General features: G+C 44.7%; 12 protein-coding genes across 22 annotated transcripts; 6 read left to right on the forward strand and 6 right to left on the reverse strand.

Annotated features, from left to right (window-relative positions):
* Positions 1-10,864: 10,864 nt before the first annotated feature.
* LOC123368971 (corticosteroid 11-beta-dehydrogenase isozyme 1-like) lies at positions 10,865-17,061 on the forward strand. The gene is made up of 6 exons (XM_045014279.1): positions 10,865-11,184; positions 11,848-11,978; positions 12,718-12,829; positions 13,970-14,155; positions 14,987-15,130; positions 16,381-17,061. Exons 1-6 carry the CDS (start codon positions 11,097-11,099, stop codon positions 16,599-16,601), a joined length of 882 nt encoding a protein of 293 aa, XP_044870214.1. The 5' UTR covers positions 10,865-11,096; the 3' UTR covers positions 16,602-17,061.
* Positions 17,062-22,004: 4,943 nt separating this feature from the next.
* LOC123368972 (corticosteroid 11-beta-dehydrogenase isozyme 1-like) lies at positions 22,005-30,794 on the forward strand. Of its 2 annotated transcripts, none has more exons than XM_045014280.1 (7): positions 22,005-22,154; positions 23,535-23,623; positions 24,603-24,733; positions 25,967-26,078; positions 26,918-27,103; positions 28,348-28,491; positions 29,379-30,794. In XM_045014280.1, exons 2-7 carry the CDS (start codon positions 23,539-23,541, stop codon positions 29,597-29,599), a joined length of 879 nt encoding a protein of 292 aa, XP_044870215.1. In that variant the 5' UTR covers positions 22,005-22,154; positions 23,535-23,538; the 3' UTR covers positions 29,600-30,794. The 2 variants fall into 2 exon arrangements, with proteins under 2 accessions (XP_044870215.1, XP_044870216.1); XM_045014281.1 differs by having other exon boundaries at positions 22,096-22,154; positions 23,538-23,623.
* A 1,257-nt stretch (positions 30,795-32,051) lies between these two features.
* Positions 32,052-60,734, forward strand: TRAF3IP3 (TRAF3 interacting protein 3). Of its 4 annotated transcripts, none has more exons than XM_045014274.1 (17): positions 32,052-32,807; positions 39,424-39,564; positions 40,345-40,759; positions 43,561-43,696; positions 44,551-44,608; positions 44,888-44,912; positions 45,456-45,485; positions 45,758-45,853; positions 50,554-50,625; positions 51,047-51,187; positions 52,838-52,975; positions 53,679-53,814; positions 54,879-54,941; positions 56,337-56,396; positions 57,300-57,448; positions 59,900-60,013; positions 60,496-60,734. In XM_045014274.1, the coding sequence occupies exons 3-17, from the start codon at positions 40,415-40,417 to the stop codon at positions 60,577-60,579; spliced, it is 1,647 nt and encodes a 548-aa protein (XP_044870209.1). In that variant the 5' UTR covers positions 32,052-32,807; positions 39,424-39,564; positions 40,345-40,414; the 3' UTR covers positions 60,580-60,734. The 4 variants fall into 4 exon arrangements, 2 of the variants coding, with proteins under 2 accessions (XP_044870209.1, XP_044870208.1); XR_006578944.1 differs by having other exon boundaries at positions 59,900-60,273; XR_006578945.1 differs by having other exon boundaries at positions 57,305-57,448.
* A 105-nt stretch (positions 60,735-60,839) lies between these two features.
* Positions 60,840-63,912, reverse strand: C4H1orf74 (chromosome 4 C1orf74 homolog). Of its 3 annotated transcripts, none has more exons than XM_045014284.1 (2): positions 63,805-63,912; positions 60,840-62,974 (listed from the first exon to the last, which is right to left on the reverse strand). In XM_045014284.1, the coding sequence occupies exon 2, from the start codon at positions 62,842-62,844 to the stop codon at positions 62,044-62,046; it is 801 nt and encodes a 266-aa protein (XP_044870219.1). In that variant the 5' UTR covers positions 62,845-62,974; positions 63,805-63,912; the 3' UTR covers positions 60,840-62,043. The 3 variants fall into 3 exon arrangements, with proteins under 3 accessions (XP_044870219.1, XP_044870217.1, XP_044870218.1); XM_045014282.1 differs by having other exon boundaries at positions 60,840-63,443; XM_045014283.1 differs by having other exon boundaries at positions 63,711-63,889.
* Positions 63,913-67,471: 3,559 nt separating this feature from the next.
* IRF6 (interferon regulatory factor 6) lies at positions 67,472-81,547 on the reverse strand. 3 transcript variants are annotated; one of them, XM_045016891.1, is made up of 9 exons: positions 81,457-81,547; positions 78,195-78,245; positions 76,476-76,652; positions 74,954-75,158; positions 71,679-71,801; positions 69,692-69,838; positions 69,049-69,441; positions 68,462-68,580; positions 67,472-68,099 (listed from the first exon to the last, which is right to left on the reverse strand). In XM_045016891.1, the coding sequence occupies exons 3-9, from the start codon at positions 76,647-76,649 to the stop codon at positions 67,878-67,880; spliced, it is 1,383 nt and encodes a 460-aa protein (XP_044872826.1). In that variant the 5' UTR covers positions 76,650-76,652; positions 78,195-78,245; positions 81,457-81,547; the 3' UTR covers positions 67,472-67,877. The 3 variants fall into 3 exon arrangements, with proteins under 3 accessions (XP_044872826.1, XP_044872827.1, XP_044872829.1); XM_045016892.1 differs by lacking the exon at positions 81,457-81,547 and adding an exon at positions 80,708-80,858; XM_045016894.1 differs by lacking the exon at positions 78,195-78,245 and having other exon boundaries at positions 81,457-81,511.
* Positions 81,548-91,268: 9,721 nt separating this feature from the next.
* GUCA1B (guanylate cyclase activator 1B) lies at positions 91,269-101,134 on the forward strand. The gene is made up of 4 exons (XM_045016128.1): positions 91,269-91,472; positions 95,910-96,059; positions 99,310-99,424; positions 101,007-101,134. Exons 1-4 carry the CDS (start codon positions 91,269-91,271, stop codon positions 101,132-101,134), a joined length of 597 nt encoding a protein of 198 aa, XP_044872063.1.
* Positions 101,135-113,873: 12,739 nt separating this feature from the next.
* LOC123370040 (guanylyl cyclase-activating protein 1) lies at positions 113,874-122,933 on the reverse strand. The gene is made up of 4 exons (XM_045016223.1): positions 122,736-122,933; positions 117,654-117,803; positions 116,799-116,889; positions 113,874-114,034 (listed from the first exon to the last, which is right to left on the reverse strand). The coding sequence occupies exons 1-4, from the start codon at positions 122,931-122,933 to the stop codon at positions 113,874-113,876; spliced, it is 600 nt and encodes a 199-aa protein (XP_044872158.1).
* Positions 122,934-128,317: 5,384 nt separating this feature from the next.
* On the reverse strand, positions 128,318-135,718 carry GUCA1ANB (GUCA1A neighbor). Its single transcript, XM_045014445.1, has 2 exons — positions 135,530-135,718; positions 128,318-128,734 (listed from the first exon to the last, which is right to left on the reverse strand). Exons 1-2 carry the CDS (start codon positions 135,569-135,571, stop codon positions 128,318-128,320), a joined length of 459 nt encoding a protein of 152 aa, XP_044870380.1. The 5' UTR covers positions 135,572-135,718.
* Positions 135,719-144,223: 8,505 nt separating this feature from the next.
* On the forward strand, positions 144,224-174,503 carry C4H6orf132 (chromosome 4 C6orf132 homolog). The gene is made up of 5 exons (XM_045012459.1): positions 144,224-144,478; positions 155,067-155,182; positions 164,982-165,057; positions 166,475-169,634; positions 170,701-174,503. The coding sequence occupies exons 1-5, from the start codon at positions 144,331-144,333 to the stop codon at positions 170,804-170,806; spliced, it is 3,606 nt and encodes a 1,201-aa protein (XP_044868394.1). The 5' UTR covers positions 144,224-144,330; the 3' UTR covers positions 170,807-174,503.
* A 4,391-nt stretch (positions 174,504-178,894) lies between these two features.
* Positions 178,895-189,886, reverse strand: WDR77 (WD repeat domain 77). 2 transcript variants are annotated; one of them, XM_045013898.1, is made up of 11 exons: positions 189,656-189,886; positions 186,476-186,661; positions 185,359-185,500; positions 185,223-185,272; positions 184,460-184,530; positions 183,309-183,363; positions 182,941-183,012; positions 182,743-182,851; positions 182,061-182,129; positions 181,491-181,638; positions 178,895-179,704 (listed from the first exon to the last, which is right to left on the reverse strand). In XM_045013898.1, the coding sequence occupies exons 1-11, from the start codon at positions 189,768-189,770 to the stop codon at positions 179,684-179,686; spliced, it is 1,038 nt and encodes a 345-aa protein (XP_044869833.1). In that variant the 5' UTR covers positions 189,771-189,886; the 3' UTR covers positions 178,895-179,683. The 2 variants fall into 2 exon arrangements, with proteins under 2 accessions (XP_044869833.1, XP_044869834.1); XM_045013899.1 differs by lacking the exon at positions 178,895-179,704 and adding an exon at positions 180,595-180,871 and having other exon boundaries at positions 181,463-181,638; positions 189,656-189,885.
* A 93-nt stretch (positions 189,887-189,979) lies between these two features.
* On the forward strand, positions 189,980-198,185 carry ATP5PB (ATP synthase peripheral stalk-membrane subunit b). Of its 2 annotated transcripts, none has more exons than XM_045013900.1 (7): positions 189,980-190,123; positions 190,235-190,277; positions 191,591-191,736; positions 192,463-192,626; positions 194,005-194,130; positions 196,853-197,032; positions 198,018-198,185. In XM_045013900.1, the coding sequence occupies exons 1-7, from the start codon at positions 190,096-190,098 to the stop codon at positions 198,087-198,089; spliced, it is 759 nt and encodes a 252-aa protein (XP_044869835.1). In that variant the 5' UTR covers positions 189,980-190,095; the 3' UTR covers positions 198,090-198,185. The 2 variants fall into 2 exon arrangements, with proteins under 2 accessions (XP_044869835.1, XP_044869836.1); XM_045013901.1 differs by having other exon boundaries at positions 191,609-191,736.
* A 19,684-nt stretch (positions 198,186-217,869) lies between these two features.
* Positions 217,870-222,855, reverse strand: ADORA3 (adenosine A3 receptor). The gene is made up of 2 exons (XM_045015646.1): positions 222,029-222,855; positions 217,870-219,162 (listed from the first exon to the last, which is right to left on the reverse strand). The coding sequence occupies exons 1-2, from the start codon at positions 222,376-222,378 to the stop codon at positions 218,544-218,546; spliced, it is 969 nt and encodes a 322-aa protein (XP_044871581.1). The 5' UTR covers positions 222,379-222,855; the 3' UTR covers positions 217,870-218,543.
* Between the last annotated feature and the right edge of the window lie 18,811 nt (positions 222,856-241,666).

Raw genomic sequence — 241,666 nt, forward strand, 5'->3', positions numbered from 1 at the left:
TTCTGTCTTACTTCTAACAAGCTGCAGGACCAATGAAAAGAGCCTGATCCTGCCTCCATTAATGGTTATGGCAAAGCTCTAGAGGACATTAATACCCACCTCTTACATAGTACTTTTCAGTACCATTATTCCCATTTTGCAGAGGGGATAACAGACACAGAGCAGTGAAATGACTTGCCCAAGGTCACTGACTAGGCCAGGGGCAAAGCTGGGAATAGAACTCACGTCTTTGAGTCCCAGTCCAGTGCTCTCTACCCACTAGGACACACTGTTCTCACCAGACTCTCCTTTGATCACAATTTTCCTGCAATTTCTCACCTGCATGGTCTCGAATGCAGCAGACTGTTAGCACCACATGCTTTAATTAACAAGCGAGTAGGTTAACTGTTTCCATTGTTTTTTTAAAAAAAAAAAGATTGGTGCATATATGCTACATGTAACACAATGCTAGCAAACTCACCCATTCAGAAGTCAATGGGTCATCCAAGTATGGGAGGGGCATATCGGTTTAAATGTTGGTTTCTACTTGCTAGAAGTTAAAAGCTGCAATGCTATCTCCAGTGCCCCCAAGGAGGCAGGGCAAACATTTCTCACACTAATTCCCTGCCGGGCACGCATCAGGAAAACACACAAGCAATGTGCCTCTGTCTAGCCACAAGGGGGGAAAGATCCCTTTTCTAATTGCTATAGAGAATGGGAGATCATGGAAACAAAAAAGATAAGAAAGCAGAAAGAACATGCTAAAAATATCCTGTATGGTTTCTAGATGTTAGTCTTATTTTAAGAATAAAAACATCCAACTTCAACCTTTCATCCGTGTAACCAACACCTGTTGTCAAAAAGGGCACATTATATGGGGAGAATGCCCTGAGCCTGTAAAAACTTCACGTTCTGAATTAAAATACAAGGGTGCACGTACATTTTCCATCTGGGAAAAAACTGGGATAGAAGTCAACATAAAATAGCACTTGAGAAATGTCGTGTTTTATGTGCCAATCAAGCATTCCTCAGGGTTTGTTTCCTAGACATGACAGAGAGGGGCCAATGCCTCATTCACCTCACTGGGTGTTGCGTGTGCAAAGGTGAAGGCACAATTTAGCCTGAAGAAAAGAGTTAGCTGAACCATGTCCCTGAGTAATGCCAGATCAAGGACATTGATAGTTTTACAGCATACATGGCTCCTTATGCTGCAGAAGGCCCATGGCAGTGGAAAGAAAAACTTTGGGCCCATACTCCAATCCCCTTACTCACCTCGCTGCCCAGTCCTGTACCTTACTTCGGAAATAGTCTCATTGAAATTGATTTTTGTTGTGTTTTTACAGCTCCTAGTAGCACAGTGGGGCCCTATAGTTGGGGCTCCTAGGGGCCACAGGTGTGAATGTGATTTAAGTAAGAAGCCAACTGGGTCTTGACTTTATTCAAGCCTTTTTGGCTTCAAACTCTTAATATCTTATTCATTCACAGGACTAGACCTGCTTCACAGGTTATACCTGGTTCAGGACAATAGGGAAACCTAGAAAATTTCTTCTTCGCTGTCCTAACAGGAAACCCCTGTGATGCAGAGTTCAGAGGCTTTGGATGAAGCCTCTCTGTTGAATGGCCTGAATTTAATATGAGCCAGCAATTATTTTTATCACCCTCCAACTCTGTGCAAAGGGGCATTTCATTTTGTCTGTGATGACAGGGAGAGGGCAATCCTGTCCTTCCACCCGCTCCCCCTTTGAATAAAAATAGAGTTATCTAATTTCAGGGTTTATGAGCTTAAAGCAGAGAGATTTGTGCAACTGTCAAAATAGCTGCACTTTAGGTGGCTAACAGGATTAGACAGCTAGAATAGCCGTGACTATGCCAGCATGTCTAGAATCTTCTGAGCAAGTCCTTCCTTCCAGGATGCAGCCTTCGGATCTACTGTGATCCTGGAGGTCATCCCCTTGCAAATATTTCCCCCAAAGGTCAATCTGAAAGATCAGTTCTGTATCTCATTGATTCTGCAACATGAGTTTGCACTTAGTGCACAGAAAACTGTGGCTTTCTGCAGCCGTGCAAATTAGGCAAGTGTCAGTGGCTAAACTGCCGTGCAATAATGCCAGTGCAAAGTTTTACATCAAGCCATGTGTAGTAGTTCCGGTGCTTGTGAATTCAAAATAACGTCACGGTAACAGTGGTGGGTTGCAGGAATCACCCACTAAAGAAGAGCAGGTTTCACCAAACCCCTCTTTCTTCATTATGGCTGGAATTTTCAAAGTGGCCTGTCATTTTGGTGCTTCAGTTTTGGAACCCCCAACTCGAGGCACCTAGCAATTTAATGCACTTTCACTCGGGCATCCAAAAGCAGGAATTCTTGTGATGTTTTGGGCCTATACAAACAGCACAAACACTGTCTTTTGCAACTAAATGCCATAAGCAAATTGTAGCTGTCAGATACAGAGGATAAAGTGTTGTATCTGCATCATACATGTCCATTTGCAACTTCCAGAAAGCTAGAGGGATTTTTTTTTTTTAACATGGGCTATTGCGATATAACTAAGAGCACTGGGATGGAACTGATTAGAGGGAGATGTAGGCTCAAACTCAGGAAAGGTTCCTAATGGTGAAGTTTATAGTGTGAAATACTATCACTTGGACCATTTGAAACTGGACTGCGCTAAAGCATTTAGGGCGAAGCTTTAGGAACAACCGGGCATTGTCTGAGGGATGAATGACATCCCCTAATATGGTAGGTTTTAATTTCTATTATTCTGTTCTGTTTAGGGCATATCTAAATTGGGCTTATTCTAAGCAATGAATCAGGAAAAATCCCCTGGCACGTTACATCCCCGGAGAATGCAGCTGGAGTGAGATCTGGCGTACAGCTTCCCGCAAGCTCACCAGGCACATCTCAAAAGAGGTTATGTTAACGCTGAGACTTCACTCAGGCCTTGGTAGCATGACGGTAGCTTGTTGCAGGCACTGCAGCCTTCTCTCACCTGCCAATGCACCGCAAGAGCATGGGTGGCTGGTTTTTTAGAAATGCCTAACTTGATATTTGCACATTGAGGTCTGCTTGGTTCAAGGGCCTCCCAACTAAATTTAGGACTTCAGCAATCAACACCTCGAGAGAAACAAGCCGAGGGGTTTTTCAAGGGCACAGGGAGCGTGGCCAGTGTCCAGGGCTCCCCCAGGCAGGCTGTAATTAGGGTTCTGGAGATTCTCTTTCCCAGGAGTGAGTTGGGTTAGGTCACCCAGCAGATATGAACATCACAAACACATTATTCCCCCTGTACTAGCGATGTGCAAACTCCGATGGGACTTGTAAGTGAGGAGCGCTCACTGAAACCTTCAAACAGGAATACTACCTGAAACCTCCCCCAGTCTTACCGCCACACAGGCCTTCCCACCTTCTCTGCTTAACACACATCTCCACACCATTTGCCAAGCACTGTCCCCATTTGGGATAGGGGCATTTTGCTGCTTCATTAACCCAAGATTTAGCACATAACTGGGATGAGGCTTGACACTGGAATGAGGTTTGTGGATGAGGTGAAGTGGACTCAAGAGTGGAGTGCACTTTGGAACGGTGCAGGCAGTCCCATACCTTCTCCCTGGAGAACTAGCCAGGCGAGTCCCCAAACTCCAGGAGCACTCTGCTAGGGGTGTCCCCTGTCCTGTCACCTGAACAATGCACCTCATCCAACTGCTGCCCCTGCAATGGCTTCACAGGGGGGCTGATCGCCCCCAAAGCACAAGGCCCTCAAGGCTCATAAGAAACACCGGGGCTGCTACTGAGCCGAAACCTCTCAGATACACAGCAGATTCCCATGCACTGGCCACCGCATTTGCACTGTCCAGCTGCTTGTTTTCCCAACTTGCTTTTTTGTGGTTTTGACTGAGTTTCCCAAATCCCCTCTGGAAGCACCCAGTGGCTCAGGGGGCTGAGTGAACTGACTTGTCTCAGGCCCATGTGTGTTTGAGAAAGCACAATCAGCTCCCAAAAGGCAATGGTGCAGTGTTCCTTGCGGCCATGTTCATACGTGGCATTGCACGGTGATGGGGCTGGGGCTCACGGACAGGACAGGATGGGGAAGGTGTTTCAGGCATAGGTGACCCTTCTTGCAGCCCTACTGTCTACGCTGACACCGCAGTGAGACCTGCACCTACACAAGCACATGTAGAAAATATTTTTCAGTGCCAGTGCAGCTGCACGAGGGCTGGCAAGGGTACTCGTGTGCTGTGCACAGGGCTCAATCATTTCCAGTATGGGATTCCTAGCTGCAGCTACCCTGATGCTGAAAAACAAACACTACGTTGTCTTGGGAACTCAGGTTCCATGGCCCATTCAGTCCTGACCCCTACTAACACTGGGCCAAGTAGTGCCATGGTGATGCACACCTCTGGCCACTCTGAGCTGCACTGTTCCTGCCTTTCGTTGAGCAATGGTCTAAGGCGCAATTGTAACCAATCATGACCAGGAAGTAACATGCCTGTATCCCATTCCCAAAGCCCAGGATGGCCTCTCTTTAGTAAGCACCGAAAGTTCAGCTGGTGACATCAGCTTTTTCTTTATGATGAAACAGAAGCAAAGCTGCCTTTTTTAAAAAGCCATTTTAATTTCTACTATTACTATTTAATTTCAAACTATTGCGAATCCACCAGTTTTGCCTTGCATACATAAACCTGACAACATTTTTTTTCCTGTTCACTGTATTTGCTTCTAATACTCAGGCCAGGGGTGGCTTGTGTGAGGAGGGAAGCTACAGCAGATATGATTTGCAGCTTCACTGACCATCCATCAGGACATTTAAAAATGCACCTTTAAATTTACATTAAATCCTCTCTCTAACAGGCTATGGGTTTCAAGGAGTGGAAAGCATCCCCTGTGCAGAATGGCCAGCACAATGTCTATGCACCATTTATTTCCTTCAAGTGGGATATAAATTGGACTTAAATGGTACAGAGCTGACCCTCTGCACGAGGGTGCATTTCTCCAGAGGGGAACAAATACAGTAATGCCACTGAGGTTGGTTCAGAAGCAGGGCTGCCCAGAGGATTCGGGAGGCCTGGGGCAAAGCGGGGGAGCTGTAGTGCTTGTACTCACCCTGCAGCAGTCCGGGTCTTCGGCAGCATTTCGGCGGTGGGGGGCCCTTCAGTCGCTCAGTGTCTTTGGCAGCACTGAAGGGTCTCCTACCGCCGAAATGCTGCCAAAGACCCGGACAGCCGCCAGGCCAGGGCTCGTGGGGCCTGGGGAAAATTGCCCCATTTGCCCCCCCATACTCCCCGGGGTGGCCCTGTTCAGAAGTGGCTGTGTATTCTGCATGCTGCCAATACGCTCACTTCAAGGGCACTCCTCACTTGCTCTCATAAATACTTCACTATCAGGTTGCTGGTCTTTGGCGATGTGCTCTGCATACCTCTGGGCTAATTTAGAAGCTACGGGTGAGAAAGGGAATGAGAGAGGTGGTGCCTGGCACACGTGTGCGTGTTAGAAATGTGACTAATAGTTATAAGATCTGCCCCTTTGGCAGGCCTTCTCAGCCAAGGAGGACGTGTTCATAGCAGCAGCAGCAGCAGCCAGGAACGTGCTGTTCACAAACAACATTCTACATTTGGTGAGCAAACTTTGCTGCCTCAGTTTGGTCTCCAAACACATGAAACTGAAGTCTCGCTCCTTGACAAAAGGGAGATGGTGGCTGTTCAATGCAAACCACGTTCCAGCTACCAGTGAGCGAAAGCGACAATGTGCTCTGAGTGTAACAGAGCTGGCTGGACAATCATCCCCCCCACCACCCCGGGGGAAAAGTTATTGAAAGCAAATTGTTATATAGTTCACAGCAAAAAAGTTAGTGATGTGTTTACGAAAACATTGTATAAAAGCCATTTTCCACTAAAAAATGATTTCGATGGAAAATTCTCAACTCGTTCTAGAGCTTAGTCCTGAGGCTGGAGTCTAAAGAATCCAGAGTGGGGTGGGCTGCTTGTCAGTCTTTCTGCTTCCATCCTTTCCCCGGCCCTCCTAGCACCTGGCAACCAGCCCCAAGGCCTTGTAAGGCTCACAGCAAACCTGAAACGCCGAGCTGATCAAATGCTGCAAAAGAAATTGTGGGGATATGAGGCCTCTTCCTCCAAACACAGGCCTGGAAGCCAGGGACTCCTGGGTTCTAATCCCAGCACTAACACCAGGCCCTGGGCAAATCACTTCCTTTCTCTCCGTAACTGTTCCCCTGGTTTTGCAAAATGAGAAATAGCAACACTTGTTTACCCCTTAATCCTCCCAAAGCACCTGGGAGCCAGGCAATGTCTGTACCGTACAGGGCGGGTGTAAATAGCTACAGAAGGGCCTTTTATGTTTGAGAGAGGTGTTAGATTTCAGGCAGCACTCAACCCCCTTCCCTCCCTGTGAGCTCTTCCAGTTATTCAGGGTAGCGATCCAGGAAGAGCATGTTAGTTACACTAGCTGATGATGTTAAACCGGGGGTGGGGGTGTCGCGAGCCCCAGTGAGAACAGAGAAATAGGGACCTTGAGAAAGATGGGCAGGAAATAACAATATAAGTTAGAACATCAGGTGAGCCTAGAATCTGACCCGCTTTAGGAAATGCTGCTAAACTTTTCTCTTCAGAAAAGTCTCCCCCGCCATCACCTCCTCCTCACCAAACACCCCCAGCAAAAGCAGCCTGAAACCAACAAGTCAAATAACCAAATAACAAACAACATTTTAAAAAACTCTACCCCCAAGCCAAGTTTTTGCCCTGAGAAGGGAGAAGAGCCAGACACTCCATGGAGCTCACTAAGGACTTCACTACTGATTTTATACGGAAGGCGATCGGATAGCATGGGGCTGGCAGTGGTGTAAAACCAACCATTAGATTAAAGTATTCTTATTACCCAAGGGATTGGTGGGGGCACTAAGCCACAGATGCCAAGTGGGATGGAGGAACCTGGGAAGGGTGACAGGCAGCCCGTGAGGTGAGCTCCCATTTCTTAGTAGCCTCCAAAACAGGCCCGTGTGATCTGGAATAGGGGCATCTCATACCCTGCTCTCCGGTGACGCCACACCAGGAGTACTGGGCTCAGCTGAGTTGTATGTAAATGTTTAGATAAAGTGAAGGGATGGAGGGATCTAGAGGAAACAGCGAGGACCTAACACAGTCCAGTCTGGCAAAATAATGGGCAGGTGCTAATCCTCCGTAAGGACTGGAAGGGAGCTCCACGCCACTCCATGGGGAGAGATGAATAATTAGGGGGGGGGTGCAACAGGAATAACAGGAGGCAATTAAAGAACAGGATATTTGGAGTAAATAGCAGGAAGGCAAAGCCTCTTGAGTGAGAGCCAGGCTGCAGGAGAGCCAGGCTGCAGGAGAGCCCCCCAGGGAAGTGATGGAAGACCCACTGTTTCAGAAGCGTACAATTAGACTGGATAAACCACTAGGAAATGTCCTGTAGAGGACAAACCTGCCTTGCTGGAGAAGGACTGGGCCAGATAGGATATTTTCCATCTCTAGATCCCATACGTCTATGGTCAATGCAAATCACTAGTTCCCCACAGGTTTCCATACCAACCAATGCCATTAATGGTTTCTTCTGAAAAAAGCCCAGCTATTGGGAGGTACTATAGAGCCCAGCAGCCAAGAGCCACTCACCTGGAGAACGAAAGGTGTGTGTTAGCACCTCCCCCTACCCCAGCAAGCTCCCCCTGCCCACCTGTTGCAATTACAGTAGTGCCAAGAGCAGCCTCTAGGTTAGCGCTCGAAAGCAGCTTTGCAGGGAGGAGGATCGGATCCCTGTCAACTCCCCACAACGGCCTTGGGACATGGTTGGGCAGCACATGAACCAAGCAGGGCTCTCAACCCTACGCATTTCACCAGCCGTGCATGTTACCTTGTTTGCACTGTTAAAAAAGCTGTCAGCCCACTGCTCAGACTCTGAAGCCCACCCCTGTCCATGGGCTTCAGAGCTTGAGCCCCAGCCCAAGCCGCAACTTCAAAGCACCATCTCTGCGGCTAGTTTCAGAGCACTAGCACAAGTTCACGTCTGACAGCTGTACAGACATACCCAAAGAGCGCTGGACTGGGAATCAGCAGACAGGGTTCTATTCCTGATGTGAGACCTGGGGTGAGTAATTTCCCTTTTCTGAGCCTCTGTTTCCCCTCCCACTCTTTGCCTATCCTGAGTATTTAGATAGCAAGGTCTTTGGGGGTAGGGGCGGTCTCGCTGTGTGTGGGTTTTTTTGGATACAGCATTTTGCATGATGGGGATCTGAGCTCAACTGTGGCCTCTAGCTGCTACAAATACAAATAACAATAGTATCCTAAGAGAGTGACTTGCCCATCCCACATAACATACGTATCTGGCCCGCATTGCTGTGGTATCTGAACGCCTCACCATTTTGAATGTTTTTATCCTCAACACCCCCTGAAGAGGTAAGGATGTGCTATTGTCCCCATTGTACAGAGAGGAACTGAGGCCGGGAGAGACTAAGGGCCAGATTTCCAAAGGTAATTAGGGGCCTAACTCCAATTGCAATCAGTGTAAGTTAGACACCCGGAAACCTTTGCAAATCTGGCCCTCCCTGACTTTTCCAAAGTCACACCAGAACTCTCCAGAAGAGCAGGGAACTGACTCCACCTCGCCCAGATCCTAGGGCCCTTGCCATTGGACCATCCGTCCTTTCCACAGGTGCTGCATGCAGGAGCACTGGCAGCCTTTTTGGCATCCTAAGCGGCAGAAGGTCCCGCCCTCAAAATGGCGCCCCCAACAGAGGCAGTGGAAGGTCCTGCCCCCAAAATACCACCGACGACAGCGACGGCCGGATGTTCGGCTGCCGCGGTCACCGCCCCACAAATGTCAGCGCCCTAGGCGACCACCTAGGTCGCGTAATGGGTTGCGCCGTCCCTGGCTGCATGTAACAGAGAGTTCATTCTTTTATTGTTCAGCCAAGAAAAGGAAGTGGCCAATTCCACAAACTCAGGGGTAGAACAAAAGACGACGACCGGGGAAGTGGCAGGGTTTCCCAGAATGCAGACACATTTATCTGACCAAAACGTATTCTAAGTGCTTCTTATCAGCAGAGGATAAGTTAAGAGTGGAGAGAAATCTACACTTTAAGAGCAGTGTCACACTGGCAGCTGGACAGACCTCCTGAGTATATTATTAACCCAAATCACCTGTTCCTTCAAAGCTATAACAAAGCACTGTTCCTGGTTCATCAGTGGAGGGTTGCTTGTGTGTGTGCTGGGCTGCACACAGCCACTGGTTAGTTATTGTAGGGTTGCTCCTGAGTGCTGAGTTGGTTATAACCCCTGATTGGTTATAGAATTGGGATGTTTGGGGAGGGTGTGGTACTTCAGGTTAACTCATTGGCTATGTGGAAGAGGATATGCACTGAGGTTTCTCTAAATAGATGTGGGGGTGTACAATTTCAGGCCCAGCCAGAGGGACCACAGGAACCCATTGCATTGTGCGTCTGTAACGCAAACCATCTTGCCTTGCAGACGAGGCTTTTATCCTTGTAAAGGGAGCTTTCCCCACAGGGTCCAGAGAGGTAATCTCGTTAGCAAATGAAGCCCAGTCAGAGTGATGCCACAACCTATTTCAGAGTAGTATCCGTGTTAGTCTGTATCCGCAAAAAGAACAGGAGTACTTGTGGCACCTTAGAGACATGCTACAATAAATTTGTTAGTCTCTAAGGTGCTATTCTTTTTGCCACAACCTATATGTGCCATGGCACTGAGCCCAGAACAGCATGTAACAAGATGTACTGTACTGTCCAGGAAGATCCCAGAGCTACAACTAGGCTGATAGTAGCTTAAGCTGACACCTATTATAAGACCTCTGTAATCGACTTTACTGAGACCCAACACCCTGAGCCTTTGGCTGTTGCTCTGGAGTTCTCTTTGATTTTTCCTCTTTAATCTGAGACTGAATTGAGTGCTAGTGAAAGATGCTGGACAGACTCCCCTGGAGAGCAAAGACCTGCGTTTACCCACACAACAGGGTACAGCGTGCACAGCATCACGGCAAGTTTCCCAGCCTCCATCCTGAACTGGAGGGACCACATCTAGCGGGGAGTTCAGTCCAGACTCTCTGAAACCCTGGCTCCTCTGGTGAGAGAGCCAATTAGACAATAGGATACAACGAGCTACATTGGGAAAGCATCTTCTGAACAACCTGGGGCCTCTAGCTCAGCAGCCGCAATGGCGACCATTTGCTGAATCAAGGCCCTAAAGGGTCTGCCTACGCTGCAGCTAGGGATGAGCCTCCCAGCGCCGGAAGACAGACTTGCTCTGGCACGGCTTGAGCTAGCATGCCAAGCATAGCAGTGTGGCTGCGATGGCTCAAATGGCAGCTCAGGCTCTAAAGCCCACCCAACCCCTTGGGTCAGAGCCTGGGTCTCTGCCAGTGCTGCAGCATCTACACAGCTATTTTTAGCACACTAGCTCGAGCCTTGCTAGAATGAGTCCGTCTACCCAGGCTGGGAGGCTCACTCCCCAGCTGCAATGTGGACACAACCAAAGTGTGTTAATTAAACGATACCCAATCCAGAGCACTGCAACGCTGAACCAATAGCCCCAACTGGTGGCTTTCATGGGACCTAAATTGCTTTCCTTGTGCCTGAACTGCAATACAATTGTAAGCTCCTTGGGGCAGGGTCTGTGCCCTCTTATATGTCTGCAATAGTGCCTGAGTGCAGTGTCAATGCTTAGCAGACAAATGATAATACAACGCAACGTTCTCCCACCTTCAGTAGCAGTCTCCGATGCTCCCTACAGTGAAATTTGATGCTTTCCAGCAAAGGCACACCTCTTCCAGGATGTTGTGCAAAATTCTGTACATTAACGTAGGGACAGGAAATATTAAATAAGCTGGCCAGAACCAAAGCGAAGCTGTCACTTAGGCTGAGATTTATCAACGCTGAAGAGGAGCAAATTAAAGGTTTTGATGAACCCATCAATCCCACCACTGTGATTTTCCAAAGGTTGAACCTTTGGGGAGCTGCAGTTGTTTCACTAATAGGTTTTTAAAGATTAGGCATTGGCGCTTCTGTCTGGAGCAGATCTGCGGAGGAGTTGTTGTTTTTTTCCTTTTTCTTTCATGCTTTATTATTTCCTGATTCTGCAGTGGGATGGGTCTGTTGAGAAAGATTTTCATTCCCTTTGTAGGATTGGTCTTGGCCTTCTGTTTTTATTCAGCAAGGGAGGATTTTAAACCTGGTAAGTTATTAAAAGCGAATGTATTGTAAAAATTAAACAGAAAAAGGCACGTTAGAATGTTTTACACAGGATGTGTACAGAGCCTGAAATGAAACATGTCTGGGCATTTGTTAACACTGCAGATAATAGAACACTCTGCTTTGCAGAGCTTTCAAACTACATCAAGCAAGTAATACAGAGAAATATTTTCTTAGGAAACAGGTGAAGTAGGAGTTTTATGATTCGGATTTATGGGGGGCTTTTAACATTCAGTTTCACATGGTTTATGTTTTTTAAAAAAGAGCTAGAAAAAGGCTATTTTACAAAAAAATTTAAAAAAATCTTTAATAACTTTGAAAATATCTTTTTTGAAAATGGCTGGAAATTTTAATTATCACAAAAAAAATTAATACCCTGATTTGCAACATGATTTTTTTAAATGATCTGGCCATGTCCCTGTTAATATTGCTTTATTCGCATTAGGAATTTTAATTATTCTTCTTACTGCAGTTTTCTTGGGACAAGGCAGAGAGTTTGCCTGGTGCACGGTGGGCACGCTGGTTTGGGCAGGTTGGATTGGCTTGTTGTCCACTTTGGTTTCTTGACCCCTGGAGGGCACGGAGGGGAGGGGGAAATCTTTCTCTGGTATCCGGTAAATTATTATCCCTGGGTCTTGCTTTCCAGAGATGCTGAAAGGGAAGCGAGTGATTGTCACTGGAGCAAGCACTGGAATTGGAGAGCAAATGGCTTATCACCTGGCACGGATGGGAGCCCATGTTCTGGTCACAGCACGGACGGAAGCCAAGCTTCAGAAAGTACGTACCAAGCACACACACATAGGTCAGTCTTATGTCACACACATAGATGTACAGACACGCATGCACACCTACCATTGCAATTACATGATATGCGCATCAGTACACTCGCATGCTGATTCTCACACATGCTTGTGAGTGCGCAAACACATATACATATCCATGCTCATGGTCATGCACACGCATTAACTCTTCTTTTTATACCTGTGCTGGTATCTGTGCTCACACCCGCTCATGTACACACAATCTCATGGGCACTAGCACACAAGCATGCCCTCTCACTGCATTGCAGTAATATACACATGCCCCCACTCATCCTGCAGGCACAGACTTCCACTGCAGAGCAGACTATACTGGTAAATAGCCAGGTTGCTTCAGGTTTCCATGGTACACAGACTTTGAAATCCCAGGAAGCTCCAATCCCATTCTCGGATCCTTTGGTGCCCACTGTTTAAAGCCAGAGCCAGTGTGTTCAACATAGTACCACTTGGTAGGCAGAATGCACTCATTCTACCCACAGAGCCGTGTCTATCTAGGCTGACCAGATGTCCCGATTTTATAGGGACAGTCCCGATATTTGGGGCTTTTTCTTATATAGGCTCCTATTACCCCCCACCCCGTCCTGATTTTTCACACTTGCTGCCCTATGTCTATCTGACCACGGATGTAACACCCTGAGGCTCTCAGAGGGTCATCAATGGGAAATGTGTTTTTACAACATTCCGTTCATGTGTTCCAGGTCATCACTCGGTGTCTGGAGCTGGGTGCAGCCTCCGCGCAGTATGTGAGCGGCAGCATGGAGGATGAGGTCTTTGCCGAGCATGTGGTGAAGGAGGCTGAACTAGTGCTGGGTATGTTAGCAGCTCACTGTCTGGAAATCGCCATCCAACCTTTAACAAGTGATCAAATGCAGAGAGATGTGGAACCCTTAGCCACATCACTGTCTGCCACATTAAAAAAACAAAACAAGAAAGGGCAGGAAATATAGGAGGGATGTGGAAATGTCCTTCATCTTTCTCATTACATTTATGTGTGTGTGTAATGAGAAGAATGAAAGAAGGATTATATTCATATTTGTATCTCACATTCACAAGTGACCAATCCAGACATTTAGTAACTATATCGAGTTATAGTTACAATTATTATTAAATGTATTAACGGACCACTTGTGAATGTGAGATACAAATAGGATTGAAGAGAGGCAATCATAGCATAGACAGGCTCTGTGCATGCACCCACCCCAGCTCTGCCAATGCAACTCTGCCCTGATTAGAAGCATCATCTGCTGTGTCAGTCTTTGTCCTGCTGGTGGACTGCAATCCTGCCCTGCTGGCCCCCCATGCTGTTCAAAACCTGGACCCACACACAGCTCTACTGCTCAGGCTTGATCTCTTGATTGCAGTCCTACACCTCTGTAACACTCTGCTCCTGGATCCCCATCCCAGAGCAGTGGGCATTACATTCCTAGGCCTTCCGTGCTCTTTAAGCTGTAGCAACCCTGCTATGCCAGTTATAGCTCACTGCACAAAGCGGTGCAAAGGCACACCTGTCTGCTCTCTCTTGCCACACATCCTGATGCTGCACCTGTGGGCCCACATGCAGGTCAAGGAGGACCTGTGTGTGTCCCCGCCACCCACTCCATCCTAAATGAGCCGAAAGTACAAATCACAACAAAGTATTTTTATAATATAATCTAAAGACTGGGACTTGGTGAGTGCACGCCACCTGATTGCCACATACTGGCAAGCAGAATCTGGATTTTGACCCAGCTCTGCAGAGATGAAAGGCCCGTGCAGTGACCCAAGAGCCTCCCTTAGTATTAAAAATAATAAGAAGAATAGACCTATTTCATTCCAAGGAGTAGATTCCTGCAGAGATTCATAGTGACTATAGGAAAAGATATGTAGCATACACAAGCAGTGTGCTCTGCACTTCCTTCATTCTCTTCCCCCCTAAACTAAAGCATCCCTGGCTCTCCCCTTGGCTTTCAGGAGGCCTAGACATGCTGATCCTCAACCACGTTGGCAACTCGTACTTCAATTATTTTGACGGAGACGTGGGGCACGTGCAGAAGCTTCTGAAGATTAACTTTCTCAGCTACGTGGCCATGACCGTCTCGGCGCTGCCCAGGCTGAAAGACAGTGGGGGCAGCATCGTGGTGGTTTCATCCATGGCAGGTGAGCCGTGAACGGGGGGCAGACACCTTGGGGCTGATTTTCAGAAGTGATGGGCACCCAAAAATACAAGGGATGTCAATGGGAAAGGCAAGTACTCGGCACCTTCAAAATGAAATCACTCTTCCCTTGGGTTTTGCTCCCCCTAGCGCTTTGTCAATAGAAGCTGAACACCTTGGCATGCTTCTTGACTATAAGCAAAGGGGCTCACTGGAGGAGCACAGCTCAAGCACTTCAAATATTGGCATTACAGTCTGACCAGAACAGACCGGAAATATGTGGCGCTCTCTTTGTATTGGCTATTTGACTGACTAGACAGGGTCATTTTGTTTCTGTGGATCAAGTTCAATAGCCAGCTGACCCTCTAGCTGATGGTTCGCTGGCTTATGTGAAGCATCTTAGGTGACCCTATTGTAAATCTGCCATCTTAGTCAACCCCTTGCTGGTGAGCTCAGCTGAGGAGCCAAGGACCCAAAGGGCCATTGAGACTGACTCAACATTGTAGGTGATCTCTCTAGGTCAGGTCTAAGCACATCAGTTGAGAGCACTGAAGGTGGGAAGCTTACACTGCTGCCGCTCGCTCTGTGCATGAACAGGACATTTGGCTGGGCTATTCAAAGGACCTTAAGAGAGTTAAAAGCAATAGGATTTCAGTGCCTATTTACCTTTGTGTCCTCTGAACCACCCAGCCTGCGTCTCTGGGCAGTTGGCATGACACTTCACCGGCGCTCAACACACTTGGAAAGAATGTTCCATCTGGTTCAGAATCAAATAAAGCTTTATGCAGCACTGCAACAGAACTTAACCATGTCAACATTGCTGCTCTGTGTCTAGGTAAAGCTGGGTTTCCATTTACCGCTCCCTACTCTGCAACAAAGTTTGCCTTAGATGGGTTTTTCAGCTCCTTGCGGCAGGAATTAATCATTCAGAAGGTTGATGTTTCCATCACGCTCTGTATACTTGGCTTCATTGATACAGGTAAGATCAGTGCCTTGCCAATTAGGAACTAATCGCCCTCCAAGTTCAAGCATTTTATCCTAACTTTCAAGTTGCTTCACAACTCTCCCCTCTATTCCTTCTCCTCTCCTGCCTCTGCTCCACCAATGCTACTTGTCAATTTCCCACAAATGTTCTTGTCTTCTTTCATGCCATCCCGAATACATGGAATGTCCTCTCTGGACTGATCTGGAAGGACACTACCCCCACCCTCCTCCAAATCCTAGTCTCAGCCTGGCCTACACTGAAATTTTATACCAGCATAACTATGTCAGTCAGCAAAAGAAACCTGGCATAATTATGCTGACAAAGCCAGCAGTGTAGCTGCAGCTATGTCAGCTGAAGAGTGCTTCCACAGACATAGCTAATGTCGTAAGGGGAGCCACAGAAATAGCAAAACTCATTCTGTTGCTCTACTACGTCTACACTAGGGGGCTATGCTGGCCCAGCTTCGGTGACATAACTATGATGGTATAAGCTCCGTAGTGTAGACATACTCTCAGACCCATTTCTGATTCACCATTTCAAAGAAATCAGCCAATGAATAATGGCTAGGCCAACCTGACGTGCAGTTAGGGTGAGTCTGCGGGCCAGATCCTCAGCTGGCATAAACTGGCATAGGTCCACTGACGTTAATGGAATGACACCAATTTACACCAGCTGAAGATGTTGCTGTATATTTACGTACTGATGTAATTACAACGTGAATATATAAAAAGTGAACGTGTATGCATGAGAGTTGCTTGGAAAAAGGGAGCAGCAGGGGGAACTCACAACATTTTGCAAAATTCTCTTCCTCTGTTGAAATCTCCAAATTTGATTGTGTTTTGTCTTGTTTTCACAGGCTCTAGTATGCCTATCAAAATAATTGAAAGTGAGCTGGCTCCCTCTCCCCAGTCCTTGGGTGGCTCATCTGCTTCAATCAGAAGCTCTTGGGGGCAGGGATTGCATCGACCTCTGCCTCTGTACAGGGCCTAGCACAATCGGGGCTCTTGTCTCGTCTTGACTGGGGCCTCTAGTGTTACCACGATACATAACAACAAGAGAGGGGTTATGCTGGTTTTCTCCCAGGCTCACTAAGCCACGCAAGGCCCAACTGATGTTAGATGGCTTAAAAACAACAATTAAAACAAGCAAATCCAGGCTGGGTTCAGCTGGCCCCAGAGGTGCAGCGCTCACTAGTGGAGAGCACTGCAAATCTAACCAAAGCTCCCTTTGTTCTGTTGTGCTAGAAAGTGCCATGAAAGCAGCTTCCGATGTGGTGCTGTTGTCCCCTGCACCGAAGGAGGAGTGTGCGCTGGAAATCATCAAGGGGGGCGCCCTTCGCCAACGGGAAATTTACTTCAAATACGCAGCTACCAAAATCCCCCTCTTGATCCGGGACTGGGCTCCAGAACTCCTGGATTATCTGATCAGAAGAAGTTACAACGTGGAGAACCTAAAGAAAAATTAATCAGTCTGAGTCCTCCGGTGCCTTTCCGCTCATACCTGTCTCTGGGGTTACCTTAATCAAGGCCTGGTCTACTGTGGAGCTCCCTAGCCCAGGCTCCTTCTCACTGAGGGAATGCAATGCTGGGATCCCTCATTGTGTGACCCTGGGATCACATGGCATTTTACAGTCCTGAAAACCAATGCAGCATGCCGAGGGTTGCCAGGTGTCTGGTTTTCGACTGGAAAGCCCGGTCAAAAAGGGACCCTGGCGGCTCCAGTCAGCACTGCTGACTGGGCCGTTAAAAGTCCAGTAGGCACCGCAGCAGGGCTAAGACAGGCTCCCGGCCTGCCGTGGCTCTGCGCGGTTCCCGGAGACAGCAGCATGTCCCCCCTCTGGCTCCTACGCGTAGGGGCATCCAGGGGGTTCTACACGCTGCCCCCACCCCAAGCAACAGCTCTGCAGCTCCCATTGGCCAGGAACAGCGGGCAAGGAGGGCTGTGGGGACAGTGCCTGCGGATGAGGCGGTGCACAGAGCTGCCTGGCCATGCCTCTGCGTAGGAGTTGGAGGGGGGACACGCCACTGCTTCTGGGAGCTACCTGAGGTAAGTGCTGCCCACAGCCTGCACCCCTGACCCGCTCCTGTGCCCTGACCTCCAGCCCCAGGCCTGATTCCCCTCCCACCCTCTGAACCCCTCAATCCCAGCCTGGAGCACCCTCCTGTACCTCAAACCCCTCATTGCCAGCCCCACCCCAAAGCCCGCACCCACAGCAGGAGCCATCACACACACCCACCCCAACCCCCTGCCCCATCCCAGAGCCTCCTCCCACACCCTGAACCCCTCATTTCTGGTCCCACTCTAGAACCCACACCCTGTACCCCCTCCCGCACCCCATCCCCAGCCCAGAGTCCTCACCCATACTCTGAACCCCTGGAGCCCTCACCCATACTCTGAATCCCTGGAGCCCTCCTCCCCACACCCCTCACTTCCCCCCTCCCCGCACCTCCATCCCCTGCCTCAGCCTGGAGCCCCTTCCTGCACCCTGAACTCCTCATTTCTGGCCCCACCCCAGAGCCTGCACCCCCAGCCAGAGCCCTCACCCCCTCCTCCACCCTAAATCCTCTGAGCCAGCCTGGGGAAAATGAGTGAATGAGGGGTGGGGAAAGCGAGCGATGGTGGGAAGAGATTGAGTGAGTGGGGGCAGGGCCAAGGATAAAGGGTGGGGCAGAAGCGGGGCCTTGGAGGAGGGGCAGGGCAGAGGCAGGACAAGGGTGTTCAGTTTTGTGCCAATAGAAAGTTGGCAACCCTAAGCATGCCACTCCTGTCATCACAGATACAAACGCATGCACTCCTGCTCCTGCAGCTGGGAGCACGGTGAAGTCATGCGGGCCTTGAAAACCTATGTTTTGAAAAGATTTCTGAATTCGGTGCCCTGGGATTGCATTTCCTACTCTAACTCTTCCTTAGCTCACATTTCTCTGCATTTGAACAGAGTTAAGGACTAACTGACCTCGCCAGCAAAATGCAATGGCCACTGATTGTTAGTCTATGTCAGGAGTCCCCAACGCGGTGCCCGCGGGCACCATGGCACCTGCCGGGGCATCTATCTGCGCCCACGTACTGGCCGGTGGACGAGCATCCGCTGAAATGCCGCCCAAAAGCAGCGTCACCAAGAGGCGCCGCCGCTGAAATGCCACTGATTTTCGGCGGCATTTTGGTGGCAACGCCTCTTGATGATGCTACTTTGGTGGCATTTCGGTGGTGATGCCTCTTGATGACACCGATTTTGGCGGCATTTCGGCAGATGCTTGTCCGCCGGCCACGGTCCTCGGTGGCTCGTCATCCAGCGCCCGCCACCCGGAAAAGGTTGGGGACCACTGGTCTATGTATATGTCAGCTGTGTATGAAGAGATCTTTGCAGAGAGGGAAGGATTATTTTATCCCATATCTCCCCCTCCTGGTGCATAAAATCCTTGCAGCAGGCAGATTTGAAATTCACAGAAGAGAGGCAATGCCTTAACAATATTAGAACAGCCTTTGTGATCAAGCAGACTGTGGGAAGGTCATTTCCACAGCAGAAATCTGGCAATGTTTGTTTTAAAAATCTTTGTTTTGATTTTTTTAAGCTAATAGACAGCACTTTGTATTTTAAATTATGATTGCAATTCCTTCAAAATTCCTCCAAATCAGGGAGCCCTGGCTGTAAACATGGAAAACCACAGCATCTGTCCCAGGAAAAGTCAAACAATTTCTACTGCAGAAATGTATCAATGTTTACTCAAGAGAAGACTGCCTCCTCCCACCGCTCCCCTCCCCCGCCCCCAAAAGCCAAGTGGCCTGATTTTCCGAAGGGCTGAGTGCCTGCAGCTCAATGGGAGCTTGGCATGTCTAAAAATCAGCAAGCCAAGACCTAACAAAAACTAGCCAGCATTCTAGCAAACCCCATTGCTTTAGTTACAGTATCTGGAATAATATAACTACATAATACAGAATATATAGCAAAAGTAGTATCCAGAATGTCTCTGACCTCAGTTCTGACTTCTTAGGAGGTGGATTATGGTTACATAACAACTGGCATTTGTGGTGACTGGCAGAGCAAGCTATCACCATCAAAGGTGACTGCTAGCAGACAGCAGCGCTGGCTTTCTGTTTCCCTTTTGGCGGCAAATAATTAGTGCTGATGGAAATTTTCCAAATTTAAATTACATTTTTCCCCATGTACAAAAAAAATTGAAAAATGTTCATGAAATTGTTCCCCTCTTTTCCCAAAGAACTCTAATAAAAGTGTCATTGTGAAACTATCTCCTGTCCCCAAATCTGAGCTGAAGATTAAGGAGAGATGGCTGGACTCTGCACCATGGGATTTGTTCATAACACATGCCCAAGACTGAACAAAGCATGAAAGACAGAAATCTCCCACAACTCCACCATCACCCTTCCAGCCAGCCGTGGCCCTACAAACACACAGAGCTGAGGAGCATGTACCAGGGGAAATGTAGTGACATGAATTCATTATTAAAATAAAATTCACTAACCTTAGAGTTGTGCATATTCCCCCTCCCCTTCCTTTCTCCATTACATCTTTTTAGCCCATACTACCTGGATGCATTGCCATTGACTCCAGCTGAGGCCTTATCTACATAGGCAAGCCGCACCAGTTTAACTTGACGGTATGTCTACACTGCAAACACTACAACAGCACAGCTGTAAACTGTGCCACTGTGTCATAGACACTTTCTACATCGACGGAAAGGGTTTTCCATTGCTGTAGTAAACCCGCCTCTCGTAGAGGCAGTAGCTAGGAATTCTTCCATCAATCTAGTGGGGTCTACATTGGGGCTTAGATCGGCATAGCTATGTTGCACAGGGCGTGACATTTTTCACAGTCCTGAGCAATGTTTCTGAGTTTTAGGTTTAGCGCAGGCCTAAGGTGTGAATTTAAAGACATAGTTGAACTGGTGTGAGCCCCTGTGTGGACGTACCTATTTTGGTTTAGGAGTGGCTTTTCTCCAGTTAAGTTAGGGCCTGGGTCTACACACAGTTTTGTACCAGTATAACTATTTTTGATGGGATGGTGATTATACATATTACAGAAAAGTAGTTATACGGGCACAAAGTTATTCTGGTGCAGGTTATTCCCCCCTTCTCATATGGGAGTAGCTATCCCAGTATAAAGCACCTTTGTGCAGTGTAACTATGTCCACACTTGTGGGGTTGTACCACTTCAACTATACTGTTAGCAGCCTGATCTATTCTTACAATTTATACAGGCATAGCTATATTGGTGAGGGGTGTGATTTTTTTTTTTTGGACTGATTTTGCTGTTCTCGTATAAGCCCTAATGCAGATGCATTTATACCAGCATAAAAGTGTTTTTGCCAGTACATCTTACGTCTCTTGGGAATTGGTGTCAGCTATACTGGCAGAAACACTTCTGCTGGTATAACCTACATGTACTCTAGGAGGGTTTGCTGCTATAGCTATGCCAGCAAAATTTTTCCAGTGTAGACAAGGTCACATAGAATCATAGAATATCACAGTTGGAAGGAACCTCAGGAGATCATCTAGTCCAGGGGTCGACAACTTTTCAGAAGTGGTGTGCCGAGTCTTCATTTGTTCACTCTAATTTAAGGTTTTGCGTGCCGGTAATACATTTTAACGTTTTTAGTAAGTCTCTTTCTATAAGTCTATAATATATAACTAAACTATTGTATGTAAAGTAAATAAGGTTTTAAAAATTTAAATTAAAAATGCAGAGCCTCCCGGACTGGTGACCAGGACCTGGGCAGCGTGAGTGCCACTGAAAATCAGCTTGTGTGCTGCCTTTGGCACGCGTGCCATAGGTTGCCTACCCCGATCTAGTCTAAGCCCCTGCTCAAAGCAGGACCCATCCCCAGACAGATTTTTACCCCACTTCTCTAAATGGCCCCCTCAAGGATTAAACTCACAACCCTGGGTTTAGCAGGCCAATGCTCAAGTCACTGAGCTATCCTTCCCCTCACGGTTAAAACAATATAATTTTTTTGTGTAAACAATTGTGGATTGGGAACAAGCTTAAGCCACTCTTAAGCCTGGTCAACACTAGAAAAGTGATATAATTTTAACTGTTGGTTAGAAGTGTGTGGGGGGGTTGTTTGCTTTTTTACTGAGATAAGTATACTGTTGTAAACCCCAGTGTGGATGCAGTTTTAACACTGTAAGTTGTCTTATAACTGTATAGCTTATTTTGCTTCCCAAATGGAAATAAGCTATACCACAATAAGCACTTTTATACAGCATAACTACATCCACGCTAGGTTTTTCTTTGCAACATAAATATAATGGCATAGTTAAAGCAGTAAAACTTCTTAGTGTAGACCAAATCCTTAAACTGAAATCAGAGCATCCAGACAGGAGTTTGAATCAGTGTGACTATATCAGTTTAAAAACTGATTTTAGTTAAGCAGGTGCAATCTTTCCAATGCAGATAAGGCCTGAATTTTGTTTATTTACACCAGGACAGAATTTGCCCATCTTTTCTTATTCACTTCCTCCATCCTCCACCTCTCCCTCTATCCACCACATTTCCTTTTTCTAATTATTATTCTCCTAGTCTCCTTTCTGGGTCCCTCCCTTTCTCTTTCTTTATGCGTCTTTCCTTTCTTGACTCTTAGCCAATCAACCAACCATTCTCCCTGCTGATCTCCACTTTCATAGGACAAACAAAAAGGCCCTACGAAACACGAGTTGAAGATACACTCAGGGTGACCAGACAGCAAATGTGAAAAATCAGGACAGGGAGTGGGGGTAATAAGAGCCTATATAAGAAAAAGACCCAAAAATCGGGACTGTCCCTATAAAATCGGGACATTTGGCCATTCTAGATACACTACTGTTGTTCCTCCAAGGGAAACTCATTCTTTTCCGGTAAAAACCCCACCTCTTTTCAGCGTGCAAACATGCTGATGCCTTCCAACGCAAGGACAGGGTAAATAGAGCAAGAGGCAATCCACCCCAACTCTTGTCATTTTCGCTAATGGAGAACAGGTCTGATACAGCAGGTTAAAGACTTGATGGACGCAGACTGGTTTTAAAGGTGAGCATATTTTTTCTATCATGCAGGCATTCACAATCAAGGTCCAAAGTTTATATATGGCTGCTTTTCTCTGAGGCAGCTTTGCAGGGTTTGCCTGGTGTATTGCTCGACTCTGTGGAACCCCCTGTTTTAGGATCTGGATTGTTTTTCTATTTCAGTTTGTAAAAGAAAGGATGTTAAACGGAATGAGATTTTAAAGGGATTGTGTTTGGAAAACAATTCCAAAAAAAGAGCCCTTTTGAGTTCCACACTGGAGCTGAGCAGAGCTGAGACGTTGCCCCGACTTGTTTTATTGCAACTCCCCAGATAGCCGAGTTCTGAAATTGCGCTGTTTGCAGACAGCACTTGTATGCATAGAAATGCATAGAAATGCACTGAAAACACTGCACTTTGCCTTCCTGAAATGCAAATTCCACCCAAAAGTAAGTTAGTAGCAATAACTTTCCATTAGTTTTCTATAGAAATTTAGGATCTGATCCTGCAATCCTAATGCACTTACTTCTTTCCCCTAGCCTTAGAACTGTAGCCCTAATCTAGTCCACCAGAACTCACTCCTCTCCACCTTTAAACACCTCCTTAAGACAGCCTTCTTCAGAGAAGTCTGCAACCCCTATTTCCCCAGGGAAGGGTTTACACACCCACTGGAACTACAAGACATGGCTCACGTGACTGCTCATTCACTCTGGTTTTTAGTGCATTCCTTCCCTGCATGTGTGTGTCCTCTGTCTACATATGCTCCTCAACGCATAGACCGTGTCATTTTATAGGTATAAAGCATCTAGCATATGGTGAGTATTATACAAGCAGTAATAATAAATAGCAGAATCCTGCAAAGTTTGTGCTGCAATCACTAGAAAGTTCTGCCTATATTTTTATATGGCCCTCATTCCTATAGCATTTGAGCACTTCCCACTCATTAATGAATTTATCCTCAAAACACCCCCCGGAGGTAGGGGAGTATCATCCCCATTGTATAGACGAGGGAACTGAGGCACGTAGAGGTTAAGTGACCTGCTCAAGAAAGTATCTATTAGAGCCAGTACTTGAACCCAGATCTCCTGAATCAAAGTTCACAAACCCACCCTTCCTTTCTCAGAGGCTGGTTCCTTCTAACAAAAGGACATGTTCCTTCAATGTGCTCAGAGAGCACAACGGCCGTCCATAGCAGGAACAAGGTGCAATGGGGAATATGAAGTCCAAAATGACGCTGTTGTTTAAAGGTTAATGATTGTTAACCTGGACAAAAAGTAAACAAAAGCTATGACATACATTTGCAGTTGAACTTGTTTTCAAAGCTCCCATCACTTGCTCCCTCCATTTCAGAATATTGTGAAGCTCAGCTCTTCAGGGTTTGTCTTTTTTATGCTTGTTTTTCTGCAGTAGGATGGGGCTGTTGCTAAAGATTCTTGTTCCATTTGTGGGATTGGTCTTGGCCTTCTGCTTTTATTCAAAGGAAGATTTTAATCCAGGTAAGTGATTAAAACAAATGTCCTTTAAAACCATGACAGCAAAAGGGCACATTTGAGAGTTTTAATAATGGATCTGCACAGAGACAATGCTGCAGTTTCATGAGCCTTTCAAATTCCAGACTGTAGCCTTTTGAAATGAAATATGCCCAGGAATGTCACCTGAAATGGTAGAAAATGACAAATTACACAGTAGTATAAAAGTGCAGACATATTCTAGCTTCCCAGATGAATAGAGGAGATTATTTGGGGCTTGCTGGAATTTCCAGGGTAAGTGATTTGAAATCAACAAAGTTATAAACTGTGGTTGATACTATTGCTAATAAAAATAACTGGACAGAAGGTTTAGCACCATGAAATCTAAAATGTTTCATTTTCAAATTAAAGATGAGCCTCAGCCACAAAATTCAGCTCTGGATAAAAAACATCTTCATGGTGAGATTGTTTTCCGTTCCATCTAGATTTTCATACTGAACCCATCATCCTGGTAGAAGAATCCAGGGCCAGAACCTCAATTGCTGTAAATCACCATAACTCCACTGAGGTCAATGGAGTGATGCTGATGTACACTAGCTGAGGAATTGGTTCTAGGGTCTGGGCTTCCCCATTAGAGAAATAAAGGTCAGTTGTGAATTTTGGATCCAAACTTTTAAAGCTTTGGGATCTCGGATTTTACTTTGTTAAAGTCATTAGTTTGTTTAGTTGTTGGAGTTTACAGCTAGAGCAAACTAAAACTAGATACTAAGGTTTAGTAGGTTTCAAATGGAAGTGATAGTGCATCAAAACTGTATGTTTGGGTGAGTTTCCACTGCTCTCTTGATGGGTTCTTCTCTTGGGACTAAGAGGAATAGGCTGGGTTGATCTGAGGCTGGACTTGTATGGTTTGGGACAGAAATGTTGGTTTCACTAGTCTTTTGGGCCCAAGTGTTTTTGTGGGTGATGTTAGTGGGACATGTAACATTTGCTATGTGCTACTCTGCAGAGATGCTGAAAGGGAAGCGAGTGATCGTCACTGGAGCAAGCACTGGAATTGGAGAGCAAATGGCTTATCACCTGGCCCGGATGGGAGCCCATGTTCTGATCACAGCACGGACAGAAGCCAAGCTTCAGAAAGTAACTGGCTAGCCAAACACTCCTGTGGTGCCTAGATACTATGGTGATGGGTATATTATATATATGTGGATATTTGTTTAAAGAGATATGCATGCTCAGATTCATACACAGTTCATAGCGATGCAATAACGTCTCATAATGAAGGTTATAGGCTTTTGTTTCAACTCCCACACGCTGCCATTTTAAAGCCTGTTTTTCACTGACCACTGCAGGGTTTCTTGCACCTTCATCTGATGTAGCTGGGGCTGGCCAACGTAAGACACAGATCACTGGACAAGATGGAACCCTGGTCTGACCCAGCCTGGCTATTCTTATGTCCCTACCCCCTCCACTCACTAATTTTTACACAGACAATTATTTTCTACAGGCAGTTTCTCATGTGTTGCTTCTTCCCAGAAGAAACCGTTACTGAAAGTTTTAAGGTCTATTTGGACAGGGCAGTTTTTGAGCTATGAAATTTTGAGAAAGTGGTGATTTCTCACTTCTTGTTACTTGTTCTTACGGTTTAGCCCAGTTGAACACTGTTGAATGTAAAAGCTCCATGCCTGTTTTAGCCCCTGATTCTGCAAAGGGACCCATTTGCCCTGCTCCTGGCCCCTGAATGGAGACCAATTAGTGGATTGCATTGCAGGATCAATGGTTTATACATAGCTTCTTGGTTAAAAAAAAAAAAAAAAACTAGTGCACAGAGCTGGCTTTACCAAGCTGGAGTGCTAAAAACTTTCAATTATCAGAGCTTGAACTTTTAGTTACTAACATTTTTAAAAGATAAGCAGAATTGAAAAGAGGTTATTTTATTTATTTATTTTAATAACCCATTATTTTCTTACATAAATATTAACAGGAAAAGTTGACAGACATAACTAACACCTGACCACTACGCCGGAGTCTCCAGTGTGTTATTACAAGGGCTGTGCAAAAATAACCATTTGCAAAATTCCATGAAATTTTTTTTTACAATTTACAGCCAAGTCAGTGTTTGCAGAATCAGCTGTTTAGTGCTTGCTGTACTTTTTGCAGGCAGAGCCATGGGACCAAATGCCTGCATGGCCTAATTCCATTGCTGTCAATGCATTTATACCAGCTCTGAATCTCACTCAGTGAACACAGACTGGACTCACCCAAGCAGGAGAACATAATCACTCTGCCCTCAGAGCCACCCAAGTGTCCGTTTGAAACGCTCCGAGTACTAACAGTGGGAAAATCCAGGTCTAAATGTTGCATTTGTCTCAGGTTGTCACACGGTGCCTAGAGCTGGGTGCAGCATCTGCTCACTATATGAATGGCAGCATGGAAGACATGGCACTTGCAGAAGACGTGGTCAAGGAGGCCAAAGGATTGTGGGGTACGTTAACTGCTTGCTGTCGGGAAATCACCACCTGCCCCTTTCACAGAGGTGCTTTTAGCACAAGTGACAAATAACCCCAATCTTATTTTTACTTCTCACTAAAGCCCCGGCTAGAAGTGTAAGTCTCCAGAGATGAAGGACCAGTGAACTGATTCCGTGCATTGCTGACACCTGCTATGACCACTTCAAAATCTATACTTATTATAAGTATTGCTATTAACATTGCTGGCAGCATACGCTGGATAACATGGTTACGTTGTTTACTTTTCATTTTTCACAGGATTTTATAGACAAAAAGGAGTTTTGATTCTTGAGATACACTTACATACCCAAACCACTGATACAACACAATGTGAGGTGTATATAGTCTCTGGAAAATAACAACCTACTACAGCTATTTGTTAAGGGAGTTTTCTCCTTTAGTTCAAATGGTAAAAGGTCTATGTCAAGGGTTGGCAACCTTTCAGAAGTGGTGTGCCGAGTCTTCGTTTATTCACTCTAATTTAAGGTTTCGCGTGCCAGTAATACATTTTAACATTTTTAGAAGGTCTCTTTCTATAAGTCTATAATATATAAGTAAACTATTACTATATGTAAAGTAAATAAGTTTTTTTAAATGTTTAAGAAGCTTCATTTAAAATGAAATTAAAATGCAGAACCCCCTGGATCGGTGGCCAGGACCCAGGCATTGTGAGTGCTTGCATGCCGCCTTCGGCACATGTGCCATAGGTTGTGATAAGGAGAGTGTCCTGGGTTCAAATGCTGCTGGCATAGGTTCATTAAACAGTTTAGTCATTTTCTTCTAGCTGAAGCTAAAACACCCACTTTGCTTTCAGGAGGCCTAGACATGCTGATCCTTAATCACATCGGTTACACCTACTTTAACTATTTCAATGGAGACGTTGAGCATATACGAAAACTCCTGGAGATTAACTTTCTCAGCTATGTGGCCATGACTGTCTCTGCACTGCCAATGCTGAAGGAGAGTGGGGGCAGCATCCTTGTGGTTTCATCCACAGCAGGTGAGAGTGAAGCAGGCTAGAGACCCTTATCTTCAGTAATGGTTGATTCTTTCCTTTGGTTTAGTTCCTCCTGAGATTCAAAGGAGGCTTCTTCTGAAATTGTTTTTCAAAAGAGAGGAGGATCACCTGAGAAGACTAGCACACACCTCTAACTCGATATAACGCTGTCCTCAGGAGCCAAAAAATCTTACCGCGTTATAGTGAAACCGCATTATATTGAACTTGCTTTGATCCACCGGATTGCACAGGCTCCCCTCCCCGCCCCCGACCACTGCTTTACCGCGTTATATCCGAATTCGTGTTATATCGGGTCACGTTATAGCGAGGTAGAGGTGTAACTGATTGGGACTGTGGGTTCAATATGACAAAGTCTGTTTACTCAATGCAAAAACAGTCTGTATGATTCATGTACTGCCCTTCTTCTGATCCCACTCTGCTGAACGGCAGCACATCTAGCATCTTGCAAATCAGCTTTCCAGTGGAGGAGAAATCCATGATGCAGTCTGGGTGTATTCCAAGTGCAACTGGTTCTACGTACGCACATACACCACTCTTAAAATGAGATGGTCAAACAGTGCACAAGGCAGTCTCTGCTTCCAGAAATCTCAGCCTAATGCCAATGCCTGGTTCCCAGAGAGCAACGCTGCCTCAATAATTGACTCTAAGTATGAGTCCAAGGCATGGAGCAAACTCTCCCTTTTCTGAAGCTACCTCTACACACAACCTGGCACAACCAAAGACTAACATCACCACCACGTGTCTTCCCAACCGTAAACACTCACTTGCACACTAAGCAAAAGATCTTGTAAAACTGCATAACAGCGCCACGTGGTAATATCTGCCATCACAATACATATTGTTTGTTTGCTAGGTTGTGTGTTATATACACATTAACTGATATATATGTGGATGTGCGTTCTATGCAAGGGTCACATTTCTCATGAGTGAGTTATGGAGGTCATTCAGACCTCATGCTGATAATACCTTTATATCACCCCATCTCATCATATATTTTGTACATGCCACATATTACAGGAAAACTGTTAGGAATGTTTTACCCCCTTCCCCCTCATCCCAGACTGAGTGGATTTACTTATATCCTTCAGCCTATTGAGTTAGTTAGTTCCTGTGAGTCAAAATATGACAGCTGCTGAAGGATAAGACAAAGTCAGAATGACACGTTTTTGCTTCTGTGCACTGAAAGTATTTAGCCTCGTAAACTTTGTTGTTCCATCTCTCTCTAGGTAAAATTGGAATTCCATTTGTTGCTCCCTACTCTGCAACTAAGTTTGCCCTGGATGGATTTTTCAGTTCCTTGAGACAGGAATTAATAATCGAGAATATCAGTGTTTCCATCACGCTCTGCATCTTGGGCCGCATTGCTACTGGTAGGATCAGCACACTTATTTGGCCTTGCTAATTAGAAGAGCTTGTACATACAGTACCCGGGCATAAAATATTACTAACATCCAGAGAGTGGAGAATAGTGTCCATGTGTTAGCTTTTTTTTTTTTTGGTAGTATGAACATTTTTAATGAAACATTGTACTTTTAAAAAAGAGTTTCACTATTCTCCTTAGAAGTTTTTACAATACTGAACCCAAATCTCCTAAAAATTCATTGCTTCAGCTACAAAAATGAAGGAACTGGTTTTAATTAATTCAGTTTATCACCTTAACTTTCATGCAAACCTCTTTAGTACATCTCAAAATTGCATCAATGATGATTTTATAGTCACAAGAAATTCAGCCCAAATATGAGTGTCTCAAACTTGCTAAGGAAATTATTATTGTATTTTTACAGCACCAGTAAGTGCTAAACACAAGTAAAAGATAAGGTGTAAAATTTTCAAACACCTCTTAATGACTTAGTAACTTAACTCCTATTTTCAAGAGGGACTTAGGCATTTAGGACCCTGAATCACCTTTGAAAATGGGACTTGAGTATTTCTGAAAATGTTATCCAAGCCTTTTGACCTGAATAACTTAGTAATAAAATTAGCAAAAGTAAATAAACAACAACAACAATAATACAATTTTCCAGTTGTATAATTACTCAAAAAGCAGAGGAGAAGTTATACCTCACCAATTTCCTTTTTTTAAAAAAAAGTTGAAGTTTTGTTGAAATCTCAACATTTGATTTTTTTTAACCCACTCTATTTAGTAATTCATTTTCAGAATGCCAAATACCCTCCTTACATGTTGAACTTTAGATTTTATTGCTCTGCACAGGTTTGTGATGACAGTTCCCGTTTTTGTATTTCTCCTTCTCCCCAGAAACTGCTGAGAAAACTGTTTCCCATGTGATGCAGAAGCCAGGTGCACCAAAGGAAGAGTGTGCACTGGAGATTATCAAGAGTGGAGCACTGCGGAAACGGGAACTCTACTATCCATACACCGCTGTGAGAATCCCCCTCTTAATACGAGACTGGGCTCCTGAATTTTTGGATTCACTCACAAGAAATAGCTTAAATGTGGAAAATGTCAAAAGAAGTTAGCTTGTCTCATGCAGCAGGGCCTAACTAGAAAACAAACCTAATGGCACGAACTTCAGGTAAATGGGGACATTTTATTTTCAGTCTAAATATTTAGGGTGCTATTTGCAAAAGCATCTAAGGGACTTAGTAGCAACAAATCCGATTGGCTTTCAATGAGATTTGTACATCGAAGTCACTCATGCTTTTGAAAATCCCATCCTTTTTTTTTAATATTTTCTCTCTGGAGATGAGAAGAGGGAGCAACATGAGGCCTCCGCAAAGCAGCAAATTCTCCACCATCTGTAGAACAGCATTAGCAATGGCTGGGTTCATGTTTGCGGGGATGGGGTGTGGGTGTCACCCACTTTGAACCAGGACAGCAACTCTCAGACCTCCCAATGCTGCAAACAGCCCACACTGGTTTCAGTAGCATACCTCCCATTTGCTCTACTGCACAAAGTTGCTTAGTAAGAAATCTGCTTTTTTAATTGTCCTTGCAAAACCTAAGAGGATCTCATTCTCCTCTCACTGTGCTCTAACTGAGTCAGCATCAGGTCCCCCAGCATTCCTTCATGCTAAACACTAATTGTTGTTGTTAGTAATATTTATCTGCATTGCAATAATGTCTAGAAGCCCAAGAAGGGGTTGGGGCCTATTTTTGCATTGGACACACACATCATAAAAAAGACTTCCTGTCCCAACAAGCTTACAACCTTGCTAATGTGAATTACAGACTGTATGTGTATAAAGGCCAATTGTGCATTCCATGAACACCCAGAACTCCCATCAAGCCAGACTTCAAGTTCCCACCAACTTCAGCAGTACTCGGGGCAGAACCTTTAAAGTTTAGGGATCATATCCTCCACCTCTGAAGTGCAGGTGCCTCTGTGGTTGAAAACAGAGGCAGAGGCAGGGGAAATGTCCTAAACTCTGTGAAATTAGAGGTGGAAAATGTATAGCAGCACCAAGAATGTATAGCCTAAAGAGGCTGCAACCTCATTTTGAAGTTCTAATTGAAATATACATCAGGAAAGTGTAATAAGAGCTATAAAACTATTCTCGCTGCTGGGCAAAGCACAGTGAATTTATGCTTGTTAAAAATTAAGTGCAGTAGGATAGAAACTCATCAGGAGTCTCATAAATCATCAAAATTAATAATGTATAAAGCAGAATGGAGTAACAGAGGATGTGAATAAATGAGACTTTGTGAAATGTGTATTTTACATATTTTTTCTCTATTTGTTTACTAATGGTTGGTCTATTACTTTGGTTATTTGCAATTTTATAAAATCTCACAAAAGTTTGATCTAAAAATATAAATAAAAAATAAAGCCGTGAGACACAATCCAGCAGGTTCCAGGGAGGCATGAGGAAATCAGGGGAGTTTAAATGAAACACACAAATTTGAAATGGATTGGTGTTTATTCTCTTGGGGCCAAAACTAAGTTCACTGAAGTCAATAGGAGCCCATCCATTGATTTCAATGAGCTTTGGATCAGGTCCTTGCTGAAAGCATTCTGCTTTGGTTAACAATGCAAAGGGTAAATCACAAAAACATGCTATGAATGTGGTGAAATTTTACCATGCTCTAGCACGGAGTGCGTGCATTCACTGGTTTAGTGTCCAAAGGCCTCCATCTTCTGAGGTAGTTCTTTTATTGGCAGTGGAAACGGCGATAACATCTAAGCTCAGCCTAAACTTTCTCGCCCAAGCTAGGCTGTTCCTAGGGTTTCCCTCCAGGACCTCTCTGTTTCAGGTCCTGTTTCCCCACTTCTGCCCACACCTTCCTCTCTCCTATTCTGGGTGGAATTACCTAACCCCACACCCATCACAGTGAGTCTGTATCAATTCATTCCGCATTGCCACCTGCTGACAGCAGACCCCAATACACGGATCCTCTCCCATCCTGGTACTGAAGCAAAACAGGGACTGTAGGCTCCTTATTCCCCGCAGGTGATGTCAGCTGGAAGATATCCCATGGAATGGAGGTGCCTCAGAAAGCAATAATGGCTGAAGGATGTTGGGGTAATATTAGGCAGCAAATTCTAGGTGGCCTACTATTGCAGTCACATGGCAGATCGGTGGCCAGGGTGACACTGGGCTACATACACAGCGAATCAGGTGAGCAGGGAGGCACTAGTCCCTGAGAACACACCTGGAATAGTGTATTGAAGTTCCAGGCGCAATGTCTACCAGGCTGAGCACTACCGGAATGATGGGTGGCAGCAGATATTCCCCTCTGACAATAATAACTGGCGCCCTCCGGGCCAAATAACCCCACAGGAATTTCAGAAACGTCAAATAAGAAACGTAACAAGGATGGTTGAAGTGGGGGGGGCAAATAGAGAGAAAGCAAGAGATTTATGGTGAAGGGAAAGGGGGTCTGCCGCTCAGCCCAAATAAGGATTTATTTTGGGATGTGTAAACCCTGGAAGCAATACTAAGGGAGGCTCTCGCTTTTTATTCTAGCACTGTTTAGCCATAGACTTGGCTCAAGCATCACTTCTGGATGAGTCCTTAGAAAATAAGGCTGGAGCTATCATAAAGAAGATGGCTGCCTTAGAGTTTCATTTTCTTCCATGTTTACCTGGACACATCTGTTTTGTGGGCAGCGTTCACACCAGCGTCACTCTGACCTTTGTCAACTCTGCCGCCGGCCTAACCTCCGATGGCAGAAATAGGAATTTCGCACTACACAAGACTGTTTACAAGTAACACTACTTTCCTTCCCAACACCACGATTCCTCATACCAAAGGCGGCAAGGCAGAGTCAGTCACAGCTCATCCTGCACAGCTTCTCAGGACGGCGCACTGCCTCAGACTGCAGTGGCTGATAAATGGAGAAACAGCAAAGGACACTCCTGGACCCTGGCGATAGTGGTATGCAGCCCGTCCCACCACAAGATAACCAAACAACTGTACTGTGCAGGGCACCAATGCTCCAGCTTGTGCCCTAGCCTCTCCTACCATGTCACAAACTCTAAGCAGAGACAGGAACCCGGGTTAAGTGTTGTGGCTTAGTACATTTCCTGTTTCAAAAAAAAAAAAAAAAAAAAGAGCAGCAAAGAGAAGTCATTCAAACGAGATGTCAGTTGCAATGTGTTAGCACCCAGTAACCCAGGGCTCACCCTTCTCCTTTCTGGCATGGGGCTTAACTGAGGTCCGGGAGCAAAACAGGGCCTCTGAACATCTGGCGAATCCACCTAAGGGCTGCCCTTGCTGCGTAGAGGTAAGAACCTTTAGATTTGTGGCTAGCTATGGATGTACAGAAGTAAACGCTGACCCTGTAAAGAGAGGCAATTTGTGTCTTGTTTTTTTCTCCCAAGTTTCAGCCTGCATGATTGACACTGGGAGGTTGTAACATGAACCAGCAAGGGATTTTTTTTTCCCTTGAAGTTTGAGTGTTACAGCATGCAAAAGAGAGATAAAGGGCACGCTTATTAATTAGGAAGAGTAATTTTGGGTGGCCACGGAAAAAAATAAAACCCATAAGTCGCCAGCAAGGGCTCAGAAGTTTGCTCAGCTTGGGGGGTGAGTAATAGATCACACGTTTCTTTACGTTTCTTTCTTGCTTTAAAAGTTTGAAGGTATTTTGTGTTTAAATCAAGCGTATAAACAAGTTCCACTTCCTGGGATGCACAATAAGCAGGCTCTGTAAAGAATGTAGTCAGAGCAGGTAAGAAGGTAGCTGAGCAGCTTGTAATGAGAAAGAGTCTAACAAACGCAGGCTTTGAGTACATGGCACACACCCGGATGAATAGGTAGCAGCACCCAAATTCAGCACTGGACTGGGCCATTTTTAAATTATGAAAAAATAAGCAGAGAAAAATATTTTTTCCAGGGCCTGAAAAGTTTGGAGGCCAGTTGTCTTTTTTGGGGGAGAAGGGAAGGAGTGAGTTCACATCCAGATCCAGTTTCTGAGGGTTTTCAGCTCTAGGGTGTTGGCATAGGCCCAATCATTATGTACTTCAATGTCAACGAAGCTGTTCACCAGACCTACCCTCAGCCTGCTGTGCTGAGGAAGATTGGGCATGAGAGAGAAAGCCCAGAACGAGGGCCACAATGAAACTATTAAGTCAAGAACATAAAAGCTGTGTGGAAACAACATTTTAAATGTTTTATGTGAGTTGCCCAGTTCTGTGATTTCTCCAGCTGAAAGTCTGCAACAATAAAAACAAATGAATAGCAGATTTTGATGAGAGACAGAGGGGGACGAGTGGAAAAATTAAGTGAAAGAAAAGGACATTTCAAGGACAGTGAGAGGTTCGAGAGTCAGCAGCATCTCCAAACAAATAACGCAAAAAAAAAAAACCCAAACCCCAAAAGTACAGGGCCATTTAGAAAGTGATTCATTTCAATATTATCTTGGAAGTCTTCATTTTCCTAGTTGGCTGGGGGAGTATTTAAGGTGATGCATCGATGGCTAGTTTGCATATATTTCTCCTACATAAAAGCATAAGCCCTTCGGATTGTTATTAAAAGGCTGTTCTCATATTGGAAAGGAGTTCTTCTAGTTAAAGGAAAACATTTCAGTGACATGCTCTGGCTGTGCCATTATAAAAAAATGTGTTTATCTGTAGTGGTTTTTTATAGGTAGCTATACTATTCTGGGGGGGAAGATTATTATCAAATCCCCCCATCTTTCCTCCTCCTTCCCCAAAACCTTACAAACTTTTTAATTGATGCCACTAATTGCCCTCAGTGTTTCCATCAAAGTCAGTGATTTTCCAGTTGTTTGAAACAAAGAAATGCTAGTGAAATCGCTTATTTTTATTTGAGAGTGAACAAAGTTTAACCTGTTTTTTCAGAGACTAATTTTCCTTATTTTTTCTTCACTTTAGTTGATACATTTTTTCTTTCAGGCAGTCAGACTCTCAGACTCAAGAGTGATGGGAGCATTATAAGTACCTGGATAGAGAGTTCCCAGAAGTTTGAAAGGATTTAGATAGGAATTTGATCTTATCTATCTACATCTCAATTAGTCTGTCTTTCAGCTCTGAGTGCAAGGGTGTATGAAGCTGTCTAGCTTACGAAGACATTAAGGACTGGAACAAATGGTTGCCATGAAAACAATATAATATATGTTAATGAGAATCTGAAAAATGTTTGCTAGGAATGGATATTACTACCACACTCTTAGCCTACTGGTCCAGCGGCAAGAGCCCAAGCTCAGAGACTTTATGCATATGATGGGTGCCAGTTTATGTTCTTGCCAAGTGAACAGATGCTGGCATGTGTCCTCCAAAGCTCTGTGATCTGCTATGAATAGGAAACCTAAAGCTGGAAGAGAGCAGTCTCTCCCTATTTCCAATCTCAATTTCCAACCAACCGCCAGACACCATCAAAAACTTATTTTATTTTTTGTTTAAATGATTGTAAAAGGGCTGACTCTGCTCACAATGACACTGGTGTAAATCAGGAGTGCCTCCACTTAGTGATGTTACTCCCAGTTGACTTCTATACAACTCAGAGCAGAAATTGACCCTAAGTAAAACCTTGGGTACTTATCAGAACTGCACCCTAATGACTGAATCATTTGATGTTCCCCAGTCACTAAGGTTGGGATTTTTCAAAAGCATTCCGCATTGGCCTAACTCTGCTCCTATTCAAGTGAATGGTAAAACTCCCACCGACTTCAGTAGCAAGAGTTAGGTCAATGCTTCACACCACTGAAAATCACGCCCTATGGGTACATTTACACTGTAGCTGGGAGCATGTCTCCCAGCCCAGGGCTTGAGCTCCTCTTTGCCTTCTCCCGTCGATCAGGGTCTGTAGCTCTGGTTCTTAGTTTCCAAGTGTTCTTGTCAAGTGTGTCTTCCAAGCTGACAGCAACCTTCTTCATATCTTCCTTCAGCATCTCAAACCACCCTTTTTAGGAGATCTTTGTCCTGTGACTACTAGCTTTTGAACTCTCTGGCCAACACATCCTACATCTTGTCATTTCACGTGACCCAGTCGTCTCAGTCTATACTCCCTCAGCTTTTCTGTGATGGAAGCTACCTGAATCCTGGCTTGTACCATTTCATTGCATAGCTTGTCAGCTCTTGTCCTACCCAGCACCTGCTTGAGCATTCTCCTGTTGGCAGTGTGAAGTAGTAGTTGTTCTCTCTGCTTCACTGGTCAGCATTCTGACTCACATATCATGGCTGACTTAATCATGATCTTATACACTTGGCTCTTTAGTTTACCTGGCATATCCTTATCGCAGAGAATTCCTGTCGACTCTCTCCATTTACACCAAGCACTCGTCAGGTGATCCCTAATATCTGCATCCACATCCCCATCATGGCCCCACAGTACACTGAGGTATGTAAGTTACTGCACAGCCTTTAACTCTGTACATCTAGTTTTACTGGCTTCATGTTGTCCCTCTCAACAAAGCATTGCATGTACTCCGTCTTTTGTCAGCTGATTCTTAAGCCATTTTCTTCTAATGCAGTCCTCCATAGTTCTAGGTCCCTTTCCAGTTTGTATTCATCTTCACGGCACAAAAAGTATGCTCCATGGAGCCTCTCCCCTAATGTCCTGCATTGAGGCGTCCATTACAATCACAAACAGGACTGGGTTTAAGGTTGATCCTTGATGTAGAGCTACACTCTCAGTGAATGCTTCTCAGTACTGTTGTGCTATCTTCATATATATCCATCACAGTCCGAACATGTGTCTCTGGCAGATTGCACAACCAAAGGCACCACCAAAGCAATTCTCTAGGAACCCTGCCATAAACCTTATCTAAATCTACAAACATCAAGTGCAGCTCCAGGAATTTATTCCCATACTTCTCCTGCAATGTTCAGGTTGCCAATATGCCTCCATTGTTGACCTTCCAAACATAAACCCAACTGGGTTGTCATATTTTTGATGCTCCAGCTCCTGCTAAAATCTTTTCTCTATAATTCTTTCTAGTCATTTCACAGTGTTACCCATTAACTTGATGGTGTGACCCTGAGAGCCCCTTTATGCCAATTAGCAAAGTGCACCCAACAGAATATTTAGCCAAACTATGTCTCATAGAGTATCCTAAAAAACGTGTGTGATGTATGTACGGGTTGTGTATACAGAGTTATGTATTTATGCTGGAAATATGTTCTTAAAATATGTTGTGGAGGCAGTTCATAAACTAGCCTGCCCTAGACAAAGGAATGTGGATTTACTTGTCTGCATGGATCAAGCAAACAGTGGAAGAGAAAAACATCATGGCTTGATTACAAGCACAGGCCAATAGAAAGACATTTGTATCGAAGGTAAACAAAGTGATCAAGTGAATCCAAAAAAGCAAATTGACCCGAGGATGAGATGAAGAAGAGGCTTGGCACCTGCACCCCGAAGAACAAGCAGCAGGGGAGAGGAACTTTGTCTGGGTTTATTTTCAAAGAACACATTTCAAAGGCTTTTTGGACTAAGGAGACAAAGGGATCAGCACCCTTTGATGCTGTGAATGGTGGATCCTTCTGCCTGAGTGGCTGGGGATGCTGATAGCTTGATGTGAGTGAGAAAGCTGCTCAGGCAAAGATTGTAGCTTGCTAAAGTTAAGTTTCAGTCACTAGAAAGTAGGTTTTGTTTTGTTTTGTTTGTAACCAGACCTGTCTCTTTTCTTTTTCTCACGATCACTTAAATCTGTATTTTTATTAATAAACATATTATTAGTTATACTACAAACCATCCCCATCCTGTTATATTAAAGTGAGGCGCATATCCACAACTGAGCCAACAGGCTGAGGTGTATTCTGTCTCTTTGGAGACAGGAGACTTTGTTAATTTCTATGAGCGTCCAAGTGAGAGGGACTGCACGCTGCAGAAAGATGCCTCTAGGGGACTCAGGAACCAGGGTTCACTAAATGTTACCTGCAAGGCAAAGTTTAGCATGGCAGAGTCTGGAGATATTTGCTGGTGAGGTGGAGAGAGTGGTGTAGCAGGAGACTGTTTAAGCTCGAGGAAAGCTCTCTCTTGCTGAGGCAGAGAGGTAACACAGTGAGCTTATGGTTCTGGACTCCCTGAGAAGAGCATCACAGATGGGTTGGTAATTTGTACATTCCTGCACATCTCCTTTACGCTTGAAGATAGGGACCAGTGTGCTCTTCCTCCACTTGTCGGGCATTTCCCAGTACAGAAAGTTGAAGAAGTCTGTCATCATCACCACGACCTCATGGGTGAATGCGTTAAATCAGGGGTTCTCAAACTGGGGGTCGGGACCCCTCAGGGAGTCACAAAGTTATTACATGGGGGGTCACAAGCTGTCAGCCTCCACCCCAAACCCTACTTTGCCTCCAGCATTTATAATGGTGTTAAATATACAAAAAAAGTGTTTTTAATTTATAAGGAGGGTCGCACTCAGAGGCTTGCTGTGTGAAAGGGGTCACCAGTGCAAAAGTTGGAGAACCACTGCTTTAAAAGCCTCCTGTGGTACACTGTCCACTCCCACTGCATTCCCATGTTTCATCATCTTCAGTGCTGAGGCTCCACATTGGTCGTAGGGCTTATGAAGCTGCTGCTTGCGCATACTTCCCACAACGATTTCTTCACATTCTCTTCATTGAGCAGTTTCTCATAAAACCTTGGCCATCTCCTAATGGTTTGACTACCTTCCACCAGTTCTCTTCTATTTTCTTCTTTGACACACTTCGCAGCTGCCAAGTCTTCTGTGTTTCTTGGCTAATCTATATATTCCTTTCTCCCCTTCCTCTGTTAGTAGTCATGCATAAAACCCTTGAAATGCCTTCCACAAGTGCCTTTTTTTTTTTTTTTTTGGTAGCAGGGCTTGAGCTAGTGTGCTAGAAATAGCAGTGTGGACGCTGCAGCTCCAGTTACCAAAAAAACTACTCAGCTATCCACCCACGCTCAGACCCAGGGGGTCAGATGGGCTTGAGTGTCCATCTGCCATCTGAGCTGCAACATCCACACTGCTGTTTCTAGCATGCTAGTTTGCTAGCAGGAGTCTGTCTCACTCGGCAGGGAGCATCGTTCCCAGCTGCAGTGTAGATATACCCTAAATGGCCAGATATTCCAAAGAGCTTTGCACTATCCTCAGTGGGGATAGAGAAGATTCTCCATTGCTCTGAATGGAAGCTGCTGCCTCTGAGCACTTTTGAAAATCTGGAGACGGGAATTTGCTTTTTTCGCTCATTTGCACCTGTATCAACCCACAGTAACTCCACTGGAGTCAATGGAGATAAAACCTGGGTGAGTGAAAGGAGAACCAGGCCCTCAGTTTGGATCCTGTTAGCTAGTCAAAATAAAATGGATATTCCATCCCAGGGCTGCAGTGTGATACTCCTCCCCGCAACGCCCAGAACCGAGCAGGGCAGTCCCCTTCATCACACACTGTGTGGGCACTAGGACCCAGGCGATGCCCTCCACCGCCTGCACCCCACCAGCTATGTGTCCTTGAGGAAAAAGTGCAGGCTAATAAGGAGGTGTAGTAGAGAAAATGTAACGTTTTAGGGATTTTGTCAGCGTGTGTCATGTTATGCTCTGTTTTCTCCCTCACTGGTGAAGAGGAGAAGACCCAAACACCTTCCATGTGGCCACAGTCTAGTAAAGCAAGTAAGAGAGAAGCTTGCAAGTGAGCAAAGAATTCTGTAGGAGGAAGTGGAGGGAAGGGATTATCATTCACTCTGCACATGTACACAGTGTAGGGAGGTAATGCCCAAACAAAGGGGCTCATTCTTAGGGCAGGCCTCTGGTGCAACCTACCTGCTTTACTTGAGCTATACACAAACAGAAGTGGAGGCAAAGGGACTGGGCTGAGCAGTGCCATTCAGCTCTCCTGCTTGCTCTCCCCTCATCTCGAGTCCAACAATGTTTCTAACACGAGTAAACATTAATGTATTTAATATTTACAACAGAAGGGGACCGGAGGCAGTGCCATTAGCCAGGAGAATTAAGGACACGGCATTACAGCCAGACAAGCTTTGGTGAGGAAAAGGAAAGAAAAACGTGCAGAGTGCAAACTGGAATGTACCATTTAAGTCAAGCTATTGCAAAAGGTGAGTGGAAAGGAAGGGGAGCTGAAAAAATGCAGCACTCAACATTAGGGTGACAATTATCTTCAGATAGTAAGGGCTCTTAAAACTGATGAGACAGAAACAACATGGGATTTTTCCAAAGGTTCTATAGAAAAACCCATGCAGACAAGCTCCATGTCCCAGGCCTCTCTGGGTGTGCACAGAAGGCAAACAGGATTTAGAAATACATGCAGCTGCATGAAAAGTAAATTATATAATAGCAAATTTCCTACATCTACAGTTAGTCTTTGGGAACAGACTGGAAAAATATATGTATGGAGAAAAGGAATGCAAGGCCACTACTACGGAAATACCAGGAGCCATTATTCTTGCTGCAGTCTTACTTTTTCAGGTGGGCCAAGGAGTTATAACTAGGAGCAGCGGGCTGAAACTGAGCAAAAAAAAAAATTTAGACCAAACAGCAGGAGGTATTTGATAATGGCAAGATCTAAGATTGAAGAATAAATCTCCCAAGGAAGGTGGTAGAAACTTCATCATTTTGAACATGATTGAAACTGAACTGGATAAAACACTGGAAAATCTACTTCAAGGAGCAATCATGTGTGTGTGTGTGTGTGTGTATGTGTGTTTATCTATGGCTGGGGATAGAGAGATGTCGGGAAAAGGATGCCACCTGCATCCACTGAATAAGGAGAATATTCCTAGAGTTGGGGTGTCTCATACATTTATTCAGCCTCCAGCCTGATCATTTGTTTTCACTTAAAATGTCTCTCCCTCCCCCACCCCCTTTGGTTTCATTAGGAAAGAACTTCACCAAAGCAGCCAGGAGATCATCACAGGTTGGTGTGTTGTGTGTGGAGCCGTGGACAATATGATCAGTCAAACTGAGACGTCCCCGCGTCGGTGCAGGCGTCTGAGTGAGAGTTACGACGAGAAGTGTGAGCGCTGGCAACGGACCCGTGAGAGCTTGTGGAGGAGAAACAATGTCACCACATGTCGCCATGTGAGGCAATGTCGGAAAAAGGAGGCAGAGGAGCAGTCCCAGAGCCCCCGCCAGAAAGAGTTCCTGAAGAGAAGGAACTTAGCCACCGAAGAAGAAAAGAAACAAGTGAGGTTTCCTACTGGGACACCGGCATCTCCGGGACTAGAGTGTGCAACAGGCACCCCCAAGGAAGCATCCTCCTGGATGGATTTGAGGTCACCCACATCCCTCCAGGTAACAGCTGCAGCTATGACAATCATACTTTTCATAGATGGTTGGCTACTGACTATGGGCCTTATCCAATGTTCACTAGAATCAATGGGAGTCTTTCCATTGACTACAAGAGGTTTGGGATTAGGGTCTAAATATTTGATGGCAAAAAACTGAGAATTCAGTGACAAAAATGGATATTTCCTTGATGATTCCCAAACTTGATCAAGGGCAAGATTTTGTCCTGTCACTCTCTTGTGTTCCTCTCCTGCTTTCAAAATCTTGAACTTTGACCCAGAGGGAGATTTGCAGCCATTTCTCATAGTTCAAACCTGCATTTTGGTAGCAAAATAATTGTTTTCCACTTGTGCAAATTGCCTCTCATTCTCATCAAAAGATCTGAGATGATCACCATAAGCAGTTGGCTTTCTTTGGATGAACCTATGGAAGCATGATTTCCCATCAGCATCTTTAGTGGGAGGAATTTTCTCATGATGAGTTAGTAATGCGTGTCTGATTGTGTCCTAATTTCAGCATCCTTCTTACAAACTACACATTATCCTATATTTAGGCTTGGAAGTATTAGATTTTTATCAGTAAACATTGATATCACCACACATATACAACCAATCAAGTATTTTCATCGATAGTAACCAAAATTTACAGATAGGCAAAGTTTTAAAGATGCTGTGTGAGAACTTATTGGAGTTTGATTTAAGGATATTTACTTTGTATATTTTGACAAGTAATGTTGACTGCCCCATAATTTCTCTCAACTGTGAAAAATTAAATGGATAAAAATCAAAATGACTCTGCCAAGCCTACCGATGTTATACGTAGCCAGCAGTGAACCAGATGAGCCAATGCATTTAATAAAACCAGATTACGATCATACATAAATGCTCCAGAGTCAGACAATCAGGTTGTACCTTCTAAACTCACAGCCTTTCAGATGAAATAATCCCCCCATCTGTTTTCGTACCTAAGTAAAGTTATCCAAGGGTCTTTTAACTTAAATGAACAACCAAGGACAATAAAATAAAAGCACAGACATGTCCTGGGGGCTCCTCTACAAGGCATGAGTGTGGAGGACAATTATTTACCTCATGCTACTGTTTACTTCTTTTGATCGCTGGGTTTAATTACAAGCCAGACAGCAAGACCTTGGAGCAGGCGTTCACATGCTTGCAGCCCATGTGCCTGTAACTTTGGCTGCAGAACTACTCTCATCCTAGTACCTGCAGGGGGCTCTGAGGAACTGAAGTAAGGGAGAAAAGAGCTCATGCTCTTACTACCAGAGATCCTGGAGAGGCACTCAGATATAACTCTGATGAGTGCAGAACAAATATCTAAGCCTACAACTAGCCAGGTGCTAGCAGCAATGCTAGCCAGGAGCTAACTCAGGGCATCAAAAGCTCTTTTCTTACTCTCCGTGTGGTTAGTGAAGCAACTGGCCTCCTGGCCTCTCAGAGGCACTTTCTTTCCCTGCTGCTTCACACTCTACCAGCAGTTAGCAGGTTCCCCCACTGCCCCATCAGTGTTGCTGAGTGGCTACACCTTGCACTGACTCCAGTGGGAGTTGAGGGTGCTCAGCACCTTCTGAAAAATTAGGCCTTGCACCCAAAAATCACTGTATCCCTCAGTCTTCACCCATGTTATTCCCCAGGTCAGTTGCACAGTCTATACCAGGGGTCGGCAACCTTTCAGAAGTGGTGTGCCGAGTCTTCATTTATTCACTCTAATTTAAGGTTTCATGTGCCAGTGATACATTTTAACGTTTTTAGAAGGTCTCTTTCTAAAAGTCTATAATATATAACTAAACTAGTGTTGTATGTAAAGTAAATAAGGTTTTTAAAATGTTTAAGAAGCTTCATTTAAAATTAAATTAAAATGCAGAGCCCCCCGGACCATGGCCAGGACCCGGGCAGTGTGAGTGCCACTGAAAACCAGCTCGCGTGCCGCCTTTGGCACACGTGTCATACAGAGCAGGTGCAAGGATGTTTCGCACTGTAAGCGAAACTTCCACCTTGCGCCCTCCCCCGTCCCCCTGCCCTGAGGCGCCCCTCCTCCGCCCTGAGCCCCCCCCCCCGGCAGCTCCCCACCCCCATGCCCTGAGGTACCCCCCACCCCGCCATGGCAGCTCCCCTCCCTCCGCCCGGGGAGCCGTGCGGCAGCTGCCCACCCCAGCTCCCCCCTGCTCCGCCTCCTCCCCAAGCACGCCGTCGCTGCTTCACTTCTCCCGCCTCCCAGGCTTGCGGCGCCAATCAGCTTAGGCGCCGCAAGCCTGGGAGGCGGGAGAAGTGAGGCACCCACGGCGTGCTCAGGGAGGAGGCGGAGCAGGGGTGAGCTGGGGCGGGGAGTTCCCCTGCGTGCCGCTCCCACCCCCTTACTTGCTGCAGGCGGCCCTCCCCGCGCCCCCCTGCCCCAGCTCCCTCCACCTAAATGCCGGCGACGACCGGGGCAGCCGAAGATCCAGCCGCCGCCAAAGAAAATGCCGCCCCTCAAATCCTAGCGCCCTAGGCGACCACCTAGGTCACCTAATAGGTTGCACTGGCCCTGGTGCCACAGGTTACCTACCCCTGATCTATACAATTCAAAGTATCAGAGGGGTAGCCGTGTTAGTCTGGTTCTGTAGAAGCAGCAAAGAGTCCTGTGGCACCTTATAGACTAACAGACGTTTTGCAGCATGAGCTTTCGTGGGTGAATACCCACTTCTTCAGGTGCACAATTCAAAGTGACACCATGCCACTTGGTTAGTTGCTTCCCCTTTTCTCTCCTGATTTTTAATAGGCCATTATAAAAATTAAACTCTCATTTCATTTCAGAACAACAGCTCCTCCATGATCCATCACAAACATCCCCAGCACAGTCTCAATGATCCTCGCACGCAGAACAACTGGCACTCCTGTGGCATTTCATCACAAAACATCCTCCCCAAAGACATCTCCAAGCTTAGCCGAGGTACAAGAAGACTGGCTAAATGAGGCTTAGGCTTTGCAAAAGGGAACTCAAGCTTACTGGGATCTGGGGGCTGCATTTTATTTAAACCTCCAAGGTTCAAGGGAATCACCTGGATTATTTTGGTTTGGACTCCCAAAGCAGGCAGAGAAAGAGGATCTGTATTGATAAAGAATCCCCTCAGGTGTCAAATTACAATGTACTGGAACCTGCACCTCTGAAAATCAATGGGTGTTTTGCCTCTGAATTGCATGGGAGCAGGATCAGACACAATACTAACACATGCCAAAAGAGTTCCTGTTCCTAGAAGCCCTGTTCCAGTGTTCAAGGAGGATGTTCTGTTTCAGCCAAATCTGACATTTTTCCCTTTCCAAACCCTGCATGATAAGAATACGTTGATTCACCAGGTGCTATTCTTTGTGCTGAGTCAGTAATGACCTCGGTGCCCCAGCCTGCTGCAAAATGGCACTGTGCTGCAGAGGGAGCCATCGTTGCATACAGACGTAAAATGGAGGCTCTGAACACTTATGATCATTAAAATCTCCATGGCACTTTTCTCAGAAATAGGCGTGTTTGCCAGTAGCTTGGCCAAATTTTAGCTTAAGTAAATTACTTAAATTCCACTTGTATTTTCAGCTGCATACTCCCGCCCTAAATTGTTGTGTTATGCTGCCGTGTGCAGTTTAAACTGCCATGTGTCATCCCAGCGATGGCTGAAATAATCCCTATATATAGTTGGTAAAGTACTTTATGAGCCTTCAGAATGAAAAGTGCAGCTGTGAATGAGGGGTTTTATACTAGCTATCTGCTGACAATTTAGGAACCAGTAGCCCACCCTCTCAATTTTATCTTAACAGGCACTCAAACATTAACAGAATCTAGCGCAATAAAGAAAAATTCAAGCCAACAAACAGAGTAAGTATTTTGTCATCTATCCTATTAGGAGCACATTCTTCCTGCTTCTGCGGGGCTGGGGATTCACGGATACCTGTAAAGGCACTTTGACGTACTTAGATGCAAGGTGCTATACGAGTGAAAAGAATTATTTTTATTGGCATTATTTATTGTTCTATGAATCGTCATATGATTGCTCCTCTTCCTAGCAAGTATTTTCAGCGCACCCATTCTTGTGATCTTTTTCATAAATCTATATCACGTCCATCTTAAGCAAATCCTTGTCTTTTTTTATTTTAGCTGTGGAATAGCAGTGCTAGATAAGGTAAGCAAAATGTATGAATAACCCGTATGGAAATGCCTACGAGAATCCTGTTGTCCTAAGAAACATTAACGTTAATGGACCAAATTCTACACTTCCAGGGTTTGAACAGTGTCAACGAAAACAGGATTTGCTCCTGATTATTTCTTCTTGGAATGTAGATGACAGAGATTGCTGGAAACTAATTTACTGACAGGAAGATCTATGACAGTACATCTAATGCAGTAGACAGGGACAGTCTTGTTCCAGGGAAAGCACTGATTGCAGTAAAATACCTACTTTGGGTTGAGCCAATGAATGACAGAACAGCTATATTATTGCACAGGCCTAAGCACAGTAAAGGTCTGTACAGCTTATTACCATTGCTCAGAGAATGTGATAACGTAGGGTTCCCATTTAATTCTTGTTAGAACTCATAGCACTGATTGCAGGCTCTGGCAAAATCGTTTCCTTTATGGACTAAGTGATTGGATTTTAAAATATAATCAAATAGAAGGTTTGCACAAACTGAATCTGGATTTTACTGCACTTTTCTTTCACTTTTAGGAAATCATTCAACTTTCTAACTACCTCAAGGTAAGCACAAAAATTATAAATACGGTTCTAGAAATGGGTGGAGGGTGCGTGTGAGGATGTAGCTTTTATTAAACTGGTATCATGCACCTAGTTTTAAGGTGGCCAGGAAAACAAAAGGAGCAGCTACTGAAGCCCAGGGAATAAGTTCCCAAAACACAGTGAGGAGTGAAAATAGCTCTAATGAGTCCTAGAGGGGATGTCCAGATGAACTAGGGTCAGTGAGACACATTCAGAGCACCTATATTAGCCTGGCTTTCTCATTTTGCCTACAGGAGGCGTTACATCGAGAGCTGCTGCTGAAGCAGAAGATGGTGATTTTACAGGAGCTTTTATCCACATTGCTGCAAGCATCAGAAAAATCTTGGAAGGTACCAAATGGCTACGCTGCGTACTTCTAGTCGGCTTTAGGATTATGCCAGGATCTGCCAGGGCAGAGTCCCATGCGTGCAAGGGGGGAAACCCCATCAGGTCTTGCTTATTCCAGCTCTGCTTCTGGTCTTCTAATTTTGGGATTATCCTTCTCTCCTAAAGGAGAAGATGGTATAGCTCTGAAGCTGAGCCGTGTCTGCAAGGGGACATGACTGAGCTCAGAACTATTTAGCATGTGAATATCATCGCCCTTTCTCCCAAAATTGTTTCATTTTAGAGCCAACTGAAAAACAACTCTCCATTGTTATGAAAACTTTCTTTTTTGTTTGAAATTTTCATTCTTTTTTTTTAATGCTTTGGACAAAAAATGTTGGGATGAAATGTAAGTTTTCATTAAGTTTTGAACTAAAAATGTTTCTCGTCGTGTTTCTTTTTTAAAAAGTTTTGAGGATTTTTCCCCATTTTCTGTCACTCATGTTTCTCCCCCTTTTCCAGTAGGAAAAAAGTCTAAGATCGTGGGGGGAAAAGACCATAAAAAAATCTTAATTGCCCCCCTGAAAAATAGTTTTCATTTTGAAACAAACTTTTGTTTCAATTTTTTTGAGGAAGGGGAGACCAAAAAAGATTTGAGCCAAAATGAATTTTTTCACACCATTTTTCATTCAGATTGAAGCACCATTTTTCAATTGAGAAAACACTGATTTAAAAAAAACCCACCCCATTTTGTGTATTGAAACAAAGGGAGAAAGAGGGATTTTAACAAGAGGGATAGCCTCGGTAAGCTCTGCAACAGCTTGTTTCTGTGTGTTCTCCTGCCAAAAGCTGCCAAGATGAGGTGCTAAATAACAGTGCCAAGAATGAATCCAGAACCGAACGGAGCAGGCGTCTCAGTTTAAACCGCCAGTGAATGGGAAAGAATTTCATTCTGATGAAGGTGCTAGACTCACAATCCTGGAGGCTGAATATATCTATTCATCCGCCAAAACAGATACAACACAGACAGCAGCAGCGCAAGCTTCTCCCACGCACTGTATCTCAATCCTTTCTTGATATATGTTGGAGGGAGCCCCTTCAAGTTAAAGTCTGTTCACTTCTTTGCTGCTCCGTTGAGACAAGCAATCAGGAGATGACGTAGAGCCAGCTGCGGCAGCAGTTTGTGTTATATGGACACTCTTCACAAAGCACAGGCCCAGGGCCCTGAATCAGCAAAACACTTAAACAAACACACCCTTAAGTGTTCTGCTGAATTAGGGCCTCCATCCCCCCAAATCTAGTTCCCATGGCTCACCAAACAGGCAGCGGATGGTAACAATTTCTGATTACAGCTGACCCAGAGTAGATTTTTTAACCAGCAGCCTGGAGGTGACATTAAGCAACTACTTCTGAAAAGTATAAGCCATTATGGACTAGGTCATAAAGCACATTTTAAAATAGAAATTTAAAATCAAGTTGCACTGCAAAATATTTGCTGTTAAAAAACGTTAATTTGGAACTAGACTTAAAAAAAAAAAAAAAGATCTTAAAGAGTTCTGTCAGAGCAGAGGAGCCAAGCGATTGGGTGAGATGGAGCAAAAAATGTGTTAAGATGTACTGCGGTTTGAGACTTCCTCCGTAAAATGCTTCTGACAAATATAATACGAGCAGGAAAAAACACGCTGACACACACACTGGCAGGAAGTAGCCATGAAACCTCAGATTAGAAACAGGTGGGTGCACTTTGCTTCTTAATGTCTTTGCTATAGAAAATAGATTTCTCTGCTCCCTCTGCTTTTAGCCCTTCAGGAGACAATCAACATTTATTTGTTGCTGGTGGTGTAGCCAACAGAGCAAACAAAGTAAATGATATTTAGAAATTGGTCCTCTGGGAATAGTTTAGCACATATGATGAAAAGAACAGGCCAGGGGGAAAAACGCTCAGAGAGGCTTCTGCAAGACCACAGCTGGCAAATGAAGTTGCCAGACTCTTAGGGGTCCCATCTGGAAGCCTCTCTAAAGCAAATTAGGTGACGGTTGCCATGTCCATAACTAGCTGAGGCACCAAACCTTGAGGCAGCATTTTAGAACCAGTAGCTCCTACTATAGAAAGTCTGAAGGGAAAAGAAAAATGTGATCATGCTATACAACAATGGTCTGGTCATAATTACACTGAGAATCCCTGTCGGATCCTACTTAATATTTGTGGGTGCATCTAGACCAATATAATGAATGTGTTCATCAGTACAACAGGAATATATCTAACAGCTGGGCCAAGGGGTTACATTCAGGACTGTAGGGTTCCATTTCCTCTGGGTTTTATTCCTAGCTCTGCCACCAACCTTCAGCAACCCGCATAACCGATCTGTGCCTCCGTTTCCTCGTGTGCAAGCAGCAGGATAACAGCAGGGCTGTTGTAAAGCTTAATTACTGTTTGTAAAATACTTTGAGATCTTCAGAGGAAAGGAATTAACTAAGTTTCATGTGGTTACGGTAACCAGTGATGATTTTTTTAGACCTGTCTTTTGAAGTGTAAAAACACCACCGGAATATATTTTTTCCCATCCCCCAAAATGTCTGACCTTGGGAAATTTGGGACATTTTCTGCATAGTTTAAAGACTCTTTCCACCCACTCGCTGCCACTTTCAGGGTTCACTTTTCTCCATTTTATTTGGCATGGGCATGGTGCTTGAACAAAGGGAATGCAGTCCAAAAACAATGCTTAAAATTGCTTCTTTAAACCAGGAATTTAAAATGACAGGTTTAAAAAAAGCAGAGAGGGAGGGAACATTAGATACAGTCTACCAATCATGGGTTAGCCAGGACACCGCAGAAAACCAGCTGTGATTCGCTGACAGCTGAACAGGGATGCAGCAGAGGGAGGATTTTGCAGCCAGGTATTTTGGAGTGGCGACTGACCATAGATGTCCCAATTTTGGGGAGCCCAACCTGAAATCCACAGTACCAAGCATCCGGAGCTTCTATTGACTCCACATAGAATTGAGGTCATCCAGTCTCTGAAAATCGGGCCCGAGGTGTACCCAAGGATTGAGGCATCCAAAGTCAGCGGCCACTTTTGCAAACACTGGGCCTCCAACTAACTTTGAGCTCCCTTCTGTGCCGCCTTCAGGCCGTTGAGGCAGGGATCTGCGAGAAGTGTGAGCTGCCATCTTAAGAGAACTCAGACATGAGGAACAACCCTAATGTAACTGTGAGAATGAACAGCTAAGAGAGGCATTGTGGTGTCTTCTTAGCAATCCCTTCTGGGCTGGAAAATACAACCTGAGCCTTGTCAACAGTTTTAAGTTTCGCCACCATGGGTATGTTGGTCGGGGTGGGTTTTTTTTCCCCACATGTAACCATCATAGCTGTGCTGGCAAAAGCCCAGTGTAAACACAGTTATTCTGGCGAAAGAATCCTTTTGCGGAGTAGAGCTTACTCCATTCAGGGAAATGGTCTAAGTTACGGGGACCAAAGGGCTCCTGCGGGTGAAAGCTGCATCTCCATTTGGGGGGGAGGAGGGAGTTTGCTGGTAGAAATCTACTAGTACCAGCAAACCCTGTCAAGTATAGACAAAGTCTGATTCTCCCATCTGGCCCTCTGTGCTCACTTACACTCATATAGAGTGGGTGAGAAATGCTACCACTCTGACTTGGCAGTGCTTTACATCCACTTTCCACAGGCTTAAAAAGACTGTCAGTAGAATCTGGCATGAAGTCTCTTCCGGTAGCTTGCATCTAAAAATATCTCTCAAAATTCCCCCCCTGCCTCCCCCCCGCTTTTTTTTTTTTTAAACACAATTGGCCTCTAGTTTGTTATGGGAACTGATGGCTGGATTTATTGGACTTTACACTTTTTGGGCTGGGATGCGTAAACATCTCTGTGTTGACAGAGTGCCCGGCATGCCAGGGCTCGGATTTTACGTGGGGCCTCTGGATGCTACCATGATATAATATTAAATAATAACCCAATGGATGTTAAGCGTGGCTTCGCACAATAGTGAGTGGCAGTGGTGCTGACATCCTTCAGATCAGAGGTGGAAGACGAGAGTCCAGGCAAGCACTTTGCTAGAAGCCTTGCCTGGATTTGCATACAGCCTGCATTTTACAAATCCAACTGCAAAACCTGATTAACACTGAAAAAAAAAAAGACTCAGTTTCCCCATTCCTCTCTCCACCCTCAACAAAGCTCCTTGTAGTACAAACCCAATCTGTTTTCTATGGAAAAACAGACAAGATGCTGAGACAAGATGCTGCCACCAGCTGGAGCCGTAAGCCAAAATTTTGTTGCGAGAGAGAACCGTGAAGCAGAAAACAAGGCTGTGTGTGGGGGCTTGGGAGCAGTTCTGTTCTCAGAACAGATTCATCCAGAGTAACCATGTGACTCCTTTGTGCCTTTAACTTTTCTGAGAGCTCCTGCGTTCCTATAATTGATAGAGCTGGCTAGGAAAAAATGGGGGAGGGAGGAGGAACTGCAAGTGTTTCATTTTTTTCCCTTTTTTCAAAACTTTGAAATTCTAAATTTTTCCCCACTTATTTTTGAAATTTTGAAAGTTATTCTAAACTTTGACTTTGAAAATAATTTGGCCAGCTCTGGGTATGACACTAGGAGCAGAAGAAAAATCAGAAACATGAGTGAGCCAAAGTATGATGGATTCACTTGGAAATCTGCAGAGGTTGTTATGTAATTCAGTATTCCAGACCTTGCCTCAATTGTTTCTTCCAGGGTCAGCTGAATGAAGACAAATTAAAGGGTAAACTGAGGGCCCTTGAAAATCAGCTTCACACCTGTGCCCAGGTAATGTATGAGATTTTTTTTTTAAAAAGCAAAGAGAACAGATAGAAAGAAAAAATTTGCATCCAAGTAAAAACACAGAACAATGTAATTAGATCAGGTCTTACTTTCCAGAAGGCTTTTATTAAATAGGGTGAAAAAATGGTTATATTGTTTGCTGCAGTTTGTTGCATTTATCCATGTACGTGCTAATACTCAGATCCAGTGAGATCATTGAGACTGGGCAGTAACCCATCAAAGGTAGTGGTGTTTGAGACATTTAAAACTGAATCAAGACAAAGTTGTGGAGAATGTATTAGAGAGAGAGCAATCCTGAACTGGATCCTGGTGGATCTTTTTGAATTTCTAGGCTTGTCTCTCACCAGTGGGTTAAGAGTCCATTGATAATATTTAATCAACTGTCAATTCAATTGTCCCTTTAAAGAATTACTCAAAGGACAGTGTGAAGAGAATCCTGATGGAGATGGAGGACCAAAAGCAGACCTACGAGCAGAAAGCAAGAGAAGCTCTGCAGAAGCTGCTGGAGGAGAAACTCCAAGCAGAACAGCAGCTACAGAATACTCAGGTGAGGAACATGAATCCCACAACAGATGTCCTAACTAGAGGGACGGGCCCGTTTTCAGGCTGCTGAAAAATATAATCACATGGCCAGTTCAATAACGTTGGGCCCAATCCTGCTCCCCAGGAAATCACTGGAAAACCCTGGGGCTTTAGTGAGAAGAGGATTGTCCCTTTTACCATCTTCAACAACTGTACAAAATAATATATTTTAACTACTGAACAAAGGCGAAAGTGGTTGTCCTTCCCCTCTGCCCCCTACCCTCCAGCCCCATACTTAACAGTACAATGCCTCATAATAAGTTTGGGTGCGTGTGTGTAGGCATATTTCAGTTGTCTAAGCCCAATGATGGGTGATTAAATAACGTGGTGGGAAGGAGAAATGCTGCTGCTTTGGGCAGCTTCATGGTTTATAGCCTCGATGTTGCTGTGTTTTTTAAACGTACGTCCAGAGCTCTGGACGGGTGCCCTTTGGTGTGGCTTTTTTTAGACCAAAATCCTGACAAATAATGCATGCATCCGACCAAGTGGGTATTCACCCACGAAAGCTCATGCTCCAATACGTCTGTTAGTCTATAAGGTGCCACAGGACTCTTTGCTGCTTTTACAGATCCAGACTAACACAGCTACCCCTCGGATACCTAACAAATAATGTCACTATGAGTCCTCCTATGCCACATTTGTCCACTGGGCCAGGGAACAAAGTAGCATTTTCAACACTGGAAAACAAAACACTATGACAAAGCAGCACAGAAATAATCTGTTTTAAATCTACAGAAACACACAAGAGTTCAGGTAATCCCTTATGTCAAACTCACGGCAGTTATACTAAACACTCCTCTTGTATATACAGTCTGAGGCTATGTCTTCACTTCCCGCTGTATCAGCGGGTAGCAATTGATTTCTTGGGGATCGATATATCACGTCTCATCTAGACGCGATATATCGATCCCCGGAATGCGCTCCTGTTGACTCCGGAACTCCACCAACCCAAACGGCGGTAGCGGAGTCGACATGGGGAGCCGCGGACATCGATCCCGCGCCGTGAGGATGGTAGGTAATTCGATCTAAGATACTTCGACTTCAGCTACGTTATTCACGTAGCTGAAGTTGCATATCTTAGATTGATTTCCCCCCGTAGTGTAGACCAGCCCATATATGTACCTTTAACTTCCAGAATGAAAAGCTCCTGCTTGTTTCTCTCCCCCCCATCAGGTGGCACCGTATTCTAATGTGTCTCTGTGCTACCTCACTACACAGAAACAGGGCAATGCAATCATGTTATATTACAAATGCACAGAACCTCCTTTCCCCTTGCATTTCCCAGAGGTGTTAGAGAGAGTGCTGTCAGCATACAACCTTGAAAGAGAAAACCCTACACATTCATGTGTGCGCGCGCTTGGATTTTGCTGCGCTGTATTCATTTCAATGAGGGGAATGGGGAATATTTAAAGGAGGGTACCAGGTTGAGTTCATCGCTAGTTATGTCAGTTGAGCTTGTGCTTGTATAGGTGCAAGATAAAAGCCGGCATTAAACAGATATAAGAGCTGTACCAGTTTAACTAAACCAGTATAAAATCACACAGTGCAGCAACGTTGTGTGTAGATCAGTCCTAAGCTAACAACGTTGCGTCCTGGATGTTGTTTTGTTCTTCAGAGGACCCTGGCAGTCACAGAAGACGACTGTGCTCTCTGGAAAGAACACTATGACACATTAAAAACAGAGTGGAGTGAGACAGCCACTAATCACACTGAACTGGAGAACAAGCTCTATGTTTTGCAGAACCAACTGCAAGTAAGCTCATTCTCTACCGTATGGTTGTCTTGTTGCCTCTGCCGCTCTGGTCAGGCTGTCAGAGACCACGGATGTCTGACCATGAATGGGTTAAATTCAAATACAACTCCACCATGGCAAAGGTTTTATCTATATCCTCTTCTAAATCGCAGTATTTAGGTGATTATAAGATTTTCCCCAGGCTGGAACTTTGTTTTAAAAGTTTATACACTCATTAAATCTCTCTATGTAATATTATGTGCTCCATATGACTTTAACCCTGATGTCCCAGCCATCTAGTTCAGGTAACCGAATTCCCCTTGAGACTGAGTTGCACACTGTATTATTTTGTGTGGCATTTCTATTTACTGTTAAATAGCCACCATATTCCACTTCAGAAGAGGCTGGATTGCAATTATAGGCCAAGTGGGTCCTGTAGCAATGGAATCAATTACACAATGAAATACATGTTTCTAGGTGTGCAGAAACTTCGGCATACACCTATGCAGGCCAGAGATTGAGGCCAATTTGAAAACAAACCCTTTCCTTTTTTGGTTAAACAATACTGTGTTATTTACAAGTCAGACAGGACCAGATTTTCAGAGGTGTTGAGCACTCAGCTCACTTTGACTTCTGACAACCAGGCCCACGTTGTGTTTTCTTTGAATTGTATAACTTCTTTACCAACCAATGCCCTGATGCTGAGGTTCTTTCTTGAACGTAGTGGGCAGACACCCAGAATGATCAGCTCCACCAGGCCCTGCGTAACTTGGAGAGTGAGCGTGAAGATCTCTATTCGAGAATCGAGGCTCTACAAGCAGACAACCAGCTCAGAATGGAGCACGTCAGTGCAATGGAAGGTACCGACTTTGCAAAGGGAAGAGTAGGATCCGTAATGGCAGAGGTTTCTCCCTGACAAGTTACCGTCAGCAAATACTTTTTTAAGAATCCCAGTTGCTAAAGCCCGACATAAAAAAAACACCTTCCTTTAAGCATTTTGAACATCTCAGCTTGGAAGCAGACTCTGGTTTCCAAAAGAGATCCTAAATTAAGTTTTATTCAATTTTCTCCACCAAGCATGACTGAGCTATAAGGAGATCAAGTGAGTTTCCCAAAAGAAAGGGTGGTCTGGGAGCCAAGAGATCTCGGTTGAATCCCCAACTCTGTCACAGGTTCTCTGTGTGCTCTAGTCTACAGCAAGTCACTGCATCCTTATGCCTCAATTTCCCTACCTGTAAAATGGGGCTATTACTAACCCACCTCATATGGTTGTTGACAAATTCTTTAACATTTGAGCTGCATGGGAACAGTGCTGGGCATTATGAGGCCATAAATAAATGCTAATCATATTGACAAGTGGCAGTTCAGACAAGCAGTATCATGCGTCTGTCGAAGTGGGTATTCACCCACGAAAGCTTATGCTCCAAAACGTCTGTTAGTCTATAAGGTGCCAAAGGACTCTGTTGCTTTTTACAGATCCAGACTAACACAGCTACCCCTCTGATACTTGATAGTTCAGACAGGGGCACTGAAATTCAGTTACTACTAATGTGGCTATTTTAAGTATATCAAATGAAAGTAATGACTGATAAATGACTAATGGCAGCCCCATCTACCTAATGGATTAGGCTTGCAAAACATAATTTAAACTAAAACCAAAACATACAGCATTATTAATAGAGTGTAAAGAGCACCAGAGCTGCCATCACTGGTTAGACAGCATTTATCTGGGCATGTGTGATTAACAGGAAATCACTGGAGTCTTAAGGGAAACCATTAGCTCATTAAGGCTCTCAACACCTTTCATTCCACTGTACAGAAGTTGTACAGATTTGGGGAGAAGGAAACCTGCAGCATTTACACAGATTTCCTCAGAGATTTTTTTGTCATCCCTGACTACTAAAAATTAATTTGTTAATTCCAGGTAAATTGCAAAATGAACAAAAGCAAAAGCTGGCGCTGGAGGTGACAATCACTCGTTTGCACAGTAAGTAGCACTGCAGGGCACAGGCCTGCATTTTTTAAATGCATTAGGTCTGACGTTGCCATTGCAGTGTAACTCCAGTGAGCTCATGAACCCTGGCTTACATGGATAAGATCAGCGTTAGGCCCACTGCTCTGTGAAATGCGCACTACAGGGAAATGCAAGAGCCTTCTCCAGTTGCATCTATTCTTCTCCATTCATGGATAAACTCCCCTGCACAGAGACTGATTGGATTGTCTTTCCTATTTGTTATATAAGAGCAGGTTTACCCATCACCCAGAGTGACTGTGATTGGCTGTAAAGGTGACCAGGTTATCAGAAGGTCTCAGCTGATTGATTCTGCACACAGAAAATCCAGAGATCTGGAGGGAGGATGTGAAATACCACCATCCCCCCCCGCAATCTCCCACCACCTGCTCATCTCCACTAGGAACATCACCAGCGCTTGGCATTGATCATTAGCACAACTCAACCTCATTTTACAATGTGTCTTTGACACAGACTTTATCCCAGATTGTCTTAAATATTAGCAGAGGGAGAAAAAGTACGAGAGAAGAGGGCAGAGGAGACTGTTTTCACCTGACAGTGAAAAGAGATGGAGATACAGTGGTGGACAAAAGGGAAGCTGTTTCAGACAACAGGAGAGTCAGAGGAATTGGCTCTCACTTTAACGCAATCTGGCTACTGTTAACAGGACACTGGGACTAGAGAGAAGGGGAGAACTATGAGGCGTGACAGACACAGATAGCCAAGCTCTGTGGCTGGAGCAAGACCATGGAGGGTTTAACATACAAGGACCTGGATTTTCAAAAGTGACTAGTGACTCTGACAGCCTGACTTTTTGGGTGCACAACTTGAGATGCCTTAAAGGGGTTTGATTTTCAGACAGTGCTTGGCACCTGCTTCCTGAAAATCTGCTCCCTTTAAGATCTTTCAGCTTGATTGCCCCAAATCACGTCATTTAAAAATGTTGGACATGGAGAACCATTTTGTACTGGATCCTGAACTGAATGGGGGAGCCAGTGAAGTTGCTTACAGGTACTGTTGCATTTCTCTGTACATTGAGAAGGAAAGCATGCTGGAGTCTATATTAAACAATCATAAGCAAATATTGGCAACAGAAGATCTAAATTCTTCTGTCTTAGGGGGTAGCCATACAACACCTGGGCTTTTAGCAGAGTAGCCTGGGTATAACCGGTGGCAGAATTTTCCAAGAAATTGTATGAATGAAGCGAGTCAAACCACCCACACAGTAGAACCAGTTTACAGTGAACTAAAACCAACAAGGAGGGCTGAGATAGGAGAAGGGGCAGACTAGAAGAGGAAGAGGAAATGCCCAGAATGAAACCGACTTGTGTACATAGTTTGGGTGATAATAGTGGCTTATTCTATTTGCAGACGAGTTACAGAACCAGTCCAAGGAGAAGGCGGCTCAGGAAGAGGTGGTAGTAAGAAAAGGTCAGCAAACTTTGTAACTCAGACTCTAGACAACCATTATGCTTCTAATCTCACATTAAAAGGTTAAACGGTGACTTCGAGTGAAATCTGTTTAGCATAAAGGAATTGTACTGTTCATAACAGGTTGCTATGTATTCCTAATGGATACCAAATTTAGCCTCACTATATACGAATACCTGTATCTGTGATGGCAAATGCCTTAAACAATAAATTGAGTTGATTTCAACGCTCCTCCTTCAGAGGCCATGCCAGTCATTGTTTACTTGATATGCTCCAGCTCCAATTTCAGCTACCCCTGCACACCAAGAAAATCATCATCAAAGATTGGGGAGTTTTGACCCCCTCCCCACCAAAGGTAGCTTACTTTGCCAGACTACTGTCAAACACTTCATAATTGTTTTTAAAATAAATATTTCTAATTCACATGCATAGCTGAGCATGAAGACAACTAAGCCATGTCCTGCATTCATTTCCAGTTGCTTAGCACCTAAATACAAGTTAAAGATAATCAACTTGTAGAACAGGGGTAGGCAACCTATGGCACGCATGCCGAAGGCAGCACGCGAGCTGATTTTCGGTGGCACTCACACTGCCTGGGTCCTGCCCACTAGTCAGGGGGGTTCTGCATTTTAATTTAATTTTAAATGAAGCTTCTTAAACATTTTAAAAATCTTATTTACTTTACATACAACAATAGTTTAGTTGCACATTGTAGACTTATAGAAAGAGACCTTCTAAAAACGTTAAAATGTATTACTGGCACACAAAACCTTAAATTAGAGTGAATAAATGAAGACTCGGCACAGCACTTCTGAAAGGTTGCCGACCCCTGTTGTAGAACAATGAAGAGGCTGACCAAAAGCCTGGACTCATTTCTCATTGGAAGTCTGGCTGTTTTTTTAGATCAGGTTTTAACTATGCAGATCCAACCCCCCAGTCCAGTCAGAGAAAAACAAGATGCTTTGTTAAAGCATCCTGGCGACGAGGGAGAGGAAAATCTGAAGGACCAGGTGCAGAAGAGGACAGCCCAACTCATTGCAAAGGAAAAGGAGGTGAGGAGGTGATACAATCTGTTAATGAGATTCAGTGTTCTCATTAGGAGATTAATTGCTATTTTTAAAGGCTTCCAAGGCAGAAATAAAACTGATGTGTGATGATTTTTAGGAGTAACCATACAAATAGCATCTAATTCTGTAACTGGAGACTCACAGTCACTACATTTTGATTCTGACCTCAGCTAAACCCCCTGTTGGGTTTCCTCTAAGTATTTCCAGGTAGAATAATAGTCATGCAATGACATTGAACCAAGCCCTTTACATAGCCTTAAAGTCACAAAATATTTCATACCCCGAATAAAACCTTCACATACACAAGCTGAAATGTATGTTGGCATGTGAGTTAAATACTACAGGTCGATCTTGTACATAAGAGAGCTCAGGGCTATCATAAAACATCACATTGGTACCCATCTTCCCAGACAATTGACTTCCTCCCCACCCGCCAAGCCAGCTCCTTTGAGACTTATCTCCTGGAGCAGAGAAGTGAATGATAGAAACACAGTTTTTGTCCACCAAAGGGAATTAGCAAGAGAAAATACCCAAAGGCATATTTTAAAATTAAATGCACACAGAGCTGTGGGATGCAGGAGCAGTGCCGGACAAGAACAAGTCTCTCCAGCAAAGTGCTCACAATGTGACAGCACACGCACAGGGCAATGCCACAGGGAGCAGACACCGGGGCAGACTGATTGTGGTTCAGGGAGCAGAGAGGGTACAAGGGACCTGTATGCATCAGGGTGGGGGACAGGTAGAATCCTAGAGTAAGTGCTTCCTAAGCACAAGCATGTGTTAGCAGCACCACTGATGCTGGATACCCCTAGGGGAGTGCTGTGGGAGCTGCTGTTATGGGGAGCACACACCTGCCCCTCACAGCATGCAGTAGTTATCATCTCAGTGGGCTCCCCCAGGAACCACAGAGATGTTCTGCCAGTCTGTCCTCTGCACTCAGAAGCCCCTAGCAGCTGCCAGTGGGGCAGTTACTCGCTGCTCATCCCAAACACGCCTGTGGCTCCAGCACTTGGAATGTAAAGGGTCAGACAATTAAAGTGAGGCCTGGGGAATTGTGGCGGTGGGGAATTTAATTGCTCTGCTTTAATCTCTCTTCCCCTACTTCTTTATGTCCTCATCAGCCCCACCCTCTTCAGAGGAGCTGTTTGGGTGGGGAGGGAGAGCTGAGGCTTTTTCTTTCTTTATTGATGGTCTAATATAGTGCCTAGAACAATACCTAGGCACCAAGGGGCTTATACACAGGAATTTATAAAATAGGCTTTTACCCTTCTCTGTGGCAGATGGAGCTCAGCATGTCTTACTGAATCCACACTGTCTCCTTCAATGACTACAAGCACCAGCCATTGCAAATTAGGTCTAAATCAGCTGGGGGCAGGGCGAGTGCAAAATACCATTAAATCTAAAGGAAACAGGTGAGAGCAGGAACTGGCTAGAACACACAAAGTTTTTGCTTTGCCAACAGCTTATGCAGGGCTACATTACATACCGTACTGTGCACCATCAGGAAAAACTTGTTGCACCTCACCTAGACCACTGACTCCTCATACAATGCAGCCTCAAAACAATCTGATCAGCCCTAGGCCCACCTGACCTGCTATGCATTGCCACACACATCAGTGCAACCAACACAGAATACACACAAACACCAGGAGGTCTCCATGGGTAATAACAGTGCCCCCCAGCCATGGCCAGAACCTTGGTGCTTTGGGGGGGGGGAGCTGCTGAAAGTACAACTTCCCCTCCCCAACATGAAAAGGAAAAATCTAACAGCCACTCACCTGCTGGAGGAAAGCAAGATGCAGCCAGCAGCAGCAGCCCCTTCCAAAGCAGCCGTCTTAGGGCTGCAGCTGCTTGATTCTGCCCAATTTAAAGCGTCACTCCCACAAGGCATGCTGGGGGGGAGTTCTGGGGAGAGCTAATAATGACCAGTCACAGAGGAAAATGTTGGGGGGAAAGGGCTACTTCTGTGCGATGCCTTTCACTTCCCTCCCCTCAGTCCTACTGATTTTGCTCCTACCTTCTAGCTAGTGAAACTCTTCATGGGGGCAAGCCATTTACCCATATGGAGCCAGCTGCAGACCTGAGGACTTTCTCTTCTGCTGTCACAGGCAGTGGGATGGGATTAAGTATGTTATGTTTTGGTGGGGGAAATATTACTTTTTCTTCCCACATGACTTGAGTGCTGCTGAAAGGTGCCAGCGTACTAGAACTGCAGGCTAAAGACCCCAAGAGGGGTAATATACAGGCAGAGGGTGCTTCCCCTGGGCTCCCCTTAACAATAAACAGCTATCCTGCCCTAGATGTCACAATACTAGGGGTGAGAGGGAAGATCACTCTCCACTACATCAGCCCAGTTGCCCTGGGAACTTCACCGAGACCTGCCAAATTCTTGGTACACGTGGGCCATTTCCTAACATTCCTCTGCTTTGTTTCCAGTGCGCAGATCTCCGCTCTGAGCTGGAGGCCCTGAGCGACGAGTACCGCTCCTGCATGACCAAGTTACGTCAGTGCCGAGACGAGCTCAATCAGTTCCAGAGTAAACAGTCCAAAGTAGGAGTTCACTTTTACTGTGTCCAGTTACCTACTGCAAACATCCTGAGCAGTTTGATACCTTTGCAGGCGCCACGCTGGGGCTGGGCTTGGGGGAAATTTGTTTCTCAGCTCTGTTCTACTCAGTTTCTTATGCTGCATGCATCACTGGACTGTCTGGGCCCCCTCCAGTAGTACATTAAGCAACATGACTACACATCCATCACATTGGTTCCTTCCTCTCCCCAGGAGCAGCAGATCCATGGGAGTGTCTCATTTTGGTAGGACTTGTCTTTCTTTTAAATACACATTGCTACGTGTTTATGTTAGAGAAAGCAAAGTCAAAAAGAAACACATTGCACTTGGAGCAGAAGGTGGTGAGGTTTGTGAGGTCACCTGGACAACGGAGGAAAGATAGCGCCTGTGTATTTACACCAGACGTTAAATTAAAAATTTCCTTTTTGTGTACTGATTCACTAAACACATTTAATTCTCTCTTTCAGAGACAATGTGGCCACTGGATCCCTCTCCTAATGGTGGTGATAGCAGCAGCCATGGCGGCTTTCTTAGCCAATTTTGTACCATGAGAATCCATCAGTTTCAATTACCTCAGCACAGCAACTGACTCAACTTTTTTCACTGTAATGTATAAAGATTTTGTAGGGTTTTGGGGGGGATATTTTTGAGCTGGTCTCACTCCTCAACAAATTCACACTGGTCCAATAAATGCGGTGAGATCATTCCTCTTGCTTGGTTTAATTTTTAATTGAAGGTTACATTAGAAAAGGTTCAGTTTCTGTGCCGCAGCAGCCATATGTTTTATTGCATAGTATCAGTCACTTAAAAACTCCCACTGCGGGAGGAAAAAACTCAGTAGGAGACACAAAACCCTGACCCCCACACACACCTTTTCTGTCTGTCTAGACTGTCTCAGCTCTTGTCCAGATCCTCATCACCTCCTAGTTGATCAGTGTAGCCTCCTCCTCTCTCCTCCCTGCCACCCTCCAACCTATACAAAGCACTACAGGTTGCTAATTTTTTTTTTAATTAAGTGTGGGGAGAAAAATTGTGATGTTAATCCAAGACAATGCTGGGTACTTACTGAAATTCCTTTAACAGCTGAGTTCTGTTGTTTTGACAACAGCACGTATCTTTAATGCACACATCTGTGCTGTGAGCACAAGCAGAGTCTATGGTAGATGGGTTACACTAGATAACATAGGCAATTAGTAACAGTATTTATAAAATTTTACATGTTCAAAGCACAGTACAAATATGGACCCCTTTTTAATCCTCATATTGTTTCTGAGAGGTAAATATCCTCATTTTACAGCTGGGGAAACTGAGGCACATATGGGGAGAAATCACTTGCCCCAATGGACCCAGAGGAAAAAATGAGATTAGAACCCATGGCTTCTTGACTCCTGTCACTGTGCTCATTCTTCTAGTCAAACCGCCATTAGGAGCAGCTGTTGATGTGGTAGGGCAGGGAATGGAATTACCACAGTCCTATTTGGAGTGGAAAATCCCCACCCCTGAGCAACACAGCTATACCGACCGAACTCCTGGTGTAGACAGCGCTATGTCGACAGAACGGCTTCTCCCGTCACCTTAGCTACCGCCTCTCAGGAAGGTGCAGTACCTAGGCTGAAGGGAGCAGCTCTCCCATCGGCATAGGTCACGTCTTCACTAAGCACTACAGCAGTGCTGTAAGTGTAGACAAACCCTAGGAGTTGAACACCCTACAACTGGGATCCATCCCACATGAACTGCCTGCAACCCAGCTGTGGGTGCCTGAATCTACAAAGTGCACTTCGAGGAAAAGCAAGTGTTCAAGGTACCAGTGACATGGCGAATACAGGTTCAGCATCTAACATGCTCACCCTTCACATCCAGTGCTTTGGGCCTTAAATTCCAGGTGTGGGGGAGAGCTGTGGTTTCAAGCTATTCCTGGGGGAACCTTTGTCCATAGGGCAGTGTTAAGTGTCCCGCTAGATTTCATGCCTGACACCCCCCCAAGCCTGTGATAATAAGAAATGAAGAAACTAGATTTACAAAGCAACAGCAGCTAGAGAAACCACCTCCGTTGAGATACAGAGGTTTGCAAAGTCATTCTGCGCACTAAATACATCCTTCAGATTGCCACTCCATGCATCCAGGGCCTCCTTCATGGCAAGATACAGGTTCTCTGGGACACTAAAGGAATAAATTCGGACTCTGAGATCTTTGCTTATCCTACAGCAAGAGGCCTGGACAGTAAAAACTCTCAGTGGGGTCAGAGACAAACAGTTGTCAAACCCCTGCTCAGTTGTGAAAGTATAGGAAGCTGGGTAGCCCAGGAGAACACCAAAGATGGTGCATAGATTCCAATCGGCAGAGAAGATCTCACTGGTAGTGACCGGCTGGGATGTGATATTTGGCAGTGTTTTAACATGAGCCAGTATTTCAGCAATGTGGCCCTTTATAGAGTCCACATATTCTGGCTCACAATGGCCAGGACACGTCCTAGAAGCTGACACATCAATGAAGGGCACTTTGTTTGTGAGTAACAGCATTTCCAGCCACAGTGCCGTCTTCTCCAGGTTGAGTATCAGAACATTGTCTGCTATATTGAGAAGGTGCAGCCGATGCTTTGTCAGGCCAATGCCCTGGATCTGCTGAAGGTAGTTCTCGATTTTGTCTACTCCAACTGAATTGTAATCGTACAGGAGAGCGGGTTTCAATCCAGAAGCTACAGCTAAGATCTCCCCAGCCAGGTGCAAGGAGGCAGCTGGAGATAAACCCTTCTTCCTTCCTGGTCTAAGGTTCTGCTGAGCTGCCGCAGTTAGCAACTGAGGGGACAGTGTTGCCATCTGCTCCCTAGTTTCACGATTATTCTGGAGCTGGCTGATCCAGAGTGAAATCTTGAATCACTGTTCTCTATACCTCCACAATCAACTTTTCTTTAGGCTTCTGCTGCCCTAAGTCACTTCCTGAAAGACACTGAAATAAACAGTATTAGCATTTAAAAGGGATCCAATGTATTTTTGTGAGCTTCTGAAAGTTAGATTCCCCGCTCTTCCCCTCCCCCGCGTTAATTCCCGCAAAAGCAAATGTATCCCCAAATCCTCACATTTTCACCCTTGTGTGCACAAATAAACATCCATTAAATCCCCATTTATCCTGCACAGGGCAGGGACAAAATAAATGTCTAACCTACATTACAACAAAGATTCTCTGGAATGTAATCCCATCCCTTCAAGCTCTAGAAGCAGTTTACAGAGTCCACTCCAGGATTCGGGGTTTTAAAGACTGAAGAGAACAGATTGAATAGTAGCACAAAGTTTAGGGCAACACGGATAAGATACAGGCCCCTAAAACTGGAAGTCCCTAAACTGGGGTCCACGATCAGCAAAGCCCTTGCTGGTGGCGGCAGGAAGCCAGCTGGCCAGGCTCTCCTCCTGGTTCCCAGCTGAAACAAAGAATATAGGCGAGGAGAGGAAATGAAATGAAAGACTTTTTTTTCACTGGATTCACCACCCTGCAGAGCATTTAGCACCAGTATTTCAAAGTAGACTATTCTTAGCAACAGTTTGCACACAAACCCTCTCCCCTAGGGGTCCCACCAGCTCAGAGCTGTGCACTGTCTGTGTGCACAAGGGGGGAAGAAATGCCTGATGAGAACAGCATTGTGTTGATCAGTTTCTCAAGGGTGCCCGTCCACGCGGGTACGCCCCACCGTGTGTGCGCATCGGCTTGCGTGTGGGGCAGAGGAGGCGCGTGCAATCCTGCTGCAGGACCCCAGCCGAGCCCGGGCTCCCTCGCGCACTGACCGGCTGGTGCTTTCCTTTCTCCGCTGCGGGAAGCGAAGGACAGGACATGGGAGCCGACTAAGAGCTCATGCTTCCGCTTCCCCTCGCTTGCTGCTCCCTCGTCACCTGACACAACAGCGGCCGGGCGAGTCCCGCCTGCCCTTAAAGAGACAGGCTGTGTTGCGGCTGCACAGGGAAGCTCTCCATGGCCACTTCTGCAAGCTGCACCCCTTGGATATAGCTAGGCTAGCCCTGGAGCAGGCTATAGGACCGTAGCCGTGGCAGGGGGGTTTCCAAATATTGCAGATACAGCTACACCTTTGCTCCTGGGGACTGTATGTAGATGCAAGTGAAACGCCACACTTAGAACACAAGTTAAAAACAAACAAAAAAACCACCTTTCCATGTTGCATTTGCAGCCCAGAATCCTCTTTTGGATGCTCTGCTAACAAGGGTTGGATTGCATGGGAATCACATTCAGTGCCCATTTCAGAGACAAAAGCCAAGTACTGAACCAGCAGCAGCCAAAGCACCACGTAAAGCTAGTGTCCAAACTCCTTGTAGGGAAATTTTTCGACAGAAAGATTGTCTAGGTAGAAGCATCAACTGGAGTGTCACAGACATAGAGCTGGACTATCCAATTTGTCAAGGCAGGAGGGTTCCACAAACCTCACCTCTGGGCCTGGTTTGCCCCCTCTCCTGCTGGGTATTTCCCAGTAGGTCAGAGGAGCCCATTTTCAGCATTAAATTGCTGCCTCCTGCCCTATTACAGGGATAAGTCCTGCAGAAATAACATGCAGACTGCACCTGCTCCAGGCTCTTGGGAGGTTCACCCACTCAGCAGCTCAGAGGTCCATCCTGAAACACCCCTTTAGCAAGAGGGGGCATATTGCTGCCCAACCTTCCCCTCTAGCAGGGCCAGGGCATAACAAAGCCCCAGTGAGCCTGGTGCAAGAATAGGTTTGGGGCCCCAGCCCATCTCAGCCGACTCACCCCCAACCTGGCCCTCAGCAACCCTCACACCTCCTGCCTCTTTTCCAGATGAGCTCCTTGCTGTTGTGGTGGCAGCAGTGAGAGTCCAGGGCAAGGGCTGTCTCAGGGACTGAAAACCTGACAGTGCCACCGAGACAAGCCCCGGGCTGCTAAGAGCCTGAGCCACAGCAACAGTCTTACCCAGGAGATAGGGGTGAGAGGACTTCCTCAGATACCTGGGCGGCAGCCTACCCTGGCCCCTGGGCAGCCCCACCAGCCTCATCTGCCACTGCCACCCTTTGGGCAACCACAGGAGATCCCGAAATCTACCACCCTAGGCACCCTCTGCTGCATAGGCCCCATAACTTGTGGACCCTGGCATGACTAGCCCTACTGTAGCTATACCACTGTAGCTGGCTTTTAAAAAGATTAATCCATATCACATCACCCCACTTTCCCCTCTGGTAGCCTGAGATCCTGTAAACTGGAAAGCAAACTGTACCAGCACACCAGCTGATCTAAAGGCAGCTGAGTTCCCTTTCTTATACATCCTATTTTCAGGATAACAGATGATTTACTATAGCAGATGGTTGCGAGGGGAGGTAAACCTCAAAACAGGTAGCAATTCAGAGTTTTATCCAGAGTTCCTGTTCTAAAAACCCTGAAGACCTGTCAACAGCCTAAAGTGGGAGCTTAGATACAATAGGTAACCTAAAAGCTAAACCCTTGTAAACGTACCCATCACAGTATTATTTTGGAAACAAAAAGTACAGAGCCAACTAAAATCAAGAAGAAAATTTAAATGCATTTCCAAAGCTCAAAGTATTTGGATCTACCATGGGATTGGTTCATGCTTTGCCCAGATCGGGTTTGCCCATCTATTACTTATGGCACAATTAATTTAAGGAAGTCATGCTCAATGTACTTTGAAATGCCAGTTTGTACATTAATAGATATACTCCTGTTTTGCCTGTAGGTGTTGTGTATTCTGGAAGCATCCCACGGTTTTTATGGTGCTTAACTACGTCAGCTTTCTTGGGTTACAGTAAATCAGAAGGAAAGTACTTCCTGCAATACGTTTTAGTAGACTTAGAGGTTGACACAGCAGTAAACAGATACTCATTCACCCATGAGTATGGTACAGCAGGGATGTTATAAATCTCTCAGTAAAGGTTTGTGTAAATTTGTTATCATTGTTTGCTTCCGGATAGAAGGTGCTACGCTATGCGCCCTTTTTGCTGGGTATAGGGAAAGTAGAAAATCTTATTTTTTTGCAGCATGGTTATATGGTTAGTCTATTTTTAAAGTCAACTGACAAATGCATCTCTTGCTTTATAAATCCAAATAAGTGTTCTGCTTATCTCTGTTAGCCTTTTTCCTTATTTAGTTAAGTTTATTTAAGAAGTGGGTCCTTTTGATTTAGCAGTTTCTTTCCACATCTCTAGCAAGGGAAGACTGTTAATTGATATATTGCATATTAAACTAACTTTTAAACCTCCGCAACTGCATGCATAAGCAAGATAGCATGAAACTGTCGGGAACTGCCTGTCCCAAAAGCTATTTTCTAATAGCAAAACAAACTTGTGTTATCTTTCCATTCTTATCCTATTACCAGTTTGCATTAGGTAACTTAATGCCTTAGATTTTGGGTAACACAATCTCTGTGAAACATCAGTTATGGTTAAATTTCATGGACTTCATAATCCCTAAAGCACCCTTCTCTTCAGTGCCCCCATGCAGCATCTTACCATCATTCTCTGCTTTAAAGGGGAAAAGGTGAATTGAACATGTTTAAAAGGGCAGACATAAAATACACTGATGGATAGAAAGCATGGCACCTGTCCTTTGTTAAACAGTGCAATATAATCATCTCATCATATTTACCTCCTGGGAGATGCATGTATACAAAAACATACATTGTACATTAAATATGAAAATGATTACTTTTTAGCTTTACAAAAAGAGATTTCTTCTTTCCTATTTTCTTGCCTTTTAAAATTCAACTTTATTAAGTTAAAATCTAGTCAGAAAGGAACAATTTTACTTTCAGTTTTTCTGGTTTGTCAGTGCTGTATTCATGCAACTGAGTAGCACTTGCTACTAGAAAATGGAGCTGAGGGCTCATGTTTAGCCTTTATGGGAACATTAGCACTGCCACATGCCCTACGTGCATTTCCCTCACACAAATCCCATGATTACATCATATACGGACATTCAAGAATATGGTTCCTAAGTGCTTCTCAGAGAATCAGATGCATAATGCAATGCTTAAGCATGCAGAACACTCACCTAAGACACTTCACTAAAGGGAGATCCAGGAATACTTGAGAGCAGCACAACTATAGTCAGGAAGTGAAATAGGCAACTGAATAATGAAAAAGTTACACCTATTAGCCTCTTTTCTCCTATTTATGCATGAGGCAGTTTATACAGAAATACATGTATTTGGGTTTGTGATGACCCAGGGAAAGGGAGAAGAGAGGTCCTGGAGGCCAAATTTAGGCTGTTAGATAAGAGATTGAAGTCCAGGACCTGCATGGTAGCATTCTCTGAAGTGAAATCACAGAGTCAGAAATGTAGGGCTAAGAAGGGACCTTGAGAAGTCATCAAGTCCAGCCCCCTGCATGTATCAATATATAATGCATGACTGTACATGAAGCACCAGACAGTCATTTGCTGCTACAGAAAATTCAAAACAACAATTTTTTAACCTTGGTTCATTATTTCTCAAAGCAATTTTAATAGAGAATAAAAAGCACATTGGCAGTTGATAATTAAAACTGTTTTTTTACATTGATCAATTATTTTATACACAAGACTGCAAGCATTAGCTATTTAAAAATATTTAAGATGTTAAAACCTGTGATTTATACATAGATTGCTTAAGCAAACTAGCCTAAGATCAAAAGTGTAGTGTAACTAAAGGTACTGCTTCAAAGCCTTTCAGTTTATTCTCTCAAAAAAGTGAATTTCATATACTGTTGAAATTTGACCATTTGTATATAGGATTTACACAGGTTTTATTTATATAGGGGCAAGGCACCATTTAAAAATATCCTTTTCTATGTACATATAAGAAACCAGAGAGTGGAGCAGAGTTAAGTCAGAGACTTGAAAATACATCATTGTGCTGGGAGTGGCTGAGCAATATGCATAGTTGGTGCCTGCATTGGCCAGCCCTCTTGGTGAGTCTGCAGGAGGCGGTACAGCTGTTTCAGGTGGGCAACAATGTTGTCTTTAATGTCAGGTGTGGAGATCTGAAGCCGCACGCTGCCGCTGTCAAAGGAACGTGTGAAGTCACCAGAAAACATTTCATAAATCATCCGAGCTACCACTGGAATTACCTGTTTAAAAGAAAGCAGTTATTTTAGCCTAATGAGGATGATAACCTAAAAGTGGCAGAGTAAGGTTCCAAAATACTCAGGTATGCCAAGACACTTCTGTAGTGGTAGACTCTTTATCCATAGAACAGTCTCATTATCACCTGAGCTGCAGAAACATTCCACTTCACTGTAAGTGGATTCCATTTTACTTTGATTTAAAAGCCAAAAGAATCCTCCAGCTTGCAGTTCTGGTTTCTTATTTCATGAAGAAGTTGTACACTATCACATATGCTGATATGGAGAAAATGTATTAAGGAAATCTGTACTTAATTCATCCATTTCTTTTAACAGATGCTTGTTTTGCAGAGCCATAGCTCCCTTACCTGAACCACTATCAGCTTTCTCTCCCTAGGTTTTCCATCAGGCCATTCTTCTCCAAAACAGAAGTAGATCTCATAAGGTGGCTGTTTTTCTACCTGTCCTTTCTGATGGGCAATCAGCTCTAAGGAAAGAAGCAGTGTGAATGTTTCTGGTGGTGGTACAGTATCCTGCTTCACCATCTGAATACGAGTGCTTACTACAAAGCATCCTGTTCAGAATCTCCACTTTTATTCCAGCGAAAAATGTTTACCCTTCCAGCATCACTTCCTCTCACATCTCAGAGCTTTTTTGCTCTCCTGGATAAAAGGTTCTCCAGGAATTACACTAGCCACCAATGCTGCTCAATGAATAAAGTAAGCAGTTAGTTGTTTAGCAGAAGAGAATATCTGTTCACTCCCCTTCTTACCCTAGGCCTAATCCAAAGCTTATTGAAGTCAGTGGAAAGACTTCCATTTACTTCAGTGGGCACTGAAATGAGGAGTAAGACTATCAAGACTGACCCCAGGCTGGCTCTTCCAGCCTAAGCTGGAATAGCACTGTCAGCTGAAAGGCCAGTTCTCAGCATTATTGCCTATTTCAAGTTACTTACCACTTAAAAATGTTTCCAGACAGAAGAGTTTGACTTTCTTTTGTCTCTCAATCAAGTTTGGTGCGATGGATGAAGGAGCACATGGTCCAGACCAGTACACCTTGCACTGGCAGAGTCGAATGGCATAGATGGCATGGCCACTGACCTCCAGAATCAGTCCCCTGTCCATAACATCTAGTAGCCGACTTGTGAAGATCTTCTGCTTTTCGTTGGTGATTTGGTCTGTTCCTGGAAACTTTACTTGCTCCAAACTAATAGGTCCAAACAGCTCTTCTTGGTCTGGCATAGGGCCCAGTTCTCCATAGAAGAGTCTACATCCCTGGGGGTTGCTTACAGTCGTCGTCTGCCCAATCTCTTTTCCTCGATACTCAAACTTGATTTCTAGATCTGTCACTAAGAGATAAATTGTTAGAATGACTTTGTTCCAGTTAGGCAAAGAACTTGCCATGCACCAGATAAGACAGGGTAGAAGTTATTGCAGGAAGAACATTACAATATAAATTAGACCTGATGAAGTATATTCTAAATATGTACAGTTATCTGTGTGCAGAAGTGTAAGAGGTCAAAATGCAGTAACAGTAAAGTAAAACAGACTATTTTAGCCACAGTGACAGATGCACTAGAAAACCACAGATACACTTACTAGGAAGAGAGCTAATCCAGAGCTCAGGAGAGCTGAAGAAATCATGCTGCAGAGCAGATGGAGGCATCTCCATATCTAGAGGTTCATTCTTTGGCCACACCGCTTCAGGGCTGCAGTTTTCCACACTGGCTGGCCCCATTGGGGAATCTATACAGAAGAATCAAGTAAGTTTGAGAACAAGTATATTTAAAAAAAACTAAAAAACGTTGACAAATTACATTCACCTGCAAAAAACTAGCACGGCTGACCAATTATTTTTTTTTTTAATATTAGCATTTGACAGACATGCCTGGTCTGTTAAAAACTCATGCAGAGATTTCACTCTATTTAATAAAGTCATTAGAAACATATTATAGGTGTTATAATGATGCTCACTCTCTAATATGGTAGCACCTTGTTAATAGAAAGATCTGATTACTATATTCCTGTATAATGCCTTTAAACAAAGGCTAGCTGTTTTAATGAGTGTTTTGTTCTAATATTTACATAAGTTTACAAATCCTTGCTATCTTCCTAAGTAAATAAATAAATAGTTAAAAAACTAAACATTTATTTGGTCCAGTAATGACTGCATTTTTATTAACATGACTAATTTATCTAGACAGAACTGTGGTGCAGAATTGACAAAGTGCTGTCATTAGCTTTCCATAGTGTCAAATATAGAGGCATGAATAGGAACATCTGCTCTCATTCCCTTGTTCCCAAATTATTCTGTTAAGTGCAGAAGCTGCTGTAAGGCAAAACTGGTGCAGTTGTTTGGTCTTCCACCCTCTAATCAGAGAGCTGGTAACACATGAACAATGATTTCTCTTACACCACTTCTCCCCCAACACTGCTTCAGGTCAGGTGGAAGCATACTGGTAAACATCTTCATAGACTGGAAGGGAGTTCAGTATCCAGACAATGTCAGACTGCAATGGTCTGAGATGGCCAAAGAGTGTTAGTGGATAGGCAACATACAACCACCACACTAACTGAGAAATGGACTGAACAATCTCAATGCATATAGGTTCAAATAGCTATCAGATGGTAAACTTCAGTCACTCTCTAGGAGCAGCTCTCTAGGACAGCTAAGTACTAGTATTATTGCATTGACTGGAGCAGTTTCTAACACACAAAATGTCTTTAGTTTAATTAAAAACTAGCAACCTTTCATAAAAACAGCTCAGGTCAAAGGTTTAGAGAATGGGAAAGGGACAGCTTCACTGCATCTCGTCTAACCAGATTGTCTAGAAAATTTTAAACATCAGTTCTGAGCCTTCGGAAACCTAATAAAAAAGTGCATTTAAGTGCTGAGACAACATTACAGTTAAAATCTGCCAAACCTGAACCTAGCAGCATAAAAATATAACAGCAGCTATTTAAGAAATCACAGACTATCCGTTATTACAGGATATTTTGATTTGACTTATAGAATAGAGCATCCTTTTGCTTTTTAGTGTACAGCAGTTTTCTTTTAAAAAAGCTTTATTAGAGGAATCAAGTTGGTATAGATGTAAACTGAAGTAGTGAAAGAACAGATTTGTCAATGTGGGATATAATATTGGTGTGTTAATAGATTTCTTTACAAGGCAAGAAGCGAAGGATAAGATGGTCTGAGAAGAAAACTTTCAGAAGTCTATTTTTAAGCACTCCCTCTCATTTTCTGATAGAGTTACAAGTTTTCTTTAATAATAATACCACCTAGCTCTTATGTAGTGCTTTTGATCCACAGATCTCAGAGTGCTTTACAAAGGAGATCAGGATCATCCTCCCTGTTTTACAGATAGGGAAACTAAGGCAGAGAGAGGTGAAGTCATTTGCCCATGGTCACCCAGGAACAGAACCCAGTTCTTTCAAGCCCCAGTCCAGTGCTTTATGTACTAGGCCATACTGCCCTCTATCATAGTATTGATTAATAAACAGCCAACTAAATTAAAATGCTGATTACATACACTGATTTACAAGTCCATCGCTTCATTGACACATTATATCTTATTCTACTCACCATTGATATTAAGAAATGGAAAGGTATCCTGTATGGGAACATGCTGAGATGGATTCAGTTCCTCTTCCTCCTCATCATCAAGGTCATTATCTTTCTCATCCCATGGAGCAGAGCCAGTGGAGCCTGTACATAACCATACAGTATGGGGTTAGCAAGCAATACCGAACTTCATTAACTACTGAGAACAAAAGACATAGAACATCAGTTCCCGTTTGTAGAACATCAGTTCCCCCTTCCACTGCAGTAGGCGGCCAACAGATGCACTTGTTGAACAACAAAGAGAGGTCGGTCTCAGTTACAAACTTAAGTCAAAGCTTAGTTTGAAGACACTGGGCAAAATTAATTAATTCCATGGAAGTGTTTGAGTTTTGCCCAATGTGAATTTAGTTTCTCTTTTCAATTTTAGCCCATTTACCTTGAATGGTTTCAAAGGTCAGCAGCACACAGCGAAGAAAGCAGCTATTTGTCAGGCCCCTGACCAATTTCCCTTTTACTTCCAGATTGTGACATTTTTCACTGGCCAAAAGGGTACTGCTCACAGCATTCGCCTCCCTCCCCCTGAAATCTTAGAACAATCCTCCAATCCTCCACTGTAGTGCACTTACTGGTAAATACTGTAAATTAGAAACTAGTTTTGTGGAGTATCAGATGTTAACTTGCATGCTTTACCAACATCAGAAGAGTAGGGGCATGTGCAGAAATAAAATAATTGAGGCTTTTGGAAGGGCACCTTCTGTTATCTTTGGCCACTCCTGCCACCCCACCCCCCAGCAGCTCAAGGAGCTCTGACACACACACACACACACACAGAGTGACTGGAGGAGCTCACCCCGCCCCTGCCCTTCCCAGCTAGGGTGACCAGACGTCCCGATTTTAATCGAGACTGTCCCAATATTTGCTTGTTTGTCCCGCGTCCCGACCAATGTTAGGTCAGGACACTGGACAAACAAGCAAAGGCTCCGGAGCCCGGAAGGGCTCGCGCCCTCCCCTACCCCCTCCTTCCCCCATTGGCTCCCTCCCCAAATCCCCGCCTCTTGCCAAGCACGCCATGCCCAGGAGACGCAGGGGAGCGCGGGGCCGGGGTGAGTGTGAGTCCGGCCTGGCCCCGAGCAGGCAGGACTCGGGCGCGGTACCTGGAGGGAGAGTAGGGGGGCAGCCTGCGGGGCCAGGCGGCGGCTGTTCTCCACACCTGGGCAGCGGGACTTGGGAGCAGCCGCTGCTGCAGCTCCCACTACTGCAAGGAGACGAAGTGGCCAAGCACGTGGCGCTCGGCGGCTGTGGCTTTGGCACCCGAGCCCGAACCCTCCGAGCCCAGGCCTGTTGCGGGGACCCAGCAGCGCGCACGCTGCGCCCAGTCCCTGGCCATTAGCATCTGGGCTGGCTGCCCAGCTGGTGCAATCCCGCGGCGGAGGCATCGGCAGCCCAGCCCCGTTCGTTCCCCTACGGGACCCGAGTGGGATGGGGGGCCTGGGACCTGCTGCCCCCATTCCGGGGCCGCCTGCGGGATTGCATCAGCTGGGCAGTCAGCCCAGACGCGACTGGCCAGGGGCTGGGCGCAGCATGCACGCTGCTGGGTCCCCGCAGCAGGCCCGGGCTCTGGGGGTTCGTGGGTACCAGAACCGCTTCCTCCCCCTGCGTCAGTGGGAGCTGCAGCAGCGGCTGCTCCCGAGTCCCGCTGCCCAGGTGGGGAGAACAGCCGCCGCCTGGCCCCGCAGGCCACCCCCTACTCTCCCTCCAGGTACCGCGCCCGAGTCCTGCCCGCTCGGGGCCAGGCCGGACTCACACTTACCCCAGTCCCGCGCTCCCTTGAGTCTCCCGGGCCTCCCTCCAGTGCTTGCAGAGGGAGGAGGAATCAGGGGTGGGGGATTTATTTTTTTTTGCACTCTGCTGCCATTTTTTTCCCCTCTGCCCCCATCCCGCCCCCCCCCGCATCCCCATATTTGACCTGGGTGATCTGGTCACCCTACTCCCAGCCCCTGTGGCCAGAGGAGTTCTGTGCCCCACTGGTTATGGAGGGGTGAGTACTCCTTCCTGGTACTTCCCTGTTTCCACAGCCCATGCCTGGGGGCAAAGTACACAGTGTTCATTGTTATGCCGATTTTTAATTGTGTCAGGTTTCCAAACAAATACATTATAAAAAATTGTCGTCTTTTACAAGAAATCTTCTAAGCTACAACACTTCTTAGAGCAGCTAACAATTAAAGTACCTTTGTTCCCCTGCACATTATCTTTCTCCTCTTGGCCCCCCTTGTGCACAACCCTGAGAAGAGTTATACATACTATGCATTAAAATCATGTTTAAAATAATTTATGCTAACGAGGTAAGATGCAGACTGAGAAGCATAACCAAGGACTGTGCAACATTTAATATACTAGGAAATAAGGGCCTACACCTTGAATACTGCGTACAGCTCTGGTCACGCCATCTCAATAAAGATACATTAGAACTGGGAAAAGTACAGAGAAGGGCAACAAAAACAACTAGGGGTATGGAACAACTTTCATATGAGGAGAAATTAAAAAGACTGGGACATTTCATCTTAGAAAAGAGACAACTAAGAGGAGATATGATAGAAGTCTATAGAATCCTGAATGGTGTCCTAAAAGTGAATAAGGAAATGTTATTTACACCTTCATGTAACACAAGAACCAGGAGTCACCCAATGAAGTCAATAGGAGGTTTAAAAACTAATAAGGAAATACTTCTTTACACAACGTGCAGTCAGCCTATGGAACTTGTTGCCGGGGAGGTTGTGAAGGCCAAAAATATAACTGGGTTCAAAAAAGAATTCGTTAAGTTCATGGAGGAAAGGTCCATCAATGGCTATTAGCCAAGATGGTCAGAGACTCAAACATATGCTCTGAGTGTCCTAAACCTCTGACGGCCAAAAGCTGGGACTGGACAATAGAGGATGGATTACTCAATTATTGCCTTGTTCTGTCTATTCACTCTGAAGTATCTGGCAGCAGCCACTGTCATAAGACAATATACTGGGCTAAATGGATCAGTGGTCTGACTCAATATAGCCATTCTTATGTTCCTATGTAAGGAGCGAAGCTCACTCCAGTATAACTCCATTAATTTCAGCAAAGGGGGATGAATGTGGGTCTAAATCCTTTAGTTTAGTCAGTCATCATGGACCCCCCCCCCCCCCCCGACCTATCAGCAATGCTTGCCACTTCAGCTATCTCTGCAAACAAAGAGTTAATATATCAGGACTTGTATTGGACTGATGCCTGCTTAGTAACTTGCACTGTGTCACCCTTTTCCTCACCTGGGTTAATGATTGATCCTTGGGACTGTGGGATATCACACACTTCATAAATTTTAACGGGATTCATGGGCACCTCTTTCGTGCCATCATACATCAGGTTGAACTCCCGGCTTTTGTTAAGAGCGCATCGGAGCTGTGCTTTCCATTTTGCAGGGTCTGGATCGTCAACTCCTTCCTGGTACTTCCCTGTTTCCACAGCCCATGCCTGGGGGCAAAGTACACAGTGTTCATTGTTATGCCGATTTTTAATTGTGTCAGGTTTCCAAACAAATACATTATAAAAAATTGTCGTCTTTTACAAGAAATCTTCTAAGCTACAACACTTCTTAGAGCAGCTAACAATTAAAGTACCTTTGTTCCCCTGCACATTATCTTTCTCCTCTAACACAAAAAAGGCTCAAATTTTTTATGAGTGACTAGTGATTTTGGGTGTCCAACTTGAGACACCTTAATGAAGCCTGATTTACATAGCGTTGAACATCAGCACTTTCTCAAAAATCAGGCCCCTTCTAGATCTCTCAGGTTGGACACCCAAAAATCACTAATCACTCTTGAAAATGTGGGCCATAGTTTGTTGGGTTAGAACAAGCTGGTTTAAATAGGGGGGAAATGCACTAGCCAAGATACTAGTTTTCTTTTAAACAATCCTAAACTCTGCCTTAGTAACTTGTCTGCCGCATGTGGCTGGATGCTACTGTTACACAAATTCTGCCTGTGTAACAGTAGCATCCAGCCACACATTGCAGACAAATTCTGTGATTCCACCTGAGACTGCCTTGGGAGATGTTACAACGACAATAGTGGATATCAGAAAAGGGAGGTGCACTTGAATTTGTTCACTGCAAATTTATTCCATATTCTGATTTCAGATCAAATTATGCACAGAGGAAATATTAATCTAAATGAAAGTTTGCCACTAAATATTCAGAACAAGCCAGCCACTTTCCAGGAAAGGTAGCTATTAGAGGAAACAAACCTGTTAAAAGTCAGCAGTAACTAGGAAGTCTTCTACAATAATGGCATTAGGCTGGTAGTTTGAAAGAAACACAAATGAGTACAGTGAGGCCTTTAACAATTCTCTCCCCCAACTAAATGCCAAATTTTGCACTCAGATGCATGCAACATTCCTTCTGAAGTCAAAGGAACTGGATGCATTTAGAGGGCAAAACTTGGCTACAAATTGTTACTAGAATGATCATCCAATAATTATTCCAAACAACTCTCAACACTTTGTCTCCAGCCTAGAGCTGTTGCCTATGTGTTGGAATTCACGGGATTATAGGTAGCAAAGAGGTGTGTTCAGTTTGTGTAGGAAGTTAAATACAAAGACTCGTGGTGTCGTTTGCAAGTTTCTGGTCTGACTTATAAACATTAGGTAGCAAGAGAATAAAGCATCACAAAGCGTTTGTTTTTAACAGTTCATGCGGGAAAAAAACCAAAACAAGATTCAAACTGCTTAAAAGTAGCTGGAAAAGCAGTGTAACAAAATTAGGATTTTTTTTTTTTGCCCTTCCTCCTCCACCTTAAAGATGGTGTTCTCCTCTTCATGTTGAGGACTGTGTCGAGTTGCATGCTTCCAGGGGATCTGAAATCGCTTTGCTTCTCGATTAAGCCATACGAGGCCTGGATACATGCCACTATCTACCTGGGCTACTAGCCAGGGTTTCAAACGAACTCTGCGCGGATGTAATGCCATTATCTACAGAAAGACAAAAACCAATCAGTAGGAAAACCACCAAGAATTAACTGAGTCTCTTATTCACTAATAAAGTTAACAGTTTCTTGAAGCTGAGCAATAGAAACTGAATTAGGAATATCATATGTGATGGTTAATTAATTACCGTTCTTCTATATTTATTTGAAAGCATGTTTTAAATACGTAATAGCTATTAGATTTAACCAGATTATATTCTACTAAAAACAGTTACTAATCTGTCACTAAAAAAAGGCCTTAATGTTTTCAAACAGTTTAAAACAGTCTGGGTTAAATCATTGTAAAAGCAGAAGCCTTCTACATTAGAAGTTGGTGTATGATTTGTGTTAATAATTGAGCAAAGTGAAGGATAAAACCCAATCAGAATGTTGTTTTAGATGCTGCAAAGCTTGTTATGCAAGAGATAAAGCTAAAAACAAACAGTGGAAGATAAGATATTAGAGTTTAAAAAAAACTTGAACAACTTGATCAGATTATCCACAATCACAATATTCTTTTCCCTCCTCAACTGAAGTAAAAAACATACCCCCGCTCCGCCCAAAAATTCAGCAATTGCAGGGTAGTCTCAAATGAGTCTGTTTTGTAGCGGAAGATACCAAACACAAATTTAATTTGAAAGTAGTTGCACATCTACATGGTGTATTCCAAACAGCCATGAAAGTCATCTGTAGTTCAAATCTTGCAGCTATTTACGAAGGACATTCATATCTCTCATTATTCAATATGCCAAACTACACTAACCAGTACATTTTTAGTTTGGTTACAAGAGAGTTTTGAAAGGAAATGAACAGCAAAGATTTACTCATGTTTAAAGGAACACTTTTTCCCAACTTCAGGTTTTGTGATCAAAAGGTTTTATTAAACTTGTTAACAGAAATACCTTCTCTTTTTAAAAATCAACTGAAAGTTTGTTGAGATTTAAATAAATACTCATCTACTGTGTTTGCAACTCAAACATTGCAGTATTTTACCAATGTATGAGAACCAGATGTCAAATGAAAAGTAAAACTGAAACAATCTAACATGTACTCCCAGTTTGAAATGAATCAAGTAAACAACCAGACTAGGTGAAAACTAGTTAAAAATATCACATGAAAATTGCATGTGATCAAGATTTATATTCTATAAAAAATTCAAGATATTTAGACTAGAGAGAGCATTCTTCAGATAATTTTACAGTATATTAAATTGCAGGCTCAAATTACTTGAAAAGAGGCTTAAATTACATGTACATGTTTAAAGTTTGCATTTTTGAGTGGTTCAAAACTTTTCTTTATAACTATTTTTATCTGGCCTGATTTTTAGCATACAAAACCTTGGTCCAAAAAGACTTATGTATTGGGTGTATAAATCTTACAACACAAATATTTTTCCTAATCAAGAATAGTTGTAGAAGATACATGAATCTCTCACTATCTACTGAGGATTATTAATGTAAAAGTTACAAAATATGATTTCAGCATAGGTGCAAAAAGCTTTAAAGAAGCTACCGTAAGACTAAACACATCAATGTATTTGTAGAAATACCTGCAGGTCCAATTCCAAGGCACGTGATACAAGTGATCAGAGAGAGTTAATCTGTAACCAGAATAGAGTTTGTTTTATTTATCAAGTGAGAAAAATACTCAGATCCTGTTGCAAAATGCTGTTTTAATTTAGATTTAAGAAATAGGTTAAAAGATTCTTATTCAAGACTTCAGATGCCCTAACACAGCATTGTTAATAAAATAATATCCCAACAGCATAAAAGAATGTCAACAGAAAGTCAGCTATCCACCTACAAAAGCTTCTTTCTGTTCCTTTATTGCTCTGGAAAGCATATCTTGAGCTGTCTCCAAAAATTGTAACAAACAAACATTTTGTTGCATCCCTATAAGGTCACCAAGTTCTGTCTACTTTGGACTAAGGGTTTGTCAAATTAGTGTGCAGCGAGCCATAGTGTAAATCTTCAGCACACCAGACTGCCTTGCACTAACATATCATGTGTCGCACTCCAAGACTTTCACTGAATTGTAGCAGTGACCACATGAGACATAAGCACACAGCAGGTGGGTGCAGTGTAGATTCATACTCTGGCTTGCCACACACTATTAAAACGGATGCAGAATACACTGGTGAAAAGGACAAAAAGGAATCTCCTAGTGAATTTTCAGTATAACAAAAAAAAAACACTGTGTAAAGTTAAACATGTGTGTTCGCTCCTAACTCTAGTCCCATCCATACAAAACCCCTTAACTCAAGTGTGGTAGTGCCTGTAACTTGAGTTATGACTAGCCCATTAGGAGGTATAGGTTGGCTACTGCTGAGTTAGTACAACTCTGTGCTGCTAATTCAATCACTCCACACAGCTCAAGTGTTCTTCTGCTCTCACTAACTCAAATTAACTCTGCAGTGAAGATGCAGCCCTAGAGCCATTTCCAGTACAGTTAATTTTACGATTTATACACCCAATACATAAGTTTTCACACCCCTAAGTGATGTAGCTAGGCCCATCTTACTGTCAAGGGTAGAAAAGGCTGCTACCCTAGGGTTGCCAATTGTGCCTGGATGTATTCCTGGAGGTTTCATTACATGATATACTCTTGAATTATGATTAATCTTTAATTCCTGGGGACTCCAGAACAAGCCTGGAGGGTTGGCTACCCTATGCCATCCTGATACCCAATCCAGGAAGCCTGGTGTATCGATGTTGTTCTACCTACATACCTCAGTTCACACTATATTCCCCAGCTGCAAGGTTTGTGTTGCAAGCACTGAACTGAAAACTACCTTTAAACAGAAATGAAACGGACTTGCTTTTCATTGCCTAAGCCAGGGGTAGGCAACCTATGCACTCCTGCCAAAAGCGGCATGCGAGCTGATTTTCAGTGGCACTCACACTGCCCAGGTCCTGACCACCAGTCTGCGGGGGTGGAGGGGGGGGGGGCTCTGCATTTTAATTTAATTTTAAACGAAGCTTCTTAAACATTTTGAAAACCGTATTTACTTTACATACAACAATAGTTTAGTTATACATTATAGACATATAGAAAGAGACCTTCTAAAAAAGTTAAAATGTATACTGGCACACAAAACCTTAAATTAGAGTGAATAAATGAAGACTCTGCACAGCACTTCTGAAAGGCTGCCAACCCCTGGCCTAAGCCAAGAGATATCACAATTACACAGACAGAAAATCATGGAAAGTAAATTGGCTTAGCTGGGGTACAGTCATTCCTACCCCGGGGTCTCTTGCTCTCCCTCATAGCTTTTCCAAACATACTAGGGGAAGAAGCTTCCCAACAAGGGACAGCAAAGCACAGTAAGGTACATCATTGGAGTGCTGTACTTTTTCTCTGAACCACTGAGTGGATGGACATCACCACTCAGATCTTGTCTATACTAGGGAAACTCGGCAGCGGTTTCCTATCATTGTTAACACTGGTGCAGCTCCATTACTGTTAGCCAAATTGTGAAGCCTAGTGTAGACAGGCTGCCAGTAGTTTAACAAACACCAAATGGATAAATATGGTTAGGATAACAGTGCTTAAAATGCCAGTGGCCAAACATCAATGGAACCACATTTTCCTAGTGTAGGTCAGTTTTCAGAGACAAGACACTAGATTAGAGGTGGCCATTGTCCTCTCTCTCTATGGGAATCCCCACATAGCTAAGGCCTTGTCTATTTCAGGAAACTGACCAGTATTTAACGATGCTGATCAATTTCTACATGTACACTGGTCCCAAGGTTTTCCATGGCCCACCCATAGACTAAGGCAAGAGGGGTCAACTATACGCGGTAATAAGTGACCTAAGGCTTTTTATAGGCTAAGAAAACTTGTACTTTTAACAATCAAGTTAGCTTAACACCAGCATAGATACAGATTAACTTTACCATAAAAATAACTCAGCCAGGCTGGTCAAATACCAGTCAGGTAGTAACCCTACTGCCAAGACTATCATTCCACCTGCTAGAATCAGTCTAGACATGTTAAACTGCCTGCACTGGTGCTTACAGGGGGTCTGAACTGGGTTAATCCAGCTCAGTTGAAAAGACGTACCTTCTTTTCCTAGTCTGGACAAGGCCTAGCTCAGCTTAAACCATTTTCCCTCAGGGCTTCCCCTGAGGCATAGGGGGCATCCCCAGGGCAGATGGTGGCGGGTGTGAGCCATAGGGTGGGGGCTGGCTGGGATGGAGTCATGGGGGTGGTGGGAAGGGGAGAGCTGAGGAGCAGGAGACTGAGGGGTTGGAAGGGCTGTGGGCAGGTGGGAAGGGGCAGGTGGGGGGGCATGGGGCTGATGGGTGGAAAGGGGCAGGAGGCTGGGGGCATGGGAAGGGGCTGCGGGGAGGGGGGATGGGAAGGGGCAGGCTGGGGGCGTGGGAAGGGGCAGAGGACGGGTGGGAAGGGGGCAGGAGGCAGAGGGGTGGGAAGGGGCCGTGGAGAGGGGCTGTGGTGGGGGGGTAGGGGCAGGCTGGGGGACATGGAAGGGGCCGTGGACGGGTGGGAAGGGGAAGGCTGGGGGTCAGGAGGCTGAAGGGTGGGAAGGGGCAGGCTGGGGACTGGGAAGAGAAGGAGCCTGAGGGGAGGAGCCACGGGACAAGAAGGGAGGGGGCTTGGAGTACCGGGGGGGAAGGAGCTGGGGGGGAGGGAAGTGCGGGGAGGAAGGGGGGGGCAGGGGCAGGGGGGCGGAGGATGGGGGGCAGGGAGTGCGGGGGGGTTGGAGGAAGGAGTGCGGGGGCGGAGGAAGGGGGGCAGGGGGTGGGGGGGGTTTGGGGGCGGAGAGTGCGGCCGGACTCTCGCTCACTCACCGCGCAGCCGGCTCCGGCGCTGCCCCAGCTCCTGGCTCGGTCCCGCCCTTCCCCCCTTACCTCACCTGGCCAGGTGCAGCCGGGCGCAGCCGCAGCCCGCCCCGCCCCCGGGAGCCGCGCTGGGGAGGGGCCCGGCCACGCTCGGGAGGGGGCGGAGCCGGGGGGTTAGGGAGGGATAAGAGCTGGGGTTGGAGGCAGTGGGGGGGATTTTGAGAGGGGGGGGCATTCAGTGGGTCAGCTCCTGTATCCATGCCCCACTGGGTACACAGTTCCACAGGGTGCTGGGGGGCAGGGCAGAGGGGCAGCACACCCAGCACACGGGGTCTCTCCATGGACTGGATCCAGAGTGGCTGGATCTCTCTGGCGCTATATTCAAGTGTGTTTTATCCCAGGTTTAAGAATCTGGGCCTTGGATTCTACTCCTGGCTCAGACTCGCTGGAACATTGGGCAAGTCACGCTCCCTCTGTACACTTCGGTTTCCCTGCCTCTGAGATGGGGGAACTTACTTTTGTAAAGTGATAATAAAAACAGCCTGCTTGTAGCCCATCTGCAGCGCCATACCTGCTCCGTTGGAAGTACGTGCTTGTCTGCCCAGGAAAATTATAGCGGTATCATTATTCTGCTATAGCTATGCCAATATAATGCCCTGTCTGGACACTCTGTTATGGAATAAAAGTGGCTTTATTCCAGTATAATTACTTTGCTTTCAGTCAACTTACCTGTGCAAACAAGCCCTAATTAAGCTGCCGCTGTTCCTGTGAGCCCTGTGGAAACCAGCATTGCTACAAGGAGAGAGAGCTAGAGTATAGCCTGGCTCCTGCATCATCCACAAAATTGTTAGCTAAATTACAATTTCAGAGCCAAATTCTGCCTAAGCAACACCTAGGAAAACACAACAGGGTTTCACAGGCGACAAAGAGCCTGAATACACTAGGCTTTTTCCCCTAAAATTTCACAGTGAGAAAAGGTGCTGGTGGCTGCTAGTGTTTTAACCGTTGCACTCCAAGCCTGATCTGGGCAAGGTTGGAGGACAGAGTACTTAAAATGCTGGGAGACTGCACCAACTCAGCTTCTGCTGGTGAAGCTGAATGCGGAGATATAGGAAGAGGGGGACAAACATCAGGGCCCAAATGGGGCTCTGGGTGATCGCTACTTCCCACCACCCAACACAGATGAAATGAGGTTAAGTGGTGTCCGTATAAAGAAATTAAAACTACTGATTATTCCTCAAGCTAGGCCTTTAATGACTTACGGCTATAAATGCAACACAGACAGAATAGGAAAAGAAAAATTAAAGACCAGCATTGAATAAGGATTAATATAAATGGCAAATTATATTGCAAACAAACACAAGTACAAGTAATGTTATGCATTAGCTACTTATTACTATAAAAGCATGTTCTTAACATTGCCAGTTTTTACTGATGACAGGCACGAGTACATGCAAAGCTATTATTACTTATTAACTATTAACCTTACAAGTTTTATTCCTGCCCTTAATAATTATAAGTACAAACAAAGATACTATAAATTGATTAACAACTTTCTACTATTTCTAAACAATTTAACACTAGTATTAAACTTTTACTACTATTTTTAATACTGCAGCACTAATATAATCTGAGATTAAATTATCCCGACACTATCATTTTTTAATACTATAGCGTCAGTACAACTTGAGATCAAAACAGCTCGAGTAGCCCAGACTTCTTTACTCCGTTACCTTATTTTGCATGCAACCAGACTTTTTCTTTTAAAACCTTACCCTACCGAGAATATGTTACCTTAGTCAACCGCTCTTTGCATTCGCCAGGTGCAGATAGTTGGTGCAGTTCAGGTTTCCTCGGTTCAGGGGGTGCGGTTCAAACCAATCAAAGAGAATAACTTCTTAGACCAAGCGACAAAACGTCTGTTAGTCTATAAGGTGCCACAGGATTCTTTGCTGCTTTTACAGATCCAGACTAACATGGCTACCCCTCTGATTCTTAGACCAAGACACACACACACACACACACCTGAGGTTCTACACATTTAATCTCATCTGCCCGCCGTGTTTTGAAACAGGTCAACCAATCAGGTTAGGCAAAATTTAGTGTTGTCGCTTTGGCTGTATAATTCATGCTTACTTATTTTCTTGTAGACAATTATTGTTTTAGTTTTATAAATTATGCTCAAGGAGATAGCTTATTTCTATATAGCCCACTGTTTCGACTGTGGTTTTCCTTAGTTCTCTAGGTAACTTGCCTCTAAATGGGCTATTGGCTTGATTGTGGGTAAGGTTATCTTGATGACCTATGCCTAAAGGCCTAGCCCATCAAACCCACATAGGAAGCAGTTTTTTGGTTGCAGCATCTCTTAACCACAAGTTGCAGCTTAATTTTGCAAAGCTTGGGGGGGTGGGGGGGTTCTGTCTTTTTTTTTTTTAAAGATTATTTTGCAAAGCTCACTCTATAAAGCTTCCGGAAGTTTTAGGCCTAACACTGGCAATACTGTTGTTCATCTTAAGCTTGACAACACTCTTGCTCAAATTAATCACACTGAACAACTGATAGCACCAGTGGGAGATTATAGGAAAATAGCCTGGAGTAGATGCAGCCATTAAAGGCATAATAGAAAACAATGGAACTGCACAAGTGTAACCAACAGGGGAGAACTGGGTTGTGCAGAATCTTTATTACTAATGATGGTGAACAAGCAGACAAGTTTGACCCACATCCTACAATGAGATTGCAGGGCTAGCAGTTGTGAGGGGACGTGCACGTCCCCTCACTAATAAACAGCACGTATATGATTATTTGATATATTACAAGTGTGGCCAGAGGCTCTAGTCAGGGTTGGGGTCCCATTGGGGCAGGTACAAGATAGACATACATGAAGATATGGTCTCTATCCTGAACTGCAAATTATTGAGAAATAGAGAGGAAGAGCCCCAATCCTGCCATTTATACAGTCTCTTTTCAAAGTAGACCTGCACTTTAAGATCCTTGTTTAAAAAAAAACCCTTTAAAGGACAAAATATTATTATAGCAAATGAGGTGTAGGCAGTCATGTTCTTGGTATGTTTCAATATATTCTTCTGTTGCACTGTCTCTTGTAGAAATTTGAACCTTTGTTCTTTTTCTCAATTTGGCATAGACAGATCTGTCCTAACAGATCCCTAGCATCAACCACTGAGAAACTTCAAGATGAAGCATGATTAACAGATGAAAGCACAGACCGATGGCATTCTCAGAAATCCGTAAAACTACTCCCTCCCTGCTTCATAACAAAGCTCCATCGCTGCTCATAAACATACCTTTTGTTGTGACTCCACTACTGTGCATTACTTCTCCCCGGCACATTTTCTGGCTTCAGTCAGCAAATGATGTCTCTCAGCAATCCCTTACTGATTTTACCTTCTTTTTTCATAGCTGGGGAGCAGTGACTCAAGGGTGAATCTTGGTTTCGAGAGAGCAAGTTGAACATTACAGTTCAGTTTCAATGAATCAGAAAAACAGCAGGAAATTCCCTTCTCCTTACTGCCCACGCAGCTACCCAGCACCTAATGGTGTTCCTAATTTTGGAAAGCCTGGACTTTGCCCAAGTTTTAACCTTGTGCCAAGGTTTTACGTTTATTTGAAGTTTCAGAACTTTTCAACAAACATTCAAAACATAATTTGCATTTCTCGAGTCTTTTGTTGTGTGCTTTACAATTTTTTCATACAGAAATCACAACCTTCACCACTAAAATGCAACCACCTCTGGGGTGAAAAATGGCAGATGTTTAGCAGTACATGGTACCATTACCTCCTCAGTAGTATCAATCTGCATTACTGGATTTGGTAATTTGTTCACTGTGCAAAACTGTGTTTATTTAACAGACTGGTGCAATATTGAGGGCCCAGTTTTGAATGGAGCCTTTTGGGTACTGCTGTAATAAATTATAAGTGATAATAATATCTGCTATACTGTCATTTTTTCCCACATATAAAAAGCATGTGGCAACCCAGATCCCCTGGTGATGGGCTCAGGAGAGGTGAACGTTTAGATAGTTAGATCAATAGATAGATAGATATTGGCATAGAGCTTCCCACTGCCAGCTGTTTTTATCCATTCTGTGCCTTTTGAACTTGTCTGGGCCCTTCTGTTGCTGCTCCAGCCTGGCATGAAATATCTCCCGGCTTCTCCGAACCTTGGTGCAAAATTACAGATAGCTGCTTGTGAACTGGCTCTGGCTATTGCCTGATTTTATAGCTAATTTTCCAACTAATGAGAATTTTACAAGACATAGGGTAGCGCAAAGACTTGTGCAGGCAGCTGGAAAGAGAGCAAATGAGCCTACAGAAGAAAGAGAAACAGTGAGCCTGATTCTTAGTTTCTCCATTCCTGCACTTTGGGCAGCAGTGGGGCGGAGGGGGCATAGATCTCTTTAAGTCACCTTTGCATTTCCTGTGTTCTGGGGCCGTGATAGAGCCTGCCTGGCCTTTGGTGTAAATTAGAGATGTTTCAAGTCTTCTCCAACTTACAGTCTGCTTCCATGGCTCCCAGTGGGCCCAGTGAAGCATAAAACAGCCATGACAGTGTACGGTGGCCACACACCCAGCTCTGTACACTATGCCGGCACCTGGGAACAGAGCTGGTGTACAAGTCTTACCTCGGCTTATGCTCACCTTAAGGCCCGCTTAGACTGACAGAAAAGTTAAAAGGGATCTTATTGTAAATGAGAATGAGACCCAGTTTGTTTAAGAATCATGGAACAACAGAGCAAATGAGTTACGCTTTGTCCATTCTTGCATACTTATAAAGATTGGCACGACTTTGCCTGGGGCAGAAGACACCTGGTGATATCTTCTCACCTCTTTGTGCCATTTTTATGCTCAGCAAAGACAAACATGATTGCTAATGCAGATGCCAAACAACTCAATCTTCCCACCCCTCTGCAGTCATTTCCTGAATTTCCTCCAGGCTTCATCAAAGGTGGCATGTGGGAACACGCTCTGTCAATGGACTGAAGGATAAAAAGCAGTCTAGTTTGCCTAATTCTAACTTTTCATGTTCCTGGCTGGGAAACAGAGCAGCTTCTGAGCTGTTGTCACTGGTGATAACTTAGGGATGGCTCATCTGGCAGAACCCTCATCTGGATCTCACCGGTTCTTTTGCAGCTCAGTTACCTAACAAACTGCTCACTATACCATTGCACATCTCCAGTCTAGGTGTCATTTTATCCAGCATTGGTCATCCCCTGGGGGCCATCTATTCCTTATCACATGGAGCCCTAGTCATTCCCTGAGTGTCAGCTATTTACTATAGTTCAGAGTTCTTCAGAGATCTCTTCTTTTGTTTTTAAAACTAATAATCTCTACTTACATTTACACCAATTTGCACAGCTGAAGTAGTGCAGGAAGAAATCCTCCATGCAACAAATAAATAATTAAAAGCTATCTCATACAATAATAAGCTGGCAGAATGGAGATAACTTTTACCTGCGCGAAATCTGCAGTGTAAAAAATCTGAACAGCTGGGAATTCGTGTAGTATGCACAGGAATTTTCATACCAGCAGCTAGGGGTTTAAAATTACTTGGGAGGAGCAAAAATAAATAGGGAAGAGCCATTATGTTTGGTGGGAAAATATCACAAAATTACCACAAGGCAAAACCGAGTTACACAATGGGGTAACATAATGTCCCAGGCATGTAGAACCTTGTTTTGTGCACACGGTAGTCACATTCCAAAATGCAGCTGTTTTTCAAATATAACAGCAGAAAATGATGAAATGCTCTACACCGCTGGCATTCAACATTTCATTACCAAGATCCCAAGTTACAACAGCATTTATCTATCTACAGGCCGAATAATGTCTCACCCAATAATTTCTGCATCAAGCTCACAACTTCTGTTTGAGCTATAGCATACCTTTTAAAAAGATGTCTAGTTTGTTTTCATGTCTCGAAGTGATGGAGAACCCATCACATCCCTAAGTAAGTTGTTCCAATGGTTAATTACCCTGACTGTTAAAAATGTATACTTTGTTTCTAGTATAGGTTTGACTAGCTTCAAGTTCCAGCCATTGGAATTTCTGATGTTGCATGTTTGTTTGCATTTTATATAAATATGATTTGAAAGAGGAAAGTAAAGGCAGAGTAAACATATAACGTATCATTAATCACGTATCAACATGTATAATTTACCCCTCGGTTATTGGTATGTAGTGCCAGATTTAGCAACTGGCTAAATATATTCACCCACGAAAGCTCATGCTGCAAAACATCTGTTAGTCTATAAGGTGCCACAGGATTCTTTGCTGGCTAAATATAGTTTCACCTTTTCAGTGAGAATAATTAATGCAGGCTTATCCAATACCTGATGAGGGTGTACCTGATGGCTTCCCCTACTTCCTTGCTATCATTCCTCTTCAACTGGCCTCTTGCTGTATTGAAATGATGCTGCAAAGACTTCCTAGTTTGGAATAATATTTGCAGGTCTGTCACATATAATTGATAAATCTTTTCTGACTGTTGCCAAATCTTCTGATTGAAAAACTGACTCGGAGCAGGCATGTCTCTTAAAAAAAACCAAATTTTCAGTAAAAAAAAATTGTTTTCCAGTAAAAAGTTTCAAGTTTTGGTTGCAGTTTAGGTAAAATTGAATGGTTCTGGTTTTCAAAAATTACTTTTTTTTACTGAAAACCAAAAATATTTATCAAAAACTGCTATTGACATTTAAAAATATTTAAGTTTTTTCATGAAAAACTGAAAAATTATCACAGGAAATTTTGAAGAAAAAAACCCCTGAAACATTTTTAAAAATTCACATGAGAAATAATTGGCATTGTTGACAGTCTCTGATTAGGACAGCAACACAAAATATGTCGATCCCTTTGTAAGGAAAGACTGCAGACCTTTCCAGTAAAAATTAGCTTTACTCAGGGAGTATTATTAGCCCCATTTTCCAGAAACAGTACTACATTAAAGCACACTAGGGGACTTTTAGTTCACCCTAGGAGGGTCTACACAGACAAATTAGCATGCCCCAAGTTGGTACACTTTAGAAATCATACCGTCATAGTGTACATTGTTGCTCAGTGTAGACAATCCCTCAGCTTCCCATTCTGTAAAATGGGGTAATAATGCCTAACTTTATAGGTGCTGTGATCTTGCAAACCCTTATGCATGTGCTTACACTACTAATGGTACTAAAGTTAAGCACATGCATAAGTATTTACAGGATCACAGCTTAATTTCACTGGGCCAAATCCATCCCTGTTGAGGCAGGGTGGTGCCAATTGGATTTCTCTGTATCATCTTGGTACATTGCACTTCAGTGAAATTCACTTGGCATTTTGCTAGGGGAAAGCAGCTTTAATCTCGCTGGTGACTCCACTGGACCCCATTTGTACCCACACTTCGCCTGCTCTGACCGTGCCCTCCCCCCTTGTACAGACTCTGATGTGAATCAACATGGTGCTTATAGAGCCTTGATTGGAAATGCTGTAGAAATGCAAAGTATGGATGTGCTCCTGCAAGCCCTCACCTAGGTGTTTAGTCCCATTGACTTCCCTGGGGCTCCTTGCATGAGTAAAAGGTCAGCATGAGTGAGTAAGGAGTTGCAGGACCAGGAGCTATTCTTCTAAACAGCAGTGTACCTAGCTGAGCTGTTGAACCATGTTCTTCCAGGACATTATATATTCTAACCTACTGCTAAAAAAGTGACTTTAATCTTCATGCCCCTTGCTACTATAAGTGTGGAGTCTATTGTTTCCTATTAATGCTGCTCCAATCCTCTTAGGGGTAGAATCCTATCTGTGAGTCAGGAGGGCTCAGGCACATTTATAGCAATAGGTCATTTGTTTCCAGCTACATGGTAAGACCCGTTGAACTCCAACACCTGGTGCGGCAATGGATAATGTTCTGGTATTGTCATAAAAACATGACAATAAAATAAAAAATAATATCAGGCACATAGAGAAATGAGGGCCCAATCTTTGGGAGTGATGTATTAAATTGTAAGGTGTCTGGTGCAGGGGCTGTGTTATCTGTATACTGTGCCCAACATAATACAGTCCTGATTTTTACTAGGGTTATAAGTGCTACCATAACATAAATAATAAATAATAATCACCGGTAAGCTATTAGAAGCTGATGTTTCTCCTCTGTCTGTAAGATATGAAATATTTCATTACAGCATGTAGTAAACACTTTCAAGCATTTCAATGAATGAGATACAGGATTTGAAAAAAATGATTTTTAATATGATTTTTCTTCTTTACATTTTTTTAAATAAATGTATAGAAGTGCTGTTTTTTGAAAATCAAACATCTTATATACAAACCATTAAGAGGTTTTATATATATATATATAGTTATATATAATTTTCCTGGTTTTTTATCAATCCTGATGTTAACAGGACTTCTCATGTGAATAAAGTTACCCATATATGTAAGTGTTTGCAGGATCAGGGCCTATAACAAACAAGAGTTAGTCATTAATACAACCTAACTGACAATATTTATGCAAACAGAATATCAGAGAATGAAAAATTCATAATAGGAAAATCCAATGGCCAAATTTTCAAGCCTGGGTTCCTAAAGGCAGGCACCTAAATCTATATTTAATGCAACTAGATGGGCCTGATTTTCAGAGGTGCTTGGAACCCTAAGCTCCATCTGAAGTCAATGGAAGTTCTGCAACTCTGAGATCCAGCTATTGATGTCTAACTTTCAGCACACAATTTGAAATTTTGAACTGCAGTCTCCTTGAGAGAAAACACAAAACTTCATGTGTCTTAAGCACTCACACAATGTTTGAAACTGCTCTATGCAATAAATGGTAGACAGATGGGGAACACACATTAACAGTGAGATGGTTATGGAAAGTGTAAATAGCAGCAGTTGCAACAAAGGGTAAGAAGCAACAAGATGATCATATCCAAGTAATTTCAGTTTAATTTATGCTATATTTCCTATTGGGGTACTATGGGTGGGATTTCCAAAAGACCCCAAGGCTGATGAGTTGACTCAGACGCTTTAAAAATGTTTACCTAAAAGCTCATTTTCACTGGAAAAGGAGCCCCTTTTTTAATTAAAAATGTGCAAAAATGGCACATTTTTCACCAAAATGGACCTGTTTCAGAGGTTTTTTTTAAAGTAAAAACACCCCTATTTCTAGTAGTTTCACTTATCCTTGTGAATATTTCACACACTTGAAGGGAAGCCTAGAGTTTCCATCCCAAAAAATGTATACATGTGTCAGTGATTAGAAACTACTCATTTCTGATTGCTTTATTATTCAAATAATGCACAGAGTCAGGGAGAAGGGGATTATACATCACATATTAGTGGGAACCTCAGTGTTCAAATCCTTAGATTGACATTAGAAATCATTTTGATCCTGCCTGGAGTTTGCTCTTAAATGAGGCACAGCTCTGGAACATGTGAAGGTTTCTGTGACGCATAGTGGGAATCTCCTAATGATCTTAGTTATTCTTATCCAAGTCTGACACCACATGTACTAATTTAACTGAGGAAACCCACTCCAGGATCCTCTAGTGAGGGAATGAGATTGTAGGGGTGAGCAGAGACCACAGAATAGAAGGAAAGAGAAAGAACGAAGAGAAGAAATAAAGCAAAAGCAACACAAGGTGATAAAATAGAAATATACAGTACCCATGAAAGATAGGAAACAGAAACAAAGACAGGAAATAACCCAAGAAGAAACTGAAGAAAGAAAAAGCAGCTGAAGGAGAAAAAGGAACAATATAAACTAAAGGACATTGACTAAATTTTCCTTTCTTTTTTCTTTCTGTCTTTCTTTCTCTTCTGTTTTTGGGAGCAACATGGGACAACATTTCACCAATGAGGAAGGGGAACAAACAGACATTGATGTTGCTGAGTTGCAGGAATGGTATAAGAAGTTTGTAGTGGAATGTCCCAGCGGGACTCTCTTCATGCATGAATTCAAGCGCTTCTTTGGAGTCCAGGATAACCAGGAAGCAGCAGAGTATATTGAGACTATGTTCAAAGCTTTTGATAAGAATGGGGTAAGTGTCAAAAACCCGCAGTAGTGGTGCTGGTTAAGTCGATCAATCACCAGTCTTCTTTTCCTTCTAAAATTTGGGAATTGTCTTGGCTCATTGCATCCTGTTGTTTGTTTTTTATTAAGTCTGAGACAAAGTTAGTGACAGATCTATCAGGGTTGAGCCCTGGTAGTCCAAGAAGAGGCTCTAGTTCCTCCCATGGTGCAAGGACTAACTAAATGAAAACATCCTCTGGTAGCTGAATCTAAACCATAGGTAACAATTAAGGCCAAAATTTTCTCACTCCGATGCCTAACTATGGATTTAGATGCTTAATTTTAGGCTCTCCCATGTTAGGCAATTTTTCCCAAAGATCCTCACACAGTAGAGCTGGCTAGGGAGATAAATGCCAAAAAGTTATCTTCCTCTCATGGTATAGAGGGAATTGTAGTGAACGAAGGTCTAGTGAGGTTCTGTATTCTGTGAAAGGGAATGAGCGTCTTGTACTGACAGTGCCATGAATGCACAGACTGCAATCCCAGTTTTAGTGAAACATCTGGTGAGTGAGGCTGTCATGTGCAGGCACTCACTTCACTTTGAGCCTACTCTAAAGCCCACCAAAGTCAATAGAAAGATTCCAATTGACTTAATTAGTCTTTGGATCAGGTCCTAGAAGAGAGCCCCGTGGTATATAGTTAATATAGAACGAAGGTGCAGCTGGTTGGCCAAAATAACAGGACAAAGTGCTCTTTTTTTCAGTCACTCTGGAGCACCCCCTGGAGCTCACTGATCCAGTGCTGAGATGACTATTACTGAGCCAGATTCTGCCACTCTTACTCATCCTGATTTGTACTTCACTCTGCAAGCAGCCCCCCTGATTTCACTGGCTCATTTTACTCCCACGGTAACTCATGATGACGATTGATGATTAATTAAGCACCAGAAATGTGCAAGCCACAAAACAGGACAATCTCTATCCTGAAGAGTTACTATGTATCTCATTTCTGTTAACATTAATTATTTGTACTGTCATGACAATATTTGGTCCTTGTTAGCTTCCGATGCTCTGAAAGGTCATCTCCACTGCTCTCATAGGAAAATTAATAATTCTCTGATATAATTTAAATAATTTTCATAGCTGCTGTTTCCATGTGCAGTGCAAGATAAGTTCCTAAGTAGTGACGACCGACACATCTTAATAACATCAGCTATGTTATAAACAAGAAAAGCATTTTGGATTGGGAAAAGTGCTCTGTAAGAGCTAGGTATCATTATCAGATGCGCAAATAATGATAAACAGGTGGAAGTTAAACAATATATTGATTTAAACCATTCAAGAATTAAGAAGTGGCTTAAATAATTATAACATTCTGGGCCTGATTCTCTGTTGTGTTGTCATTTACACCTTTGCAAAATGAGTGTGAAATGCTACCATTCCAGTTCAGTAACACTTTATGCCCACTGTGTACTAACTTTGTGTTGGTGAAAATGATGACACAAGGTCAAGGCAATGGAGAAATAGGCTTCTAATTTCAATCTGCTTTGCTAAATATTAACCTTATCAGTTAGTTAGATAGATAGGTAGATAGATTTTGAAAGGAATGTAAGGAGTTAAGCAGCCAGCTCCTACTGACATTAGAGGGAAGGTGGGTTCCCACAACTCTCCTAAGTTTCTTTGAAGACCCCAGCCATATTAGTTGTATGGTGGTGACCGTTATTGCAAGTCATTGTGGGACAAAGAGGTGACGGACATCAGCCTTCCATTAGATATAAGAGGGTCCCTATCCTGCTTCCATTTAAATCAGTAGGGTCAAATCTAGAGAAAGGATAGCAGGGGAGGCCATGAAAGAGACTGACAAATCACATTTGGCTCAGAAATTAGGTTGCTGAAAAGAAGCTTCTTCAAAACCTTAAGCCCAAGTACTGCAACTGCAGCCATGCCGGTGGGCACCTGTGTAACCCCATTGACTTTCAGGGCCTTGCTGTTTACATGAGCAAAAAGGGGTGTTGCGTCTCGGTGCCTCTCAAGCGGGCATGAACAAAGCTCTTCAGTCAGTATGATTGGCAGCTAAGTCCTTTATTTCTCTCCAGCATATTTCATTTATACAATTAATGCAGGCAATCAAGCAATTGCTAATTGGTTAATAAGGTACAAACAAGCACAGCTGTAACTTCATTGGCTATTTAACATCCTGGCCAACCCTTTAATTTATTATTCTGTTATTGCCTCCCAGCAGATAAGAACGAGCCTCATCCTTGAGACTTGCATGTCAGTTTCCCACACTCTTATGCAAAACAATCCGACACTTCCCCCCTCTTCTCATAATAAAAAAGGGAAGGCACAGCAAAACATTCCCAATTCATAGCATCACATTACTACAATCTATTAAACAGCAAAACTAAAAGCAAATCTAAACACCAGCTGCCTAACTAAACCGTAACAATATCTTCCGCAGTGCCCTATTTTTACCTATACATCCCTCCTCCAGGTAACGCAAGTGGCCCAAGGGGCCAGGAGGGTTCTGCCAATGTGCAAACAGCCACAAAGCAGATTTCCAATAAGGGCTTCCACTGCAGCAACATGGGGCAGCAAGCAGAAGGCCATAATATTTATGGCACTCTGCGCCAAAATCAGCCAAGGCCGGACCCACTTCGCCGGAATCCACCTGGCTTACTGTCTTCCCATTTCCCATGCACCGTATCTGATCCAATTAGGCCACCTGGCCTTTGCCTCGCTCTGGCAGTTCCCTACTTTCTCATAACAACTTTATCTCATCCCTCTGTTCTTGTGACCACGCTGCTGTAATTTTCCACCAAGGCAGCATAGGGAAGATGCAACCGGACAAAGGGGTGTTTTTCAATGCAGTTTAATCTCATTAAGATTGTTTCTTAAAGGTGTTAAACTGTGTCTAAATGGGCATTGGGACTGACTAAGTGTCTGTGGTTGCCTCTGCATTACTCTAATTTGAAATGATATAAATTCAGCAAAGATTGCATTTCCAGACAAACACAGGCCCCTGTCTTGCACATGACAGCATGTGAGTGCCTCATTTAAGTCAATGGAGCTCCAACCAGGAGCAACTGGGGACCTGCACACTAACAGTTGCAGTATCAGGTCATAGAAGTCAGTTTTGCAGTGAGTGCACATATTGCACATACTTCCCATTAGCACTAGCAGGAGAGAAGCGCAGGCATGAATGGAATGAAAAAGGGGATATTTTTAACAACAATGTAATGATCATAATACTCGCAAAATGTTATGAGGGTGAATATAAGGAAATCTTTCTGACATCATAGCCTGCCAAGTATAGACCTTTTGGCCTTCCCATAAAGCACAGGCCCACCAAAACTGTTATGGAATAGCCATAATAAACTGGATGAACATGCTGGGCATTGGCAGGTGATTCCCACTGCCTCAAGAAGTGCACATTTTGGTAGGCCGTCTGAGTATTCTCCTGTGCATCTTCCAATGTCCTGATCACTGGGCATGAGCTGATACATCTGTAAACCTGGTATTACATAGCAGGGCCTGTCTGAGGGCAACCTGCCCTGAGGGGAGACAGTCCTCGGATTTAGTGGTAGAGAATGTGGGGCCAGATCCTCAGCTGGTGTAAACTGGCTTAAGTCTATTGAAGTCAATGTAGCTGCAGCAATTTGCACCAGTTAAAGAGCTAGCTCCAGGTCTGTAGCTTTAGGTATTTATGAAAAGTCACTACGTTCTCCCTTTGAACCTCAGATCTCCATGCAACAGCACATCATGTTATAGACACCAGCTCACAAGTACCTTTGTAGACTGGATCATGGTTTATCTTTATATTGTTAAAAAATCTTCTGTTGTTTGGAAATTCAGATTTCTCTGGGCTGATGTCAGTTTCAATCCAGCAGGGTCACAGAAGGTGAAATTCATCCCTGTGCAAAGGCCTATGTGGTACTAAGTCCCAGTTAAAACTCTCAAAGCAGAACTTAAGTGGGGCTTAAGCAGGATTTATGCAAAGCATAGACTCTGGCTGGCCCTCTGCACAGGGGTGAATTTCATCCACTCTGAGCAATTCTAGAGCACGCTAAAATAAATGCACATTTTAAACAGCGTTTTTTGTTCCTTATTAAAATAAATAGACCACAGCTTAAAAAATTCTCTATATACAAGACTTGACCTGATTTTTTCCTTGTCTTTTCCCTTCTCACCTAGTTAAACATAGCAGTTGGGGAAGGCTCTGTTTTTTGTTTACGACAGTGAACATCTGAAACCTTCAGATCAGATTCAACAACAGATCCCACTTTGCACAATCAATCAATCAATTGGCTTGAAAGTGCACAGGATTCCTTTAAAAATGTAAGGAAGCAAATAAATAACCACATAATCAAGAGAATCACCTCAGCATATTTTTCATCCGTGTTTACACTATTGTATTGATCAGGTCTGACTAAGTGTCCCTGTGGTTGCCTCTCTTGTGTCTACAGGATAACACCATTGATTTTCTGGAGTATGTCGCGGCTTTGAATCTTGTCCTACGAGGAAAATTGGAACACAAGCTGAGATGGACATTTAAAGTGTACGACAAGGATGGGAATGGCTGCATAGACAAACCTGAGCTCTTAGAAATAGTTGATGTAAGTAAGACTTCACTATTACTAACATCTAGAGGACCCAACTGAGACCAGGGGCCCATTATGCTAGGCTCTATATATACATATAGTAAAGGCAGCCTCTTCCTCAAAGAGCTAACAAAATGAGTAGACAAGACAGACAAAGGATGTAAGTAAAGGTTATTATCCCCATGTTACAGATGGGGAAGGGAAGCACAGAGAAATGAAGTGATTTGCTCAAAGAAAGGGAGCCTATGGCAAAGCCGGGAGAGAACCATCTTCTCTGCCCCAGTTCAATGCCTTAAGCCCAAGATCTAAATCTATCTACTCATTTAAGGTAAAATCACCCTAACAGGGAGGCTCTTTATACCGCATACTATTCATGAGCCAAGGGATTAATATCATTAAGCAAGACACCCTTCCCTGCTCAACATAATGACCTGTACTGTTCTCAAACGAGTTAGCAATTGCAGAAATAATTTGGGATAATGATGAAGCTCTAAGTGAGAATGGTCAGCCTTAGTGACAGGGACTACCACATCCTTTGTGCAATGGCCTGGCGGGCCAGGGAATAAGTTCCATGATCTCCAGATATATGGATCAGTTGCCAACAGACCATACATAAGAGGCCCAGGAAGGCAGGAGGCAGCACAGTTGCCAGGGAGGACCTGTCCCTGTAACCACCAGTGAATTCCTCATACAACAACATACTCTGGCTGGTGTGGAAGGGGTGAATTTCACCCCCATATTATTTATGAGTCTGGTCAAGGTTTCCTGCCTGAATAGTGAGCAGTAAGGGGAGAGACACACATTAGTGGTAATACTGGGCAGAATCATCCCTGCTGATCCACACTGTGAATTTCTGTTATTTATTCTGCAATTGCTGTTCATACGTACACAGCTGTTGAGGGAGAGCTTGTGGCATAGAGGTTTAGGGCAAAGGGATTGAGTGCCAGGACTCATGGATTCTAGTTCTTGTGTGACCTTGGACAAAACTCTCCATCTCTCTGTGCTGTGGTTACCTGATTTGGATATCATTATACATACCTACTTCACAGGGATATTTGTGAAACCCCTTTGAGATTCTCTGAAAAGATACTGTATCAAAAAAGCTGATCAAAGAAAGGGAAACTCTCTGCAAAAAAAAATCCCTTTGTTTTGTTGAAAAATCAAAATTTGGAAAAATTTGGCCAGCTCTAATTTACTGATGTCATTGTCACATGTGAAATGAGTATGGAATAAATAATGATCAGGGTGAGGGAGAAAGGTGAATTTTATTCTCTGGTTCTAATTGGAGAGGATAAATTGCTGGGATTAGGCTCATAACTAGAGTCAAGTGAATGCTGCAAAAACAGCATTAATAATATCCATTAGAATCCCCATCAGTGTTGGGTTTGATAAGGTCCCTTTGATGAACATTTGCTTGAATGAGCTTTGTACACACAAGTGGTTGGGAAAAAAAGCTGTTTTTTCTTACGTGAGCCAGGTTGCTTGTGCATGAAACAAGGATAATCACTATGCCTTATTCAGTCTTCTCCTGTTTAAAAGTTTTCTGTTACCCAATCAGGGATCAGAAACATACGGTGTGACATAAGTGATCAGTCAGACATGATGAATAAAAAAATAGCAAATAGTCACAGTCCCCAGTTCATGGATACCCTGTAGGCTGAAAACGTATCAGCTGAAATCTTAGAAAAATCTTTATGAATAATGAATGTGTTCAGAGAAATCAGGACAGTCTAGCTCTTCTTGGCACAGGTTCTCTTTGACAAGGCAGGATCAGCTTTCCTTTGAAAGAATTAAGGTTGCATATCTCTCTGTCGCTCTCTCTCTTTTCATTGTGGCACCTGAGCACTTAACCTCTTCTGGGAACTTCTTCCCAGTTCTTAGAGCCCTGCAAATCTGTGGAAATCTGCTTTATATCCACAGATAGCCACATCCGCAAACGCGGCTATCTGCAGGCCATGTTTGCGGATCATGGATCAGATGCCAAAACAAATTTTGTATCTGCGCAATTCTCTCCTAACCAACCAGGGAAATACTTAGTAGTCACAGAGGGGATTATAATTAGCCAGTATCTTCTTCATTAAAGCCAATTGACCCCTCTTTTGGGATAGGTCATGGGAAGCAGATGTGGTAAGGATCCTTTGATCAGCACCATCAGGGAGGACAGCCCTAATGAAGTTTAGCCATGGTTTTAAGGTCAACACGGAATCAGGCATGGCTGTGTCATGCCTTCACCAATCTCCAGGCTGGCAAGATGCCAGCCGAACACTTCAGCCTCATGAACACAATTGGTGCTGAAGAGGCATTTGTCCCAAGGGCAGCTGGGATGGAGGGGTGAATAGAAAAGACCTGTCTAATTCTAGTGACAGAAAACAGAATAGACCACTTTGTGCTTTCAACTACACCACTCCAAATCTTGAGTAATACCACTGACTCCAATTTGGACCAGATATTTTAACATACTAGTGCATCTGCTCTTAGCCTGAAATTGTACATCTATTTGGGATCTGCTTGGATGAAAGGTGCTACATAAATGCATGGTCATTATTGTTACTGGGTTTTTGCATTTTAGACATGTTTACAGACTAAAATGCTTCTAGGGGGTTGCATGCAAGGATCTGTTCCTGCTCCCATTGAATTCAGTGGCAAAAACTTCCATGAGAGCAGAATTGGACCCAGAAGAGGAATCAATCCCGAGGATTTAGATTAATTAATTAATTAATCAATAATAACATTTATTCTTACTTTCACTTAATTATTATTATTATTATTATTATTTCCATTCCCCCTCTTTTTTTTTCTATTAGCAGAGAAATTTTTTCTGCAGCTGGAGAGTGACAGGGCCAGAAGTAGCAAAGTGACTGCCAAAGCTGGCCCCAATATCAGCAACTATCTACACCCCCAAATATATTAGTAATAATACTAATAATGAGATGTGAACAAGCAATCTAAGCACAGATCTGGGAGGCATGGATGGATGGATGGATGGATGGATCCACTAGAGTTCTTTCCCCAGATATGCCACTGACATGCTATGTAGCCTTGGGCAAATGGTTTAACTTTTCAGCATGAATTTTCCCATATGTAAAATAGGGACAATAATACTTGCTTACCTAGCTTGCTGGGGATCATTGAGGTTTGATTAATGTTTGTGATAGACACAGACAGACAGCAGGTTCAAAGTGCTAAATGTCATCATTAATAACTCTCTTTCTTTGCCATTTTGTGCTCGACAGCCCTGTTTACTCACAAGCTTCTTTTCTTCCAGTCTATTTACAGGCTGAAGAAAGTGTGTCGGTCGGAAATGGAAGAGAGGACTCCACTGCTCTCCCCCCAGGAAGTCGTGGACAGAATATTTCAGTTAGTGGATGAGAATGGTGATGGTAAGAAATTTACAGCTCAGATTGGATTCATGCTTTGTGAACAGACACCTCTGCTGACTAGACCAATTTAATCAGCTTTATTGTTGATCACCTAGAAGGAAGATCATCTTATTCATATTAGACATGATGGACCAAGCTCTGATCTCAGTTACATTGGGGTAAATCTTGAAGTAAGTCCTTTAAGGTCAATATTGAGAGGAGGGAGAACATTTCCTGTTATCATAACGTAAGAAAACAGGAGTTCAACATGGCAAAGATCTTCTAATCTAGCTAAGTAACTATACCACACCCATCTACATCTCTGAGATCATGAGGTACCCTGCAAAGGCAGAATACAGGGCTCAATCCTGAAACCCTGGAGTAGTCCTTTATAGTGCCATTGAAGTCAATGGGACCACTCACATCAGTAACGGTTTGCAGGATCAGGTTCAGAGTTCGCCTGAGAAAGGATGTATCAGATATCAAACTATATCAACATTTGATCTTAGTCAAAAGCCCACTCAATGAAGGATAGGCCTGAATATTTTTCTGTCTCTTAGGCCTTGTCTACATAAGGAAATTGACTAGAATAGCTATTTTAGAATATTAGCTATTCTGGAATAACCCCATGTGGACACTGTTCCAAAATAAAAGTGACTTTATTGGAGAGTAATTACTCTGCTTTGGAATAATTCCTCCAGATAAAATCACTTTTATTTAGTGATAGAGGCCACACAGAGGAGTTATTCCAGAACAGCAAAATTACACCAGAATAGCGATAGCTGAATAGTTATTCTGAACAGTCAATTTCTCCCATGTAGACAAGGCCTTAGGAAAGGGATCTGATGATAATCTTTGCGTAACTGTGTTGGGGGATGGATTGAAACCTGAAATACCTATACATTTGGTGATTTTACAGCACCCTGGAAGACAGGTCACATATCGATGAGCAGAGGACTGGTACTGAATTGCTGCCCTCGTTGTTACATTTGCATTTAATGTAGAGAATATTATTTTTGCTTCCTTTTCTCCTCTTCTCTCCGACTTCGAGTATGTCTACACTACAGGGACTACACCAACATAGCTATGGCAGTATAGGTATGCCGGCAAAACCTCATAGGGTGCATCTACACAGCACCCTTCTTTTGGGAGCACGTAGGGTACATACATACGTAGTCCACCTAGCATAGGTAAATATAGCAGTGTAGTTGGTGAGGCATAGCTTAGGTAAGTAAAGACATGCCTGCAGGTTGTGGGTATGTATTCAAGTCCATACCCCACATACTCTCTATTTGCCCAAGCAATGCCTCTCCAGCTACAATGCTACTTTTAGCAGTGTAGTGTCCTGCTGCCTCCTCGCGGCATTTTCTGTCAGTGAGGGAATACCACCTCCCTGCGTGAGGTGTAGCTAGGCTAACAGAAGCATTCTTCCATCTTCCCAGCTATTTCTACGCTGGGGGTTAGGTTGGCATAGCTACAGTGCTCAGGAGTGTAGATTTTTCACACTCCTGATTAACACCGCTATGTCAACCTAAATTTTAAGTGTAAACCAGGCCTTTCTGTCACACTTTATCAATCTCTATCTTCCCTATTTCTTCTACAGGGCAATTGTCCCTTGATGAGTTCATTGATGGTGCACGGAAAGACAAGTGGGTGATGAAGATGTTACAAATGGACGTAAACCCTGGAGGGTGGATCGTGGAACAGAGAAGGAAAAGTGCTTTGTTTTAATTGACTTCACTATGATCATGATATGAATGAAAATGTGTGATGCCGGGTACGCCGGCGGCTATTTCATTTTGAGGGTGAAATCACCAGATGGCAATCGCCTGTCACACTTAATACAATCTCAGCATCCAAATGAAAACTTCAGATGGCTTGAGAAACCATCTTTCCATATGTCACACCTGTTTGCTGAATAGAGCGTGGAGACCATTGCTGGCAAGCCACTGTAGGGAATAGGCCTCTTTTTGTACAACCCTGCTTGTCAGCTCAGGCTCCTGGTTGCACCCAAAGGAACTAACGTCTGATAGTATCCTGCCACGGCTGGTATTCTGAGCAGTGTTTGTTACTGAGACTGCCCCAGGGGATTGGGAAAGGAGTGTTCTTGATGCAGGGGAATTGCTTTCATTGTAGATCACTGTGTCTGTCAACATCATCAATGTCTGCAGAGAGGTGAAAATATTGGAAAACAACTACCAAAAATAAGTGCTTTGATAACAGACTTTGTTCACTCAAGAAGTCTGTTATGATGCCTAATACGTGTGTGAATGAGGGGTGGATGTATTTCATAAACTACAATAAGCTCTCTGGGACAGGGACTATCTTTTTGTTCTGTGTCTGTACAACACCTACCACCAAGGGGTCCTAGTCTGTGGCTGGGGCTCCTAGGCATTCTGGCAATACAAACTACTCGTTGTAATAAGTGCATTGCTACTAAACTAAAATCATTAGACATCAATATATCAGCATCACAAATGCAAATTACATTCCACCCCGTGAGACAATGTTATCTTCTAAATTTCTGTGCTGGTAGCCAAAACGGTATGTATACAGAGCACAGGAAAATATACCGTAGAGAACAATAGTATACTGGCTGGGCAGATGGAGTACAGGCCTTTTCCGTCTCTCGTTTCTATCTGCCAAATCCTACCCCCTATCGAGCCAGGGGGTGTTGGTTGTGATAGGATCTGTGTGAAAATAAAATCTCCAGATTATGGAGTAGCAGTAGAAAGTGCAGTACTACTCTACTGCAGGATTTAGATGCTGGGTTGACATAATTAGAGGTCCTCTTCTTTTGAAGCCTCTGTTTTCTTATCGAGTCATTACTGTCAGGCAGATTTCTCCACATTGTGGATCTATTCTGAACTCATTCAGCTTGCAGATCTTTCGCTGCCATTGAGAGGTGGTTTGTGTCTGGAGTGAGTGTGTATGGCAGGGCAGAATTTTGCTCATTAATTTTCACATTAACAAGAGCACCAGTATTTGTTTGTAATGAGTGCTGGTAGAATGAAACAAAAATGATCTATGACTATCCTAAGGGATAAGCATGGTGTGAGTTTACTCCAGAGTTACTAAGCCAGTTGTACACCACAAATAGTGAATAGCTGATAGAGAAAATAATTTGTAGGCATCCTCTAGCCTGAGATTTGTTATACTTACAAATAACAACCATATCTGCAGAGTGCAGGTTGGATAATGGACAGGAAAAAAGGGACAAATGTATTGAATAGTTTATTTGCAATCAAAAAATTAAACCAGGAAAAAATATGACTGAATATACTAGACTTGTATTTTTTTCCCTTTGAAGCAGTAGGTCTAATCATATCTATGGGAGATTTGCAATCACTTTTCATTTTTCTGTGGCCTTTTACTGAAATGTCCTTGCTTCTCATTAGTTCACTGGTTTGTTCTTTTATGGCTTTATTGGGTTTTTTAAATGTAGGGAAATAGGGGGAAAACAGAATAAGATTCATATTGTGCTGCAGCTCATGTTTAAAACATGAATCCATACATGGTGGTCTATTTTTTAAATAGACTTTATAAGAGTGCGTTCCAGTTATTTCCATAGCACAGAAAAGAAGTGGTGTTTTTCATTTCTAAGTAAAAGCTATACTTTGGGTTATACAGTGGCTGCTCTGAAAACATCATTCTAGTTTCAGAGTTATTACCAATTCCAGAGATATTCCCTACACTTAAAACGAAGAATACCACTACAGCCTATGGATTAGTTGTAAACATTCTACAAATCCTGGACCACATTCTCAGATAGCATAAGATAGCGTAGCTCTATTGATTTCAGTTCTGCGATGAGTTATACCAGCTGGGGATCTTCCCATAAAGCAGGGTTAGAGATGATCAGAAAAATTCAGAAGAGACACAGAGAATGGCCTAAATGATATGTCCTTAGACTCCTTCCACTTATATAGCTCTATTCATATCCAGTCTACTGATAGATGTTCCATGGAGCCCGATTTTCCACTGCCTTGCGCCTTGTGTAGTCATTTACTCAAGATCAGATTTTGAACTCTCACAGGTTTCATACGCATATAACTGCTTGACTTAATTGGTGTTAGTCCTGTTTTATACTGGTGTAAGGGCCTGATCCAAAGCTCATTGAAATCAATCCAGAATTTACACCTTCATAGTAGGAATTCCGGGAAATTCCAGGTTCTAAACCCACCTAACACAACTTGACAATCGCTTTTCCACTCCATATTTCATTTTTTTTTTTCAGGTTTACATGTGGCTGATATTTTAGTTTCTCATTGCATAGTAGAAGCTTCTGTATGCCGGTCAGCCAATCAGATTGTTGAGAAAGAAAGATGGATGAAATCCCCATTCAAGTAACTTGTATGCTGGTGGGCTATTACAGTGAGAGTTTGTATAGAATCATTGTTAGAGTTTTGTAACATTTGAATTGAATAAAGAAGATTTATTTATTAAAATAGTGAGTTTTCTTTCTATGTTCTACCTTTTCTCATTTCCCTTCAGATTGACGTGGTGGCCCATAGGGTATAAGGCAGAGCAATGGGGTGAAATTAGCAAGATGAGTCTCAGGAGCAACCTTCTAAGAGAAATCTTTTAGGGTATGAAATAATGAATGTGGGAAAGGGTGGGGCTCACATTGCTTGGGTCTTCTATAACTAAACAGGATCAGGCAGAAAAAATATTCAGTAGGGGCAGGGCTGGTACAAGGATGTTTCGCGCCCTAGGCGAAACTTCCACCTTGCGCCCCCCTCCCCGTACCCCTGCCCTGAGGTGCCCCCCCCCGTGGCATCTCCACCCCTCTGCCCTGAGGCACCCCCCTTGCGGCAGCTCCCCACCCCCTGCCCCAGCTCACCCTGCTCCGCGCATGAGCACGAGCACCCCGAGCACGCCGTCCCTGCTTCATTTCTCCCGCCTCCCAGGCTTGCGGTGCCTAAGCTGATTGGCGCCGCAAGCCTGGGAGGCGGGAGAAGTGAAGCAGCCACGGCGTGCTCGGGGAGGAGGCGGGGCAGGGGTGAGCTGGGGCGGGGAGTTCCCCTGCGTGCTGCCTCCCTCCCCTTACTTGCTGCAGGCGGCCCTCCCCGCGCTCCCCTGCCCCAGTGCCCTCCGCCTAAATGCCGGTGGCAACCGGGGCAGCCGAAGTTCCGGCCGCCGTGGTCGCTGCCGAAGAAAATGGCGCCCCCCCAAATCCCAGCGCCTTAGGCGACCGCCTAGGTCGCCTAAATGGTTGCACCGGCCCTGAGTAGGGGTTGACCCTGCAGTTACAAGGAGATAGGCTAGTGACTTAATAGGCCTCTTCCACTGTCCTGTAGCTAATAGGTTGCCCATGATATAAGTATTTCTCTTCCAGATTGGATTTGATATAGCAGCACTCACAAAATCATGCACCCCGTGAGATGCGGATGTGATAGCCACCATCTTGGGCATTGAACCAGTGACCTCAGCTGGAGCTGTATAGCTGTACCTCTGTGGAGCAGGTACAGAGAAGGGCCACATAACACATGCTCACCAGAGGGCTACACAAGGACCCGTGACACAGAATTATTGAAGATGACAGTGGCAGTTTCTCCAACAGCAGCAACATATGTAAAGAGCCAGATTTCTTGCTGAGATCAGCCCAGACAGCAGGGGGTTAACTCCCAGGTGAAACCAGGCGGTAAACCCAGCTCAGCCAGAAGTCCGTCCTCAGATGACTCTCCTTGCTGCCCATAGCACTTGGTCTTATTTAATTGGTCATTGTTTGTCAAAGGTAAAGGCGAAGTATTTTTAGGTAGCTCACCACTGTCCTTTGTGAAGGGGCTAACCTGAAAGCAGCAAACTCATATGGCAGAAGCAAAGGCCCACCGTTAAATCATTGACTTAATCAGATGAATGAGCTCAGGATTGTGGCTGTATTAGTTGTGAAGGTATAATACACCACAGTCAGATTCAAGTAAGTATATTTTACTGACTGAATAAGTAGAGCATGTGCGCTAGGAGTAGTAAGGTCCCACTCAAATGAAGGCACAAGGTAGCAGATCCAAAATCAAGGTCAAACATAGCTCTGAAGGAAGCAGGTTCCACTCCACTGAGTTCAGCGGAATTACACTGACTCAGTCTAGGGTTGTATTTGGCCACTAATGTTTACAAATCTTACTGGTGTTTTTTTTTTAAATTAATGTCCTTTAAACTAACTTTGCTACCACAATAGTGAAATGATTTTTTATGGGGTGTGTGGCAGGCACTGTTGCATGTGTGACCAAATGTTGGTTTCTGCAATTTACAGCCAGTGGGTTGGGAGGTGGGCTATTTTAATTAGATGGCTCCTCTTATCAAATTACAAAACACGGAGTGCTGTGTATTATTCCTTCTGTAACTTCTGGTGCAAAGCCTTTGCTAAGAATGGCAGCTGAGGACACGGGGAAGAAGAGCTGGTTAGACTTTTAAAAAGTCCCTAAATGTAAATTCTGGATAAAAAAAAAAAAGAAATAATGGAGCCAATTTTTTCACTCTGTTACACTGGCATAAATCTGGCATAATGTAGTGAGGAATCGGCCCCAATCTCTCTCTCCCTCTCTCTCTGTGTCATCAATGGCATTGTCATTTTCTGTCAAAAATATCATACTGGAACTGTAGTCCCCCTGCTAAGTCTATAAGCACTAAATGCTTTGATCTCCTCTCAAACTCAGTTTGACCTCTGTGTTGGCTCTTGCAGTCAGCTACTGTACTAATCCATTTTCCAGACTTACTGCCTAGCTGAAATTGGATTTGCCTGATCCGATTTCTTATTGGCCTAAATTGGGAAATTGGAGGATGGGTATTGAGACTTGCTAAAGACAAATGCCATCTGATTCTCTGAGCTGATCAGCGTTGGCTCCCATTCTTGATGTTCACCAAAGTTAGACAGGCCTGAAGGTGAAATAATGAGGTTAGAAAGCTGAAGTCTTCGCTGCTGCAGAGATAGGCTGTGTGGGAGATGCGACAGAGAATGGTAGCCGGGAAGAGTTATCTTGCTCTGAAGTATTCTGCACAGATAGATTTTCCAGGAACATTACTGAGCATGGCTGAGCATTGTTCAGGAATTGTCTCTGCTTTGAAAGAGAGATGGGCCCCAACACAACCCCTGGTTCAGGATCAGATCCAGATCTTTAGGGGGCTTGGTCCTGCACAGTGCAGAGGTTCAGGCCCTCAACTAGTGTAAACTGTCATTGAAAATCAATGAAGCTATGACAGTTGATCCCACATTGATGATTTGCCTCCACTTGCAGATTGCTGTGCATATTAGCAAGATGAGGGAACCCAGGTCTGCATTAATGAATGCACTGCTGGATGGGCACAATATGATCCCTGCCTGGAAGCAAGCGTGAGACTTGAGCAGAAAGCAAGCTGTTACTAGGACTAGAACTGCATATAAGTCCATGTCTATTCTGACACGCCCATTCTCTGTCCACAGGCCCACAGTCTTGAGAGGTAGGAAGTGAGCACAGTAGGGGCCAGAGATTCAGTCCTGCTCTGAGGAGAGGATTATGTCAAGGTCTTAACCTCAATTACACCCACATGTATCCTCCACTCACAAATATCCTGTTGCAACAGTGGTTGGTAGCCAGCTGTGCGCCATGGAAAATACCTGCACAATCCCTGTGCTTCCAACTCTGTAATTTTTTTATAAGTCCCAGGATAGTTGATCTTTTTCTTAAAACCCTGTAATAATGTGAGAACCTCAGCTTTCATTTTTTTTTAAATTTAAGTTTCTAGCCCTCATAACTGTGGAGAAAATCTGGAAAATATGAAGCAGGTTCACCTGGAAGGCTCAGAATCCAGCAGGGAAATAAAAAGCCCTCAAAATATATATATATTTTTTTTAAATTAATAATATTTAAGCCATTTTCATGACATTTTAGGCCCTGTCGGAACGTGTGGGGTTGGCAATACTGCAATCAAGTGCCTACACACAGCAAAGTGGTATTAGAGAGAGAGAACAATTCAATCTGTTTTATGTCAGTTTCTGTCTTCTGTATCAACATAAAGTAACGGTGTAAAAGGAGGCATGTTTGCGGATTGAGTGAATCGAACCTTTATTTATTTATTCTGGATTCCTTTTGCAATTGTTCTTCACTCTTCTGCAGCACTAAACAATAGAAGCAGAGGTACAAATGAAGCAAGGACTCCTTGCTTAATCTCCTTCCCGCTCTCCTGGGTGGGGTCTCTCAGTACTTTCAGTGTGGCTATAACCGACTCAAGTCTCCTTGCCAGAATTATGAAAGTGATGCAAATTAGACAGGGGGGAGGTGGAAGGAAACAGATTCTGATCTCCAGTGTTACCCAGATTCACTTTCAATGAGAGAGAGATTATTTTCTTGATTTCAAAGGATGCAAAATTTATTTGTTGTCATTTTTTAAAGGGCTGAGAGAAAATGGGAGAAGGGGGTGAGCATTCAGCCAAGAAAGAGTTATTCCCAGTTTCCTGGATGAAGAGCCAAAACAACTAATGAATCTATTCCTATATGACAGATGCGCTCCATAAATGTAAAATAACATTATTACTTTAAGGATTAAAAGTTGCTTTGTTTGCAGTCAGCACACACTTTTGCAATGTCGTTCTATCTCCTAGATAGCTCGAGTGGCGATACATAATCCATATGACCTCACAGCGTGTGTGGGGAGTAGCTTTGGAAAGGTAACAGCAGCAGGCAATTCAAGTGATCCTGACAGCCGTCAGATGGTGGCATGATTGCTCTACTGCAGGAATCCACTACTGTGGGAGAATGGGGAAAATGGTAAACACATTCTTATTTGAAATACAGTAGCATATAGGGGTCCTAGCTGAGATCTATGCCCAGAATGTTCAAACACATTATAAGAGACAACCATTGCTGCGAAGAGCTTTATCATTGAAATAGTGAGGACAGACAAAGGGTGGGAGAAAGGGGATATTATCCCCAGTTTATAGATGGGGAACTGAGGCCCCCAACTCCCATTGAAATAAGCACCTAGGCACATTTGAAAAGCCCACTAGGCATGTATCTTCATCTTTAGGTGCCTAAATACCTTTAAAATCTAGCCCTAAGGAACTTGCCCTAGGTCATAGTGAACAGGTAGAGAATTGAACTGAGATCCAGCAAGCCCCAGTCCACTGGCCCATGTGTTTTGCCCACCACTCTGACCAGTTTGTATTTTATTAATTTGTTCTCATTAAGCTAATTGTTGGAAAGAAGCTTCTCTAGTGCTCATAAGCAACTGGGGTTACAGCATCAGCTGGTGTACCAGAAATGCTAACAAAACATAAATTAATAGTAAGTAAACAAAGACAGCTGGCACCTGAACAATCCCGAGGTGGTTGCTGCCATTTTGCTGTTTATTAAATTATTCATGAGCTGGGGCAAATAGATTCTCAGGGTTGTTTTTCTTTCTTTTTAATTTGCTGTCAGAGACTTTGGAAAGCACCATCTGCGGCAAAGAGGGGAGGGTTTGCTAGACACACATCTACCCTCAGATTCACCCAGCCAGTTTTTTTGCATTAGCATTTAGGACAGCTTAGCCTTTAGAAGTTTCTGATTAAATAGAACTTGGGCCTGTCAAGGTTTTCATAGGAAACACTGCAGCTTCCTTCACAATTGAGAGTATGGAGGAAATAAAAGTCAATCTTCAAATGCATATGGGGGTGAATTTCATCCTTGTGTGGAAGCCTGGCATAAGGTCCGTGCAGCACTTAAGGCCAGCATAAATTCTATTTTGAGGGTTTAAGTGATCCATAAATCTTTTACGAGTCCTCTACCCCACAGCAAATTTCAACCACAGAGCTCATATGGGAATGTATATGCCAAAGAAATAGCTCCTCCAGGATCTTACAATAAAGCAAAATTCTGCTCTCAATTACGCCTGTATAAAGGCTGTGTCACTGGGTGAACTGTCTTTTTACCAGAGTTCTGAGTTCAGCCTCCCCTGTGACTATTTCACCTCTCAGTCCAATGACCATGTAATGGGAGCATGTGATTAGGAACCAGGCCTGCTGGAGCATATAAATGCAACCTAAGACTAGTCAGAGGAGGGATGTAAAGGAGTAGTAAGATTGTGTGAACTGTTTCATACAGAGAAAACAGGTGGGAGATGCTCTTTAGTTCCCAGGCAGAAAGCTTGCAAAGAGCAGCAGCCAGCTAGGAAGTCTAGAGGGAAGCCTCAGCAGAGACAAGGCTAGGATTCCCCTACCAAAGGCTGCTAGCCAGTAGGACAGTGGGTGGAAAACTTGAGCTGCCTTGAACTTTGTATAAGTCAGACTCCAGAAACAGAGGGTTACTAGGAAAATGCCTGCAGGGTGAAAGTTTATTAACTGTAGTGGAAGGGAAACTGAGGAATGGGAGCACCTGAAGCCAGAGTGGGTGAGCCCTTCTGAAGCCAGAATAACATCAGTACAGTCAGCTAGCCCTGAAGTTACATGGGATTCAGTGAATGTAGGAGCAGAATCTGGCCCATCTTGAATCTGAAAACTCCAGGCCTCTCTTCTCTGGTACCATTTTAAGCTGTAGCGTAGCCCTCGTTCCCTGAATGGAATTGCTTTTGATGTGTACCAGAGAATTCATATAGCCAGCTAGGAATAGAAACATTTGATTTAAAAAAATAAAATAAAAAGTCACAAGTGAAATAATTTTATAAAATACCATCTTTACTTTGTTCTTTAATTACACTATAGAATCAGAAGTATAAAACTTAACAGGTAAAATGCAGCCAAATGCACACACAAAAACAGAAAAATCAGAGAACTGCTTATACCTTGGAAACAGCCAGTAGTAAATAACAAGACATTGAATGTGGGGAAAATAATTGCTTCCAGTGTGCAGTGCTGCCTAGTCACTTGTGCGTTAGTTGCTGCTGTGGGATGAAGAAACTCTCTGCCCGGTGAGCACGTAACAGAGAGATGAACAGAGGATGAATGGCCAGCCCTACTCAGCTGCTGCAGAAAAGGGGCTGATTAACCATTAATTACCAACCTTTCCTACGTGTATGGTGGATACTGGGGGCAGTCAAGATGTTACATCTGTCCTGGCAATAGAGGCAGAGAGAGGTCATTGCATTAGCACACCATTGTGATCCCCAGGTCTCTTTCTGCAAAAGTGGGAAACGGCTTCTAGGAAGGGCAGGGACTCAACCTTACAGGGAGAGATGTTTGGTTCTACTCATTGCCTGAATGCCCTGGTATTTGGAAGAAGCTCACAGTTTGAACATTGTATTTGGCCCATCTCTAGCCATGGATTCCTTTGAACTGAACTTAGACATTCCACTACCATTGTAGGATCCCTTGTTTTGACCCTTTGACCTTCACACTTGTCTTTGTTATATTTTCTGATGCCCAGTGTAATTATGTGAGTTCCCGGGCTCAGTGGATCCTCCCCACAGGCTAGGGGAGGGTCCTTTAGCTTGCACCTGCCCACCTCCCCAGAACCCAATAGGCCCATTGTATGAAAAATGTGCTGTTGCTAAAAGGTATAATGGCAAATGAAAACAGTGTACCCACCAGCCCACAGATTAGTGACCAACATTCCTCTAGCACGAACTTATCCATGGAGGTATCTAATCTCCATGGTAAAGGAAATTATAAAAGCAAATCCTACTTAAATTGTTAAACTAGTTCACTTTCCATGTCCCGTTGGACCTTGTGTTTGGTACCTGGACCTCTGTGGGTAACTAGTAGACTGGGCTCCATATAAAAGTGAGATGATTTGTTCCATTCTGATTCCCCAACAAACAAGTCACGGCAACTTGACAGTAGCAAGAGTAAACATGCCTGTGTTCTAAAGAAGCAGGAAGGCAAGAAGAAACCTTGAAATAAAGATTTAACCCCGTTCCACTACCAAGTTTTCCACAGTTGGAGCTTGCAAAGACAGAACTGGTGTGGTCTGGTTTTCAGAGGTGTTGAACACCCACTGATTTCAAAGCACTCTAAACCCTGTTTGCTTGTTCCCAGAGCTCAGGCACCTGCACTGTGAAGTGGACGGGTATTCTGGCTACTGGTGTACAAAGAGGCACACCAGTGTGTCTCACCTCACTCACAAATTTCTATATTCAGCCTTGCCACAAGAAGCAGTAATGAGAAAAAAGGCTTGGCCAGGCCATGTGTGCAAAGATCCACACAGCAACTGCAGACTAGAGGACAGATTTTCAGTCTTCACAAATCATTTTTCTTTTTGTGCCAACAATGTTTTTTTTTCCTTTTCTACAGGTGTGTATTAGCCAAACATTATGATATACCCTCTTTGGGGCTTAGCTGCATATTCTCTAGAGATGTTATAGTCCTCAGGATTTTTTCCCCCTCCAAACTTGTTATAAGAAGCATTAATGAAGTCAAAATCTATGAAAACTCTCTTTCCCTCGCCTATAAAAGTGATTCTGACAGCTATCCAAATCCTACATTGGCTGGACCAATTAGAAGAGTTACACTGGTGTAAATCCAGAATAACTGAAACCAAAATTTGGCTCATTGGGATCAATAGCTAAGTAGGAAAGTATTCCAAAGACCAAAGAGTGGACACTCTACATTATTCTTTCTGTAGAGATGAGACATGCAGGAGTATATCTACAGACACATGACAAGACATTACCTTTCAAGTCACTGCCATTGCTGCTCTTTCAAATTCCTTCATGGAGAAACAGGGCCATGCATTTGTGTGTTTGAATAGTTCAGACATTAGTAAAAAGGCACATTTATGTTTTCAACATTTTAAAAGGAAGAAAAAAAGTTGCTGCAGTCAACACTCTTTTTTTCTAGCTCATGTTAGTTTTTTTAACCTTCCATTGCCTTTAGTTTAAAGATAGCTTCGAGCCAACGGATGAGTGACATAACTGTTGACTTCTGCTTATGTGCAAGCATCAGAGCTACTACCAAAGGACAACTGTCTCAAAATACATATGGAAGGAGAAGATCCAGAGCATTTCTCCAGCTGTTCTGGAATCTCTGCTTTCAGGGAGTTATAGTGGGTCAAAGCAAAAGAGATTAGACTGGACGCTCTTAGAGTCAATTTTTCCTCCACAGAACATCGTGACTCTGGGCAGATTTCACTGTGGTTGAAAAGTTAGCACAAGGCCCATGCACTACTTACAGTCTATTCTGTGGGCTCATGATGGATTCAAGCTGCGCCCAAGTGCCCTGAATTTCACCCTATAATTTGAGTTGTGAAGTGATTCGTTGATCCCATTTCACTCCATACAATTTGCTTACACTCCAATTTACGACAAAGTTTGCTCCTTTCAAAGACATAATAAGGAGAAAAATGATTCTATCAAAAATATCTGATTTATTTTCCCTGTTGTGTATTTTACTTGGGAGACTTCTCTGTGAGCATGTGTGTGTGTTTGATTTTTCTCAGAGAGAAAAATCATCAGTACTATATTTTAAAATGCCTCTAAGTATGACCTAGTTCCCTTTCCCCCTATACACACACATACACGTGCCTAACCAGAGAGGGGTTTGCAATTTAAGTGCTCTGTTCAGCTAGGGTGCGACGGACCCTAGCGCAGTGGGTCCACAGATGCCCACGTTGCCATTTAACATGTGTTAAAGATTTAAGGGGTGTCTGGAGCCTTTTTTTGTGGGCTCCTGTGCAGGTCCAAATTGCACCCTTATTGCCTATTTGCTTTGAACTCTTGCAGTAACCCTGGCGTCTGTGCTGATTTGACTGACAGAAAAGCTGTTCATTATGAACTGGACTCTGCAAAGTCCTTGGAAGGTCACCTGTGTTTTTCACATACCGATTTCCATATAGGTCACATAGCTGTGGTTACCACTCTGCTCTCAGAGCGGGAAATTCACCCCAGGCAGAGTGCCTGTGCACTCCTACTTCACCTCCCCAGTGTTTACATCAGGCCTCCCCCAGGGTTTAAGCTCCCATTAAGAGCCAGGTACTGCTCCTTTCAAAATCAGAGGATTTTGTATTTGGCTTTAATGGAGTCAGGTTTTGACCCTAAGACTTAAGTGGTGTGAAGACCTTGTGGGGCCTCTTGCACGGAGATGAATTTCCACAGTGGTCACTAAGCAATGCACCTTCTGAAAGTATTATGTGATCCTGCTCTCGCCTTCCTGGAACACATTCTTCACTTCTCTCCCTACATAGGAGCAGCAATATTCAGAGGCACCCAGCTGGCAATAGGCCCAGGTGGCACCATTCAGGAAGTCCATTTGATTCTAGAGCAATGAGTCAGCTCGGCAGCTCGCTCTCTTTAAAATCTGATCCCTCCCTTTTACAGAGGCAGCAGTCGTTGCATCTGCTCCCTAGGCAGCGCTCGCCCAACGCCCAGAGGCTCTTGTCCCTGCTGGTCTGCGTTGGCCTCACAATTAACTGCGTACACAATTGGTTTGACTTGTTTAGAGGAGCTCCTGATTCCCCTGCTAGGGTGATATTCTAACATAGGATGCTCTTATCACAGTGGCAGTAGCACAGCTCGCCAATTTCCCCACCCCCACCCCAATTTTTTAATAATGTTAGACAATAAAATAAAAGAGTTTTGAAAATTTCTATTCAGCCGCCCCTTCCGTCTGCTCCGAGCCCTGTGGGTTCTTCCCATCATTCTGGATCATCCGGACAATGTGCGTCAGGTCCAAGCTCCGTGTGAGGATTTCAAGGAGCACCTCGTCCTTCTGTACTCCCTCCATGAACTCCTCCAAGGAGAGCTCGCCTGTTTGCAGGAACACATGCAAAGAGGGTTCTGTTAAATCCTGCCCCCATTTCCGCTGACTTCAATGGGCCTTGAATCAGGCCCAGAGGAATCATGTAGATACAACATAAGAAAGGGCCTAACCAAGGCTCTCAGTCCCCTGCCAAATAAAATTAAACTACTTGCACAACCTCAAACACCTCTCCACAGCTCCAGTTGCTCTCAAAACCCACCTCCTCCCCAGCCCCTGCAAACAGAAGCAGCTTGCAGTGTGCCCTGAAGGACAGTAGACCACAGGGCCATTTCTGATCAGCAGAGGGGAAGCCTGTCTGAGAGCTGCAGGCCTCTCACAGATCAACGGCCAGCCCCCTCTCCTTTAGAAAGAGGGGTGTCCAGCTTGAGTTCCTCTGATCGCACCTGTGTCAGTATGTCATGAGGAGAGGGGCAAAGTCCTACACCATTAAGGCCTTATCGATCAAAACTAGCATTTGAAATACAATCTGGAACCAACAGGATTTATTTACTGAAGGAGAGAGATTTAAAAAAAAGGAGCCTATCTGCCTGCCAGGCAGTCTAGGACCGTTCTCTAAAAGTTTCCAGTATCATTTTAAATCTCCCCAGTCAAAGGGTTTCTACCAGTCCTCTTGGGAGACTCTTCCCCAGCGGAGTGCATAACTCACTCCAGAAGTTTATCTTGACATTTCAGCTAAATGTTCCTCTTTCTTAATCTCATTCTCTGCTTAATTCCCCTAGTGGATTCTGGGCCCTTGGGAATATGGACATCTAAATTCAAACTCTATGACAAGAGCTTGAGATGTTGATGATACACCCCCATGCTTATTTTGGAACTGTTTAAATAGGGCTTCTGATTTTAGATTTTGAATTTTAGGTTTTACTGATGTTTGAAACAGTGCTACATTAAAGTGCACAGAGGAATAAACACCCTAAACACTAAACCAGGGGGTTCTATAACAAGGTTACAAAACTTAAAATAACATGTAAGTCATTTTTATACATATTATAAAAAATAGGTAGATTGTGTTTAGACAATAAATTTGGGAAGTACCTGGAAAAATCTTCTCAGAGCCCTGAAACCCCCCTGATTTTTGGACATCTACACAGAACTGAAAAATTGCTAGCAGTAAACCCTGAACAATAAAATTAATAATCCCCACAAAACAGAAGCCCTGTACATAAAGCCAGATTCATGAGGCAGAATTTGGGGTCTGTTTAAGCTCTAGGGATTGGGAGAAGCAGAGAACATTTGACACAGTCCCACATGACATTCTGATAAGTCAGCTGGGGAAATGGGAGGTTGGCAGAACTACCATTAAGTGGATATGAAATTGGTTAAACAACCGCAAACAACGAGTAACTATTAATGGCATGATGTTAGATTGGAAGGAGATCTCAAGGTGGGTTCCATAGGGATCTGTTCTGGGTCTGATGTTGTTTAACATCTTTATTAACAACCTGGATGTAGGAATAGAGAGCATCCTTGTCAAATCTGCAGATGACACAAAGCTGGGGGGGAACTGCAAACACGTTGGTGGATAGAGCTAAAATTCAAAGAGATCTTGATAAATTGGAAAACTGGACTATAGACAACAAAATGAAATTCAGCAAAGACAAATGTAAGGTGCTACACTTAGGGGAAAAAACCTAAATGCACAAATACAGAATGGGGGATAAGTGGATTGGCACCAGCCCTGCTGAGAAGGATCTGGGAGCTGTGGTGGATCACAACTTCAACATGAGTCAACAGTGCAATGTTGTTGCAAAATAAGGAAATTCAATTTTAGGTTGCATTAACAGAGGCCTAGCATGCAAGTCACAAGAGATGATAATACTGCTCTATTAGGCAATAGTTAGACCTTAGGTGGAGTATTCTGTCCAGTTTTGGTCACCAATGTATAGAAAGGATGTAGAGAAACTGGAAAGGAACTAGAGGTGAGTGATAAAGGTGATCAAAGGGATGGAATACAAGCCATATGAGTAAAGGCGGAAGGAAGTGGTATATGTTTAGTCTGAAAAAGAGGAGATTAAGGGGGGAACATGATAGCAGTCTTCAAATACTTGAAAGGCTGCCATAAAAAAGATGAAGAAAAATTGTTCTCTCTTGCCATAGAGGGCAGGACAAGAGACAATGGGTTCAAGCTACAGCAGAGCAGATTTAGACTAAATCTCAGGGAAAACTTCCTAACTGTAAGAACAGTAGGACAATGGAACAGATGCCTAGGGAGGTCATGGAAGCTCCTTCACTGAAGGTTTCCAAAAGGAGGCTGGAGCCATCTGTCTTAGATGGTTTAGACACAACAAATCCTGTGTCTTGGCAGGGGGTTAGACTAGATGACCCTGGCAGTCCCTTCTAACCTTATGATTCTATGATTAAGAGTGGGAAATGTGTAAGCACTTAGAGTTCAGCCAAGGGGGGAACAGGAGAGGACGAAATGGGCAGAATAGATGGTATCTATTTCTTCTTAGTTTGCTGAGACCTTGAACAAAATTTAAAAGGATTGGGGGCTAGATTTCCCCTCACACCCTAAAGCTTTTTGGCCAGATCTTTAGATCCTCAGCTGATGTAAATGGCCATAGCTTTACTGATGTCAATGGAGCAACAGTCATATACACCAGCTGAAGATCTGGCCTTTCATATGCTTTCAGATCCATTTTTGACTGCTCTATTTCTGGGCACTCCAGGAGTTTGCAGTAACTTGGCAGGAAGAATTAGGGTTAGGGGGTTCAAGTTAGAGCAGTGCTCTCTCGGGCATATAAAGTTCCTTACCGTCTCCGTTGATATCGATTTTATCAAACACCATGTCTGTGAATTCCTCAGCGGTCATTGTTTCGTTACATCGGTTAATGGCTCGAATAGCCTGGAGGCAAAGAAGGACACAGAGAACATTTAATGAGCATGTTGTGTAGATTTATGAATCTGTGGGCAGTAAGTAGCAAAGGGGTGTAGCATAAATTACCAAATTTTCATGCAATGGGTTGGGTTCTCTAAGGGATAACAAGTAAAAAAAAAATTTAAAAAGATTCAAAACAATTTTAAATACATTAAATGCATTAAAAGCTTAAGTAGTTACGGAGGCACATTGGGATAATTCATAAACCTTTGACCCCTGGAAATCTTGATTCAAATCCTTAGGTTCAATTAAAGTGCTAGACTCAACCTAGTCTTAAATGGATGTATTTAAACAGTCCAGACTGGAACAGAAGTATTGCTGCAGGTGAGAACTGGAAGTTACAGTGGGAGATGTGTGGAGGTCGAGGGTTGAGGACTTGGACTGCAAGGGAATTTCAGTCCATCAGCACAGCAGTGGGGGAGAACAACTGGCACAATGCATGCCCACACCAGGCTTGGCACCAGCCACTGCTGTAATTCCCAATTTGCGCCTAACTGAGCCTGGAGGTCCTTCAGCCCAGTATTGTGAGTGGACTAAAGATCTGGCCAATGCTTGCAAATTTGCCAGTTGACTGAGCACAATTATCTCTCTGGCTTGGAATGTTCTTCCTTTGGGAATGCGTTCTTGTGGCTCTTCTCTCTCTGTACATTTGTCTAACGGCTGATATCCAAGGTGCTATGGCAACACAGTTACTGGCTGAAGAAAAGAGAGACAGAGCAGCAATAGCTCACCTTGATGATATTCAATAATTCTCCTCTGTCAATGCAGCCATTACCATCCACATCATAGAGCTTGAAATACCATCTCAGCTTCTGTTCCACTTTTCCCTTCAAGACCAGGCTCAGAGCTGCCACGTATTCCATAAAATCAATGTAGCCATCCTAAAAAGCACAAGAGCAGGGCTACATCAGAGGTGAGCATGAGTCAGATAGTCAGCTTTAAAGGTTCTGTCTGATATCTTTCGGAACAGCTGACTGCATTTCTGTAATAAAACTGGGATAATATTACTTACCTTTCTCTAACTACTGGGCCAGATCCTAAACTGGTGTAAATTGGCTGTAGTTCCTGTGAAGTCAATAAATGATGTTAATTTATACCTACTGAGGATCTGGTCCAATAAGTGTAAAAGCACTTTGAAATCGCTGGTACTTATCTGGCCCCCATCACTGTAGTATCTGAGCACCTCACAATCTTTCATGTATTTATCGTCAGAACCCCTCTGTGAGGTCTGGTGGTGCGATTATCCCCATTCTACAGATGGGGAACTGAGCACTGACAGACTAATGACTTACCCAAGTCTGGGGTGGAGTAGAGAATGAACTCAGGTCTCTGAGGGCTGAGGGGAAGATCGTAACCATTAGACTGTCCTTCCCATTTAACCAAATCATTTGGTGAAAAAAAGACTAAATACGTTCAGATTATTACTTTTTTAATAAATACTAATAATAAATATAATTATACAACAAACTGTAGTGATGTGTCTCCAATAGCAGTGATGGGAATTGGGAAACCCAGTTGTGTGTCATTTGGGAAAACATTTCTTTCCTTAATTTAAACATTTATTTTTCAACTTTAATTAAGTGCATGGATTTTTAACTATTGCAAATGGAAGCCCAGGCTGTTCAAACAATCAAGAGTAATGTGGTAATTCATTCTTGCCTGGTACCCAGGAAGACACAACAAAACAAAAGCCAAACTCAAGTTTTGCTGGAGCAAATGGAACCTGAACCTCAAAAGTGCAGGGTACTATTTTCGATAGAGAAACCCTAATTTGGGAGGGATTAAAAAAAAAAAAGTCAGGCAGCATGACCTCTCCATTCCTTACTTCAAAGATTTCCTCTGCATTTCCGCAAAACAAGGGCTCTCTGGGGAACATTCACCCTGTGCCAGGGCCACCACAGGGAATCAGCAACACTTAAGTTCCACTCAAAGACATATTTTGCAGGCTTAACTGGTGCATATGCCTTGTGCCTGTCTCCCGGCACAGGGGTGAATTGCATCCGCTTTGGATAAGGTTTGGATAAGGTTGTCCTGCTGTATTTTCCAAATTTGAATAAATATGCAAACCAAACTGACATAAGGACCTAGAGTTCAACTGCTCGATGTGAAATTAGCAGAGGTGAAAGCTTTCGCCCTCTCTCCAGTGCATTTTGAATGCAAGCAGCAGTTAGTTTTAGTTGCCCCAAACACCTCCAATCCCCAAAGTGGTAATTTTTAAATTTGCAGATGCACAATGAGTTAATAATCAACAAGATCTCAGAGTATCTGCTGGGCTTAGAGCTTAATTAAACCTAGAGAGCTATTCTGTGCTATGGGAATCTCTTTATGCAATACAATTATATCTCAGGAAGCAAAGAGGAACAGGCTTATCCAGATGAAATCTGGTGGGTTACCCAACGCTATCCCATCCATGTGCATATGTAATTTTTTTCACTGCTAATGGGATTTGCATGCAGACGTCAATGGGAGAAGAGAATTCACAAAGAGCATGTAGAATGGGGTCTTGCATTGTAATCTTTTTCCCTCTGGAAACCTGCATTCACACTTGGTCAGGCCACAACAGAAAAGGGGGTGTAGCCTCATTTTTCTGCTTAGTTACATTTGCCACACACACTACAGTTGGGTGCATTCAGCTGGAGAGGCTTAGTTCAGGGGAAGTTACAGGTAGGACTGAGGTGTATTTGCAGCAGTGCTATGCAGGAGGGAGCTTGCTAGTCACCGCCCTGGCTCTAGGTATTGATCTCTGACATTCACAACTTCTTACATTTCTACTCCCAAACCTATTTCAAGTGAAAAATGGCACATTGTACAAAGCGATGGTAATTCCTTGGGAAGTATGGGCCATGTACTGTCATGGAATCAGCCCACTGCTCAAGGGGCCCAGTTAAAGAACAGATCATCTGCTTTATTCCACAGTCACAAAAATCAGATTAGGTATAAATAGCTGCTGAGCCCAATTACCATCCTGGATTTCCTGTGCGTTGATTCATTAGTCAGGTGTACATTCAACCATGAGATCCCTTAGAACACCAATGTAAATACTGGCATACTGACTTTTGGTAATATTTTCAAGTCCTTTAAGCAATTTAAGAACCTAAATCACATTGATTTTCAATGGGAACTAAGATCCTAAATCGAGCCTTTTTTTGTGTGCGCAAATTTTAGCCTTAATTTTTAATTTAGCAGGGACTGGGGGGTTGTTTTAAAACCATGAGTGCTATTGAATGTTTAAGGAAGTCAAGTGTCTCATTCTCAGTTTGTTTTTTTCTAAACAAACACATTCCTGTTGGGCAGGAAATTTTTTTAGCTGGCACCAGCTTTAATTTCATTGCACCAGCAGTTTGGTAGGTACTTTGCAGAGAGATATGAAAACAAGGGCCAAATTCTGTTCTCATTTACACCAGTGTAAATCTGGAGTAATTCTACTGATGCCAATAGATTTCTATTGATTTAACTGGCAGTAAAATTTTCCTAAGGTCAATGTCTTTGATATTTTACAGACACAGACTAGTGGACTTAGTGCTAACGATGCTGAATCATCCCCACTGAAGTCAGACAATAACTCAAGTTAGTGGACTGCTCATGGCAGCAAGCACTACACCTGGTATGAAGTTTTTGATGGACTGGGGCTTAAAGTTTTGTTAATGTGGCCAGATTCCCAAAGTTTCTTGCAGCCGCTGTGATCATTTGGGTTTGGGTAAAAATAATATTGCAGAGAAGAATGGCATGGGGAACTGCAGGGGTCAAAGGGCTCCAGAGGACTGTCGGCAGGTACTGAATGGCAGTCATGCTCCTGTAAGGTGCAAGGAGGCTCCAAAGATGCTTCTTCCCACCTTGGAGTTCAACACACTTTTCAACAGACATCGCTGCAGGGGCCCCATTCTATGCAGCCTGGAGAGTAATCTCCTGTATTTCACCTACTGAGAGCTTTCTGTGTGGGTGAAATTCATTCCTGACCAGTCGGCTTGCACAAGGCTTAGGTGACACTTAAATCTCAGTTAAACTCGAGGTCAAGGATTTCAGCAGAACTCACGTCTTCTGCACTGGGTTGAATTTTAGACACAAATTATTGGGATGAAATGAAACCTCAGACAAGGGGTGATGGATGTTATGAATGGCCGTTTGTGAGACAGACAAGGCCGGTGAGGTAATATCTTTTATTGGACCAACTTGTGCTGATGAGAGAGACAAGTTTTTGAACTTACACAGAGCTCTTCTTCAGGTCTGATCAACAGAAAGCCAACAATTGATAGGGCCCTGCCATTATGCAGTCAATTAGACCCAAATAAACCCTCTTAAATAAACAGAGCTGCCTTACAGACAGCTTTCTTATCCTGAAAAGGGAGAAGAGCCACTGGGGCCTCCACCACTGCCAATCCGTTCTATATGGAAGGTGAATAGATACGTGGTGATGGGCATCAGTAAACACCCTTAAGACAGGCAAATCCAGAATCACTCTGTTGATGTCACTTCCGGATTTATATCGGTGTCACAGAGACTAGTTAATTATGCCTAGATAGCAATTCTTTTCCTTTCCTTTCCTGCCGAAAGCTCCTTACAAGCTGATGGGCCTGATTCACTCCTGCTTTACTCATAGTATTATGTGAGTATAACTCCACTGAAGCCAATGAACTTGTGTCGGCATAACACTGGCCATGCAGTAATGACTCGGGGCCTGAATATCGAGGGATCTTCCAGCCATCACTGGGATGCAGATATGGCAGCCAAGGAAGTGATTCTGGATAATAACAAATGTTCTCCAAATACAGCCTGACCTGAATGGGCCTTGGATCAGGCCCATGAGGACACCGTTAAAAAATAATCTTAAAGATCAGGTCTTTCTCCCTTTGAAGTCAGGGGACATTTAGGAACTGATTTCAATGGGAGCAAGATCGGTTCCTACTTCAAAGCACAGCATCCATTAGTAGCAACTGCTCTACTCGAACCTCAGTGGGTCATTTGCTGCTTTTGCTCTTAACAGCACCTTGTGACAATCATGAACGAATTTAGCAGGAGCAAGTAATTAGACATCTAAAAAGTTGTAAAAAGAGAAGCCCAGCACAAGAAAAACACAGCTATATAATAAAACAAATCCAACGGATAATAAACATAGAAATCAGCAATAAATACACTTAATCTTTGCCCTAAGCCATGAAACGTGACATACTGAGTGGATGTGGAACTTACTGTTGCTCAGTCAAATTAATGTGGCAATTTTGACTCAATTTCTTTTTACTGCCATGACATTAGACAGTTTGGGATTAAAAGGTAATTTATTTTACAGGGATTAGAAACCATCAGATAAAAACATTCTTTTAAAGTTGTATTAAAGAGAAATACCAACAATTCAAATAATTTAAAACTAAAAACAATGGAATATTTGTTTTGGAAAGATTCCCTTTTCTTTTACCTGCATTCATATAACAAACTCATTCGGAACATTCATGTCAAATACTTTCACATAAATATATTTATATGAACCTAATTCTGCACCATATTGCAAACTGTGCAGACATTTAGACTTGTGCAATATGAGTGCAAAGTAGGTGTAAAATGCTACCAAAACTGGTTTTGAAGAGTGTGGAGAATTTGGATTTGATAGTATTTTACACCCACTTGGCCCTTTACATGTGTGTAAAGGACTACATAACATGTAAGGCAATGGAAAGACAGGCCATATTTATATATTATTTTTATTTGTATTATCAGAGTACCTATGGAACCTTAGTCTCATATATATAGGGGTCCATACACACACAAACACATACATAGACACAGGTACATACATATTAAATAGGGATGGTTATATTTACCTTATTAAAGTCAAATGTCTCAAACATTTGCTCAATGTATTTGTTTGATGCTGGACTCAGATTTTTCAAACCAAAAAACTGCTTGAACTCATGCAGGGTGAGCTGGCCCGAGGGACACTCCGTCATGAACTTCTTGTACCACTGGTGGCACTCGGTGGCACTCAGTTCTTCCACGGATTTCCCATCCATGTTCCCCATTTCCGCACAAAGAGATGGTCACGTATTTCAGGAACAATGGAAATTTTGTAGACTTCTTCTCGGTTGTTGGTGGTTTGGTTGACTTTTTTTTTTTTCCAACTCTACTTTTTTGTCTTTAAGTTTCAAAATCAGCTGATATCACAGGAGTTACGCTAATTAGAGAACCCAAACACAAGATTTTTCTAATTCACTGTCATGGGTCACAGAGCTGCAAAAAGGCACCCCTCCAGAGAGAGTTTCACACTCCCTAAAGTGAATTTAAACTCGCAAAACCCTCTTCAAACAAGGACCTGACTTTTAAGTATGCAGCAAATCCTAATCCAGCCAATGAGGAACAGCCGGTGATGGGATCCCAGCTGGGGCATCCAGAGTTCAGGGTTAAAATAGAAGGGAGGTAAAATGGGAGACTCTTGCAGATTACAGGCAAGATTATGATGGCAGGATTTGCTCCAAGCATAATCCCCTAATCCACTTCATTTCTGATTTTGGGTCTGACTGTGTGAGTGATGACTCTGATATTTAAAATAAACGATACAAAGTGTATGATGCGTCAGTTATTGTGTCATTGGGGGTTACATACAGATTGTGAGGGGATGTTAACGTTTTGGTGTTAGGCAGCACATACATATACATAGTCTGTCATGTCCCCAATGCGGGGTATACGGTGGGTCAGTTAAAGGTACAGGCAAGTAAATGGTGAGGGTACATCACTCATACAAACAGGTTACAGATAGCCATGGGCATGAGTAAGCAGGCTGAGTAATGGGGTTGGGACGACCCTCACATGGTGGAGTACAGTTTGGTGGGTTTGGGGCTTAGGATATAGAGTCCAACGGGGGGGTCCACGAGTCTCGTCCCCCCTTTGCGTGCACAGAGTCACGCCCGCTCACTCCTGGTATTGGCGGTGGCCGGTGATGTGCTCTGTGTAAATGTCTCTGGACCAGCGGATAGTGTCCGAGACCATTAAGCGTCTCATGAGCTGCGCGTAGCGACGGCCCACCCCACAGGTCCAAAGCACGCGTTCGTTGCAAGGGTCCCAGGCGCCCAGGGCCCCCACAATCAGGGCCTCGGTGCAGACCTCGTAGCCCTTTGACCGCAAGGTGTCCGCCAAGGGGGCGTACAAAAGAGAAGAGAGTAGAGTACTCCGAAGGCCCTTTGTTAGTCTGTCCTTTCACTTCTCCCCTAGAGCCCAACCCATTACAGCCAGAGGGCTTCCAAAAGTGGCCAGCAACCAGAGAATGAAAAGTCAGGCTGGGGAGAAGAACACTTCAGCTCCTGTCACGTGTTTTGTTGGGTTGATTTTGATGGCCTAGGACAACACCAAGGAAAGAGATTCATCCGAAGCACTAACCAGCAGCCCTGCTAGCAGAGATTGGGTCCCGGGGGCAAATCTCCAGTTAATAAATTGTCATAGCTCCACTGATCTCAATGGCACTTTACACCAGCTAAGGATCTGCCGCCAATTGTTAGGTGCCTCCGTGATATGTGAAAAGGTCTGAGTGTGAATGAGAATGGGGCCCAGTGTTGTTTTCATATCGAAGGTGCAGCAAACAGAGAAGAATTAACAAAAAATTGATCCTATTATAATAGGCCAAATCCTCAGAGTATAAAATGAATAGAGCTACCTGGATTTACACCAGGTGAGGATCTATTCCATAGTATTCATAAATATTTTTCTCTTCTACGCACCTTAAGGTAAGGAGCCCAATTCTGCACATGGCCTGATGCTGCTTTCCCTGCATTTATGCAGTTATGAATAACAAAAGAAAGGCTTCAAATTAAAGGTGTGCAGGCTAGTTACACTTCACCAACTCTTTGTCAACTACATTTCCTAGAAGCTTGACAATGGCTGGGCAACAGAAACACCTAGCGGGACAAACATCAGTGAAAAACCTGGCAGAATAATATAAGGCTGAACACAGGGGTTTTTTCCGGCAGAAATACTGTGAGGTTTGATATTCCAGCGACAGTCAGTTTAATGAGGTGCAGTGCACTCCAACAAGCCAGCAATGAGAAATTCAACAGGGAAAATGGGAACACACAGAAGCAAAACCTTTCCCAGACATCTACAAAGTGAACTGTGCTAACAATGAACTGAACGTGGAGAGCTCCTCTCATCTGAGTGTGCCTCAAAGGGCTTTGCAAACATTCATTCATTAAACCTCACAGTTTCTCCTTCTGAGGCAGAGCAGTATTATTTCCTCAGTTTTTACAAAAGGAGAGACTGAGCTACAGAAAGGTGATTCAATGGCAGAATCAGCCACAGAACCCAGGCGTCTGATTCTCCATCCTCTGCTTTAACCATTACACTGCACACGTTCGAGGAGCTGGGAATAGGACCGAGCAGCCCTGACCCTGCAGTCCTATTCTCTAACCACTCAATACGTTGCACACCTGCCCTGTTTTCCCTCCATGGAAGCAGAAGTTCTCTCCTGACCCCATCCCCACACCTTCTTATCTGGGCTATTTATGGCACCGATTGTTCCTGGCCCTTCTGTGGGTTAACATGAGGAAGGAGAGCACAAGAAACTTTCCTCCCATGTACAACCAATGTAAGGGCCTGGCACAATTGCACCCTCTGCACAACAAACCTAGAGGTGCACAATACCCCAAGGGGGCAAGGAGGGGCAGGGCCAGGGGTTCCCCTTCTGCCCCAGCCCGTGGGGAGGACAAGCCCTCCGAGAGAGTCAACAGCACCCCCTGGAGGGTGGTAGGTGACCTTCCTCTGCATGCCAATTGTGGCATTCTAGTTGCCTGCACCTCCCCTTACTCATGCTGAGGAGCCCTGGGGGGCAATGTACCTTGGGAAGGAGCTGCTCTGTCAGGGGCGGTGCAGAGCACTTCCTGCTCAGCGAGTGACAGAACTGTGTGGCTTGTGCAAGAGGGATTAATATCCAGGGCAAGGAAACACCTTATGCTGCCGGAGGAATCGAGGGCAACCCTCACAGATGTGCGGGATGTAAGGAGATTCCCCCAGATTTGCTGCTGATATAAGCACCAATTAGGGTCAAATTCAGAGGTGGGTGACACCTGTGAACGTCTACTTTCCAAATCCAATCAATGGAATTACTCTGGGTTTGTGCCAGTGCAAAGGGGGAGCAGATTTGGCCCTTAGTGTCATGGTGCCAGGGGGCTGCCCTCTAATCAGCAGAAGTGGTCTTGACCCCTGGCTAGACCCTTAAGGGAAGAAAGGGAGGGGGGAATTTACCTTTCCCCACTGCTGTGTCCCAGCGTGGCCTCTGCCTGTAAGCTGTCTGCTCTGCATTACTCATCACGCTAGCAATCCCCAGGTCCCAGTGATCAGTGGAAGGCAGAGGCAGGGACTGGGAGATACACAGACAACCTAAAAATAAACCACTAATAAAAAAGAGTGGGGGCTTGTACCTCAAGAGACACCAATGTGCTAACAGCATATGAAAATACCAATGCTTTGTAAGAGCTTCCAGTGTGGAGATACCCAGGACCCAGGGAAAACAGCCCTCACACTCACAGTCGGCGCTAAAGGGGGAACACATGAAGCAAATTGAGGCCTCCACTCCCCTTGACAGCATCAGAATCTTGACAGCATCTGAAATATGAGGTGCCACTGTTCTTTAGCTAAGCGTCAGTTAAGTGTACTCGGTTCTTCAATTCAGAGTCAGCAAATGCAGTGGCACCTGCTGCTAGCAGGAGCAGACAGAAGAGATGGGTCTGAAATGAATCTGGTTAAAACACATCCAAACTTGCCTCTGGCTGCTCGGGCTAATCTCTAGCGCACTGTGAGTAGAATGAAAGCCCCAAATTATTTCAGGATATTGCAAGGTGCCAGGTGAAATTCCCAGCTGTGCCGCAGACTCCCTGTATGAGTTTAGGCAAAGCATTTGGGCCCAGATCCTCAGAGTACCTAGTTTAGGTGCCTAGTTTTCAATTATTTCAATGGAAGTTAGGTGCCTAAACACCTCTGAGTTTCTGGGCCTTGGGCTCGCTGGGCCTCAGTTTCCCAGCAGTAAATAGGGGGATGATGATAGTCTTCTACCTCATGGGGATGGTCATGACGCTTAGTTAATTATTACTTGTAAAATGCTTTAAACATCTTAGCTGAAAGGTGCTTCTAAAGGGGTGGCCGGGTTCTCCCCCAACCCACTCTGTTAGCAAGAGTTAGAACCCTACATAAAGTTGCTGAGTAAGTTCTGCTGGCTCATTATGGCAGGTGGGACTTGTTAATCCTACCAAGATAGGAAGTGTGTGATGATCATCTGACCAGAAGTCACGAGGGTCTGGGGCACAGAGATTTCTGCAGGGAAACCCTAGGACCAGCCAGACTTGAGCTGAGATTTATGACACACTGTTGGTGTTTCAACTGCCAGTCAAGCCAAACTCCACGAAAGGGGAGATGTTTGGACAATAGGAGTACACTGTTCAGAGCACAGTGGGAAAGTCCATCAGCTCACAATGCTACAGAAGGACAAAATATTATGATTATAGTTGTACCTTTCTGCCAATGCATTCAATTCGCCAGGCTATTAAAAAAAAATTCTGTATACTGTGTGCCACCTGACATCTTTTACAGTGTACTCTTAAGTCAGGGCTAGTAGAGACCTCCCCAGGGCATGTCACATTTCAGTGACAATTACCAAACACAAAACAAGCTTTTACAGCTCCAAACACAAAATGAGCTTTCTGCCTCACTGAGCACAATGTCATACCATGCCCGTAAGGCCTAGCAATGAAGGGATTCTTAAGCTTTCCAGAGTCTGACCAGGACTTTGGGAAATCAGAGAAGAGACCAGCTCCTAGGGAATACAGCCCAGGTTCTACACTGAGCACAGTGCATGCTGGGGCAAGGCTTCTGGAGTTTAGTCTGTTGTGTGGATACCCATGCGGTACATAGATAATCAGTAGAATTCATATTTTTATGCACCTCACTGTTGAGTCTCGGTGCCTCAGTAAGGGTTCCCAGCAACCCAGACACAACAAGTCTGACTGGGTTTTCCTATATCAATACAAGTACACACACTCTAGGCAACATATTTCTCAGAGATCAGTGCATTCATCAGGTGGATGGATTCACCAAACCTAACAGCATCTTCCCCAACCCCCATATCCATTGTTTTGCTATCACAGGCATCGCTTGTCATTTTAACATGCTTCATTTAATGTGCCAGCTAGTGGCTAGTTTTGGTAACTTAACCGCAATGGTAGGTTTACACTATTGCACTGCATTCTGGAAGGAGTTGGGTAGAAGTTACGACAGCCGTTTGCTATGCTGCTGTGAAAGTTTAGCTCCTGCAGTATTTCCCAAGTGGTCTTCTAGAACCATCCAAATAAGCTTTACCTCGCCCCTTCAACCCACACACTGCACTAGAATATCCTGCACAAATGAGAGGCTCAGGCCAGACATACTGTCAGTTTCGTTGCTTTGGGTTTATTGTAACCAACTGTGGTTTCGTCCCCACAATGGGTCTCCACTTGACAATGTTTGCCCTCTCTACGTCCATCACCTTCCTGGTGTGATCGGTGTCCCGGCAATACCGGTACCCACAGGTTGGCTTCTGCGCAGTGTAAAATGGCGCGTACGAATTAGAGTAATTCGATTTATAGAAGACAAACTTGAGTGAATCAGGCTTATGACTCCCAGGGTGTACGACGAAAGGAACAAACATAGAGGCTAAAGATTGGTCCTTACGATAGCCTATTGGAGACGACTGATCCTTGGAGGTGCGTAGGGGACAAGGAAAATCCTGTGACACTTTGGCTGTTTCTCTTCCCTTTGATCTCTTGCAGGCATTGATGGGAGCTCCCGGTTTCAGAGCCCCATTGACCTGTGAAAAGAAAAGTCAAACAAAGAGACATTGCAATCCTTTTGTTCCTGCACAGAATTGTAGGAGTTTCACGTTCTCTCTATCATCTACCCAAATATAATGGTGCTGCACTAGAACTGGAAAGTGAAACAGATCAGGCCCAGTAGTGAAAGTGGCCCCTCTAGTTACACTGAACAGCAAACAGTCAACAACTGGTATAAATGCTAAAAATCTGGCCATTTAAAATTCTTTAATGAGTGTTTGAGGTGATTATTTAAAGAAAATGTATTATTTTTAACTTGACAGCATCTCTTTACAAATACTACTAATAAAGAAAAAATATACTAAGGAAATTCACATACCAAACGTAAAACTAGATCCCCAGGACTTGATTCTCTGTAACCTTGCTCCTTTTGCAGTCATTTACACCACCACCATTTACCAACTGGGTGTAAAGAGCTATCAGACTGTGGTCTTGTGCTCCCCATCCGTCTGTGTCTAGCTGTGGTCTCTTATCTTAGATTGCAAGCTGTTTGGGACAGGGACTTTCTTTTTGTTCTGGGTTTGTACATAATTAAATGTTCATCGGCGTAGGGACTAGGATAAAGGTTAGTGCCCCAGAGTCACTCGCACTTTCTTTGTCCAAATAACCACTCAGGTATTTTATACAAAGTGGAACAACTTTAACAGAACAGATGTAGAGAGCCCCACTCCAGGTGCATAGCCCACTGGTTACGGCGCTCATGTAGGATGTGGGAGATGGGTATTCCAAGTTCCTGGTCCTGAACAGTGATTCAAAACTGGGTCTCCCAGGTCCCAGTTGACCTAACCAGTGGGTTACAGGTTACAACGGGGATACCGCCCCTCAGTTTAATGAATGTTGCTCTTCGCTTTTGTTAAAAACGACCAACATGAAACGCTTCATCTGAAGCCAAGGTTTTCCCGCCTCTTTCAATTTGCCAGAAATTCCCCTACTGCGCACACACACACACACACACACACACACAATCACTTTCACTTTGAGCAGAACCAAACCATTATTTTGAATTTTTTGGAACTGTCAGTGAAGTGAGACCATCAGTTAAATTATTTGCACTGCTCTACCCTGATCACACTGCTGTGCCTGCTCACTGGCTTCCTGATGCCTTGCCAGGCCGTGCATTTCTGTGCTACTTGTATGACGTGTTCTTTGCAGGCCCTAGCCACAACCTTGGCACATGCATCGGTGGGTCTATTTTTATTTTGCACACAAATATGCAAAAGATGGAGAGGAAAATATGAATCAATAAATCTTATATGTAATCAATAGAGAGCCACGTGTTCCTTGTGTCTTGAGCCAACAATGACACCACACCCAAAATATGCTGCACAGTTCACCATCTTATTCCAGCTGAGCATATCCCCTGTGGAAACACCACCTTCCACATTTGCACTAACATGATCTTTTTGCAGAATGAGGTGATACCGGCCTGATGACAGAGAGCACTTGTGTTCATGTATTTTGAGCTATCCCTAGGGTGCTAGACTAAAGGGTTAAGGCGTAATTCTTTAGCACAAAAGATTCTCAGTTCTACACCCAGTGATGGTTTATGAAGCCATGGGATTCTTACAGCACGTAGTGTGAACAGATTCACATCTAAGTGCGCCTCATCCGGGTAAAACACAGCATGCAACAATGTTTCTCTGCTGACAGAATTTAGTCTTTCATCTCCCCCTACAGATTTTCATTCTCTCTTCACAGATCATTTTTACCCAGCTTTATGACAAACACAGCCCCGATGGGACACTATTGAACAGGAGTCAGTGCACCGGTGGCAGGAGTGCTCGGGAGATTGGAAATGGGAGAGGACAGCCCTTCATCCCTAGGTCAGCTGCCTGAATTCAGTCCTGACCAGATGTTGCTACAATCAGACTCATTTTTCAGAGGCTAATGAACAACTAGGTGGTGGTCCTAGACCAGTTCCTAATGGATCAGGTACTCACTGACATCAGAACTGCACCCAACTAGAAGCCCTGCTAGTATTCAGGGACCACACAAGCCATAAATGCCTCTCTCAACCCTAAAGGTGATCCCTCTATGCCAGGGGTCTGCAACCTTTCAGAAGTGCTGTGCCAAGTCTTCATTTATTCACTCTAATTTAAGGTTTCGCGTGCCAGTAATACATTTTAACATTTTTAGAAGGTCTCTTTCTAGAAGTCTATAATATATAACTAAACTATTGTTGTATGTAAAGTTAATAAGGTTTCAAAATGTTTAAGACGCTTCATTTAAAATTAAATTAAAATGCAGAGCCCCCCGGACCACTGGCCAGGACCTGGGCAGTGTGAGTGCCACTGAAAATCAGCTCGCGTGCCGCCTTCAGCACCTATCCCATAGGTTGCCTACCCCTGCTCTACGCTGATAAATACCAACGTGGTGACACAGGGAAAGCTTGCCCATGCGGTATCTGTTCTGTGGGTCAACAGAGCGCTGCAGTGCTGTCAGTGCAAGCACCTTGTGCTAGTGTTAAATTCTCTGAAAGAATGAAAACAGAAATAGGATTTAAATGCACGTAGGGCTGAAAAACACAGGTCACTTGAGGAAGGTGCAAACATCTCTCAGAAGTAAAATTTGAAGGCTTTCTTGGCAGGGACATTATGTTTTTACCTTCGTTACTTAACCAGCACTTAGAGATGCTCGGGATATGCTGCTTTTCACAGAGGATGCCCGTGATCCTTGGAAAGGTCAAATGGGAATCAAGTTGTCCCTGTTCAATTATTAGTTGTGCATCCTAAATAAAATCTTTGGTGCCTAGCTTTATTTTTAACCATGTAAAGAGGTTTCCATGACGCCCTGACTTATTCAGCTGATCTATTTTCGGCCTGTATATCTGGCTCTGACCACTGGGTCATAAACGTATTAATCACGTAACAGGAAGATCAGTAAAATGATTATGTAAATTACATTGCCTACTGTCTTTTGAGGCCTCTGGCAGCTGGCTGTCACCCACTCCCCAGACAGCCAGCTGCCAGAGGCCTTAATGCTCTCAATGCCGGATCCTTTTCTTCAGGGATCCTCCATCTGCCTCTGAGAGATGCTCAGATTTAGCTCAGTGCCTCCTTGATCCTCCCCAACGGCTAGTGCTTCCATCTGCATTGTGGCAGCAGGATTCTAATTGGTGGTGGCTGTGGGGGGAAGAGAGAAAATCTTTCCATCTAAGATATTCTCAGGATGCCACTAACATTCAGAAGTTAATCTGCTTTCAAAGACCCTAATCCCGAACTCATTGAAGTCAAGGTTAAGAATCCTATTGACACCACTGGGCTTTGGATCAGACCTAGCTGCAGCTTGCAAGCGAGAGGTCAGCACGTTCCAGCCTTATGGAACAACAGGCTTTATACATGATTTACTGGCACCTCTTCCCCACTCTGAACTGTCTTGACTTTGGGAGGACGGCATTTACTTCTGGGAATGACAGTCTCCATGCGGGCAGTGTCCCTGGTGCCAAGTGTGTGATAGGAGTTAGAGGTGATAGCAGACCTCTGTTGGAATGCGCAGAATTGCTTCCTATAGACCAGCTAGAGAGGATGGCTTGCATGTCTAAGCCCCGAGTCTGAAGTCACTAATGGTACGTCTATACTTCATCTGGAACTGAGCCTCCCAACGCCGGTAGACAGATTGACGTTAGCGGGACTCAAACTAGAGGACTAAAAATAGCAGCATTGACGTTACAGCTTGGGATAACTTGGGCTCTTACACCCATCCACCCCCGTCAGTTGTCTAGCTTGACTCACCACCGGAGTCACAGCATCCACACTGCTATTTTTAACATGCTAGCTTGAGCTAAACTAGTTCAAGTTTGCCTATCTGGGCTGGGAGGCTCCCTCCCAGCTGCAGTATAGATATACTCTAAACTTTCTGGAAGTGCAAATCCAGGGAAGTCATCTCAGCCCTTTTGTAGATGTATAGTTCTTACAGCCAAAAGGGACCACAATCCGCATCTAGTCTGACCTTCTATGCTTCCTGCATCAAGTCCATAACTTCTGGTTGAGCTAGAGTGTATCTTTTGGAAAGAAATCCAAACCTGATTTAAAGACTCTAGATGATGGCGAATCCCCACAACTTTAGGGAATTGTTCTAGTTCTTAATTACCATCACTATTAAAAATTTGCACCTTGGGTACCAACACTTTGGGTACATGTTGGGTACTGAGCTCTTCTGAAAATTTGGCCCCAGTTGGAGAATTGGGACCTTATTTTCTTGCTCATCTCCACCATAGTTTTCACCTCTTGCTAAATTACATTAAGTGTATCAAGAGGGAGGCCTGAGATTAGTATACACCAAAGACGTTGCAGGCAATTACCACACCCTTTAAACAAACAGAATCACATAATAAGTACTTCAACATCTATTATAGTCCTTATCTAAAAGGTATGATTGTGGAGAAAATGAAATGCAAGGGAAATTGGAGCAGTTAGTGGTGACTATAAAGGAGACTTTTTGCTTCCCAATATTGTTCACCCAACGTATTCAAAAATCATGTGTTAGGCTCCAAAAATTATGAGAAGCAACAAAGAGTCCTGTGGCACCTTAAAGACTAACAGATGTATTGGAGCTTTTGTGGGTGAATGCCCACAGATGCGTCTGACGAAGTGGGTATTCACCCACGAAAGCTCATGCTCCAATACATCTGTTAGTCTTTAAGGTGCCACAGGACTCTTTGTTGCTTTTTACAGAACCAGAGTAACATGGCTACCCCTCTGATACTTAAAAATTATGACAGTGATTTAAAAATCATACATTTTTTAAAATGAAGTTTGGGTACTTTTTATGTGCTTTCTGAACCTTTAATATGCAGCTGGATCATATTTTCAAGCTTCTCTCTGTAACCCTGAAAGCTAGAAACTTTTTTTTTTAATGAAAGCTGAGATTCTCATGACATTACATGACTCAACGAGCTGGGATTTCAAGAAAAACATATTATGAGACTGGAGATAAAATGGTGAGTCCCACACACATTACAGCTTTTAACAGAGCAGCAAAACAGTGAGTGTTCCCAAACTCTATGTATTTTTATGTTATCCAGCTGGTTTCCAATGACCCTTTCTATAGCTGGTCACACCAGGTGACATAATACACATCAGTAACCATGCACAATACTACTACCCATGCATGTGCACTTTTGAGATGAGGTTAAGGGATGACAGGAATTGCATTACCCTGGTCCATCTAGTCCAGTACGTCTGCCTCCAACAGTGGCTAGCACCAGGTGCTTCAGGGGAAGGTCATAAATCAATAAATATCGTTATGACATGAGATGGCCTTGAAGGGACCAGAGCCGCCTTACATTAACTGTGCCAGCTGTTTAGCACATTAGCAGTGTCTCTGCCAGCCCTGATGTGTCATGGTTTGCTGTAATCCATGTAAAAAAAAAAAAGGCCCCTCTCACAATTCATAGGAAAAGATAACACCCCCACAGAGTGCCAGCATCACCCAGTCACTGCTGCCAGCATGGTAGGGGGTGCTGCACCAGGTTGAATATTTGGAGTTAGGGCTGAGGAAGGGGAGAAGGAGTAGAGATGGGTGTGCAGGGACCAAACGCAGGGTGTGGATGGAGGATTTAGATCCATGTAGTGTATGTATATGTTGACATTTCATTATGTGAGTCTGTTTAGATGACAAGCTCTTCAAGGCTGGGACCTTTCCTCAAATTCATCGGTAAAGCACCTAGGATAAAATTTTCAAAATCACCAAAGTGATTTAGGCACCTCGGTCCTGTTTTCAAAGGAGATTTAGACACTTAGGAGCCTCAATCACATCAACTGACTAAATACCTTTTGGAAATGCAATTTAGGTTCCTAAATCAGTTTGGCTTTGCAACGCTGAGTGCAGCAATGCCCAAATACCTTTAAAAATCTAGGCCTGAGTACCCAAGGCCCAATCTAAACATAGATTTTGTGTCAGAGCAGCCATGTCAGCTAGGAGTGGGCATTTTACCCTAAATAGTTACACCAGTCCAACTCCTGGTGCAGGCTCGGTTAGACCAGTACAAAAGTGATTATACTAGTATCATATATGCCCCATCCCATACAAGGATAAAACTATACATCTGACGAAGAGGGTTCTAGCCCACAAAAGCTTATGCCCAAATAAATTTGTCAGTCTCTAAAGTGCCACAAGGACTCCTTGTTTTTTTTAATACCAATGGAAACATTTATATCTATAACTGCATCCACGCTACACGGTACTTACTACCCGTATAGCTAAGACAGGGCAACTTCAGTGGGTAGACAAGGCCAGAGTCACTTTTGCAAATGGAACTCAGGCTCCTAAGTCACTGAGATGCTTTTGAAACGTTGACTCCCCGCTATAGGTGCGACGTGCTAGATGGATAAGGAGGAGTGAGGGGGCTGGAATTCCATTTCCAGGCTGCTAGCGCCTTGTGCCCTGCTGCTGGGGATTGCCATGGGGAAGTCTCCGCTTTGACAGGACGGTGGCACCTCTCCCAGGATGGTTGAAGTTTCCCCCAGATACTTTCTGGAGTGATGTCGTTGAATGCTCTGTTCTCCCCAGGAAAGTGAACAGCTGGGGGAATCCCTCCCTGCCCTGCCCAGCCCCGCCTCGCTGGGGGCGTGGATTTCCCAGCCCCCCACGCTGGGCGCTGCTGTTTCTTTATGCGCCCGGGCCAGGCGCTCTGTGCCCGGCGGGTGGGAAATGGGGCTGGGGGGCAGGGTCCTGCCCGCGCCGCCGGAGACCCCCGCTGGCCCCGCCGCTGCTCCGCAGCAGCCGCCCCTCCCTTGCCCGCTGCTAAGCCCCCTAGCCCGGCGGGCTCCTACCTGCGAGGGAATCCCCCCTGCGGGGATCCCCGGTTGCGTCATCCCGCCGCCAGGCCGCTCCGCACGTGGGCTGCCGCCGCTCTAAGCCGCCGGGGAGCGGCCGGCGGAGCCTGGTGCTGCCACGGCCGCTGGGGGCATGGTGGGCGCTGCCCTCTGCTCGGGAGCCCGCTGCGCTGCGGGGCCGGGCCGGGCCATTGTGACTCGGCCGAGGCGTCAGCTCTGCCCACGGGCTCCTGGCCTCGCTGCGCCCAAGGGGGAGAGCAGGGCCGGGGAGTCAGGGCACGCTGCTTCCCAGGGACAGAGCCCGGCCTAGGCGGGGAAGCCCTCTCTCCCCCTCCCCCAGCCGGCTCGCTTCCCCCCGGGCTCCAGCGGGAATGGCCTTTGGTCAGGGCCAGCTCCAGACCCCAGCACACCAAGCGCGCGCTTGGTCGCCGGGAGGGCGGCAGGCGGCTCCGGCGGAGGTCCACCGGAGCCGCGGGACCGGCGACAGGCAGAGCACCCCCCGCAGCGTGTCGCCGTGCTTGGGGCGGCGAAATCGCTAGAGCCGCCCCTGCCTTTGGTGGGGACAGGGGCCATTAGCAGGGGCTGTTGTAAATGTGAAAGTCCAGATCCCCTGAGCTACTTTGGGCAGAGCCTGGCTTCAGGGCCGGCTTTAGGCAAATTCCACCAATTCCCCTGAATCGGGCCCCGCGCCCAGTGAGAATCTCTTCCCTGGCTAGAGGCACCTTTTTAATTTTTACTCATCTGGCAGTGCTCCGGGTCTTCGGCGGCACTTCGGCGGTGGGTCCTTCGCTTGCTCTGGGTCTTCGGCGGCACTTTGGCGGCGGGTCCTTCAGTGCCGCCAAAGACCTGGAGTGAGTGAAGGACCCGCCGCTGAAGTGCCGCCGAAGACTGAGAGCACTGCCTGGTGAGTACAAGCCCCATGTGGTTTTTTACATATATTTTTTTTTAATAGTCATCCCTGCCGGGGCCCCGTCGAAACTGTTCGAATTGGGCCCCGCCCTTCCTAAAGCCGGCCCTGTCTGCGCAGGGTCCCCGGGACTCCAGCCAGGCTCCAGCCTCCCCAGCTCTTGCCAATGTAGTGACAGTTATTGATATTTCAAGTTTTTCCTAAAGCCCTGAATCTCTGATTTCATTTCTCAAAGTAACCTGCTTTTTGCCCTCACACAGTTGCAGAGAAAAAGCCTGAAAAACTGACCAGAGTGCACCTTAATGGCCCAGAAAGTGGAAGGCAAATAAAAAGTACCCAGATTTTTTGTTTGTTTTTAATATTGTGGATTTTAAGCCGACCTAATTATTGGCGAGGGGCTGACTTTCCTTGATGGACGTATGGGACTGCCTGTTTGGACCAGGTTGAAGGAAGAGACCCTGTCTACATTCCAAGTATTATTTAGGAGAAAACAAGAGAACCAAACACCTAATGAAAGAACCTGCTCCCCTTCCAAACTATAGTGCTAGAAGAGTTCACTTTCTTCCGATGCACAATGACCAGGCAGGAACAGCACAGCATTGCAATGCTTTACAATCCTGTCAGGATTGTTTGTAAGAATAGAGAACCATTGGCAGTAGTATCACTGCACTGCTCAGCACAAAACTCTTTACTTGTGTATCTGTGTGGAGCTGCCATGCTGATTACAGACCTTTTTTTTTTTAAAGGAAAATGCATTTTTACTGAGTGAATAGTTCTGGGTGAATGATTCCTGCCCCCCAACCTCATATCAATCTTTTCTTGAAGCATCCCTGAGCTGAGGAAAGGGGTCTTTCAGATGTTATCTGTGATGAACCAGATTTGCATTAAAGTAATAGTTCTCCATTTCAAGAGTTGCACATTCAAAGTTGGCTTAGGTGACAAGTGAAACAAATTTACTCAGCCCCGCACCAGCTATTTACTTTCATAAGAATAGAGAATTCAACAAAATCACTCAAGAATATACATATCAGAAACATATTATTATTAAATGACTAATTCATCTTGTGATAAAAAATACTTTGCAAAAATTATAACAGATGCTATTTTATGCCTGACTTGTTAATAATCATGGACACTACATGAAAATGAAAATCTTTGTGTAAAAAATTTGCTGTAAAAATGAGGCATTTTTCCAAATTTTGATATACTTTTGGCCAGTGCCAGACTATATTAATTTCCAGTGTTTTCATGGAAGTTCTCATTATTCAAAATTCAGGCACATTAAGAAATTGTTAATACAGATATGAATACTTAGCATACCATTCTGATGTCTTTACATCATCAAAGCACTATATTATCTATCTCCATTAACAAGTCTATATAATTGTATGTATATATTAAGTAATCTGTACATTCATGTCTAGTAACTTATACTGTTCACTTGAATTTTAAAAAAGTCACTTAAGCCAACGTTCCAAGGATTTGTTAGTTTATAGTCCCTTGTAAATTTCAAATGTCTTTGTTTTGCTTGTTACTCATATTTATAGATTTGATGTCACACCTATGAAATATGTCATTGATAATGCTGCCACAACCACAACAATCATTTTGTTCTTTGGCTGTCTATGAGCTTCAGCCTCAACCTCTTATAGCTAAATCTGAGAAGAGAGGGACTACACCTCTGCAGGGGTGGATTACATATTTTATTTACACGAGCGCCTCACCAGGTAGCAAAGTTTCTTGTCACTTCATTGCATGAATAACTCGCTTCATGCAATAAAAGGTATTTCATAGAAGTCTTGTGTTCCCGAGTTACGGAACCTGTCACAGGTATTGTGCTTTAAGATATGACACAAACATACACCTGTCTTTTCTACAATAACTCATTGAGGAAATAGACCAAACTTTTGTAAGGAATCTGGCATTGTCCCTGTCATGGCAGATGTGTTTGGAAAATTGGGAGTGCTAGTGACATCACTGGCTACTAGAATGCCAGATGAAAACTCATCTGTCTCCTGTGTTGTCTTTGGCAGCCTAAGTCATTTGTTTCCTAGTAGCATTGGTTTCTGACTGACAATCAGGAACTTGGTGGCATGCTGCGTGTGTGGAATGTGTGTGCTGTTTCTATTGGAATTCTAAATATCTCATTTGACAGCTGTGGTGCTCACAAATAGACCTGCTTTAAAAAGATAATGTCATTATGTAAGGATAGATGCAGTTCGTAATATACGATAGGATGGATAGGTGGAGGCCATACAGGGGTTCCTTCAGATAGGTACCTAAATGCAAATGGCCATCCACTCCGAAGGAAGTGCTAAGCATCTGTAGCTCCCATGTTAAAATCAGATTGTTTGTATGTAGCAACAAAGAGTCCTGTGGCACCTTTAAGACTAACAGATGTATTGGAGCATAAGCTTTCGTGGGTGAATACCCACTTCGTCAGACTCACGAAAGCTTATGCTCCAATACATCTGTTAGTCTTAAAGGTGCCACAGGACTCTCTGTTGCTTTTTACAGATCCAGACTAACACGGCGACCCCTCTAATGTTTGTATGTAGGTGCCTAATTTTGAACATTTGAATGAGTTTGTGTAAAGCACTGCCCTCCACTGGAAGAAATGTGCCAGACCATTGCCTGCTGGCCCTTACTGCCTGAGTTAGTGGAACTGTTCCTTCAAATTACAAGGCTGGCATCACAACCCGCATTTCTGCTGCTGATTTTTTTTTTAAAGCACAAAAGAAGCTATTTCTACAGCAAGTAATGGACATTGTTAGGCACATAACAGGCGTCAGCTGTGCTCCTGGAGACAGTGAACAACTTTTAACTGCTGGACAAAGAAAATTATTAGCAGAAAGTCGACAGCTTGACAGCGCAGAATGCAGTTGTCAGTCAGCAGTGATACCCCTCCCAAGCCCCTGTGAAGCTCAGAGAAAACTTGATGGACAGGTTCTAAACTGAAAGGGGTTTCCAGAGAGCCAGAGTTTTCATTCCTCAGCCTTGTGCTTTTCTTCATTATCAGTGTCTAACTCTCTCTGCTACTCTTGGCTTAGTATTTACTTAGTTCATAGGTCACATGTGTTTACTTTTATGCAATAAAAACAGAGAAGGAAAGAGGGGGAACACACACACAAGTACTGTGTTTGGTCAACTATTTCCACTTCTGTTTTTAGAAACAGTAATGTGTGCATTTTCAACAGACGTGGACAGCAAGGCAGGATTTTGTTGTGCGGAAAATGACTTGGCAGGAAGAAATTACAATGGTTTCCAAAGTAGCAATAATATCTTGCTTGTACCTGGCCCTTTGTTTTTGGAGAAGTGCAGAATACTTAAAGTGACATGCCCAGCTAGGTACAATCCCAATATTTTGCATTGCTCACTGTCTATAGCACAAAGCACCCACCAGCACAGTATGTGGGTGGGATTTCCACAAGGCCACACTGTTCTAGGGTGACCAGATGTCCTGATTTTATAGGGACAGTCCCGATTTTTGAGTCTTTTTCTTATATAGGCTCCTATTACCCCCCATCCCTGTCCCGATTTTTCACACTTGCTGTCTGGTCACCCTACACTGTTCGCCTACCTGCTCCCATTGAAAAACCTCTGGAGTTAGGACAAAAGTTGAGCGCTTTAGGAAATCTCATCCTATAAATCCCAACTCTCTATCGCCTCTTATCAGAGGCCTTCAAGCACAGTGCAAATGTTCCCCAGACCTCGCCCAGTCTAGCCTAGGGATGAGGCTGGGGTAAAGAACAAATATTTGTAGTCTGGAGCAAACGTTGCGGGTGTATGTGCACAACAGTCTTTATAAGAGGCTTAAGTATCTCTCCTTAGTTAGCAATAAGTTCAGGGGAAGTAAAAAAGACCGGTGAAGACATACCCTTATGCTGAGAGGAATTTGTCTCTCTTTATCGCCTCCTTCTCCACAGGGCCGCCCAGAGGATTCAGGGGGCCTGGGGCAAAGTGGGGGAGCTGCGGCGCTTGTACTCACCCGACGGCGGTCCGGGTCTTTGGCGGCATTTCGGCAGCGGGGGACCCTTCAGTCGCTCTGCGTCTTCGGCAGCACTGAAGGGCCCCCCGCCACCAAAGACCTGGAGTGACTGAAGGGCCCCGACCGCCAAAATGCCGCCGAAGACCCAGAACACCTCTGGGCCAGGGCTCATGGGGCATTTCGGCGGCGGGGGGGCCCTTCAATTGTTCCATGTCTTCGGCAGCCCCTACCGCCGAAATGCCACCGAAGACCTGGATTGCCGCTGGGCCAGGGCTCGTGGGGCCCCTGCGAGGCCCAGGTCCTGGGGAAAATTGCCCCACTTGCCCCCCCTCTGGGCGGCCCTGCTTCCCTGACTGTTACTGGCTGTTAGTGGGGTGGGGCAGTGGGAAATGTAGGTGCTGCTGTGCCACCTTCCCCGTCCTGATCTCCCAGGGTCTTTGAAACTGCTGCAGTCTGTTCAAGCACCCAGCGCTATCCCCCTTGGCCCCACCTCCTGCGGGGATGTATGAGTTGGCTTGGGTAGGCCTTCTACCTGCAACTGGTGAAAACATGGCACCATTGAAGCCCATTGGAATTTTGCCCTTGATTTCCTGTCTCTATCCAGGTTCCTACGTGGCCCTCGTCACTGGGGCCTTTTCTGAACAGGGGTGCCAGTGAGTTGAATCTTACTTTAATACCAACCAATAACACTGGACAGTTATGTTGACTGTGGCCATAGCGCTTTCACGGAACAGCTCTTCTCAAAAGCTTTGTGGATTTTTCTCACTCTATATGATTCTCTTGGCTTCTCTGTTGATTAGCTCCTCTCTTCCCTCCCCCCGTGTTCCTTGAGTTAATTTGTCTATATACGTATATCCGGTTAAACTGGTTTGATCAAACATTGCAAATACCAGGTGGCACTTGCCAAATGTCTTGCATATTTCACAAAGATACAGTGTTCTGTTGGCTTATAATGTACATATCTTTGCATTTACCCTACACCTGATGGAAATTAAGTTGACATTACTAGGTAGTGGGGTGGAGGGGTGGTCATTTGGTTTGACCTCCAGTCATGGGAGGTACCTGGGGATTTTCTTTAAGCATCTGGGGTGCAGGAAGGGAGGGCCCTGGCAAAGAGCCGACATTGTTTTCTCCACAAACCCTCCCTTATGAAAAATGCCTCTTTACAGCTTCTATCTTATTACCTATCATATCTGCAGGCAATACTGTTCCCTTATTTTGACCTTGACTTAGGCCCAGATGGAACATCAGAATAACTTTGTGTACAAGTGGTCCCGGAGAACTCAAGATGTGGATAAAGTTAATTATAGGTGTCAGGGTTGGCCAGATCGGTTCCTTGGTTTGTCACAAATTAAACATCTCTGAAAAGAGCTGTTAAAAAGACTGTGCGCCAGAGTCTACCACCCTTGCTCACCCTGGGTAGTAGCTTACTCTGAGAGGAGACCCATTGGACTTCAGGAGGATTCATCTTGGAGGAAGGGATTACTCAATATGAGTAAGAGAAACAACAGAATCTGAGCTCTAATTTATAGCTACTATGAGTCCCTTCCTTTGGTTCTTTCATGCCCGACACTGAGCACAACTATAACCCATAATGCAGGAGTGGTAACTATATGAGGTTAGGTTTTATTTCCTGAATCAAAGGTCTGCAGTGAGGGGCTGAGGTCCCACTGCCAAAGATTTCTGTTTTTCTTTCCCGGTAATCAGTTTTTCCAGAAAAGTACAAAAACAAAGGTCTATGATGAGAAAGACATTTACATTAATACACCAATTAATATTACCCCCATTTTGCCATGGATGTAAGATTTGTTTTTCCTCTGTTTCAGTGGTGTTTGGCAGTTCTGAATAAACTGTCGTTGGGTTGGATTTCCATTTTCAGAGTATTACATTGGTACTCGTTCATTGGGAGATTAAATTCAAAACTCTGGAAAGGCTTTTGCATCTATTGCTCTAATATTTTTGTAATTTATGGCAAGGTCAAAATGTGGGACAGGTGAGCTGACAGGTGGCAACATCTCCAGAATTTACTATAGTAATGAAATCTACATACATTTTGACCCTAGTAGCTGACTTGGAAGTACAGCTGAAGATAATACTTTCATTCATCACCTCACAGCGTTGTTTTCAGAGTTAGTTAATGTTTGAATGAGTTTTTGAAGGCATAAAATGCTATGGAATTACCAAGATTTATAATTAACTGAAGTTATTATTCATTAACTTGCAATATTGTTTTGCACCATATATAAAATACCTTGCAATGTTAGAGATTAATTCAAGGAATGATACCTACTTTTGTACTTAAGAGAAAAATCAATTATATAGCGTTATTTACCCTTTCCCAGAAAACAAAAAGAATGGGGTCACATGAGGAAATCAATAGGCAGCAGGTTTAATATTAAACAAGAGGAAGTACTTTTCAAACACTGCACAATTAACCTGTGGAACTCATTGCCATGGGATATTGTGGCGGCCAAAAGTATAACTGGGTCAAAGAAAGCACTAGATAAGTTCATAGAGGATAGGTCCATCAATAGCTATTAGCCAAGATGGTCAGGGATGCGACCCCGTGCTTGGGGTGACCCTAAACCTCTGACTGCCAGGAACTGGGAGGGGAAGACAAGGGTTGATCAGTCCAATTGCCCTGTTCTGTACACTCCTGTACAGTGAAGCTCTGGTACTGGCCACTGTCAGACACAGAGTACTGAGCTAAATGGACCATTGCTCTGACCCAGTATGGCAGTTCTTATGTTCTTATAGTCGAGGTTAAATTCCATAAACTTTAGCTCTTAGACTGTGATTTAGGCCCCAGTCCTATAAACTAATCTGCACAGACAGGCTCTTCTGCCTAGACACAGTCCCACTGAAGGAAGGCATCAGGACTTTACACAGGCACAGGGGCCCTGCCCACCAGTATGGATCAGCTTGCGGGATCAGGCTCTTAGCTATTAGCACACCATCTAAAATCTAGCTGCCCATTTGCATTGTGGAAAATATATGATGAAATAAAATGATTAAACTTATTAGTTGTCCTAAGACAATTGTTATTTATTTCTATTGCAGTAGCATCTAAGGACCTCAACCAGGATTAAGGTCCCATTACAAGAGGCACTCTACAAACAAGGGAGCAAATACAGTCTTGGACCGGAAGAGCCCACCATCCAGGATTTTTAGACTATATGTAACAGATGAATAATCAGATAAGTGGGGAGCAAAGGAGGGCCAAGGAGAAGGAAGTAACAATAGAGAAAAACCAGACTCTAAGTACGTGCTTCTGCTACCCTGACTCAATGCATATACTAGTTAGAAGTACGTTTACTGATGGCCAAGATATTTAATCAACAGGTAGCACCACACCGAAATGACTTGCTGTGCATTAGTATTTATTTTTCAGTGCCCCAGCCTTGTGTCTCCTTATTAGAAGAGACAAATAAAAGATGTGGTGAGCTGTGAAATAAATTCACTAGTTGACTAACACTTTTTGCTGTTAGTTTGTCTCTGAAAAACAGGAGGGCTAATGAAAAGTGTACATGTTTTTATCATGACCAGAGAAGAGCAGACGAACAGCTTTATGGATCCTCTTGTGGGTATCACAGTGTTTTGGAGAGATCCACGAAACATCCCTGAGCAGCAGGGACTAGAGATTGGCAGAGTTTAACAATGGCTCATTGTAGCAGGAAGGAAGGAATGTGACCAAGCCTGGAGCTGCTGTTGGGTGTGGCCAGGTAAGAGCAGCCAGCCTTCTACCTGCTCAGGTGTTTACCCTTAAAGCAGCCGAAAAGGTAGCTCTGCAGACCAACACCTGTTTTAGCTTCAGCTGGGTGGTGACAGGGCACACTGGAAATATGTCTTGCTAGAGGAAACATTGGAGACCTGAGCAGAGCACGGCAGGGGATCTGAGCAAAGATGAAGAAGAATCAGTCTGTGCAGGGGACGTTCAGCAAACTCTTTGGGAAGAAACATGCCAACAACTCCAACAACACTTCCCTCTATGCCACAAATCCACCCTGGATCTTCACGCAAGAGGTCACTTCTGAGGGCAGAGGTGGTCCTGGTTAGTATCTTTCTTTATTTGGGCTTTCAAGAGAAAGGCAGTAAAGAAGTCAAATCACCCTCTCAAAGTGCTACCTGGCCTGATTAGCCTCCTGCTTTGAATCCAAGCAGTGACTGGTTAGTTTAGATATGGGGGAAGCAGCAATAGCCTTGTTGGGGAGCTCCGGTGTGGACAGTATGAATTCTGCTAAACAGAGCCCCATTAATCATTCATGCAGTTTGGGAAGCTACGGGAGGTATTTGTTAGTACTGAGCAGATTAAAAGGAAACATGTTTGAACCTGTGATACTCTGAATGAACAGCAAGTGATAAACTCTGTAAAGTCAAGGAAAATAAAAAGGCTTCTAAACAAGTTGAATAGCTAACAAAAGCTGGGAAATCTGGCTTAATATGTGAGTTGATAAGGGATTCTCAGATCTCTGAAGAATGTGGTCTGTGACTTGCTTTGTTCTAGTCTTTGCTCACACATTTGACTTGCATTTCTTTTCTGGGTTTTAAAGGAGCTTTTGGATATGTGTTCTGTAGGTCATTTGTTTTTGAGGAACTGTGGGGTGTCAGGTCTGTTTATTCTGTGGATTTTATTTGTATCTCATTGTAGATTTAATACCCTGGAGGCTTAGGTGGGATAGTGCCAGATACATATTGTTAGAGCAGAACCAAATTACAGATAACAGAATGTGGATTGGCTTTTTAGATTCCAATAAACGTTTGTAAATTCAGGGGTGGAAGTATTGTTTGTTTAGTTGTGTAGCTGTTACACTGATAAAAGCTAAAGATATACAAAGGGATTACATCCAGACCTTAGGCTGGGGAAATTCAGATGAGGACAATAGGCATGATTAAAGGTGTCATGAGACTTTATTCAGAAATGGTTCCCCCTTCTAATCATTGCTATAAATCCAAAGAGGGACTCGAGTATTTTTCCTGTGGTGGGTTTTTGTTTTAAAGTGGCAGTGCATTTGGTTAATTACAAATCAGGCCTCAGCCCTGTGACTGTCTCCTTCCAAATTAATGGGGTTCCTCGGAGGCACAAGGGACATTGGCGCAGAGGCCAGGCGTTCTGGAAGCCTATTCAAACAAAGAAGGGTTGCAGAATCAGGCCTTTAGTAGCTCTTGCATTGTAATACTTTACTGAGGATGTTTAGATATTAAATAGAGTTTTTCAAGCCAGCATGGTAAGACTTATCGGTGCATTTATCCCAGGTCTGCTATTGCCTTACTGCTAAGCAGTCTAGCTGCAGATTTAGTTGAATTTTGATTTCTGACAACGGTATGTTCTGCCTGATCAAAGCTCTGCCCTGTATCTTGCCTCTTTCTTTGAACGTTTACTGCATAGTTTCATATGCTACCAGGTGCTTCACTGCTTAAGCTAATCCCCACCCTAGTTTTGCATCAGATATATTGCAAAGTAAACACAGGTTAAGCAACAAGAAAAGGGAGTAGGTTTTGCATGTGACTGACTCAGAGATTCCTGAATTTAGTGCCTACTGCCATCCCCTCCCTCAGATCGGGCTACACTAGCTTTACAGCCACAGCTACCATACGTGATGCTACCACTGAAATTACAGTACGTTATAAATTGTGAGTAGCCTCTGTCAAGTCACATAACTGATTCTCTGGTACAGTACAGTCTTTTTAGGAGAGCTTTAGTTCAAACGCAGGATACTCTTAAAACAAGGCAGTGTCACATTTGCAAATGTCTCCAGAAAACACTATACAACCAAAGGTGCCCAAAGTACAATCCAAGGGTTAACCGTTGCCTTAAAATATAGCTCATGCATTTACTTGGAGAGGAAGGTTAAGGGAAAATGCTGATCAACTACAATTTTTATCGCTGGTGGTCTTTTAACAGGCAAATCCTATTGATCTGTCAAGGAAAATACAAGTACAAGCATTTCCCCTCCCTTCCTTTTTCATCAAAAGCATTCAGGCTCCTTTCTTAAAGATGCTTCAACGTCTGCAAATTCTTAATAACCTTGGGGCAAAGTTTTGTGGTCTGTAATCCAGCCTCTTATTGGCTGCAGTTGGTGTCTTGCTCACCTTAAAGATCACATGATTTTGGAGCCCCTTGACCAGTCAGTCTCTCTACTAAATTACCGTATATACTCGTTCATAAGCCGAATATTTTTGGTAAAAAAAATTATGCATCAAAGAACGGGGGTCGGCTTATAAACAGGTCTACACCAAAATTTGATGATTTTAAACTCTATGGAATCATTGAATATCTAATACAGGGATTGGCAGCCTTTGGCACTCAGCCCACCAGGCAGTGATAAGCTGCCAAAATCTTAACGACCGGTTCCCTATAAAAAGTTCTGATTTAAGTGGGGGAGCGGGAGAGGGGGAGACATACTCGTGGGGCCGGGGGCAAATTGTCCCACTTGCCCCCCCCCCCCGCAGCCCTAGAGCTTGCAGCCCCCTCCCCTCTTACCTTGCCCGCAGCTCAAAGCAGCAGGACGACTCCGGAACTCAGCTGAGCTGCCCAGCTGGTGCCGGCAGCTGGCCACGCTGCAGCTGCGGGGAAGCAGGGGAAGGGCCGGGGGAGCCTCAGCCTCCCCAGCTGGGAATTCTGGGAGCAACAGGATGGTCCGGCCCACGGACTGGAGTTCTTTGCCCACCCCCTGGTCCTTTAACAACCGGTTCTCCACGGAGGTCTAATTTTAGCTACCGGTTCTTGGGAACCTGTGGGAACCGGCTCCAGCTCAACACTGCCGCCAGGGTAAGGCACGCCACTTCCTGCAGTTCCCATTGGCTGGGAATGGTAAACCACGGCCACAGGGAGCTGAGGGGCTCCATGCCTGCAGACGCTCCAAGTAAACAAAACATCCTGACCCGCCAGTGGCTTATCCTGAGTAGCTGGGAGCCAAAGTTTTCCAACCCCTGAAATATAGGGTCGGCTTATGAAAGGGTCATACTGTTTTTGCTATTTTTACCTATCCGTTTTGGGGGGTCGGCTTATAAACGAACAGGATAATGAATGAGTATATACATTAACTGAACTGTTTGAATCAAAAGCTCTGTGAAGCTGCATTAGATTTGAGTGAGAGTCGCAACTAGAACCTTTTGTAAAACTCAGGAAAAGGCTCCAATGTCACGCTCTTGGGCCTGAACACTGGCCTATATGGGAAGTTCTGCTTTTTAAGGACCTCAAATGTGCGTGGGTTCCCTCCAATGGCCCTTGTTGCAGCTGGAAATAACACCTGGAATCAGGGTGCCCCAGAGGATTCAGGGGGCCTGGGGCAGAGCCGGGTCTTTGGCGGCAATTCAGCGGCGGGTCCCTCTTGGAGGGAAGGACCCGCCGCCGAATGAAGCAGAGGCAGTGGAGCAGCTTAAGTGCTGCCGATCGCGGCTTTTTTTTTTCCCGCTGCTTGCGGCGGCACTTGTACTCACCAGGCGGTGCTCCAAGGTTTCGGCAGCACCTCAGCGGCGGGTCCTTCACTCGCTCCAAGTCTTCTGCGCTGCACTGAAGGACCCACCACCGAAGACCTGGAGCAAGTGACGGGCCTGCTGTCGAAGTGTTGCCGAAAACCCCGAGCGGCTCACGGGGCTCCTGTGGGGCATGGGGCCTGGGGCAAATTGCCTCACTAGTCCCCCTCCTCTGGGTGGCTCTGTCTGGAATAACACTGGAAATAGCCATTTAGTACAGTGCGCTCTAGCCTGTGTACTATCACTGGGTGATACGGTGTGGTGGGTGGTGACACTGCCACTCTTGAAGGCTGTTCTCTGGGAACAACTTTTTCCTCAACCCAGGAGGACTGCATCCAACTCTGAGCATCAGCCTGAAAAGCGCATGCTGCTGGAGTCCATCAGACTGCTCTCAAGCCATCCCTGCTAACCTTGTGCCTGTGATGGATGTGGTTAGGGAAATGCGATCGGCCAAGCTGACTGAGTTTTGTCTTATTAATCGGGATGGCGTTTGTGGCTGACTCACTGCACTCAGGCTCGCCCATGCAGGTGTTGAAACGAAGACTGATGTGGTGTTCTTGCTAGCTGTCTGTGGAGGTCCCCAGGTGTTCAATCTCCTTTTCGTCCTTGGCCTCCTGGTTGCCATGAGACATTCTCAGTAAAAGAGGGGAAGTGTATGTGTATGGATCCAAAATCCAAGCTCAGCAGAGATGCATTAATAACAGGGCTGGTCAGGAAATGATTCCCCCCCCCACCGCCCTTTACTAAATAAATAAATAAATACAATTGACAAATGTCATCTAAATTTTTGATGAAAATTAACATTTTTTTATGTGTTTCTAGTGTGTAAACCCAGAACTAGTAGATAGGTTCTTGCAAAACTGATATTCTCCTTGCTTCTGTTCCTCTTGAAAGATAGGTATGTTTTGCTTTCTCCCTTCTGCTTATATATACTTCTGAGGATTGCATTAATGATCCCAATTGCATGCAAATCACACTCCACAACAGAGACCTGAGAACACAAACAATCTGTTTTGCTCGATCACATTTCCTCCAGCTAACCATCTGGGGCATGTCTCCGACTGTTAGCATCAGGGACCTTTCAGCATGAGATTATCTGTTGCTTCATGTCGATTGATTTGGACATTCAGGAGGAAAACTAGGCTGGGAAGACATGACAGAGATGCAGAGAATGGGTGTCATTCCCACCTGTTGGCAGGGCAACAATGGCAACCAGGAATCTGAACAATCTCAGACACAAGCTGGTTGGCAAGATAAATAAATACCGGTAGGTGTCTCCTTTATAAAAAGAGATTCTTACTTGAATGAAAACCATAATGAGGTTTTCAAGCAAAAAAAATGCAACCTAGCCCTTTCACTTGTTTGCATGGATTACACAATCCTAGTTTTCTAGCCATATAATCCACAGAAATGAAAGGTGACCATCAGATGGTCCTCCCATGCCTCAGATTTGAACCTTGGATTCCTCTGCACTGAGGTGTGAGCATCATGCTCCCAAATTAAAAACCCTATTTACATAATATTTTAATGAACTCCTATGGAAACCAGTAACAAAATCCCATTGATTTCAATAGTTGTGGACTCTTTCATGTGGGAATTTATTCCATTTTTATCTCTGAATGTATCTATTTTACATGCCTTCCCCTCCTCCCCACCACCCCCCCTTTTTTTTTTTTTTTTTTGGAATCTCTCCTGCTTTGCTTTAATTCTTTTGGTAGCAAATTATTCAGTAGCTATCCTTCTGGCAAAGGTGGGGTTTACACCCTTTGGTGCCTCTGCCTGTTAATTCATGCTATTAATCAGCCACAGAAAACATCATTAAAGTAAATTATGGGTTCTATTTACTGTCAGAAAGAACAATTGGATGAGAGGTGTAGTCCAATGGTAAAAGCAGAGGACTGGGAATTCATCAGTTCTATACCAACACCTTCAGAGGTCATGGCCAAGTCATATCAACTATCTGCCATGCACATCTGTAAAATGGGGATAATGATATTTAATTCAGAGGGTGTCTTTAGGCTTCATTATTTGTAAGGTACTTTGAAGACTCAAAGTGTCTTTTGTTAGTGTTATTGATTCCCCCTTTGTGTTGCTATAATATGTAGTGGAAGGAAGCATTGGAACAGCTGCGTTCTGAATTTGATGACAAGAAGAACAAGGATTTTGCAGGGACTAAAGAAGCATTTTGTTGAATATCTGTGTCTGGGTGTGTGTTCTACTTGTGTTTTCATTATTTGACTAAGCCTCCTACAGTAAACAACCGAAATATGGCTTGGGCATGTTCCCACTCTACTCACCTAGTGCAAAGTGATTCATTTAGAAGAAGAGAGATGCATGGAGGTGGATTGATAGTTTGACTGCCAAGTACTGCTTTGCTACAGCCATAAATCCCCTGGAGACAGCCCTGGTGTAAACTGGGAGTAAGTGGAAGCAGAATTTGGCTCCACGTTGCCAAGTGCCCAAGAGTCTCAGTAAGTTCAATCTAGTGCTACTTGCATGGATTAGACACTTTTGGGCGGAGGTTTAAGTTCACTCCTCACCCTACCTAGTCAATGACGTTTGTGTCTGTATAACACATGGTGGACTCGTGTCTTCAGGTACATCTAGACTTCAAAAAAAAAACCTGCAGTAGCAGCAAGTCTCCAAATCTGTCTCAACTGACTCAGGCTCATGGAGCTCCTGCTATAGCACTAAACACTTGAGTGTCAATGTTCCAGCTTGGGCTGTGAAGCCCGGTGAGAGGGGATGGGTGTTGGAGCCTAACCTCCAGCTGGAGTGTGAACATCTACACTGCAATTTTTAACATGGTAGCATGATCCGTGTGAGCCTTAGTCTGCGGGCGCAGGCTCTGAGACTCATTTCCATAGGTTTAGTGGGTGGTTTTTGTTTTTTTTCTGTGTAGACATACCCAGGGGCGGCTCTAGGGATTTTGCCTCCCCAAACACAGCAGGCAGGCTGCCTTCAGCGGCTTGCCTGCGGAGGGTCCGCTGGTCCCACGGATTCGGACCTCCCGCAGGCATGCCTGTGGGAGGTCCGCCGAAGCCGCGGGACCAGCGGACCCTCCGCAGGCATGCCGCCGAAGACAGCCTGCCTGCTGCCCTTGCGGCGACCGGCAGAGCGCCCCCCACGGCTTGCAGCCCCAAGCATGCGCTTGGCATGCTGGGGCCTGGAGCCGCCCCTGGACATACCCTTAGCATCACCCTTTTGTGGGTGGACCATGTAAAGAGTTTGAGTCAGCTATTGCTGACACCAACCTTATGGTTCAGCCAGGTTTGACGGTCCAGGTTCAATCCCCACTGTTGATCCAACCAAGGGCACTATTACCTCTGAACATTTCCAAAGCCCCCTCCCGGCCTGGGCAGTAAAGGAAAGTGCAGGAAGGAAAGCTTCATGGCTGCTCGCAAAGCCACTGCCTGTGCCCCTTCCTTCTGCAGGCTCTTCTGCTAAAGCTCAGTGGGAGAGAGACGCTGCAGATTGCTTGTCCTTTACTGCTTTGTTTGGTGTTCACTGTAAGCAGCTTGAGAAGAGGAACTGCTGGTGCAGGCTGCCAAGCCCAGGGAGCTGGGATACTACTAGTGAGCAACAAGGGCCCATTGTCCCTCTCTGCTGCACAACGAAACGATGGGGATCTGTTGTAGAGCTACAGCAGCCTATAATACCAGCAGCAAAGCCCATGTGTTGGAGGTTTGATTTAGTTGGGTTTGGTCCTGCTTTGAGCAGGGGGTTGGACTAGATGACCTCCTGAGGTCCCTTCCAACCCTGAGATTCTATGATTCTATGACCTCCCTACCCTACCTGTAGGAATATGCAACTGTCCGCATGGGGACACGCGCCAAGGGTAATAGGTCAGGATTCAGCAGGGATTTTGTGGCAGAGGTAGAGAGAGAGGCCATCAGTTGATCTTGGTCACCACCAAATCCATCTGGTTGCTAACCGGCAAGAGAAGACAGACACTGTCTATCAGCCAAGCCCTGCAGTCTGTGTGCTACTGCCAGCCACTGATCCAGCTGTGGAACCAGCCAAGCTACTTTACATAGGGAGGGAGCTGGAGGGACTCTCAGAGACTCACTGCACAATCATCTGTTTTCTTTCAGTTGCTTCTGAATCTTCTCCCTCCATCCCTAAGGGTGAATCAGATGCCAGCTTTATAAGTCTGGTCCACCTGAGACAGACCTTTATTAATACTGAACAGCAGTAAAAATAACCCACTAAAATAGACCCACATGCTCTAATAAATCTGTGTTCTTCAGGCTCAGATGCTCTCTTCTCTCTTGGTTTTTATTAAGACTTTTTTTCTTTTACTTCCTATAACAGGAACTCATTTAATCTGCAGATATAACACCCTGTGACATAGAGCACTGAGCGCATACTGGACGCTGGATACGGTGTCTTACTACTGAACACATGGGAAGCTCCACTGAGTTCAATGGGCCTACTTCATACAAACAGCTACTCATGTGTTTGCAGGATCAAGGCCCTGGTCACTGTATATTAACTGCAACTGGAGCTGGTTAGAAAAGCGCAAACAAAGTTTTGCAAACAATTTCATTCTGGCTCTTCCATCACATTTAATTTGTTGACATTTTCCATTTAGCTCCAATTATGGTGATTCTTTAGGCACCTTTCCCCATGGTACCAGAAAGCTGATCCACACAGTAAACATAGCCTCTAAGCAAGTGGGGAAACTAGTTCTACATTCACCGGCTGACCAACAGACTGAAACCCCTGCTATTAAGGAAAAGTCAGACAGAAACTGACTTGCATCATGTCCTAAAGTACCTATAGAGAGGTTCTGATGATGAACCAGAGTGAGTAAGTATCAGAACCAAGGACCCTCCTTCTCTGGAGGATTCCCCAAACACCTGAAAGCGTATATAAGCCTGTTCTCATGGCATCTTCAACCCAAGAGATCCAGCTAAGCATCGGACTTTGAGTTTCTTATCCAAACAGATGGAGTTCTCCTAGTAATGGGCGAGAGATGACCTAGGATTCACCACACCACTTTGGGCATGTCTACATTATGAAATTAGGTTGATTTTATAGAAGTCGATCGTGCATGTCTCTACTAAGCGCATTAGGTCAGCGGAGTGCGTCCTCAATACCATGGCTAGCATCGACTCATGGAGTGGTGCACTGTGGGTAGCTATCCCACAGTCCCTGCTACCCATTGGAATTCTGGGTTAAGCTCCCAATGCCTGATGGGGCAAAAACATTGTCACGGGTGGTTTTGGGTACATGCTGTCAGTCTCACCTCCCTCCCTCCTTGAAAGCAATGGCAAACAATCATTTTGCGCCTTTTTTTCCTGGGTTATCCATACAGATGCCATAGCATAGATACATTTCTGAGAACAAAAGGGAGACGCTTTCACAATGAATCAAGAAATTCACAGCAGACAGCACATGTGTTTTAGGCACAAGGTCACGTTTTGCCTTTTATATTGAGCACCTGCCAGTATGGTGACACATCACACACGGCTGGGCAACAGAATTCACTTTCCAGGCAGCCATGGTAAGCCAAAGGGTACATGGGGTTGGCTTCTTCTGCGTTCATAATATGTGGGAATAGTTTCAAACTGCAGTGCCCTCCTTTCCCATAGCAACCAATGCCGGTTGGGTTTGCCATTTAAAAGGAGGGGCTGTGGTTTTGGGGCACACCCCTTTCCCCCTCCTCCCCCTGCCTGTGTGGCTATTCTCCAGAATGATCCCTTTTAGCCAAGCGCAAACAGCCCAGCATGCCCAGGGTCTAATGTGTCGGGGATCACCAAACAGAGGGGATTACTGTTCCCTTACAAAACTTCCCCTATTTCAAGCAGGTGACCATGAGCAATATCACTTTCCTGAGGCTAACACAGAAACATAAAGACCGAATGTTGCATGAATGCGACCAAAACCCAGGACCATTCGCTGCCATGCTTTGTGCTGTAATGATTCCAGACCACTTGCTACTGGCTTGGTGTGGTAAAGTGTCCTACTCTGGCGGATGAAATAAGGCCGCCCTCCCCAGAAACCTTCTGCAAAGGCTTTCAGAGTACCTCCAGGAGAGCTTCATGGAGATGTCCCTGGAGGATTCCTGCTCCAGCCCCAGACACGTTAACAGACTTTTCCAGTAGCTGTACTGGCTGCGAATGCATCCCAATTGTTCAGGACAAATCAAACACTAAACACAATTGCTTTTAACCCTTGTAGTGTCATTACAAATGTGCACTCACCAGAGGTGCCTTCTCCATCTTCAGGGCTGAGAACAATACGCCCTGGGAGGGTATTGGGTCCAGGGTGAGGAAAAGGTCCTGGCTGCCCAGGAGAACAGATTCTCCACTTGCCTGCTGCATATTCTCCTCCTCATCAACAAAATCCTCATCCTTGTTGCGTGAGGCTGCCAACTTCCAGGTGTCCAAAGAGAGTGTTGGGTCCCCCCCTCCTAGAATGGCATGCAGCTAATCACAGAAGCGGCATGTCTGGGGCTCTGACCCAGAGCCACTGTTTGCCTCCTTTGTCTTTTGGTAGGCTTGCCTGAGCTCCTATTTTCACGCGGCACTGCTGTGTGTCCCTGGTATAGCCGCTGTCCATCATGCCCTGTGTGATTTTTTTGGCATATATATCAGCATTTCTTCTGCTGGATTGGAGTTCTGCCCGCACAGATTCTTCTTCCCATACAGAAATCAGATCCAGTGTCTCCCATTCGCTCCATGCTGGAGCTCGTTTGCAGTTCTGGGTCCCCTGTTCTGCTGAGCTCGCCACGCTGACCAAACAGGAAATGAAATTCAAAAGTTCCTGCTGCTTTTCCTGTGTACCTGGCTAGTGCATCGGAGTTGAAAGCGCTGTCCAGAGCGGTCACATTGGAGCACTCTGGGATAGCTCCCGGAGGTCAATACCATCGAATTGCACAGCGCTGCATCTACAGTACCCCAAATTCAACCCAAGAAGGTCAATTTTTAGCTCTACTCCCCTCATCAGGGGAGGAGTACAGCAGTTGATTTTAAAAGCCCTTTAGGTCGGCGGAACAGGGTTGGTTGTATAGACACATTCTTTATAAAATCGACCTAACATGGCTAAATTTGACCTAACCTCGTAGTGTAGACCAGACCTCCTTATATGATCGTGTTTGGTTTTAACAGCAGTTAGCTTTATTCCTGTCTCACAAGTTCTATTCTCCTTATTTTTAGGTGACGTTGTTGAACTGTATTATGAGGATAATCGCGTTACTACAGTGACTGATTCTGGAACAGCAACACTTAAGCCTCGGCCAAGAGTCCGACCGTTACTGACCTTCATGCCCCTCGTGAGTATTTTCCACTTCCCCCATTACGTTCCTGAATGCAGGGGTCTAACTGCACCGGTGGTAGGAGGTCAAAGGAGCTTGCTCTGCCACTCTAGCAAACGGTGTTTAGAACCAGCTAGATTGGCATGGTGCCCGGTATATCTCTTATTGTCTATATGCAGAAAGAAAATCGGGTCGGAAGCAAAACCACTTTTTAATGATGATGGTTACAGGCAGGGACTGAAATCTGATCTGAGCCCATAGTTTATGATGGACATAGGCAAAATAGCCAGGTAGGAAGCTGTGAGGTGAGGTAAGTTACAATGGTCATGAACTTGGTAAACTGTGTTTGCATTTCTAATGCAAATACAAGGCTGAATGTGTTGGTAGCAAATCAGAATCAGGTTGTGAGTACAAGTATCAGAGGGGTAGCCATGTTAGTCTGGATCTGTAAAAAGCAAACAAGAGTCCTGTGGCACCTTATTGACTAACAAACGTATTGGAGCATGAGCTTTCGTGGGTGAATACCCACTTTGTGCATGCATCCGACAAAGTGGGTATTCACCCACAAAAGCTTATGCTCCAATATGTCTGTTAGTCAATAAGATGCCCCAGGACTCTTTGTCGTTGTGAGTACAGTATTCTGATTTCACTGCTACTGGAAATGCCCTCTGTCACGGAGTGTGGGGGAGTCAGGGCCCTGCACCCCTCTTCCTGGGATTCACTGTGACTCTCAGCCAGCCAGTAAAATGGAAGGTTTATTGGACAGTAGGAATGCAGGGTACAACCAGTACCCCTCAGTCATGTCCTTTTGGGGAGCAGGGAGCTTAGACCCCAGCCTGGGGTTCCCTGCATTCGACCGCACCACCCAGCACAAAACTGAAACCAAAAAGTCCTCCAGCAGCTCTCTCCCTCCTCCCCCCAACTCCTCCTCCTCCTTTGTCCAGTCTCTGGGCCAGAAGGTGTCACTTCTCCCAACCCCCCTCCTGGCTCAGGTTACAGCTCAGGGATCTTCCTTCAAGGGAAGTCCCCCATCCCTAGTGTAACTCCTCTGCAACATTTCCAGGTCAATCCGCCCCGCTCCCTGTTGCATCACACCCTCTCGTTAGCTCAGTTATGAGATACTCATTAGTAAAGTGAGGTCCTGAAGCAGAAGTGGGGAAAGGGACATCGGCAAAGCTCTAAGCAGGTATGCTATAAATGAGCAAAACCCCCTTGAACTGAATGGAACAATGGAGAAGTCAATGTCCTGATGTGGTATAGCAGGACTTTACACCAAATGATATTTATGGGTCAGTATGTGGATCAGTGCCCGCCAGCTCCAAAAGCAAATCCTCCTCCCAGTGTGTGATAGGAGAACCCTATACAATTCAGAGGGATTTAACTATTGTAGAAATTACTTTAAAAACCTAGAGAATCAGACCCTTTTTGCAGGTTATTTTGAACGATCCTCTAGGCTGTTGTGATGGGGACATAACCCTTGAATAAAGAATTATCACTGTTCTGTTCTATTCTAGATAGGTTTTTATCCGAGTGCCTTCCAGTAGTGCATTAAGCAACGTGACTACACATCTGTCACATGTTGTTGTTTCTCTCATCCTTTCTCCAGGAGGAGGAGTGTGTGCAGTGGAGTGTCATGTTTTGGTAGACGTGTGGTGAATTTTGTTGTTGTTAAATAAATATACCCATTGTTATGTGTTTATATTAAAGAAGGCAGGTCAAAGAAATACATGTGGCACTTGGAGAAGGTTTGTGATAGTCCTGAGTTCGTTCCAGAGCCTCAGACCATGCCCAGGACAGGATGCGCACAAAACTCCTGTCCTGATTAAAAATTTTGAGTCATGTATTTAAATCGGCCCAAATTCAGCAAATGCCACTTGGGGGTTCTTCATCAGCGCCTTCCCTCCTCCCCTGTATAACACAGGTTCCATTAAGATGGTCGTCATGATTTTGGCCAGGGGCGGCTCCAGGCCCCAGCACGCCAAGCATGTGCTTGGCGTGGCATGCCGCGGGGGACGCTCTGTCGCTTCGGTGGAGCCGTGGGACCAGCCGACCCTCTGCAGGCACGCCTGCGGGAGGTCCACCAGAGCCACGGGACCGGTGACCGGCAGAGCGCCCCCCACGGCATGCCGCCGTGCTTGGGGCGGCGAAATGTCTAGAGCCACCCCTGATTTTGGCCAGCCTCGCTCTTAAGGTGAGCATGTAACTAACAGAGCTGAGAGGGAGGAAAGACTGGTATGTCTACGTCAGGTTGAATTAACCCCATGGAATTAGCTTCTTTATTTGTTTCATTCCCTGTGTACCAAGCCGCATACATGCTCGGCTCTGCCACAGCTGCTTAACATCAAAGTCAGGGAGTGCACCAAAAACAAAGCTGCTGCTCTATGCCCGTGACTTGGAGCTCTTCCATGATGGGTGAGGCTGAGAGCTTTCCCCTGGGATCTCTTGGGCTATTTGCTCTCAGTGCATCAGTTTCGCTTGTTTGCACTGTCAGACAGTTCTCCCGTACCTTTACGTAACCTCTAGACGGGTCCTTCTGTAGAAACTCCTTGGGACAGGGACTCGCTCAGACAGGATTATCAGCGCTTAGCATCCAGTTGCTATTTAACATTGAAATTGGGAGGTACAGTTAGCAGGGATAGATCTGGGGATCCCCTAAAAATCTCCAGAAGAGTCTCTCTACCTCCGGAATCAGGAGAGAGTACTCCTTGCAAATTCAGTAAAACCTCCCCATTTGCTAGGAGTATTGAGTATATTTTTCCCCACATGATGATCCTTCCCAAGGGTCCAGTCCCATAAGGAGTTTGGAATAGGGCACAACTGCCTAGGTGTATTATGGAGACAGGGTAGCTGAACTGCATGTAATATACCAGACATGGGATACTGTCCTTACCAGATATTGGTCTGGTCATGCAAATCCTGCATTCTTAGCCCCGAAGAGCTGACCTAACTAAGAGAGAATGAGACACATTCTGTTGCTTCTTGTGCATCATCAGCATAGCTACATTTACAACATTTCAGTCAATTATTACACCTGTGCACTGACAGCGACTGGGATGCATAAATATTAATAGAGTTTTACAGGTATTGTTATGGGTATTAGGAGACAATGGAGTTGCAAGGTGTCATTAAAGGAACAATTAGGAGGCTGTGGGATTACACAGGTATTGCTGAAGGAATAATAAGGGAGCAGTGGAGCTGCACAGGTGTCACTGAGGGCATGACTTACCTGCAGAATGTTTCTTAAAGCTGATCGCACCAGAGAGAGAGAACCCTGCTTGACTGGGAGAGCTCACACTGAGTTTTCAGGGCTGGCTATTAGTTGAAAAACTTTTTAAAAATTGTATCTTGTATGGAATCAAAGAGCAGGAACAAGCATGGGAATCCCGTGTGGTCAATTTTCCAGGGGAGATCCATGCTTGTGGTACAGCTGGCCATCTGCCTCTGCTTGAAATGGGCTACTCGAGGAAGAGAAGCAGGGCAGGGGGAATGAATAGGTCTCTGCAGCACAAATGTCCTTTGGAATAAACACGCAGAGCCACCCCCTTACTCAGCCCCAGCAATGCAACTTTCTCACCTGCCCCTGTGCTGACCTCTCTGGTGTGCTATTTGGCTACAGGGTGGGAGCTGTCAGTCTCCAAGCTTACATAGTCCCTCATCCTCCAACAAGTGTCATGGTGTTGCTGCCCTCTTCCCAATGCTTCCTAGCTTCTCTGCACTCTCACCCTTTTATTTTTGAAAAGGGAATTCTAACTACAAATGGAGAAACCAGACGAATGAGTCACTGAGAAGGCTTAAAAAAAGAAAAAAAAGGGCAGCTCAGCTGTGCTTTTGCAGGCAGTGAGAACCTGCCCTGTAAGCTCCTCAAGGAGCGTCTCTCCCTCCCTGCTTTGATGCCCTGTCACTCGGTCTGTCTGGCATCAGAGAGAAATGAGAGCTTTCCTGCCTATTAAATGTCGGCTGCACTTCCCTGCATCCCACATACGCAGCAGAACAGTGTAGAGGTACTTCTGGCCCAAGTGTTTCTATAGCAGGGAGGCCTGGTGGAACATATGCTTACACTGTGTGACATGAACCCTGCTGGGGGTGGGGTGGGGAATGGGGATTCTTAACACTGGCAAATGAAGTTCTCCTCCAAAAAAGGGGGGGGGTTAGTGACTGAAATTTTTGCAGAACGACTTCATTATTGTCTTTTTTTTTTTTTTTTTTTTTTGAAATTGCAGGGGAAAATGTCTCCCACTCGTCAATTTTTTTTTTCCAATTGGGGCGCTGGGGAGAGAGTAGGGGGTTTTCCCGCTAAGGTAGAAATAAATTGTTCTGAAATTTTTAATTTAAAAAATTTGAATTAAATGAAAAATGTAATGTAAACATTTTTTTTTTTTGCATAATAACCTTGCCTTTTTTTCACCCAGCTCTAGCTGTGATGCGCAATGAATGGAGCGGAGACCACTCTCCTGCTCCTGAGGCCTTGCTGTAACACACATCACATAAGCAATTTACTAATCTACAGCCCCTTCTCTTCACACAGCAACTGACATTCTGCATTGCCAGGGCTTTGCTAGGCTGCCGTGAGTCAATATTGAAAGTGGCTTAGGGTTTGTGTACACCCTGCCCTGGAATTGTGCCCAGACCTCTTCAACATTCCTCTCTATATGACATTTTTTCTCCTTGCAAGACTAACTTCCTTCCCATATGAACCCTTATAGCATTTAGCAGTGGCCTTGCTACCAGGGGCAATGTTTTCCAGTAGGCACTTTAATGAGAGGGTACTTGCAACTCGTGTACTCTTGGGAGTGGTGGCACTTTCTTAGGTAATAATAATTGGAGATATACCAATCTCCTAGAACTGGAAGGGACCTTGCAAGGTCATAGAGTCCAGCCCCCTGCCTTCACTAGCAGGACCAATTTTTGCCCCAGATCCCTAAGTGGCCCCCTCAAGGATTGAACTCACAACCCTGGGTTTAGCAGGCCAATGCTCAAACCACTGAGCTATCCCTCTGTTCTTCAGCGATCAACACCTCGCACGACTTCCTCCATTCTCATTGCCAGTGCAAGGTGCGGCCTTGGCAGCCCTGGAGATCAAAGCACACTAGCTAACCACTAAGCAGGGGCAGCAGCGGAAGGGGAAGGGCAAGCTTTCCTGATTGGGCCTCACCCCTGACTTGGAGGAGCCACCAAGAGGGATTAGGAGGGAGCTCAGTCAGCCCTCGGCCTCTCTGAGATTGCTGCGAACAGGGGGCTAATTGTTGGGTCATCTTTTGCTACAGACTCTTACCTCTGGGAACCACAATGAGATGCAACAAAGTCATTCCAAATGAAGGACGTGCAAGTCCTCGTGATAGGAGATCGTGGAACTGGGCAAAGTACAGTCAGGTGGGGCTCTCTCATCAGCATTTGAAGGGTGAGAGAAGCTTCCTTGGAGAGGGACGGCCTAATTCTGTATCACAGTCATGAAGGAGCGCAATGAATGCTCATCCCAAGCAGGACACAGAGAACCTCCTCAAACCTGAAATGCTGGTTCTAAGCGAACCACTCAAGAGAGTAGAAGCACCTCACCATGAGTCAGAGGGAGGCTGAGTAAAGCTAGTCACATGCCTAGCAAATACATGCAGTTGCTATGGCCAGCATTGCCAAGAGAGGCCACTGACTTGAGCTTCCTCCATTTTTGGAAGACAAACGTGACATTGTGGGGGCTAATTCTGAGAGGTGCGGAGCACCCACAATTCCAAAAGAATTCCCTGGGAGCAGCAGGTGCTCAGACAGGACCCTTAAACATCTCATTTTGACATCTCAAAAAATTGGACACTCACAGTTATTGGACACAGGGCTGGCTTTATGACCTGCAGGGCCTGATTGGAATACTCGGTGGTGGGGGTTCTGCTCCGGGTTTTCCACAACACCGAAGGACCCCCCCTGCCCCCAAAATGCCACCGAAGACCCCTGGAGTGGGGTCCCCTTGGGCGCGGGGCTCTCTCCAGCATGGGGCCTGATTCCGAGGAATTGGGTGAATCGGCGTAAAGCCAGCCTTGATTGGACACTTGAAAATATAGGCCTTCCTCTTGTTCATTTCCGTAGGGGTGTGTCCCTGTAATCTAGTGTGTGACACATGCACTTCTCAGAATGCAGGGGCAAATGAATGCTTATAAATCACTCTATTTCCTTGTTAACAAGCTACTGTGTGTATTGCGCTCCTGAGATTCAAAGCAATGTGGAATAGCTAAGAATTGCTGGTTTTCTATTTGTCGCCTCCCTTATGCTTTTCATGGCTGTACCAGAGAAGGCCACGCTAGCTTGTATGAAATGCCTCTTTGTTTGGCTTTTGCTGGCAAAGTTTCAGACCTCAAGGAAATCCTATTGAAGTCATAGCCTGACATCTTCAGCTGGAGAGGTGTCGCTGGGCAAGGGCAAAGGGGGAGAAATCCTGAAATGCTTCCTTGTGCTCTCTGTTCTCCTTAGCCCTTCAACAAAAGCTAAGGTTCTTGCCCAAAATGTTCCCTCCCATTATCTTGTGTATCTCCAGGAACCACAGAATGTCCTGCCTGGGAACAGCCGGAAGTCCATCTAGCCTAGCAGTTGGCCTCTGACAGAGGTTGATACCTGATGCCTTAAAAGTAGCCAACCTGTTCACCACTGTTAATGTGCTTGGTCAATTGACATACGTTTTGGGGCTGAGGAGGATGGTCTCCTGACTGTGTCATCATCAGTTTAGGGCAGGCACTGCAGGCTGTGACAGGGACTCCGTAAAGCACACAGTAAGGGAACATCTGCATTTTTCCATTTTGTCAAGAATTGGCAGGAAACTCTGGGTGAGGGTGGGGAAGCTATTTGCCATGTTCATTTATATTTTTTTCTCTCTGGGAGGTCCTCTCGGGTTTCTCTGCCACTTCTGATCACTGCTTCTTCTGGAGCCCAGCCATGCTGCTCCCAACACAGACTAAAAGGGAGTGCTTTAACAAGTCAGCCGTTCCTTCCCATCCTACCTGCTGCTGCTGAGTGTGATCTCTCTGGGACATAAAATTCAACCCCTGAGTGAGTCCGTTTAATAGCACTCTGGTGAGTTGGGCAATATTATAGTCCTCCGTGGACCCCCTTTCCTGGCAGCATTAATGTAAATAGCAGCCAGCTAGCATTCATGAATCCAGGCCAAGAAACCCATCCTTGATACGTATTAGCAACACTCAGAGTGGGTGGGGTTGAGAATCCTAAGCATTCAAAGGTCTGAAGGTGTGTGTGTGTGAAATTGCAGGACAATGGTCACGTTTCAGCCTACAGCCAGCAATGTTCTGGATCTGTGTACAATCCAGGAAGGAAGATATTTTTAGTAACATGTATTCGCTGTATAATTATCAGGTGGTGCGGAAAACACAACCCAAACAATTGAAATGTTTCTTTTTGACTCTAATAGGGTATGGGGTTCTTAGAACAATTTTTTTGGTGGCTCAGGGTGCGGCCACTAACCCTTGCTGGTGGCCGCTCTGACAATTTTTCCAAGCCCACGCCCCGTCGCACTGGGCTGAAGCCTAGAGCCAAAGCCCAGGGGCTGAAACCTGAAGCCTGCTGAGCACGCATACTGGGCCCGATGTGTCTGCAGAGGCGCTGCCCGGAGCCCCCAGGAGGCTGTGTGGTGCAAGGCGCTGATCCCGCCCCCCCCCACCCCCAATTGGTGGTGCCAGCATGGCAGCCAGCAAAGCAGCCAAGGGCAACAGCTGGACGCTACTGGGAGGGGTCGCTGCTTTGCCACTATGCCCCTGCCCTCAGACCCATTTCAGCCCAAGAGGCTGTTGTGGTTGCAGAAAAATCCCCTGATGGCTGTATGCAGCCACAGTGGCTGCAATGAGAAACACAAACCCTCATGCTGCAGGGCACAAGCCAACCTCTAACTATTGGGGGTCAGAAGGAAGCTTTCCTTATGGGCAGGTTATTCCATAACTGCCTACCATGGGGTTCTTGCCCCTTCCTCTGAAGCAGCTGGTGCTGGCCACTGTCAGAGACAGCAGACTGAGCTAGGTGTGCCACTGCTCTGGAAATTTCTGTGTTCCTAAATTATCCCACACTGCTTTCTTTTCACATCCAGTGCCTTTACAGCGAGTTAATCTAGACTCTCAACGTGTTTATGATGGTGGAGTAGATTATGTGTTAAACTGAAACTTTGCCCAGTGGGACCTTGGAACCCTACTGCAATCTCTTGTCAAAGTAACAATACTGCTGAACGAAAGGCAAAGGGCACTGGCTACTGCATTATCCAGGGGGTTGTATAAGAAACACAACCACGCTGTGCAATGGTGGAAACTGCTTGTAGGGCAAAATTCTCTTTGCACAAAGGACTAAAGAGCTGCCTAGAAGAAGCTGTTGGCAGTGAACAACACCACATTTTATGGGTCCTACAAAACCCAGGAACTGTGCTATCTGTTATTGAGCTCTAGCTGCTGGCCCTTTATCTGTTAACAATGTATGTTTTCTATCGATTAAAGATCACTCCTGTTACAGGAACCATCTGACTGGTATAAATTTCTCTGTACAGAATGGCCCGATTCAGCCTTGTCCAGCCATTTGTGCAGTCACAGCAAAGTGGGTTTCTAACACCACTGTTCTGATTTGGTAGCACTTTGCACAAGGTGTAGGTGACTGCACACGGTGCCTGGTGAGGAGGAATTGAGCCTGAAATGTCTATAATGAAGTCTCGAGAAGGTACATCCAAGGCTCAAAACTGCTGAGTAAAGCGTTGGTCCAGGAATTACAGAGTTCCAGTCCTGACAGGGCTTGGTCTGTAATTTTCATGCATTAGTGTGTTTAGCAAGCAACAAAAACTTTAAACGCTTTTGCTGAATGATCGTCACGGTGAGTCACTGGAGGTGCAGGTTGGGCTGTTTGTGTTTGGGAGGCGTAGGAGGCCCTTGTTCAGCATTTCAGCCTAGTTGAAAGTGCCACAAATGAGGCCGCTTCTTGGAAAAATGGCATGAACTAGAGCTGAACAAAATTTTTGCACCCCAAATGACCTGAAATGTCCCTGGCTTCAGATAGCTTCACAAGCCTGAAGCTCAGCAGGGTCACTAAGATTTGGGCACATGGGCAAGCTCCTGTTTTGCTTGTGCATCAAAATACGTCAGAATTTGCAGTGCAGATGCAAAAATGGTTGACTCAGCAATTTCAGCTGGGTTTCATGGTGAGTCCTCAATGCCAACTAGGGAGAAGAATGCAAACCCATGAGGGTTGGGGGGTGGAGGGCAGTGTCAGTGGCACTTAACTTCTTATTAGGCTGTGCTGAATGCCACAGCCCCTCCACAGAATTCATGCCATTTCTTCAGTGAGTTAGTGTCCTCTGTGCGTGAACTTTGGTGAGCAACTGCCAATGCTTGGTGGAGACTATCTTCACCCCTGCCCTGCCCTGTCCAGTACAGATGGAATAAGGCAATCCGGAGTGCCAAGTCTACTCCCAACAGGTGTGCTTCCCAAGGCCACCATGCCAGCAGCGGGTGCACCAATGGCGGTAGCTCTCTGGCAATAGCTGGTAGTCCTTCCCCAGTGGGAGGTTGTCTGCATGTGCAAGCAGACATGTCTGCACTGGCTACAGTCAAGTCATGTTTTCAAGCTTTTCTTCACAACCAGGAGGCCTAGGAACATATATAAATGAAAGCTGACATTCAGATGACCTAACATGGGTGAAACTCATGCCCAGCACTTTATACACATTGTATTTGAGGTGTTATTATTAATTTGTATTGTTGTGGCGCCTTGGCACCCCAGTCTTGAACCTTTGTTCTAGGTGTTGTGTATACACAGTTGTGAGTTTCCTTACCATCCACTTATTAAACCCTTTCAGAACACCCAGGAGACACATGGAGTGGCTGTGCCAACCCCTTCTGTGCCAGAGGGTTTTGAAGAAAAAGCATCTCTAGGTAAGGTGTCCTCTCTGCTGAGGTATTCAAAGCCCTTAAAATGGCTTTAATGCACAGATCTGCTTATGTTGCCATCACCATTCCTTAATCATGCAACTAGTTTGGCTGAAGACAATATACCGAGGCATCAGGATCTGGCCTCCTGTGTTCCCACACAAACTGAGCAAGCTTTCAGTTGCTGGCTGACTTGAGGAGGATTTCAAGTGTCCTTAGGGAAAAGGACTGAAACACAGTTACGAGATGATCTCATCAGATGAAGCCAACACCTGCAAAGCATGTTGGGTTAGTTTTTTCTGTGATGCAACCATCAAGAGTTTTTAAAAAAATATATAAAGTTATTTCATTGTTGACATGGAAATTTGGTTGCTTAATTTATTCCCTTATTCAGTAGGAAGCATAGGAGGTAACTAAATTTTATCTTGACTCTAGATAGTGACTGTGATAATAAGTCAGGAGACTGAATATGCTTTTCTGCCAAGTATTACATAATATCTTGGGAGTCCTGAAACAATCTAATTCTAGTTGTTTCCTTTGTGGACCCAGTTTATCTGGTTTGATATATTTTATACGAAAATCAGTGCATCAGAAAAGACAGACACACACCGAGGGGGAGTATAATACAAAATAAGTCAGTAGCAATGGCTACTTAAAACTCGTGAACCCCAATCAAAAATCCATAATGGAAGCATCTGATAGAAGTCTACAATGATGTTGTTTTTATTATTATTATTATTATTTTATTATTTATTAATTCCTCCCTCATTTTCATAACCAAATGAGCACAAAATACATTGCAGGATCTCCCAGTGCAGAAAGAAGCCAAGAGACCTTCTCTTTTCTTAAAAAACAAGTTGAGGTTAATAGATAAGGCTCAATCCATTTTTTTCTTAGTGGTGAGATACAACTCTTATGTTAAAATAATTATGAACGAGGCTCTTCAGATGACTCATTCCATCTGGGCTGAAAGGTTTACAGGTATTATTCAGGCCACCTAAGGAGGTGCTAGGTGCCTTCAACTGCCAGTGAAGTCAACAGGAGTTGAGGGTGCACAGCACCCTCAAGATTAAAGACCTAGAGATTAGTATATTTCATCTACTCCATAGAGAGTCTGGTACAAGCTATTCCTGCTTCATTAGGGTCTGCCCCTGGGATTTTAGTTGCAAAATCAGGCCCTTATGCTGAGCCTAAAGATGTATTGAACACAAGCGCGCTATTAAGGAGTGAGTTCCAATGGCTGTCTTGCTGCTAAAATCATTTTTAATCAGGTTGTTTTAAATGAAATGCTTCCAGCGGGTTGTGTGACACTTGGCTCTTCTTAAAAGGACAGTTTTGGTTTGTTTGTTTGTTTGCTGGAGATGTTCTCTGTATGGACCTTGCCAATGTGCAATGTGTTTAATACCAGTGTTCTTTCCCATAGGCCTTAGGCCCCAAATCAATGGAAACTACAGACTGTACAATTCAGTTGGAGACCTGCGGTCAAAGGCTTTCGAGAGAGACTATCTGGACAACGATATTCCTCCACCCCCTTCAATGGCTCCACCCCCGCCTCCACCCTCCATGGCACCCCCACCCCCACCGATGGAAATACCACTGCCTCCACCATGCACAGCACCGCCACCGCCGCTGCCGCCACCACTACCTCCAACAGCAGCATCTCCGCAATCCGTAGCTCCGCATCTGCTTTCGTCTTCAACTGTATCTTCTCCAGGCCCACTGTCCCCTCCGGATTTCATTCCTCCAGCACCTCCACTTGCTTTTGTGGTGCCCCCAGCACCGCCTCTGCCACCTCCAGCGCCTCCCACGCTTCATACGCCCATCTCAAACAGCGTCTCCAAGTGGAAATCAGAAACGGTTCTGAACATGAGGCAGGCAGATGCCAGGGAAAATACTAGCACCTCCTCTCTCACTGTCACCACTCCACTGGCCTCTCACCTGAAGGAAGAGTCGCCAACCAAGTCCACCCCAGAACCTCACCTAACTTTCCCCAGATCATTAAAAGTACCTCCCGCTGCCCCGGTGAGAAGTTCATCCATTTCCATGGAAGAAAAAGATTCTGGTGAGGAAGATGGGCCTATTTCCAGACAGCCTCGCACCCGCCCTCCCCTTCCACCGAGCTTTACCATAAGACCTGCAGCAAAGGTGCACTTAGCTGGAGAAGCTGAGCAGAAATCTACCTTGGATAGGCAGATAGTAACAAAGCCCGTCAGACAAATCACAGAACCCGCGAGCCCAAGACCAGGGTCAGACTCTGGCAAAGGGACTAATTTTAATAGCTATCGGTCCTCATTGTCAGAGGCAGCAAAGGTCCCGCTGGAGAAAGCTGAAAAAGACTTAGGCCCAAAATCTGAGTTTCCTGCTGCAGAGGAGGAACCAGACGTGCCCTCCCCAGACTACACATCATCTGATGATGACTGGAAGGAACCCAGTAATCTAAATAGGCTGAAGCAAGAACTGTCAGTTTTGCTGTCCTCTTCTTCGAAAAGGGAGGAGAGACAGCTGGATAAACCCATAAGTGCCAGACCTACCAACAGTATTACTGACCACGCTAGCAATGATAGGTTTAGCTCTGTTGGGTCAAAACAAGCTACACCTACTTTGAAAGATCTGCAGTTACCTGCAGGGGGGGAAAGTGAGAAGAAAGAGAAGATGCCTACTAATTCACTCACTGCAAAAGAGAACTCCTCCTCGGTTTTCTCTGCTCCAGGCAATAAACCCACCAGCACAGAAGCAAACAGTGTTATGAAATTCAGGAACGAGCTGGAAGCACTACTCTCCCCAACAAAGGAAGGTAAACCACCAATAGGACTTACAAATCACAGACACAGTCCAGGCACAAACAGAGTTACCCTGAATTCTGGTAGCAGCCAGACAAATTCTGGTGACTCCAGGCTGCCAAAACCTGTTGCCAATCAGCTCCCACCCACAGCAGCTTCAGTGGAAGTTGAGAAGACACAGGAGGATCGTAAGACTCCCAGGGCCCTCACCAGTAATAAGACTTTGGAGAACTTAAACCCTGTTCCAGGATACCTGCCATCTGAGAATGTTCGGAAGTCTCCAGACCCACCTCAGAAACCAAAGGACCAACTCTTTGTTCTAGCCTCCTCTTCGCCCTCCTCTATAGAAGCTACCTCTCCCCCACAAACCGCTGGGTCACACACAGACTTTTCTCTCGTCCAATACAAGACCCATCGGGCCAAGACCAGCTCCACAGACAGTCTGTCTTCTCTGACCCCCTCCCAAACCGTGGAGGGGGGGCCAGTCAGTACAAACAAACGTGATGCAGACAGAGGCACAATCCTGTGCTCTGCTGAGAAGTCACGGATGCCTTCACTGCCATCCTCTTCCTCCATGAATGCAGACCAGGAGGAGGAGGAGGATGTCCTGACCCACCCAGTCACAGGAGAAAAGGTGGAGAAAGGCTCTCCAATGGCTCTCCTCCTGGCTGCAAAACAGCGGGCCCAAAGAGGCAGGCAACCTGCCTCCCGCCAGAACAGTTATTTGTCCAAAAAGCCCCCCGTTAAGCTATCTGAGAAACTCAGCAGCGGCAGCAGCAGCCAGTCAGAAACTGGCTCAACCAACTTCTACTACAGTGACTCCAAGCCTTACTCCTTTGTGGTGGTACCAAAGTCCCCGCCGAAGGAGTCACCTGCCCTGTTGGAGGGAAAGCGGCATGACAGGAGGGTCACACCTGAAGGGAAGGCACTGGGCTCCTCAGAACCAGGACAGAGAGCCTACAAACCGCTGTCATTCTCCAGCACTTCTGAGCAAAGCCAGAGCATGCAGAAAACTAGCGGTGGGGAGTCCCAGAGCCTTTCCAAGCCAGAGAGGTTTGGTGCCTCCAGTTTAGTTCAAGGCCTCTTAGACTCCAGACGCTTGAGGCCGCAAGACCTGCCCCCCAAACCTGACCTTCCCCTGTACGCCGTCTCTTCACCACCTCCTAGTTCCGTGTCCAAGGAGGAGGAAGAAAATGGAGGGAAGCTTGACTATGAGATCATCCCACCACCACCAGAGTTCAGCAATGACACCAGCAGGGTCGAGAAAGCTTCTTCAAACGTGGGAGAGAGCCGCAGAGACCAGAGTTTCCCAGATTACAGCCAACCCTGGGAAAGGCAGCGGAATATCCGACGCCCAAGCTACGGCTATGGCAACAGTTACGCCCTGCCCTCCAAAATGGCCCCAGACAGCAGTACGAGGAATAGCGGCTTCAGTCAACATCATCCAGGTGGCAGTTACTCCACTGGCCCTCCTGTCTGCAGCCCAGACAGCCGCCCGCTGATCAAGAAGCGCCTGTACGTGTCTGAACCCGATAGGTCCTACACGAGAACCTCCACGTCCTCCAGGAACGTTAGCACACCCGTGACCTATGGCCACAACATGGTGGGGTATGGCTCCCAGGCTGCAGAGGGGATGCGCCGGGTCAGCTCCACCCACAGGAGTTCCCCCAGCAGCACGCAGGGCAGGCGCATGTCACTGGAGCCCCCTGGGAAAAGCATGTCTTATAGCAACACCATGAACAACGCCAAGTATAAAGGGCAGAATGGGGAGTACTCTGCCGCCAGTGCAGCAGCAACCAGCAGGTACGTTCCACTTATTGCGAGGACAGGTGGGCTGATGCTGGAACTCCTTGGAATGGGGGGCTGGAGGAGTGTCTGATTTGAATCCCCAGGTCTGAACCCATATTTGTGGTTCTCATTCTGGGTCACACCCAAGAGAGGAAGAGGCTTCTCCCCCAGTACTGGCTCAGGAGCAACTGGTGTCTTTTGAGAACATCTTTGGTGCTCTCTCTAACTCAAACCCAAGACCTGATTCTTCCTTCCACCTCAGTCCTAGGCCTGACTTTCAGTTGGTTTTCCCTCTGACCCAGGCACTGGCTGGCTCCACGCGCAGCCCCCTCAGCCCATCTCTAATTATAACTTGCTCTGGAGGGTGCGGAGGGTTTGCTTATGGGGAAAATATCCCCAAATTGAAGTAGTCTGTTTGAAGAGCAGGACAGGCAGGGCAGGGAACAGGACCGTGTCTTGCTCCACGTTTGCACTATACCTACTAGTAACAGGGTCTCAATCCTGATTTGGGGCATCTGGGCGGTGCCGCAATACAGATACAAGCCAGAAAGAGCACTATGAACAAGCCTTACTCCAGCTTCTTCCCGGAATCCTGAGGCCCTTCTGCTGCCAAACCAGGGAGAGGTGTGTCCCCTCCATGTGACATATTCTTCCCAAGGAGCATGCTCCTGAATTGGGTTTAATTAGAGCATGTTTTGAAGCAGATTTAAAATACGAGCAGAGGGATTCCTTTGCCTGGGGCGCTGTATGTACGTCTTGTTGCACCGTCAGACAAAGGAATGGTGCATGTTTAAAGGCACAGTGTGCCCACTAGTACAGGCTGTGCAGATGGAGGAGTGGTTATGGCTGGAACTGCCCTAGCCAATCTGTCCCTGCATGCGTGTCTTCAGAGTTGGGCTGTCGGATACTATGGCATCAGGCACTGGAGAGAACTACAGCTTGCTCTCCCTGGGTGCAGAATAAAATATAACTATAGGAACACAGTTACTCTTGCCCCTACCACTCTTGAATACCTTGCTGCTTTGTTTTATAAATGGCTTCCATGGCTTTTGATGACTTCCTCCTTTGTTTCCTCCCTCAGGCCTATCCAGGACAACCCACAGTACAGTTCTCCTGTGAACACCTTCACTGTCAGGCCTGGGACACGGCAGCCAATTTCCTACACGTACCAAGGTAGCCATCGATAAGTTGGTTCAGGAGGCTGCTTTGCTGCCTTCAGTTACATAAACCCCACAAGCCTGTTCCAACTTGGTGTGACGCAGGATGGACCTTGATGTGTCATTAATGATGAACACTACCCAGGAGTGGTTCCGTAGGAGCATAAAGGTCTGCCATGGCTCCGAGTATTCTGTAAATGCACTGCTTGCAAATTATTGGGGGCGAGGGTGAGACTAAAACCCTTCTCAAAAAACAGATACGGAGAGTCGTTACTGGAGAAGCCCAGTTGCTGCACTGTTGTCCTGAAGGAATGCTTTCTCTCTCCCCCACAGGACCATTAGGTAAATGCTCTAGCCTATTAGGGCTTTTAAAATGTAAAAGAAAGAACATGCCCTGCATGCTGTTTAAAAACATGTGATACAAAATTACTCGTTAGTGATTTTCTTTTGTTAAATTCAGTTTTAAACCTACTTTAAATACAATTTATTTGGAAGGGGGGAAAAACTCCACTGGGAACCTGCATGACAAGGGGAAGGTGTCTGAATCCAAATATGCTAAAAACGGGTTGTAGAAATAGGGAGCTTTAACAGAACAGTGAGAGACGTGATCAGAGCGGAGGATGGAGGATCTGGAACTCCTAGAATCTAATCCTAGCCCTGCCACAGACTCCGTCACTAGCCTTGGGCAAGCCAATTAGCTGTATGTTTTCAAAAGTGGCTTTTGATTTTGAGGGCCTGTCTTGACCCCTGAGGTCCATAGGAGTTGTAGGTGCTTCAGCATCTTTGGAAAAAATCACCTTTGTGCTCTCTCACTGAGCAGCCAGAAAGGGAGGTGTGCACATTTAAAAGCCACTTCTGAAAATTTGGGCCTTAATGTCTTGTCTTCATTTAGCTCATTTGTAAATGGTGCTAATGCTAATGACCACCTGCCTCAGAGGAGTGCTGAGAAGATTAACTGGTTCAGGTTTGTAAAGTGCTTTGGAGATGGAAGACATTAAGTGATTATTGTCCTTAAATTCTGTCCATACTAATGGACATCACTGTGATTTACAAACTGTGTAGAGTTTTACAGTTCTCTTGTCCTTCAGAAGAATGCCCCTTTAAATGCCCCATTCCAAACAGTTAAGCAACTTGTTTTCCTGTAAATTCATGTCTCATAAAGGATGTGGTTTTAGTTTTAGCCTACTTTGGGGTCAGCTAATTTTTAATATAGTCCTTAAGTAGCTGACACACTGTCTTTTGTAGTGTGCCATTAGTAAAATATTAGTGGTTTATAGCATCGTCTGTTTTTATCTATTTCTGTAAATGTATTATGGATGCACTCTTACCATCTCATCAGGCAAGCATGCTGCACTGTGTCTACTTTCTTCCAGTTCAAATATGTCTGAATTACAGTCAAAGGTTATCCAAATGAGATGGGAGCCATGAAAGTAACTGTAGGTAAACAGGGGACTTGAGTCTCTCTCTCCCTATATATATATATAACACACACACAGAGGGGGATATCTCATTTTACATAACCAACGTTTGGTTAGCTATTTCAGTTGGTAAAAGATACATAAACAAAACTCTACTATGCATCAAAATAAACTCAGTTAAAATTACTGTAAAATAAATGTAAAAACATGTAGAACATATTTTCTAGTTATGGACATCAAACAAAAAGCACTTTGAGACACTAGTCATTTTTTATTTAAAGCACTTTTTATTTTCACTAATATGCAATACCTTTTTAGTTCACTGAAGCTTTTCCCATGTAGAGTGTGTGTGTGTATATGTAAAAGGTTTTTATTTTTGCTGTTGGACTCTTAAGTGAAAAAATTTTGGCTTACACTATGCAATTTTTTAAAACAAGCTTTTTTGGTATGAATGTCATGTTGCAAATTGATAGTAAGTGTACCATTATTTGTAATTCATTATGCTAATGACTCAACTTCTGGCCTTATTCCACAGTTGTCCCATATATTGGATATAAATTTAAGTATTCTGGACTTCTACTTTGCCACAAATACAATGAGAATGCAAATATGAGTGTAATGGCTGAAAATCAATTCCCCCTAATACACATATGATGCACAATTCCAAATAAGCTTACTCCAGGGGGTATGCAATAACTGACACATGAAATGCCAGCATGGTGTTTAAAAAATAAAATGAATGGGTACTGATGGAAGTAATAATTTTCTCTATATTGTAAGTTGTTGCCAAAAGTACTAGCGCCCCAATCCTGCAAATACTTAAGAACACATGCAACATTTATATTGTACCTAGTTCTTGTCGAAGTTTATGGGATTACATGTGTGAGTAAAGCAATGCACCTTTTTCACTGTTTGCAGGATCAGGGCCTGAATTTGGACTATTAAAAATATATTTTTCTTGTAAATATTCAGATGATTTTCCAGTGGCTTTTTTTTTAAAACTACTTTTCACCATTTCAGTTTCACACAGGCATGATTTTGCTTCTTAATGTAACTTTTTGCACACTAAGATTATGGCATTGACCTCTAATTAATAACCTGAAATTGCGAATGCCAACTTTCTCATCAAAACTGTTCAAAAACAAGTTTGGGAAATTGAAGCTTTACTCATAAATGATCCATTTTCATAAGGAATGGTCCTAGGTTGTTTTGGGTTTTCCAAGCAAAACCCTGTAAAATTAGCCTGCTATTCTGAAAACACAAAATCTGAAATATTGTTTTTTTGACACATTTGAATGTTGTTGCTTGTATTTCACGCAGTCCCACTGGATACACCAAATTGTATTGCTACTTTATGTAGTCTGGGGAGGTTTTACTTCCATCAAAACTTTGTTATATGATAAATTAAATAGTTATTGTTCATATTGATAAAACAGATTAGTTTATTTTGTGAACTAGAAAAACAACTTCCATTTTAATGTAAATATGGGCACCTACCCTTATAAGTAGATGAAACAGTTACTTGGAGAACAATAAGATGGTGTCCGTGGTGGTTAATTCAAGCCAGTGTTAATTCAAGTGGGATTTTGTGTTCACTATTATAAACGCGGGTAGTATGAATTATATTCTACTTCCTGAATGCCTGCTCCCTCTGAACTCAATGGCAAAACTCTGTAGACTACAAGGAGAGCTTCAGTCTGGTGCTCTGACTGGTTCCCAGTGGAGAGCTGCCACATTGCAAAAAAAAAATATCACTATCAGTTATTGGCAGAATAAGCAGAGGGGCAAATCCCAGATGGGCAATGAAGAGAGACTTTTAGGGAAGGACGGGGGTGCCTCCAGGTCAGGCTGGAAGCACTTTAACAGGACAGCACATATAGTCCGCACTGTGCTGTAGATCAACACAGGACTTTATTTTAATTCCAGAGCTCTTAATTTGGCAACTTTCACTAGCTTTCTACGTTCAGTAATGGTGTTCAGTCTTTGTTTGCTTTTTTAATATAAAATCACCCAGATGAATTAATGGTTATATATGTTCTATTTGGTCACTCTATATAGATCACTGCATATAGGTCGCTTCCAAAATGAATAAGTGGCTTATAGTCCATATTAACCTGATGTTTAAAACCTTCTAGTATTTTTAAATGATTTGCTTTAACTTTAATGAAAACTTTGGTCACTCATTTATCAGAACTGTAGTTATTTCAAGCAAATGAGTATTCTACACTTAAGCTACACTGGCGGTAGTATAACTGATATTTTTGCTTGTAAGATGTATAACAAGCTTTTATTTATAAACTGTATTAAAATGTCACACACTGTGCAATCTCTTTCATTAAATGTTTCACTTTTGTTTTTGCTTGAAAGGGTTGGGTTATGTTTGGTTGTCTAATTAAATAAAACCTTGTTTGGCTTATTCAGTTATCCAAATGTTTTAGAGACAAAATCTGCTCCTGATACATCTGGTGCAAAAGCATAATCTCCTTCAACTTTTAGACTTAAGGAGAAAAAAGGAAGGTGGTGGGGATTGCCTGTGGTAAAGGACAAAAGAGCTTTTCATTTCTAGGTAACTGAAATTCAGCATCTCTGTATAATTACCACCATCTGTCTGTGGATTAATCCAGCTGTCTATAACGAAACACCACTGCAGTTGGTACTGTCCTCTATAGTAGGGGCATTAGAGTCTCCAAGGACTGAATGGGTAAAAACAGTGAACTGCCTTTGCCCTGCTACAGGCCCTCTCTCTAGTTCTGGCTAGGACATCTGGGCAGGGAAGCTTATTTATACTCTATACCACCCTTGTTCTATAGAATCACAGGACTCTAGTCTTTAGAGCTGTCAGTCCAGCTTCTTTCACTAGCACTGAAACTCACATATGCATTTGCAAGTCCTAACATGAGTCTTTTAAAATGGAAAATGCTTGCATTACTCACACTGCGAGAAGAGAAAAGACTGAGGCTTGTGTTAAACATTGGCTCCTCTCTCCACTCCTCCACACTAAATACACATTTACATTTCTTTCATTCAGCTCTGGTTACAGACCTGGACTCGTTACTGGGGAAGTTTAGGATTTTTTTTTATATATATGTATTCTGAAGGAATACTCAACTTCAGAGTCACACCAAAAACTAAAACCAGTGTGCAAATGAGTCTAATAGTGGAGACATTAATGAATTTAACTTTTCACAGCCCTTTTTACAAATGGCTTCTACATAAACTGGGGTTTAGGGTGCATGCCTCCCCTTTTTAAAGTGCTTCTAAAGGCCCTGCCTATGTTAAGGAAGGTCTCACGCACGTATGACTGTAGCTATAATCACACTGGTGCAAATCCCTAAAGCAGATCCTGTACACTGATGTAAAAGGGAGTTTACATGGTTGCAGTTTACAATCAGTCAGTTACATCTGTCTGAATTTCCTTAGATCCCTTCAGCAGACTTACTTCAGACTATTGAGAAGTCCCTTGCTGTGCAGAAAAATAATAGTTTTAAGCTTGTTCCCTTAAGTACAGTGCAGATAGCATATACCTTAGGCTGTTATTACTTAGCTCTTTGGGGCTCTCTTTGTTCTGTATTTGTACAGAATCTAGCACCATAGGGTTCTGGTCCATGAGTAGGGCTCCTAGATTGTATTACTATAAGAAATAATGTGTTTTAGAAGCTCAGAGGCACAAGCTTTGTAAAACTGGGTTGAAAGATGGATACTAATAGCCAGTGACACCTTTGTGCAAAATGGGTTAATGGAATGTGAGCAGGGAAGAACTTGTTTGCTGCTCCCTTCATTTACAAAGATATTTACTGAAAAAAACTCATTTGGCAGAGAACCAACTGCAGAGGCAGGAGGACACCTGAGTCAGCACAGAAAGCAAAAGTCAAACCACCACCATCCAAGCAAAATGGCTCATCCGTAACTGAACCAGGTATGCTGGTCTCCAAAGCTATCCAGAATGGACCTACATGCCAGATTTCACTCCAGGGGCAAAAATACCAGCATCTCTGGAGATAAAGATTCCAGTTTAAATTATTAAAGTTAACAGCTGTATCAGTTAAAAACAAAACACAGTGGAAGCTCTCTGACCGAGACAACTGTAGGCAGAGGGTGGGTGAAATTGCTTAACACAAGTCTCCTCTGACACACTAAGCTTTTTCTTTACACAATCTATACAGCCACTGCATGTAAGTTAGTTCTTACACTAGCCTGACATTTCAGGTCAGCTTTTTCAAGAGAGCTCATCTGCTATTAGGGCACCAAAATAAGTGACTGGATCTTCCCAGAGCTCAGCCTGCTGGCTCCAGAACGCTGCCAACACCATTCTTTCTAGGTGCCTAAATGGGAGCCGAACGCGCCATAAAAAACTGGCCCTCTAGAAAACAAACAGATGTAAATGGATAATTAAATTATTCATCCTTTCATTTTTTCCTGCAGGATCCACTGGTTCTCTAAAGGCAATAGTGGTTTAACACAACTGAAACAGGGCTTACACACTTCATTTAAGATAGCTGGGGCCAGATTCTGCAGCTGCTATGCATGCTGAACTCCCATTGTCTTCAACAGTTATTAGGGAGGCATTAGTCAAAACTCCAGATAAGGCAGAGTAGAATTTTGCACTTAAAACAGGGATTCAACCTCTTTATCCTTTCTAGAATGATACATTTACCCATTACGGACAAATGAATGTTCTGAGCACTTGCATGTAAATCCATTAATTAGTTTATGAACTAAAATTTAAACATGGGTCCTCTGCAGCTGACGTAAATTCAAGTAGCTGTAACTACAAAAAGCAAGATCAAAGGAGTATAAAGGTGAGCTTTAAATTACCTTGCACAGCCCCTGTCTTGACCTATATCCAGATCTGATAGCTGTGCTTTGGCAATACTTGCAAAATATGTTTGTTAGCATCAAGGGATATACAAGTGAATTGCCCCTCTCTCTCACACACACACCCTGCCAGTCCCCTAAATTACAGAGGCACACTGAGCAAGTTAGATAAAAAGCCATTTTAGAGATGACAAAAACACCATTGTATGTTCCATCTGTTCCTAAATAAATAAGTTAAGCACCTATATAGCACTTTGCATTACCCAAAGCACTGTATAAACATACTTTGAATGAAACATACATCTGTGCATTTTAACACTATGCAACTGAGTTATCAACATATTGTTTCATATTCTATAGCACTAAGATTTCTGTTAACCAATTAAGTTACCAGTTCAGTTATCAATGAGCAGACACTATTGCATGCAACACGTGCATCCTTAAGGCTAACATAGCGTGTAATCTCCTTAGGGTGGAAAGTATGTATTCCTCCACCAGCACAATGAGGCTTAGCTCTTAATTGAGCCATTTAGATACCTACACAGTATAAATAAATAAAAAAATAAGGATGGGGCTGAAAGATGAGATATTTCTCTCCTCAAAGAAAGTGAAGGTTTATATTCAACTGTCAGAAATCATCAAATAAAAGCAGAGCAATACGGGCTAGAAAAGATTATGTACAACTTTTAGATTTTTTTTTAAACTAGCTAGCTAATGGCTTTTTCCAACTGCAATGTCTCATTTCCCATTATGCTAAAATATCCTGATGGAGAAGACCCTACCAGTTTAATGCATAATGATCCTGGCAGATACTCATTTATTTAAAAGAAAGTTCAACTTTCAAAGAAAAGAGATTTTTTTCATGCTGCTCTCAACTATGAAATCAAAAGCTCACTAGGTAATCCAATCAGAAATAGGCAGCTGCTGCCCCCACGTGGTGGGACGCAGGGAAGCTTAGCATTCAGAATAAGCACTTAAAATGTCTGAAGGGGAAGAGCAAAGCATTTGTGCGCTACTGGCACAGTAACAGAAGCACTGAAGACTGATCTGACAACATACAATTTTCTAATACCAGGACTGTCTTCGGGGTCTTCAGACACACACCCAGCCCTACTGAGCCTGAGCTCAGCATCACCCACCTTTTCATTGCAAGTAGTTTCACTTATGCCATGGGAGTTACAGACTCCATTAGTTTCAGCATTTGGTTTTAAAATATCCATGGGGTTTTGACATTTTGGAGATTAGTGCTCATGGGCAGAGAAATGTGATAGTGAACAGCTGTGCCAATCCCACTGCAAAATTTGAGAGAGGTCATTAAAATTGAGGGAGCTCATTAAAAAATGCCATAGGATTATAGCAGCTTGTCATGGATTCTGGGCTGAGGGGAACTGGAGCCAACAAATATATCTTTGCAGTAAAGAGAGTCTGTCTCACTTAAGATTAAATTCACTCCCATTCAGGGGGCCAGTAATGCATAAGGTCATATGTTGGCCAGTTTGCACAGCAATGAATTTTATCCTTCCTGAAGAGAACTGACCTCAGTTTTTACATGCTTTCCTGAGTAGGAGTACTTTGCTGGATCAGCCTTCTAACAAGAAAAAAGGTTCTGCAATTCACATCCAGGACCAAAAGACAAATATATTGCATGTCCCTCTATGCAAGTCATAGGGTCCAGGTTTACTCTTTGGAGCGAATGCAAGATAAATAATGCAAGTCTTTGAAGAACGTGTCCCAGTGAATCTATACCCATTTAGAAATTAAAACTATGATTTATTAAAAACTGCCTTCCATTTTTCAAAGACATCCACCCATTTCACATGTAAACAGCACAAGACTTGTTTCCATTCTCACTACAGTATCACAGTGGTCCATGATAATAAGTACAAGGTTTTTCCTCTTCCTTTATTTTAAAATAGCTCGTAAGAAAGGTGTCTGCTTTTATAACTTTCACTTTTGAATACACTGCACTGAATGGATCAGCATGTGCTCTCGGTGAAACATTTCACTATGTCGGAATTCACGAGAGAGCCAAGTTAGTTTTAAATGAATAAATGAAAAAAAAATACACAAGGAAACTTATCTACCTGCCTGCAAATTAACGATGGGCACTGCACAATTTGGGTCTGCTATGATATAATCTGTATAGGAGATCAGATGACGTTAACATTATCCTTCATTTTGATTTCTTGGCTCATACAGAACAGCATGTTACAGACTAAGAAGAAGGGAAGTGGCTTCCAATCAGGTACTTTCTGTTTATTTGCCTCATAGTATATGGCCTGCTTAAATTTGGGAGAGGGATAGGTGGGGGCAGGAACCATACTATGAACAAAATATCCAAACAGCAGTTGGCAACACACGCAGCAGTGCAGTTTTTCAAAACCATGCTGTAGTTTGAGGGAAAGAGCCAAGTTTTTAAAACGTTATGCAATGTTACAAAAATACTAAAGGACAAGCAAAGCAAATACTAGGAATTGGGGGCGTATGCCCTGCTCCCCAGCACAAAAAGCCACTTAACGTAAGTAGTACAACAGAAGTCACCCTTTTATAAAAAGCTACCAGCAGCAGCTGGTCACAGTGACTTTCAGAAGAGAAACAATTTGAGCTTTCAGAATCTTCACTCTGACTCCAAGCTGTAACAAGGGAGCTCTTCCCCTCCGCTTTCTTCATCTCTTCAACCCTTGAAGTGAAGTATCTGCAAAGCAAGGAAACTGAAGTTTTGACCCTGGGAAAGCCACAGTGGTAACTTGTTGTAGCTTTAGGGCTCCACTGAGGCCTGGCCTACACGGGGTAGGGAGGAAATCGACCTAAGTTACACAACTTCAGCTATGCGAATAACATAGCTCAAGTCGATGTATTTAGATCTACTTACCACAGTGTCTTCACTGTGCTAAGTCAATGGCCGACGCTCCCGTCGACTCTGCCTACGCTTCTCGCCCTGGTGGAGTACCGGAGTGAACGGGAGAGAGCACGGTCGATTTATCGTGTCTTCACTAGATGCGATAAATCGACCCTTGCTGGATCGATCACTTCGGAGGTACGTGTAGACATGCCCTTAGTGTCAAATATAATGCAGCCAACTAAACTACAAACATCTTTGATAGAGAGACACACATCCTGGAGAGCCCAGTTCATAGTTCTCCCCAGGTAATACTTCACCACGAAGCCACTCAATGGCTGCACTGGACAACTGTGGGAGCTGCACTTGGCATTCCTGATGAACAGCACAGATCTCCATCTTCTCTATTGACTATCTGAACATTCAGATGTCCATTCACAGGACAGAAGTATAGACTAGCAGATTCCGTGCCTGCGTATGGGATTCACACACTCAGAGGAAGATGGAGCATCCCTAACTGCGCCAAAGGTTGCATGAATGACAGTAATGGTGGAGCCTTTCTGTGCTATAAATATTGAACCAAGGTTTCCTGTTCATCTGTCAGGATTAATTTACATTGCTCTTAATCTCATTGTTCCATAATCCCAACTCAGACAAGACTGCCAAACTTTTTAACCGGAAGGAGAATTCTATTCTGCTACTTCTATAAGTGGTTTGATATGCCAAGAAGAATGAAAGCCAAATCCTTTATGGTTTTATTTATTTATTTTTACCTAATTGCCCACTTCCCTGCAATTCCTTGTGCCTGAAATCAGAATTCTCTGGTGCAACATGTTAAAGCTTTATCACAGGTGAATCTGGACTCTACATCAAGGGGCTGTTTTTGTAATTAGCTCGTGCCTAATGCAAAGTTGCTACCGGGCCTGTCTTCTTGGTTGCAAGCCATAAGCTCTGAGACAGGCAATGGGCCATATACATCCCTGGGGCATAACATCTGCAGTTATACCAGGGATAAATCTGGACCAGCAGCAAAGAATCCTGTGGCACCTTATAGACTAACAGACGTTTTGCAGCATGAGCTTTCATGGGTGAATACCCACTTCTTCGGATGCAAGTAGTGGAAATTTCCAGGGGCAGGTGTATATATAAGCAAGCAAGAAACAAGCTAGAGATAACGAGGTTAGATCAATCAGGGAGGATGAGGCCCTGTTCCAGCAGCTGAGGTGTGAAAACCAAGGGAAGAGAAACTGGTTCTGTAATTGGCAAGCCATTCACAGTCTTTGTTTAGTCCTGAGCTGATGGTGTTAAATTTGCAGATGAACTGGAGCTCGGCAGTTTCTCTTTGAAGTCTGGTCCTAAAGTTTTTTTGCTGTAGGATGGCCACCTTAAGATCTGCTATTGTGTGGCCAGGGAGGTTGAAGTGTTCTCCTACAGGTTTTTGTATATCGCCATTCCTAATGTCTGATTTGTGTCCATTTATCCTTTTCCGAAGAAGTGGGTATTCACCCACGAAAGCTCATGCTGCAAGACGTCTGTTAGTCTATAAGGTGCCACAGGATTCTTTGCTGCTTCTACAGAACCAGACTAACACGGCTACCCCTCTGAAATCTGGACCAGTGAGTTTATAAAACTAGTCATGTACACTGTTGCTCTCAGCAGCTTCAGTAGTCTGTGTTGGAACTGTGTGGTGTAAAACTTGATGGTCCCATCCAACTGTAGAGAGCAAGGCCTTGTTCAAGGGAGACCACGATAGGCCTCTCACAAAGTCTCGATGAGAGCGACTTCTGAAACTGGGAAAAGCAGAAGACATAAAACAAGATTAGACAGATAAAATATTTTAACAGCCCCACCGCCTTACTTTACATTATGAACTACTACTTAGCTGCATTGTCATTCCTGGAAAATCCCAACACTCACATAGCCAGGCAGTGTTCAGTAACTAACTCCTGCTGATTAATGTGCTATAAGCTTCTTTATCATCTACCCACTTCTTGATCCCCAAACAGGTGTTCAGTTAAAAAAAGGCTCTAGCTTTGCTTTGTTATTCCACCTGGCCAAGTCCATTCCTATAAATGTGAGAGTGCAATTGATCCATTTCTGCAGTACCACAAAACCAAAACCCTGACCTCTTTTACATATAAAACGCACTTAACGATCATTTCATGACTAAAATTTCAAAATGCACCAAGTATTAATTCCATTTAGTACTTACACCTCTGAAAGGCTGGAGTCAAGAACAGCTACCGAGCAGTCTTCACTAATTGAAGCCAGAAGGGGCGAACTGGAGGGTAAAAGAAAGACTGATGTTAAAACTACCATATATACCTGAAAGTTCAAAAGTAAACAACATATGAAACATATGCTTCTTAACGGAGTGAACAAAGACTACCAAGGAATATTATAACCCATATCTGCGCAAGTTTCTTTTACCAATATTTTAATATTCTATGAATATCTAATAGATGTCAATCAGTATTAACAGGCAACATTCTGTTAACGCATAAAGGAAAGGAAGGTACAAGATGATTCAAAGTGGCCTAAGTGTCAAATATACACTGCTAGCCCTATCCTTAGTGCAGAGCAGTATGAACATCTTTCCCCACATGGTTCTTGGTTCAGAGGTTATTTATTTTTTTAAAGAACAGGACAGAATTGTTAGGGTGCAATATGTACACACAGCAATGGAAAAACAATAGAGCTGCAAGGTGAATGGACTTTACACATACATGGGAACCAATATAAGACACCAATTCCTGTGCACTTCAAATCAACTTTACACATTGCCTATTACAAAAGGCTGTGGCCAAGAGTACTTCCAATTCCTTTAGTTCTGAGAGCCAACAAGGTCTATCTATCAGCATCTAAACTGCCTCATTCCACCAAAACATCAGTACCTGTGTGTAGAAAATGCAAACCCAGTGATGGTTTGGGAGTGCACAGGTGAACTTAAAGCGGAGTCTGGGTTCTTCGTGTCTACAAGAGCAACTGTCCCATTTTCATCACCTTTAAAAGAACAAAGGAGAACAGGATTATTAGGAAAAAATCAAACAGAGAACAAAGAGCATTCAGTTAATAGTAAGAAAGCTCCTTACCCAAAACAAATGTGTCACTTTGCTGTGGATGCCACATAACTGAGGTAGGGAGGTAAGCAGAGGCACTGCAAACTGTCAGGAAAGAAACTATGGTGAGTGCGATGAGAACTGTGAGCTCAGATATTCCCACATTATTTTAGCACCCTCAGTTGCTGATTGGCTAAGTTTTAAGTACAAACAACAAGTTGTAAAAATGTGATGCTATTTTACGACTGGTTTCTTTGTGCTTTCATCCTAGCACTATCATTGGCTGAGATAAATTCTATGTGGTAGCAGAACAATACAAACTTAATGAATGAAACATTGCAAAATTATCTCCTCCCCTTCTCCCCCAGAAAATTCCATGTGTTGTATATCCACAGACTTACCAATTCGAGTAGCTGGTTTGGGGCATCTAGTATCCCACAGTAAAATTCTGTCATCCTATAAATTCAAAGTTAATGGAGAGAAAAAAAAAAAAAAGTTTCATGAACTCTGTGCCTCCACATATCATATCAATGAATTAAGCTTTAGACTGGGAATCAGGCATAGTAATCTCTGTTCTCCCACTCACTCTCTCCATGGGCTTGGATAAATCACTCTGTGCTTTTAGTTCCCATTCTCTACAATGGGGACAGTCACACTCACCTACCACGCCAGAGTGGGCACCAGTGGTTGTATAGCATTTCAAAGTGTAAGTACTGCTGTGTAACTGCTAAGTGTTATCAGTTAGAGGCAATATTGTGTATTTGAATCAGAATACTCTGATAACACACAAATATTTACAGTCAGATGATTTCATACAAGAGGGTTTCCTTTCAAATTGGGACAACTGCTAAAAGCAGAGTTTATTACGGATATTTTCATAATATTTTGCAATTGCATAGGGACTTCCCATCCTTTAATTGTAAGTCCGTCTTTTCCCTCCCACACTCCAGGTTTACGGTATCTCTAAATTGAGATTAATTGTATCACGGTAGCTTCACGAGTGTACACTCCCAGTATAGATGCAGTGCACCAATGCAGCCTACCCTCATTTCAGACCAGTGCAACCTCTGCATTACTCTGGTGCTGTGATCTGCAATAAGAGTTTAAACTGGGATAGAAATGCCCTCAGTACAGACTAAGCCTTAACAACTACAGAGCTAGCCAACAGCATATTTCAATGTAGTCAATACAAATTATCATTATAAGTAATGGACCAATGAATGTGCCAAACTGGAATGCTTCAAGATGACAAAAAAACATCATGTGCTACTTATTGAAAACATAAATACTCCTCTACCCCGATATAACGCTGTCTTTGGGAGCCAAAAAAATCTTACCACGTTATAGGTGAAACCGTGTTATGTTGAACTTGCTCTGATCCGCCAGAGTGCGCAGCCCCACCCCCCGGAGCGCTGCTTTACCGCGTTATATCCAAATTCGTGTTATATCGGGTGGCATTATATCGAGGTAGCGGTGTATGTGTTTTAACTGCAGAGTTCACAGGCCAAATCAGATTTATACCATAGAGATTTGGAGACAGAGTTAGTTTTACCTCAGCACAGGACAGGAACACGGTATCCTTACCGGGACAAGAGGCCACACATGTCACTGGGCTGGAATGAGCTATCAAAAGAAAAAAAAGGATCAAGCTACTGAAAGGTTGGGAATGTGGATCAAGGCTGGATGCGACACCTAGCCAGAGGGGCACTGGATGGCTCACATGCACTGCCTCTACCTGGGCTACCTTCCATCAGCTCTAAATTCACAAAAACTTGCATTAGAAAGTAATAAATATAAAATTCTAGGGGAGAAATTCAGCCCAGCACAATTACCATACAATGGATCCACAGAGAGGGGAGAGGAGAACTGTCACTTGTCAGTATGACGTTTGGAGGAAGAAATGAGAGCGAGGGAAATGACTCACATCCCTGGAAAGACGTGGGCTAGAAAAATTCTAGGAAGCCTACAAACCTCATATGGATAATCCCACAAAACAGACAACTTTGTAAATTGTGTTAATTCATAAACACTGTCCACTTGAAATACATTGTACCGTCATTTTGCCTTGAAAGCTGAGCATCATGCATTATAATCAGGATAAATACAATGGGGGTTAGTGGCAAGAAATCGAAAGTAAATAATCTTGGGTCAAAGATTATGGTGTGGTCACCAGCCAGGATGCTGCATATATCAGCTCTGCAGAGCAGTGTACGTTTTATTAGATCGGGAACAGCTGGATTTGAAGTCCTGACTCCCAAAGCAGCTCCTAGAAGTGAATAGGAGAAGCAAAATCCATAAGTCAATTTGGCACTCACCTCTGTAAGAGTGCAGCACTGTTTGCTGTGGGATGTCCCAAACCTTCACGCTACAAGTAAGAGCACAACCAGTTAGGAAGAGTGAGGGATGATTCACTCAAAACAAGAGAGAAGCAGGAATGCAAAGGAAACTAACCAGAAGTCTTTGCTGCCACTAACCGCCTGAGTGGCGTTAGTGAAAACGCTCACTGTTGTCACAATGTCGTCATGTTCATATTTACAAAACTTGTTCACTATTAGAGTTTCGTTCTCATCCAACTCCCAGAGCTCCACAGCACCTAAAGGAGAACGGGGAAATCCAACCATTTGACCAAGAGGGTTCAACCAAGAAACAATACAAAAGCCTGGGGGAGAAGATGCTCTAGTCCCAAGAGCACTCATTACCCAGAAGGGCCCTGCGGCAAACTAGATGGGATCTAAATGGAAATACCCCCATAGACAAATCAATTAACAAAGTGCAAGAAAGTTTTCAAAAATGCCACCATGATCCTATTAAGAATATGAGGTAGCACTTACACGGTGGTCTTTATTTTCAAAGCACGTTACAAAACATGCAATCAAAAACCTTAACAATGCTTCAGTATTATGGTGATGAGTGTCACAAAAAACCCTAAACTACGAAATCTGAAACATCCCTCTGAGATAAGCTACTACTACTACTCATGGCACCTAGGAGCCCCAAGCATGGCCCAGGACCCCATAGGGCTAGGTGCTGTACAAACAGAACAAAAAAAGGTAGTCCCTGTTGTTATTCTTATTTTACAGATGGGACAGAGCGGTGACATCGCTTGCCCATGGATTTACATTTGGGCCAGGAACATGATTCAGGTGTCTCAATTCCAAATCTGTGCTCAAGCATTGTTTACAAAGGTTCAGAATTGTCGCAGTCTCAGTTGAGAGCCCAGGGCGAGGGGCTGGAATCCAGCAGTACAACTGATTTTGCACTGTAGGTCTGTACACATAAGTCTGTTTTGTACATGTTCCCCTGCCATTTCAAAAAAGAGCAAATTGTTGTTGACCAATCTGCATGCCCACAATGTTTGCTTTAAAAACACACAAACAGTTTTTAATCCCACAGACACTCCCACTTCTGGTCAATACGGATCACTGAGCTGGTCCCCTTCATGTTGTCTAGGATTCCATATGGAAGGAAGTGGACAACTCCCTTGATCTGCACCAGGCTAACTAATGATCATGCCCACACATTACAGACAAACTACAGAGCTATAAAAATTCAACCTGTTTTAATTTACCAGAATCTGAGGCCACTAGTATTCCTTTATCCGCTACCCATTTCAGATCCGCTACGCCTGCTTCCGTCTGAACCCCAGCAGAGCAAAAGCCTTCATTAGGAGCCCGTTCTGGATCTTTAAACACCCAAATGGAACCCACCCAGCAACGTCCACTCAAGCTAGAAGCACCCAGGAGAAGAGCTCCATCTGGAAAAGAGATAAAAAGAGAGAGAGTTAAATCCCACAATTCCTGATATACTAAGCCTATAAGTAAAGCACAATACAGAACTCAGGTTATCTAGGTTAACATAACTAAAGCATCGTCTTGACCGATAAAAGTGTTGGTTTGACTTAGCTAACACATGCTAACTAAGGGCTTATCTAAACTTAACATGCTACAGTGGTGCAGGTGCACCGTGTCACCGCAGTCACTACCTATACCGACAGGAGAGCTTCTCCCATTAGCGTAGGTACTCCACCTTCCAGAGAAGGGGCAGCTAGGTTGATGGGAGAAGTCTCCCATTGAACTAGTACTGTCTACACTAGGGGATAGGTCACTTTAACCGTGTCGCTCAGGAGTGTAGATTTTTCTATTCTATTTCTAAATTCTATGGGGGTCTGAATGGTGTCCTTGAGACCTGCACTGAATAAACAGATGTTGGGGGGATGGGAGGAGCAATGCCCAGTGGCTGCACTGTAGGCAGGTATGAGAAAACTGTAGAGCCCCACAAGGTCCCAAGAGAGGCACAGGGATAGACAACCCAGGGGCTTTCTCTCTGGGTGTGAGACTGTTCAGAAGCCCACTCTCAGGAGGGTAACACTTGGCTGCAGGTGTTGGATGGTGGGTATCACTGGGCAGTAGCTGTGATGCACCATGTCCCACCATGTCCCCCAGAATGCAGTGCTTGCGATCACCCAGGGAAGTTCTGGGGCTCACATGTGCCTGGGAGAGGATGTGTATGGAGATGCAGGGGGTACAGAACGGGACGCGTTAGGGTAAGGATACAGTTACCCATCTTGGGGTGCAAGCCACAGGGTGGTCGGGGCTGGGGACCAGAGTGGTGTTCAGGTTCAGGACAGAAGAGGTGCCCTAGGGGCACAGCATGGGGCAATGCTCGAGGGGCGCAGAGTGTTCATGGGAAGCACATGTCCTTGGGAGGCAGGGGTCGCTGGGGGGGCATGGCTGCAGGGCGCCCCGGGGCTAGGGGCACAGCGCGGGACAATACTCCAGGGGCACAGGGCGGGAATGCATGGGAAGGACATGGCCTGGGGGAGGGCACACCCTGAGGGCTGGGGGCCCGGCGCAGGGAGGGGTGCATGGGAAGGACATGCCCGGGGGGCCAGGGGTCACTGGGGGGGCACTTCCCGGGGACTTGACTGCAGGGCGCCCCGGGGCTGGGCACACAGCGTGGGACAATGCTGCGGGGGGGTCACACCCCGGGGGCTGGGGGCCCGGTGCAGGACAATGCTCCGGGGGCGCAGGGCGGGGTGCACGGGAAGGACATGCCCGGGGGGGCCAGGGGTCGCTGGGGGGGGCACTCCCTGAGGGCTGGGGGCCCGGCGCAGGACAATGATCCGGGGGCGCAGGGCGGGAATGCATTGGAAGGACATGCCCGGGGGGCCAGGGGTCGCTGGGGGGGGCACTCCCCGGGGGCATGGCTGCAGGGCGCCCCGGGGGCTGGGGGCCCGGCGCAGGACAATGCTCCGGGGGCGCAGGGCGGGGTGCACGGGAAGGACATGCCCGGGGGGGCCAGGGGTCGCTGGGGGGGCACTCCCCGGGGGCATGGCTGCAGGGCGCCCCGGGGGCTGGGGGCCCGGCGCAGGACAATGCTCCGGGGGCGCAGGGCGGGGTGCACGGGAAGGACATGCCGGGGGGCCAGGGGTCGCTGGGGGGGGCACTCCCCGGGGGCATGGCTGCAGAGCGCCCCGGGGGCCCGGCGCAGGACAATGCTCTGGGGGCGCAGGGCGGGGTGCACGGGAAGGACATGCCGAGGAGCCAGGGGTCGCTGGGGGGGGCACTCCCCGGGGGCATGGCTGCAGGGCGCCCCGGGGGCTGGGGGCCCGGCGCAGGACAATGCTCCGGGGGCGCAGGGCGGGGTGCACGGGAAGGACATGCCGAGGAGCCAGGGGTCGCTGGGGGGGCACTCCCCGGGGGCATGGCTGCAGAGCGCCCCGGGGGCTGGGGGCCCGGCGCAGGACAATGCTCCGGGGGCGCAGGGCGGGGTGCACGGGAAGGACATGCCGGGGGGCCAGAGATCGCTGGGGGGGCACTCCCCGGGGGCATGGCTGCAGGGCGCCCCGGGGGCTGGGGGCCCGGCGCAGGACAATGCTCCGGGGGCGCAGGGCGGGGTGCAGGGTATGGACATGCCGGGGGGCCAGGGGTCACTGGGGGGGCACTCCCCGGGGGCATGGCTGCAGGGCGCCCCGGGGGCCCAGCGCAGGACAATGCTCCGGGGGCGCAGGGCGGGGTGCACGGGAAGGACATGCCGGGGGGCCAGGGGTCACTGGGGGGGCACTCCCCGGGGGCATGGCTGCAGGGCGCCCCGGGGGCCCAGCGCAGGACAATGCTCCGGGGGCGCAGGGCGGGGTGCACGGGAAGGACATGCCCAGGGGGGCCAGGGGTCGCTGGGGGGTACTCCCCGGGGGCATGGCTGCAGGGCACCCCGGGAGCTGGGGGCCCGGCGCAGGACAATGCTCCAGGGGCGCAGGGCGGGGTGCATGGGAAGGACATGCCGAGGGGCCAGGGGTCACTGGGGGGGCACTCCCCGGGGGCATGGCTGCAGAGCGCCCCGGGGGCTGGGGGCCCGGCGCAGGACAATGCTCTGGGGGCGCAGGGCGGGGTGCACGGGAAGGACATGCCGGGGGGCCAGAGGTCGCTGGGGGGTACTCCCCGGGGGCATGGCTGCAGGGCGCCCCGGGGGCTGGGCACACAGCGTGGGACAATGCTGCGGGGGGGTCACACCCCGGGGGCTGGGGGCCCGGCGCAGGACAATGCTCCGGGGGCGCAGGGCGGGGTGCACGGGAAGGACATGCCGAGGAGCCAGGGGTCGCTGGGGGGGGCACTCCCCGGGGGCATGGCTGCAGGGCGCCCCGGGGGCTGGGGGCCCGGCGCAGGACAATGCTCCGGGGGCGCAGGGCGGGGTGCACGGGAAGGACATGCCCGGGGGGGCGCGGGGGGGTCACACCGCGGGGCGGGGGTACCTGGGCGGTAGTGGGCCCCGTCCAGGTGGCGCTCCATGCAGGCGGGCGCGTTGGGCGGGATGTTCCACTCGGGGCCGCCCGAGGACCCCCCGTCGGGCTGCTCCGGCTCTTGCATGGCGGCGCGCGCGACTCCCCCCCGGCACGAGCAGACGGACACCGGCACCGTCCACGTGCTGCTCCTGGGACACCCCGACCGGGCCACGCCCCCTGCCGGCACCCCGCCGCTCCTCTCGCGATATTTCCCAGAACCCCCCCGCCCTCCGGGGCGTTACAGGAGATTACGATTCTTCTCGCGACACTTTTACCACCCCTACAGCTCGCGAGACATTGGGCCTTCCTAAGCGCCTCTCGCGAGGCTTCCTTCTTCGCGGCCATCTTGCTGCTGTCGCCGCCGCTGGGGTCACCGGGACAGAGAGGGCAGCGCCGCAGCTCTGCCGACAATGCTGTCCCGCCTGGGCCTGCGCGCCGGTGAGTGGGGCCCGCCCGCGGGGCAGCCCTGGGGGGGGCAGTGGGGGAGCCCTGGGGGGGGCGGCGGGGACGGGCTCGGGCCCTGCACTGATCGCTCCGTGTCCTCCCCAGCTCCGGCGGCGCTGAAGAGCCTGGCTCCCTCCCTCTCCGTGGGGTAAGTGCGGCCGGGGAGGGGGGTCAGGACTCCTGGGTTCTCTTCTCTGGGGGGGTCAGGGTTCTTGGGTTCTTTTTCTCCTCTGGGTGGGGGGCTGGGGGAGCAGGACTCCTGGGTTCTCTTTCTCTGGGGGTGGTGGGGGGTTGGGGGGAAGGGTCAGGACTCCTGGGTTCTCTTTCTAGTGGGGAGAGGGGGGGCTAGGAATTAAGACTCTCGGGGCCCGTTCCTGGGGCTGGGGTTAGAGTTTCTGGCCGTGCTAGAAATGACCTACCTCGGCACGCAGCTAAAGTTGCTTCTGTGAATCCCTCTTTAGGTTAGATGAAGCATTTGCTTAAGTACTGAGGTTGTGCTGGTTTAACTCCTATGCCAGCTTAACTCATTGCTCAGCCACTGAGTGTATACACTATTACATCTGTTTACTGGAGTGATGATAATGTCTAGTTCTTATATGGCACTTTTTGAGAGTAGACCTCCAGGCATTTTATAGAGGAGGTAATTCCCAAACTATTGGTTTAGTTATCTTCTGCCTATTACAGGTACCAACAAATACAATATCAAAAGTCTTATTTCAGCTCAAACCTATCAACAAAGTTAGACCAGTTTAAATTGATATAAAATAACACACTTAGCTTGAATGGTGCAACTTTGTGTATTAATCAGGCCATAATATTTTGAACTACCTTCTGGCGGCTATTTGAGTGCTATTATCTGCCCCACTTTGGCAACACTTCAAGTAGCTTCTAATCAAACTTTTTAATATGATCAGGATTCTGGAGGTTGGGATGCTTGAGTTTGTTGGACTGTGAGCAAGTCACCTAATTTTTCAGTCTATTTATCTGTTAAATCGTGATAATAGAATTTGCTTTTTTTATGCATGTGTAAGAATAATTTTTTGTAAAGCATCTTGAAATCCTTCAGTAGAAAATTAACGGAATGAAAAGTGTTCTTGTAGAAGTATAGATTTGCTACAATTTCTCATTTAAGAAGCCTCTGCTGTGAATCTTCAGACAAGATCGTGAAGGCCTCTTTTTTTTTCTCCATATACCTGTAACCTCCATGTGTGCCCATTTGCTCATGTGAAACAGTAAAATCTACCCAATCTATGCAAATAAATAGATGCATTTACCAAGGGTAAGTTTGTACGTGCATTAACCAAAGTCCGTTTTGAGTGTTTGGTATACAGTTTTGACTTTTCTATACAACTGAAAAGATTTTGGGGCCTGCATATAAGAACAAGTGTCCTAACTTCATTTGAGACTTTGGGGGGGGGGGCAAAGGAATACACTTCACAGCAAATCTCTTTTTACTCATGGTGTATTGCATGCGTCTAGATCGTTCCACACAGGTCAGCACTGCTTGGCTCCTTTACCACCTCTCCCTGAGAAAGGAGGGCAAGTTCGTCATGGGTTGATCCCAGAGGAATTTTTCCAATTCCTGTATCCTAAAACAGGAGTCACAGGTTAGTATGTTGTACCCTTGTGGGTTTGATTTTGATTATTGGTGCTGCACACCTGCTATGGCCATCAAGTATGGCAAAGTGTCTGAAAAGTTTAGGTTTTACTGGTGTGAGTAATTTGACATTGATGTGGATGATGAATTTGCTTTTGTGGTGGGAAAGCTCACACTCTGTTTAGGCACAATGGCTCCGATGCTATGCACCCGGACCCTGACTATTCTGCTGCAGAATTGTACTAATTATGGGCTTGATCCTGTATGGAGATAAGTTTCCCTCTGAGATACTGAGAACTTTCAACTCTTTTGAAGTCTGGGAAGCAAATGGGGGAGTTGATCAGAGGGCACCTTACAGACTTTAGCTTTCAGTAAAGGATAAGTCTTAAGTGTGTGTTATGGACCTGATTAGCAGAAAAGTGTTTACAGCTCCCAGCAATGTCTAAACATGGAGGTTAATGTCCTATGCTGAGAGGGCAGCAGAGGCTAGCAATATCATATTAGGCATTCCATGGTTACTTTCCGGTGATGGAAGTCTTCATATAGCAGTATATCTCTGGGAATGGTGATTCTTCTGCTGAGTCATTCTTTTTTTGGAGAGGTGTGACAAGTCCCTCAATATTCCTATGTAACTTAAAAAAATTAAAATGCCTAGCTCTGCTTTCAGTCAACTGAACTTGGAATGGGTCTGTTTCCAAGTGATGTATTTAAAACATTATCCTTTTATCTATTTTAGGGCCCTATGTGCTGGGGACTGGGCTACTGTTCTACCTTCTCTCCAAGGAAATCTATATAGTCAACCATGAAACAATTGCAGGTGCCTGCGTGGTGGGAATTCTCATTTATATAGTTAAAAAATATGGGGGTGATGTAGCAGCTTTTGCTGATAAGCTCAATGAGGTAAGAAAAAAAGAGAACATAATGTAACTTGACACTGACTCTCAATGCAACAATTCCAGGTGTTCAGTTGCTTTAAAAAAAAGTTTTTTCACCAGTTCTTCTAATATTGAAGAAAAGTAATGGCTTTTTTTAATTATGGTTCTCTTTGTACAGTGCTGAAAGCCTACATGGCACTTTACAATAGGTAATCTCTGCCAAATAAATCTTACAGGGCAGGCAACTTAATCGAACCTGTCCATGAATTTAGATGTAGAATTGTATACAGTAGTGACTGTCTTGCAACTGAGGGTTCTTGCATTTTGACTGGTAGCCTACTAATCCTGAAGAAATGGATGAAACTCATCAGAACGATACTTCCAGACCCTATTGGTCAAGGGAGCCAGAACTTGACTATGTCCATGCATATTAAGAAGCCACCTGTTTGCAAAATGCTTATGGTATTTTGACATGGGTGTCACAATCTAAAATTAAAGGGCTGAGGGCAAAGTATGCATTTATAGTTGGTGTCATGAATCAATATCCATATATGTAACATTTTTCAAAAGCATCTTAAGTCCCATTTTCAGCAGTGACTTGGATGCCTGGGGAGCATAAGCCTCTGACATTCAAACTTACCTGCTTTTTAGTTGGTGTGGTTTTTTTTAGAAATAACTATACCATGTAGGTGCATTGGGAAGCCGGTGCATTGCAGTCTCTACGTCAGAATGAAATGGAGGAGTTTAGTCTGGAAGTTAGACACCTCGTTAACTCATTCTTCATATTTTGGGGGCATGCCATTTTATTTCTGTACTCTTACATGTGTTCCTTGGTTCTTTTCTGCAAAGGCCTTCTCTATGCTAGAAAAGGTTTGCTGGTATAACTATAGCTTCTTTCTAGTCTTGGCCTAAGTAAACTCGTACTGTAGACCTGAGTTATACTGGCATAGGAATGCTTTTGTTGAGATAGCTTATTTCAGTTGGGTAACCTGGTATAAGCTCTACTAGTAAAAACATGTTTGCCAGAATAAGCTGCATCTACCCTAGGATTGTTTGCAGGTATAGCTGTACCGGGTGTAAACCTTTTCCAGTGTACGCGAGGCCTTATCAGAAAAGTGCTTGCCTTGTAGCTTATACTGGGTCTCTGAGTGAAATAAGCTATACTGATAGAAACTCATCTGTGGTGGTAAAACAAACATCCATAAATGTAAAGTGTAGACCTGGCTTAAGCTTTAAACATGGCAACTTCAATGGCAATTACTGTTCTTGGGTGCCTCTCTTCACCTTCAGACCTGATAAGTTACAGTTTAAGGAGATGATGCGGTTTTGAGCAATCAGATCAGTAGTTGATCTTTCCCTTCCTTATGTGTTAGTCTGGATTTTAAAGTTCCTTCTTATTTCAGGAGAAAGTTGCCACAGTTTTAGCTGTGAAAAATGATTCAGTCAACCACCTGGAGTCAATAATTGAACAGGAAAAGAAGGAGCAATGGAGGGTTGAAGGCCGCAATTATCTCTTTGATGCCAAGCGGGTATGTTATTACAAATATAACTTCACAAATATCTTTTTACATAGTTACGTGTCCTCATAACCACAGACCCTGAGTGTCTCTATGTACTTAACAAGCAGCAAATGTTGACTATCTGTACATTAGGTGTGGCCGGTCACATAGACAATTAAGTAGTATGACATTTCCCATTATAAGACCCTATTTTCAGTTGCATGTAACTTTACCAGAATTATTCAGGCTTTAATTTTTCCATCTTGGGTGTCTGCCCCAGGCTTTATTTTTTTTTAATCTTCCTTGAAAATGGTTCGTTTCTGAAAATGAAGCTAGGAAAAAAATACATTGTTAAAACATTCTGGTGACCTTTCATTTGAGAAGTTCTAGAACCTGCAAGTTATGGATCACAGACTTGAAATTTGGCAGTAGAGGAGGCCTCTGTGTTGAGGATGTTCCTTTTGCAGTCCATGTGAGCCTTCCCAAATTTGGCCAAATTGTAATCCTTTGAAAGATCACAGTTCACGCATGATCAGTAGAGATTCCTTAGAGTTCAGCTGCTAAATTTCTCAAAGACTTGATCCAAGCTGCAGGATAGGGCTAAGCAGGACTTTCCTGGCAATTGCAGCTTTGGGCTGCTGTGGAAGTGTTGGGTCTGAACACCTGAACTGAGAGCAGGGAGACTATCTTGTGCTGTCCTGGGACCAGGGAGCATGGAGGAGGAAGCTGCCTAATTTGAATGAAGAAGGGACCAGAGCCAGACTTGCAGGGGTGTAGATTGGGATTGTGGAAGAAAACAAGTCCTCACTGTGTGTGTGTGTGTGTGTGTGTGTGTGTTAGCAACAAGTCAGAGACCGTTTATTACGAGCAATTGCAAGGGAAGACTTCAGTCAGACAGGGGGCCTCCCTGACCTTAGGCACATCTTCCTCCACAAGCAATATAAGACAAGGATTTAAACCTTCCTGTTACATACATCAACGGCTAATCGTTATACTTTGTTTATACAAACTCCCTCCAGACTTTACCTTATCTTAACGTTTCTGCTTAAATCAGCATTCCATCCTTATTAACTAAAAGCGAGGCGAGAAACAGCATTTCTTACAACTCTCGCGTTGTTAGGGTTAGGGCTACCTTTCACTTCATCCTTAAATTGACTAAAACATTTACCCTGCTTTTAATTCTGCTTCCACAGGATGGAGTGTTGGTTGGGTAAGAGGGGGAGTGGTGGCAGATCAGGTGAGGTGCTTGAGCACAGGGGGACAACCAGGATTAGAAGCGGGGCGGGGGGAATGGGATGAGGAACATTGGGAAGGAGAGAGGGCTGAGGGCCAGGGAATGAACTGGAAGTGTCTGGACAAGGAGAATGGGCTAAGAAGCCTGAGGAGTGGGGAATGGGATGAAGATTCTGGGGGGTGACAGGTATGGGCTAAAGAGAATGGGTTAGGAGGTGTCGCGGAGGGGCAGGGAACGGTCTGTCGTCTCCTTTCCAAATACACCTCTACCTATGTGACCCAATATAACACAAATTCAGATATAACACAGGAAAGCAGCGCTCCGGGGTGGGGGAGGGGCGCTCACGCTCTGATAGATCAAAGCAAGTTCGCTATAACGCGGTTTCACCTATAGCACGGTAAGATTTTTTTGGCTCCCGAGGACAGCGTTATATCGAGGTAGAGGTTTATTTGTGAAACCCACTGGCAAAGTGTTTCATCCTCCTCTAGTGCTGTTCCATCTAAAGAGTGCCACCTACTGCTGTAGCTGCCACTCCTGAAGCTACAGTGGCAGAGGTCTGCATTGTGGATCTAAAGGTTCCAACCCTGCTGATAACCCGTGTGGGTGTCAATGTGACTTTTTTTCCCAGTTTTTTAAATCTAGAAAATTACACGTAGTCTATTTTAAAAGAACATTATGGTGAGAGCTCCTGTGTAGAGCTGGATTATGCTAGATTGTTGCCATTTATTTATTTTGAGTATAAAGACATTCTCAGTTGAAAAGCCCAAAATGCAGCCCATTTTAAAAAAATACCATATCCACTTAACTAATACTACTGATATTTAAATAGTGGGGACTCTTGCTTTTTGACAGGTTGTATAGTCTTGGCATATAATATAGAATTGGGATTCTAGGGTTCAGTTCCTGTCTCTGAGACCTTGGGAAGTCATTTAACTTCTTTGTGCCTCCATCTGTGAATGAATACAGTCAATTTTTGTAAAATACTCTAGGTTCCTTTGAAAAGCAACATGTGAGTGTAGTGGTCAAGGGACATCTACCTAGAACACATCACTGGACATTGGCAATACCAGGGAGGGATAAGCTGGAGTGCCAATAAGAAGTGTGGTCAGGAAAGTAACTTAAATACTTTCCGGATGGATTGTATTTTTTAATGGACAACCTACCCTAAATTCTCAACTATTGAGGGATAATTTTCACTCATTGATATATTTGCTTTCCACAACCAACTCTGTATAACTTTTCAGGATTGATGTACCTGACTATTAGGATACTAATATCTAAACTGAATTATTAAATGTATTGATCTAAATTTGGATTATTTTTGATGTATCTTATGACTTTTAAAACAAACTTTAGATCTGTGGATAATCTAATCACTATACCCAGATGTACAAACACACTTAACCTGCGTATTATATAATTTTTTAATGTTGGCTTTAATAAAAAATTTAAATCTGAAATACAAGATGGGCAGAAAAGTCGTAATGGAAAACTGAAGTGCATCTTTTCTCTAACTAGAATAACATTGCTATGCTGCTAGAGACTAACTACCGAGAAAGGCTGCTCACTGTATACAATGAAGTGAAGAAGCGGCTAGACTATCAGATCGCTGTACAGCAACTGACACGTCGTAAGGAACAAGATCACATGATCAACTGGATAGAGAAAAATGTCATCCAGAGCATCACTGCTCAACAGGTACTTTTAGCTTCTGAGCTTCTAGCAGTTCACTGTGCCTCCCGTGTCCTAATACAGAATACTGTTTTCCTCAACTGCCCGACATCTTTGGTCAAACATGACTAGTATGTCTTTGGCTGACTCTTCTCTGGCTGGCTTCCAGAGCACCCAAGGCACATTCCTACTTTTTTGAGCAAAACCAATGGGATCTGATTTTTTTTTTTTTCCAGAAATACTGAGCACTTGCAGCATTTCCTGATTTCATTTGGGTTGTGGTTGCTGATTGCTTCTGAAAATCAGGCCCAGTAACTCCAGTTGAGAGATTACCTTCCTGCGCAACGGTAGTCTTGTGGGTGGGAGGTGTGCCCAGGAGGCTAGGGTACTTCTTGCAGCATCCCTTGATGTAAAGCAGGGATGTTTAAATGTGGAATTTTAAGATGACTGATGGGACTAGCGCACCTGCACATTTCCCTTCCTTGGTGCCTCACAGGGCTAAAGTCGCTTCAGTCTCCACACTGGGAGGTGAAGAAAATGGGTAGACCTAGATATGGAGTTGAAGTGCACTAGATGGGGAGTTTATTTATATAATGCTATCGTCTCTCCTTGGTCAGTTCTGCCAGCACTTTGGAGGATCCACTCACTCTTCCCAAAGCTTATTGTTCCTCTAGATAGGTTGGCCTGACGCTTGCCAACATCCTGCAGTCTCCTGTGAATTGTGCAGGCTGATTTTTTTTTGTAGGATCAGATTTTAATCATCTAGATTGATCATCATTTGCTAATGCTTGAACATAGGCCAATATTTGGATTTCCATCTCCATGAGTTTCTTAGATGGTCGTGCAAATTATTAATCCAACATGAGTTGGAACTAGATCCTTTCTGTACCTGGCTTCAATTTTTACCCAGCTAAATCTGAACATGGCTGGTGTGCACACATTGTTCATGCAAATGATTCTCTTCCCTGAATTGTTTCAAGGCCTGTGAAAGTCTATTCATTTCCTTTTGCAGGAGAAGGAGAGTATTGCCAAGTGCATCTCAGATTTGAAGATGTTATCGAAGAGCACACGGGTGGCAGTATAATTGCACACCGTTGAATTCCAGTCAGCTCTGCATTGCTTCTATGATCTGCTGTTGGAAACTGTACAACTGTAACTCTAAATTAAAATATGTTCTGTATTCTCCCTGTCTGATTAGTAGCACTGAACTAGCAGCAGTCCCAGGGCATAGTTATGGCAGTTAATTCTGACATGTGAACAGGGACCTATGTGCTTGTTCCAGTTTGTTTTTATGCAGAAATTAGGGTTCTGCAGATGAATAAAAACATAACTCTTCCTTTGTTAAAGCCAAACAGTTCATGTTTCTTTCTGATTGGCTTTGCCACTGACTCACTATATGTCTAGGCAAGTGACTACTTTTGCCTATGCCTCAGTTTCCTCCTCTGTAAAATAAGTATATGGGGAACAGGGGGAAAGTGAGGTATGATTCATACTTGTAAAGCACTTTGATATCCTTGAGTAATATAAGCAAACAGTGTTTACACTAGATATACATTTGGGTTATGGCCTAACCATTACACAGACAGCAATGGCTTATTTGTTCCTGGGTGGGGAGGGGGAAGGAGAGAGGCACTATGCGGAGTATGTTATACTCCACTTGTTCTGGAGTGCAGGGCGAGCATAGGAGGGTAGTTCCCGCCTCCCTCCCCCCTCTCCCCCTACTGTTCTATATTTCTCACCGTATGTGTTTACTTTCTGTAAAACACTTTAGGTTCTCAGTGCTCATGGTTGCAAGGCAGAGCTCGGTTTCAGTATATGTCTGTCACATGGCTCACCTTGCAAGCAGAAGTTCCCATGATAAAGCCCTGCTGGTGGACCATAGATAAAATAATAAATAGGCATATCTCCATTATTTTTATTTATCTCCTAGAACTGGAAGAGACATCGAGTCCAGCCCCCTGCCTTCACTAGCAGGACCGAGTACTGTTTTTGCCCCAGATCCCTAAGTGGCCCCCTCAAGGATTGAACTCACAACCCTGGGTTTAGCAGGCCAGTGCTCAAACCACTGAGTTATCCCTCTCTCTCATAGTTCACAATGCTAAATTGAAATTTTGTTATGAAGCATCTTAATCAAAGAGGGGCTGCTTTTTTATTATTATTATTTTATTTAGGGGAAAAGGTCTCTCTCGTCTATGAATGAAACGAATGCTTAGTGTGTTTTTTAAAAAAACAAACACCAAGACTCAACCTCTGTCTATCTTTCTGGTGGATCTTGTTAAAGACTAATGTTCTCAATTGTGCATTTCTAGCATGGTACCCTTGTTTCTGGATGAATAGATGGCTCCCTCCCACAATCTATCCCACAAGCAGGGATGTGATCATGCTCCCTATGGTGTGATACAGTTGCCTTTAGAAATTACTAGTGGTTCTGAGAAGGCTAAATCCATCTTCCAACTCTGCACGCTGTCTGCCACTTGTCTCCTCCAAAGCACATACCCCTTTGACTTTCTGTTAGCAAACTGAAAAATTAGAATTGTCAGTGTTACTTTCCTCTGTACTGGTGCCATATAAATCTCTCCGTGGCTTCTATATGCCGACACTAACACTGCAAATTGGAATAGTAGTTATCTCAAGAATGAAAAGTGAGCTAAGCTGGGGCCAGGTACTAATCCACAGGCGAGGAAGTTGGGTGCAGAAAGTAGCACTGAAGGCAGATAAGAACCTGACTTGTTATATATGTGTTTGGGGACAGATTATTGCAAAGAAAGCAGAGAAGAAAATGGTTGCTAATCTGCTAACCAGTTACTTAAAACTCAAGGAAGTGCAATTTCCTTTTATCTGTGGTTTTAGGCTGAATTAGTGTTTTGTGGGGGGGATGGGGGGGGGGGAGACAGGGAGGTTCATTTTTTTTCCTGCATATGTTCTGTAATGGAGCTGATATTTGTTACTCCGTGTCCTCAACTTCATTGTATTGTTACCATATACCTGCTTTCACTGTAGAACTGACTATAGTTGCTGAATGTAGAGTTGTTTAAGGTAAAAGTCACTTTGCAAACAGGAGTTAAATAGCTTATATTTCCAAACAAATGGAGACCACTACCCTCCTTCCATTTTCCATCCTGCTGTCTATCCATTGCACCAATTGTACTAGAAAAGCGGGCACAGAATTCATAACTGAACAAGGGTGGCATAAGCCCAAAATTTAGGCTTTGGTTAATAAACATTTTTACTAACCCTACCCATTCCAAAAAATCAATTTGAAAATAGATTTATTGGGATATAAAGAGTTCCTGAGCAGAGTGAGAATCTAGGCACAACAGTAACGTGCCAAGTGGAAAGCAAACCACCAGTATAAATGTTGAGTAAGGACAGGTAAATCACTTGGCTTACATTTGAACCCACTCAGTAGTCTTGACTCAAATATTATTGAGTGTGTGTTCCACTTACTGGAGATTTGAAAAAGGAGCAAGGAGAGGGAGAATTTTAAACAAAAATCAATCAATATACTGCATCGATGGGGCCTTCTGCTGATCTTTTTGGGGTGGAGGTCTATCCCTAATACAAGCCCAAGCTGAGCAAAACACTTAAACGTAAGTAATCTCATCCTTATTCAGCAATACACATTACTTTGGTAAGTTATTTATTCAGAAGTTCCTTCCCATTGAAATAATAAGACTACTGTGTTTAAATGCTGTGCTGAAAAGGAATGAGATAATTTAACACGGGGGAAAAAAACTTTAGTTTTTTAAATGAGTCAATTTAAAAAAAAAATAGAACGAATAAAGATTTCAAAAATTCAAAATGTGAACCAAAATTTTGACTGGCTTTGTTAAAAACAAAGTTTTAAATTCAGAGGAGAAAAAAATATTCAAGAGATTTGCAAAACAAAAACATTCTCTTGTGTTCACTTTCCCTTAATAAAAAGTAAATCAGAATTTTGACACCTGATTTCAAACATTTGTTTGCCAAAAAATTAGTCTTGTTTACATGAAAGATAATGGGTGGTTTCTTGTGTTACAAAATCTGACATTACTAAACATCCTCATCCATGTGACAGAAGATCCTACCTTACCCAAGAAAACAGATGTTTCAACATCTGAACGGATGTAGATATGTTGAATTACTTCTGATAGCTGTTACTGCTCTGCTTTGAAAAAGGTAGGAAAAATCAAGTCGTTTTTGCAGCTGCGAAGGCTTTGGAACATTTTCTCGGTGTTCAAGGAAGGAGGTAAGATGTAGTTATTTCATTTAGCTTAATTAAAACACATTTTTACTGGTAAAGAATAAATCAATCATATTTATCATCAGAAATCTGGTCAATTAATTTTTCTTTAGGGCCTGTGCCTTTCAATAAATCAGTATTTTCAGCTTTTTAAGCGTTTTCAGATCGTGTCCTGAGATTTAAAAATAATACTTTTTCCTCTTGATTATTTGTGAAAGACCCATACAAACAATAGAGGACTAACTAATTATACAGGGGAACATCAAGTGCTGTCAAATGCACAACATAAACTGCAAAGAGAAAATATTTTTTCCTGACCTCTTTCATTTATATTCATAGCTGCTGCAACAAAAGCAGATAATTTTCATGCAGAAATGTGGTTTTTAAGTTGGCTATTTCCCTTTGATACTGAAATAGGATTTACTTTAGTCAGTGTCTTGAATAGTAGATAGACGTTGTGTTCTAAGCATGGAAAAATATGCTGAATATTGCTTAGTAGGACATTTCAGGGTGCAATGCTGACCAGTGAGGGGCTGTGTCACCCCTTCCCTGCAACCTTGGGTGCCTCACAATGCTTTGCTGTTGTAGCTTCCAACTTAGGTTCCTCAGAAGAAGCCTGTCAACATGCAGGTCACTCCCTGAGTGTCTGTGTAAAGTCACCGTGCGCGTCCAGCAGTTCTGACCCCAGCAGCCTGACACGCCACAACACACCAGCCCACACTAGGGCTTCCAGCAGCCTTGGTTACTATTTGCAGAGTGACACCCAGTCTTGAATTTTCCCTCACAATGTGTGTTCTGCACTATTCAGTCCAGACACACTAGATCTGTTGCCTCTCTAATGGGATCAATACACAACAGCTTGCTACCTTAAATGGAGTTACCCAAACAATTCACAACACTGGAGTATTTTGATTAAAGAACAAAACTAGTCTGAGTTACAGATAATGAGGTATTAAAGTCAGAAATGGGTATAAGAAAAATAAAGATAAAATGCTTTCTAACCTAAACAAACGAGACTAAACAAACTAAAGCGAAGTCCATTACTCCAGGTTCCCAAGATTGCTGACCAAACTCTTAAGCCAGGGCCTGCTCCCAAAGTGCAGTGGCTGTTTCTTTCATCTTGGGTGAAGAGAGAGATGGGTAGGGAGAGAGAACGGCGGGGTGTTTTTGCCCCTCATTTTCATAGTTCAATCACCCTTTGAAAAGCGTTGTCCTGAGTGTGACCCCTAGTTCAAGTTCTTTCCAGGTGAGATCAAGGAAACATGGATTTTGCTGGAGGAAGGAAGCTTCATGCTGTTTCTTTTCACCTGTGTATGCTGAAATTCAGATTTTCTTTCTTCCCCCTCTTGCTGTCTGAGGACTCTGTTTACAGTGTATATGCAGACGGGGGTAAACAGACGTCCCGTTGGTTAAGCCAGGACTGCTTGACCAGTTCTACCTGAGGGAGCTATGCGAGTTTGAGCATGTGTCTTTAACGTCATATGTGGGTTTTTCATAACTTTACACACAATGTTGCTACATTCATTTCACCATGGTATTATTCATCAGTGAGTTATTAGCTTTCAAATGATACCTCACCAGGTGTATTCTGTACAAAGACAATTACAATAGTCTGCAGAGTGCTTTCGGTCACACTTAGGGCAGGTCTACACTAAGGGCGGGGGTCGAACTAGGGTACGCAAGTTCAGCTACGTGAATAGCGTAGCTGAACTCGAAGTACCCTAGTTCGAACTACTTACTTGTCCAGACGCCGCGGGATCGAAGTCCGCGGCTCCAAGGTCGACTCCGCCGCCGCCTTTTGCAGTGGTGGAGTACCGGAGTCGACCGCGGCGCTTCCGGAGTTCGAACTATTGCGTCTAGATCAGACGCGATAGTTCGAACTCCGAGAAGTCGAACTCACCACGTCAACTCGGGCGGTAAGTGTAGACTAGCCCTTAGTGGTGGAGTTGGATACTGGTTGCCATGACTCCTAGGTTCTGTTCCTGATTCTGCCACTGTCTTGCTGTCCATTTTGTTTGGGCAGGTTATTTATCCTCTCCATGTTTGCTACACCTCTCTCACACTCTAAAATGTGGATAATACTTTCTTAGCTCACAGGTATGTCATGAAGCTTAATCCATAGCAGTTTAGGCATTTTGAGCTGCTTGGATGAAAGCCTCCAGAGAAGTACAAATTAGAGTGGAACCAGAGTTTGGGGCTGTTTAGACCCAGAGTTTTGGTTTCAAGTACAAACTATGATTAAGACTAGTAATTAATAATGACCTGGAGACAGCTGGCCTCCATGAATCAGACCAGGACTTCGGAACACATTGAGACACAATCTAATGATCTTAGAAATTAGAGACTTGGCCCAGAATCTACGGAGTTTTCTAAACAGTATATACATACTTTTTATCCTTAGTTACCAAGAGAAGAGAGAATGGGAAGTGGGAGCTCGAAAAACAATCACACATCACATCCAGGTAACTACATCTTGCATGGGGGTGTGACGTTACACTCCATATTCTTTATGAAAATATGCTTATGACAGGGCTGGCTCCAGGCACCAGCCCAACAAGGTGCTTGGGTGGCCAAGGGGAAGGGGCGGCAGGTCGGGCTCTTCGGCGGGAATTCGGCAGTGGGTCCCTCTCAGAGGGAAGGACCTGCTGCCGAAGAAGAAAGTGGCGCAGAGGAGCTGCCGCTGCTCGCAATCACAGCTTTTTTTTTTTGCTTTTTTTTCCGCTGCTTGGGGCGGCAAAAACCCTGGAGCTCGCCCTGGCTTATGATATGAGTTTGCACTGTGCAGATTTTTCTACACAGTGCAAAACAATATAGTTGGGGGGTTTATCTCCCAAAAGGGGTGTGCATGTGAGTGCTGGGGGAGCTTTCTCACACAGCGCTGATTTCAGTCTGTGTCTGCAGCTGGTTGTGGCCCTGCCTGTGTGTGTGTGTGTGCTGCAGGAGACCGGAGAGCCTAATTCAGCAACACAGGGAGAGGAAATCCAGGCTGGTGGAGCAGGAGAGGCTCAGTAAAACCACAGTACATCAGGTGATGTCCCAGACAGGGGGTCCAGGCCACCACAGGGAGGAAATGAACCAAATTCTGTTCTCAGTTACACTGGTGTAATCCCAAGACTTCAACAGAGCCACATTAGTGTAGTTGGTAATAATATTTGGGCAGCAGGGATAATGTGGCTGTGTACATCTCACAGCAAGATTTACCATAGCCCAGCTAACATTCCAATTAGTAAACATAAAAAGAAGATTGTAAAGAACATTCTCACACTAATGTACATTAATAGCTCCCTTGTGGGTCATGGGCCTCTGGGCAGAACAGATCCAATACTGGAAACGCTGCTGCAGAAAGAAACTTATTTTAAGAAACAGATAACATGTTTTAATGCTCTTTGCATTAATTTCTAGCACCATCATCAACTGCAGCCATCACCACCACTGCCAGCACCAGTTCCAGCACAACTACTGTAGTCACGATTACAAGAGACAAGAGCATATTTGATAAGTAAACAAGAACTATTTTTGTGGGTTAATTGTCGTGGTGGCATGAGATCATTCACAGACTCCAAGGAGAGTTGTTACGGGCAGTGACTTTAATGTTTCTGATTGTAAAAGATTGCTCAGAATCTATATATTTATATTGCTGATACTCAAACAATATGTATTCTTCATCAGCCCTTAATGCAATTCTAATGGAAACCACATAACCAGTAAGTCATAAAGCGCTTGGAAGTAAATGCTGCATCAGATTCCAAGAAAGATGTTCTTAACTGAAATGATAACTCTCTGATACATTCACCACCACATTTTGATTTAAATGAGATAATAGAAGAACAATGTAAGTTGACAGACTGATGTGATATGTGGTGATGCTGTGATAAACTGTTTAGCTCTTCAAAATTTCATGGAAATGAAAATGTCAGGCCAAATTCTACTCCCATTTACACTGTTGTAAATCAGGAGTGATTCCATTGACTATAGCAGAGTAACTCCTGATTTACACTGGAGCATATGAGAGTGGAATCTTGTCATCCATAAATGTACAATGAACAGAACTATACCTCATGATTCCTTCAAAGATATAAACTGTTAATAAAAACACCCATTACTGTCTCTCCCCTCCCGCCGAGATTTTCTCCAGCCACAAGAGATGCAGGTTACAAACTGCAATACTGTATATTCCTTACAATGTGTGAATTGAATAATCTGCCTCCAGCAGATTAATGCCTTCAGTGAATATCCCTGTGGTCAGGTGGTTGTATATATTTGAGTTTAAATCTGAAGTGAGAGGATATATTTCTTTCTTTTGTGTGTGTGTGTTTGCCTCACAGACTTACCTTTTTCATCAGATTGATGTTCATTTTCTGAATGCAGCATTTTTATGTCTTTGAAACTCAGGCTCCGTCATGGGTGTGAAAAGCCAAAACATTTTAAAACATACACTGAGGTCCTCATCCTGCTCCACTTCAAGACATCAACTTCAGTGGGAGATAGGTTTTATGGTCTCCAGTACAGTGCTTTCCAATTACCAGGCCAGGCTCAGTCCTGGTGTAAGTAGGTGCAATTCCATTGAGATCAGTGAAGTTACGTCAGGGCTGAATCTGGTCTGTTTAGATCAAGTCTCTTCCTGTTACGTAGAATTAAATAAGTTGCTGATCTTGTTACCCATATTTATTCCTATGAATGTGAGGGTCCATACTGCAACTTGCATAACCTGTGGTAATGCTTTTAATTCCAATAACAATATCTGAATGACACACTTATTAGTTGCAAACATCTCATATTATCACACAGGTTTTTCTTAGGTTCTTTCTTCTTCCCTCTCATTTGGAATTTTGGCCTGCTAAATAGCAGCTCTCTGTAGACATGTGATTTTGTTATTCAATAACATCTATCTCTGTTGATTTGAATTCAGTGCACCGGGCGTGGTTCCGGAGGTTTTGGTAACATTAGTGTTTGAACTCAGCATAAGGCCCTGAGGTGCTGAGATAGTATTGGCCAGTGTGGTAGCCAGAACAGAGAGTAGGAAAGGGGGGAGCTGTTTGTTTCTGACCCACTGTATTCTGTGCACTAACAGCCCTGAGTTCCTCTACATATTGGTGGCCTGTATCTCTGCCGTCCTGCTGACCATGCTGGTATTGACAACTGTCTACTTTATCAGGAAAAGGAAAGGTAAGGGATGTGCAATGAGGAATACTGCTTGCAGGATATTGAACTGCTGTAGCTTGTGGCAAAGGACAGCTGGTTTCCAAGGGCCAGGTCCTCGAAGGTATTTAGGCACCTAACTCACATTGAGATTAACTGGATTTAGATCCCTAAATGCCTTTTAGGATCTAGGACCGAGTATCTCAGGTGCTCCCCATTCAAATGCTGTTGGTGGGGGTGCAGGTTTTTCATTGAGGAAGTGACAGTGTTCACTTAGAATCTCCTTGCCATGTCTGTTCAGGGTAGGCCCTTTATCTTTTTCAGGGGCGGCTCCAGACTCCAGCACGCCAAGCGCGTGCTTGGGGCGGCATGCCGCGGGGGGCGCTCTGCCAGTTGCCGGGAGGGCGGCAGGCGGCTCCGGTGGACATCCCGCAGGCGTGCCTGCGGAGGGTTCGCTGGTCCCGCGGCTCCGGTGGACCTCCCGCAGGCGTGCCTGCGGAGGGTCCGCTGGTCCTGCGCAGCTTCGGTGGAGCCGCGGGGGACCAGCGGACCCTCCGCAGGCACGCCTGCGGGAGGTCCACCAGAGCCGCGGGACCGGCAACCGGCAGAGCGCCTCCCGCGGCATGCCGCCCTGCTTGGGGCGGCGAAATGTCTAGAGCCGCCCCTGATCTTTTTAAGCATAACTTTGGGAATGTGAAAATGCCACCTTGTTCAGAAATATGCTTAGATGATATCTGCTTGAATGCAGCGTTAACAGCAATGACTTTTCTTTTTTACTATTTTTGTATTTAGGAAGTATTAATAGGTTTACAAATGCTTGCCATGTGAAACATTGAACATCATTACACCAATGAACGTTTCTTTAAAGAAACATTAGGCAGGAATATAATAATCATATCTCTCTAACAGGGTGTTGTTATATTACAGTGAGCATCATTACAATGACCTGTCATTTCTAGTGATTGATTAAATTGAGTGAAAACTCGGATTACACATATTTAACCATCCACACATGTCTATTTAATGTTAATACTCAAAAAACAAAAACAAAAAAAAACCCCAGACAGGTGTGCTGGGTTTTTTTGCATGTGAATGTACTTTGAGTATTGAATAAATGATAGCCAAAAGTATGTTTGTAGCAATGACTTTTCATCCACTTCCTGACTCTGGGCACCACTTCAGCTATAATGGTGGTAATTTTGCCATCATGCAATGAAGCATAAAGCCTACTGTAACCAAGAATAGTGACTATTAAAAACCCTGAGCCAAATTTTTCAAAGCACCCAGCATCCACACCTTTCAAAAGTCTTCCTGTGGGAATCCACACAGATATGATCCAAGTTACTAGATTACTTAGGGTCTGTCTTCGCTGCAAAGTTAGTTCGGCCTTTTATTCAGGTGTTGCTTCAGCTAAAACCTTCTCCTGTCCCCACACAAACCCCATCACCCATATTTAGTGATGCTTTAAACCCAAGCTAACTGGCCCTTTCCGGGGATGTGGTTTCGAGCCAGGCATTTCTCTTTTCATTCAGGCTGGTAACCCACATACTTTGCAATGAGGATGCAGGCTAAGCCACATAAGTGAAGTGCTGATAGTCTTTCAGTGCCTTCCAGCAGTTCCTACTGTGTGATCAGAAGGGCGGACAAATTCTCCCACAGTTCCCTGGGAAAGTATCATAGAGGAGCTCAGGGCTGCCCCGGGGCGGGGAGGGAGGGGCAAGTGGGGCAATTTTCCCCGGGTCCCACAGGGACCCCCACAAGAATATAGTATTCTATAGTATTGCATCTTTTTTTTATGGAAGGCGCCCCCAAAATTGCTTTGCCCCAGGCCCCCTGAATCCTCTGGGCAGCCCTGGAGGACTCAGTTTACAGTAAACACCGAGAACCCAAGAGTCCTGGCTCAGTGAGGGTACAGCGACTTGAGTTTGGCTTTGCAGTGTGGCAGCTAACACCCAGGCTAGGCTAAGCAGCGGGCTGATTCCATGGGCTAACTCTGCAATGAAGAGAGACCCTTCGATTGTAAGTTCTTTGGGGGCACGCACCCTCTGTTTGTTGTGTGTTTCTGCAGCACCCAGAGCAATGAAGTCCTGGTCAATGACTGGTGCTGCGAGGCACCATCACAATACAGACAATCTAGTAAAAGAATCCAGGGGATGCAGGTCAGAACGTACTGCACACCTACTCCCCACACTGCCCCGGGGGGCACACGTTGGGGTTATGCCCTTCCTTCTCCAACCTGCCCGATTAAAAGTTTATTTCCATTTGCAGGGCAGTTTTCCACCCAATTTTTCCTGTGCCCTCTGCCCTTCCCCTCACCTCCTGAAGTGGATCAATTCATCCAGGCCTTAGAATGACTCTGAACGCATACCCAAAGGGCGGGGATTTCTTCTGGGGCCTGGCTGTCATTGGTACCTATCCCTTTGTCTCCATTACAGTTCATAATACATCCCGAAAGACTTCTCAAGAGCAGGATCCTGCAGATACTGTGCATCAGGCACCTGCTGAAAACTCCCAGGTAAAGGTCGGAACTGTTTCCTTGGTGTGTCTCATGACGCGGCTTCAGATTCTCTGTAGAAAAATGCTACATTATTATAAATGTGAATTTGGGACTGGAAAAAGGAAGTTTGTTCATATAAATGTAACAGTTATTAGAGGTTCCTTTTACCTTAACTTATAGCTAGTGCTTTCCCTTGGAAAGCAATAAGCACTCCTACCTATGCCACCCAAGTGCTCAGTTTCTCATGTCTGCAGCCTCCTCATCCCTATCAGCGTGTGTGGTGCCAGAGACTAGAAGAGGTGTTTGTAGAGGGATGCTAGATATTTCCTGCCCTGATTCAAATGCTACATTCCCCATATACCTCAGGGACTCAATCTGTCCCCTCTGCAGTTCCGTAGAGATGGGATATCACCTCTGACATTATGTGACTCCCCAGCTATGTTAAACAGGATAAACATATATAAGCCCTCATGCTTCAGGGCATAAACCAATCACTAATTGAGATGATTAGGAAGAAGCTTTTCCTTATGGGCAAGTTATTCCATAATTGTCCATTATGGTACTGATTCCTCTGAAGTGTCTAATATCGACCATGGTCACAGGGTACTAGACTAGTGGACCATCAGTCTGGCAAGTTCTCTGTTCCCCATTCACAGGAGCAGACTGCTCACACTAGATTACATTTGAGAGCATCCTAGAAAGCAAAATGAAGGGTAGGAAATCCAGTCAGAATTCCAGCAGCTCCTCACTTCCAAATAATGTTTGCAGGTTCCTACGTGTCCTACTGATGAGATCACCTACGCCAGTTTGACTTTCAAACAGAAGCCTCCATCAAAGACTGCTCTGTAGTATGTGCTAATCACAGTGAAATGAAGACATCTTTGCTGCCTGCAGTTCAAATGCAGATGGAAGTTCTGTTGCAAGCCCTCAGTTCTGCTTGGAATCATGTTGCCAAATATTGCATGTATAACATCAGCAGATTTATTTAAGCTGTTTGGAGGTCTGTCCCACAAGGAAGTGTTGGTGAGTGGTCAGAGCAGGGCACCAGGAGTTCAGATTCCATTGTTCTCTCCCTGACTCATGGTGTGAGCTTGAAGAAATCACTGGTCTTTTGTGCCTCAGTTTCCTTATTTATAAAACATGGATAACCCCGCTTGTGATGCCTTTGGCTCTTTTCATTCCTCCTGCTATATTTTTGTGATCCTTCAAACGGCTTCTGAAACTTCTTTGCGTGTGTTAATAAGTGACAAGATAAGGGCAGGAAATACTTCTCTCATCATCTGTGCAGATCTGTCCTGTCAGATAGTCTCGTCCCTCTCTGACTTGCTTGTACACCCCCTTCTTAAATTAGTATTTACTCAAATAGACCATTTGATTGCACCTCCTTTTTAAATTGTCATTTGCTTTGGTTAACTGTGTTTGTTAATCACGTAAAAATAATTCTCCATAGTAGATGGCATAGGCAAAACTCTGCTTCCTGATTGGATATTGAGATGACTACTTGAGGTTGTTTTTCTGGACATCATGTCCTCTGTAGAATTTTAGGTTCCAAGAAATGCTGTGACGCTTATGAAATCCATGCCACCATGGAGATGTTTAAAAAAACCTTTAACAATAAATAAATAGTGAGGACCCATCACACGCTGGAGGAACATCAAAGATTATAATGGCACTGTCATCCATAGCTTTACAAGCATTTTACAAAGGCGGGTAAGAAGCGTTACCCCCGCTTTACAGCTGTGGGAACTGCAGCAAAGTTACAGTGAAGCACCCTGCCCACCACCAGATCCTTCAAGGAGGAGGGGAGCTGTACCAGGCAGAGGAGGAATGGGGGCTCGCCTCTGTTTTAGCTGAGCAAAGGGGGCTGTGTTCCATTCCCCCACCACCCACGCACACTCATGCGTAGGGAATTGACGCACAGAGAGATGAATGTCCAGATCCTGAAAGGTATTTAGGCTCCCCAATCAGTGGGAGTCAGGCACTTACAAATTGTTGTGGATCTGGGCTGAAATGACTTGCCAAAGGTCACACGACACGTCAGCAGAAGAGCTGGGAATGGAATCTATATCTCCAACATTCTCATGCCCTGTTACTTGAATACTGAACCCTTCTTCACTTTGGTCAGTACATAAGACCAGATTTCCAAAGGTATTTAGGAGCCTAAAGATGCAGATGAGCACTTACTTGGATTTCAAATGCCTTGGGCCAGATTTTTAACTCCAGTGAGAGTTGAGCAGTGCCTTTTAAAAATCCCACTGGGTGTCTATCTGCATCTTTAGCACATAAATATCTGTGTAAATCTGATCCTATTTCTCTTGGGTCGATTAACTTGCTGCACACCTCAGCAGAAGTCAGTATTTACAATATCTGACAAAGAGAAGCTGAGTTTCGTAAATAGAAAAGAGGAGGAAATGTCTAGAAACACAAACACATTGCTCTGCGTTTAAAGAAGTGAGATTAAATGACCACATAATGACTGTAAAAGATAAGGGGTGAGCAACTGCTTTATAATGACTGACACTGAGATCTGTTCTTCTCCACTCACGTTTAAAACCACCGTTTCTTTAAGCACTAGTGTAGCATGATATCAATGACAAAGAGACGCAGCCTTGGGGGAACCATTATTATATTGAAAGTTTTGGGACATTTAGGGAGAGCAATGAATTATTTGACTTTGAATGGTTTTTTATGTTTTTAGTGTGGCTGGGGTCATTCCAGGCTCGGTCTTTTTATTTGAAATATTTTTTAAAGAGTTGCATAATGTTTTTAATTTGTTAAAGCAACCTAGAGCACAGGATAGATGCTTCTGTAAACATACAATACTTGAATTAATTCAATAAAGGATTAGACACAACTTTCCTCTTGTCCCTCACTGCATACACATTTGCAACCCTAGCTATAGCAATGCTATAAGACCCCAATACAGCAGTTGAATCTCCAGGGGCAGATCTTAATTCCTACACAAATCTAATTACAGAATCAGGGCCTTAGTTTGTGCCCATCTCTCCAGTTTGTGCTGCTAGGAAGTGGGAAAAGGTGAATTTGACTCGTACTAGAAAATAGAGCAGGCATAAAAATATTCACTATAGCAAAGGAACATACTACAAATGTGCACACTTTTAAGTTTACACTATGTTTGCATGAAAAATGCCATGTACGTTTTGGAGGCCTGGTTTTAGTGCTCTTTTTCTTCTCCTTTAATTGATCAGTAATGAATCATTAATAAAGCAGGATACAAAAACAAGCCTTTCAATGTCTTTGTGAGTCCATTATACGCATTTTTCCAATTCAAAAACGGGGCCCTAAAATCAAACCCTATGATTAGAGTTTGGGGCCCTGGAAAGGATTGAAATACTTTAGCTTGCTCTGGGGCTGCTTTCAGTGAGGTCCTTAATACTTACCTGTTATCACAAATCTGCCATTGGGGTATCATCATAGCACTAAATAATAATAGTCATTATCACCATTTTACAGAGAGGAAAACTGAGGCAGAGGGAGGTTAAGTCCAGTATTTCTAGAAGTGCACATCCGTTCTGTGTGCCTGAGTTTGTGGGTACTTTGGTCACTGCTAGACTGCTCAGAGGGTTGTGTCTACAGGCTGAGTACATTGCACACCCAAGAGCTCCTTGCACTCATCCAATCTCCTCCTACCCCCATGTTCTCTATATGCTTCCCTCCCTTGTACCTCTATTTCAAGGATTCCCTGCACCACCCTTAACCTCTCTCATGTAGGGGCTCTGTGTTAACCAGTTGTTAATGGCTTCCGTCAACTTGTTCTTTGATTATAGGCAATCAAAGGGGGGGTGGTTGCAGCTGCTGGGTCTGTTAACTAGATGCCAAGGGCTTTGTGTGTGCACCATTTTCCTATTTTCACCCAAATCCATAGCGTTCTACCCATTGTTCCTACATCATTTTGGAACTGATTGGATGCAGGGTTCAAAAGTTACCATGTTACAGACAGACAGAAATGCCATCAAGTTGAGTGCAGGACCTGGCTTTGCTCAGCCAATCATGAGTCTTCATCACTGAGATGTCACTGCAACATGCTGTCTCATTTGCTCCTGCCAGGTACAATTCTCTCCTGGGCAGAAGGCAGCACGAGGCCTAGGGACCGTGTAAAGTTAGGGCTGCCATATAGCCAGGGTTTCCCAGGATCAGAGCTGTCCAGGGAAATCTGTTCGGGTGCTCAGAGCATACTGCCAGCTGTCCAGGATCCTCCCTGAGCTCCTGTTTTTTGTACATTAGCGGTGGCACCCTACCTAAAGTACAGCTTACATGGACTTAATTAGCACACCGGCCGCACACTGGATCTCGGCACAGGAGTAAAAATCTGAGGTACTTCCAAGGGCATCTACCACAGGTCAGAGAGAATGCTGTGTTATGTCTCGTGCGGGAGAGTGCTTCAGACAATGCCCCTAGCTGGGAACAGACAGGCCTTTTTAATGGTGTGAGGTGGGCAATGGACTCTCTTGGCAGGCAGAAGGTTAATAGACACTCTCCCTGACCCCTGTAAACCACACAGGTGCCTATCCTAATTGTAGTGACCCTGACTAAGAGGGCAGTGGGAGTGGACTCAGCTGGGGTGAGTTACTAAATTCCCCTATAAGAGATGTGTGCTGAGGGTAGGGGGAAATGGCAGCTTGATAGGGCTGGGAAGAATATAATTGCTTCACTTCGTCTCTGGGAGCTATGGGGTCTCCAATGCTGTCTGTTGGGGTTCTGTTTAGGAAGGCAGGGCAGAATGGTTCTCTCCAAGCTTAGTGCTGTGGAGTTTGATTTGAAGATCTGGCTGGGCCAAGCATTTTTTCCTACTTGTTCGTTATGTCTGGTCTCAGAAATGCTCAGTTTGCCTATTAGTCCTATGAAGGTGTTGGTCCTGTGCCTTCTTGTGCTCACCTGGTCTCTCACAAAGGGTGTCACTGCACAGACCCTGGGAATAAACCTTCTGTGAGGCCCACAACTAACTAAATGGGGCCTTTGTCCAAGCCTCTGACAACCCACAGCAGCCAGCTGGTCTGCCCTGTTACTGATGAACAGGGGGTTCTGCAGTGAAATCCATGTGTGCTGAGCTCCCTCACTGACCTGTTCATTACCTGAGTCCACCTGCACACCAGGGCAAACATAATCCCCTGACACAGGCTGTGACAAGTATTAAACTGGTTCTATGTTTCATCTTAGTCAAAAGGCCAAGAACTAGAGCAGTTTTATCAGTAACTTCCTTGGATGAGCGGAACAGAATTGCTCCCTTTCAACTTTCCTATAACAGCCTTTATCAGGAAAAAAAGCCTGGCTCCTATATCCTATTTCCACCCTCTGCTCTGCTTATTAGAAACAACAGATGCTACCAAACAACTACTGCTATTTAATGTAGCTTATTGGCTGGAACTTGTTCTAGTCAAGATGTGGTTTGAAAGGGTCTTGAGACTGTGGTTATTATTTGTATTCTTGTAGCCAGAAGCTGTGGTGCTAGGTGCTACCCAAACACAGGACAAAGAGCCCTTTGCCCAAAGAGCTGACCATCTACTCAGGCTGCTTTCTCTGATCACCTCGGGGAGAGCAGTGGGTGTAGTTTATGCTAACTTAAATGTCAGACATCTAGAAACAGTTAGTATGATCTAGGGAGGATGCTGCATGTGGATTTGGATCACATGAGGCAGATGCCTCTTGGATTAGAAGTCAGTGTTTCAATTTGATTAGCTGTGATACTTTATCCACCAGAGCTACATCCTGTTTTAACAATATTAACCAAATTCAACCTGCTGTGACTTCTCACAACTTCTTGTTTGTAAAATGGCAGAAGCTATAGCCTAGAATCCTCCAAGGCAATTGCAGGTAGGAGGGGTCCCCCTTCATACTCCCTTGAGACATTCAGAGTGTGCAAGTTCACACCATCTTGCACCCACACAGCTCAGCATGTAACCCACTATTTCCTCTCTATGTATTTGACTTCTGATTTTTTTTAAATGATATTAGAAAAACCTGAGCATGGCTGGCTAATCATTCTACTGTCCCCGTGCCCTGCCCTGCTCCAGTGATCAGTGTAGAAGAACTGCTCTTATATGTATTACAGTAGTGCCCTAGAGGCACCAGCTGAGATCAGGGCTCTGCTGTGCTTGGCATTAAAGAGTTTGCAGTCCAAAAAGACAAGACCACTAAAAAGAGGGAGAAATTTCCATTTTTCAAAACATGACCTGAGGCAGATGGGGGAATTGAATGTAGATCTTCCAGATCCTAGTCTAGTGTCTTAACCACAAGCTTGTTCAATGTGGCTATATGGTAGTCAACCTTACAGCAAAATTAACTTTCTCTGTTTTTTTCCAAAGTCTCTTTAGTTTGCAACAGTGTATTTCACTTAATACTTAAAGCAACGTTTCTTTTCCATCAGTTGCTCTGATAAGTGGAAGTTTGGGTCTTATTCTTTCATCACTGGCTTGGCTTCCTCTTTTGCAGGTATTAGTCCACGGAGCTTTGGCTTCTGTGTGTGGTTTGCAGTTCTCTATTCCTCTGGTTTCTCTGCCACAATCACTCTAGTTCAGGAGTAGGCAGATTATGGGCCAGACCCAGACTGCCAGATGCTTTTGAAAGGACCCTAAAATCTTTTTATTTACTTATTAATATCATCATTATTGGTTTTTTTTCTTCTCTGGCGTCTGGACCTTGACCTTAACCGAGAAATTTGGACCTTGACAAAAAAATAATTGATTACCCTGGCTCTAGTTCATCTCACTTTCCACAGACACTCATGATGCTTCACAGTGATGTTTCAAAAATGGAGAGACAGAAGGTCAGATCACATGAGGTAACACTGAATCTGATGTTGAGAGAGAGCCAGGTGTGAATGAAAGTTCTCAGGGGCAGGCAGGGCAATTAGGAAAAATGCAACTACTGAAAACTATTCAGCAATCAGTTGGAGATGCATTCAAAGAGAGATGTGGCCTTCACTCAGATTCCCATAAGTTTTCCTTTTACTCAACTTACTTTTTTTGCTGGACCGCCAAACACATCGGTAGCTAAAATATAAAGATGAACCAAAATACAACAGCAGGCTTGAGATATATTGCTATGAATAATGCTGAGCAGCTCTCTGTCTTCAAGACACTTTACAAACATTAAGTAATAGGCACGACACCCTGTGATGTAATTATTTTCTCCATTTGACAGATGGCAAAATTGTGAGAGTTGTTTAGTGGCTGGTTGAAAGAGAAGTCACTGCCAAAGCTGTGATTAAAACTGAGGAGTTCCTGGCTCAGACAACACAAGGTACATCTCTTCAAATATTATTCAGTCAGGATATGCCCACGCTACTAAGTACTGTATTCTGGAAAACAGGAATACACACCTAACATCTTTTCCAACTGACCCTGGTCAACAACCCTGATGAGAAAATGTAAAAGACAAAACATGCACCTGGAATCTCTTTACTAACTTTTGAAATAATAAAAGCTTGTACCTCCAGCTATGCCAACTCACTGGTATTCCCATGAAATAACTGGTATATTGTGCCCCTGTGGCATATTTTGTTATCCCTCCCTCCCCCAAAGTAGCCTGTTATTGTCTGGTGTGATATGTCTCAGCAGGACATGTCCACTGTTGTGTGGTTCCGGGAGTTATTTATTTTGGAGGCAGGGTGGGGGAGGGTTAAGTGAATTCCATGTTGATGAACAGCTCCCCATTGACAGGAATTCCTCGTAGGGCTAAGAGGAGAGTTTAGCCTCCAAGGCCCATTCAGCCTTTGGCCTTTCTGCGGAGACTGCCACCAAGGGAGAGTGAGGTTTGGTGCTGCAGACACCTGTCTTCCAGTGAATGTGCTGAAATCCAGTTCTCACAAGGTACCAAAAAGGCATCAGATGCATGGGTGTAACTGCAGCAAAAAGTGAGAAGGAGTGTCTGGATAAAAGCACTAGATCTGCAGCTGCATTGAAAGGGAAACCAAGAGTATAGCAGAAAGCTGAGTCGGGAGGACATTCCACTGTCAACCCCACAATGGTTGGACTTATGACCAGAAGATAATAAATCTAGTTGACCAGCTCAAATCTTGTCCCAGGATAGCTGTAAACAACAGTTAATAATATAATTGCTTTTCATTGATATCCTGGGACAGGTCTGAGCTGATGAACTAGAGGCAAAAGGATCTATATCTCATTTATCAGTAGTCAAAGCCATTACCCCACCGCAAAATGTTCATGTCTTTGAATCAAGACTGGAGATCTTTCTAAAAAGACCAAAACAAGGCAACAATCTAGCTCAACCACAAGCTATAGGCTAATTACAGGAATCACTGGGTGAGGTTCTATGGCCTGTGTTTTGCAGGAGGCCAGACTAGATACTCACAATGATTCCTTTTGGCCTTAAAACCCATAAGCTAATCGCTGGTGCAGACAATGTGCTTTAGAAAAACATGGCTGAGTTTGGATTAGATTCTACTAATCCCGCTACCTTTGTATTTCTGGTGAAGCCTTTCTCTCCAGCACGTGTAGAATGAGTGAGCAGAATATTCAGAGCCTATATTTCTCCCAGAGCCTATTAATGCAGCAGGGCTATCGGTCTGTTTAGGTTATGTGGGTATAATTTACCCAGATAATTCAATAGCCATCCTTGATTTATAACCACTGCTTTGTGTGAGTCTTCCTGGGGGTACCCAGGACTGTGAGGCACCTTGCAATCATCTGCCCTTAGCGTGAGGAAGCCTTCTCTGTGCCTGCTGGGGGTCAGCTCCCCAACTCCACTGGCCATGGGCAACATAATCACTCCCCTTTAGGCCTTGCAGGCCCTGCTGTCATTCTGCAGGTTAGCAACAGGCGCGCTCCAACCTCTGAGCATCTCCCTGGAGTGACTAGCCACTGGACACTCACAGTATTCACAGATTTGCTGCTTCCAAAGAAATGGTACAAGTCAGTTTACCAGTCCCACTTCAGAGCACCACTCCGCTGAACACACAGCACTGAGATTTGTTTATAGTTAAATCAAATACAAGTTTATTTAACAAAGCATAACAATTTGAGTAGAAGCAAGTAGAAATATTGGAAACAAATGGTTCCATAAAGAATAAAATCATAGCATGCATTCTAAAGCCTAGACTTCATTAACAAGATACTGTCCTGGCTAGTAGAGTATTGCTCATCTAAAAATCCTTGCAGCACTTTGTAGCCAGGCTGGCTGTGACCCCTCCCTTGCACGAGATATGCATGCTGTCAGTTTGCCTCCAAGGTGAAGGTTTCAGTGTGTCCCTTTGCACACCAAGATATACCCAAAACAATCCTTTGTCTATTCATAAGCAGGAAACTCTCCTTCTACAAGAGAGGAAATCTACAGGAAGAAAAAACAGATTTCCCAGTCTCTTAATTAGCACCTGGCTCAATATGCAAATAGGCATACTTCGTGAGATATGCATTACACAAATGACCAGACTGAGATATTACCACTTGTCTGAAAAGAACATTACTGAGGTATGTGACCTGCTTTGACTCGAAGACCTTAAGAACATTATTTTCAATATAGATACATAACTCCTTAAATATTATCCATCCATATATATTGGAATAGTTATGATGACCAGTGGGCTACTGGCTCTCGGTAGAGACCTCATTTGCCATCCTTTGGTGAATTATTATACATATATGTGTCTCAGGGAATCCCTGTAAAATCCTATGCGTGCCCCCTGGACCCTCTGCCAGTTTGCATCAAGGGGTCACTGGGTCGCACTCTGATGTTTGCTCTATGCTAGGACTGACTGGCTTTGGACTCATGCACAGGACATAGGTTCTTAAAATAAGAGTATAAGTGTCTTTGAACTTCTTTATCTTGCAAGCATAGACAATGGGATTCATGACTGAATTGGAGTGAGACAGCAGAATGCTCACGTACCACAGATGCCGCGGGATGAGACAGTTGGGACAGAAATGTTTGATACAGTTTAGAATGGACAAAGGCAGCCAACAAATTGCAAACAAGAAGAGGACGAAGGCCAAAGATTTGGCCACCTTGAACTCCTTCCCATAAAACACTCCTGCATTTGTGTTTGTTGCACTTTGACTTAGCTTTGTCAGGATAATGTAGAAGATCTCGATGTACAGAGCACACATGAGGATCAGAGGGATGAGGATCCAGGCAAAGAAGCTGAAATACACCATGTAGTCCATTCTCATCACAGAGACGAATTGACACTTGAGTTCACTGGGCTTTTTTGGGTCAATCCTTTGATTCCATCCGAACATGGGGACAAATCCTGTCAGCAAGGACAACAGCCAGCAAATTCCAAGGGCCATCCAAATTCTTCTCTTTGTGGTGATTATTCTGTACCTGAAAAACACCAACCCTGTTAGATGCGATTCTTTAGTGACAGAGAAGCAGCATCCAAACACTCATGCCTTCAAGGGCTGTAGGTTCATTTGTGGCTGATTTGAGTGCTCAGCTGTCTTTTGGGCAAGGTGTCTTATTGCCAGTACTTTGTACTATATGTGGAATGATTAACTAGTTTTAACCAAGTCTGTCTCTTACCATTTGGCCTGCTTTGGATGGCCCCATTTCTGGTCTGCTGCTGATCTCGGCGTGTCTGAGGCAGGGATATGACTGGCATTGCCAGCAGCTGATTCTGCTGGCTACTTTCTAGCTTTCCTTTAAGGACCTCTCCATTCATATTGTAATTTACACTATTCCCCCAGACTACACTATTCCTCTACTCTTGGTACCTTCTGATGTAGAACCTTCGCTCAAAGAAATATGGCCTGATGTATTAATTTAGATGGGGAAAAAAAGAAACCCAAGAGAGAAAGGTATTAAACTGACCCAGTCCCTGCCCAATATTAAACAAGGTTCAGGGGTTGGTAAACAGAGACCTCAGCTTGCTTAGCATCACGGCAAACACACTATTGAAAGTCTTTTAAACCTTTTTATTAAAGATTCAGAAAAGAACTCAAAAAACAGTGAAAGCCTTTGAAAGGTAAAGCATTAAGTCAGGCTTTCATTTTACCAATATCCCGACCCTTTCCCTTTCGCTGGAGAGAGTTTGGAGAAAGAACCCCTTTCCCCCGTCCCATTTGACAGAATCTTAGGTGGTAATAACTGTCCTTTTGGGCTAAGAGGAGGTGTTAGTTATGATGGGCTGGAGCTGTCATAGATGCTGTTGTTAAACTTCAGTCTCACTTCCCAGAGGACAAAACAAAACAAACATGCACAAAGGGGGAAAGAAAAGAACGGCAAAGATAGAAAATGCAACTTCTGTCTCTGGTGTTGACTCTCACTGCTGGAAAAACACAGGCCCAGCACACAGTCTGATCAGCCACTTCGAGACCTGGCAAACTTGTACCAGTGTTGGTCCTTTGAGGGCATTGCTTTTAGCTGCCTTTTTCTGGTCACAGGCTTACACCAGTGTTGTAAAATAGACAGTCTTGGCTGGTTGAGCCAGACTCTTAAACAGAAGACAAAAGAAGAAACATGGGAAAGAGAAGAAATCAGGGTGTGGAAGGAATAGAACATCTTGGGGAGCGGTGAGGTGTGTCAAAGTCTTATATCCTAGATGGTGTTCAGGATTTAGTCAGAGCTGATGGAGGTGGCGCGATGTTATCTGGGTCCCTCTCTCGTGGCCTGATCTGGTCACAACATCTGTCAGGATTAGGATGAAGGAAGTCTGGGGACCCAGGAGACATCAGGGCAGGCAGCTGTCATGGTGAAGCTCACTCCTAACCCTTCTTTCATCTTTTAGTCAGACAGCACCCAGGGGCGGCTCTAGGAATTTCGCCGCCCCAAGCACGGCGGCACGCTGCGGGGGGCACTCTGGTGGTCGCCGGTCCCGCGGCTCTGGTGGACCTCCTGCAGACGTGCCTGCGGAGGGTCCGCTGGTCCCGCGGCTCCGGTGGAGCATCCGCAGGCACGTCTGTGGGAGGTCCACCGGAGCCGCAGGACCAGCGGACCCTCCGCAGGCACGTCTGCAGGAGGTCCACCGGAGCCGCCTGCCGCCCTCCCGGCGACAGGCAGAGCGCCCCCCGTGGCATGCCGCCCCAAGCACGCGCTTGGCGCACTGGGGTCTGGAGCCGGCCCTGACAGCACCACAGTAGCCAGCTTTCCCCACCCCACAATGTCCTAGACATAATTTCTGACACACCAATTGATTCATTGGTTACTGGTCCCACACGTCTCTTGTTTACCAGGCATAATCTTAACAAGGCCCTTAATTATATCTGTAGGTTTTTTAGTTTAGACTTATGCAGTTTTTCTGTCTCCCCATCCACATATGTTGTTACAGGTCCTGGTGATATTTTATGAACTTTCACTCGCTTCTTACAGTTGACCTCACAATTAAGGTAATTGTAGACCAATTATGACACCAGGACCATGTACTGTCTGACCCTGTGCCATGTTGTTGTTGTTTTCGAGGGAAGGGGGGGTGTCTTGTGCATACACTTGGCCACTCAAGTTATAGAAAAAAGGTGTGTTTTTATAAAATCCTCTTATTAGGACTTGCTGTTCACTCTGTGCCCCTTTCTCGTTTTGACCCAGTGCTGACGTTGATGGGAGTATTTGAAGTGACTAGCCCCAAAGTAAACAAACACAGAAATAATATAAAAATCAGGTCACGCACCCAACAAATTGACTGAAAAATGAAATCATGTTTCACCATGATCCCAGCAGCTCTCTGATCCCTATGGGCAATTCAGTCATTAATACTTATTTTTTATATTGTGGTAGCACTTAGGGGCCCCAGACACGGGTCAGGACTCCACTGTGCTAGCTGCAGTACAAACACAGAGCTATGAGATAGTCCCTGCCCCCAAAGAACAGCTCTTACATTGATTTTACAAAGAGAGAATCTTTCTCTTTTTCAAAAGTACATTGAAAGTGAGTTTACTGCTTCAGAAACTTGCCTGATTAGAAGCCACTTCAAAAGATGGGGGAGCAGGGAGCATCTGTCAACACAGAACCATAGAAATGTAGGGCTGGAAGTGATCTCAAAAGGTCATTCAGTCTATCCCCCGATCCTGAGGCAGGGTAGAGTAAAACCCCAGTGTTGCAGGGCAGGTGTGAGATACGGAGTATGGGCACTGGGGGAGAGGGAGGAGCGTGCATCCAGGTCTGAGCTGGGGTGTGGAGACCCGGAGGAACGTTAGCGCATTAATTGAACTTCCATGTAATATGAACAATCACTTGAAAATGCAACAGCTAAACTCACCTGGTGGGCAGCTTCACTCTCAGGTACCTGTCGATCGCTATAGCCAGGAGAGACAGGATGGAGGCATTAGTGAAAACCACCAACAGGCAGCACATGAAGAGGCAGGAGTAGAAGTGGATGACGACTCCCAGGCTCACCACGATGGCCAGCGGCATGACGAGGATGCCCACGGCTATATCGGCCAGCGCCAGGGAGACAATGAAGTAGAAGGTGTTTGTCTGAAAAGCTGGGTTCAGCTTCACCACCCAGATGACCAGGATGTTGCCCAGGGTCGCAGATATCCCAATAATGGACTCGATGGTGATGTAAACGGCATCCAGGCTGCTTAGAGTCAAGCTGCTGTTTGTCATGGCGAATAGCAGGGTGCCTCCTCTGCAGGCTCAAGGGCAGGAGGGAAGGAGGAAGATGCCAACAGGAACAAGCTTGAATGGGATTTTTCTTCCACAATGGCAGCAGAACTCAGCTCTCCCAGTGACTTTCCTCACAATAACTACAGAACTGTGCAGAACTTTACGTCCCCATGGAATCGTGCAGTTATCTGGCTGTTACCCCTCCATAGCATCGCACAAGAGTAAATGGCACCTGGATATCCATGCCATGTGATCCTCCCTTGTGATTTCTCCTTGTTAATGCCAGAACATCTCTGTGGCTCCTTCAATCTCCTTTGAGCTCTCCGGATATTTCTTTTGAAGTGGTCAGAAATCTTGTAGCAACCCAGCCAAAAACCTACCTGCCTTCACTTGCTCTAGCTGTTGTCACTTACCAATGACTCTATTTTAAAGCTGTGAACACTTTTTTTTTTTTTTTTAGAATTACCCATGTCAGTCAACCACATGTGACTCTAGATAAGCAAATTCTACTCTTCTTAGGAAGTGAAGCAGTGAAGAGGAAGTCACCAGGATGTTCTTTTGATTTCAGCTCCCCATTTGACTTTCAGCTCCTTATGTGTTAATCTTCAACTAAACCTCTGAATGGGCGGGGGGCCAGCTATCTTGGAGATCCCCCGACCTGCACTGCTGACCTTCTGAAACAGCTGTGCACCTTGGGACACTGCTGTGACTAGGATGGTCCTGTCATAATTCAGAGGCAAAGCCTTTTCAATGGAAGGCCCTGGGCTGTGGAATTCATTAGTGCTAGATATCAAAATGAGTTCAAGCCTCATCATATTCAGAGAACAATACACTGTTCTTTCAGTTCTTCAGATTCTTAGTCTGCACCTATCACCATGGTATGTAGTGCAGAAAGGTCTCCCCACCACAAAACTGCTGAAGAATGAGCCAGTGCTGTTCATGGATAGAGGAAAGAAGTGATGGAAAAAGGCAGCATGGAATTAGGAAAGAGAAAGAGAGAATAACTACACTAAGCTGAAAGTATCTGAGTTTGTTATGGGAAAGCATTTGTGTGACCCTTAAATTTGTATTTGATGGTAACTGAGTTCTCAGAAATACAGATAGACACGTGCTACCCCAGAATAGGCAAATAGAAACCACAGAAGAAAGGCAGAATGGCAAAATGAAAACAATGATAAATTCTAAACTTTTTTCCAGGTTCCAAAAGTGCCCTGTAAAAAACAGAAATGCAGCCCAAGTGATACTGCTATTTCAGGGTCCACCCTTGAGCTCCTTTCCAACGCCCTCTGATCCCACTACCATGCCTGACCTTTAACTGCTTGCATTGTAATGGTCTATATTATATTGCTCATTCATCAGGGGAATAACTTTGTCCTCCTAATGTAAATAATAAACGATGCTATAATAAAAAGAATGGAATGAAACAATCTTTGGAAGGCAACGTGTACAATGTTCACTTCCTTAAATGTCTGTCTCGAAGCTGACATAGCTTGGCGCCAGAACCCATGATGTGGAAGTGAAATCAACCCAGGATCTTAAGTGGTATGACAACTCAGGGGGAAATAAAATGAAAAAGCAAAGATACTTCTGCAGAATGTGCTCAATAAAAACAGACACTGGGCCAAATTTATCCTGGGTGTAACCTCACTGAAATCAGTGGCATCACTCATTGATCCAGGTGTAATTCAGAGGAGAACTCTGCTTAGTGAAATTACAGTCGACATGATGATCATTAATCTGGCTGTTATCTGCTGCATTGGGATGTGACTGAGGTTCACTAGGGGTCTGGGCCAAAGCCAATGGAGCAGGTCCCTAGAGAACCCCAGGCATATCCAGTCCATTGACATCAATAGGTTTAGGATCAGGCCCTTGTAGAGTGGGGAACCATACCTTTGAATGAGGCTACTTATGCTGAGAATAATGTTCTGGCTTGCAATGAACACTTACAAGAAGTCAAGGCACACGCCATCTAGCCATACTATCCGTGTGCTCCTAGAGCATGGACTCTACTCTGGCAATGAGAAAGCTGAGGGCAAGGAGGAATTAGCTTATAAATAAACACAGGAAGCACCCAAATCTGCAGAAATTCCCCTGTCCAGCCGTCTGCAGAACAAGCAGCAATTTCAACTAGAACAGTTTTCTCCAGCCCAGGAGGGCAGCATAGATATATGTTTCGCTTACCTGCCCAGCTATAAGTAAAACTGAGTACGGACAAACCCACACTCCTCTTTGCCTGCTGAGAATGACCTCGTCTCATGTTATTTTATGCTGCAGTTTGCTGCATTCAGCAGCTTGATATGGATAGATGTGTGTGTGGGTGTGGGTGTGTGTGCGCGCGCGCGCGCACGCACATGTAGGATAGACTGTGAAACAACCAGGGTGCTGAAGGAAGGGTGTGCATGAATGCATGATGTGTGAACACATGTTGGGTACATAAAGGAGCCTGTAAAACTCACACATATGGGTTATTTGTTACATTTATTTCCTGGTAACACTAAAGTTATGCATGGTCCAGAGAAGTATGTTACAGAGCAGGGGCTAGTGCTACTAATTTGAGAAGATTATTTGAAAACACAGCCGGAAGAGGAAACCCTCTTATTCAGATATACTTGACACATCTACATCTTCTTCTTCTCCCACTACCTGTGACCAGATAAGAGTATTTACCACATCCTGTATTCAGCAGAGCCACTAGCACTCCCTCCAACCCCTTTGGCCACAGCAAATGCACTGGGATCTCATGTTCAGCTGATTATCCACTATGACCCCTAAGTCTTTTTCAGAGTCACTGCTTCCCAGAATGGAGTCTCCTACCCTATAAGTAAGACTGAGATTCTTTGTTCCCTACTGTATTACTTTACATTTGGCCAAATTGAAACACATATTGTTTGCATGCAGCCAGTTTATCAAGTGATCCAGACTGTTCTGTATCGGTGACCTGTCCTCTTCATTATTTACCACTCCCCCAATCTTTGAGTCATCTGCAAGCTTTATCAGTGATGATTTCATATTTTCTTCCAGGTCACTGATAAAAATGTTAAAATATCGTAGGGTCAGGAACTGATCTCTGCAGGACCCCACTAGAAACACACCCATTCGATGATGACTTTCCGTTTACATTTTGAGACTTATCAGTTAGCCAGGTATTAATCCATTTAATGTGTGCCATATTAATTTTATACCTTTCTAGTTTTCTAATCAAAATATCATGCAATACTAAGTAAAATGCCTTATAAATATATTATATCTCCACCATTACCTTTATCAACCAAACTTGTAATCTCATCAAAAATATATCAAGTTTAGTTTGACAGGATGCATTTTCCATAAACCCATGTTGATTGGCATTAATTATATTACCCTCCTTTAATTTTTATTAATCAGATACCATAGCAGCTGTTCCATTAATTTGCCCGGGATTGAAATCAAGCTGATAGGCTTATAATTTCCTGGGTCTTCCTGTTTCAATATTTTTAAATATTTGCACAACATTAGCTTTCTTCTAGTCCCCTGGAGCTTCCCCAGTGTTTCAAGATTTATTGAAAATCAGCATTAATGATCCAGTGCCTTCCTCGGCTCTCTCTTTTAAAACTCTCAGATACAAGTTAGCCAGACCTGCTGATTTTTAAAAATGTCTAACTGTCTAAACGTATAATAGCTGCTGCGTAACGTCCTCCTGCGTTACTGTTGGAATGGAAAGTATATCATCTCTGTCATCCAATATGAATACAATCATCAGGCTTTTCCTAAATACAGAACAGAAAATGTATTGAACACTTCTGCTTTTTCTGCATTATTACTGACAGGTCTACCAGTGCCATGTAATAACAGATCAATGCCACTGTTAGGATTTTTTTTGTCCTAATATACTTAAAAGACTCCTCATTTTCCCTTACTCTTCACGCCCTAGATTTCTCCCTGTGGCCTTCTGTTTCCCTTGTCAATTTTCTATCATTCCAAACTTCTAATATATATTCATTGCCATCAACTTCTCCTTTTTCCTATGTGTTATATATTATTTTGGGGGAGTTGGTTGATTTTTTTTAATATTGTAGTTACCTTTCTCGGCTGCGGGATGGTGTACTTTGGGGTATCTAGTGAAATATTCTTAAATACTTCCCAATGATCATTCACATTTTTCTGTTCAAATCCTTTACCACTTGATTTGCTTCATAATTGTTTTCAGCTTTGTGAAATTGGCTCTTTTAAAGCACCAAGTAGATATATTACTGGTATGGACTTTATTTCTGTTTGCACACAACAAATGTGATCAAGTAACCCCTGGGCATTTTTAGGTACTGTGAGCAATTCCTCATGATCTGTCAAGATGAGGTCTAGTACAGAATTCCCCCATGTTGGAGGCAACACTTTTCTGAGTTAGGAAATTTTCATGGATAATGTTTAGAAATTGTGAGGACGTTTTAGTACTGGCAGCATGAGACTTCCAGAATGTGTCACTCAGACTGAAGTCCCCCACCCCCCACACTGAATAGAACCACAGGACTGGTGCACTAGCGGGGAGAGGATAAAATGGGGCCCAGCAAAGAACACCCCATCCTCTGGACACTCTCCTAGATCCAGAACTGTACAGAGGAGACCCCCTCAATGTGGGGCCACTAGGAGGTGTCCCCCCTAACCTCTGCCATGTGGCCTGAGGGCAAAACTGCAGAAAGAAGGCAGCCGGAGCCCAGCGGGCAGGAGCAGAACCAGCCAAGCAGGTTCTGAGAACTTTCTACAGTTCTGATTGTGTTTTTTCTGCCCTCTGCTGAATAGCTGTTTGCTCCAGGCCTCCCAGTCTCTTCACCCCACACCTAACTACCCCTCTGACCCTCTTCTCACCTGTCCTGTCTCCTTCCTGTTCCTTCCCTTTTCTTTCCATTTAGCAGTTTCCCTGCTTGGTAAACTCACCCCCCAAAAATAAAATCTTGTGGAACTGATATGCTGTTTGCTGCCATCACATTGTTCACTCTGCTGGTGCGTTCTGCACCTTCCCCCACCCCCTGGCTTGTTGGTCTATTTAGATTGTAAGCACTTCGGGGAAGGGACCAGCTACTACTGTGTAATTCTGTCTGTACAGCACCTGACACCAGGGGCCCCATTCTTGGCTGGTCCTTAGGCATGCCTGTGATAAACACGATTAATAACAAGAACAGCCTCACTAAGCTATATCTACACCACACACTTTGGTTGATGCATCTTTTGAGAGCTGATAACGCTGCTGCAGCTAGTGTGTCGCTTGTGCGTGTGCACACTTGGCTCCTTGCACTGGCACAGTGTGTACTCAGCAGGAGCACTTGTGTCAGTGCACAGAGCAGTGCAGCTGAGGTAGGCGGTATCCCAGTCTGCGACTCACCACCATCCAGAGCCCTGTCTTTTGGGAAACGCTGGCAATGCATGACGGGACAGCAGTGAATCACACAGGGATATCCCCCTCCCCTTCCTCCTCCTCCTCCTTGCTGTTAATGGCAGGGGTTTCTGTCTCAGGCCCCGCAGAGGTATCCACAGCGGTCTGCATGGTGCTTGTGACGTCACTGCCAAGTGTGGCATGCAGCTTGTTGTAAAAGCAACAGGTCTTCAGCTCAGCACCAGATAGACAGTTGGCTTCCCTGTTCTAATGATATGTTGCCACACTTCCTTCGCTGTCAAGTGGCACTGCTGCTGGTCCCTGTCATACCCCTTTGCCGGCCTCCCCGGTGCAATCTTTTTGTAAATGTCCACGTTTCTGCAGCTGGTCCGTAGCTCTGCCATCTCCCCGTAGGCCCAGGATATCCTGACAGGAGTGCGTCTGGAGCATGGAGCCGGCACGCAACCAAGGAACTGCTGGGCAGGGTCACCAAGGTGGGCAATCAGGAAAAGGCATTTCAAAAATCCACAGGGGCATTAGAGTGGGGGAGGGAATGGCTTCTGGGCCCCATGACCCCTGGGCAGTGGAGTTCACCTTTCTGACCAGTGCAGTCACTGCTAGGCATTACGGGACAATTGCCGAAGGATTGTTAGGGGCAATATAGGTCATGCAGTGCCTACACTCTCACTACATTGACCTCATTAGGTCAACCCTGGCTCAGTGCCATTCGGGGAGGTGGTGTTACTGTGCCTCTCACATCAGTCGGAGACAAATTTGAATGTAGACATATGCACAAATAGGTCGATGCAAGGCAACTTACTGGTTTCTGTATCTGGCATACAGCAAAGCTACACTGAGTTGATTAGACTGAAGCGTAGGGGGACAGGTATAAGTCCAATCAACTCAGTGTAGCTTTGCTGTATGCCAGATAGGGAAATCTGAGTGAGAAGACTGGAGTTTAACTAAGACCTTGGGGAACCGAGTGAAAGAGGTCTTGGGGGAACCCTGACACTTATGTCAACATAACTTTGTAATGTACCCCAGGCCTAATGATATGGGAGTAGCTGGAGTAGTAGGAAATAGCTCAGACTAAGCCATGCTTTTCTAAATCCCACTGTCTGGACTAGCAGTTATTTGTACATTCTTGGATACTGTGGCCGAGGTGGTAGGGTAATGGGTTTAGGCACCGATAATGAGATATGGAACCTTTCATCTGTAGGCCATCAGCTCAGATCTGTGCCAAGTTAGAATCATAGGACAGGAAGGGACCTTGAGAGGTCATCTAGTCCAATACCCTGCACTCAAGGCAGGACTGAGTATTACCTAGACCATCCCCGACAGGTGTTTGTCCAACCTGCTCTTAAAAATCCCCAATGATGGAGATTCCACAACCTCCTTGGACAATTTATTCTAGTGCTTAACCACTCTGACAGTTAGGAAGTTTTTCCTAATGTCCAACCTAAACCGCCCTTGCTGCAATTTAAGCGCATTGCTTAAGCTCAGAGGTTAAGGAGAACAATTTTTGTCCCTCCTCCTTGTAACAACCTTTTATGTATTTGAAAACTGTTATCATGTCCCCTCTTGGTCTTCTCTTCTCCAGATGAAGCAAACCCCATTTTTTTCAATCTTCCCTCACAGGTCATGTTTTCTAGACCTTTAATCATTTTTGTTGCTCTTCTCTGGACTTTCTCCAATTTGTCCACATCTTTCCTGAAATGTGGTGCCCAGAACTGGTAACAATACTCCAGTTGAGGCCTAATCAGCATGGAGTAGGCCTCAACTGGAGTATTGTGTCCAGTAACGAGTGCAAGTTTTTACCAACTTATCATAGGTGCAACCACAAGGCAGAAGAGAGAGAAAAACGTCTCCTGGAAAGAAACATTTTACTTTCCCAGTGGTTACTTTACTCACAGAATTTGTTCAGTTCAGCCCTCTATTAAAATAGGGCCCTTCTGCAACACTTGGATTCTTAACACACACTCTTCCCTCCACCCCAAACCAATTCAGGTGTATTTTGACTTGGTTTTGGTTCAGGGCCATCTTAGTTTAACAATGTTTTCTGTGTGACCTGGGCCCTGTGTATTCCATGGCAGACAACTATGACATGGAATCCATCATCTTCCACAGAATAGTGTTACAAAGTCTCAGTTTCCATTGAAAAAATGGTGCTTACAGCAGAGAAGAAACCCTTGAAAATATGAACCAAACATCTTCCTGAGTCTGCAGACAGCTTAAAACAATTGCTCTGAGAGGGGTGACACGTCCCATTCATTTCTGTGGGGGTATCCTTCAGTTTCAGAGTAACGTTTTGTCAGCAATGTGCAGTGTTCCACCGGAAAGCCAGCTAATGTGCTTTACTCACAATCAAAACCAGCTCCGTGATCACTATAAACCACAACTGGTTCCTCTCCAGCTTCCCAGACCTCCACAGCAACTGCCTCACGGGAGGTCAGCATTGTTAACTCCAAAAGCTTTGCCACACTGAAAATGTGGGGACACTGTTCAATACACTGACATGCATGTTCATATAAGTAACATTAGAACCCACTCCCACACAGTGTGGTGCTCTGTCTTCCTTCACTGGTGGCTCAGCTGAGGTTGAGGCATGTGGGTGGTGGGTATCATAGGCTGGGGGAGGCTGAGCCTCACCAAACAGCCAGGCGTGGCCCCGCCCATGCTCCGCCCCCAGCTCCCTCCTGCTTCCTGTTCTGCGGGTGGCTCTTCCCCTGTGCCGGGGCCCTGGCTCAGGCTGGGGTTGGTGCTGGAGTCCCTCCGTCCTCCCAGCACTCTGGGGATGTGGGAGGAGGGGGCTGGCAGGGCCACCCAGAGGGGGGGGGCAAGTGGGGCAATTTGTCCCAGGCCCCGGGCCCCACAGGGGCCCCCACGAGAATATAGTATTCTCTAGTATTGCAACTTTTTTTATGGAAGGGGCCCCTGAAATTGCTTTGCCCCAGGCCCCCTGAATCCTCTGGGTGGCCCTCGGGGCTGGGGCTGCACTGCCCGCCCTCCCAGCGCTCTGGGGCTAGGGCCGTGCTGACTGAGGCTTGGCGGCTGGGGGGCCTGGGGCTCTGCTGACTGCTCTCCCGGCGCTTCAGGGCTGGGGCCACACTGCTGGCTTACCCAGCGCTCCAGGGCTGGGGGCATTAGCCTGTGGCGGGGCCAGCAGCTGTGATGGGGGGTCTGACCTCCAGCAGCGGTGGGATGGTGCAGAAGGAGTGGGGTTGGGGACTAGCCTTCTCAAGCCAGCAATTCATGCTCCACCTATGATTTATGAGCCTGCTGCAGCTCTAGCTAACAGAGCCAGGTCTTTTAGCGTGGGCAATAGAGGCTTATGTATTTGGATGTAGCCATCCCAAATTTGTTCCTGGCTGTTGCTGACCCACCCAGGTGCGTGGTGTAACAATTACCTCATTCACTTCCCACCTGCTACCCCAGAATGCTGCGGACTCTTGCCACAGAGTTGAGATCCAGCTTGCTGGCGAGTATCTGGGAGGTTATGTGCACAACATATAGATACAGTCAGCCGATTCCTGTGTTCCCAGCAAGCTCAGACCAACCCGGATGGCATTCTAGGATAGTGGGGGAGCATGACATTTTTGTGTTGAGATTCAATCAGCAGGAGGCCATGACATCGTGCAAGCCTTTACCGAGCTATTCTGCAGCAAGATAGGGTTAAGAGAGAACGTTATCAGATTGTCTGTAACTGCTTCCAAATCTAGCAGATATCTGGTAGGAAGCCCCCTTCACACGCATGGAGCTGCAATGCAGAGAGAAGCATTTTAGAAGCCAATAAATAAGGAAGGTTGGTGGGCTGGAGTCAGATCAGTCTTTGAGTGGAGGAGTTATTACTTAGCCAAACCTGAGTTAAAGGTTTGTTGATTTATGAGCTACAAGAATAAATCCCACTCACTTTCCTTCTGCAAGTTTCAGCGGGGTCGCCGTGTTAGTCTGGATCTGAAAAAGCAGCAAAAAGTCCTGTGGCACCTTCTAGACTAACAGACGTATTGGAGCATGAGCGTTCATGGGTGAATACCCACTTCGTCAGACGCATGGGTATTCACCCACGAAAGCTCATGCTCCAATTCGTCTGTTAGTCTAGAAGGTGCCACAGGACTCTTTGTAGCTTTTTCCTTCTGCAGTGTCCCAGCTTCCTGAAGCTCATGCATTTTTGTATTTTGAAGACACTAGGATCCAGAACTCATGTTTAAGCAGGTGCTACTGCCCCCCCATCCCACCCCAGCCAACTTTCAGCCCCTTCTGGGGACAGGTTCAATAACAGCAGAACTACAAATGTCTCCGACTGACCCCCAGGGTGGTCTTGTTTAATCAAGTCTCACACAAATAGTTTTCCGGTATACAGTGTTGTTGTATGTCGGCCCCAGGATATTAGAGAAACAAGGTGGGTGAGGAGCCGTTGAAAACTACTCTCAAAGTGCGGTTTTCCAGCCAGTTGTGTATCCACTTTACACTAGGTTCATCTAGGCTATATTTCTCTAGTTTATTTATGAGGAGGTCGTGTCAGACGGTATCAAAAGCTTTACTAAAGTCAAAATATATGACATCTATTGCTTTAGGAAACTTAATACCCTTATGTCCCTTTGCATTCCCTCCCCTCTTCCCCCCCTCCCCACAAACACACCCACACACTCGAGCAACTCAAGCTTTACCACTCGTTCACACATCAGCACATCCATGAAAGGAGAGAAGAGGAAGAAGGAAGCTGCTCTGTGTTCTGGCCTGGAGCCAGATCCATCTCTAGTTTCATTGTAATGGGCAGTGGCGTTGATGTAAAATTATTGAAAGATAGTAAAGATTATTTGTTTCTAATTTTTTTTTTAATCAACATGTTAATAAACCCTGTACCCAGTTCAATGCCCATCTACCAAAGCGCAGTGTGCTCCACAAATAGCACAGACAGGCAGATGTGTCGGAAAGAACAAGGTCTGAGATGGGATGTAGTCTGAAACATGCAGTCTGGAATGCTCAGGCCCAGCTCCTACAAAGTGTCTGCTCCAATTGTCCTGGATGCAGAGGTCGCTGGAGGCCTAATTTACCTCGTCTCACCGGTTGCTGAGCCCTGGATGTAGGGGAATCTTTGATCTCTAAAGGATGATGCCCACTACATTACGATTTACATTTTCACAAGAAGTCAATGATTTGGGTGACTCAGTTTTTTGGTGCCCAGCTTGAGACTGGACACCAAAGCACCAATTTAGGCTGGATTTTGAAAGCTGCCGAGCACCCAAAAATCCAGTTACTGTCAATAGGAGATGCAGGTTCGGAGCACTTCATTGTCATGGGCCTAGATATCAGAAGTTGGTCCTTCAAAATTTAGAAGCAGCAAAGAATCCTGTGGCACTTTATAGACTAACAGACGTTTTGCAGCATGAGCTTTCGTGGGTGAATACCCACTTCTTCAGCTGCAAGTAGTGGAAATTTCCAGGGACAGGTATATATAAGCAAGCAAGAAGCAAGCTAGAGATAACGAGGTTAGATCAATCAGGGAGGATGAGGCCCTGTTCTAGCAGTTGAGGTGTGAAAACCAAGGGAGGAGAAACTGGTTTTGTAGTTGGCAAGCCATTCACAGTCTTTATTTAATCCTGAGCTGATGGTGTCAAATTTGCAGATGAACTGGAGCTCAGCAGTTTCTCTTTGAAGTCTGGTCCTAAAGTTTTTTTGCTGCAGGATGGCCACCTTAAGATCTGCTATTGTGTGGCCAGGGAGGGGAACCTCCCTGCTATTGTGTGGCCAGGTGAACCTCCCTGGCCACACAATAGCAGATCTTAAGGTGGCCATCCTGCAGCAAAAAAACTTTAGGACCAGACTTCAAAGAGAAACTGCTGAGCTCCAGTTCATCTGCAAATTTGACACCATCAGCTCAGGACTAAACAAAGACTGTGAATGGCTTGCCAACTACAGAACCAGTTTCTCCTCCCTTGGTTTTCACACCTCAACTGCTAGAACAGGGCCTCATCCTCCCTGATTGAACTAACCTCGTTATCTCTAGCTTGCTTCTTGCTTGCTTATATATACCTGTCCCTGGAAATTTCCACTACTTGCATCCGAAGAAGTGGGTATTCACCCACGAAAGCTCATGCTGCAAAACGTCTGTTAGTCTATAAGGTGCCACAGGATTCTTTGCTGCTTCTACAGAACCAGACTAACACGGCTACCCCTCTGATACTTCAAAATTTAGACAGCACTTTTGAAAATTTGGCCCCAAATCCCAGACCTTGCATATTGCTTAGACTTGCTAATCAGTGGCCAGCACAGAATGACTCCACACAGCTAGCAATATGGGCTGAGATTTTCAAAGCTTTCTAGGGGATTTGGACACTTAATGAGAATTGGGTATCCAGATCCCTTAGGTAGTTTTGAAGAATCTCAGCCATGAACTACACAGCGTGAGGCTATTTTCCACCAGTCCATCCAAAGCAGCTGTTAATCTCACTGCTGATCAAGGGATGGAAAAAGAACTCATTAAACTGATTTAAAAAAAAAACATTATGGGGAATCTTTCTGAAAAACAGCCATAAGATGGCAGCACTTTCCTGAATCAAACCAACCTGAAGAAAAACTGCTGAACTTTAGTTCATTTGCAAATTTGACACCATCTGTTCAGGATTAAACAAAGACTGTGAGTGGCTAGGCAACTACAAAAGCAGTTTCTCCTCCCTTGGTGTTCACACCTCAACTGCTAGAAGAGGGCCTCATCCTCCCTTATTGAACTAACCTCGTTATCTCTAGACGGATTCTTGCCTGCATATTTATACCTGCCTCTGGAAATTTCCACCACATGCATCTGACGAAGTGAGTATTCACCCACAAAAGCTCATGCTCCAATACGTCTGTTAGTCTATAAAGTGTAAGGTATAAGGAATCTTTGTCACTTTTTACAGATCCAGATTAACATGGCAACCCCTCTGATACAGAAGAGACAATGTCTCCTACGAGTGTCATGAGTTGATTAACACCAGTGCTAGCAGAGGGAATTATGGTATAAAGAGTCAGACCTGTTCAGTTTGTCCTCCCCTTCTGTGGGTGTTCAGTATCTAAAGTGGCAATTAAATCTTCAAAGGTTCCCTTTGCTGGGATGTCTATAAAAAAACTGGGCAATGCTTAGATGGATGGTGGGCTGGGACTGCTGCTTATCACACTAGCCAGTTCTGTCTCTTCGTGCTGCCCCCGCCTGTCTGTTGAACTCCCCTTGTCCTCTCCTCTTGCACTTAGATCAGCAGCGCTTTGGGGAAGGGGCTGTGGTTTTGTTCTGTGCTTGCACAGCACCTAACACAATGAGGTCCTGCTCTGTGCCTGGGGCTCTGGGGCATTATGGTTATACAAATAAACAAGAAGAATTAGCGATTCTGAGGCATGCGATGGAAAATAATAAAATCCACCCTTTCCACCTCGATCATGGGCCAAAATTCCTCCAGGGTGTTGCCTGTTGACTCCAGCAGGTTGTCACAAGGGCTGACTTTGGCCCTGGATGTTATTTTCCCCTCCGTACCAGTCCTTCCTTTAAGAGTGCTCCCTTTTGTCTTCTCAATTCTATTTAAGGCAACTGCTCCTTAAGGCAGTGAAGCTACGAAGAATTGTCCTGGTATTTTGCCAAAGAGCGAATGTCATTCTGCATGTGAAGCTACTAGCGAACGTTACAAAAGCCCAACCCTGGCCCTGTTGGATTTCTCCTTTCAGAGTTAAAAAGCAATAAGGTGTCTGGTGAGTGAAACAGAACTGAGTGGAGTCCAACACCTGAGCTGGAAAGGTGGGGATGCACTGGGACGAGGCTTAGCCGCTCTGAGTTGCACAAGAATGCCTTGCGGATGGATTCTTACTGCATGTTTCTCATGGCAGCAGCGCCTACCCTTATGGGAAAGTCCCACAGTATGTAACAGAGACTGATACTCTTTCTGTAGGATTTTATTTGAACCAGTCTATAGAATTTAATAGATCTATAGGTTTTCTTGGAGTGAAAGTCCTTGAGGACCAGGGCTTTCTCTTCTGGTGTGTGCAAACAGTGCCTACCCTATTGTTGTCTGCTCCCGGAATACAAGCTGTAAAAAGGGCAGTGCAGATGAGGATTTAAAACCCACACATCAGTCGCGCACGTGGGGATAGAAAAGAAGCAGGTTCCAGTTATTACTCGTTAGCTGCCCTGCAATTCAAAGAAGAAATAAAATCAAGCAATCTCTTTGAGCCAACCTCACCACTGGTACACGCGGGTGCAACTCCATTGAAGCTCTCTGAGCTGCACCTTCCCAAGTGACTGTCAGTGTAATACGCCCACTCGTCCCACATCATCCCTGGCATGGATGCTGCAAAATACGAATATTTTCTTCAGCTGCTTCCTCAGGCAGGCAGCATCTGTTTCCTGCCCTAAATTTAAACAATCAGATTACTGGACTTTTGTGACTCTTTTGCCACAGAGCAAACGAGACCCTTTTACACCCCTCTCCTTTCTCCAGAGTTCCCTACCCACCACACACACACATGTCCTCAGCATGTCAGCTTCATGCACCAGTGTGAAACCGCTGCAAGCAGATGTCACATTTCTCCTCTCCCAGGCCGGGCTTCCTGTTTTACTGGGCACCCGCCTCCCCTTCCCACCCAGCTTCTTCAAAACTGGAAACAGCGAGCTTGGGATTTTACAACTTGTGAAATGATTAAAATTCCCCAGCTCTGTGCGGGAAAGCAGGAGGCTGAGGTTTATAATCTGGTTCCTTGTGACATTCAGGTACTCTATATTTATTTTTCCTTCTCACTGTTAATAGAAGGGATGCATTTAAGACAAGTAGTCAAACATCTGAGGAAGGGCCCCCTCGTTTCATAGCTCTCAATAAAATTAAACTCAATCTTGGAACCTTATATTTGTGTCATGTCCCCTTCTGGAAGCTGGATCACATATAGGATAATAGCCTGGTACTGCTGCTAGCTAATGGAGTTAGTCTTTTAGCTCAATCAATAGAGATTTGAACATTGGTCCTGAGTTAGACCTTGGTAATGATCCCTTCTTGAGTAATCTCTTATAAAACAAACACAAGCAAGTATTTCTTCACACATCACACAGTCAACCTGTGGAACTCCTTGCCAGAGGATGTTGTGAAGGCCAAGCCTATAACAGGGTTCAAAAAAGAACTAGATAAGTTCATGGAGGACAGGTCCATCAATGGCTATTAGTCAGGATGGGCAGGGATGGTGTCCCTAGACTCTGTTTGCCAGAAGCTGGGAATGGGCAACAGGGGATGGATCACTTAATGATTACCTGTTCTGTTCATTCCCTCTGGGGCACCTGGCATTGGCCACTGTTGGAAAACAGGATATTGGGTTACATGGACCTTTGATCTGACCCAGTAGGGCCATTCTTGTGTTCTAAAAAAAGAAAAACAAACCCATAGTAATAATCTGAAACTGCAGTTAGTTACAATATTGTAGGTTAGAGTGTTTGGCACCGATGCTGCCAAAGCTTTTTACTTGGGAATTTTTGGCTTGAATTATTGACTCTAGAACTTGTCAAAAAAATGAAAACAAAAATTCCAGGGGAAGATTTTTCATCAAAGCTTAAATTTTTTGAAAAAATGTGAGGCCCTCTCCTAGCAGGTCCAAAAATAGCAAAGCTCGCCAGCTCTAACGGAGAGCAGAATTTGGCAGAGGTTATGTCTAGTATTTATTATTCTCATTCCCCGGTAGCATCAGGCAGGTGTTTGCCACTGGACAAGGCCATATAATAGACTATACATCATCGCTGCAATAGACTGGAAATATTGGCAATCTGCTCTGGCTTGGCAGGAGGAGGCATGTCAAGCTAGATAGTCTGCTCTGCTGTATGTCAGCTCCCAGCTTCCCTCCCATTGCTGATAATTTGCCTCCCCAAGATTTCACAGAATGCACAGAGCTCTGACCTCAGCCCTCACTGTGGCTCTCGCCCCACCCTGGGCAAGAATGCACCACTTCCCTTGACTCTCTCAGCAGCTTTGTGCAGCTGGCACATGGGACAGGAACACTGACTGCCCCATGCTCCTGAAAGCGGCTGTGCTCACGGCTCACACAGCAAGTTGCTAACGGCGCTGTGCATTGTTATCAATAGGGAATTGAACTGAGTGCTCGTTTCCTTCCTTCCTCTTATGCAATCGCTCACTAAATACAAAACACAAGCTAACGCGGAGAAACCTCCCTGACAGCCGCAGCCCCACCTTAACCCTGCAAGCTTCAGCTGCTGTTGGCACCCACAGTATCTGCTGTGAAGAGCATGCACAAGGAGATCTTGTTTAAGACCAATTGACCTCCTTAGTGCTCCCTGGTACACAGAGTGCTTGACACGATCAGTCCCCATTGACTTCAGTGCGAGTGGAGAGCTCTCATCACCTCTGGGGGTCATGGGCCGGAGCTAGTGCTTTCAGCCAGGCTGACACAACACGCTTTTGTCTTAGCACAGCAGGTTTGGGGGTGAGAATCTAATAATCCCTTTTGTTTCCCCATCACCCTTCACTCTCCAAGGCCCTATAGCACTGCAGCTCTCAAGAAGGGCTAATTTCTGCAGTCTAACGGTATGTCTATGCAGCAAAAAAACCCATGGCAATGAGTCTCAGAGCCCAACTCAACTGATTTGGGCTTGTGGGGTTTCTGCTACGGTGTGGCAGTGTAGACGTTCAGGCTCAGGCTGGAGCCCAGCATAGGTGCTGGAACTACGGGTGCTGGGGATGTGGCAGGACCCTGTGGCTTGAAGTGGTTTGCATCATACACAGGGTTTGCAGTTTGGTTCAGTGGCTCTCAGCTCCCCCACTATAAAAACTGTTGCAGCACCCCTGGAGCCCAGGCGGCGCGGCTGTCCCCCGAGTCAGGTTTCAGAGTCCGGGGCCCAGCGTGCGCTTGTACGTCTACACTGCTGTTTTTAACCCTGCCACAAAGGTCTTGTCTTGCTTAGGATTTTAAGAGGCATTTTTAGCTCACGTTAGCTAGCTGAATCTAACTCGCACCTTCTAAAACTCCAGTGTAGACAAGGCAAGTTGTACTGTATAATGTACCAGCCTGGTTGAGTTAAAGCACAGAGGACAGCTTAAGCTTAGGGCTTTAACTTGTCCTTTAGAGCTAGCTGGAGCACAACCTGCCTTGTCTTAACTGCTGTTTAGAATGTGTTAGTTAGACGGCGCTAGAGAGCAGCTGTGATCTTGGCACACCTTTAATTCCTACTCCAAGGGGTCTATGGTTGGGCTTGCTGGAATACTCATTTTAAAGCTCCAATCTGTTTGCTAGGCATTTGTATGGATCCAACAACAGGCTCCAACTGCCCCTTCTCCAATTTGCAGGCTGATGAATGGGGGAGGGGGTGAGCGGTCCTCCTATATCCTGGTCAGATAAGGATCAGAAAGGGAACAATATATCTTAAATCTTAGCTGCAGCTCTTGAAGAAAATATTTCTCTGTAAGTGACACACAGATGTGAAAAAAACCCGTCCTGTAACAATGATGCTATCATGTGACTTAACAATGGCAACAATCCCCCTCTTTGTTCTGGCAGGGATATTAAATACTTTCAAGGGAAGGAAAGCTGCATTCTTCCAGACAGCTATCATCTCACCCAACTACCGATCAAGATAAGGGCTCCTGTCTGTTCCTTCTGGAGTCTGCACTCCTTTGGTGATGCAATGCACTTTCTGACCATCCCTACGCCACTTGCTTTGGTGCTTGGGCATAGCTATCTATCTTTGCTCCCCCACTTTGTCAATTACTTCCCTTTTTAATTTCATTTCTTTCCCCTCGTGTCGCCTGTCTCTTCCCTCCTCCCATCAGGGTCTTCTGCTCTCCCTTTCTCTTTGCCCCGCTCCCCTGGCCATCGCATGAAATGCTACTTCCAACTGCCATGCCTTCTCCTAATGGCAATGAATGAAAGCAGGAGTCATAGTATTTTGCTGTGCACAAGTCGTGGTGTTACCCCCAAAGTCTAGTACTGGCCATTCTTGGACTAGATGGACCATGGTTCAGCATGGCAGTTCCTGTGTCTCATTCTAGTCCAGTAAGGTATTATAAGGTACCAGCTACCCTGCTATGTAGGTGCCATTTCAGCCACATTATTTTTATATGTTCACTTCAGGCTTCCAGCTGGAGACAATGTCTTATATTTCCAGAGCACCTTTAAAACCCATAAGCTGCTCAAAATGCTCTACAGCTGTTGGGCCAGATCTCTGACTGGTGAAAACTGGTGTAACTCCATTGATGTCAGTAGAGCTGATAAACACTGATACACATCAACTGGAGACCTGGCCCCATATATTTAGGGGTCACTTTGTCACTACGAATCCATGAGACTATGGAACAGTTTAAGAAAAGTGGTGGAAGCCCTGTTACTAAAGACTAGACTGGCCAATGCATTGGCAAATAAATTGTAAGGAACCAATCTGTATTGGCCTTAGAGTGCATGAACAAGACGACCTTTCCATCTTTAACTTTTGTGTTCCTACACCCACCACTGAAACCCAGTTACCTCAGAGACAGAAGGTGGCAGCAGTTTAAAAGCTTAGACCAGGGGTAGGCAACCTATGGCACGCAGGCCGAAGGCAGCACGGAAGCTGATTTTCAGTGGCACTCACACTGCCTGGGTCCTGGCCACCGGTCCAGGGGGCTCTGCACTTTAATTTAATTTTAAATTAAGCTTCTTAAACATTTTAAAAACCTTATTTACTTTACATACAACAATAGTTTAGATATATATGATGGACTTCTAGAAAGAGACCTTCTAAAAACATTAAAATGGATTACTGGCACGCAAAACCTTAAATTAGAGTGAATAAATGAAGACTCGGCACATCACTTCTGAAAGGTTGCCGACCCCTGGCTTAAAGCAATGCTGCAGAACAGTTTAGAACAAGAAGCTCAGATGGGAAACAGCCGACTGAAAATGCAGGAGGGAGAGAAACTGTCAGTCATTGGAACTGATCTCGGACACTGGGTCGAAAGTCCCAAGACAAAGCATGGCAGGGGAGGTTGAATGGTACTAAATCATGTGATACTAGCAACTGCTGGCAAAGGAGAGCTAACGTTTAGACTGATATAGCCACCGGGCAGCCTTTCCAAATACAAGGTGCTCACAACACTTCACAAGTGTGCAGCTGGGGGATATTTTTCCGTGTCCTGCTTTCCTAGACAATTGTATTGTGTATGTTATTAAATTGCAAGATTTTGTTCTATTGTGCCAGAGAGTATACAGGAGCTTTTTGGGTATTTTGGGTCTTAAAAAGAAAGATTCATACCACATGACTTAGTGACTGGAGACTAATATCCCTGTTTGCTATTCTGTGTTTCAAAGGAAAACAAAGCAGAAGCTGGATGTAAACCTGAAGCAGAGGTCACATCCATTTGACAGGAGAGGCAGTTTGGTCCACTGGGCTTGGACTCAGGGGGCCTGGGTTTTATTCCAGCTCTGCTCCACCCCTACTGAGTGACCTTAAATAAGTTTCTGTGCCTCAGTTTCCCCAGCTGTAAAAAGGTGCTCAGTGATCTGCAGATGAAAAGTGCTATATAATACAGCAGGATTTTATTATTTTTCATATATACTCATATTAATTTGGAAGCTTTTAACATTGGGACATAATTACGCCAAACTCCTCAAAAATGGAGACATAATTACCATAGAAGCCCGTTCATAATTCTGGGAAAACATAGGAAATTCCCCCTGCCACATTTTGCGGAAAGGCAAAACTATTTGGTCTCCTCTTGGAGTCTGCCTTCTGCTCCAAAGAGAATTGTAACTGAGAGCAAACTGACAACGGAAAGTCAGGGCCAAGCCAGAAAACTCATCTTCTTCCCTTCCATGTTTCACTCCCGAGGCCTTGAACCCTGACAGGCATTCATGATTTTTGATTCATCCACAATTTGTTTTCAAGAGCAAGAAGTGCTGGGCTGGTGAGATGAGATGGATCCATCCCTTGTTACCTCACCTACCTCTGGCTGC

The sequence above is a fragment of the Mauremys mutica genome, chromosome 4 (genome assembly GCF_020497125.1).
Source record: "Mauremys mutica isolate MM-2020 ecotype Southern chromosome 4, ASM2049712v1, whole genome shotgun sequence".
NCBI lineage: Eukaryota > Metazoa > Chordata > Testudines > Geoemydidae > Mauremys > Mauremys mutica.

What these genes read in the sequence shown, in the direction of transcription:
- LOC123368971 (XM_045014279.1), top strand. Translation starts at nt 11,097, where the DNA reads ATGGGTCTGTTGAGAAAGATTTTCATTCCCTTTGTAGGATTGGTCTTG. An exon ending in CGGAAGCCAAGCTTCAGAAA is followed by an intron (nt 11,979 to 12,717) that starts GTACGTACCAAG and finishes CATGTGTTCCAG; the next exon opens with GTCATCACTCGGTGTCTGGA. An exon ending in GGTGGTTTCATCCATGGCAG is followed by an intron (nt 14,156 to 14,986) that starts GTGAGCCGTGAA and finishes CTCTGTGTCTAG; the next exon opens with GTAAAGCTGGGTTTCCATTT.
- LOC123368972 (XM_045014280.1), top strand. Translation starts at nt 23,539, where the DNA reads ATGGGGCTGTTGCTAAAGATTCTTGTTCCATTTGTGGGATTGGTCTTG. An exon ending in CAGAAGCCAAGCTTCAGAAA is followed by an intron (nt 24,734 to 25,966) that starts GTAACTGGCTAG and finishes CATTTGTCTCAG; the next exon opens with GTTGTCACACGGTGCCTAGA. An exon ending in TGTGGTTTCATCCACAGCAG is followed by an intron (nt 27,104 to 28,347) that starts GTGAGAGTGAAG and finishes ATCTCTCTCTAG; the next exon opens with GTAAAATTGGAATTCCATTT.
- TRAF3IP3 (XM_045014273.1), top strand. Translation starts at nt 40,415, where the DNA reads ATGATCAGTCAAACTGAGACGTCCCCGCGTCGGTGCAGGCGTCTGAGT. An exon ending in AATTCAAGCCAACAAACAGA is followed by an intron (nt 44,609 to 44,887) that starts GTAAGTATTTTG and finishes TTTTTATTTTAG; the next exon opens with CTGTGGAATAGCAGTGCTAG. An exon ending in CATCAGAAAAATCTTGGAAG is followed by an intron (nt 45,854 to 50,553) that starts GTACCAAATGGC and finishes TGTTTCTTCCAG; the next exon opens with GGTCAGCTGAATGAAGACAA.
- C4H1orf74 (XM_045014284.1), bottom strand. Translation starts at nt 62,844, where the DNA reads ATGGCAACACTGTCCCCTCAGTTGCTAACTGCGGCAGCTCAGCAGAAC.
- IRF6 (XM_045016891.1), bottom strand. Translation starts at nt 76,649, where the DNA reads ATGGCATTACATCCGCGCAGAGTTCGTTTGAAACCCTGGCTAGTAGCC. An exon ending in AGGAGAACACCATCTTTAAG is followed by an intron (nt 75,159 to 76,475) that starts GTGGAGGAGGAA and finishes CTTTGCCCCCAG; the next exon opens with GCATGGGCTGTGGAAACAGG. An exon ending in CTGGATTAGCTCTCTTCCTA is followed by an intron (nt 69,442 to 69,691) that starts GTAAGTGTATCT and finishes TTTATCTCTTAG; the next exon opens with TGACAGATCTAGAAATCAAG.
- GUCA1B (XM_045016128.1), top strand. Translation starts at nt 91,269, where the DNA reads ATGGGACAACATTTCACCAATGAGGAAGGGGAACAAACAGACATTGAT. An exon ending in AAGCTTTTGATAAGAATGGG is followed by an intron (nt 91,473 to 95,909) that starts GTAAGTGTCAAA and finishes TTGTGTCTACAG; the next exon opens with GATAACACCATTGATTTTCT. An exon ending in AGTGGATGAGAATGGTGATG is followed by an intron (nt 99,425 to 101,006) that starts GTAAGAAATTTA and finishes TTTCTTCTACAG; the next exon opens with GGCAATTGTCCCTTGATGAG.
- LOC123370040 (XM_045016223.1), bottom strand. Translation starts at nt 122,933, where the DNA reads ATGGGGAACATGGATGGGAAATCCGTGGAAGAACTGAGTGCCACCGAG. An exon ending in AATTATTGAATATCATCAAG is followed by an intron (nt 116,890 to 117,653) that starts GTGAGCTATTGC and finishes CTTTGCCTCCAG; the next exon opens with GCTATTCGAGCCATTAACCG. An exon ending in AATCGATATCAACGGAGACG is followed by an intron (nt 114,035 to 116,798) that starts GTAAGGAACTTT and finishes TCCTGCAAACAG; the next exon opens with GCGAGCTCTCCTTGGAGGAG.
- GUCA1ANB (XM_045014445.1), bottom strand. Translation starts at nt 135,571, where the DNA reads ATGACGCAACCGGGGATCCCCGCAGGGGGGATTCCCTCGCAG. An exon ending in CAGGGGGGATTCCCTCGCAG is followed by an intron (nt 128,735 to 135,529) that starts GTAGGAGCCCGC and finishes TTCTTTTCACAG; the next exon opens with GTCAATGGGGCTCTGAAACC.
- C4H6orf132 (XM_045012459.1), top strand. Translation starts at nt 144,331, where the DNA reads ATGAAGAAGAATCAGTCTGTGCAGGGGACGTTCAGCAAACTCTTTGGG. An exon ending in TGAGGGCAGAGGTGGTCCTG is followed by an intron (nt 144,479 to 155,066) that starts GTTAGTATCTTT and finishes CCTTATTTTTAG; the next exon opens with GTGACGTTGTTGAACTGTAT. An exon ending in TACTGACCTTCATGCCCCTC is followed by an intron (nt 155,183 to 164,981) that starts GTGAGTATTTTC and finishes AAACCCTTTCAG; the next exon opens with AACACCCAGGAGACACATGG.
- WDR77 (XM_045013898.1), bottom strand. Translation starts at nt 189,770, where the DNA reads ATGCAAGAGCCGGAGCAGCCCGACGGGGGGTCCTCGGGCGGCCCCGAG. An exon ending in TGTTCCTGTCCTGTGCTGAG is followed by an intron (nt 183,364 to 184,459) that starts GTAAAACTAACT and finishes TTGAATTTATAG; the next exon opens with GATGACAGAATTTTACTGTG. An exon ending in AAGTGACACATTTGTTTTGG is followed by an intron (nt 182,852 to 182,940) that starts GTAAGGAGCTTT and finishes GTTCTTTTAAAG; the next exon opens with GTGATGAAAATGGGACAGTT.
- ATP5PB (XM_045013900.1), top strand. Translation starts at nt 190,096, where the DNA reads ATGCTGTCCCGCCTGGGCCTGCGCGCCG. An exon ending in TTGCTGATAAGCTCAATGAG is followed by an intron (nt 192,627 to 194,004) that starts GTAAGAAAAAAA and finishes TTCTTATTTCAG; the next exon opens with GAGAAAGTTGCCACAGTTTT. An exon ending in AGAGCATCACTGCTCAACAG is followed by an intron (nt 197,033 to 198,017) that starts GTACTTTTAGCT and finishes TTCCTTTTGCAG; the next exon opens with GAGAAGGAGAGTATTGCCAA.
- ADORA3 (XM_045015646.1), bottom strand. Translation starts at nt 222,378, where the DNA reads ATGACAAACAGCAGCTTGACTCTAAGCAGCCTGGATGCCGTTTACATC. An exon ending in AGAGTGAAGCTGCCCACCAG is followed by an intron (nt 219,163 to 222,028) that starts GTGAGTTTAGCT and finishes GGTGTTTTTCAG; the next exon opens with GTACAGAATAATCACCACAA.